General features: G+C 32.7%; 2 protein-coding genes across 4 annotated transcripts; both read left to right on the top strand.

Annotated features, from left to right (window-relative positions):
• Positions 1–52,725: 52,725 nt before the first annotated feature.
• On the top strand, positions 52,726–224,410 carry LOC143249719 (neurotrimin-like). Of its 2 annotated transcripts, XM_076500034.1 has the most exons (7): positions 52,727–53,281; positions 170,967–171,175; positions 185,604–185,814; positions 187,119–187,415; positions 196,990–197,172; positions 219,405–219,533; positions 222,695–224,410. In XM_076500034.1, the coding sequence occupies exons 1-5, from the start codon at positions 53,149–53,151 to the stop codon at positions 197,118–197,120; spliced, it is 981 nt and encodes a 326-aa protein (XP_076356149.1). In that variant the 5' UTR covers positions 52,727–53,148; the 3' UTR covers positions 197,121–197,172; positions 219,405–219,533; positions 222,695–224,410. The 2 variants fall into 2 exon arrangements, with proteins under 2 accessions (XP_076356150.1, XP_076356149.1); XM_076500035.1 differs by lacking the exons at positions 219,405–219,533; positions 222,695–224,410 and adding an exon at positions 198,214–198,719 and having other exon boundaries at positions 52,726–53,281.
• A 15,601-nt stretch (positions 224,411–240,011) lies between these two features.
• Positions 240,012–248,060, top strand: LOC143248387 (uncharacterized). 2 transcript variants are annotated; one of them, XM_076496745.1, is made up of 3 exons: positions 240,012–240,610; positions 245,762–245,861; positions 246,470–248,060. In XM_076496745.1, exons 1-3 carry the CDS (start codon positions 240,519–240,521, stop codon positions 246,626–246,628), a joined length of 351 nt encoding a protein of 116 aa, XP_076352860.1. In that variant the 5' UTR covers positions 240,012–240,518; the 3' UTR covers positions 246,629–248,060. The 2 variants fall into 2 exon arrangements, 1 of the variants encoding a protein (XP_076352860.1); XR_013026958.1 differs by lacking the exon at positions 240,012–240,610 and adding an exon at positions 244,779–245,320.
• The last annotated feature ends 40,298 nt before the right edge of the window (positions 248,061–288,358 follow it).

Raw genomic sequence — 288,358 nt, 5'->3', positions numbered from 1 at the left:
ACCGGTAAAAGTCAGATTTCGATACCTGTGGTTGGCACAGTTTTGTTCTAAACTACAAATAAATAGGCAAGGATTTGTCATAACCCATGAAATTTATGACAACGGTGGTTTTATAGCACCGGTTACTGACTTGCTTGTTTAAATTCGATTTAATATAAAACATTCAGTTCTCTGTGTTACTTTGTTTAAGTATCGTGAAATCAAGCTACTGCTCTTAAAGGTTTGGAAATCACATATGTTCCAAAGTAGTCTAAACTAATAAGTCATAAAAGCAAAAACAGGTTATATTAAAGTGTTAGAAATTGATATAAATGTTGAAAAAATTAAATTCGCCTCGAGCAGTCGTTAGTTGACTGAGTTTACTAGGAAGGCACGTGCCAGTACCTTTCTGTGCAGATGTAATGAAGACGATCGACAAGCAAAGATAACCACAAAATGTCACTTTCGTTTGTCGTCCGTTTCATATATTAAAAATTAATGGTTGTCAAACTTGAACAATACTTTCCATATGCTTACACATGGGGTTCTTTTAGGGTTCTTACTGAAACAGATTGGTAACTATATATGTATACATACTAGTATAATATGTCTACTGAGCAACTAGTTAGTGACTTACCACCATAATTTTGGGCTGGAATGCCAACTTCAGGAGATAAGTTTAGTAAGATAAACATCTTACTTACCTCCAAGTCCTAATATCTTATTATTACTTTTTCATTTTCGTTTCTTGTTATTTACTTTGGAGAGCAGTCACCTACTCACAATATCCAACATTTATATCATCCTTCATTGTCTACAGATACTAATGTAGTTTGAGACTGATAGACGGTGTGTCCCAACCGCAATGTGGGTCCTGCTTTAGCAGTCACCTTCAAAACTCAGGGTACATTTTATATTCTACATTACACACTATACCTTTTATTTTGTGCAGCAACTTTGATTTTTGATTAGACTTGTTTTTGTTTATTAGAAATATATATATATATATATACTACCTTTTGAAATAAATCTGAAAACACGAACACATTCTTAAAATATAAAAATATAAAATAGTATTGTTCTTGTAAATCGGAAAATAAACTCCAAAGTTAAAGCGCTTTCAGAAAGTAGACTTTCCTCTCCAGGAATAAATGCTTAACTTCATGAATTCAAGCATAAAAATCTAAATAGCTTAAAGTCACATATCTCCATTTTCTCTTTTTAAACATAGCGTATAAGACAGTAAAAAAATCTATGTACTATTCTTGCAAACAAAATTTGTCATGTTTTTTAATTACACTAATACGTGTATATAATTCTATCATAATCGAACTAATTTATTTATAAGATTTTTTCATTTCTCGTAATATCGAACGATTTAGTGTGGTCACTGTACTCCATTTTCAGTGAGTTGCAAATTTTCAAACCTGGTAATAACATATTTGGAACAGCTTATGGTGTCAGTTTTTTAGATTCTACAATTACTGAAACTGTTTGAAATTTTGAATTTGGTTTCCATAAAACACAATATAAAATCAATGATCAGTTTGTTAAAAATATATCTAAATACCAATTTCTAAACTGAGGTGTCTTAAAAAAAAGCTACTTGTTTGGGACCGTGATATAATTATAAACTGAAAAAAAGTAAATACATAATGTATCACAGCTCCTATTTTTTATTGGTTCAAGTAAAACAGAGAGAAAAGTAAAATTTAACTTATAAAACAATTAATAGCTCTGTTAGGTTGTAGTTTTCATGTGTATATCAACATGTATCGTAACACCGTATTCGGTGTATTTGAAACACGATTAAATCTCTAGCTATCGATAAATATGAATCAAAATTTATTAACGTTTGTGACAAAGTTCTATAGTATCTTAAGGATCTGAAAAGTATCAATGAAGTACCAAGTACCAACTAAAATGAACTGCTGTTATTCCTTACAACAGCTTCAAACACTGGAACCAATAATATCGACGAATCTATCTGCATCTCATTTCAAAGAGTGAGTAATTCGTAATCAATATTTATCTGTCTCTGCACTTTTCTTGAGCTTCAAAAATTGTAAAGACTTAGCTTTAAAATAGAAAACTTACAGATGTTAAACATTGTATATTAGAAAGAAATACTATTTTCACATATAAAATATGATATATAATGAGCGAGCCATTACTCATGCTTTATTGAGGGTGCAATTTCTATACACTGACAAAAAATTGCAAGCAGTAATTATCTACAGGAATGAGAAATACTCGAATGCTTTAAATATAATTTAGTATTCTATATGCTTTTTCTTTATAAAAAATTTAACCATTTTTATTAAGTGAGTACGTTCTCCGTTTATACGGTGTTATAACGTACGAATACTTTGTGTCACTTTCTGGTATGTTATGTTAATTATTTTAAGCAATGAAACACATATAACCATATAAAGTTTTGTATTTACAAAAATGCGAGTTGTTTATGATTTATAGTAATTCACTTTTTAACCGAATTTTCAAAAGAATGTCCTTTTTCGTTTAGTTTTGCATGTGTATTTCACAATTCATATTTTTGCTTAACATGCATTGTATTTTCCATTTTCCTTCCCTTGTTAATACAACCACTGAAACAACTGTACAGTAATAACCACACTTATCGATTTTTTTACGTATTATAATTTATCCCCGACAAGCCCCCCAATTTATTATGTTAGGTATTGCAATTTCAAATAGCCTGCAACTGAGTTAAATTATAATTGAGATTTAGAAGTTAAATAAATGTCAATATGTATCCAATTTACGATATTTGCCAACAAGATTGATACACACAATTTTCTTTCTTAATACAAATCTATTTTAATATGGAAACACCAAAACAGTTTAAAATAACGGTTATTACAAATAATGATTTATATACAAACGTTTTATAAACCTACAAACAATATTGAGTCTTCTATCTCATCTGGAACCGGATATATATTCGAGAGTTCACAATTAATTTTGAATTCACTTATTGAGGAGTAAATACGTCGAGTTTACACGTAAAAATATTAATGTTCGATGTGGATCCACTGAAGTTAAATGGTTTGCAATGTTCGAAATCTAAAACGTCTTTCTCAATATATCTGAAGTTACCGATTAATAAGTGTTTCATCACAGTTATAGCTTGTGAGGTTTATAGTATACAAACTGTATCAAACGATTAATGTATATATACTGTACCAACTCTTTGCGTGGGTTATATTTATAGGTGTCAGGAGAGTTCCTAGATACTTTTGCTTGCACAAAGATACTGAGTATACACTAGTGTTTACCTACACACGTATATATTGTTGATTCTTACACTTAAAAATCTTCAACATGCTTAGTGAATATGCAGTAATTTTGCAATACAAGCTCAACAGTCTAAATTATGAACATTTCTAAATTTAACTTAAACCAACATCGACATTGAGATATATATATATATATATTAAATAGTAAATCCATCACAGTTGATAAACTCAGTATTGATATTATAATAAAAATGACATCTTTATTCCAAGCACTTTCCTATTACTCACTTTCCTACGTGGTTTAAGCCTAATAGTATAGTTGACTGAGACGAAGAACGCTAGAATTATATATGATAAAATAATTTGTTGTTTTATTATACAGTTATAGTTACGTTCTAGTTATATGTACTATTACATGCCACAGCTTTCAAAAAATAAAAGAAAATCGAAGACAAGTGAAACAGAAATCAATGCAGAGAAACAGATAAAATGAAAAAAATATTTCATTCTAGTACACAGAGTGCTAAATTCTGAAGACTAAAATACGATTCTGGCAGCTTTGATGAGGAAGCTGCCAGAAAATCATCAGTCTCAAGCAGTTAAATCTTTGAGGGCCAACCGGTGAAAATGAGATAAAGACGAAGTACCACATGGCTGCTAATGTGTGACAAAGAAGTAGTATGGGCTGTATGCCAGGGCTATCTGTAACTATGTAGGTTAATGTACACGTTCGACATACCGCTATTTCGGCAATGAAACGGAATATAGAAACAAAACGTTTCGCGTACTATATCTATAAATTGATGTTATTTTAGGAGACTTTACATTTTAAAGTATCTTTGAAAAAGATCATTATATAAAGATATGTTACACGTGTTCTCTTTCTTTTTGAAAGTCTTCATCGCCTGTTAATTTCCGGTAAATTTTGTTTGTTTGCTTCTAATTAAACATAAAGCTACACAATAAGCTATCTGTGCACTGCCAAACACGGGCACAGAAACCCGGGTCCTAACGTTGTAAGCCCGCAAACATACGCCACTGGGGGCTTGGTAAATTTTGCTTTTAAAACATTAGAGATATAATTCCGTTATCGATACATATAAACTAACAGATCTAGTTACATAGTAAAAGCGAGAATGACACAAAAACCAAATTCCTAAGAAACCCAAAACAAAATGAATGCAGTTGAACAGGGAAATATGGTAGATATCATAGATGATACATAGAACTACAATATGTTATCATTTAATGAATACTTACAAAATGTTCTAAATAGCTTCGAAGTCGTTTTGATATAACCAGTGGTGTCGGCATTTTCTTCTTATAAATAGTTGCTACAAAGAACTTTATAAAAATATTAACGATACCAGCAGAGTTCACGAATTTTTCTTATAAAATTTATTCTACAGAACTTGGTAGTGAAGCTGTAATATGCACTTAATTTTCATGAATATTTTTAATGTTATCGTATTTTGAATTATGGTTTTATGAGAAGTATAATTCTTATACACTCTTTGTGTACTGTTGTATATTTATGTTATTGTCTACATGCATGGAATAGTTATTGGGTAAATGCCCGAGTAATAACAGAGAAGGAAGCATATGATTAGAGAAACAAACAATTTCTCTGTGCTTAGCGTAGAGAAAGACCTCGTCAAATACCAGAAGTTCGACTGTCCAAACAAGATATGAAGGAAATGGACTTTGCTCAAAACGCAGGTTATAGAACTACAAGTAACGTTGTTCCAAAGAAATGTACACTGGTAGACACCTCAAAAGTATTGCCTAACATGATCGTGTTTTGATCAGATCAACACGTCAAGGTCAAAGAAACCTTTCAACGCATTATGACAAGAATGGCATGAACACATTCATTCTAGGATATCAGAAAAACAGTGAATAAGACACTAATCAAACAAAGTTATTTTGTAAGAAGGCCTATCTGGAAACCGATATTAACCAGAACTAACTGCCGTCTCCGTATTACTTAAGCAAGACAGCATGCTAACTAATGGCTAGAACACTGGCGACATCTTATCTTTTTAGATAAGTCCTGTTTCCGGCTTGTTAAATGGCATGGTAAGTTACTTGCGTAATATAGCGTGCCAACTTATAGGTAGAACACTGGAGATGTGTTATTTGTTTTTTTAGATAAGTCCTATTTCTAACTTGTTAAAGCCGATGGTAGAAGTTGTGTGCATCGTTTGCCTAGAGAACAGATAAAAGAATACTATCTTTTTATACGGAATACACAGGAGACGGTGCAGTATGTGTATGGGCAATTATTTGTCATGGTAGAGAACTGTTCTTCATATCCTCCAGCGAAACGTCGTTGGCATCTCCTAAAGACATCACTTGGAGAAGATATTCCTGCTATTGTTAGGGCAAGGTTTTGGCAATAACTGTGTGTTTCAGAATGTCAATGCTACTGCCCAAAGTGCGAGTTTCTACAGTATTATCTCCACTAGGAGAACGCTACAAGTTTGTCATAACTAACGAAGTATCCAGAGTGTAATCCCATTAAGAACTGTTGGAGAGAACTGAGCCAACAAAGTGCTAGCTCCTGTAGCTATCTTGCAACGACTTGCAGTGACAAGTAAAGATAAAATCACGGTGGATTACATCAATAACCTCATCTACAACATGTCACATCGCCTTACAGATGTTATTAGAGTACGAGGATCATCAACCAAATACTGATATAAAATTACAGACGCTATTTATAATTCTTTAATGATATATTTTATCATTACATACGTTTATGTAAGGTTTTTGTGGTAGATGATATGCAGAATTATACATCTTATTTTGGAGATGTGTGTTAACATTATTTGCTGTTCTAATAAATCGTCCTTGATGTACCTAGAACCTGTTTCAAAATTCAAAGTACACACACACGCATATATAAAGGTATATATATATATATAAGTATTTCTCAGTTTTGTAGTATATTTGTATTCCATCATAATAATGTTGATCTAATTTGTTACAAAATAGGCAAACATTTTTGCCAAGACTGTACTTTTGTCTTCCGATAATTACTTATGAGCGTAGCAAGAAAGAAAAAAAAAAAACTGGTAACTTTGAAAACGATATCTTCATCAAGATCACTTATCACTTGAATTTAACAAAACATGAATAACTGGATATATAATTCGAACTGGTCGGCGAAGTTTGGCTAGTGAGTTAGGATGAAAAAACAAACAAACAACACCGTCCAATTAGTATTTTATACTCTAATGCTTGGTTACATATTAAATATATCTTGGGATATATTTCTAAGAACAAAAAGATGCGGATGTCACTCAGCAGCTCCTACATACACAATTAAATGTGGTTATAAATCCTACAACAAAAACCAACTTTGTTCCGTCTATGTATATTTTCTCGTATTATCTTATCTTTTTTTTATATAATGTTATTGTATAAATTTCTTTGTAGCTAGTGTAATATCTATAAATTCCAGATTTTGACTTCTTTGTAGAATCTGGCTAGTGTTATAAAACATAAACACTTTGATACGCTTTTAGTGAATATCTAACATTAATTCTAAAACTAACAGCAAAGTTAGATTTATAAAATTTAAAATAAATTGCTTAGCCGACGGCTTATCCTGTTGTTATGAGACAGGTATTTAATTACAGATATATTGAATCAGCTCACCGTTACGCCTGAAATAGTGTTTTTGTAGCACAGCGGTTAAGCTAAACAGAAAAGCTCAATATTTTTATACTTTGTAAATATATTTTAACTTCGTATTTGAGTGAATAATAAGAAACCTTTAAGCTTGCTTTGTAATTCTCAGATTTACCAATGTATTCGCCAAGGCTCAATCTATCGACTTTTGTTGTTGTTTTATAGTACAAATATGTAATGGTTAAATTTGCAAGGATTTTTACTGAAATAATTCTACAGTTTTTTAATTTTGTGAAGTTGGTTTACAGCTAATAAACAAATCCAATCTTTTATACCTAACGTTCTATGTTTATCACCATATAATGTGCTCCAATTTTCATCACTTTTTGTTTACTATTATTAAGCAGAAAAAAGGTGGATTCATTCCTAATTCACATAAAACTTTGAAATTCAATTTAAATATACAAATCACGAGGCTGTGCATAGAAAACACAAAGTGTAAATGTAATACCCTTGTCACGTATTACTTCTACTGATCAAATAGCTTATTTCAATTAATAGCATCCAGATTAAAGCAGTCTGTCCTTCTTTCACTTTGCTAACTTAAATGTGATAAAACGTTTACGAGTTATGATAAAAATATTTAATATGTATTGTAAAATACTGAGTGTATATTTATTATTTGATTACATAGAGTCTGTATCAAGAAGTGTGCACATTGCTTAAAGTTAGCACCACTCCTAACTGGTAAATTTATAGAAAATAACTGAATTTATAATGTACGAAGAAAGTTAATATTAGAAAATCATCGCCACACACAACACAAAAAAATTATAAATGTCTGCGTATTTTTTTTTTGTATCAGAGCCACGTCAGGCTATTTGCTGTGTCCACCGTGGGGAATTCAACCCCTGATCCTAGCGTTGTAAATTCGAAGACTTATCGCTGTCCTAATTTGGCACGACAGGTAGTCAACAACACTTACCGCTAACAAATCGATTATTCTTGTCAGATTCGTAACGCCAAGTGTGATTTGTATTGTTGGGTAACGTGACATGAACTGTAAAACCTTAAATACAGTGCATGACATGCTAACCACTGGAATGCACATGTCCTGAGGATATACATAATTATAAATTAGGCCCTCATGACAAGGTGGTTAAGGCACTCGACTCGTAATCCGAAGGTCGTGGGTTCGAATCCCCGTCACACCATACATGCTCGCCCTTTCAGCCGTGGGGGCGTTATTATGTTACGATCAATCCCACTACTTGTTGGTAAAAGAGTAGCTCAAGAGTTGGCGGTTGGTGGTGATAACTAGCTGCCTTCCCTCTGGTCTTACACTGCGAAATTAAGGACGGCGAGCACAGTTAGCCCCAGTGTGGCTTTGCGCGAAATTCAAAACAAACCATATATAAAGACGTTTTTACGAGGGCACATAATGCTGAAATCCGAAGCTCTATTCCCAAAGTAGGTAGTCTATAGTGAGGTTTTTATGCGACCAACAGAAATAGTTATTCAGATATTACAGCCTTGGCACATGGTCTTTAATACCCAGTCGGTTTGGTATTTGTATATAGTAAATACGTGTTTGTTAGAAAAAGCAAAATTTGTATTATGTAAAGAAACAACTTGTTTATAAAATTACTCAATTTATGATTAAGTGAAAGTAATATTCTCACTGTGATTTCTAATATAGCTAGTGTAATTACTATATTTTTCCAATTGAAATAATATTAAGTCAAAAAAAAGGTAAAATTAACTCTTGAAGGTTACCTTAAAAGATAGTTAAAATACGTCTTGTCTCTAAGTAATGAACAGAAATAGAAAGATAAAAAATGAGTATATTACATCAGTGGTTTCTAATAGGCAGCCTTTAGTTCGTATTAGGCCCATGAGACTTTAGCTCTTTGAATGGCCTATCATCAGATATTGCAAAAGAAGGTAAAACTGTACTGGGGAAATGATGTGTCCCTTAACAAGCTCAGGCCGGGCTCTTTGTTTTGTGTTTCTTCGTCTGAAATGGTTTAATGTCACAAAAAATACAAAATCGCTGGACTAAACTTGTATAAGTACAAGAAGCAGAATATTAAGATAGATGTGAAAGTGGACTTCATGTCTAGTATACCAATATATCTTTCGAAACTTTTGTCGTCTCAAAAACTCATATCTAATCGATTTGTATTAATGTCACCTTTATAAAAACTTACTGGATTAAACTGACTTTAAATAAAATTAATTCTCTCTTGTTATCTAGCTGGTCTTGTTGTGAACCAACATGACATTATGTTTGAAAATAAGCTCCAGTAAAACATACTAAAATATCTCAAAATAATTAACCATCAAAATGTTTTGATAACTCAACATTTTCATAGTTTTAACTTCCCTTTCAACATAACGTTTCTAATCTTATTGATAAGTTTACTTGCTTGGTAAAATTTTCATATATTTTAAATTTGAGTAATTTAAAAATATATTTTAATATATCTTCCACTCATACAGATTATGTTCAAGATACCTCAATAAAATTCTGGTTTTTAAGCACTGAAAATTATCTGTGGAATATGTCTGGAATATGTTGATTATATAAAGTGATTGTATTGGGTTTTATTTTAAACGAAACAGATAAAACTACAAACTATAAAATTTCCCAATGGTAAAGAGTAAGGTACACAAGCAGTTCGGTGGACATTCTGTCTTAAGTTTGTTCCGTTTATATTAAAACACAAAAGCCTACACCTTAGAAGAGACTTAAACCAACTAAATAACCAATTAGTGCTCTGCTTCCACTTTGGGCTTAACTGTAAACATGACTTTAGTGATTCATGACATAATTCTGTAGGAAAGTAGCCTGAAATTTATTTTATAAGATATTTTTCCTGTCTTGGCATTAATATGACAGTGTATGTATTTTTTAAGCTTGCTGTTATTGTCCAGACTTTTGGCACATTTTATATCGGTAACGATACCGTCAAGACTGAAAAAAATCAATATTTCACTTTGTTCTTTTACTGTCTTGTTTTTGCTCATAACAACAGATTATTTCAGTGTCAAGTAGAACTTAGTAAAAACATTAAATAGGTTAGTATTCTATGTGTGACACAATCTGTGTTAACACAAAAGGAAAAATAAGTATAAAGTGTCTTATGTAAATTACGTAAATCAAATCACTTATAAACGAACCAGCAACAACAAAAACGGGAAATAATTTGTATGCGTTGAATAGCACTAAGCCACTAAATAAGAAAACAGGAGAAACTCGTTTCCCGTAATTAAGAAAACAGCAGGTCCACTGTGATGAGAAAACTACCCCAAATCTGTGAGGGGATGTTTTTGATTATGTTTGTTTAGAAGTGTGTACAATACAGTTTCAATGAATTACATTTTACCAAAAATCCAGAAATGTTATATTAAAACAAACCACTTATAAGTACGCAGGCAAACAAACATTTGAACGTGTGTTATCAGTTGCAAAGAAAATTTGACAAGAAGTAAATAAGATATACATGGAGACATAATCAAGTGCTCTAGAAGCTAGCAGCGACAGTGGACGTCGTACAGCGTAAAGCCAATAGAAAAAAAAATGCAATAGAGTAAGTTTAACTCGGAGAAGGCACATGCAAGTTCAATACTTCTCATTGCAAATGACTGGAATATAGTGGCTGATATTAGAGATATGAGAGAATACCCAAAAATAGGTGCTATAACTGAGCAAAGACCTAACTTGAACCTCTTCTCTGACAGCAGCAGAACAACAGTAGCAATTGAGCTAACAGGATCATATGAGTCAAGGATACACGAAATACATGAAAAAAAACTGCAGGCCTAAGGCACACGAATGTTTTTTTCTATGGAAGTATGAATACGAAGGTTACCTAGCGTATCTGTTTACAGCTTACTGAAACATTTCGGACTTTTATGTTAGAGGAGAGATTCTCAAAGAAGTCACAGAGATACCACATCCTCAAGTTAGATATAGGCAAAGAAAAGTGATGAAAACTGGAAAGGACGGTTATATGGAATAAAAATCATCTAAATTACAGGATGATTTGAGGCCGAGAGGTTAATAACACAGGCAGGAATGGTTCCAAATATCTAGTAATTCATAGAACCAAAGTGCACATTGAATTAGGAGAAAAATAAGCAAAAGAACACTTGGCTAATCTCCAAATCTGGTCAGGGTCCCCTAGAGTACAAGGTTGTTATGGGTTGAAACACTTGATTGAAGGGGCTCTCTTCCTCTGAAGACTCACTGCTGAGATGCTTGTCATAAGTTTCTGTTTTCAGTGTTACATGCTTAGCTATTTGTATATACGTGACTGCTCATAGCATGATAGCTAGAAGCACGTGATATTTCAAGCAATATTTCCAAAGGTTTTATAAAAGGAAGTCTCTTAGTCTTTGTACACAAGTCGGGACATTAAATTTTTTTTTCTGTTAGGAGAAATTTCGTTACTAACTTTCTTATTTTCCCGTTTACCCGAAGCCTCAGAGGTAAGTCCGTTATAACTTTGACGGTCAATCCCTTTCTTTGGATGGTAGGTAATATAATGCTACTGACTGGCTGTCTTTCATCTGATTAGTAGTTCAATATTAGACAGAGACGATGGCAAGTAGACTTAATAGCTTTGCCATAAATACAAAATGTAAATACGAACAAATGCTAAAATATGTTAATGAATAAAATCAATTTCGTAGATGAATTAGCTTATAAACAGAAATAAATACTTTTACTAGGCCTTCTACACAAATAAAAATAAAGTTATAGTGTTACGTAATAATAGAGTAATTTACTGGTAGCTCCATTCACATTACAAAGAACTCGTTATTTGATTTTATGTTCAATATATATTTTTAAACAGGAAACGAAATAGGAATTTTCTTTCAGATTTAAATATGTGTCAATTTAAGAGTTATTTCTATTTAAACAGTAAATATTGGCAAATAAAATGGTTATGTGATACTGGCTGTACATGTTTCGTTTAATACGACAAAATGTATTGAAATAATGGTAAATGTAAATCGACGATTCTCCACATCTGTTGTTGGCATGACGCTTCTTAAACTGAGTACTAGCGGCTGATGGGTAACTATACGCAGAGAACACCTAGCAGTTCCAAAATATTAACCACAAGTGGGCTACTTATTTTCTCATACAATTAAAAGCAATGGATTACCACAATAATAACTACCACTCATTGTTAGTTTCCACAAATAAGTAAAAGCAACACGTTATAATAATATACAATATTATAACGACAGTACACTATATATATAGTTTATGAACAATACCTTGCCATAATATTGACCACAAAATAACTATTAACTTTCACACAATGTATAAGCAACAGGATGGAACATGAAAAGATGAAATACAGGTCATACTAGAAGAGTGAAGGAAACAGACTGGAGTTATAAAAATGAAAATAACGCACAGATATGAGTAAAGGACGATGTTACATAAGTGAAGTTAAATTGGGCAGAATCACTAGGGAAACCTTGAAGAGATTATTGGATAAGATTCTGTGACAAACTTCTCAGGTGTGTGATAGATGTAATAGTATAAAAATAATTCTGTTTACACTACGATATAGTGTTTTAAATTACAATAATTTAAAAATATTATATTTTTAATTAATAATAATAAAGTAAAAATAAATAAAAGCTCCTGATTTTTGGCGGTTAACTTTCTGCGGTTGGTAGCATGGAATTATTGACGGAACAATGCTATCTTGTTGCATACTGACAAACGTGCTAGGATGGGCTCCAAAGATTGTCTGTGCTTTAGTTGATATTATTAAACTCCTCTAGTGTGGGCTCAGAATGACAGGGTGGTTAAGCCACTCGACTCGTAATCCTAGGGTCGTGGGTTCGAAACCCCGTCACACCAAACATGCTCACCCTTTCAACCGTGAGGGCATTATAATATGACGATCAATCCCACTATTCGTTGGTAAAAGAGTAACCCAAGAATTGATGGTGGGTGGTGATGACTAGCTGCCTTCCCTCTAGTCTTGAACTGCTAGCGCAAATAGCCCTTGTGTAGCTTTGCGTCAAATTAGAAACAAACCAAACCTCTAGCGTGTAAATAATGATGCGTTACCACAGTACTGACTACAAAGGGGATATTTGTTTTCACACATAGGAAGTGTAAGCAACACTGGTGTTTCACAGTATGATCCACAGAGCATTCTTAACTTACCGTCTACCAAGGTGGTATTTCTATAGTGTTTAGATGAGGAATAAAACAGAGTTGAAAAACTAAACACAACACATTAAAAAAGAGAGAATAACTAGAGCTATGAAACGTTTTCATGTATCATATATACATAGCAAAAATGGTATATTCTGAACTGAGAACAGTTCCATTTTAGATATTAATATAACATGTAGCAAACAAGATATCATTTTCTATTACAAGCTTTCATTAGATCCCACTCTCTCATTTATAAACAGTATATAAGATCTCTAATAACAGAAAACATTGTAAACATCTAAGAAAGGTAATCCATGAAGTACTCGTTTATGATTTTCATAACTAAGCTACAAAAGGTTTTTCTGCACATACACGTCTCTAACTGTAAGCTGATAGACTGAAAGGAAAGTAGCGAGTGAAAATTACTCACTTCTATCACCACTCGGACTACTGTTGTTTAGCCAAATAGTGCAACTTTTACTTCAGTCAGTTATCATTAGTGCATAAAAATTTACACATGCTATTTCTGAGACTGACTTAACTAAGTTTAAGTAGAGTAAAACCTTCCATTTACTTTGTACTCACAACTTAGATAATCTTCAAGTTTCTGAGGAAAACGAAACTGCTGATTGAGTGTATCTTAATCATTATAGACTTTGATTTTGTGTGTACTGATTTATGGTGCAAAGGACTAGAATATACTTTATTTTAGATCTTATAGTTTTTATGAGCTTATTTATGATCAGAAGTTGTTGAAGAATTCATGATCATAATACTTAGAGCTTAAGAAATGAGAAAATTACGTCTTTCAAACACAACGATAGTGTTATTTCAGTTTCTTCGGATCTATAGATTTCGATCTCGAATATTATCGTTTGTATGTGACTGTGCGGTAAACAAGACCTAGTGTGTGCCACTAAACTGCCATAAATCCACTTCATAAACAGAAAGAAAGTAAACTCACTGAAGCTAATAAAAAATAAACCAGTTGAATTAACCAAAAGTAGCATTTGTAAAAAGCTTGCATAGGTTTTCTTCTTAATAAATTGTGCATTTTGCTGTACACTCGTAGAAAACTTGAGAAATGTATGACGTAACTTCCCCTGCTCTGTAGGTGCATAAGAAAAATAAAACAAACAGAAAACGGGAATTTACAGTAGATTCTTTCATAGATACAATTCCTAGAAGAAAAAAATATCTGGTCGCTCTAGTGGCCACAGATACAACGTAACTGGCCTATTTCATGTTTCCATGGCAACTTGGTTTTAATGCATATAATTCTTTGTTACGGTATTTTTAATCTAAATATCACGGATAAATTTCTAGGTTTATTACTTAGAAGTATATTTTTTATAATTTTTTAATATCTGGATCAACCTTTTCTTTTTTTATTTTAACGTCCAAGAATAGAGCCTTTGAAATATCCAAAATCCAATTGACAGAATAAGAAATCCTAGCTTAAAACCAATGACTTGTGTGTGTGTTTGTTTATATATGTATTAAACTAAATATTAGATTGAATCATACTGTATACACTGAGCCATAAAAGAACTAGTGAAAGTACATATTTGTTTGGATGTAGTTGAGTATAATTAATGTTTTCTAGCAGTTTGTCTTGAATTTCTTTGATGGTTTTTATCATTATTTACAAAATTGTTTGAGCATTTTCAAATATCATGAAACATTTAAAAACATACATTCATAAAAACGAATAAATATAAATATATACGTTTATGAAAAGAGGTTTATTGCATTGAAGGCAAAAAAAACCAAAACTATCGTGAGTCACCACCCTGGTTATGACCTGAACTTATCACGTGTATGAAACATTAGTGTGCTTGGCGCCAACAATACGTGTTGGGGGAATTAAAGATAGTAATATAATAACCCACTGCGGAAGACTATTTCTCTGAATCGTTTTTCCCGTGACATAATCTAAATATTGTATTCAGTTAATTATTTTAAAATAACAAAAACCACGAGGACCGTTTCTAAATACAAGGAGAATGTTAAATAATTAACTTTAAGATTTAATGTATATTTTCTAATACTGGAATCCTTGTTTATACGAAGATTTCAATTTAGAATTTTAAATGCTTTTTCGTGAAGCTTTCGATTAAGTCAAAATTTACTCAAGAATATAATCACATTTAGGTCTTTGCTCGTCCGTGTAGAGTTTTGGTATCTTTCATACTTTAACTGTACTTTAACTGGCACAGCTTTAAACTTTAACGTTATATGAAATTGTAAAATATTATTTTAAGTCGGTTTACAGAGATAAAATATTCTTTGTTTAAATGTTGTCTTAGAAGAAACGGGTTCAAGTCGACCTTTCTTCTTTAATATATCATTACCAATGACTCAGCTTTTGTTAATGTTTATTAAAACAAAATTGATGACTTATAATACGATGTAATTTTGATTTTTAAGAACATTTGTTGAATCGATTCATGAATCCACACCAACAATATCCCACCAAACGCTTAACAAGACTTTTCTGGGGTGGAGGTCCATTTGAGGCTGTGCTTTAGCCAGTTTACCTTCACTGAACCATTGTCTGTGGTGCTTAACATTTTTATAAAATATCCATTTTTCATCTCCAGTTACTAACTTGCCCTAAAAAGGTGAGTGACATTCACGAGAGTGCGTAGAAGTGCAAATATCCACTCTTGTTCTAAGGTTGGCTTCTGTCAAATCATGTGGGACCTATTTTCGAAGTTTGACACCTTTCAAAGCTGTTGCAGATGATGGTGTACTGTTGAATGGATTAAATTAAGCTTATGTGGTAGTTTTTCAACTGTTACAGTACGATTTTCATCAAGTGCAGGCAGCAGCAAGTCATAATTAAACTCAACGGGACAACCTGAACGTGGCGCATCACTTAAACTGTAGTCATCTGATCTGAACTTCTTACATTTTCTTTCATTGAGAGTCTCAGTAACATAAGCACTTTGAATGTTTCGTGTAGTTTCCGCTACACTATTGCCTTTTTTAAACTCATAAAGCATTATATGCTTAATATACCCCTCTGACACATACATCTTCATAAGGGTTTATTTGATTAACGATCTGAAATAGTTGGAGTTGGGTTAGTTTCTTTTATTTGTCTGAACATTTTTATACACGTTCTACTACACGTTTTCGTCCTTAAAACCTTCTACAATGACAGAAATGATTATTCATTTTCTGTATTAAATCTTCGGACATTGCTTATGGAATGACGTGATATAATCTCATTTTTAATAATCATACAAATTATTAATTAGCACTTAGTAATGTTGAATCACCCACTTTATACTTCACAATTATTTATTAGTGAAAAACTAAGTTACTAATAGTTTACTATAACAGAACAAGACCTGATATGATTCATTGATTATTCGGAACTAAGCAAAATGCTATACAAAACGATATCTGTGCTTTGCTCACCACGGGAATCGAAACCCGATTTTTTGCAGTGTGAGACCGCAGACACATTGCCGTACCATTGGGAGTGCCCTGTTATGTTGGTTCATTCATATTTATCACTTAGTCTATAACAATGTTTAATGTTTCATTTTTATTTACATTTAAGTTACATATATTCTGGTTTTAGGATTTTATTATTAGAATGTATGTCATGATTCATGATTACCAATTCCGTTTGTTTGTTTTGAATTTCGCACAAACCTACTCGAGGACTATCTGCGCTAGCCGTCCCTAAATTAGCAGTGTAAGACAAGAAGAAAGGCTGCTAGTCATCACCACCCACCGCCAACACCAACGAATAGTGGGATTGACTGTTACATTATAATGACCTCACAGCTGAAAGGACAAGCATGTTTGGTATGACAGGGACTCAAACCCGCGACCCTCAAATTACGGGTCAAGTGCCTTATCTACCAGGCGATTATCAATTCTATTCTGTAATAAATTCACATATTCCTTATTAAATATGAGTTGCCATTCGTAGTTATGGATTCATGGCGTTCCCGGGCAATAGAACCGCATGACAACTCAGAACTATGAGTTAATTACTTACCTTTGCTGTTATTTCGATTTCATAGAAAAATTTTCCCTGACTCAATGGAGAGAAATGAATCACCCTCCACGCCTGTGAAACTGCTTTAGTTTAAAACCATAACAACACGTCAAAATGTCTTATTTTGGTACGGTGATCCAAATTCTTTTATTTAACACTTGTTTCAAAAGCGGAATGATTATCAAATAACAAAGGCAAAATAAACTAAGCATACAGTAAGATTCACACGGCTTTTGCGCAAGCAATGGGAAATTGGACCAACATAAACAACTGTACTTTTTTATATTAGAATGATCCTATCCTGTACGTATTCATACATTAACATACTCATAGGGAAATCGATCAAATAAATTTATGATGACGTTGAAAAATTTACTCCTGCATTACAATGTAAACAAATAAAATGAAACAAAGATTACAGGCAGATACTTTAATAAAAGGTGATAGTGAGTGCACTATATTATTTGATAAATATTCGCTAACAGAAAAGTCATAGGAATCTAAGTATGAACAGTGATCTCGGTCACCCAATAAAGCTACTCTATGAGATCCAGGGAGAAAATTAATGAATTTGAATGATTTCCAAATTTTGGAAACGCTTATAATACTGTTGAAAGGGTCATTTTAAATATTAATTATAGGTCTTGGGTACTTTAACATGGTAAACCATATCTGAGTGGGTGCAGCAACAATATTTTCTGTTGTATAATAACGGGCTATACTTAATTTGAAACCAAATATTTACTAACTTCTCTTTTGTTACACTACTACGTAATTGCTCATTTTAGTTTTAGCATCAAATATGAATCATAAAAACTCTATCTGAAGATAAAGATCTTACGTCTATTTATATGTCAGTCTGTTTTAATTCCAGAGTATAATTCTATATGTATACGTCTTGACGTTGTCTAATTATATCATTGAGGTTATCAATCATCCTGAACTTTATCCATTGTCTGAAGGTAAATAATTGACTCTTGATTGTGATCGTGCACTGAAAAATTAGTGTCAGGGCATGTTGTAGAACCAGAGTGTAAGTAACCTATTTAGATACAGATACGTATAAAATATTAAATATTGTCAGGGAGAAATTATTAAATAAATGATTCAGTGTGACAAGACTTGTTCTTTCCCCTGCTAATATTAATAATTTAGATATCTATTGACAGATAATTAGGAAATTTGAATGGTAATGTCTAGCATTACCTAGATGGTTGGGGCAAAACCCCAGGCCAAAAAAGATGACGGGAACTAATTCATCTTTTATGACGTTATATCTGCCAAGATGGCTACCTGCATATGACACAGCCATATTAAATGACGTCATTAATAATTCATTCTTACTCTAGGCAATGACGATTTACCTTATTTATAATCATCTCCCAACCCCCAAGTGGCCGCGGGACCCTTACACTCAATACTGCACTGTTCTCCTGAGTTAACTACTGACATACAGCTAATGGCTTTCATAACAATGAAATTAAAATACGTCTATTATAAAATCTAACATGAATTATGGTTTCATATGCATTTATATGCATTTCTTGTAAATATAGTAGCACAGAACGTTTAATAGAGTCACTGAATGATGGACCCGGCATAACCAGGTGGTTAAGGTACTCGACTTGTAATCCGAGGTTTGCGGGTTCGAATCCCCGTCACACTAAACATGCTCTCTCTGTCAGCCGTAAGGCTGTAACAATGTGACGGTCAATCCCACTATTCGTTGGTAAAAGAGTAGCTCAAGAGTTGGCGGTAGGTGGTGACGACACTTTCCTAACACTGCTAAATCATGGACGGCTAGCGCAGATAGCCCTTGTGTAGCTTTGCGCGAAATTCAAAACAAACCAAACCTCTCAATGATGAAATAATTTCTCATTTAAAACATTTATCAACAATCAGTATTTCATTTATCTGTGTTCCAAACAGGATAAAAGCTAATTTTTGAACCTGTTTATTATACGTACGTTTTACAAAGGATGAACGATAAATATAGTACGAACGACCTTAGAGCAGGAAAACTGTACCCTCAATTCTCTAGCCTATTTCGTTTCTTTCATTCTCTTTTTTTTAAGGGAGTGTAGGAGAGTTAAAAATATCTTCCTTAGTTTTAGTAAATTAAATGCATTAAGCACGTAAAATGTACGTAAAACAATATGTTTGAAAATGATCACATTACTTATAAAACAATGTATTTTATCTTTAGATGTATTGGTAAAAGAAAAGCTCATATCGTGTTTATCCAACCAACTACACACATTCGTATGTATACATTGCTTAGAAATGACATACTATATGTCAAACAATTTACGAGCAATAATGCTATTGCAACTAATATTTAATGAACATTCATTATAATAAATTATATAATATTTGTTTTGTGTCAACACTTTCAGTAGTTTATCTACTATATTTTGTACCCTTACACCGTCTCAGAATACTATATGGTTAGCAAGAGATTAGCAAGTTCTAATACGTCTGTTCCTTGCGAGAACCAGTGTTGTACTGTTATTTTTGTTTTCGTCTCACGAAAAAGTGCTTTCTATTGAATTGTTAGTTGCTTTTTTGTTTTTAGTTTTGCGCAAAGCTATAGAAAGGTTATCATTGTTAGCTGTCCCTAATTTAGTACTATTAGACTAGAGGGAAGGCAGCTAGTCATCGCCATCCACCGCTAACTCTTGAGCTACTCTTTTACCAACAAACAGTGGAATTGAACGTCACTTACCCCAAGGTTGAAAAAGCCAACATGTTTGGTGTGATGGAAATTCGACTTCGCGACCCTGAGATTACAAATCGAGTGTCATAAATACCTGGACATGTCGAGCCTCTTGTTTTTTTTTTTAAGACTATAGACGAAATTATCAAGTGTTAATGATTATCGAGCCACTTTAATAGCTAAACTCTGATACTTCCAATCTCTAAATGAAAAACCAAATAAACTTTACAATTTCAGTCATCCAGCAACACAGCCAGTATTAAACAAGGGAGAATCCTCAATAACCGTGGCACTGTAACATATTTTAAGCAAGATTAGAGGAAATTAATCTATGAAACATCTTTTTACTTTTATATTAGCTATAGTTTTATATGCCAGCAATACCAAACGGGGGGTGACATGGCCAGGCGGCACTTGACTCATAATCCGAGAGTCGCGGGTTTGATCCCCGTCACACTGAACATGCTCGCCCTTTCAGCCGTGGGGGCGTTATAATTTACGATCAATCGCATTAGTCGTTCCTTAAAAGAGTTGGCGGTGGGTGGTGATGACTAGCTGCCTTTCTTCTAGTCTTTCACTGCTAAATCAGAGACGGCTATAGCAGATAAATCTCATGTAGCTTTGCGCGAAATTTAAACCAAACCAAACAAGGGGAGCGTGTATACCACATTCGATTTTATTACTCATTGGGATCTTTACCGCTTACCCTAGAATTGAAATTATTTTAGGCAGAATTAGAGTGAATTAACATACCAGAACGTGGCCGTGATCAAATACATCAGTCAAAATGATTTGATCTCCTGATTCCAAAACTGTTATTAGACCTCAATTCGATCAATAGATGACGGAGTTGGAAGCTAAAGATCTTTACTTGAAAATTCAATTCCCTTCTATGAGCCGTTATGCCGCGGCTGAAAGAAAATTCTGTATCTGATAAAATTGTGTGCCTCCTTCAGTTACCAATATGTTCCTAGAAAGAAATCATTCAAATAATTTTTATATCTGCCTTTTTTATACAAACACATATATATAAATACACGATTTGGTTTGTAATTCTCACTTTTCTTCTTTCAACAGCTTCGCTAACAAAATTACCTAAAGTAATCAAATCTAATATGCAGTTTTATATATTTTATTATGCTAATGAATATCATTAATAATTGTAAAATTATCACTTTAAAAATAATCAAATCTTTCCAGTGGGTGTGTACGAAAGAGGTAATCAATTACATTAAACGTTTATTATGTAGGAACAAACATCAATAACAGCCTTATATCACTGAATAAAACTTTACTGTAATGCTCAATTACGATATCAGCACTACAAAGAATGAAATTACAACCCTTCTCACCGCAAGCATTTCAACATAAGTCATAGCGTAAAGCTAGAATAATTAATATAGGACATAAACAAGTATGTATTACGGTTACTATAAAGTTTGAGAATGATCGCCTTTGAGAGTATGTTGACCTAAAATAGCAATGCTGATGAAAGCGAGTTTCTAGATTTAAAGTAAATTATTCAAGACATTCTTGGAATTACGTGTGACTATTCTCTATTGGAAATGGACCTCTTACTCAAGAAAAACAATTTTTTTCTTTATTAAGAAGCCAAGGTTTTGAAAACACCCACGCTTCTCCCACGAGCGTGTCTTCTGTAATTGTCATTTCACAGCAAACTCACTAAATTCCCTGAGGTCACATGTTGTTATTTTAATCAACGAAGACAATTTTTAAGTGTGTTTATAATAGTACCAGCATTATTTTGAACGTCAAATTGCAGCCTTTGAGAGACTTTTGAACCTTTGGCTTGTTGTTACTGTTTGTTTGGTTTTTTTAAATTTATTTCAAACAATCGTTGATTTTTCATCTTTAATTTCTGCATCCAAGTAAAATGCTACGTATGGCGTGTGATATTTTTCTTAAGTTGTGCGTATTCGTGGAACTCGAATGTTAAAGCCATAAATGTAAATAAGCTTTCATTATGGCACATATTTCAAGCAAATTATACCACTTGGCGGTTTTATTTTTCACTTTAGTCAAACGTCTTCTTTTTAAGAAAATGTTTAGAATTTTAAATATCAATGCACAAGTGGTTTACTGTGTTGTTCGTTATGCGAAGTAGAGAAGTAAGTGGTGACAGGTTCAAATGCTGCTAACAAACCAAGCATAACTTATAATTCACACGGCAAAATGGTTTATATTTGACAACACTCAACACTATGTAGACGTTTTCTTGGCATTTTTTCTTGTATAGATGTTCTGTATAGGAGCAGATAAAAAATGCGAGGGTAAGAAGTTGGCAAACACGCTTGCCTGATTCTACTGTAGGTCAAATGACTAAAATAACAGCGCAAAGAGTGCTTGCTAAGCAATATTTGTATCTGTGGTCAGTTGTTTTTAATGGCAACATAAAAAGAATCTATAAAAATTAATACTCATATACCAACTTGGTTGTGCTGCATGTATGAGATGGGTATTTTACTTTGGAAAACATATTTATCTAATCAATAGATTTTGTTGATTTGGAATTTCGCGTAAAACTACGCGAAGACTATCTGCGCTAACCGTCCCTGAGAAATGTAAAACTAGATGGTAACACCCACAACGAACTCTAGGACTACTCTTTTATCAACGAATAGTGGAATTGACCGAGACATTATAATGCCTCCATGGCTAAACGGGCGCGCATGTTTGGTGTTACAGAGATTCGAACCTGCAGCCCTAAGATTACGAGTCGATCGCCCTAACCACTTAGCCTTGCCGAGGCCTTATGAAAAGAGCACTTGAAGACCCTGTAGCCCATTGAAATGTGTTCAGTGAAACAAAACCATATTTTCAAGAAAAGCACATTTGAAATAGAGATAAATTTGTATGTACATTTTATTCTGTATGTGTGAAGTTTTTATTTCTATGTACGCAGTGAGTAAATGATGTTACTCTCATAGTTGAAAGTCTATTAACAGCTGCGATCTATCAGAAAACTTTAAAAATATCTTGTGAAATTAGGTATCATTTTCTTTTCTTTCTATGTTTAAAGAGTTTGGCTCTATTAACATCATTGAAGTGTTCATGTCACTAGCAGACTGTATAAAGCTATGTAAAACACCTTTATGATAAAATCAAATACAAAACTTAGACTTCAAAGTGATTGTACTTTTTTTTGAGAAAGTTAGAAAATGAATATTATTTATCCTTTTCAAAATTTTACAGGTAAATTAAATTCTTAATTTAGTGTTAATGTCTATAAATATATATTAAACACAAAGTAATAGATATGTGATATTACCTTAAAATTGTTGTTTTTTTAATTAAGCACTAAGCTACTCGAACCCCGGTTGTTAGCCCGCAGACATACCGCTGAGCCACTGGAGAGCTAAGTATGAAAATAAAACAATTATTTTAATGTATAACTAAATGGTCTACCAATGTAAGCGAGTAGACATTCCCTATTATGTCTCTATATTTCTGATAAACAGTGTACTAATATGCTCTAAAATTGTCTTATATGCTTAAAGACATTTAGGAGGTTTAAAAAAAAAAAGTCTAACCCTTTTATCTCATTAAGTCTTCGTCTCGTCTCTATACAAGCATAAACCAATACATGAATACCACCTTTAAAATGAGGAATAGTGTTATATTTCCTACGTCGTAGGTATAAAATCCAGCAGATGTGTAACACCTGGCTTGGTAAGTGTTGCAAAACACCATGATGAATAGAGCCTAACATCTAATTAACCAAGAGACACAGCTGCCACGGCTCAGTCATACATAACAATAAATGGAAAAAACATACATCAAACCATTTGCATAGTACGTCTACTTTTAAAGGTTCACAAGTTTTTCTAATGCTGATATCTAATATTCTAAAAAAGTTATATAATTCAAATATGAATTATAAATATATTGTACTCTACAAGTAAAAACAAAGTATGCTATCATTTTAATAGTCTACTGTATATAATATAGATCTCGTTACCACTCATTAAAAAAAATTAATCTTCAAACGCCTACCAAAAATTGTATTGCATAATAGTATTTTACTATTTAATAAGCACATATTTTACTGAATAATATAATACAAATCCATATTACCTTGTGTTGAAGCAGAAATGCACCTCATTATTAAAGGAAATTCCTGAGTTTTTTAAATAGGGAATATTATGCACAAATTTGCACTGAACATGTTTTGTTTATTTATTTTAGAGCAAAGCCACATTATACTATTTGCTGTGCCAACCATGATGACTCGAATCCAGGATTTCAGTGTTGTTAACCTGTAAATTTACCTCTGTGCTGCCGGAAGATGAACCTGCTCAGAAAAGTGAGCTATGTACTAACTACACTTAATAAATTTCTCTTTTATTAAATATATTGTAACATTGTAAAACATTTTGCCTTTTAATAATAACATTGTTTTTTTTAGTTTGATGAATACTCAGATAATTTCATTTATGAAATATTGATTTGTTAGCTTAAGCAGATGCGAGTTTGATATCTTTCGCACTAACCTTTTGGTATGGAAAGTCAGTGGAATGTTCTAGAACAAGACTAGCTTCCACAGAAGATGTACGGTTTTATAATGTGAACAAATTACGCTGTCTTTAAATCAGTAACGAAATGGAATGAAATTGTTATTATCTTTAAGGAACTCTAGAAATCTGACGAAAAGTAAAAGCAGTTTTATTACATTGTAAAGTTTAAAGTCACAAATTTGTTGAAATGCCGCGGACGTTTTATTAATATGGATAACTCAAAATGTTTTAACACCATAATCTTCAAACGTTATAATGAAAGCTCAGGAATTCTGTATAAACATGAAATGTCTTACTTCAAGTCAGTCCTTGTTTCTTAGTTTGCTTTTAGCACAAAGTTACAAAATGAATTATCCGTGTTATGTCTCGAGCGAGAAATCAAACTTCGGAATTTAACGTTGCAACTTCTATCACTCACTGAATGCATAGAAACAAGCCAAATAGAAGAAAGGGTAAAAGTTTGTATGTACATTAAATATAATAGACGAAAACTGGAAATAACAACAAATGGTTAAACTGTATTTTAGAATACTATATCGAAAAATAAAGAGCCGTGGTCAACTGAAAAGGTTAATGGAATATAAGCGATTAATTACCAAGTACATAGAAAATTGGAAACGAAGTTTTAATTAGAAATATTTTTTTTTCATTTTTATGTATCATAGAAAGGGAAACTCTATATGTAAATATGGCCAAGGTATTCGATAGTTATAATACAAATATATATGCTAAAAATCAACAATGCCAGTGTTTTACTTTAAAACACGAATGCCGCTTACTTTCATCTGCTTCTCTATCGAATAAGGCGAAAAACATGGCAAGAGACCGTCACTAAGATACCAAGCCAGAAAGTAACCAACAAACCAAATCCTGCATCTTTCTTCTTCTTTTAGTCGAGATAACTGTACAACTACTTTATCACTAACGATTAAAACAAATTATTTCTATGTGTTTTTGGGCAATTTACAATGTCATCGTTTAATCGTAGTAATTGGTAGTAATAAAAAAATTACAATTATTTTATAAACTATGTTATCAGTACCCATTGAAATTAGATTTCTTATAGTACGTGATGAAGCATGAATTACTAGTCAGTACTAGATGAATGTTTGATGACTCTAAAATGCAAAGTACTCAATGCTTTGTACACTATATAATCGATGTCTTCAGTGAGCTAACCTCATTATTTTTTATGAATTGAATGAGTACAAAAAAGAATACAGATAATATTAAAGTTTATTATACATATTCATATAATGCATTAACTTTTCTTCAGGAAGAAAAATCCGAAATTACAAAACAAGTAATAAAAACATTTTGTAAATGTAAAATGATGCAGGAATGTCTGTGCCAAAAACAATGCAAATAAATTCTTTCGGACGACAGAGTTATACATAAATCATTCCTTCGTGACTTTCAATATTAAAATTAAATGTTACACTGTAAAATTCATTCTTAACTTTAATACTATTGCAGTTGGAAGTTGTATACTTCTGACTATTGGTATGCAGTTTACTTATCATAAAATCACGGTCATACCAGGGTAGGCATCAATACAGGATTTACATAAAAAGAAAACGAAATTGAGTCAAAACATGCTTTGAATATTACAAACTCGCAGAATCTCGCTATGAAGTCGTTCAATTCGACCAACCACGTCACAGTTTTGTACTTGTGCATTTTACAATGTAACATTAAAGTATAATTGAAGTCATGAAGGGAGGATCTATATATAACTGTATCATTTGTAAGATTTTGTTTGTATTATTTCTGGCATTTCCATCCTTACATCATTTTGTATTTACAAATAATTTTAATTACTTATACGTACGTGTTCAAAATTGAAATTTTAAGTAAATAATACAAAAACAATTGAAAGAAAATTTATGGTGCCGTTAAAAAAACGATAAAAAGCAAAATATATGGAGATAAAATATGAAATATATATAATTTTTTTAGATTAATTTCCAAAAAGCTTGAAAAGAACTGTATTTACCTTAATGTTTTATTTTATGTAACTATAGAGAATGCTAGAAGTTTTAATGAAACTAATATTAATATAGGATTTTTTTGTGAATTCGATTTGTTATTTTCATATCTAAAAATCAAGAGGATTTCCTTATTACAGAAGAAATATCTTAATGGCTGTGGATTATTAACTCCTACATAAAAATTGTAAACGTAATAATAATAAATTCCACTAATTTTCTTTGCAACTTAAAGCAATTTTACTATGTTGAATTATTTTGATGACTTAACTTAGAAGTTGTTTTTTTCTTCTAATTTTACGAATAACAGAGGCTGATACATATTGAACTAAATCGTTAGTTGTGTCATCAGTAATTTGTTATACAAGAAACTGTTCTCTTGAAGAACAGACTTTTCGTTATTTCATATTAACCTCTGAAGATAATTTTTATCAATATTAACGCTTGTGTTGATACACATATTTTAATTATCTTAATGAAAAACATCTTCAGTTTTATATGTCGTTAGTTTCATTCGCAAAAGTAATTAAAATTAGCTTTTAACAAAGCTTTGCACTGTAAGTCTGCTTTAAATTAATTTTTTTTGGTAAATAAATACGTTTGCACAGTAAGTCGCCTTGCTGAAATAGCTAGTCATGAAAGTTGATGTTGTACCTCCTGAAAAGGTGCGGGAGTAATTGAATTTAGTTACAACACGTGGCATTTTCCGCACTTTGATCTGCTCGAACTGTAAAATGTGTTACACAGTGTTCGTATCGTGCTATTACAGACGTTTGATTAAAGTTCGAGGGTAAAAATAACATCAAGTGAATACTTATTTTCTTTCTGAGAGAACGAAAGAGAATTATATTTGTTCAAACAAATTTAATGACATAGACACATAAAAAGAAATCTGGCAGGTTTACAGCTAAAATTAATCGTTATTAGTAATAACAGAAACTATACTTCATCTGAGAAAGAAAAGATGTAATTCAACAGTGGACAAATGATTATAAACCTTAGCCCACGGGGATTTCACGCTCATTGTTTTTCCTTTAAAAAAACAACTAACGACAACTGAATTCAAATACAGATCCCAGCGACGTTGGATTTTGTGTGTACAGTCACTCTAAATTTGAACTAAAGTATTCTAAATAAAAATCTAAGTTATCCTTTAATTTTTCAAATACTTGTATAAAGTGTTTTATTTTCCAAATGTACAAAAACATCAAATAAAAATAACAGTATAGAAATATCTAACGTACTAAATTATGTGTGGAACTAAAAAAGGAGCTTCGCCGAAATTTATAATAAACAATTATTAGTGAATTTCATCTCCTAGTAACTAAATTTATTTCATACAATTCTAGGGAGCAATTTGTTTGTTTTTAATTTGCGCATAGCTACACGAGGGCTATCTGTGCTAGCCAACCCTAATTTAGCAGTGAAAGACTAGAAGGGCCCCCCGCTAGTACAGCGGTATGTCTACGGATTTACAACACTAAAACCAGGGGTTCGATTCCTCTCGGGGGGCTCAGCAGATAGCCTATGTGGCTTTGCTATAAGAAAAACACACAAGACTAGAAGGAACACAGGTACTCATCACTGCCAACTCTTGGGCTATTTTTTAACAACGAATGGTGGGATTTATCGCATATAAAAAAGGCTTCAACACTGAAAGGGCGAGTATGGTTAGCGTGACGGGGTTTCGCACCCGCTACCCTCCGATTAGGAGGCAAGCGCCCTAACTATTGGACCTAGAGAAAAGAATCCTACGTCTGTAATTCGATCATGAAAGTGTATTTATTAGATTGCTAAACACTGTATTTAGGCGTAACATCAAATTATTTTAATTTTTGATTATAAATCATTGAATCAATATGTTTAATTTACTTCTATTTAAAGTTTAAAACATACAACTTTGTGTTTATGTACACATTCATCTCTCTCAAGTATAACATAGATCAAATGCACTTCAACTGGTAAAACACTAACCTATTCAAAAGTACCCAACTGGTACAGCAGTAAGTCTACGGATTTACAACGCTCAAATCAGAGGTTTGATTCCTCTTCGTGGACTCTGCAGATAGCCGATAAAACACACCCTGTTCAAAAATTTTTATTTTGTTTTATATTTACAGGATATAATGAAGTGCTCATCTTCTTGGAAGAATTTTTTTTTTTCTAAGTGCTAACCTTCCAGCAATAATATACTTATTGGGACCTGGTGAATTAATTTATCGAGAAAAAGTTGCATCTTCGAGAAATCAATAAGGTGGTGAAAGGATTTTAGCATTTATATTAAACGGTGACAGTTCTGATTGTTTGAGCGATAGCTTTGTGGTATTTATCTGTTGCAGATGTAGAAAGTTTATTAGTTGGTTGTTTACCAAGAATTAAACGGTCAATTATTCTGTTTCCTTCTTTATAGATGGCTGTTTCTTTACCATAACATATCAACCAGGCGAATTAAGCGGTAAACTTATAGATGAGGCAAAATCAATGGAAAAAAACACACACACACACACACTATTTGTTTGTTGTTTTGCACAAACTACACAATAGGTTATCTGTCTTTGCTCACAGAAGGTATCGAAACACAATTTTAGTGTTATAAGCCTGAAGGAACAACACACTGACAGACGAGTAACAAAACGTAAATAAATGAAATGTCTGTTTCGTTCATAAAAGCAGACAATAACAATATATTCCCTCTTTCTAAGAAACGAATCACGACAAACTGAAATCGATTGCTGTTTATTTAGGTCTGTGAGATTTATTTATTAGCACACTGTGCTCTTCCTGAAAGGAAGATATTTCTTTCAACAACATCAGGACTATCTGATGTTTTTGGTGAAACATTGATTCATGTGTAGGAACGAAAATAAGTCTGTTTACATTTCTGACTTTCACCTATTTCAGTCTGAAGACGTGGCATCCGAATATATTGATAGTTGAGTGACATAGCTTCTAATAATTAACTTATATAACACGCTTGTTCGTTTGTAACATACGTGTCGTCTGCATGCTCTGTAAGTCGGTGTTGCCAGTATGAAAGAATGTGATGCTTCGATGAGTATAATTTAGCTTAGGAACACCGATACACTTTACTACTTTACAAGTTTATTGGATATTGTAATAACTTTTTTAAATATCTTTTTTATTGGATATTGTAATAACTTTTTTAAATATCTTTTTATTGGATATTGTAATAACTTTTTTAAATATCTTTGTTTCTCTTACAATGTTTGAGCAAAACTACATAAAAAGCAAGTTGTACACAGCAGAACCAAATTTTGAACTTATAGATTAGAGGCGAGACTGTTAGATAACAGAACTCACAATAATATTATCTAACCAAATAGTGCGTTTTTTCAATGGATATTAAGCAATGAACCCGTAGATTCACAATCTGAACACGCTAACCATTTGGCAAGTAAAAGTAGGTTAATAGCGTTTATATTTGTTTTTCTCAGTTGGTCAGTTTTAGTATAAACTAAGAACACACTTCCAAACAAAATTTGGTGAACTACTTCATTTATTTTTAACAGTAATTTACATTTTAACATTTGGTTTACTTTAACATATTTTTAAGAAAGACCAAATATACCTTAATTTAGAGAAAACAAATTATTTATAAACATAAATTAACCTCACAATACTAAATTATGTAAATTGCCATTACAAATACACACTCTCTATTTGGCAACAAAAATCAACTTGCAATTAACAAAAACCTTATTTACATGTCACCTTGCTGTAGAATCACTACATGCGTATTGTTGTTACTAAAAGTCAGTTCATACAAGTGAAATTTTTATTCTGATATATTATTCAACTACACCTCCAGATCCCCAGTGGCACAAGCGTATGTCTGCGTATTTATAACGCTAGAAATCGTGTTTCAATACCCGTGGTGAGCAGATCACAAATAGCTTATTGTGTAGCTTTTTGCTTTATTCAAAATAACAACACTTCCATCTCTTAAGCTATTCTTATTTGACTGAATAATTGCATTTGACCCTCATTCGTACAGAATATCAATGGTCTTAAAGTACGGAACGAGTCTCTATGGAAAATATTAGATTTATAGTCTGACTACATGTATAACCGTTGAAACTAAGATAATTTCTAATTTTTTCGGTTGTGCGTATAATGTTCTCGACGTTTATGAAACAGTAGTAGGGTTAAAGCTAATTAAATGTCTTATTGATCTAACGATAAATACGGTTTGTTTAGCTGTTCTCATTGTACCAAAGTCTCAAGAGAATTTCAATCTGTAATTGACAGATTAAAATGTCATATACTCAAAAGTATTGAACTAATTCCTAAAACAATCATTGTATAAAAAGTAAGTCTCCAGTGGTTTTTAGTTTCTCAACTGCACTCGTTAAATAAATCATTAACAATATTATAAATCACACATTTTGGAACTATACTAAACAGGTATAAGACCACAAGACTTCAAAATGTTTTACTTTATGTTAGTTTATGATATTTCAATTGTTAAAGAGAAGTAATGAATTTTATATATATTTGTTTGATCACATTCACTCGTCTTTTATGGATCATTATTTTTCTAACTATAGAATTTCATGAGCTATTTGAAAAAACTTTGGATTTTAGGCTATATTGAAAAACATAACAACACAAAATTGCTTAATCTAGTTTTAAATATATGGAACAAAAAATAATTGAAACTCTATAGGTACTGAATTTCAGTCAAAGAAAATTAACACAATAAAAATATTTTTAAGTTTACATCAGTGAGTTTTGTGTTAAGGATAAAGATTTGTATATTAATTTGATAACGATGACAATAGGACGTACTCTAGTGGCTATGCTTAACACAGCATCCTGTCTTATAATTTACTGAAGCAGAATCTTCTGGCGAGTTAGCAGTACTTTTGCTGAATCAGAATGCTAAAGTTCTGGGTTAGATTCCTGTCGGTAGAAAAAGCGAAGCTAACCACTGTGTAGATTCATGTTAAAAAAATCGAAGAGGACCTAGTAGGGTTAGAAATGATCCTATACATGGACCAAAAGGGGCCATTCTATAGAAGTCGCCCGCGTAGTAATGATTTTCCTTTTTTTTTTTTTTCCTGTCAGTTGTCACGAAAAGAGAAAACTTACATCAATAAGTTTCGGTTCTCTTTATACCTATATACGAAATGCTATATGTTTTAAATGTATTGATTAGTAAACTCAGTGAAGTAGATTAAATTGTGTGGAACTTAACATTTCTCACAAGTATAGAAGGCAATGCTATTTTCAAACTAATTTATTTCTTCAACTTTAGTGTAACTGTGACTTAAGATACACGTTATAGGAGTTTTGAGCACTGACTCTCTCTTTCCAATTACGGACACTTGTTGAAGCACACTCGTGAGTACCCAATCCATATAACTTATACATGCCTAGTTCATAACTACCAATCAAAGAGAAGAAACCACCTAAAGTGTAAAAACTTTTACTTTATTTAACTTACAATTATTATTAGTACATATGTTTTTACATCAAAGTAAATAATAGAGGATTGCGCTTTAATAGAAAGAATTTGAGCTCGAGACTGTTAATCACTGCTTAACACTGTAATAACGAGACAAATAAATGACAGATTTGATTTGTTTCGAATTTCGCTCAAAGCAACACGAGGATTATCTGTGCTAGTTGCCTCTAATTTAACAGAGTAAGACTAGCGGAAAAGCAGCTTGTCATTACCACCCACCGCCAACTCTTGGGCTACTCTTTTACCAACGAATAGTTTGTAACGCCCCCTACGGCTGAAAGGGCAAGCATGTTTAGTGTGACGGGGATTCGAGACAAATAAATAAAGCCTTATTTAATGTATAATCATCTAAACTAAGTAAATTCATCTATAGTTCTTAAACTAAAGAACACTAAGAGTGTTGTACCATTTTGCCGTTTACATTAACGTCTGAGCAATTGTCTTAAAATTTGATATATATATATATATGTTGTTTGTAGCTGTCTTTTACTCACCATAGTAAATCTATATTTATAAAGGATTTGATGCTACTAATTTTTTATTTCATAATACTTATCAGAAAACCTGTTTAAGATAGATACATATGAAGATAAGTCTTTCATTTGATTGAAAACTTATCACTGATGTATTCCAACAATTATCAGTAACTCTAGTCAAGTACAAAATCAAAGAGTCTCGTTGTATATTACTGCATCTTACACATATGGTGATTACTAGTTGTATGTTACTGACCATAGTGATGCTGTGTCTACATAAAATTTAATAATATTAGCATTGATACTACAAATTTCTTGTTCTAAATTATTCAGCAAACAGGATAATTTTTATTTCTTCCTGTTCAGAATTACGAATGAAACACAGAATTCTGCCTAACCAATAAACCTCAGAGACACCCGGTGAATTGAATAACAGATTGAAAATCATATCTATTTTTATAATATCATATTAATTTACTATTTAACTTTCAACACTGTAGAGTATGTTCATCTTTAAATATCTGCTTGACGTTAAAGAAACAAACTTTATGTATATATTTATGATTTTATAATAAAAAACATGTAAATACAAACGTTTATTTTCTTAGAAATATGAAATTTGATCTAATCTTCGTAAAATTTGTGAGAATTATTTACTCTCGATAATAATGATAAATAAATCTATAGAACGCTTACCATTGTCATATTTCATAAATAAAAAAGAAATAATGAATATTATCTTTTATTTTCTGTATCCTCTTTTATGGAACTTAGATTTTAAGAAAATCTTAATGTGTAATGATGGCTAATTTCTTGTGCGTTTTAGGCATAAACAACATTTAAACGAATATAAGCCTAAATTGTTTGAACTCAGATTGTACAAGATATCCACTTTGAATTTTAAGAATATATAAGCATATTAAACCCAGTCATCTATTGTATTATTAAAATGGCCTAAAATCATATTAATATTTATAAGTTCATAAAACCGAAAAGTTTGATAAACAAATCTTAATAAAAGAGACAGGATAATTCCTTATTTTGAGCCTTTAAAGTATTAAATTAATAGCAAAGATTTAAATAGAAAATTTCGTATACTTTTACGAACAATTTTTATGAAATGATGTATCGTTCAGTTATTATAGACAACTTGCAGTTAAAGCAAGAGCAATAGCTTGTGAATGATTTTCCAACATCTCCCTTTGACAAATAGTTTTGCATGTGCATTTCTTGAACATTAATAAATATAGTTTTACAGCTTTACGTACGATAAAATAATTGATTAATTTCCGTTGGTTTTTTTTGGTCCCGCTATGTTTTTCAAATTAAAGAATAAGAGAATAAATTATGGCTAATAGGTCTTCCAACTCAAATTTACTATGGAAGACGTTTTTGTAAAAAGAAAAATATCAAGCCACCTACTAATTATGTATTTTTTGTTTTATAATGTTCCAATGCAATGCTTGATGTAGTTAGTTTGTGTTACAAAATATAGTAAAAGTTAAAATTCATTTTGATACTTGAAAGTTTAAAATATTTACAGCTTTGTTTCATATGTATAAAGTTACTTGCTAACAAAAGATATTCTCACAAAAGGAATACTAAAATAAAGAAAAAAATTACAACGAAACACAGAATTATTCTTCGACATTAAACAGTTTATTATACAACCAGAACATTTTCCCCTGGTGTAACAATCACAGTTATTACAAAAACAGATATCAAACTAACCAAGCAGGAGTTTTAATTTTGTCGTCTTATGCTTCTTGTATTAGACAGTTTCAAAACTGTTGTTTATGTCCCTTGCATTAAATATATTCACATATGATGAACAAAAGTCAATTATTTCGCTAACGATTGCAAGGGACACAAAATAGGTTTCAACCTGGTTGCAGAGTAAGGTAGATTAATCGTTATTTAAACCTTGCTCATCAGGATCAGATAAAACGTGTGTGGACTCTACTAGCTAGTTGGGTTATGTCTTCTCTTTGCTTAGGTTGGTACATCTCAGTTGAGCTAAGTTTCATTCTAGCTGATCGCTACCACATGAGTCTTATATGTACTTTACTTGTTAATTCAGTGATGACTTCTATTTACTCTGGTTGTAACTTCGTTAAATATAGCTTCAATCTAGCTAATTGCCATCATATGGGTCTTATGTGTACTTTACTTGTTAGTTCAGTGATGACTTCTATTTTATTTGGTTAGTCCTTCATATTTAAATATAGTTTCAATCTAGCTAATCGCCAACATATGGGTCTTACGTTTACTTTACTTGTTAGTTCAGTGATGATTTCTCCTTGCTTTGGTTGGTCTTCATACTTAAATATAGTTTCAATCTAGCTAATCACCACCACATGGGTCTTATGTGTACGTTACTTGTTAATTCAGTGATGATTTCTCCTTGCTTTGGTTGGTCCTTCATATTTAAATAAAGCTTCAATCTAGCTAATTGCCATCATATGGGTCTTATGTGTACTTTACTTGTTAGTTCAATGATGACTTCTATTTTATCTAGTTGGTCCTTCATATTTAAATATAGTTTCAATCTAGCTAATCGCCACCACATGAATCTTACGTGTACTTTACTTGTTAATTCAGTGATGACTTCTTCTTGCTCTTCTTAGAACTCCATAATTAAATATAGGTTCAATATCGCTCCTCTAACTGGTTATGTATCCACTGTGTGTTACTGCTTGTCTTGTTAAATAATATCTACTCGGTCAAGAAAGTATTCCTTTGGTGAAAAAGTAAATTTGGTTTCAGTATACTTTATAAGAAGCAGTTTTACTCATTAAAGTTACTTGCTAACTTTTACTGTCTTGTGACTATATTTTCGTTGAGAAATATTAGGTTTTAGTAAAATGTAAGCGATTCAGTGTAAACATGTTTAGAATAAAAATAATACTTTAAACTGAAAATATTTTATCACCTCATAATTTTAGTATTTTAAATCCCTTACGATTACAATAGTATAGAACATAGAACCACTTATACTGAGTATTATACTGAGTGTTATACTGAGCCTATTTTTGTGACCAGTAGAACTTGAACTTTCTGAAGAAAACGTAAGGAGAAATTTTAAGAAAACAAAAATTCTCACTGAGAAAATATTTTTTTTGTCTTTTCCTACTAAGGATTAAGTTTTCATTCATTGTAGTTACTGGTGATTCTCTCTTACTGAATATTTTTTACTAGTTACCCAAAAACATTTAGTCACCACAGGAGTATTCTCTTAGGGAGAGATTAAATTTAGCTTCATTCTAAATCCTCACATCCGGTTGGGTCTTGAATTTATTTTACTTGCTAGTTGCCTGACGCCTACTTCTCCCTCAACTAAAATACACTGAAGATCAGCTATTTGTGAAAAAAAAATTTTGGCTTACGATAGCCTTTTTACTACCAGAGTATCTATGCTGAAAAAAAGTAAATTAGTGAAAAATCCAGTAAAAACATAACTGGCTGTTAAGTATAACAATGTATTTATTAGATAGTTATATGTTAAGAATAACATCTATAGAATGTGACCTAATACTTTTAAAAGAGTAAACTTAATAGTAAACTTTTGGCTCAATAAGCTGACCTTAAGTTTAGGGAAAACGCTTTAATAATAATGTATAATTTGTTTTCGGTTCCTTTTTTCAGACTATCTTGGTAGCAGATAAGATATTACTTGTGGCAAGAAATATATATATAATCTAGTGGTTAAACATTTACAGAAAAATTAAATACTTTCTTATGACAGTAATTGTTTTCCAAAGATAAGTGGACCGCTGTCAATTATTAATGATTCTGTCAAATGGTGCACTTTTGATCACGCTAACAGATCAAAGAAAATTACACCTCTGATGGGTTTGTCTTTTTTAACACTAAAAATCTCCTGGCCATTACTGGATGTTGAAACGTGAAACAAGACTGTGCTAAAAATCGAAATATTTTTTCTTAGAAAATTACTCAACTCTTTATTTGTTTATTTTTAATGCCTGTGTCAATTTACCTCCAAAAATGTTTTGTGTGCAGAACTTTTTAAATTAAACGATAAAGTTGTTTTTCATCAATATTTCAACACTAATAATAAAGTATAATTTATTACAAATTTTACAAAACCTGAATAATTGTGAGGTTATATTAATTATAACATAAGAGTATGGTATATTACTATTAAAAAAAACATAAGTCGTAAATTGAAGAAAAATGTTTTCTTTAATCAAAAATATTTAGACTGATGTCATTATCAATGACAATTATCTATAGTCTACTCGTTCTTAGTTATTTAATAACACTGCATTCTTTTCACTTTTAAATAAATTACATATCGCCAATTCTATTAGTAATCAAATAATTGCACAATTGAATAATGTGCCAGTTACTGTTTCTTGTTCAGATATCTACATTTATTTCTTGCAGAGTATATACGTCATGACGTCAAGCAGTTATCTTTCTGTAAAATTGCATGTAGAATAAAATATCAACTCATACGTAAAAGACAGGGCATCATAAAAATTATGATAAGCATATTCTGAGTCATAACACCCCAGAGTAGAATATACATACGCAATAATATTACAAAGTGAATTTAAAAGCAACAATTGTATGAAGAAAAACATATAAAATAATTCAGCTTTGTGTAGTGTGTCACGTATAGCTAGATTTTTGCTTTCCTGAGAAATCCTCTTTATTAAACAAAATATCTTTATAATCTGAGTAATAAATTCCGCTACTATAATCTGACTTAAGCGAAAATCCTAATGCTAAGTTGCTATACTTAAATAAATCACACTGAACTCTATTACATCTCATAAAGTCGTCACTTTCATATATATAATCGGCTTAAAATTGTGGAATGTATATATCAACAGCTTTCATCATTGTTATAAGGCCTTTACCGGAAAAATGAAACTCAGGAATGAAACAATATTTAAATAGCTTTTTTTTTTTTTTTGTCAAAACCTATAGACAAAAGCTACTTACGTTATATGTTTCCTTAAGGAGCATTTTCCAGCAAAGTAGCTTAAGAAATATTGTATCACTCGAGAACAACAACTGTTGAAATGTAAGACAAGTTCGTAATAAAGGAAATAGTTGTTGTGCTCTGTTTTGCTGATTAAAAAAACATCAGGTCATCCCATAAGTAATGTCCGAAAATCTAATACAGAAAGTAAATCATCATTTTTGTCTTTGTAGAAGGCTTTAATGACTAAAATATGTAATAGGACGTGTATAAAAATATTCAGACATATAAAAGAAACTAATCCAACTATTCAGATAATTAACCAATAACCAAATAAACCCTTATGAAGATGGATGTGTCTGAGGAGTACATTAGGCATATAATGCTTTATGATTTTAGAAAAGACAATAGTGCAGCAGAAACTACACGAAACATTCAAGGTGTTTATGGTGCAGACTCCCTCAATGAAAGAAAATATCGAAAGTGGTTTCAAAAGTTCAGATCAGGTGGCTATAGTTTAAGTGATGCGCACGTTCAGGTCGTCCTGTTGAGTTTAATGATAACTTGTTGCTGGCTGGTTGAGGAAGATTGTGCTGTAACAGCTGGAAAACTAGCAGAAAAACATATTTTAACCAATTCGACAGTTCACCGTCATCTGCAACAGCTTGGAATGGTGTCAAAACTTAGAAAATGTGTCCCTCATGATTTGAAAGAAAGAGTAGACGTAACTCTCCCTTTTTGGACAGGTTAGTGACTAGAGATGAAAAATGGATATTTTATAAAAATGTTAAGAGCCGCAGATAATGACTCAGTGCAAGTAAACTGGCTAAAGCACAGGCCAAAATGGACCTCCACCCGAGGAAATTCTTGTTAAGCGTTTGGTGGGTTCTTGTTGGTGTGATCCACTTTGTGTTGCTGCCACTCAATGTAACAATTACATCTTATTTTTATTGTAACAGTTAAAGCTCTTGAATGTTGTACTGACAGAAAAGAACCCTGCTTTGATCAATTGTAAAGGTGTTGTAAATAATGCACAGCCCCATACAGCAAGGATCGCATCTGCAAAGATTGAAGAGCTGATTGGAAAAACTTCCACATCCTCTTTACTCCTCAGACCTTGTCCCATCTGATTATCATCTATTCCGAAGTTTGCAGAACTATCTTGATGGAAAAGAGCTTGGAACACATGAAGAAGTCAAAACTACCCTCTGTATATTCTTTTCCTCCAAACCCCAAGAATTTTATATAAGTGGCATTCAGAAGCTTATGAATCATTGGCAGGAAGTAATTAATAATAATGTAACGTACATTATTGATTAAATAGCATGAAAATCGTTTGAAATCCTTTCTTTTTTTCTGAACCTAAAATCGGATATTACTTCAGGGATAACCTGATATGTATTGTTACTGTTGGTTAGTCTCCCGTCAAAAGTTTTATGTATAATTTACTTGCACTGACGTTATCACTACTCAAAATATTTCAATTCAAAAAATCTATGTTTATCTGAAGGTTTGAATGATAGATGGCAAAATTAACCGTATTTTGTTTACTGTAAATTAGCATTTTCAGTGATCTCTTGTAAGTCATGCAATTTAATGTTAGGTTATATGAAGCTTATAAATATTACCATACAAAATAATAAATATACTTTTATCTTGTAAGCGCAATAGGAAAGAAATATATATTTATATATGCGCAGTTAAACACGGAAGATGTGTGTCACTACACCTGTTTCTATACATATATTTCAGTTCTGATTATTTAATTTTTAGATAAATCTAGTGAAATTCAGGTATACTATGTTTATAATAATATGATAATGTTCTAATGGAAGTAAAATTATTTTAGTTTCCTCAATGTATCTGTGGGTATGTATACACATAAACACATTTTTTTTCTATCATTTCTATTTCTTATTCTGATATACCATAAAGTGTAATGAGTACTTACAGCCTCATTAAAGAAAGATAGTATTTACTTCAGGAATAAAATTAGAAACGAAACATCAGGTTTTCTGTGTTTTAAACAAATTACTTTCACACGTTTCGCTTTTATTTTCCACTAAAGATTCCATTTAATATTTTAGTATCCCACCACAAAAGTTTCTTCTTCAAGATTAACTTTATACTGTTTTACGTTTTCGTTTACTTGCTGTTATTATTTTCCACAGTAATTGTTCTCAACTATGCTCATGGTCATATACTTGAAATTAATTGATTTAATGCTATCCTTCTTGCACAAGATATAAAAACCTTTATATTTTGTCACTGTTATAAAGATCAAGGTTAGTTGGTGCCAAATTAGAACACTAAGTGTTTAATTTGATGATGATTATGTGGTGATTCACACTGTCACTTTTTATCTTCACGATCCATAATAATATAATGCGAGTATGTCTTTTCTTAGAAGTTAATATATTAAACAATTTAACTGTTGCAGAATGTTTGTTCACATGACCTTCGAACACCACGAAAAGGTCTCAAGCATCCCTCAGTTAATCGTCTTGTGGGAAATAGCTTTTCCAAAGACATCAACCAGCTGATGAATAAGTTATTCTTTTCCAACCGAGTTTATCATTGACTTGACCAAATGCTTAGTTTTTAGACAATTCTTGCTCTTTTAGTCTTTTAATCTCTATTTCTGTAAATTCTGGAAGTACGTGTCTTCCTATTAGTCTTACACTGGAGTTGGATCCATTTCTTTCTATCAACACGCAATAAACAACGCTATAACAAATACTAAACCGAGCATAAAGTAATTTATGAATCCAATCTTTAATATCTGATACTTAATTTTAGTCTTGATTTCTTTCAATTTTTCTTTCATAGAGATAGATTTTGTTTGGTTTGTTTTGAATTTCCCTCAAAGCTACTGTACTTGAGGGCTATCTGCACTATCCTTCTCTAATTTTGCAATGTAAGACTACAGAGAAGGCAGCTAGTCATCACAACTTACCACAAATTCTTGGGCTACTCTTTTACGAACGAATAGAGGGATTGACCGTCACATTATAACGCCTTATGGCAGAAAGGGTGAGCATGTTTGGTGTGACTGGAATTCAAACCCAAGATCCTCAGATTACATTGATAAGATAAGAAATATTAAATTAAATTAGAAAAAAATAACCTTAATCATTCATTATTTAGCTTATTTATATATAGTTCTGTAACACAAAATGGCTATTCATCAGTGCGATGGATCTATAACACTTCTAGTGACATAAAACTCATCTAATGAATGATTATGACAAAGTGTTCATTGAAGTTTTTGTTTTATTTATTTCTTAAATTAATACACGAAAATAATTCCAATTTACTAAAAAAGTCTCAAGGTGAATCGTGCGTTAATTGAACCGCTTACTACAGTAAAATCCGGAGTTCTATTTCCCATAGTAAGCAAAGTTGGTAAACCATTGTGTAGCTTAACGCTAACTAAAAAAATTTCTTAACTATTAAAAATGCATACCAGTTTTGATGAAAACTGAGAATCATTTAAAACGCAATCTTGATATTATGTTAAACAATCTTCAACACATGTTTTAAGCCTGCTAGTTTGAAGACAGAAAAACTATTTTCTGTTTTGTTTTTATAGATTTTTTTCATTCTTATGTATGGAAGCTATAAACGATTTTAAATAATAGATGTAGACAGAGATCAGCAGTGCATTTATTTAATAACGAATTAGTTTGAATGGAATTGAACCATGACGATAGCTCACCTTACTTGAAACTGCAGGTCTAATTTTCTCGTGGTATTGTTTTTGTTATGTAATATGTGCTTATATGTTGTTTTTACTACAACTTACAATAGCTAATGTGAAAAAAATCAGGCTGATAAATTTAATTGGGAACCTGATCAGCTAGCCCTAACTTCTCTTCAAAACGTAATAGAATAAATGTATAAATACAATTCAATTTTATACGCAATCATCGTTCACTCCTGAATCTACTCAAAGCCTCAAACGGTGACAAAATATATCACCATCCTAGCTTGGCTTGGTTTGTTATCAATTTCGCGCAAAGTTATACGAAGGCTATCTGCGCCAACCCTCACTAATTTAACACTGAAAGACTAAAGAGAAGGCAGCTAATCAACACCATCCACTGTCAACTCTCTGTATACCCTTTTACCAACGAATTGTGGGGTCTATAGTAACATTATATTGCTTCACGGGTGAAAAGACGTACATACATGGTGAGACAGGGATTCAAACCCATGACTCATAGATGATAAGTCGAACGTCATCTCGTTACGCCATCTTATCTAGATATCTCAGTTTTACATATAATCATCGTTCAGTTCTTTATTCAAATAAAGCTGTAACGGTCTAACATAAACACACGCTGCATGAGGGGTCAACAACAAAAAACACAATTTATTCATAATAAAAACATTTAAAAATAAATTCAACACAGCTAATAAACAGATATTTGTACAAGACCTCGTATTAATAAAAACAATTCATAAATATTAGTATATCAGTAATAATGGAATGAAGAAAAGGAATGGCATTAAGTACTTCGTATGAGATATCCTTATTTTCGCAACCTTACTTTTAACTCTCTCTTTATTATCCTGAATTCTTCACAGTACAGATATATGCCTTACAAGAAAAATACAATTCACGTTTTTGAATCTTCAACTAAATTTTCTAAAGCTTCACGCTCTGGTTGGGCTTACCGAAAGTTTACTACTTTAAAGACCTGATAAGTATGATAATTTATTCAAGGACATGATCACAGTGTCCTTTGAAAAGAAGATAATATCTAATTTATGTGTGAGATATGTTGAAGGATGATATGTGGACATATCATCAGAAACAATTTTTCTTGTGAGGAACGACAGTCAAGTCTTCCATAGCCGCCATTTTAATTTTGTTGCGACTACGATTACTATCCTCTTTACTGTCGAGAGAATTGTCCTTATATTCGAAATTTGAAATCGTCGTATAACTGCACTTGATCCAAGATTTTATTAATTTGTATTCTAATGGAGCAACATACTTCGTTATTTCGAAAGGTCCATTCCACCTCGGAGCAGATTTTGCAATAACATTATTTACTACAGAAGATAAAAGATGTATCCTTAATAATACTAATTCGCCTACTTAAAACGTATCTAGGCTTTTATTACGGTTGTACGCTTGTCGCTGTCACTTTTGAGCCTTTTCAACATTGGATCTTGCCTTCTGTATGACATTTGTAGTTCTGCCGTTCGTTTATCAATGGTTTGAGATAATGTTTGATATTTCGTCATCAGGCCCAAGAAAGGAAGATCTCACATTCCACGTGAATTTGACTGGCATGTGACAAGTAGACTCATGAATTGAAGTGTTAATGGCTTGAGAAAATTCAGATAAACGAATATCGTCAATATAAGCAGATATGTTTCAACTAGTATTTCCATTTACTCTTTCAGTAACGTTAAAGTGAAGATAGTATGGAGTTTTAAAGAAGTGCTTAATTCTTAGTTTTATAAGTTTCATCCATCAAATGAGACACAACTTGTGGGCAATTATCAGATACAAGAGTCTCAGGAATAATATATCTACACATCTGTTCCTTAATTAGTTGTTTGTTTGTTTTTAACCTATTTACTGAAACAATTTGTCACAACCAACAAATAACTATTAACTGTACTAGACGAAGAATAAGGTACCATGATGTCTAGTTCCATTATCTTACCAGGTTACACACATTTTGTGCTTTACATAAATCCAGCGGGTCGCTTTTGATCAAATTTAGTGGTTACACAAGCATGGTATGACAACATAATTGTTTTCAATGTCCTTTCTTATATCAGGCTTTACCCCTCAATGGCACATTAGTATGTCTGCGGGCTTGTTCTGCTAGAAAGTGAATTTCTATACACGTGGTTGACAGAGCACAAATAGCCTTTTGCTTAGCTTTGTGCTTAATAACAAAAAAAAAAAAAATCAACAATATCAGGCCTATCATCATGACTGTATATTTGTCTATTTTTTTGAGATACCTAGATGAGCAACGGTCGGATGGCCACGTAGTTCAATTAAAATAGCCAGTCTCAATGTTTTGGGAATAACTGCTCTGACTTCACTATTTCTCGCCACCATGTTTGTTTAATAAAGAATATTACTATTTAAGATAGTGTTTGTATTTACTTACAATCTTTGTAATCATAGTAGAATACAACTCAAATGTTTATGGCTAGACATTAACTCTATTGTACGTTTTTTCGTCAGAGTTCAATGTTTCTGACATTGAACACAGAACTCCTCCATGCTAACAGTTGAAGCATCAGTACGAGAAACGTGCTAATTTTGGTCACTGTTTGTAGCAAAGTTTGGAATGGATTGTTTGTATCAGGCAAACATACTACCCAAGAACGTGCTTGGAGTTTGGTTTGTTTCGAATTTTGCTCAAAGCTACACGAGGACTATCTGCGCTCGCAGTCCCTAATATAGCAGGTAAGACGAGAGGAAAGACAGCTAATCATCACTATCCACTGCCAACACTTGTGCTACTCTTTTACTAACAAATAGTGGGTTTAACCATCACATTATAACGCCCCCACGGCTGAATGGATGAGCATGTTTGGTGTGACGAGGATTCGAACCCGCAACCATCAGATTACGAGTCAAGTGCCTTAACCACCTGGCCATACCAGGCCTTGGACTTTGGTAATATATAAATTCTTTCACGTTAATAAAATGTGGTTTTACAAACTTTCACAGTAGAATTAGCTGTACGAAGCTTGTATAAAACCATTTTAAGGTATTTTAAGTGTTGTTCAAATGTGGGTAAAAAACAATATAACATGATCAATATAGCTCCTTTGGGATATTTACTTGCTTCTGTTAAAGTCTTTATCCACGAGTCTTTTGAATTGGTAGGCACGATTTTAAGACTAAAAGGCATCAGTTTAAGTTGATAAAATCCGTTATTCGTTATGATAGCAGTTTCATGTTGATCCTCCATCTTAACATCTTCCCAGTATCTATCCTTTGACAAAGCATTCAAAATATCACTTATATGAGACAATAGATAGTGATTAGACGATGTACACAGAATTCAAAACCAATAGTTTCTTCTTTACAATAAAAAGTGAAGGATTCAATCAACCCATCATGAAACGTTTCATGTTATTGATCATGTGCTACTTCTAATTACTGGGAAAACGATAAGGTTTACTAAACTCTGGTTTTCCTATCGTGGTTACAATAGTATGTTCAGACAAATCTGAGAGATCAGGTTTATTCTTAGAAATATGAACAAAATTTACTTAAGTATTCAGTCCTTACTCTTACAAGTGAACAAAGTACTTCTTCAATCAGCATTTTTTCTGTCTTAAAGTCATTCCTGAGAGATGGCATATTTAATTCAAGAGCATTTGTGAAGAAGTTGAGTTACTCCGTTCTGCTGAATTAAATTGGACAAAGCACAGCCAAATCTTTGAAAATAACTAAACATTGGTTCATAATGCTATTTGTTGCCAATAATTTTGCTTCCAAATATCCAAATGGTTGAGGGTTTGTTCATTCCATCTGCAAGACACATGTTATCCTTACTCTAAGTTTTGAGTTTAAATATTCGATCATTTCTTTTGACTTGTTGTCATATATTTTACTCTAATAGTAAATAATTCGCCTCTATCTTTAAGACCTACAACTTCCAAACCATTAACCTGTTGACTGCCAACATATATATATTTATATATATTCAAAATACAACTCTAATGCTTCTTCATTTTATAACTTTTTTGTGACGCCATTTTGGATCGAAAGTGAAACAATTTGTAAGTACGTCAAATGCATGTATAGTGCTGAAATCTAGTATTGAAGTTAGGTATTATTGAGAACGAATTAACTCGTCTATGGCACTATGTTACCGATCGACTTGGACGATTTATCTCGTCTACAGCACTGAGCTGGTTAACTTCTAGAGTTAAGTGTGTCAGGTACATTTTAGTTGTTAAATAGTTAATAGAGGGTTTTTATTTTAACTGAACTCAAATTTTGTTTGATTCATGCTCTTGTTTCCTGCCCGTTGCCTTTCTTTTCTTTATTTCCTATTTACATATTTTATTTTTGGCAGACAATCATTAGCTATGTGGCCTATTTGGTTGTAATAATAGCATTGCACAAGTCTATCACAGTGTTCAGTTTTAATCACTTCATATCAGCATTAGATATAAAAAAGTGGCATTCAAAGTATTCTCGTAAATGAACGTGCAATTGAAATATTAAACACCTTAGTTTTCTTTCTGTAGCTTTAATGTTCTATTATTTATAAATGTTTACAATTTTCCAAATAAATATCTCAAAAGACTCCCGCGTCATTAGCGTGGCTCTTCCTATAAAGAGTTCTTTAACCAATTCAATATTAGGTAGCACTGCTAGTTACAAACTAACCAACGGTTCTTTAAATTATTCACAGTGTTCCAAACCTGTATATGTGTTTTCTTATAGCAAAGCCACATCGGGCTATCTACGGAGCCCACCGAGGGTAATCGAACCCTTGATTTTAGCGGTATAAATCCGGAAACATACCGCTGTACCAGCGGGGGACGTTTCAAAGCTATTTCTGATCCTAAAGCCTTCCTTTTCTAGTACCCCCCTCAGGCAAGATGCCATAGTTTCCAGCACTTTATTTTCAGATACTTGATACGTATAAAACTATTTTTCTAAACTTTCAAGATATTTAAAGACATTAAAATCAGACATACTGCCGAACTCCTTAATAAGCAGGAGTGGTGGATTGACGGTGGTGATCCAAATTGATGAATTTTTCACAGGTCTGTAGGTAGAATGAATTTTCGACGTTCGTGGTTAAGAGGAGGAAAACTTAGGTTCTCTAGCTAGCAGATCAGTCGCGACGAATGTTAGAATTTCTACCTGTTCTGTCAATTCTGATACAGACTACTTTGTTTCTAGCTTTCCTCACCAGACTCACTAAATTCCATAGTAACAGTTATTTTCCAACACTAAGGAACTTATATTTAACGGAGCTTAAATTATCATTGAATTAACTAGTCCCTAGAAAAGGTCCCTATTCTGGAGTAACGTCTGAAATGAACACACTATTGCGAACTGTGTTCTATAACAAAAAAACGCCTTTAAACATAAATTTAATACAATTAATAAACAAATGCCTGACCGTGACTTCATATTAATAAACAATCTATCGTAAATATTAAGTAATCAGCAATAACAGAATAAGGACAAAAACCCATTTCCAAAAAAATAAAGCAAACACAATATTAAAAAAATAATTGAATGACAAAAAACAGCAGCTACTTTGTGACTTTTCTCCAGCTTCCAACAGCGTATTTATTCACAGAGTACATCACCATAATAAAACCTCATATTATCATACATTTACATACTGTTCTGCTGCATTAATAGTATTTTTACGTTACCACTAGAGAAACTTATGTCCGCTTCATCATACATACATGTATTTGCTTAAAGTACAAACGATTATGCAGAAGGTGAGTTGTTGTTTCAATGCAATTAAAAATTCGTAGATAGATTAAAGGATATGAGGAAAAAATAAATAAACGATAAATACAACCATAATCATACGAAAATACATTATTTGCTATCTCCCAATGCTCCAAATTTGACAACCTCTGTCACTATCCTAGTTTGGCACTTTAATTTTACCCCCAGTTGTAGTTCACTTCTCAAGACACTTGAAGAACCATAGGGTGTTAAGTGTTTTTGGCTTCTTCACCCCTTTATAATGTTAGATTATATATGATTTACTTCCGTGCCCGTGATTTCAACTCAGTAATACTTATTTTTGTTTACTGTGATTATGGCCAACCACCACTTAGCAACAGTTGACTGAGGCGCATGTATATATATATGGTTTAGAAATTCAAGATATGTTAGAGGTTGTTTTAAGTGTAAATTTTGCCTGCCAAATTATAGTTAGTCGTCACTTGATACCTTTGTTAAAAATTCGTGAGTATCATTACGAACGTAGACGAATTATATACGTTACAGGACGTAGACGCGTCTGAAATTTGTTATAAAATAATATTTGTTTAAAATGAGTGCAGTTATTTACAGGAAGAAAATATAGGAAGGGTGAGTAGTTGAAATTAGGAAAAATATCTACAAAGCAAGTTGTTGAATCAATGAAAAATACTGAGTTATTGAAGGCGAGTGAACAATTAAAAATATGTTGCAAACATTCAAAGGAGGTCAGAAACATAAATTCTTGATTGTGAGCAGTCTTGTAGATTATGATAGAATAAAGGAATGGCAAAGAGAGAGAGGAGAAAAGCAAAGAAAATTAGAATTATCGAGATTAGAAAAGGAAATATTAACAAATATTAAGTATTTGTAAATTTTTGATCATCCCAGAGTCATAGAATACCTGCTTTAAGGCTGTTTCAAATGGTTACAGTCATAATATGAACGCCATATCAATTTCTGAATAGTTATGAACAGACTTCGAAAAGCCGCTTTACATGTAAGATTGTCGAAAAAGTGCGCTGTGCTCACAGAAAAGTCTCTGGACCTACAACGCTAAAAACCGGGTTTCGATACCCGTGGTGGGCAGAGCACAGATAGGTCATTGTGTAGCTTTGTGCTTAATTCAAAACAACAACAACAACAACTCACAGAAAAAACATACACGCACAAAATAAAATAGTTTACTGAAGCTGATTTCTTTATTTTGCGAAATAATATTCTTAATTCTGTTACGCATTATAAGATAAATATCCTCAACCTTATTCTGTGCAATTAGATCCGAATTCATCCTTATGGTTTAAATTCCCGCTCCAATGCTACTCACCCTGCCTGAAAAAGGAATTGGCGACCGGATGGAATACCCTGCACGCTCACTGGACTTCAATCATATCAGGCATGTATGGAATGCTTTCCGGAGTTGCATCGCATTCTTTCAGGTGATTCCAGACACAAAATACTCTGAAACCAATCTTTCACTGCAATGGTCGATAATATCTCAGGGGCCTTACGAGTATTCCGATTTTAAACACGAGGCGTTCGTTTCAGAGTGTGCTTACAGCTCGTGCTGTCCAAATTCACACTGAAACTAAAAACGCGTTTACACAGTGCAACTCCTTTCTCGTAATGTTGTTTTTTCTTCATTTCTGTATCATCTAATTTAAAATATCCACTAAACATTTTCTCGCCCTGAATATTGTGCGTGTAGATGTGGAGATCCTCTTTCGACCAAATTTGTTTTCGAATTGTAACCGTTTTTCAAAACCCCGATTTGCTATAATTACAACAAAATGTTTTGGCCGTCTTATCCTTTGAGTTACATTTACCCGCCCGGCATGGTCAGCTAGTTAAGCACTCGACTCGTTATCTAAAGGTCGCCAGTTTGAATCCCCTTCACAACAAACATGCTCGCCCTTTCAGCCGTGGTAGCGTTACAATGTTTCGGTCAATCTCACTATTCGTTGGTAAAAGAATAGCTCAAGAGTTGGCGTTGTGTGGTGATGACTAACTGCCTTCCCTCTAGTACAACACTGCTAAATTAGGGACGGCTAGCGCAGATGCCCTCGAGTAACTTTGCGCGAAATTCAAAAACCAAAGCAAATATTTATATAGGTAAATTATTATAAATTTTGAACACTAAATCATAAATCATGGTTAAACTTTGATTTTTGGTATATAGACATTCAACACCACATGAATAACAAGGCAATTTCAACACATAAACGTAGGGTATGACCCACACACAGTAATTTTAGTTAAGTTTTTTAGTTTTAGTAGTTTTTTTTGCTACTGCTAGATTGATGTGTGCACAAATCTTCTAGCTTTATAAAAAAACAGTGTCAATAGTTTTACCACAAAATAAACGAATAACGTATCGTAATAAACTGCTTTATATTAAAAAAAAAAAAACAAAAGTGAAGGGTTTGTTTGTTTTGTTGTTTGGTACAACGCTACACCGTGAACTACCAATAATGTGTTCAGTATAACTATTGTAACCTAGTGTCGAAAGTTATGAGACCACAGACTTCACCGCTTAGCAAGCTGGTAATGTCCGAACGATATTCGTATCTTTTGTCCTGGTAAATAACCAGACAGTTGTTGGCATATTATTACGACAAAATAGCAATGATTCGAATCATAAAAGAATAATTCATTTCTAAAAACTTCATAGATCAATTTTCATCATTACAATTATGGTGATTCATGCAATCTAAGAATAATTATTTTTTATAGTTCTTTCATAATATATACACATAGTTTAAGTGTTTGAAATTACATTTTCTCTAATTTTAGCTATATGAATAATTAAATGATTGATCTCTCAGAGAATTATTAGTAAGTTTACAGATTTTTCAAGAGTAAAATTCGGGGTTTGATTCCACATGGTGACAGAGCGTAGTTAGTTTGTTGTGCAGCTTTGTTCTAAAGCGCCTAAACAAACAATTCAATACGTGAGTTTATCCGCATTATCCTGTTACGTCTCTTAATGTATTGTTCCACAGACTATCTTTGTGATAGTAGTACCTTCAAATCATTATGACATTAAAATATCCCCGTCACACCAAGCATTCTCGTCCTTTCAGCCGTGGGGAGTTGTAACATGACGGTCCATCTCACTATTCGTTGGTAAAAACGTAGCCCAAGAGTTGGCGGTGCGTGAGTAGTGATTACTAGCTGCCTTCCTTCTAGTCTTACACTGCAAAATTAGGAACGGCTAGCTAAGATAGTCCTTGTGTAGCTTTGCGCGATTTTCAAAAAAACAAACAAACAAACAAACAACTCTTCTAAAATTTATCTTAGTTATGATAGATTTACTTTGTTAATCTTAGGATTTTTTTCCAAATAAGATAACGTTCCTAAACTCATTTTGAAATGTAGTTCGTTTTTGTTTTTCATAGGAACGTAAAACCATTCGTTTCAATTATAAAATAGATTTTTATAGTCATGTGACACCTAGTGGCTATACATTAAAACTAAGCAATGATTATGTGTTCTTGTGATAAATAAATGCTGATTAAACAACTTGAAATACTGTTTTCCAAAAGTGCTTTGTAATCTAACCGAACATAAACAGATAAAACGTAAGTGGACACTCATAAATGGATAAACCTAAGTATTATCATTAGCGTTCGTAAAAACTGATTGATAAAGAGTATACGCTTTTCGAAATCTATTATGAACAAATTATGTTACTCGAACATTGAACAAATACATAAAACCGATTATAAAAAACAAAAGTTATAATTATATTTTATTTAACTTGAGATGAAATACAGCCAATAACTGCACAATAAAATCTAATTATGCTGTTCTGTATGAGTTTAATTGTTTGGTGTTTTCGTTAGTGAATATATTAGACAAATAAGAAAAGAAAATTCTCAGATGAATCCATGAGTTCTTCCATTCCTTGATATGTCTGAACAATTGACAGCCCCATCAAGTCTGGAAGCAAACCAATCTAGAAGCCACGAAAACCAGGATTAAAATCATGTGGTGTAGACATTTCAACAAAGACCACAGATAAACTAAGCTCTAACCGAGTGACTAGAGAGGCGGATAATTCTTAATACGATAAAACTTAGTTTATTCTACAAAGGCTCAACAGCACGAGCGCTTTTCCTTGTACTTCCAGTTTCCGTTTTATAATGTCGCACGTTTTATCTTTAAAATTACTTTGCCTTGTTTTGTGATTTAACAAAACATTTACTCATAACACTCTGATAATAAGTATATTAAAAGCATGAGCAGAAATCTGCATAAAACTTAACTTTTCAACTATATTTAATTACAAAACGTTGTTTTATCATAAATAAATAAATTCATTTCTTAATAATAATAACACCACTAAACAAGGCAGAAAAAACAAAGATTTAGAACAATAACCAAATAAGGAGAATTACTAATTAAGAGTAAAAGGGAATTAACAACATTATACATAAAAAATGATGGAAATCCATTTAATGGTTACAATTCTAGATATAATGAAAATTATTTTCAGATATTTGCAAAGTAAGGGGGTTATATGAGTGTAGAGACAAAAAATAGATAATCACAGTATATAAATTTTTGTAAGATAACCAACTTTAATTTAAAAAAAAATATTTATTGAAGTAAAAATTCTATATTTGAGAAGTTGGCGAAACCATTGTTCTCTATTCGCCTCTTCACTAATATTACACTTCTGGTTTCTTTGTGTTGGTTTTTGTTCTTTCGGATCAGAAAAACTGCAGACTAAAATATTTTATAATTTTACATAAAATAGATCAGAATTTTTATGTGAACTAAAAATCAAACTGAATATTACCCATTAGAATGACTTATAATAATGTAAAATATTATTTGTAATAACGATCAAACTGGCAAGTGCCTCTTGTATAAACTGGCAAAGTGTCTTTTATTGTTTGTTTGTGTTGAATTTCGCACAAAGCTACACGAGGGCTATCTGGGCTAGCCGTCCCTAATTTAGCAGTGTAAGTGCAGAAGGAAAGCAACTAGTCATCACCATCTACCGTTAACTCCTGATCTACTCTTTTACCAACATATAGTGAGAGTGATCGTCATATTAAAACGCCCTCACAGCTGAAAGGGTGGTCATGTTTGGTGTGATGTGGATTCGAATTCTACCCCCCTCAGATTACGAGTCGAGCGCCCTAACCACCTGGAAATGCCAGGCCGTATCCTTTATTAATGGAATCTCAAACTTATAAAGAAATTAATCTGACTAAGTTTCTTTACATAAAAAAGATATTCTAATATCATAACATCTATATCAGGTGGGAACGTTAGGAAAGCTTAGGATATTTATTCCAACTTTCGTGGTTTTTAACATTTAGCCTATATAAAAAACTTTCAGAATGACTTAGAAAAAAAAAAAAAAGTACGTAAAATTGTTAGGTACGATTACTGCGCTATTTCGTCTTAGACCTTGTTTTAAAATGCTTCAAGTAACTTGAGTTTATAAAACTTCTTCTATAGAGTAGCTGCTCATTCCTAATAAGTTTATTATAACTTCTTAAACCTGATCTCAGCATAACACCACGTGATTTTAGTATACGTGATTTTAGTTTGATATATATATACGTCGATTTGTATTTCAAATGATTGTGTTTAACGCAGTAATAAAAATCGCATGTTTAGAATACCCTTCTTAAAATAAAGATAATGCTTATATTGTTTGTTTTTCTCTAAATTCATTAGTTAACTGTTTGTGATACACATAAGTTTCAAAGACTGAAATTCGCTGTTAAAAATACGATGGGTTTGATTACGTTTAGGATAATCTCACTTCCCACTTTTACCTGTTTGTAAAATCCAGTCCTGTGCATGGTCATATGCACATCACTGACTAATGGTTGACAAAAAAGTGTTTTAAATTACGGTCCCCTATTTGCTTGACAGAAACGAGATAATTGCTCCTCTATAGAAATTAAATACATAGAGAAAACAAACAGTCTAGTCTATGCTACCCTACATTATTACTGCGACATTGTACAAAATTGTCTTAATAAATACCTTAGCTTTTGGCAGACCTGCCTCTAGAGGGACAAGTGGGAAGCTAGCCAGATGACAGTCGCCGCACCCATCGAGGCTCGCGTCTTGATCACGTGACAAATACACGTGATTTAACTTCCATCTGCCGGCACCTTCCTCAGCAGTTCGGTTTCGTCCCGCACGCGATACTAGGCTAACAGCAGATGCATTGCGTATTAGAACAATTGTAGTCCTTCAGCTGCAATCAACCAGTGTCACAATCCTCATAGATTCATCAGTGTTGGTTGAGTTCGGAAGTGTATGAAAGCTCCAATGGGGTTTCGATCGGTTTCCAAATTCAAGGATCGTTAAATCGAAAGATTTATGCAAATAAAGTTAAAACAAATAATAGACAGTTAAACGTATGAACTCTGTGACAACTTGTACTTTCTTAACTTAAAACAATATAATCAAAATGCTGATGTTGCACAACTCGTTTTCTAGAGCTGTCTTCTCACCATCAACACTTGAGGCACTCTGTCTAGTACCTTCTCTACGATCTGGTTGTCAAGTTTGGCTTCGAGGATTAATAGCATGGATACTGACGGGTAGGTGCTAATACTGACTTCGTAAAAGTCTCTTACAGTATTTAGAAATTAAAAGTAACTTAACGTATTTGACAGTTAACGCATTGTTATTTCAATACAATTCTGGAAATAACCCAAAAGGTCAAATTTCAGTTTGCTAACTAATTCGTGATGCTAGAAATTATAAATGTACGAGTTAGGCTATGTCACCATACTTGTTATTTATAGAAAGTTTTCTAATACTTTTTACCGTGAAAAGTGAAGTTATTTTATTGTTTTCATTTTTATCTAATTCTAGTAACAATGAACCAGAAAGCATGGATCTATCATGTTGAGAATTACTTAAGTTACAACATTGAAGCTCTAATTAAGAAATTTAACACCTTTTCTAACAGTAATAGAGGTTAATTATTGATTTGTGAATCAAACGTACATTAAGTATATCAATTAGTAATGCTTTTATGAAGTGTATTATTTAAAATAAAATATAATTGAGGTTACGTACAAACTTTACTCACTAACTAGTAACTAAGTAATAGTCAGACTACATTTATGTTATAGAACATTTCTCTTTCTGTTAACTTAAAGTAAACACAGCGATAGGAAAGTAAGACTTTTCCGCAAAACACTCTTATGTTCAATGCTATATCTGTTACGGGATCCTTCTCTAAGTTGAGACGGCTCATGCCAGAGATGGAAGGGTTCATCTTTCACTGCTATGTGACTACGTCTGCCTGTGTGCGAGAAACGTTATTATAAATATAAAACAGAAAAAGAAAAAAATAAAGGTTTTTAAGTGTTTTGAAACAAATAACAGACCGTACTTTGTTCAAATATTTATCAGACTATTTAATTTAAACTACAAAAATTATGCAAGAGACTCGTTAACGCATACCGATATCCATATATATACTTTTTTGGGGTAGAAGATACAGGGATGTCAGAAATAGGGGAGGAATACAACTACTGTTACAGTAGATTTGCATTTTTTTAATACTAGGACTTTACACTTTATTGAGGACTAGCGAGACATTGTAACTACTATAAAAATAGCGCTCTAATCATGTTTATATGTTTCATTAAACCTTACATTTTGCTATTATAATCGAATAAAAGCAGGGAAAAATATTCAGATTTATTTTACGACTAGCGTCAGCACAAATTGATAGCATCAGACCACGAGTTTATTATTTCGAAGAAGACGCCTAAATAAAATTCTAACTACTATTAGACTGGTTGTAACTTCACTTTCATTTTTCAAATGAAGAAAATTTAGAAACAAGGTTTCATTAAGAGTGTGAATCCTAACTTAGAGAACTAACCAACAGGCATGTCTAAACTCAAATTTTGTTTCAAATGCTCACATCAACACTTTAGGATAATTTTTTATCTACGTACGTCGTGCTTTATATGAAAGCAATTAACATTCTAACAGTTTTGAGGCCCTCATTTGAACTAATTCTAATTATAATAAACACATCCTAACAGGCATTTACTAACCACAATATTGTGTTTTACTTTTCTATATTCTGATTTTATTAAATCATTAGAAATGTTTTTCTCTTGGCTTAAGATTATTTGTTCTAATTATTAACAGTTTCTAAACAAGTGGTCAACAGTAAGCAAATATAGTATTAAATTACTTAAATCTGTCAAAAACAGGACAGAGTTGGCCTTGTGGTGGATTTCTAGATTTCGGATTAGTTTTCGAAACCGTGAGATACCACAAACTTTTCTCCTCACTTTCAGTCGAGGGTTAAGTAAAGGGTCAGTTAATACCTTAACGTGAACGTTGTGTTGTACTTACTGTTGCTGAATGGTTTACTTACCTATGGTTAGTAGTTCATAAATAGGAAGACCTATTTGAGAGAAAAATAAAATGTAATGATATTTTTAATTAGTTAAGCCTATTTTTGTTTTGCTACACATAACGATGAGGTCGCTAGTGAAAACAAAAAAAAATATGCATTTAATATTTTTCTATCAGTTTCAGAACCTAGTCGTAACCTATGTATATATAGAGATGGTTTATCAATTGATCAAACATTTTCATTATCAAATTTATAAACCTTGCTGCTGTGAAATATATTTTTCTTAGCTTGTTGTCATACATAATTTAATGCTTCGAACCATTTAGAAACATTTAAACAACATTTTCAGTTTATTTTATGGAATAATGTCTAAACGTTGTAAAAAAAAAAATTAAGTACGATTCAAATAATGCAGAATGATTAACTAGTCTGGTCAGCTGGTCAGTAGTTATGAGTTTCACATACATTTCAGTTAAAGCAGTAATCCCAATCGGCAAAAATTATCAACAGTTGTTAAAACTAGATCGTGATGGAGGTGAAACTCACTTTGAAAATCAACCAGAAAACCAGAAACTTTAATCACTTGAATCTTCAGTGGAAGAACTCCGTTTCGGATCACTCCGCTCTAGTTAAACACTTGGTTATTAACTTCTTGATATACATGCGTACCTAAAATACGCTACACGGCTGTAATAGCGAAGGCGAACCATATGCGTCAATTTATACTCACGGTGTTGAACATATTTTTAAGGGTTTTAAATTTTTAAGAATTCGAACAATGAAGAAGTAACTATTAACACACTGAGATTACAGATGTATTTTTTTTATTTACATTTAAAATCGTTATGACGTACGATAGTGTTTGCGAATCTTTAAACATTACTGCTGTTCTTGTTATTTGGAAATATCTGATGAAACTACGCACCTTAAAGAAAGTTAAATGTTTAATTTGCTTTGAAATGAAAAACGACGCATTTATGAAAACCTGATTTAAATCAAATTCATTGATGAGTTGATTGCATCGAAAGACCTTTCATCATTTAAATTCATTAAAAGATGAATGAACAACGGAGGTCATGTAACTGGATAAATACATAACTGTCTTCAAGACTTAATTTTGCTACTCAAAGTGAACGATTTATCACGTGATGACAAGTGACCTTGAAGAAACGTCACTTTCGCTCTTCCTGTCTCCTAACCAAGCTACTCTATTTGTTTATTATCAAACTATCATTACTGACGTAGAAGTTATCACGAAACACACAATCCATGCTAAACAGAGAACAAGTCAGTTAAGAACAATGTTTATATAAATGGATACTGTATTTCCTTTTATTAGTATGACGACCATACTGACGGCTATAAAGCAGCTATGTCTGTCATGATTATTTTGCAAGGGAAAATAATTTACACCTTAGAATTGGCATTGATAACTAGGGTTAATGTCATTTGTAGATTTCATTACAAAGTATACCTTCATATTTTATTTCGATTTTAACTTTATGGTCGTTTCTATATTATATCTCTTCTAAATCAAAGAAGGCTACTGGAGATAACTTTCCAGTGTCTCTGCACGAAATTTTAAATATCGTAATCTGAAGGTCGCGGGTTCGAATCCCCTTCGTACCAAACATACTTGCTTTTTTAACAGTGAAGGCGTTATTATGTGCGATAAATCTCACTATTCGTTGATAAAAGAGTAGTCCAAGAGTTGGCGATGTGTGATGATGACTATCTACCTTCTAGTCTTACAAACCTAAATTAGGGACTGCTAGCGCATCTAGCCCTCGTGTATCTTTGCGTGAAATTCATAAAAGAAACAAAATCAAACACAGTATTATACTTTATCTTAATCCGAACAAAGTGTAAACATTTCAAGTTGAAATTAATATCTATTTGAGATTGTGGATATATTAAGTCGAATGTTTATAACAGCTTTATTTTTATTTAGCACATGAATTATATTCATAAACCTCCGACGCTTCCCTAAAGAGATTTGTTGATTTTACGTGTGTCCAGTGGCAGGTATTATAGTGTTTCTTATTTTCATAGCAAAGTTTCAATACCAATCCAATACGAAAAACAACATTTATTAATATGCTATTTATTTTATTTCTAGTTTCCTTGTACAAGTTAGCTTCAAGACTTGAACTCATAAATATCTCCATATACTTTGGAATACACTTTATTTCTTATTACAGAGTGTTCATAATTCTTTTTGCAGTATTGATAAAAACGACAGACTGAAACCAAAATTTCTTACGAAAATAATTTCACGAGTTAAGTTGAGACTCGAGAAATCGCTTGTAATAAAATTATTGAGAAAAGCCAGCAATTTGAATATTCTTATTTTTAGTTTTTGAATTTCAAGAGTTTAATCAGCTTTTCTATTTTTTAATGTGGGGTGAGACATTCATATTCATTCTGTTATAAGCTATATCTTTAATTTTGTAATATATTTGTTTGCTAGACGAAGCTGTAGGTCGTAATACTGGTGCTACTTTCTGAAAAACCTGGAACAAATGGAAAATTCTAAAAGATTTGACGACACGTTCTCTAATAAATTCCATGATAATTATAAATACAATATAGTTTTGAAGACTGTGCACTTGTTTTAAACTTTTTAAAATTGTTTTTAGTCGATAGAGCAACTTAGTCAGTGTTATGTTTTTCTCTTTTTTGTCGTTTTAGCCGTAAAGTGACACAAGTAAATTTATTCTGTAGTTAGTGTTTGAAATTAACGTTATCTTTAAATGTGGCCTACAGCTGTGTACAGTAAAAAAAATAATCGAAAACAGATATAAAGTAATTTGTTACACTTTACGTAGAATAGACTTTTAGCTATATGCGCAAATAATTTAAAATAATCTACCAATGAAAGAAAAACATTACAACAACGCAATTTAAAGGACATAACATTTGACTGCAATAAAAGTATAGGAATTTTTACGAGAGATATTTAGAGCGTTATTTTTTATTTGACTAAAGCAACTGAACGGAAAAACAAACCAAAATACGAAAGTACTCAGTTACAGGATCTTATATTAAATAACTCTCATACAAAACAAATTAAACTGTACTCCAATATACAATATTGTGAACTTTAAATGGAACGTTTAACAAAATAAAAGAGCCTGCCTCTTGATAAGTTCTCCTAAATCCGGATAAATAATTTTATTTCGTTTGTAACATATTTCTAACAAAATACACAGAAATATATAACGAAACTAACAGGTGTTTTAGTTGTATAACATTAATACAGTATAGGTTGTTGTTTTTTGAATTAAGCATAAAGCTACACAATGGGCTATCTCTGCTCTGCCCACCACGGGTATTAAAACCCGGATTTTAGCGTCGTAATTCCGCAGACATACCTCTGAGCCACTGAGGGGCTACAGTATAGGACTATTGGAACTGCATCAAAATCATTAAACCTTGAGGTTCTGATTAGTTCATTTTATTATGCTGGAATGATCTTAATAACTGGAATGTTTTTAGTGACTAAATTTCGGGGAACAATTAACAAGTAATGTGATTTATATTTCCATTCGTTTTTTTTATTTTTTGATGCAGTGATATAAATACATATATTTATTTAACGGAGTTCTATAATTATTATTCAGGTATTTTTTAAATCTTAACTATAGAATATGAACATGATCTATATTGGCCTTGTAAATACACTCTTTTTTTTCTATTTATGCCTCAAAGTGCTTATAAGCAAGTTCACGGTTTTATTGGTTACACCGTCCCAAATAATATTAGAATCGCAAATATACTACATACAAATAACGTGACCATCATTTTAGCTCACCTCACTAATTCCGACATCCTCTATGTATTTTACGAGGAAACTTTATGATTTTACTCGTTTGTCTAAATATTGTATAATGTAGCAGATACAAACGTAAGATAAATCAATATATTGATTTCACTGGTAATGAATGGTATAAAATAGTGGCAGGAACTTTAAAGTTACATAATATTTCAAAATTACTTTTGTTAACTTAGTCATACAATATATATTCGAAAAGTTGCTTAACAAAATGACGTTTCAACATTTTCGTGATTTTATTATTCATTTGAGTTTTTATTTAGCTTTGAGTTTAAACACTAAACTCAATTCTGGATGTTTGGGTAGCATTGATTGCTAATTTTCAAATCTTAACTTACAAATAATTTTGTTTTTTACCATAGTAATGCTATAAACAATTTCAAAAATATCCATAAACCTGTTTATTGAAAACTATGCAAAATACATTTTATTTCCTCAAGTAAGACATTTTTATGTTATGAACCGAGCTTCCCGATTGTGGAGAAAAGCACTCTGCACTTTGAGGCTGTGGGTGTTTCATTTATAAGACTGACACTATAATGTTACTGTTCGATTAGAATAGCACAAGAGAATTATGTTGAATAGCTACGGCATTCAATCTAGTCTATTAATTAAAGTTAAGGACGGTTATGCGCAAATATTCTTGCGTAACTTTTTATGTAGGTGAAAATGAGCTTTGATTATATGGAAAGTTAAATAATTCAAAACCATCGTTAAAAACTATGTTCGGTTGCAAACAATAATACCATACTACTTAAAAACACGGCCTGGTGAGTTAAGGCGTTCGACTCGTAATGTGAGGGTCGCAGGATCGAATCCCCGTCGCACCAAACATGCTCGCCCTTTCAGCCGTGGTGGCATTATAATGTTACGGTCAAACCCAATATTTGTTGGTAAAAGAGTAGTCCAAGAGTTGGCAGTGTGTGGTGATGACTAGCTGCCTTCCCTCTAGTCTTACACTGCTAAATTAGGGACGGCTAGCGCAGATAACCCTCGTGTAGCTTTGCGCTAAATTCAAAAACAAACAACCTATACAAGCAATAATACCACACTACTTAAAAACCATTGTTACAAGCAATAATACCATACAACTTAAAATACATTGGTTGAACAGGTGATAAAACTTGTGGCCAATTAATGAAGTTTTCATTGAAAATAGCTTTTCTTTTTTAGTCGCCAAAGTTAAGTAGCACATTTCGCAAATATGTTAACCACGTGATTTAGAAATATTGCTGCCAGTTTCAGTTTTGTTTTAACTGATTTATATAAGTCTCTAGGGGCATTTAAAGTAACTGTAGTAAAACTGTGAGGTTATATTGACGAGCTTAGTAAACTCGGTAACTAAAGCTTATATTCCCATACATTTTAACGGGATTTCATTTAAATTATAAACAACTGGATAGGGAAAATCGACCACAACTCCCATTAATCAAGCGAATAAGTTAGGCGTGTGTCACTAGCGAGTGAGGAACTTCAAAAGCATGGTTAACACTTTGGATATACTGTAATAGTAAGGATCAAATACAACTTTAAGAGCAGAAATAAAGAACCCAAAAGCTCGCGGTGGATGGTGATGACTAGTTTAGTTGTCTTTATACTAGGCTGTCAGTTCAAAATTAAGGAAAGCTATTTGAAGAAAGCCATTGTGTAACTTTCTGCAATAATTCTAAAAACAATAAACATCAACTCAATAAATTTCAAAGAATTCTGTCTTAATATATTGAATAGATAGGACGATGTGCTTTGCAGGTCACAATGTAGTTTCTTAGATCGAAGAAATTACACGGATATTTATTCATTTGTCCCATAGCCACGTAGAGATCTGATAAACGCTTGCCGTTTCTGTTAGTAGTGCCTTTCAGTAGCTTATCAGTATGTCTGAGGGCCTATTACACAAAAAATGTGAACTTCAATAGCCTTAGAGACAACCCGTTTTATAACTTAGTGGCGCTTCGCAACAGGCAAACTACTCATAGTTTCTTCTGGCGGAAGGGAAAATTATTTATACTGTAAAAACTTTATGAATTTTAATGAGTAGTCACTGATATAGTAATATATTGGTGGTTACTTAATATACGTTCTTAACAACGAGCTCCTGTTCAGACGTGTATCCTACCCAAATACATTTATTTCTTCGCTAATCACTAAAGTTATTATCTTATATTTATTTTATGGCATGCTTAGGATATCTTTATAATATAAAATGCTAGTTATTGATGTTTAGCTAGCTTACAAAATTTACAGTAGCAGAATGTCTTCTATTATTAAGGCATAGGAAACTGACAATTCTATATCAAACAAAGTTATGAATGACTAGCCTATCTTCAAAATTTTGAATTATTCTATCTTCTGAAAATTTCCTAGTTTCTGTAGTTAATTGTCGTTAATGAAAATATTGTATTTGTACTAAGCTAATTTTCCTAAAACACAGCTTTTCTAAGTACTGCGTAAAAATAATTTTTCGAACCGTGATTTACGACTGATTTAAAAGTCTGTTACGCTGGTACACTCTAACGTTTCGTTTTCAAAAAACCTTGGTTGAAAAATGTATACTTGAAAAGAAAAGGAAAACGTGTTAGAGGTTTGGAAGCAATATTTCAAATCGTTTTTTTTGCATATTGCTGAAAAATTATTGTATCTCCGGAGAACTAACTGTAATTTTTTTAAGACATGAACTCTACTTTCTTTAATATATAAACGAAAAAAACAGTATTTACTGAATTCAAAGTTATTGTTTTTACAATTTTTCCCAGTTCTTCATTTTATATAGTATATATGCTTGCATTTATATTATTAACCACTCGATTCCCAAGCGGATATATTAAATTTTAGAATTATATAAACTTTTGTTCGATAAGAGAAAGAGGTGCTTCCTACCCTGCTTGAGCTACTTCTATTAATAACTTGTATAACCTACTTATGCAAATTTTAATTTTAGTTAAACTTCAGATTATTTAAATGTCCATAGTCGCGCGTTGCTTCTTTGATTAACTTCATGAAAATGAACGGAAATGAGCATCAAAAGGTATATAGTTAACTACTGTATAAGTGTGAATACCACGAGCCCCCCCCCCCCAGAACAGCGGTAAGTCTACGGATTTAAAACGATAAAACTAGGGGGTTCGATTCCCCTCGGTGGACTCAGCAGATAGCATGATTTGGCTTTGCTATAAGAAAACACACAAATACACAGAATACTACATAATGCTAACAGTCTGAAACCATTCGTTGTTTAGTCCTATGAAATGAAAGTTTCCACAATACCATGCAAAATAAAATTTAAAAAAATAAGAAGTCTATAACATACAATGGGTGTATAGATGATTCTCAATTCAAGTAGTTTCTGCATTAATATTTAGAGGTGCAAGTAAATATCATTTGTACGTTTATTACAACTACATAATATTGCTCAAACAGAAGGATGAATATCAGATTTAAATGTTGCATTCAGTACTAATTATTAGAAAACCAATTTATTTCTCGTCACGTATCTTGCATAGTCAAATAAACACCAGATGATTAAGAATTAACTTTAACTTATTCGTAGAGCTGTTAATATTAGTCGATTTCAAACCACTTTTCAACAGAAATATAGATAATAGCAGTAATCAACGCAGAAAGACTTATCTGTTTTGCTACACAGATCTATACGCACTCCCGTGTTACACAAATAAGTTCGAAATATAGTTTTCTGTATCAAACAATTGCAGCTTTTATCACAGTTAGGTGTACCAGATATAATAGTGTTACATCTAAAGGTAAAATATAATAGCTGCTTCATAAAGTATTAATTATCCATAAATTAAACAGTGTTATCGTTAGATATTATTACCTGATGCTTTCACATTGTTACCATTACTTTATATCTATACTTAAGAAATCCATCCGAATAACTAGTTAGTGACATTACGCGAAATTTTATTGTTTCACTTAGATGTCTAAAGTTTATTTACTTTTCTGGTTTGTGGTGGTAAAATATTAGGTATATTTCACAAAATTGCCCTATTATGCCTATTGAAATTGGATTATTAAACAACCATCTTGCCTTTTCCATGATTATCCCTTAATATTCATAGGATATGTTAAAGCTTTAAACTGACTGTGAAGAAAGTTCCAAAGAACTTGAGACTAGTATGGGCTTTTACATTTGAATTAAAACTCTGGGAGAGAAATGTATTGGATTACAGATCTGTTTGTGATTATAAGTTAACAACACACAATATTTGCCACCTATTTTGTAAGAATAAAATATATGTTTAAATGCTTTGATGTCGTTCCGTATAAAATTTCTGTAGAAAGGGATTTAAATCTCTCATTGACGTAACAAAAATAGTTTTTATGGACTGATATATTATGACTTTCAATGCACCGTCAGCAGTATTTCGAAATTGGCTACATGTGCTTTTGTGGTTAGTTTCTTGCGTGGCTCGCTGAGTTTGCGTGCGTTCTGTGAGAAGCGTAATCAAACACACGGCTTGAGGTATTCATTTCCGTTAGTGCCTGTACGTACACTACTCATACTATTGTGTAGCGATGTGATTTGTTTTCAAGTGGCTTAACTTGTATGGTGAGGTATCATTGCTAAGTAAAGGTAGGATGCTATAACAAAAACCAAGTGCGCAACACCTCGTTTACTTTCATTTTGTGACTGGTTGACAAGCAAAATATAAATGTAACTTTTACATAGGTTTACGTTTAATAATTCCATCCTTAACGAATAATATTTATTATCCTTGTTAAGTGCATACTGTTTGCCTCAAATATGCAACTTCTGAAACATATAGCTCTCATTTATTCTGTTTTAACAAGGCTTAACGGAAAGCATTTCCTAGAAATTTTACTATAAAAATACTTCTTTTTCTGGCCACCATTGCTGTGTGTGTTTCTTTTATTAAACGAATAATAAATATTGTTCGTTTCTTAAGTAGGCTTTTGTACAGAATTTTATATTGCTTAGAACGTTAATCACAAAAGAAATCCCAAGGATTTAAGGAAGCTTTTCTGAGACTGAATTGTAAAAATAAAACGACGTGGTTTCCTAGGTATTGAAATTCAAGGAAAGGTCGAATTTTTTACACAGTTTAAAGTGTTGTCTAGATTTCCTTATGACATCTCTTAATAAGATATCCTGACATTTTTATTTGAGTTATTTGTACCTTTTTTACTCATATTACTTGCTGTAGAATACAGAAACCCAAAATTTGTGTTCATGAAATAAGTTTGTTACCATTACATCTAAGTTTATTACATTATTGCAACTTCCCATAAGAAATGTAAAACTGATAGAAAAAATATTAAATGTTTTAGAGAGCGAACCAAAGAAGTGATTTCAATCACAAAGTTAAATACGTCATTACGGAGTAATAATAAATACCTGTGTTTTTGCTTTTAAAACATAACTTCTATTGAACTGTTAAACCTAATGCTACTACAACCATTGATCGAAACAATGAAAGTTCTTTGATATTAGAATGTTGTACTTATTTATTACAGTTTCCTAATTTATTTCATCAAATAAGATAAACATCTTTACACAGGTAGATTTATTCTAAATCTATTCTGATTTTTTTGTCCACCGCTGTGACAGCGGTATGTCTTCGGATTTACAATACTAAAATCAGGGGCTCGATTCCCCTCGGTGAACTCAGCAGATAGTCTGATGTGGCTTTGCTATAAAGAAAACACACACACACTAATTCTTTAATTTTCAACAAATACGAATAAACTAGCATTTTAAAATGTGTACTAAATATGGATTAACTCATTGCTATTCTAGTCTCGTTATTTTGTTGTTATAATAAATATAATATGCTCGTATAATATTTTAATACGTTTAAGAATGGTTCTTAAAGTAAAAAAAAAACTGTAACTGATTGTATGTTATAAAACTGATGGTTTAATTATTCTAGTTGTTCTCAACTCACAATATACTCAGAAGGAAAGAAATAAAAAACATTTCCATTTAAAATTAGATTCATTTTATAATGCGCAGTCTAAACTAACAATATTGTCCTATTCTTTCAAGCCCTTTATGTACAATAGCTAACTAGTTTGTTTTTTATATTTAAGTTACTACAAATACTTTACTATGCCTGGGTGATTTTCTTTTTATTTTGCTTAATTATATCATATTTCTAGTCATTTTTGTTGGCGTGAGTCTAAATTACCACTTGAAAGACAAAAGATAATCAAGTTTTTATTCCAACACTAAGTAGTTTAGAGTGAACGTGGCTCTACCCTATATCAGTGTGAGCGTCTCGTGTAGGCTGATCAGAGTATGTTCACAATGATTCACACTCTTTGCTATCTAAACGGTGTACACATTAGGTTTTATTCAGATAAGTATGTTTGAAAAATTTTAAAGTACCAGTATCATGCAGTGTGCACTCTATACTGATGTAGCAGACGTATGTATTTTACATTTCTGTGATTTAAAAGTTACGCATTGCGTATATTTTATACGAAACCTTGTACATGCATTGTTCCTAAAATTTTACTGTTCAGATCATACATCAAACGACCAATAAACAGTTTGCTATGTTAACTTTAGTTATATGAGGGCTTTCTCATTAGTGTAACCTGAAGCTGATACGACATTACATGTTGTTTTTTCAAAGTTTATTTGTAAAAGTAACAAGTAGTCTTCAGTATTTCTTTTCTAGCTGCTGTAGAATACAGAAAACATGTAATTTATTGCATATGCGATCATTCGATACACTAACTGTTCAAATCTCTGCTTTTCGCCGATACAAGAGACAGAGAGAGGAAAAGGAAAGGAGTAAGCAATCTTAATAACGACGCAACTCAGTAACAAAATTCACAGTTATTGCCAAGCAGAGCAGGTGATGTCATCTCGGTTGGTGGAAAATTAAATCTTTGGGTAACCGAAAGTGACACTCTCATAACTTTTATTCAGGCTACGTTTCCTTTGACATAACGGAAATACGTTGGAGCTTTGGGAGCTAGATACCCTTCTGTATCCTTCCTCTCAGTTGCTCCGTCATATATATTTGTAAGAAGAAGAGATTACTAACTGTTATTGAGAAGTCTATCCATAACCAGATGTTATTGTTCTTGCGGTGAAATGAGACTGAATCGAAGATATCACGAACGTGTTGAATCAGAATGTTGTATCATTTAAAAAACATTTGATGCAAAATCAAATAGTGCCATCCTTTGAATCACTAAAGGATAAACGTTCGATTCCCTAAATTGTTTGTTTTGATTTGTACATAATTATAGTTAATCGTGTGCTATTTTAAAAGCTAAATTTTGTCGTACGAATACGATGAAAAGTTAACAGATTTTCGATTAAATAAAATTTATAAACCGAATAAAAGTTTAGAGAGATTTTAAGACATAATTATTAAGATATAATTAGTGTCAAAAGGGCAAAATTCTTTTTATTGGCATTTCTTCTTTTAAAATTACATTGAAGGCCGTATATTGTAAATTGATGACTTATTAGCAATAACCAAAGATTGATATTTTATTTCTATTGTTATATTAAACACTTGACGCACGATTAGGTAACAGTTTCGAGATGTGGTTGGAGATGTGCATTTTTGAATGATAAAAGCAACTGCTTCAGTTTTCGAAATCGTCATAATTTGCTACACTTCTATAATCAAAGTTAAATTCGATATTTATTGAACTGTATAAACAACGTCAAATATTAATTAAAAGAGCTTTGGAAGATAAGTAATAAAACATGAAAGTTTGATGTTTTGTTTTTATTGTATATACTTATTTTGTTGTCAATGTTTTAAAGGGTCACACTTGTTGGAAAATTATTTCAATTTTACCTCCAGTGACAAGTATCCAGCCCCCCCTCCCCTTGTAGCACAACAGTATGTCTACGGATTCATACCGTTAAAATCCGGGTTTCGATACCTGTGGTGGGCAGAACAAAGAACGCCCATTGTGTAGCTTTCTGACAAGTATCAAAGTTTAAACATCTTATCTATACACGCAATAATTCTTGCAACTCCAGATCAATATTATAAGCTTAGTACATCAACTACGCCCTCTATAGGTAAGAAAAATATATTTAGTTGGAATATTAAAAACAAGTTGTATGAATCTAAATTAAAAGTGATTATATATCAATGAAACAACTTATATATAACAAACTAACAATAAATATTTAATGCCATAATTCAACGCATAAGGAAATGAAAATATATGGTGATTACAATGGTCATTACTTCTTGAATTAACAATATTTCTTCGGCAGTAATCCCAAAACCTCTAGTTAAATTCATTTAATGAAACTTTCTGTCTAAATCATTCCAATATTGAGATAGAAAAAATATTGCTAAGAAATTAATAAAAAATCATGATTTTTATATACTTAAATCACTGCACTTTCACAGTGGAATAAATCTGCCAAATTACTAGTTATACACAGTCATTAACTTCCGCAGCTCTCCTTATTCTTATAACACATTTAGAACCAGTGGCAGATACTACTGACACAATTTGGACATTTTTATTTTAGTGTACACCTTTTTCTCTAGCATGGTTACGTTGAACATACCTATGTTTCGTGATACGTTTCAAGCAGTTTAGATATACATATATACATACCTAGTGAAAAGGGCGTGTTAAATAGTTTTTATTAACCGGCTATTTCATGTAATTTGTATTATATGACTCATGCTGTAAAGCTTCAACACACTCGAATACTCCTGTAACACTTGAAATACTTTTAAAGATGTAATATGATGGTTGGATGAATATCCTTTATACTAATGATATATTATAAGTTATTACAATTAGCTGTTGTGTTTAAACATATATTTAGCTTTATGTGCTTACTAAGAGAGATTGGTTTTTCACATTATACTTTATTTAAAGCTTTAGTAAGTAGATAGCTTTAACATAGAAAAAAGATAATAATTTGGAATATAAATTTACTTCACAGAAGTTCACTAATTTAAAACAAGTTATCAGCTTGTTGTATGTTTGTTCGTTTTGGAATTTCCCACAAAGCTACTCAAAAGCTCTCTGCGCTAACCATCTCTAACTTAGCAGTGTAAGACTACAAGAAAGCTTGCTAATCATCACCACCCACCGCTAACTCTTGGGTTAGTATTTTACTAACGAATAGTGGGATTGACCACTATTATAACACACCCACAGCTCAAAGGGCGAGCAGTTTGGTGTGACGAAGATCGAACCCGCGAGCCTCAGAGTACAAATTGAGTGCCCTAACCACCTTTTCATGCAAGGCCCAAAGTAGTAGTATATCGACTGTATATAAATTTGTCCAATTATAACCATTGTTTCTGAAAGAATATATATTATAACTTTAAAAGACTTGGTGACAATATCGATTAAATACAAAGCTTCATCTTTTGTTTTATTTATATTTTTACTGTATTGTTTATATATATCGAGCCTTTCAGATGAAAGACTTAAAACTTTCTTTGAAGTGCTGATTCGATCATTGACATAGAAACTGTCAACGAAATCTAGAAGATAAGACTAATCACCGAATAACACGAAGCAATTATCGCCACTGCAGACACAGTGTTTGTTTGTGTGTGTTTTTTTCCAAAGAAAGTGTGCTTTTCGTTGAGGCGGAAAACGTTTACTTACAAACAAATAACTATTAGTATATTAAACATTAGGTGAAAATGCCAGCATAATAAATTTTCGCACAAAGCTCTCGCCTTGCTCAAATATAATGAAGTAATCAGCAAAAATAAAATAAAAGATGCTAGGACATTCTCAGTATCACTGACTGTTTATAATATTTGAGTTTTCTGCTTGACAAGAGAAGTATACGTTTCTGATTTATATTTTTAGATTTGTCCCAATACAACAATAGTTTATTCTGAAAAGCAAAATTTTATTGGTTTATGTAACATACAATTTGTTTTGAAATTTAGCACAAAGCTACACAATGAATTACTTGCACTCTGTCCACGACGGAATCTAAACTTGATTGCTAGCATTTATTCTGAAAAGCAAAATTTTATTGGTTTATGTAACATACAATTTGTTTTGAAGTTTAGCACAAAGCTACACAATGAACTACTTGCACTCTGTCCACGACGGAATCGAAACTTGATTACTAGCATTGTGAGACCGCAGACATATCGCTGTACCACTGGGATGCTGTAGCAAATACAAAGAAAATGAAAAGTAAATTTGGTCATTCTGGGTACTAAGCCAGTTTACTCGTACCCAGTGTATGTTTGATCGATAAAAATTGCTTTTGTTGATTACATAAAATAAAATCTATTTAATTTTCATAAAATAAAAACTGATTCTAGGACAATTCTGCTCTCAGAGAAATTAAAGTTAAGATTTAGAAAGTATGGTTAATTTATGTCTCTTTGACATAGCTCATTCTGAGGTAAATTGTGGAGTTTTATGATACTTTAAAAAATTATGAGCTGAACGAAGTCTAAAGTATACCAAAGATTAGTTGAATATTACTGTCATATTAGCTAGACTACACCCCCTATAGGTAAAAGAAATATTTTTTCTTATGATATTCAAATAGAACTTCTGATCAAAAATAAGCAAAAATTATAGATCAAAACTACTAAAAATACTTATATATTAATGAAACAAGTTCTATATAAGCGACTAACAAGAAGTATTTAATGTAATAATTATCACTCAGGAAAACAAATGTTTTCACTTGCATATTTAATCACGAGTTGAGTGCTCTCGATGTCCAAGATTCAAAACTCTTTAGTATCTTTTCTTGTGTAAACATTTTTATTTTTACTTCAGTAATTCGACACTCATATAAAGAACACTTGATATTCTCTTACTTAATTGGCATAGTACTTGAAAATAAATGAAAAATGAATAAGAGAGAAACCAGAAGAAGAAACAAGAGAAGAGAAAGGCTTGTATGCAATATATGTTTCTGTAGTATATCTATTGACAGCTCACTATCTAAACCCATGAATGTAACTTTGGACTAAAATGGGATAACAAACCAATGCCGCCGTAATAAGTGGAGCCTCAACAGTTTATTTTTATCTTAAAATCTAGAAACGAAAATGTGGTTCTTAAAAAGGGAGGATAGAAAACCCAGTGTTGTGTTTATATCACTTGTGAAATCATAACATTTCTTTGAAGTTGTTCAAAGAAGGTTGCACGTTGTGTTGTACCTATTGCAAGGACGAATCCAGAAGTTTAGTATTTTAGGCCTTAAGCTTACAAAAGAGTCATTAAGTCGTAAAATTAAGTGTGTATAGATCTGTATAACTATGAAAACTTTTGTATTAAATATGACTTTTATTATTATTCAACCATGAATAAATGTTATTTTCAAGTTCACTTTGATATTTTTGTTCTAAATTTATCACAAAGCTACATGAGGGTTGTTTGCATAACAGTCCCAAAATAAGCAGTCAAAGACTAAACAGAGGGCAGTTAATCATTACTACACACCGCCAATTCTTTGGCTACTTTTTTACCAACAAATAGCGTAATTTGTCATTTTTCATCACATTATAACGCCTTCGGGTCTGAAAGAAGGAATATTTTAGTTGAGATGGGAATTCGAGCCCGTAACCCTCAGATTGTGAGTTAAGCGACCTAACCACTTGGCCAATGTGGAAAGTTCATTTTGTATTATCCAAATAATATAATAAAATATTTTTTAAACAATTACTCTTTGATTCATTTGTTTAATGCCTTGAGGATTTTGTATTGAGATTTTACAAGTTTTTTTAACTTTTTTATTCAAAACATATATATATTAATTTTTATTTTTTATTAACATTATCAGAAAGAATAAAACTAAAACAGAAACTGTGAAGGTGAGCTGACTCAAATAAAAGTTACAGTAAACTACTCTTCTAGGGACATTTATATTAAACCAAAAGAGGCATTTAAATAGTTTGCTGCTATTTAAGCAGTTATCTCTGTAGCAATTAAACAACAAGAATGTTGTACAGTGATTTCTCTTTCAACATTTTAAACTGAAAGTGAGGAAACATATCTACGTCAGCACAAAACTCAAGTTCTTAACCTCTCGTGTTTGTTTTCATGTGAATTTATTATTATTTTTTTAGAAAGTCATGTTAATAACGTAGAATATTAACTGTTTGAGAATTTTAATATAGGTGGGTATTTATAAGACTTTTATTATTATTCAACCATTCAAATATTTCGTTGGTAATCTGTCGTCAGTGTATAATGTGGATAGGAATTTCTTTTGAGAAATGTTATTGAAATTGTTCTTGTGTGAAAATCAAATACATTCTCGCAATAGATTTGTTGACTCTCGTCTTCACATTTGACGTTTATTCTATAAGTGTTATATATATATATATCATTTCGTTGATATGAAATTTTAATAGTACATTTTGTGTTTCTCCAACTTTCAAATATAACTTTGCAGATTGAACGACTGGTCTTCTTTTGATCGACAACCCGTCCTCTTTATATACTCTTGGAATCAAAAGCGAACGCTACTGAATAAACATATAATTATAAAATGTTACTTCCTTGTATCGTGGAGGCAGAACACGTCAAGTATTTGTTGTTGTATTTTTTTTTTGGTAAGCGATAGAATACATATAATATAACAAAGTGCAAATGTTTACTACGATGAGTGATATACTTATGTAGTTTTTATACAAGTGGTTCATTTAAAGGAGTTATGTAAGAAAGAAATGTTTGTTCATAAAATGTTATTTATATTTTATTATCACAACACGAGCTACAGTCAACACTGACTCGAGATGTTTACATACTAACCATGGCCTAGCGCGTTAAGGCGTGCGCTTCGTAATCTGAGGGTCGCGGGTTCGCGCCCGAGTCGCGCCAAACATGCTCGCCCTCCCAGCCGTGGGGGCGTTGTAATGTGACGGTCAATCCCACTATTCGTTGGTAAAAGAGTAGCCCAAGAGTTGGCGGTGGGTGGTGATGACTAGCTGCCTTCCCTCTAGTCTTACACTGCTAAATTAGGGACGGCTAGCACAGATAGCCCTCGAGTAGCTTTGTGCGAAATTCCAAAACAAACAAACAAACATACTAACCACATAAGAGGCCCATTAGACTTGTTCACTCCATCTTGCACATGTTTATCGGATGTGTACATTGTGTTTCACTCAAAATACCCCAGTTATTTCTATTGAACTGTATCACCCGACGGTTGTAAACAATACTGATCAGTCCCTACGTGAATCTTAAATCTTACATAAAATATTGGTTCAAATGCATAATACATAACAAGAAACAATATCCTGTTCACTATGTTTCAACAAGATAATAAAATAAATCCACTCTAATAGCTTGGTTTTCCTGTTGGAGAGTAACAATCCACACTGCCGAACAACCAAAGAATCACTTGTTTTACGGTACAACATTTTTATTAGTTAATTAGCTTTAACAAAGGGAATATTAGACGTGAACGCCATTTTAAGGATATATTTTCGGAACTTGTCGAACGTTGTAAGAAATCTCTCAAATAATAAACAGTGCTCGTGTACACCGAACTAAATGCAAATATCTATTTAATTCACTTTTGTTTCAAAATTAAACAAAAACTGCAGCTTATCTATGAGATTCGGGTCAAAAGGATTGTAAATGTGATTACTTTCCTCAAGATGTTCTCTTTTTTACATTATATTGTTTAGTGTCATCTTTCACACATTGTTTTGAAATATATAACATTGTATGTGTTTTGTTTGAAATTGGACCTTTTATGTTGAACTATGTCTTTAAAAATATCAGCTAGTATCTTACGTATCGCATGCCTTCGTTCTTATATTAGTTACAAAGAATAAACAAAAACATTATTGATTTCACTCTGTGGGGCCCGGCATGGCCAGGTGGTTAAGGCACTCGACTCGTAATCAGAGAGTCGCATGTTTGAATCCCCGTCGCACCAAACATGCTCGTCCTTTGAGTTGTGGTGGCATTATAATGTGACGGTCAATCCCACTATTCATTGGTCAAAGAAAAGCCCAATATTGGCAGTGGGTGGTGATGACTAGCTGCCTTCCCTCTAGTCTTACACTGCTAAATTAGGGACGGCTAGTACAGATAGCCCTCGTGTAGCTTTGCGCGAAATTCAAAACAAACAAATTCACTCTGTGGTGTATAGATCCATCCTTGACTCGAATGAATAAAAACAAAAAAAAAAAACACTTTGAACGGACAAGCGTCATTTTTCACGTGTTATGATTATTGTGCTACATTCTATGAAGTGTTCGATATGTAATTCTATATCAAAGAACCGATATGTTCCTTTTTGTGTTTGTTTGTTTTTACTGATAAAATTTTATCACCATGGTCACTCTTTGACTAGGATATAAGAACAAAATCTAACTAACGCAGGTGAAAATATTATATATATATATATATTGTCTCGCAACACGAAATCGTCTGATTCTACTCTTTACCTTGTGTTATCGTTAAAATGTTGATGAAATAATTGTGAAACATTTGCTATTTTTGGATGGAAAATATCTATGCTTGGTGCAAAATTTGGTTGGATTTAGACATATTTTTACTTTAATAACAAATCAGCACATGGATTAAATTAGCTAAAATGTGAAATTACCAGACAACTTTGCAGATGGATCTAAGTTATTGTAACAATCGTTGTAAACTTAAATGCTAAGCCTAGTTACTTATCATTATTATTATGTATCCCACCTTATTTTCGAATAGTTTTGTTTCTCAAGTTCCGACTGACCTGCTGTCTTCTGGGGAGTTCACAGAAGAATGATGGTTTTTAAAATATACTGATTGTAGAGCATAAGTAAAACAAAACTGTTTAATTACGTTTCAAAAAAGAGAACTTTAGAAATAGTATATTTATAAAAGAACAGAACTTGATAAAATACTTTCAGATTGTGTGTTTTTGTTTTGAATTTCGCGCAAAGCTACTCGAGGGTTATCTGCGCTAGCCATCCCTAATTTTGCAGTGTAAGACTAGAGGAAAGGCAGCTAGTCATCACCACCCACCACCAACTCTTGGGTTACTCTTTTACCAACGAATAGTGAAATTGACCGTCACATTATAACGCCCCCACGGCTAAAAGGGCGAACATGTTTGGCGCGACGGAAATGCAAACCCGCGATCCTCAGATTACGAGTCGCACGCCTTAACCCACCTGGCCATGGCGGACCATTCAAATTTTTTTTTACATGGAACGTGTCAACATGGGTTTGTTGCATTTCGTGGAAAGCTACATGAAAGCTATCTGTCCCAGCGTTTTATAATTTTGAAGTAATAGACTTCAGATAAGCAACTATTTAACATTGGCGTTCATCAACTTTGAGCTACTATTGTGATAAATTATTGGGATCTAACAGTCACTCTTATTACAGAGCTCGGGACACAAAGTGAGGAATACGATTTGTTTTGCATTACCTGTCACTATTCACTCTTAGACCTACCTAAATGATGTAACTTTAACCAAATTTGTTTAAAAAACAAAAACAATATAGGCAAAGAAATCGTAGGTATTTGTTTTTAGATATTCTGAAATATTTAGAACTTATTTTTTTATATGACATAAATTGTGATATTCAGACATATTAAATATTTTCTACCTACTTTTATTAATATAGTAAGCTTTAATTTTTTTTCGTTTAATCTATTTTTATGTAGTTTTAGCAGAGACATATGATCCATAAATTTGTTGAAATTGTGTTTTTCTTGCTTCCTTTGTTGCCCTCTAGCATATAGTACATATTTTGGCTACTTAGATGTTGTGGCAACTTTACATTTTGTGTCTAAATAGGCTATTAACAGAAGTGTCTTTTTGTGGTTGAGTAGATGATGTCTAGAAGCTATTATAGCCTTTATTTGTTGTACGAGAATGCTCATTCACGTGATAATGTGTGCTGCTTCTTGTTAAAAACGGAAGTTATCTTTGAGCACTGTTAGCACTTTTAGTCAGAATAAAGCTCTATGTAATCCTACTTGACTGGCGAAATTAGTCAATCATTGGAAGGACAACTTTTATTCACTGTTCATATAGAAAAACAACTCTCCAACAAACAAGCATGCATACTATGCTTTATTTCGTTGTGGGTCCGGCATGGTCAGGTGGTTGAGGCCCTAGACTCGTAATATGAGGGTCGCAGGCTCTAATCTCAATCACATCAAACATGCTCGCCCTTTCAGCTGTGGGGACTTTATAATGTGACGTTCAATCCCACTATTTGTTATTAAAAGAGTAGCCTAAGTGTTGGCGGTGGGTGGTGATCATTAGCTGCCTTCTATCTAATCTTATACTGCTAAATTAGAAACTGCTAACGCAGATAGCCCTGCTGTAGTTTTGCGCAAAATTCAAAACACAAACCAACTGTTTTGTTGTTTGATATTTAATAGATATTCTTGAATATTGTGTTTTACTTTACATCATGTATCCATTTGGCTGATTTCGTAGATTGAAACTCGGTCATTTATCTAAATTCATAATTATTTCACAATCTTTCGAGAAAATATATTTTAGTAAAGCTAATCTACCTGATACTTGTGAGGTTTTCTGTTTTCACACAAGCTATTATTGGCCCTTGCTTGATATCTTGAGTATATAAATTGAAACTAAAGCTTTTACTAGAAGGATGGCTTATTCCCAAACCAAAAATACTTATAGCTAAGAAGAAGAGTTTACTGCCAGAGAAAATCGTACAAGAGAGGTGTTCAATCCAGGAAACGTCCTTCCCTGAACTTAAGACTTTCATAAATTCCTAAAGCCACAGACTCAGAAAAATTGGCTAATGTCTGACTTGCCATTAAACATGACATTATGCAGAACTTTATAATGAGTTTCAATGAGAAACTCAATGTTCTACCACCCTTGACCAGGAACCAATTATTTATCCTGCAAGGGAGAGACCTTTGTCAACACCAAAGATTACTTTCAGAGTGAACAAAAATATTTTATTCCAATGTTAAAAGATGTTAAACGATATTTGTACTGGCTTTTGAAGTGTTTCAGTCAGGTAGTTGCCTATAATGGTTGGACTGGGATCAGTCAATTCCATGATTTATTCTGAGCTTCAATAGTCCAGTCCAGTATGCTATAAAACATCTAGAGGAGAAACAGAGGAACTGTAACACGAGTTAATCCTGTACAGAACTGGTTGATCCAACAGGTTCACTTCAAGGCTTAGAAGAGGACTGGAACCAAGAGTTTGACTAATTATGCAGTTGCTTTGCCCCAAATGCATTTTAGCAGCAAAACCAAAGAGAATATTTATTTGTTGAGGGACTTCCTTACAAACTGTTGAAGAAACACCTGGATGTAAGGAATATACACACCTTGACAGTTTACGTTGTGATCCAGTTTGAAGTAGTAATTTCGGACTGTTCATTATAGAAGAAAAAGCTTACAGCAAGAGCTGTAGCGGCTACATGTCAAATAGGTGTCTTTACCATGTTCAGTTAGAGCCATAGTAAAAAATAACTATTTGTCTATATATGTTGACACTGTGATGGAACCACACTGATTCCAAATGAATGATAAAGGTTATCAAGGTTTATCCATTGAATTCACTTTGCAGTCATCTGGACGTTATCCAACACAAGTGTAATGAAACATTTACTTCACTTGCAGACTGATGGAGAACTGGCAGATAAAGCTGTCCATAATGACCAAACAGAAGAGCTATTAGTTCCACTAATTCTTGGTGCCAGATCGCCATGGCGACTTAAAACGTCATCGTGGTATTTAATATTTATCCCATTTTATTTCTGCAAAGCGCTGTGCTAAACAGAACTTGAAAGTAGAACAGTTATAAACTTTTGAAAGTCAGGAATGATTTTCGCGTCTTTTGTGTCATAAATCGAACTTTGTTTCCGGGATTATGAAGGAAGAATCAGCACTTTTTCATTTTTTTTTCAGGGATTACAGTTGCGCGATACGTTACTAGTATCGTGCCATTTTGTTTTTCTTCTTTCTCTCAAATCAACCAATTAGTGCGTGTGTTTAGATTCATATGGGACCAGAGGCAGTTACTTCAGGTAGCACTACCAAGTGGTTGTTGATATTATGTGATCGTCAGCATGCACTCGTTGCTGTGAGAATAAATAAATCTACACTGATGTATCGATTATCTGCTCTGGTCTGGAGAAGCAAAAAATCTCTGATAACAGAAACAGTTGATAATCTAGACACTAATATTTTTTACTAATGAGTCCGTTGCTTGAGCTAAATAACATTTTCAACATATTTATGGTCCTTGTTTTAAACTGTAATCTTTATATTGTCATATAATTGCATTATTATGAAAAATTATAAAAGTCACCAAAATCATAACAATCATGAAATCCAAGTGCCAATCAGCCAGTCAGTCGGTCATGTTCGATTTATCCAACATTTGTGAGTTAAACGAGTTCAATTCCATTTTTTTTTCTCCTACAATACTTCCTCTTTTGACTGGTCGTTTCCGTTTGAGTTTAATTTAGTTTATAACGTATATTAAATATCTCCTAAATTTCGACACTTTTACTGTCAGAGACACGGAAGAGCATTAGCACCCTATCAACACCAGTGAAAAATAAAACAAAAATTAGCTCATATCTAAGTTTGAAAATTATTGCAAAAGAGTCTTTTGTTAAAATAGACTGAAGATACTATGAGTAGTTGGACGACACCCCAACACAATCTGAACATGTATCTGTAATTAAAGGACACACGATGTACAGCATAGAATAGTGGATGACAACTGCAGTTGAGTGAAATTTAAAAAAAAAATATATTAATGTGTGTTTTTGTGCACCATGTTTTAAACCACAAACCAAATAAAGTTAACTAAGCTAGAAATATTTTACATTTCTTCCTCAACAGTTAGAAATGAAAGTCTTGAAACGGTCAACTTACGATTTGAAAGTACACCAGATCCTGTACGCGAAAATCCTGGACATCATGCAACACTTAAACTCTTGCAACCAAGATTAATTTCATTATTTTTAAACAGTGTAATGGTACAATAAACCTAAGAACATTGGGAAAAAGATAAAACTGTGAATAGTCGAAGATCGCGGAAAATCGAGGCACTTGTGTAGACCCCATTTCCCAGTTCAAACATTAGTGAAGTTAAGTGATGTACGTATGACTTCCTCCAGAGTTTTTGAGTTGGCTCCTAAATCTGGAAATATTTGTCAAGGACTGCAGTAGCTGCAAGCTAACCAACAGTACTCATATTTCACTGAGTTGTAAAGTAGTCCCAGTTATGACTCAGAAAGTCAAGAACAGCCAGCAGCACGTGGTGGATACTAACGAACAGTGACGGAGCCCAAATCAGCTCTGGTCACTTAGTAATGACTATTACTTCTAGGTAAAACCAAAGTTACCTTTTAGCATGGAGTGTCAGTTTTAGTCCCTGCCACACCAAACATGCTTACCCTTTCACCCGTGGGGCGTTATAACGTTACGGACCATTACACTATTCGTCGATAAAAGAGTAGCCCAATAATTTGTTGTGGGTGGTGATAATTAGCTGCCTTCCCTCTAGTCTTGTACTGCTAAATTAGAGACGGATAGCGAACATAGTTCTCGTGTAGCTTTGCGTGAAATTTAAAAACAAACAAACAGTTTTAGTTAGAACAAGTTTTCATCTATTCCTATTTGGTTCGAGACATAATAAGATCGATAGAAAAAGAACTGTCCAGCATTCCCGCAAGTAAACATATTGTGTTTTACTTATTTGTTTTACATCCAAAAAAGATTGTTTCGTTTTTACATGCAGTCTATTTATTTCTAATCTTAAAAATCGGATGTTTATTTAAATTAAGATTTGCTTCACAGCTTTCCTGATCCAACTCCTCGTTGCAAAATGGACCTATATGATACTTGCATTCAGTAATAGTCGGTGATGGTCACTTTAGATATGTGCTTTTCTTAATGAAGGTATAGTACCTTCAGAAATATCAGTTTAATGGTTACTTTATTAACGACATGTATAAACTGAGTATAACACATTGGATAGGTTCCTGTGCGTATAGCTGTTATATCTTAGCACGAGAAATTTTATTTTTTACGTTATGCGGAAATAAAAATCAATACTTTAGCTGTATCAAATAAAGAATTTTGTCAAATATTTGTTTTTGTGTTCACATTGTAACAATAAAACCTACAGTTGACACGACACCAAAAATGGTTTCTCTTGTCTCACCAATTACTCTAATGGATATTTCAATGTAAATTCTATAAGGCTACTGTTAAGTACGAGTCAGGACCTACTATAAAAATCTGATTTTAACAGATACTGTTTCATATACCATGTTAACGTTAGATAAGAGAGTTAAAAAATTTATTGTTTACTGTATGTTTAATGGATGACCTTGAAGAATTTATGTGACCAGTTTTTCTAATATACTGGATCTATTAAAATCACTTTTGTTTCATACATTAAGTATAAATCCCAGTTTTTATTCATTATGCATAGAAAATAGCGTTTAAAGCCACGATATTCATTTCAGTTTTCTCGCGTTGTGGACCTTAACCTGATCATACGTTATATAAACATCCTAGTTTTTATTTTTTACGTTATGTATAGAAAACAGTTCTTTAAACTTTGGGTATTTTCCTCAACTTATATATATATTAATTGAAAGTTTTTACACTTCATATAAAAAAAAGAAAAAACAATTAACAAATAAACATTGAAATAAAAGAAACGCATTTTTAGAAAGGAACTTTCTTAACGAGTTGTAGGAACTCAGTGAAAATTCGATTTGGACAACTGACAAATCATCGGTACCACATTTTTAGTGAAAATTAAATTTATATTACAGTTATGACAGAAAGTGTTCGTACCCCTGCGTCGTGAGTAGTTTTTCCTTATAACGTAAAAGGTATCACGATTAGGATAATGAAAGTAAAGTATATTACAAATATTAAAATAGCACACATCTACATAAATTTTCAGTCTAGTATATAAGTAGTTTATAAATGTTGGCTGCGTTTATGTTTATGCAAGCATGGTTTAAATTAATCACAAACACGCTTAGTGGAATTGAGATATATTGAAGTGCTGACCAAGGAAACGTTGATTAGAGCCCCTAACATGATCTTCTTAAAGAATAAAGAAAAAAAGGTACAGTAGCTTTCTACACCATTACATCACCCTCAGCACCTTGTTTTGCTGGAAGAGCAGAAGCAGGCTTAAGTGTCTTACAGTTACGACAGAAAGTGTTTGTACCATTGCGTCGTGAGTAGTTTTTCTTCATAACTTAAAAAGTATCACGATTAAAATAATGAAAGTAGAGTATATTATAAATATTATACTAACACACATCTACATAAACTTTTATGCAAATTGAACGACAAATAAACTATTTATAAACGAACGAACAAACATAGGAGAAGCAGAAAGTGTTCGTGCGCCTACTTTAATGTTCAGTTGTGTACCTTTGAGGTGCATTACTTGGCGCAATCTCTCCTCATAGCCCTCCATGATCGTTTGATAGTATTCGAATGGTGTTTTCTTCCATTCTTCTTTACAGAAGACTTCCAACTCTTGCAAGTTTTTCGTTTGACGCTGGTCTTCAACTCATGCCAAACGTTTTCAATTGGGTTGAGATCGGATGACTGCGATGGCCACTCCAGAACGCTTATATGGTTCCTCTGCAACCAGGATTGCACATATTTGGATTTTTGCTTAAGGTCATTGTCGTGCTGAAAGATCCAAAGACGCCCAAGCCGCAAGTTCCGAGCATCTTGATATAAGTGCCTAATATATCAAGGTACTCTTCTTTTTTCATGATTTCGTTGACGCGGTGAAGGCTGCCTGCATCAGAAGAGCTGAAGGAGCCCCATAGCATGATCGAGCCACTTCCGTGTTTAACTGTAGGGACGGTGTTCTTTGAAAGATTTCGTTCCCCCTTCTTATGGAAAATATAGCGAACATCATTGTGGCCGAAAAACACGATTTTAGTTTCGTCTGACCAAAGAATACTCTTCCAATAGGTAAAGAGTTTATCTACATGCTTTCTTGCATACCTTCTGCAATCGTGCTTCTAAATGAACAAGCTTTAAATATAGAGTTCTACGAGGACGGCATGCTTTGAACACAGAAGAGCGTAACATGTTCGTAACTGTAGAGGTGCTTACTTCAACCCCAGTTTCCCTCACCAGTTTCTGTATGTCATTACGTGTTAAACGAGAATTCCTACTAACTTCTCTGAGAACCTTTCTCTTGGTCTATCTGGAATTTTGGTGGAACGTCCGGAACGAGGGAGGTTAGGAGTTGATCCTGTAAGCGTAAATTTGGCAATTATGCTTTGAACAGTAGATTTCGGCACATTAAGTTGTGTATCAATACCGGAAAGAAACACACGAGACTTGTATTTTACAATAATTTGGTTTTTTAAATCATTGGACAATTGTTGTTTTTAATATTGCTTATACATGTCAGAAAAAGTCGTTTGATACAGCTTGGCAGGTTTTCTGAGAGGCTAGGAAAAAAATGGTGTAATAAAATAAATAGTAATCTAAAGGTCGCGGGTTTGAATCCCGGTCGCACCAAACATGCTCACCCTTTCAGCCGTGGGGGTGTTATAATGTGACGGTCAATCCCATTATTTGTTGGTAAAAGAGTAGCCCAAGTGTTGGCGGTGGGTGATGATGACTAGCTTCCTCCCCTCTAGTCTTACACTACTAAATTATAGACGGCTAGCGCAGATAGCCCTCGAGTAGCTTTGCGCGAAATTCAAAACAAACAAACAAACATATTAACACTAACGATGCGACAGAAATATTTCGCGTACAGTAAAGATAAGTGTTCCAGATCTGATATGGAAGAGACTGAAAGCTAGAGACTCAAGAGATACCTGAGATTATTACAACTACTCATAATATCATTACAAAATATTTTCATAAATAGATGAAGTGAAAACAATATGTAGTGAGAATATTTGTTTATTTGCTTTGAATTTCGCGCAAAGCTACTTGTAGGGTTGACCGTCACATTATAACGCACCCGCGGCTGAAAGAGCTAGCATATTTGGTGCAACGGGGATTCGAACCCGCGATCCTCGGATTACGAGTCACACGCTTTAACCCACCTGGCCATGCCGGGCCAGTGAGGATATAACTAATGAAAACAAGTGTGCTGGAACGACAGAAGATAGGACACGAAAAAAGTATTTTATGAAATTTTGAATAACCAAACCTAGTATACTTCCTGTAATGATAAAAGTAGTTCATATAGAGTTAACTCTCAAGACGAGAAATGTATTTATTTTGCTGGACGGTGGTGTAAAAGTTAAGCCGCTCAGCGTATGTTTTGTCTTTTTCTTTCTTTTCCTCTGACTTTCGTTGATAGAAAAGACTTACAAAAACTGGATGATAAGATGTAATACGAGCTGTCATAACAAGCATGATGCTTATGATGTAGTTTTGTTGATAGATGAAAATCAAACAAAACATTCAGCTTTAGCGCTAGAATGGAAATAGAAGAACAAAATAAGTTTCAGACGATAATAAACGTGTGAATAATATCGAGCTTATATATATTATTGTACAAGTTTCCTATGCTCAGCATGTAGTTTTGTTTTATTCGGTGAGAACGAGAATAAAATGTACTCTTCTTAATTATGGCGATAACGTTTTATTCGCTGTATTACAAGCTCTACAGACTCTCTTAACTGACGTTCAGTAAGTGACTCAAGTTCAGAGCAGATTCTAACACAGTTTCACTTAGTATTTTTACCTCATCAAACAGAAACTCAATAAACACGACACTGAACTAAGTAACCGACTAAGAGACTCAAACAAATAACATTTTATTATTTTAGACCCGATATCTCTACAGGTTCAATAAAAAATAATTAGCTACTCTAACCTTCCTCGAGATTTTTAAAACATTATTTGTTTGTTTGAAGTTTAGCACAAAGATACACAATGTGCTATCTGTGCTCTGCCCAACACGGTATCGAAACCTGGATTCTAGCATTGTAAGTCCGCAGATATACCGCTTTGCCAATGGAGTGCTAGATATTATTTAAATGTATGGTTTTTGAGTATTCTTTTCAGATTTGTACCAACAAAAGTTGGTTGCATATACATGACACATTTTTACGCTTTTCCATGTACATTGATATATTTATCAATATCTCAGAATTTGCTTTACACGTTAATAACTTTACTTTACATGAATTGCATGATGATTAATTATTTTTCAACTCATAGATATACATAAAAGGTCAAACAGTAAAGGTCAGTTGAAATATTTAAACTTCAAACAATTATAAGAAATAATACTTTTGTTAGAGGAACCAATAATTGATATTTTGAAATAGTTCGCATGTATAAAAATATTATTTGTTTGTTTGTTTTTTTGATTTTCGCTCAAAGCTGCACGAAAGCTATCTGCGCTAGTCGGCCCTAATACAGCAGTGTAAGACTAGAGGAAAGGCAGCTAGTGCTCACCGCCCACCGCCAACTCTTGGGCTACTCTTTTACCAACGAACAGTGGGATTGATCGTAACATTATATCATCCACAAAACTGATAGGGCAAGCATCATGATGTGACAGGAATTTGAACCCGCAACACCCTCATATATATATATATACATACAGAGTTTAGTGCGGTATATAAAAATGATTTTAAATAAACAAATTTGCGATACACGTGACAACCACAGCCAATATAAAGTCATGATAGAACGAAATGTATCAGGACGACATTTTGATTTTGATGTTTTAAAGATGATCTGACGCAATCGCTTTTACGAAGGATACCGAACAGCTCTTTCCGAGGTAAAATATGAATATACTCATATCATAAACATATGTTCAGAATAAAGATTTAGAATTTCGAAGACGGGGACATCTCTTATACTTAATAGTATCGGAAAACAGAGGCGTAAAAGCCATCTAGCAAGAGACCTGCTACAAGTCGTACCTCATCTGTTGTTAGTTAAGTGCAGAATTCTGTAACATTCGAGAATCTACGAATAAAAACATTAGTGACAGAAGCAGTCCAAATATCCTAGACAATAAGTAATAAGGATTTTTCTCTGAAAAGGAGCATAATTCACGTGTATACAAGTTTCGTCAACAACATATCCTCTCTGTCGTCATATACATCAAGCAGCTGCAGAAATAAACATGTTTTCATGCTATTTCATACGAAACCACAGTGGTCAATTTGGTTTTATGTGAGATCACACTGTTGAAATGGAACCTGAGAAACGGCCATCAATGTACATAAGATGGAGTATGAAATGCACTCAGGGAGGAATTGTGTGCTTTGAGCGTGATAACCTTACAAATGAGTTTGTTTTTTTAAATGGAATCTATGATGCATTGTTATTTCCAAGATTCACGAGCAGAACATGCCTGCATATGGCGACAAGAACCATAACGGAGTGGTGAGGTTCCAAAATAGTTATAGTATAACATGCATAAACCTTAGTAGCGCAAAGTTTGTGCGTGCAGAAAAATTTAGAATATACGATGTAGGTACTACAAACACTTTCAGATTTTTTTATACACAATGGTTAGATATTATACATCTTTAGTGTTTTAATCTGAAGTCTTCACCTAATTTTACTTACTTTCTAGTACCTGAAGACAGTAGAACTGTAAACGTATTTGGATAATAAGTATTTTGTTTATACCAAAAAAATCTTTACAGTTTCCCCAAAGACATACTAGAAGACCTCTGTAAATAAATTAAATTACCATGATAATACAGGCTTTCATAATCTGTGGCTACTGGGAACAAAAATATACTCTAAAAAAGAGATACCTTCAAGTAATAAAGACTGCAGGAAGAAGTAATTTCAAATATCTATAGCTTGTGAGAATATGCAGCTTTAGGCTTCTTTGTTATTTAATTTCACATAAGTAAATTATTTACACAGAAAAGTAACTGAAGTACCATCATCATCTAAAGAGTTACAAAAAATTTATAGGATGTATTATTGTGAAATAATATACCTAAAAATCACGTATAATTACATAGATTGATGAAAAGTCATGTAATGTGTATCAGGTTATTGCTATAATCGTAAATAACTAAAGTTCGTATCATGATATCTGAAAGGAACTATCAATTCATATATGTTATCTGAATGATTATTTTAAGGAAAACTGTTTCTTCATGTAGTTAAATATAAAGCTACATAATTGGCTAAACATTTGCTGTTCTTGCTAGAAGTATCGAAACTAGGTTTTGAGCATTACGGGCATTCCAACTCAGCGCTATACCACTAGGGAGCCTAAATAAAACAGTCGCTGCCATTGTTAGTTTTCTGAAAATATCGAGTTTTTAGAGACGGAAGAATTTCATCACTAGTCATTCTTGGAAAACAAAATATTCGTGAACACAAACAGCAGTCATCTGTTGTGAATGTCACTCTGAATTGTAACTTTCTTCTGGCTTCTACAAAAGACACATGAAGGATGCTTCTCAGGTTCCTTCACACCCTTTGTTCTCCGAATAAACCGGATAAAAAACACTATAATAAGAATGTCATCATAACAGTTATTTAAAAAAAAACTTCAACAATACAATAGTCACTATAAGACAGAGTACCTTGTATAGAATTATTTGTGGATGATGGAAAAGAAATAAAACATAGGTTACAACATTATATACAGATGACTTTTATTAATGTATTTTATACCATTGTTAGGTTAGAGAAAAGTGTGAGAACATTTCTATTTTTAATGTCAGTGACAAAATATGTTTCATGTGTGTTTTTCATAGATGAATAAAATCTACATGCTCTTTTATTGTTTGTGACAGGATGAATTTCGCGTTTTTCGAGTCTATTTAACCTCTATAACAGGATGTATTTTCTGTGTATCTTTAGTAGTGAAAACCTTGACAAGGTTGGTTTCCTTTGTTTTTTACATTGATAGATTTTATCTAAACGTAACTTTGTGTTGGTATGTATAGATATAAAAAGGGTAGATACATTATAATAAGGGTTTAAAGTTTAATTCTGCAATAAAATATGTACAACGAAGTGAAATGTGTGTTTGACGTTAAGCACTAGACTACAGAATGGGTTAACTCTGTCAGTCACTGGTATTGAAACCTGGATTCTAGCTTTGTAAATCCACAGACATGCCGCCGTGCCACTAATTTACCTATTTTTACGTAATCCGTGAAATGACATACTTTTGGTTTTATAACGATAATTACAATATATTATATATATATATATGCTGTAGTATTCAAAAAAGAGGTTTCACGTGTGTATTATTAACAAAAGTTAGGACAATTATTTTTACGGTTCTTTGCTAAGTATAAAATGTTTAACATCAATCTGATCACTATATGTCAATTTCTAACAAAATCAACTCAAAATACTAAAAGGCACAAGTGTGACTGGTATTACTGATATACTAATTATCCAGTGAAGAAGCCAATCGTAAGAGATATTTTTAACGTGAAACAAAAACAGCGTCATAACAAAAGTGTAACAAAAATTAGCTTAACGAGCTTACAGTGTTGGGTTTATACGGATTCATCTAACGGTAACAAACTGGAATGTCCAATTAGACCAATTGTTTCTCGTGTGAACACTTATATTCAACCAGCAGCAAGGTTATTTACTACTCTATTTTAGAGAAAAGTTCGTAGGAAATAAACAGTCTGTTAAAGATACTTTTGAATTTACCAATAGCTTAAAGCAGACCCAATTTAATAAGAATGTTCAGTGTGCTAGCTATGATATCAAGTGAGTTTTTACAAATACCTCTAGGAGAAACGTTTGATCTTTCACTAGTCTTTGTGTTTGTTGAGAACGAAATCAAACAGGACATGGTTAAAGATGTTTTATAATACCTTTACATTTTCACGACGAAACATTCGTATTTAATGGTTAACTGTAAGATCTTTGAACAGATTGATAGAGAAGCTACGAACCAGCTTGCTTTTGAACTTAACCATTTTCTGTGTTTGCACGCAAAACGATCTGTTTAAAATGCTGTCGTGAACATTTTAAGACTGTATATAACAAAAGTTGTGTTGATACTTTTGTAGTGTTTAACAAGGTTGAGTCAGTTTCTCCTGTTTCTTAACTGGTAAATATTTCAATATAAAGTTTACCATTGCAAATGAACAGAATAACAAACTCATAAATCTTTAAGCCTTCAATGAGCAGGATATATGTACTACCAAACTATAACATAAACTCACTTTCACTGGAATTTATCCACACTTTGAAAAATTCACTTCCTTATTCTTTAGAGAAAGTCTGATTGAAAACATGTTGCACAGCGTTTAAGATATCAGGAAAACAAAACGTTTCTGAAGCAGAAGCTGAAAACATTAAACAATGCTTATAATAATCATTTTTGTGGTCGTTTAATATAAAATACACCACATCAAAACTTAAAAACTAAATACTGCTTCTGTTGTCATGGTTGATGTTTGTACACACTTTACTTATTAATCATGATTAAAAATAAAAGAAAGAGAACTACTAAACAGCCACATCCACGAGCTCAACCATAACGTGTCATTAAACAAAATATAGGTTGAAAGGCGTCTTCAATTTTAGAGACAACATTCATCAGATACTACGTTACTGGTATATGAGCTCACGTGCTAGAGATGCAACGTGGAATATATTGAACCAACTATCAAAAGGCTCGGAAGTCAATGAAAGGAACAGCCTAATATTAAAACCTATAATACCAGTAGTATTATCAACTAAGGCTGCAACTAATGTGACATGCTTTCCTTCACTTCATTCCGAGGAAGAATTTCAGTTAAAGTGATAAAACCTCTTTTAATCAGAAGGTGAGAATACAGGCACGACATTTTGAATTGTTAAAACTTAAAGAACTAAACAGAATGTGAAGTTCCATCGTTGAACATGGGGTTAAAACACTTCAGAGTTAAACATTAAACTTTTCTGGAGAGTACCTCAACCTGATAAAATAGACTTGGTATCTCACTTCTTATATTATAAAGTTATACAGTGTTTCTCCAAGTTAACCATTTCCAACAACCAAATTTATGTGCTCCGTATGCTCAAGTGCTCAGCATAGAGAAATGTGATTTGATATTAGATGAAAGAATGAACTAAGGAAATAGTCAAAAGGTAGACGCTAGCTGGACACAAAGAGCCCCAGATGATAGAGTTATTCCTGACTAACTGTTCCATGAAAGATAAACAATTGATTAGTTGTATATGAATCTTAGTTATGTATTTTTGAGGGTACAGTAAAGTCATAAATACACACTTGTATAAGATATATACATATAAATTTGATATATGAATGATATTCGAATATTACATAGATTATGAGAAAAATGTAGCATATGTAATTAATACTAAAAACATGTCTGGTTTCAAAATCTTTATAGTGTACTCTTGTATCAATTCAAAGTGCAAAAACATGTATTTGAAAAATTCTGTCAGAACAAGACAAATAGGAAAGCAAGCAAAAAATTCTATTCCATATCTAGTTCCTTAAGGATTTTAAATAATTAAGAGTTTATAATAATATAATTCCAAACATACACTGCTTGCCATATCCATTACTGATTATGTTTTTCGTTCCATCCAGAGCTCATCAAACCACCTGTGATAAAACGAACATAGCAGTGCTCGAAACACTGTTCATATGAACAATCTGTTAAATAAAACAACAATTGTTGTAGTGCGAACGCCTTTTCCAAGATGACAAAACATGACTAAATTGATTATGTTTGTCATAAGGCCGTGCTACTTGGGCTGCACGGCACGCTAGCTTATATTTAGGACTCAGAATACATGTCTTCCTTTCAGCTGAGTTGGGTTTTTGGGTTTGATTCGTGTTAATCATTTACCTGGAGAACAGATTAGGAAATATAGTATTTTCCACAGGGAATACACATAATGGCGGAAAGAACTAGTCTTCGAATTCTCCAGGAAAACGTCAATGGCGCTTCCTATTGGTAGCATACCGAGATAATTTGGAAATAACTTTATGTTGTAGGATGATAAGAACACTGCTCACATTGTGCGTATTATACAAAATCATCTCGACCAAGAAGGCGTTAAAATGCCCAAGGCCAACAGTCTTCAGATTGTAATCCTTTTGAAAACTATTGGACAGAATTGAGCCAGAGAACTGCTAACCACGTCCCTAAACCAGTTAATGTAGCTGAGTTGCAGCGTCTTCTAGTGACAAGTTGGGATAAAATCACAGTAGATTACATCAACAACCTCAACTACATCATGTTACATCGCCTTGCGAGGTGATTACATTACGAGGAGGACCAACTAAGTATTAAATTTTTAATATAAACTAATATAAGGCTACAAACGCGATTTATAATAATTTAATGTTATATTTTGTCATTACAAATGTTATGGTAAGGTTTTGTTGCGATAGGTTAAATGCTGAATTACAGATTTTCTCGGGGTGTTTGATAAACTTGTTTGCTTTTCTAATAAAACGTTCACGATGTCCTTAGAATCTCTCTCATTATAAAAATTAATATAACATGGATTTCTCAGCTTGAAAACGCTAAATGTATTTTGTATTCCATCTTAGTCACAGTGATTTTATTTGTTACAAAATATGCAAACACTGCAGTCAAGAATATATAATTAGACCTAATACTAATGTCTTATAATGTACAATTACTTGAAGTCTTAATTGATTGCCGTCTTAATTTTTGTTTATCCAAATCAACTTCTTAAATTAACTTGTGGTTACTCAAACCCGGTTGTGATAATAGCATGTAGTTATATAAACCAAGTTGTAATATTAATTTGTGACGATCCAAATGAAATTGCGATCTTAATTTGCGGTTATCCAAACATAGTTGTAGCCATAACTTGTGAATATCCAAATTATATTGCTGTCTTCAGTTGTATAGTCTTAGCTTGTTGCTATCTAAAACCAGTTGCTGTATTAGCCTATGATAGTTCATACTCAAATTAAGTCCCAAACTTTGGTTGTTCAGATCGAGTTGTAATCTCAATTTATGGCAATCCAAACGTAGTTGCAATCTTAACTCCTAAATAACCAGAAGCATTGTCAATAATAACTTATAGTTATTCGAACCTACATTCTAGCTCAGTTTAAATTATATATGTTGTTATCCAAGTCTACTTAAGTTTTTATCTGTAGTTTTTCAAACTCTGCTATAGCTTCAAACTTTGATCATCCAGTTGTTGTCTTATCATTTAGTTATTCAAATCACAGCACTCTCTTAATCTGTAATAATCCAAACTTGGTTGCTCTAAATTAATGGCCCCAAGCCTCGTTTCAGTCCTAACTAATGTGTTGAAGGTTGTAGAATTAATGCCAGCAGTTACAATATTAATCTTTTTCTTGTGATCTTTTGTCGTTTTTCAATTATTGTTAGAAAGATTACGTTTAAAAACCACCACAAATATAAATCACACACACACACACATATATATATATATAGCTTTGCAATTTGATGGTCATGGTCATAATTATCTTTTTCTGAGCATCCGGTATATGCACTGGATGCATTATTAATGATATTAAAGTGATATATGCGCGTGTGTATACAAAGAAGGGCCATTTTAAGTTCAATAATTCCAAATTAGCCCACGTGTTTTTAAGAAATTTTGAACTGAACATGCGGTACAGAAAGCTGGTAGTTATTTCTTTCGCTAGTTTTTACCTTCAGGGAAATTATTAATCTAAGTAGCAACACATATACGAACCCTCTATAAGTTCTTCAACTGACAACTTTTACTCACAGCCGACCATAAATTTCATGTATCATATATAAAGCAGCTAATTCCATAGTTTTACTATCCTACAATAATATCCTATCCGTATGTTTCATGTATCATACATAAAACAACTAATTTCATAGTTTTACTGTCCAACAATAATATTCCATCTATATGTTTCATGTATCATTCATAAAACAACTAATTCCATAGTTTTACTGTCCTACAATAATATTCCATCTATATGTTTCATGTATCATTCATGAAACAACTAATTCCATAGTTTTACTGTCCTACAATAATATCCTATCCATATGTTTCATGTATCATACATAAAGCAGCTAATTCCATTGATTTACTATCCTACAAAGTATTATTCTTCATGGATGAGAATTAGTTTAAGAATTTATGTCATTCTATTCTTTTTCGAAAACACAGGAAAAAGTAACATTTTCGTGCTCAGAAAGAATTAGAAGGACTGTCTAGTCTAAAAAATGAATAATCGATTTATATATAACTTTGGCATTTTTCTTTAATAAAAAACACAATGTTTTATGATTTAAACTATAATTTAAAAATGCCAAAAATATAAATAAATCGATTTTTGAAAAGCTTAAGATCAAATTGAATTTACTTTATGGAGCTCAGATAGTGTGTGTTTTCTCATAGCAATGCCACAACGGATTATCTGCTGAGCCCATAAGGGGAATCGAATCCCTAATTTTAGCGTCGTAAACATGTAAACTTACCGCTGTACTAGCGGGAGGCGTGAAATTTACCTACTCAATGTGTGTCTGTGCGTGTGCGTTTTAGTTTATTGTTACTTATCACGAATGACATAGTGAGTTATCTGTATTGTGCCCACTAGAGGCATCAAAACCAGGTTTTCAGTGCTTTAAGTTTCAGACCACTGGAAAGCATGTATGCCAGATAGCTAAGCCGTTCATCAGTAGGAAGTTATTATGACATTTAAATTTGCAGTTAAAAGTTTGCGTAATTTTTAATTAACGGTGAAATTTCTTTCGAACAAATTATTCTTCTGTAGTTTTGTTAACCCGTTGCACAAAAGTATGATAAAACATTCGTTTCTTTTCTTTCTATTCCTAACAGTGGCGCAAATGTACTGCATCTTATCTATAGGTGAACGATAAGTTCACGACATCTGGTGTTTGTATCTCAAAACGGCTTGTATAGGTATTAAAACTTTTACTATTAAAGCAGAAATCAACGTTTCGACCTTCTTAGGTCATTTTCAGGTTAACAGAGAGAGTTTGCAAATGCCGAACACATGCCTCAGAGACTAGAGTATAAACAGGTACTTGATTGTAGGGGGCGTTGCAGTTGGATGTTAGGTTATTAATTAGTATGAAGGTGTTCCTTCATATTGATTTAATTTTTTTTTTAATTATTGTATAAGTAGGGCTTCTTTGATTAGCGTTTGTTTGTACTTGTTTTCCTACTTAGTACCTGGGTGTTTTCTATGGCTATATTGTGTTTATTTGATTTACAATATTCAAAAACTCGTGAAGGTCATCAAGAATTACTTCAAGTGTTTGTTTCGTGATGACCAGAAACTCACTTGAAGTAAAAAGGTACCTTAAGACAGCTGATACGGGTATCTTTTACCTAAATAACTCAGAGATGAAATATGAAGGGCGAAACGTTGTTCTATTTTGATAAAAATGTTAATACCCATACCAGCAGTTCTGATTCAGGTGTTTGTTTGCACATTTGTGCTTCATCACTGTAGCTTAAAGCAGCTCATCTTGTATTCCTCTAGCCACACACAAATACTATCGTAGTGTTTCTTCAAAGTAATTAATGAAAAGTTTGCTTAAATCATGGATTTGATGATACCACGTTGTTTTAGGTAATCATTACGCATTAAAGTGTTAAGATTAGTTTGCTTTGGAATTTCGCGCAATGTTACTCGAGGGCTATCTGCGCTAGCCGTCCCTAATTCCGCAGTGTAAGACTAGAGGGAAGGCAGCTAGTCATCACCACCCACCGCCAACTCTTGGGCTATTCTTTTACCAACGAATAGTGGGATTAACTATCATATTATAACGCCCCCACGGCTGAAAGGGCGAGCATGTTTGGTACGACGGATATGCGAACCCGCGATCCTCAGATTACGAGTCGCACGCCTTAACTTGGAATAAATATTTATGTCTTTTACGATGCGCCATCTTTTCATCTGTGGCCAGTTAAGTGTATAAGAAACTATTATAAAGAAATAGAAATTATCAAGGAAATAGAGTTGTGTTATTTGGGTAATTTAAAATGTCTGAGGCTAGGTTACCGAAGAACTAATGTTTCTATGAAAAAACTTCAAACAGTTTATTAAACTGAACTGCGCCAAAAATAAACTGTTTCCAAGGATTGGTAGATTTTCACTTCTTTGCGGTTCTGTTTTGCGTGTTGGAAATACATAAATAAATGAACTGTGGTGGTTTATTTCAGTGCGCCTTACATACATTTCAGGGATTCCCCAGTGGTACAGGAAATACATCAAATGGCTGAGGAATGAAAGAGTTCTTTATATTATAATACTATCTCAGTTGAGTTATTAGAAAAAAAATATTTAGTTTTTGGTCCTTACATTCTCACATATCCAAATGTTCGACATACACGTTTAAATCCTTTGATCAAAAACGCTAATTAGTGTATACTTACTTTTTACCATTACTTTCAGGAATATTTCGGTAGAATTTAACAGTGCTTTTCTCAGTAAATACATGCAGAGTTGCTTCACTCTCTTATCTGTTCGTCAATCGGTGGGATAGGGCCTTTCCTTTAGTCGGTTACTTCAAAATTAAAAACAACTGATACTTCAGTAGATGTTTTGGTGGTGCGTATAGATAGATTTTATGCGTTTGTGTGTTGAAGCAATTTGGGAACGACTACAAAAGCTTTGTGATCCACTAAAACCTTTATAACTGCAATTGTTTCGTTGTAATTCAAAGATAGAGACAGACGCACACAAAATTAACATTTTAGTCATGCACTGCATGTTACTTTAAATATTTTTATGATATATATAGATGTATATGTTTTCAAGACATAATCATCTTTCAATAATTCTCAGGATTTTATGGAAAATAACAATCGTAAAGTATACAGAATTAGAATGTTGTTATTAATAACAATTATGTGTATTAGAATGTTGTTATTAATAACAATAATGTGTATTTCTTTTTTCTTCTTGGTTTACTTGTATTATTTCTAGATATTTGAACAAATGTAATTTATTTTAGAATCTAAAAATTAGAACATTAAATCAAAAATAGTAGACAAAATATTCAACTCCTAACACAAGGCGTTATTCTTTCCTGGTTTTCAACCACTGTTATGACCTTGTGTTCCGTGTTTGTGAGATAAAGAACTTGATCAGTAGGGGGTCTTTTGGTTCTACTTTCACATCTGACAGTAGCAATATTTTATTTTGCATCTACAGAAAATTCAAAAGTGCTACCAGTGTGTATAATTCTTATTCATTTTTGAAAATGATTAAAATGCAAATTACAGTGCAGTGAGAAATTTTTATGTTATGTTAACTGTAATGTCAGAGACGAGAAATAAACGAACTTCTGTAGTTGTATTAAAATTGTTTCAATTTACTTTCTTAGAAACAAACAAAAAAATGCTTGTTGTTCGAATTGTCACTCGTAGCGTTACATCACTGTCGTTAATCTGCACTAGAAAATAAAATATGCAGCAATTAAAAAGGCCAAACAAAAGAAACCAAAACAAGTACTTTCTGTGGCACTTCTGATTTTAGGGTTCTGGTTGTTTGTACATGCAAACATTCTTCCAATTTAAGGATTGTTTTTTCTTCTTTTTTTCTAATTATTGTTGCAAGAGGAAATTGGTCGCAAGACAGGAATATGGAGCAACGTAGTTCTGTTGTGTACTCTATATATTGTAACTATGTATGTAAGTATTCAATAGGAAGTATAAATAGGAGTTCAGTGAACTCTCTTTGTTGTAATTCTTTAACAATATAAGCAACTTTAACAATATTTAATCATTAGCTAATATTGGCCTTTCTTGTACTATGTTTTCAGTTTTCTGTGAGATGTATCTTTGTATTAGTAGTTTTCCCAGAGAGAAACTAAACCTGGCAAACTTTCATCACGTGACAAAAGATTAAAGTAATTTTATATCCTACATGCTATTATGATACAAGCTAGTTGTGTATGGACATCCAACAGGTTTGTGTCAAGGTAAAAATTCATCTAGCGAGATCCTTATGAGAATAAAGAGAGGTTATTGTTATCAAAAGATATATAAACTCATGTTGGATAAAATCGGAAAAGGAAATACGTATACACTGGATAATAGCCTAGACATGAAAATGTTTTCAAATGTACCGAGAAAGTCGAATTTACAGTTTTAAGGCGGTATTACTTATATTTGTAAATTCTAAATGTTCATAAAATTCATAATATATTATATGTTATGTATCGATCATAAAAAATGACAATACACACAATAATTAAACTTCCCTGTTGATTCGGCAATCTAAGAAAATTTTACGTAGAAATGATTGTTAGTCATTACACTAAACACAGTTCGTATATTAAAACGTTATTATGTTGTTCATATTAATTACTTTCGACCATTGTTTTTCATGATAAGCCTTTAGTTTGTTTGTTTGTTTTTGAATTTCGCGCAAAGCTACTCGAGGGCTATCTGCGCTAGCCGTCCCTAATTTAGCATTATGAGACTAAAGGGAAGGCAGCTAGTCATCACCACCCACCGCCAACTCTTGGGCTACTCTTTTATCAACGAATAGTGGGATTAGCCGTCACATTATAACGCGCCCACGGCTGAAAGGGCGAGCATGTTTGGTGCGACCCTCGGATTACGAGTCGAACGCCTTAACCCACCTGGCCATGCCGGGTCAGCCTTTAGTTCTTCTCATATTTAGGCTTTTGTATCCGTGTTAGAAAGAGATCCGAAAAACATAGGGATTTTTATATACATAAAATAAAAAATGTTATTTTCCTATGGTTAGTTCTACACGCAATGTAGGAAACACTCTTTTATAACAGTAGCATTTTTATGCATTTAGATACATTCATAAAAGTTTCAGGTTTCTTTGTTCTCTTTTTTTTAGTTAATAAGAACGCTATGAATATATATTGTGAAAGAAGACACTCCAATTCTTCGAGTGGCGATTTCCGTTTCGTTCTTAGTACAAACCAAGATTAAATATGACATTTGCTTTAAAAATAACACTGAGTGTACCTTTACGTAAAACGTCACCAGCAAAGCCGTGCTATTATTCTGAAAAACGTTAGCATAAATCTTACAATTTCTGCTTATGTATGTGGTTACATTGATGCATGGTTTAGTATGATTATTTTCAAGAAAGGAAGTGTATGAAATATTAACGGTTTTTTTTTTCTTTGATGGTTTGTTACCACTTATGTGCTCATAGACAGATAGCTTAGACAACTGAAAGAAAGTTCGAAAATGAAAATAAAAAAAGAATGAAAATTTCTTGGAAAATAAAAAAAATACTTTTATTCAAATTTAATAGCCATGCAAAGCTTTCAGGAATTATCCATATAGATTTAAAATATTTGAGGCGAAGTATGTTTTATGTAGAATTATAAATGGGCTTTATAATTGCGTTAAAATCTGGCTATTTTGCCAGATTCTTCATCGGGCAACGTAACACTGAGAAAAAAATTCGTTAAACTGTGGAACACTGCTTTGAAATATGTAACTAGGCAGTAATCATAACAATAATTGACATCTTGTATCAGCGTTATTAAACATATAGAATTATAATGAATAATAATAATAATTTATTGCTTCGATATCATAAACATAAGGAAAACATTATTATGGATAAATATATGGATAAATAAACATAAATGGAGAAAATAAAGCAATTTTTAAAGTTTAACTAACACGTATTTTCGGTCAATGCATTGTTGTTCGATTAAGTTTACGGTTAAATGGCCGATATCTCGTAATAAAAATATTTAAACGCATACAAATGTCCATTTATAATTCTACAGTTTAATTTACATGTGTTAGTGTTTCAGACAACGAATATTTTTCTTTTTTGTGTACGTTAACGTCTTTTGAAATTACCATATATTATGAAACTATGATGGTTTGGTTTATTTTGAATTTCGCGCAAAGCTACACGAGGGCTATCTGTGCTAGCCGTCCCTAATTTAGCAGTGTAAGACCAGATGGAAGGCAGCTAGTTATCACCACCCTCCGCCAACTCTTAGACTACGTTTTTACCAACGAATAGTGGAATTTACCGTCACATTATAAAGCCCCTATGACTGAAAGGGCGAGCATGCTTGGTGTGACGGAGATTCGAACTCGAGACCCTCGGATTACGAGTCGCGTGCCTTAACCACCTGGTTATGCCAGTCCAAACTGTGATGGAACTTTGGAAACTCGTGACATACGTGTTTAACATCACAATCGTTGCATTCAGGAAAGAAAATTCTTTCCACCTTTTCATTCATGATACTGAACGGTTGAGAGATACGAACATCACACATGTACTAGGTTCTAATGCTTAGCAGTTAGTTTATCGGACTGTCTTCTAAAAGTGAAAAAGTTGCTACTGATTAAAGTCAAACTCCACATATGCATTAGTGTTAGCATGCTAACCTTCACAGGTTTTCTCTCGGTGAAGTGTTTTGTAACTAAATATTGACTATGCTTTCGTAACGCCAGCCAGGAGGACACAGAAAACCAACTCAGGCAGTCAGTTTATGAACTATTGACGAGTAGAATACTATAATGTTTTCATAAATAACTCTTTGTTACTTTATCAGAAGTAGGCTCGAAGGATGAAAACATTTACTTAGAAAGCACGTGACCTAGTTCATAATACATGGCCATGTGGGTTAAGGCGTTCGACTCGTAATGCTGAGGGTCGCGGGTTCGAATCCCGGTTGCACAAAACATGCTCTATCTTTTAGCAAGAGTTGGTACTGGGTGGTGATGACTTGCTGCCTTTCCTCTCGTCTTACATTGCTAAATTATGTACGGCTAACGCAGATAGCCCTCGTGAAGCTTTGCGCGAAATTCAAAACAAAACAAACCATCACAGTTTCATAGTATATGGCAATATAAAAAAACGTTAACGTGCACAAAAAAGAAAAATATTCGTTGTCTAAAACATTAACACAGGGAAATTAAACTGTAGAATTTATAAATGGACATTTCTACGCGTTTTAATATTTTATTACGAGATATCGGCCCTTTAACCGTAGGCTTAATCGGGCAACAATGCACTGAGGAAAAACTTTCGTTAAACTCTGGAACACTGCTTTGAAATATGTAACAAGGCAGTATTCATAACAATAACTGACATCTGGTATCAAAGTTATTAAACATATAGAATTATAATGAATAATAATAATAATTTGTTGCTTCGATATCATAAACATAAGGAAAACATTATTATGGCTAATATATAATTGAATATAATAAATTCTAAAACAAACATAATACAGACAGGTATTCACATTTTATAACAATAACTTCATATGTTTATTGATGTGTTTTGTTTTCGTATTTCACGCAAACCTACAGGAGGTCTATCTGTAGTAGTTGTCCCTAATTTAGATTACCAGAAAAGCGCCCTAACCACCTGACTATGCCGGGTCCTTTCATATGCTAATGCAGTGCAATGTGCGGCAGAGATGCAACCTGTAGAGATATACATTACCGACATATGTTTGATTTACTGCCAATTTCGACCGTTGTACAATGCAGTACCACCACAGATAAAATTGTGTCTGATCGATTTTGTGAGAAAACCTTTTCATGTGAGAACATTCATAATGAAAAATAGCAAATATGTAAAGCCCGAGACGCTATAACCTTCAAAGATTGCTGTCTGTGCATTATAAATAGCATCAACAAACAAATATTTCATGCCTTTATGAGATTGTAAAACCTCATAAACAGCATAGCATCATACTCAGGATCACAGTTCGTGAACTGAAGGGCCCACCTGTCACACGCACACGTTAAAAAATGTCATTGCTAAAAGGTTGTCTTTATCAAAGTTAACTGTGTATAGGATATTTCTGAAAGATTTGCGCCTTAGACATAAAGGTGAGAAAAGGACTAACTGGAAAAAAAATGTAAGAAATACATTCTGCACATAAAAAATGGAAGTTTAATACGTTAAAAATGTACTAATTACTATGAATAACGAGACAATGTAAACTGTCGAAATTGACAGAGAAACTGTGAAGAGGGGCTTTCGTCTGAAAGTCTGAAGGTCATCGAAATGCTATTATAAGGTTTAAAACATAGAAGATGCATTCTGCACTGCATGTCCAAGTAACACGGTTAACACCAAATCATGTGTCGTCAAGTATGGAGAATGAAATCTGTGATTCTACTTTCCTTTGTTTGACATATTTGTAATTTTATGCACTTAATTCGCTTAAATTTTGTGCACGTTCACCAGAAATTTTATGGAAACTTTGTCAACGTTTGTGACCTAAGATTGACCTCGCTTTTCGTCGGAGAATTACCTTATAATAGAAGTAGATTTCGGACAAAATGCGTTACCCTGGCCACCAGAATGAATACAATAAACTATGAGAAAAGTCGATCCAAAGATAGGTCGGGATGTGGAATATTGCTTTTATAAAGTGCATTTAAGTGTTTTGATGAAACTTTACTCAGTAAATGTTCGAGAAATGTTTACATCATAAGAAATGACCTTACACAAAGCAGTCTTGCCTAAAGCAGCTTTGTTCTTGCGACAAAACAAACGGACAACAGGTTTTATCAAATATCTTGTAGCATCCAAGTGGAAAGGAGATTTTACTATGCAAATTTATATATTAAACAAGGTGTTTGATGTCTTGATCTCACAAATTCGTGTGAGGAACTGAACGATCCTATTTTTTGAAATTGAAATTTGGAAGATAAAATCAAGAAACTCTAGAATTTCATCTTGTTGTTACAGGCCATGTCGTCATGTCCTCTCATATTCTATCTAACGATTGCGCATCTCTACAATAGCCTTTTAGAATAGTTTTCACTATAAATGTCTCTGCCATAAAACTATCATGTCCAAAACATACCTATCCATCTCTATCTAAGTTGCAAACACGGCGGTTTTCAAGCACCCGTTTCAAGTGTTCGTTTTTTTTTTAAATCTATGGACTAATCTATGGGTTTGGTACCGTATCAAATATGGTATTTCTATATAATGGAATAAAATTCCATTTCGTTCTTCAATGTTTTGAGGCATCTGATGACTGGTAGGAAGACATGACTGAAAATGTCATTCTGTTCTACGTATACCCTGTGAGCCTCGTTTCCAGTCGAAGAACCTTCTTGATTATGTTGTGTACTGTTTGTACTTAAGTCACTTGTACAGTTTCTTTTTTTTACCACAGGTTTTTGAGTTTCTGTATTCTCGCCTGTTACTTGACACCACACTTTACTTACCATGGCTTGGTTACATATTAACGTAGGCCTGTTTCTGAATGGTCCTAGTACCCTGAATGAATCTATAACTAATTGTTTATCAATTATATAAAATACAAAGGATATACCCAATTTGGAAAATATAAATCCCAACCTGGAAACATAAATATGATTTGAATCTATGAACATTTTACTCTGAAAAGACTGTTACATATTTTTCAAAAAGCTATCATATTTTTGTTTGTATGATATTAGGCTGCTTATTTAAAGTTATACAATGTTAAAAATATAGCTGTTATACATTCCATTCCACCTTGCTGTTACATAGGTTTAGAGTATCGTGTAATTTGCTGATTTGGATACTTCTAAATGTTTTAAAATAGCATATTAATCAGTGTTAATACTGGTATGATGTATGTATCACAAAATGCTTTGTTTTGGTATTCGTTCTTGTGTTCAGAAATATTAAGAGTAATAAGCGTGGAGTTGCAAAACATCAGAAACAGTGTTGGTTAGGTTAAGACGCTCTAAAAACTTTGGAAAAGGGTTATTGACTGATAGTAATTTAATTTAAGTATAAATCAATATATTTAAAACCTATTTTCTGGAAGTATGAAATTTCTCCATAATTTATTATTTCTGAAAACCTCAGTTATAAGTTTTAACTTTAAATTTTTGTTGCTTTAACAATATGCAGTTATATTTATAATCTACAATAGTGTAAACTACACCCAAGATTAACTCTCTAAAATGTTGCATTTCGTAACAACTCACAACATCTGGAATATCTTAGATATAACACATGTTCCCTGAGACTGGAACGAAATAGATGTATATTGATGACTTTATCCTTGATATTGCCAAACAAGAAGAAGTATTTGAACGACGTGTTGGGGTGAATAGAGAAGACAGACTTGTCATCATCCACGGATTAACGAACACTATTGAAAACAAAGCTTTTCTATCTGGCGACCTGCTGTCATAAATCTTTGCTTCCATGCACTTTCGTTGGCATAATTCTTCCCTTTAGAACATCTCAAATACTAATACCTTGAACGTTAAGCAAGAATGGCAGTTTTTCAAGCTCTCAACCAAGAAACACTTGTCTGTAGGCCTATGTGAGATAGCTGTATAAGGAACATAAACCTACTACGTAGGGGGTAACTAGTAGAGGGAGAAGGAACAAGAAACGCGCAACGTCTCATCACTGATAGATTACTGAGTAGAGAAGACGAGTAAAGTGAAAAAAAGAAATGTGTTATTAAGTTTTTTTGGGGGAATGATAGTAGTTGAAAGACTTTGAGTAAACAAAAATGAAATGAATTGTAAGTTAACATAATAACACACAAAACCGGTGTTACGTTTGTATAATATATATTTTTCTAACTTCTTATTTTATTAGCATCGTTTTACTCGCTACTTATTAAACAACTTTTTAAAGTTTTACGTAAATAGTCACAGAAACTACACGAAAGCTATGTATTTCGAATTTTTTATTGTGTGCATGGAAAGCAGTTTGAGAGGAACAAACGTGAAAAATATCAATTATAACATTTTATTCTGTATGCAAACGTCTTTATTTAGTAAAGTCTAATAATTACGTTCTTCCATAGACGCTCAATTATATCAGCCTTTCCTATGTTTTGCACCATTAAATTGAAAGATCAGTGAGTACTATTATCGGAGATTTCAAGAAATATGTGAACAGTGCACAGGAATCTTAGCAATATATACAAATATAAAAGCGCCCCTTATCTTATTTAGGTAAAATATATAGTTCTAAGATTATTCCATTCTAGAATTACGTAACAATGTTCAAAACCTAGTCGACAAGGTAAAAATATGTTGCTTAAGTATTGATATAGTTGATAAACAAGGTTTTTTTAGTAACTTTAATGTTAAAAATGCTAGTATTAGCTGAAAGTGTTGGGATACTGTGATGATACCAGTATGATGTTTGAAGCCGGTACGATTGTTTCGATACAACGTCCGAAACGATGTATGTATCTTCACAAAATTTTGGAAGCTTTCAGTAAACATTATAAATCTTTTGTACAGAAAAAAATCAGAACTTTTAGTGAAGTATTTTTGCTAAAATTTAATTATTCATTAAAGGCAAATAAATACTATATATTGTTTTCATTTCTTTTATTGAAAACACTACATGTAAAGTAACAATATAAATAAACAATAACAAATTAGAGATGTTAACTTTTTTATTTTACTTTTCTTATTTTCTGTCCTTTAGTTGATCAAACCTGAGAATTTGAAAAATTACTGTAAAGTGTGAAGTATATAATTAAGACAATGTTATTTACATAGTTAGTAAATTAGAAACAAAACTGTCAAACGTTGTGATAAATCTTTAGTTATACATCTGTTTCTAGATACGTGTTATATCGACTACTATGATGAGAGAGAAACCCTAATGTTAGCATATTTTCTGTGTCTATATACGTATTGTATCGACTACTATGAAGAGATAGGAACATCTAATGTTAGCTTACTTTCTGTGTCTAGATACATATTGTATCGACTACTATGATGACATAGGAACCCCAAGTGTTAGCTTATTTTCTTTGTCTAGATACGTATTGTATCGACTACTATCATGACATAGAAACCCCTAGTGTTAGCTTATTTTATCTAAAACTTACGAATAAAAATAGTTAACATTTTATAATTGTTGTAGCTTAACGTATTTTAGTAACACTTTTGGGTTTATAGCCTTCAGAGGAATTATATGATTAATAATCATGTAATATTCTTTTTTCCAGTTGTATATTATTTGTTGTTTAAATAATTATCTATATTCAAATAAGTCTACTTAGATAATTAATTATATTACCTTACTGATATAATCTTAATTCATATTATCAGAAGTTCTACCTATATCCAATACAATGTTATTTTCCATATATAATTATATAATGAATATGATTAAATTTTTATGTAATTGTCTTTGTATAACAACCAATGATTAAAGTGGGCTGTTTATTTTTAAGGTCTACTAAAGATATATTATTTATTTTTATGTCTTCATGAAATAAATCTTTACAAACTTACAAAATTTCACATTTCTTTGTCACTTCTGTGACAACTAATTTCTCGATGGGAGATTTTTTAAAACAACTATGTAATTTTAATCTGATATTAACATTATGATCACTTTTCATTACAAAATGTTTTGATAATCATAACATAAATGCAACTTATTTGCTGACAACATCCTTATCGTACATAAATCATTAGTTTGTAATTTAGTTTCAAAACACACGACTTAAGTATCGACATTTCAGTAATTAAAATTTTATCAGAGAGAGATGGAAAATGTTATTCTAAAATGTAATACTGTATTAGTTAAATAAAACATTTTATATTTTTTCACTTATACAAATATATCCTTTAAATTAAAACATTTCAGTTTAGTTTTAATAATTTACAAGAAAGCATTACATAAAGCTATTTAAAAGTCAATTATCTGCTTATTTTAGAAAAAGCAGATTAAAGCTTTTTAACCGCTATTTCCATGTAAATGTTTTCAATAAATATTGTGTAATTGAGATTTTTAACCAAAACAGTGCCTTTCGAGATGCATTGGTTAAATGTCAAGTTCAGAAAACTCTTAGATTTTAGATGTAGCCAGTCATCGCTTATTTTCAACTACTGACATGAATTTAACCAGTTTGTCAGTACCTCCTGACCCCAAAATACTTTCCTATGACTCTTTGGTCCGAATAACGGATTGGATGTCATTCTGAAAAAAATATTGCCACAGCTAAAGAGGTAAAATATGTTCGGGTACATATTACAGCTCGAACCTTAGACCTTTCATCCAAAGCCTAAGATGCTATTCAATAGACAAATATTTGTCCAAATATCCAGTACAATGGCAAATGTAAGTCTCTGATATCCTTGAAATAAAATATTATAGTAACGTGAAGATGACCTAGGAAGGTCGAAACGTTGTTCTCTCCTAATCAGTAAAAGTGTTAATACCCATACAAGCCATTCTGAGATAAATCTTAATTTACATTGTTTATTGTATTATGTCTAATTTTTATAACAGTATATACATCAGATGTAATTTAAATTTCGAAAAACAGTAGGTCTGAATTAATCTTATAGGAAAGTGCTTCAAGTATGAATATTTTATTTGTTTTCCTTCATTAAACAATATTGATTTTCAGAAACAATTTGAAATATTTATAAAGAAACTGATAAACAAATTAACAATATATTTTCGTATTTCTATGAATTGTTCGTAAAATTTATTAGGTGTGGTTTAATAGTGTACCATTTCAGCTTTGTAGATTGGCCTTAATATTTTAACTTGATATACGTTTTTCTAACTCATACATTTGTCTGATAATTTTAAAATCACCTAAGTAACGATAAAACTTTAATTTTAATGTCTCTAAAGCTAATATTATTTATAGCAAGCGATAAAAGAATATCCTCCCATTTTGAAACGAAAATTTACTGACACATAATTATCTATTAGATTACATCTAGTTCCGCCCAGATGTGAGCTGGTATAGTTGCCCTTTTCATCTATATAAATATCTTTATCATGCTCCCATCGGTAATTCGGGAAACGCTTCCCCGATAACATAATAGTAAAGAAGCAATTACGTTTTGATATGTTTTACTAAATTAGAGAAACACGCTGGTTGTCAGTTATTTTGGTTATAACAACAATATCTAAGTAATCACGTATTCGGGTCCGTATTTTCTCACTTCTAATGCTTAAGTGCGGTGGTAATTTTTGGTTTTTAATTTGTTGCACTACGGAACGAGCATGTATAATTCTATATTTCAATATACTGTAATATCTATAGTTTCTTTGCACATTTAAATGAAAATTGCTTCATCTCTTACTGCTTGAAATAAAAAATATTAATGATATACAGTCTTTTGTATAATGATTATATGAATAGTGATTTATATATGTAACAGAAGACTTCCGACCATTTAGATGTTTACGGTATTGAAATAAATTAAATAAACGCACAAGTAATACACATAAAGGAACCACAGAAAAGGAGTAATTATGCCTATGTGGTTAACATAGCTCTATTACAATATATCATTACAGAAAATATAAAACGAAAAGCGAATAATCGTAGAGTGCACCTGTATTTTCTACAGCAGTGAATTTTTTATGCTATTATAAGTTTATCAAGGTATGTTTATGAAACGTTGTTCGAAGTATTAAGTATTACTCTTCACAATATAGTCAAGTTGTTTGATTGCCATACAATCTTATCTGCTTCTGTACAAGCCCATACAACCTATATAATGTTCATCTAGCTTCCACTAAAGCATGATCTATCACATGCCAAACCTTTTATTTTTATATATTTATCATGCATACGGTCTGTACTCTTGCCATGAGTGCACTTGCCGCACTATTGCTGGGTATAGTATCATTGTTTATACTTTTTTCACTGTTGCGGAAATTATTTTCAATACTTCATTTCAGTAAGTAAAACTTTTTATTAGGTTTGCCCCGATTTTTCTTTCTTTTTTATATCGATAATTTAATTAAAAGCTTAAGAGTTTGTGACACGATAAAACTTAGGATATGGTCCGTATAGTGGTAGAACAGCGCAAATAGCTAATTTTGTAGTTTTGCACTAAAAACAAACAAAGCTTTTTAATATGAGTTTAAGAAAATGTTTAAAATATCATGTTTTTCCACGCTATTTTTTGGTCTAATAATGTCAGGAAATAACCTTAAAGATCTAATTCATCAGGATATTGAGTTGGTTAGAATAACATGAATATTAAACAGAATATAAAACATTATTCAGTAAGAACAGTTATTCTATGTATAGAGTAAGCAAAACAACGAATTATTTTAACAAAAGATACGATAGAGATATACGAATAACGAAGTGAGTTAGAGGGAACCTTGAGATCTGTGTTACCTTGAACATTGCTGTGTTTGGTGTCGTTCAGTGAGAAATAATTCTATTAAAGAGAATAAAATTGGTCCGTCATGGTCAGATAATTAAGGCTCTCGACTCGTAATTTTACGGGCACGGGTTCTAATCCCCGTCGCACCACACATGCTCACCCTTTCAGCCCTGGGGGCGTTATAACGTTACGGTCAGTCCCACTACTCTTTGGTAAAATAGTGACCCAAGAGTTGGCGGTGGGTGGTGATAACTAGCTTTCTTCACTCTAGTCTTCCACTGCTAAATTAGAGGTGGCTAGCGCAAATAGCCCTTGAGTAACTTTGCGCAAAATTAAAAAACAAACAAACATTATAAAATTATAAATTAATTTCTTGGTCAGTTAAGTAATAAGTAACTTTCTAGTAATATACTCTTTCAAAGTTTTTAGTTTCTAACTTTCAGTTTTAGTCATTTAATTTAAAAAAAAAACGTTTTGTAAAATGTACTTAATACTTGATATTTATGTGTATGTCTATAAACGGAGTGAGAATATGTTTTGTATCTTTGAAATTCGAGTTTCACAAGCATACTGTATTACGAATACACAATGTCATTTTTAGCGTAGTAGTGTTTTTCACATATACAACTATTCTAGGTTACGTGTAGTTCAAGTTATCTGTATGTTCACTACTGCAATCTTGCAGTTTTCGATACTTGTAGATAAAATTCAAATCATCCAGGAATCTCTCAAAATTATAAGCATAAAATGCCAAACCTTTAAAATAACGACAGCTGTAATAATCCTCGAATCAAGCGCCCTAAAGCAACTGTTGTATCACACTGAGAAAATATTTATACAGAGCAAAGTTTAGAAAAGGTCATCTTATAATAAATGCAAAATTCTGTCTGTTCGTTTCACAAAATATATCCTTGTCAGATCGCAATCTGTGTCTGTTTGTCTTTTTTTTACCTAACACATATAAACTTTGGTATGTTACTCTGAAAACCTACATTACATATTTAGGCTAAATATAAATGTTGCGATATTTGAACACCTATTTCTTTAAGAAAAAAATAGTGATGTCTTATTCAAGAACTAAACTATTTAAGATAACTATTTCATCTCTTGCAGTTACTAGGTCATCTGATTATTCTGGTTAGAAAAATCTATGGGACGATAAAACTTTACACCAATTCCTGATTATTGTGAAAGAAATACGTTCAGTTTTGAAAAATACCCATTTATTCAACTCGCCATTGTTTTTGTATTGTAATCAGTTTCTCTGTAGATTTATTAATCTACTACACCATACATTAATTATTTAGTCAATTTCACGAGCAATCGACCAGTTTTCTCGCCAATGTTTGCCATCCATCAATTAGTCAGTCAGTTAACCAAACAAACAATCCTCTCTATCAACTCTTCACATATTATATATTCGTCACTCATCAGTTATTCAGTCAGTTTACCAAACAACCAATCCTTACGTGAACCTTTTACATATCATGTGTTTGTCAACAATCAGCTAATTAATCAAAATATCACGAACTCAATCCATAATTTTTAAAACATTATATCACAGTAAAACTAATAATTATTTTAATACATCTCTAGACTATACTGACTAGAATAGTATAGTATTTTCGACGTTGTATTTTGCGCAAATTGATTTTTGTTTTCTTAAATACTGATATAAAACTTTCTCCTTTGGAAACCCCTATAAATTCAGCAAATGAGTACAGCATATTATGGTTCGATAACCTAGATGGTATACACTATAATATTTTAAACTACGAGAAGTCTATTTCCCTCTTTCTATTTAAATAACTGTTTACCGTCTATGCAGGTCAGACAATTAATTCATTATCGATCTGTTGATTAGAATCTCAGTCCAGTAATGTTTTCATCATCTTTCTCCTGTTCACTTGTTCATGTTTCTCTAATTAACCAGTTAAATACAAGGTAAACACTGCAATCTAACTATCTTCTCTTTCTTCAATTCAATGGTGTTTAGTTGTAATTCAAGTTTTCTAAAATCTTTTTTTACATTGAATGTTTATATGTTTGTATTTTAGCAGTCATAAGCAGCATTTTTACAGATTTTGACAGACAAATCTTTATTGACTTACATCATCGATGTTTGAGTAAATTGTTGTTTAGTTTTACGTTTTAAGCAACAAAGGTTTGCGTTAACAAAGAGTTAATTTCAACCGTGAGTATAAATATAAAAACTCATTATTACAAGCAGTAATACGAATTCCAGCGCAGATAGCCCTCGTATAGTTTTGCGCGAAATTCAAACCAAACCAACTACGTATTTTTGAGTTAGGTCCACTAGGAATCTGACCCTCCCAGGTCGCAAATGACCTAAATCCCAATCCTGTGTTAAAAGCTACATTCATTACCAAAAGTAACTCAGTCTAATTGTTTTATCTTGAAGCTCTCCAGTGGCACAGAGATATATCTGCGAACTCACTTTGAAATTGTTTTTTTATACTTTTCTATTATCTGTTATTTATTTTCCTGTTAAAAACATTAGTTATAAGGTATTATTTGGATATACGTAGAGGCTAAAGTTAGATATAAAATGATTTTTTTTTCTCTAACTAACTTTCTTCATTAAAATCGCACAAAAAATATTAACTCTATTCTACAATATTATCGATCTTGCAAGTTTAATTCCTAACATTAACAGATAGAAGAATATTCTATATTTGGACCGATAAACTCTTAATCTCACGTCACAAGAGTACTTTCCCTATGGTGATGCAAGTAATGCAGTGCTTCAGCGCCACAAACGAAAGCTAAGCACTCATATGTTTTGTTTATGGCGAACGCCCCAACAATCGACAATGAACAAACTTGTATCTAAAGTTGTGTGACAACACTTACTGAGGAATGATATTCGAATAATCAAATGGTTAAACGAAGTAGAACCAAAAAAACATACCATTTAGAATAAAAGAACCTTGAAGGTTTTTTTTTTAATGAAAACACCTGTCATTTAGAACAGTAACAGGCCTCAAACCACACCCAAAACCAATCCGGAACGAAGTGAAGGTTACTCAAATGTGTATTGAAGAGAACTCTACTGCACAAAAAGCTAATGTAGTGAAACTAGACTTATCTCTTACTGCTGTTAACAAAATAACAATATATATATGTATATGAAGCTGACTCAAACTAACAAGATTCACAAGATTCTAGCTACATTCAGAAATCAAAGTGTTTTTTTTTTATTAAGAAAGATATCTGAAAGAACTCAAATCACAACAATTCCATTCTATGAAGTGCCTGTCAAGTCGCAAAAAAAAATTCCAACGACTTTTGTGGTTCTTGTATGCTTAAAATGTGGTCTTGGAAGTCAGGATCCACGCACATCGGGGGTCTGTTGAAGAGTTATCAAGATTAACGACTTAAGATAGACTCGCTTTCTTTCGTGAAACCTTATTATAATAAAAACTACGGTTCCAGACAGTAGTTTATAACCAGAAACAGAGCAACAAGAGAATTAGAAAATGGTTGCTATAAAGTGTAATTAATATTCAGTGTTATATTGATCTTTTTTTTTCTGAATTCTAGATTTAAAAGCAGTTGTGAAACTGCTGCAAAGTTAAAAAATTATTTTAAACATGTCTCATTGAAGATATCGTTTACATTTTAGCCCCAGTAAAGTTGATAAAAACAACCTTTAGACCTTAGATAAACTCAAAGAATGTTTTTATTTAAACCAACGTTTCGTATTTGCGGCTTCTTTAGGATTAATATACATAAAGTTTGATAATAAAATATTAGTTTTGTGTATTGACCCTAAAGAAGACGCAAAGGCGGAACGTGGATTTAAATAAAAACACATTATTTTATAGCTATCTGTAGTGTAAAGGTCGTTTGTCTTTTAATTTTTTATGAATGTATGTGTTTGTGTGTTTTTTTATAGCAAAGCCACATCGGGCTATCTGCTGAGCCCACCGAGGGGAATCGAACCCTTGATTTTAGCGTTGTAAATCCGAAGACATACCGCAGTGCTAGCGGTATTATGAAAACGTGTCACTTCCTCCAGTATGCGGTAAAATGTTGAAATACAACAAAAAAGTCATTCAATTATAAGGTTTCACCTTTCTTTCAGCAGGTTATACATAAATATAATGAAAGTATTTTAAACTTAAGTTTTATAATAAGAGCGCTCACATTATTTTTAAAGATTTGTAGACTAATTTAAGACTGGGAGATGAAATGTTATGCTAGTTTATTTTGCATTTGCCAAACCAATGATAAGAATAAATTGGAGTTTGATGCAGTTTTTCTTATATGGCAAGGACAGATAGGAGAGATGTCATGCATATCCATGGCCTTTACTTTGAATAACATCCTTTATACGTATCAAAATCCAACTGATTTACCAGAACTACTATATGAAACACGGCATTTAAGGCCTTATTCAGGCTAAGACTCGTTTTTAAATACTATTTTTATTGAATCTCACAGTTTTTATCAACCTGACCAAGTCCATAATAATATACATCCGATATATTTAAAGACGTTAGAATTCCATAACAATAGCATTTTATGCACAAAATGCGTTACAGTTCCATAGAAATGACTGACACGTTATAAAGTCAAAATATAAGAATTACATAACAATGATGTTGTATGCATTCAAGGCGTTAGAAATTTGATCTGTTATCTCGATCCATCGTATTTTATTTATACTGTGAAGACAAGTGAACTTATCCATGTACATTTTTTTATTACACTTGATACATTTCTATGGATTAACATTAATCATTATTGCTACGATATGTAATTAACAAATAACAAAATTATTTTAATTAACTCGCCACTCATACGTCAACATATGCAAAGAAAAATTATAATTACCAAATATATGCGATTCTTCTACGCATCTTTATACTTGCGATAAGAAAATTTTCATCATTAATTAATTAATTCTAAAGCTACAACGAACTATGCCAAATTTTATTTTATTCAGCGGGTCATTTATTATTACTCTGACTACAACTGCAGACATGCGTCTTGCAATGTCTTTCGTTTTAGTGCTATATAATCCAGAAAACAACTACAGCTGCTTATAAATCATACTAGATGGGCAGACAAAGTAGACAGATTAAATGGGTTATTCACATAAGAACTGTTTTGTCACAAGAAATATAAAGTTAAGGTAATGTTATTCGCGTCTTTCATGTATCACAACCAGCTCTGAACCGAGTAATGGAAGTTGAACATTATCATACGTTTGTGTAGTTCTACTACGTTAATGACTTTTTCCTTGATTCCATTATCATAGGAAAGAGAAATGCCTTAGTGTGGTTAAAGATCGTTGTTCACAAAAATATTAGCAGTTTATATACAAGTTTTATTTCGCTTCCTCTTGACAGAGTGATATAAATATTAATATATATATATATATATATATATAATATAATATTTGTTCAGAAGTAACACAAATTCTAATAGATAGGATATGGATACCTAATATGATTATTACCATCCGACTTACAGGTTAGTATCGATTATAACCAATGACCTTATGCTAGTTTGTTTTGAATTACAAGGGCCATTTGGGTTAGCCGTCCCTAATTTAGCAGCGTAAGGCTACAAAAACGACTGCTAATCTTCACCAACCACCGCCAACTCTTGGGCTACTCATTTACCAAAGAATAGTGAGGCTGATCGTCAGAATATTACATTCACAAGCTGTAAGAGTGAGCGTGTTTGATGTGACGGGGACTGAAACCCGCCACCCTCATATTACGAGTCGATCGCCATAACCACCAGGCCACGCCGGGATTACTTTATTCTAGAACACCGCTTATTGAAATTTATGCTTCCTGTAGGAGTTTTTTGTTTGTTTTGGAATTTCGCACAAAGCTACTCGAGGGCTATCTGTGCTAGCCGTCCCTAATTTAGTAGTGTAAAACTAGAGGGAAAGCAGCTAGTCATCACCAACCACCGCCAACTCTTGGGCTACTCTTTTACCAACGAATAGTTGGATTGACCGTTACATTATAACGCCCCCACGGCTGGGAGGGGGAGCATGTTTGGCGCGACTCGAGCGCGAACCCGCGACCCTCAGATTACGAAGCGCACGCCTTAACGCTCTAGGCCATGCCAGGCCAGTAGGAGTTTCACTCAATGAATTTGAACAAAACATAATTGTATACATATAACCAGTCACTTTATGATTTTATCTTGAACTGTGCCATTATAAATTTTACCTTGTACATATAAAAGGCTGTAATATAATACTCTTGTTTATTTACATTATCCTCGCTACTCGAAGTTTAAGAAACCATTAATCTAATAATAACTTGACAACAACGATTTTTAAGCTTAACGAAATATTTATTTTTGGGAGTAAATACTATGAGTTTCAAAATAATATTGGCTTGTCTTCTCCACAGACCAATGTTCAGTCTAAACATGTACTACGTCTCCTCCAAGATAAAACACTTTATTATGCTTATAAAGTGGTGTTTCCCAACTTATTACTGTATTAGCATAATGTGCTTCCTCACTCAGGTAAATAATTAAGTAAGTTAATGATTGTCTAAAGCATTAAATGTTGTTATTTTGCTGTTGCTTGTTATTAAGTCCAAATCTACTACAAGTTATTTGTTATCTGCCCTCCGCCGGTACTGAAACCTGGTTTCTAGCAGTACGAGTCCGCAGATATACCATGTGCTACTGGGAGGCAAGTCATTTAAATGTTATAAAAAGTTGATATCTGAAACATTTTAAATTTAGTAATTGCTTGTATGTTTCGAGCCTAATGATTCACAAGGATTTTACTGCACTGTGATCAGCACAGGGATATAACCTTCAATTTTAACTTTTTTAGTATTTTTTCAAAGAAACAAAGGGTTATTTGTGAATTGCCTTTCCTGATTTTGAGTAAATAGACAAGAGGGAATACGGCTTGTCAACAGTAATCACAGCCAATTTTAGGTTACTACTGTCTCAACGAGTAGTTGGATTTTACACTCAGTCTAATAACACACCTACTATCAAAAATTATGGAGTGTGTCTTAGCGACAACGTACTGCGGATTCGGAACTGTTGAATTCACAAACTCAACTTATTGCTTAGCAATCGAGAGACATTGCTACATATGTTTATGGTATATTAAACTAGTGTTTTATAGCAAAATTTTTATTAAATTACATCAACGAGCATTCGTATGAAATCATATTTTGATCAAGCTATTATACCTTATCTACGCATGACTGTAAAGAACGGATATTGTAAGTTGTATATGCATTCATTTATAATAAAAAATGTTTTACAATATACAATACATCTTATCCAATTTTATATTCTTTATTCCGGTTCTGTTTAAACATTATTTCTGTATGTGGGCATGTTTAAGTGCTCATCATAGTAACATTTTAAGCATCAGTGATTCAAACCTCAATCCATTTGTTACGAAGTAATATACTTTAGTCAAGACTTGTTTATGAACACAAAGAATAAGTAATATAGTTAAGAAAAATGATAATGAACGAGTGAGGCGAAAAGTAAAATTTGAATATACTGAAGCGTATGTAAGGAATATATCACTCTACACAAAGTTTATATTTACTATAAGAATTAGATTATTGTTTTGGAAACCTACAACAATAAGCATAATGTATAAGAATAAAATTTTATTTTGTTTATTGCAAAACACTTTTGAAGCTGAGAATCTTCAACCAGGTACTCAAATACTTAACAAAAGTAATGTCTCAGCTGGCCCGTGCAAATAGACGTCCAGTAATAGATCTAGTAGATAAAGTGTATCTGTAAAATTAATGAACAATGATGATAAAGTGTTAATCAATCTGGAATTAATCCATATTGTACATAGTTGACATGCAGCTCTCAAGACAGCACATGCACTCTATAGTTAGCACAGTCATTCGTGGCAAGCGGATATGTCCCTGCTTGATGAGCTTTGAAACACACATAATTTACTACGATCTACCAAGATTACAGTAGCTTTCATTTGCGTTTAGGCTTTCCTATTGATTCCATAGTCATGTTTTCAGTTTTAAGCAGATATTGCCAGTTATTTCACCAAGAAATTTAAGCTTACTGAGAAAAAAGGCAAATTTAAATCTTCAGAAATGTTGATGTCTCTTGAGCATCAGTATTGTCCTAATTATTCACCAAGGTCTCGGTTAGAGTTTTAAAGTATATCATATACTAATATTTGAGAGCATTATAACCGCTATATGTATTTAGAAATAGCAGAATTAATTGTAATATATTTCCTTATTTTTTAATATAAAAAAATTAAGCACAATGCTACACAATGGACTATCTGTGTTGTGAGCACAAAGGGTTTCAAATCTTGATTTTTAGTATTGTAATATTCCAGACTTAGCGCTAAGCTTCTAGGGGTTCAACAATAGGCATTTTATTTTTCATAATTGGTGAAAATTGTTGCTGTGATAATAACTAAGATATTTGTGGGAAGAAAAGGTTACACGCATTGTCACATTTTGAATATGGGCTGGAATTCTTTTACGATAAGTGTCTGTGACTTGTTTGCGATAATGTCAACAATGAACGGATGGCACACAAATACTTGTTTTAAAATAATATAGTTAAAACTAGTTACATATGTACAAAAATTCGTTTCACTATTGATTATCAAAGTTGTATCTAAAATTGTAAATAATTTCCTTTTTTATCAAAATTCCACGCAGACTAGTTCAGATACTTTAGTACTTAACTGACATGACAAATTATTTTTCTGTACTCTATTTCTTACTCCACAAATATTAAATCACTAAATAAACTAAATGATAACTCCTAAACTCACCATTCTTGAATAATACATTCAACACACCTTGTGAAATTTCCTTTTGCTTATGTTCTATAATATCTCACAGTATTAAATAGCGTGGGTTTATTAAAGCCTATGACACTGGAAAATCAGAAACGTTTTACATGCTAAAAAAAAAGGTTGTTTGCACAAATTAATCACAATGGAGCTAAAATGTGATTGTGAAAAGAAAGAAGAACTTCAGAGAGTCTTAAATATTTAACAAGTTTGTTAGCCAAGACTTATAATTGAAGTTCAACTGTATTTGACCAGTCAAGACAAATTATCACTATTTTAAATAGAGTGTTACGTCTTTTAATTTAACTAGGACCAACCTCTAATTTTTGTTACATATTATAATTTATCTCAGACAATCATTTAATTTATTGTGTTACGTATCACATTTTAAATAACCTGCAAGTGAGTTAAATTGAAATTTAGAAGTTATTTAAATGTAGAGACGTATCTGATTTATAATATTTGCCAACGAGATTTATACATCTAGTTTTCTTTCTCAATATAAATATGTTTTAATATACAAATAACAATGCAATTTATTATAACGGTTATTACAAATAATGATTTCTGTACACAAGTTTTACAAACTTGCATACATACCGTCGTTAGAATATTCAGTTCATAAAGAGCGAATTAATTTTGAATTGATATCTGTACAGTTCACTTAACAGGAAGCTAGCTAGCTTTTTGATCACAGACAAGTTATTCACCGCTGGAGTTATTTAATGTTTTTGCAGAAATACTACCGTCTGATGATCTGTAATATTCGAAATATAGAAATATTCCCGGAAATATCTGTAGTTCCCCGATTAATAAGCGTTTATCACAGTTATAACTTTTGAAGTTTACAGCATGCTAACAACAATATACTGTCTCTCGGCACTTCGGTTTACAAACGTTAAGATGAAGTTCTAGAAATTTAAATTGGCAACATTACGCTAGCGTTTTTGTAACATATATGTTGTTGATTCTTACACTCGAAAATATTCTAGAAATTTAGTGAATAGGAGAGAATTTCACAGTACATGTTTAACAATATAAGTTACATGCATTTCTAAATATATATTTAATTCACACAAACGTCGATTTCAAAATAAATATATAATACTAAATCCGTTACAAGAGCTAGTGCCACATTATTAGAAAAAATATATATTAATGTAGTGGTGTTTCGCTTCAAAGGGAAGTCTTGGTGCTGTGTAGAATATATTCAGCACACACATACACGTATATGTTTGTTTTTTATTTTGAATCTCGTCAAAGTCATGCAAAGGATTATATGTGCTAACCGTCCCTAATTTAGTAGTGTAACTCTAGAGGGAAGACAGCTAGTCATCAATACCCACTGCCATTACTCTTTTACCAAAGAATAGTGGGATGGACCGTTACACAGTAACGCCCCATGGCTGAAAGGACGAGAATGTTTGGTATGACGGGGATTCAAACCTGTTAACCTCATTTAAGGACGAGAATGTTTGGTATGAAGGGGATTCAAACCTGTTAACCTCATTTTACCAGTCAAATGCCCTATCCACTTGTCCATGCAGAGCTACACATATACATGCATTTGGTTTACAACAAATTCCCGACAGTTCCATAAGGAAACAATGCAACGACTGGAAGAAAACTTACATGTGTAATTTCGAAAGAGAATTATTGACCTGTTGATATTGTTAAGCGATGTGAAGACAACGTCCACTGCAAACACGTTCGATCAGAAGACTGTTTAGGACAGCAACGGGTTCAGAATCGACACCTAACAACGTGTGGAACGACGTTGACATCCGTAAAGTGAAAATTATGTTACGCAAGAAAACTCACTGTACTAAAATACCCCTGTGTTGAAGCTGGCCATATGTCTTAATATTGTTTGAAAGACAATATAAAAAAAAAACTTTCTCGTTAACAAAATTTCTAAACTTCCATAAAGATTCAGAAATCAATATCTATTTTCTTAAGTACGATGGACGAGAAAATCGTATCATATTTCGAAAGGTTTGCTGTAATTAAGCACAAAGCTACACATTGGCTACCTGTGCTCTGCCCACCACGGGTATCGAAACCCGGTATCTAGCGGTGAGAATCCGTAGACTCTCTGTGTCACTAGGGGGAAAACCGTATCACAACAATCTCATTTCACAATATGCTTGTCACATCCTTTAATGTCATTTCAATGGGTTTGTGTTCCTTTAGAAAAATCAGATCTAGATAACTGACTTGTGGATGTTTTTGTTTGAACACATTTCAATATGTTTTGTCTAAAATTCACTTCACTTCCTTTCACAAAAAAATTGTTTCTGTGCCCAGACAAAATAAATTAGTTCGTGTAGAAATTTCCCTTCTCTGTTTTAGTGTTATCTTTTTATCTTATATATTTTGATCATGAGGACATAACATTCTGAAACTTTATTCGTCTACAACGAATAAAATATTATAATTGAAGTATCATTCAACACTAATGTTTGAGGTAATTTAAGTAAAACGTTTTATTGTCAAAAGTGTGTTCTAAGAAACATTTGTATACCCTTAGGATATAAATGTGTCGTACATTCTGATTCTGAGATAATTGCATTTCTTTAGCTCCTTTGTTTAGCCGCCTCATAAATTCACCCATAAGAATTGAAGAATTTCCTGTTTCGTTCTCCGTTTGTATTTTCTTGGAAAACCGCCACACATTTTGCTTTGAAATCTATTTTTTAAAGATAATCCATCTTTTACAAACACAGAAAAGTGGACGAAGTTTTACATAGTTTCTTTTAACTTACATGCGTTTGAATATTTAAGACCATCATATACGTGTCCTTTAAATGTTAATATTATTTTCTGTCTTTTTCAATTTCTATCATATTGATGGATATTTCCTAATTTACTCTGAAGCTCTCAGTAATGCTTTGTTGTTACATGTAAATAACATACGTCTGTATATATAGAGACTGCTTCCTTTGTCTTAACTGTTTTGAATGCTACCATGTAAGAGAAACTTGTCTGAACCTTTTAAAGTCACCTTTAAAATGTAAAAATAAATACTTAGTATTGCAATCAAAGTAAGAATATTTGACTTGAAGAAATAAAAGGTACAACAAACAGATCGGAGAAAGTTGAACTGAACACAGAAGGAGAGTCCAGTGTGATAGACATAAACGTCACCTATCACTTTTTAAACCAATGAAATAAGACATGACTCTGAAAGTCAGTAGCGATTCCTATCACCCAACATTCTAAAAGAATACTGAGAAAAAGAAAACATTTCTATTAGGACTACGAGAACATTGTTTATCTCACCAATAATGATTTTTGTTTGTGTTTTTTCTTCGCGTTACACAACTGTCTACTTGTGTTAATGTTTCTTCATGTGTAATGTTGTAATCTAGGAAAATATGTCATAAAAATTTGCATTCGTTCAAGATACATTTCGTATACAGATTCATTTTTGTTAGAAACTGTTTTTGTTTACGGGAAATAATCTCGAACTCAGCTTACTTTCTACACTTAGTAAAACACATATAAAAATAATTTATAATTTTCTTATACTTTGATTTCACTTAAACTCTTATGTAAAACTGCATTTATAGTAAACCATTGTTCAGCTAAGACAATGTGTGTGTGTGCATACGCATGTGTGTAACATAATATGCATAAGCTTCAGGTTGATTATTTAGATAGAAAAAAAGCAAATTTTTTAAACACTAATCAGGTTTTGGTTGACATTGAAAACTAAACCCATTTGTAATCAACAGAACGTCACAAAGTTTCATTTATGTAGCTTTTAATCTATTTATGATTAATCCGAGAAATCCGCTTGAAATAAAAATGTATTTTAAAGACTGTTGGTATTGGTATTAAAACTTTAATTAACATAAAGTACAGAAAAGCGTTTCAACCTTCTTAGTTTCAAACTCTCTTTGTTAATCGGATCATAACTTAAGAAGATCGAAATGTTGTTCTGTTTATTTTTTGTTAAAATGTTAATACACATACCAGCCTTATTTAGATGCTTACTAAACATGTAAACGAGGCCTGAATCTTTATAACAATTTCCTCTGGAGGAAACCAGGTGACTAGTGCGCTAAATCCCAATATGTGGGTCGCGAATTCAAATCCCTTCACAGAAAATCCTCGCTATTTCAGTGAAAGAGTTTATAATGTGATGAACAATCCTACTTTTTATTGGGAAAAGGAAGCCTAAGACTTTCTTCCCTCCCACTAGTCTATCACCTATAAATTAGGAACGGCTAACGCAGATAGCCCCAGGAATAGCTTTATGCGAAATTAAAAAACAAACAAACAAGTGAACAAATCTACACACTAGCAATTACAGAAAATATCATAAATATAAAGACATAGAAAAAGAATTTATAACATACACAATAACTCAAACTATACGGAAACACACAAATCAAACATAATAACACCACCACTTCTGACACCAATGACACAGATCACCAACTTATTCCAAGTTATTCAAAAAGAAATATCCCAGAAACAAAACGTAAAGGCAATTAAAAATACATTTGTTGATTTCTACAGACATTATTGAAACTCCAAAAATCGCAAAGATAATTTAATCCTCTTCACATAAATTGCTAAGCAGCATTTTACACTTGTAATTCCATATATAATCAATGATTCATGAACTCCCTCGTGTCAAATCCAACTGAATAAAATCATAGGTCAGATAACAAGTAACTCAACCATACCCAAAGATTACAAAATTACTTATATCAAAGCATAGCAAGTGTACTGAAAGAGTATTTATGTATAAATACGCCTCTGGTATTGCGACGTAGCAATAGGTGACGTTAATGTAGAAAAAAAAGCCACAATAAAAAAATGCGTTTACAATTTTTAAATACACAGAAGTTAAATGAGAGAATATATCCACTCACTCGTATGAATATTAACTTAAATGAGCCTGATAAGTGCACTTGACTATGTACCATATATGAGGATTATCACAATGCGCGTCCCCTACTGGTACAGCGGTAAATCTAAGGATTTACAACGCTAAAATCAGGGGGTCGATTCACGTAGGTGGACTCAGCAGATAACTTGATACAGCTTTAAGAAACACACACACACACACACACACACATACCTCACTGGTACAGCGGTAAATCTAAGGATTTACAACGCTAAAATCAGGGGGTCGATTCACGTAGGTGGACTCAGCAGATAACTTGATACGGCTTTAAGAAACACACACACACACACATACCTCAATGCGCCTGATAAGTGCACTTGACTATGTATTATATATATAAATACACTTTTCAAGTGAACAAACTCTTAGTAGAGTGTTGTTTGATCAAAAAGGATAACACTACGAACCTTCATAAGAAGTGGTTACATTAAATGGTGTGTTAGTATATTCAATATATAATGTAAGAGGAGAAGTCCAGGATCGTAATTTAGACTGATCGTATGTGAGGTCAGGTTAGGAATCACGTTCTTCAGATCAGCTGCAAGGCTGTGTTCTTCAGTTAGTGTAAACCAGACAAGTAGCCTTGTTCCTCTTTTACTTATATGTATATATATATTCTCATACAACAGTTATATACGCTGTGTTATTAACGTTTGAATGTCATGCACTTTTCGTATGATGTTACATATCATGCAATAAATAATCAGCTTGAAAATGTATTTTTGTCGTATTACTTTACACTGTATTTGGGTATTAAAAAAATGATTTTTTTCATGTGACTTTATATTCAGCTACCACTGACGTTTACTAACAAAACGTTTTGTGAACTATAAATGCGGTCAAATTGTGAAAACTGGTAAATAGAACGAAATACTATAAGATAAAATTCACATATATAACACTAGAAGGATAACAGGAGTTCCACATTTGTACGCAAATTCTCGTGCTCTATTTTATAGCATATCAAATAACAATAGTCAAGGAGAGTATGTTTGTTTAAAATTAAGCACAAAGTTTACACAATGGGCTATCTGTGCTCTTCCAACCACGGGTATTGAAAACAGGTTTCTAGCCGTGTGAGTCCGCAAACATACCGTTGTGTCAAGAATGGCGCTGGCCTGGCATGGCCAGGTAGGTTAAGGAGTTCGATTCATAATCTAAGGGCCATGGGTTCCAATCCCGATTGCATCAAACATGCTTGCTCTTTGAGCTCTGGGGGCGTTATAATGTTACGATCAACCTTACTATTCGTTGGTAAAAGAGTAGCCCAAGAGTTGGTGGTGGGTGGTGATGACTAGTTGCCTTCCCTTTAGTCTTACACTGCTAAACTAGGGGTGGCTAACGCAGATAGTCTTCGAGTAGCTTTACGCGAAATGCAAAACAAACCTAAATGTTTTCAGTTCGCGGCACAGTTTTAATGTCCCAGACTTTTTGTGGTATACGTAAATAAGTCCATATAGCAGATATAATGGCGTTCACATGACTAAGCCAAGCAGATATTACAGTTACGCTGTGTATCAAGAGGAAAACAAATCAAATTTGAAATTTAAAAAAAATATTAATTTGATAATAAATTTACATCAATAAATAAAACTTACGCGGCACACAGTCTGGGAAGGAATGATTTAGGTTTCAAGTAGTCGTTCTTTATTTTAAACAGCGAGCCCGGCAAAACCAGGTGGTTAGGGCGCTCCACTCGTGATCTGAGAGTCTATGGTTGGAATCACCATTACACCAAACTTGCTCGCCCTTTCAACCGTGGGAGCGTTATAATGTTTCAGTCAATCCCACTATTCGAAGCTAAAAGAGTACCCCAAAAGCTGGCGGTGGGTGGGGATGACTGGCTGCTTTCCCACTAGTTTTACACTGATAAATTATGAACGGCTAACGCAGATAGTTCTCCTGTAACTTAGCGCGAAATTCATAAAAACAAACAAAAGATAAACAGCTGACAATAAGAAAGAAAAGCAGCTAGTCAGTAGCATTCGCTGAAGGTGACGTATAGTTTGTTGCTAATCGGGTCATGGTGGCTTGTCGAAACATGATCATGAACAGGACAAATCTCATGCTTACACATACATATAAGTATGAGAGAAAGAATTCCGATACAAGGGTGGGAATCTTTTTCTTGAAATTTGAACTAAGCCTGTAAAAATAACAGCAATATCACTTTGAATCCATATAAAGCCAGTCAGGTGAGACTTTAACAACTCAATATATATATATATATGTGTGTGTATTCATATTTTACAATTTTTTGTAAAAGCGATAAAACTCCATAATAAATGTGAAGCTCTATAATAAAATCTAAACACATTTAAAAACTTTGATTAATCACTATGTTTTCTCGTTGTTTTATGTGTAGAGCATTAGAATTGAAAAAGAAAGAAAGCCTAAACTGCTTCTGGTAGTTTTATCAGATAAAATCTAACCATTGTTTCACTTAGAGAAGAAAGGGTATTTAAACTATGTGTCATTGTTAGTTGAAAACGTTTAGTAAACACGTGCTATTGACTAAAGCCAAAGACACAAACAGAATAATCGTACAACATTAATGAAGGATTACCTGCACATTATTATCGCCCCTAATTTTCAACTGACATATTATCGGGAAAACAGAAGGTCAGTTCTTGGTTTTTTTTTAACCTAATTTAAGTTTTTTGAATCACAAAGGACTTCAAAGTTTCTGTGTGCCTTGGATTTACAGTTAACTACTTTAACCATCAAGACACACTCGAAATCCTACTCAAATAATTGAATAGATTTTGATGACGTTTTATGTTTTAATAAGCATAATACTGATGAAATATTTTTAGAAAAAGGGGTGGGTATAATGATATAGTCGTAAATATATATGTTTGTTGTTAAAGGTTATACAATGGGATATCTGTACTGTGTCCACCAAAATTTTAAAATCCGGTTTTTTGCGTTATTAGCTACTGGAGGTAAGTAAAACACACGATGGAGTCTTAATAGATCTGTAATATATAAAATCAAAAGAAAATACAAAACAAATCATTTTATATGTATCGATGGCTATTAACCTTTGACATATGTATACAGTGCTAAATATATATAAATATGAGGGTCGCGGGTTCGAATTCCAGTCGCACCAAATATGCTCGCCCTTTCAGCCATTAGAGCGTTATAATGTGACGGATAATCCCACTATTCGTTGGTAAAAGAGTAGCCCAAGAGTTGGCGGTGAGTAGTAATGACTAGTTGCCTTTCCTCTAGTTTTACACTGTAAAAGTAGAGACGGCTAGCCCAGATAGCTCTTGCGTAGCTTTGCTCGAAATTCAAAACAAACCAATGATATGTTTTAAACAGTAAAAATATATATATGTTACGAATTTATCGAGTTCAAAAGTGGTTAATATAGGATTAGCTGGGTTTCGGAAATAATACAAATACTCTGTTGATGTGTTCAGCAATAAATGTTTGCAGCTGCGAAAAGAAACATCAAAATCAATAAAATAGAAAAATCCAATATAACCAAGATCCCTAAATCCTAGACAAATTGAAAGGAAGGACCTGTCGATAAAGAAAAAGAAAATAATGATGAACTTTAGTAAATAAAAAGTATAACAACACAGTTTCAAATTTATAAACTTTTATATTAGATAAAAAAACTAATTACAAATAAGTACAAGGCCCGACATGGCCATGCGGTTAAGGCACTCGACTCGTAATTCGAGAGTCACGGCCTCGAATCCTCGTTACATTAAACATGTTCACCCTTTCAGCCGTGGGGGCATTATTATGTGAGGATTAATCCAACATTTGTTGATAAAAGGGGCCCGGCATGGCCAAGCGTGTTAAGGCGTGCGACTCGTAATCTGAGGGTCGCGGGTTCGCATCCCTGTCGCGCCAAACATGCTCGCCCTTTCAGACGTGGAGGCGTTATAATGTGACGGTCAATCCCACTATTCGTTGGTAAAAGAGTAGCCCAAGAGTTGGCGGTGGGTGGTGATGACTAGCTGCCTTCTCTCTTGTCTTATACTGCTAAATTAGGGCGGCTAGCACATATAGCCTTCGAGAGCTTTGTGCGAAATTCAAAAACAAACAAACAAACTTGTTGATAAAAGAGTAGTCCAATAGTTGGGTGTGGGTAGTTTCCTCTAGTCTTACACTTCTAAATTAGGAATGGCTTGCGCAGATAGGCCTCGTGTAAGTTTGAGCGATATTCAAATCAATTATTAAAAAAATAATGCAGAAGACTGTTTTTCAGTCTTTCAATCAGTGGACATATTTTCGCAACTGTTAATCACCCACAAATTAAATTTTCCTCGTGATTAAGAGTTGCGAAAATATTTCGAATAATCAACAGACTGAAAGACAGGTTTGTTTGCTTGATGTTAAGCACAAAGTTGTATAATGGGAGCAATTTGTGCTCTGCCAACTGAGGTTATTGGTACCCGTTTTTCAGCCCCCCTCCCACAGTAGCAGAGTGGTATGACTCCAGACTTACAAAAGGTGCTCGCTCTTACAGCCATAAGGGCGTTATAATTTTCAGTCAGTTCCTCTGTTCACTATAAAATAATAGCTCAAGAGTTGACGGTAGGTGGTGATCACTATCTGCTTTTCCTTATGGTCGTCTTTGTGCAAGAAGATTCGATCCCAGATCCTCAGATTGCGAGTTGAGCGCCATAATCACTTGGCTTATCTTTAAAGAACAGTGAAGTATACAGTGGACAGTCTAAAACAACTTAACTGTAAAAAACAACAAAGAATATAATGAGTTTGAAGAAAAGCACGTGAAAAATTGAAATAAGTTTAATATATATTGTTCAGTTGTTGTTTTAAATAAAGTTATTATAGAAAATGATGTAATTATAGCAGAGTTTAATCAACATAAGAAATAATTTTGTTACGAGTTTCTTCATTCACGTTGGTGAATTTTTCTCAAAATTATATCAAGAGATATTGTGGAGAAAGCTATACATTGTACGAATAAAAACAACAAACAAAGCTGTGAAATTCACCAGAAATGTCCAAGCAACTTAGTATGCATGTGTGTTTTTGGACAAGAATTATCTGACGAATCGTATTCAGGTGGTTGATTGTTATATACGTATATATAACATTTTTTTTTAAATAGGTATTCGTTAATATAATTTTACACTGTGAAGAACAAGTAACGTTAATGTTCTGTCCTATTTTTGAAAGTAACTTAAGGGAATAACATTTGTTATCAACAACGCGGCTTCTTTGTATGATTGCAGCTATCAGGCAAAGATCTCCTTACTATTTTGTAAAAACTGATGGAGGAAGGAAAAGAGAGACCAAAAACGAAGATAGAATATGTGGTTTTAATAAAGAGAATGTGTCTCAACTTTTTTTTTTATTTGTCCCACAATTCATGAAATATTGTTCACTTTTGTAGAAGCGCAAGATTACAACTTGTAATATCTGCGTTTGTGCCTACTTCAGGAGTCAAACTCCATATTTTTCGGTTTAATTCCTAAAGCTTACAGCTGAGCCACATGGGGTTCCGACAAAGCAGAATAATAAACGTATCTAGGCTTATTAAACGATGAAATAATTTTAAATGACTGGGGTTTCTTAAAACATTTAAGAAAACAGTATAAAAATTATAATTTTCTGAAAATCCTTAGCATATAAAAAAGATTTTATTTTTTATGCATACAATGAACAATTACTGAATAAGACTGTATAGCAAGTGGAATGATCACATATGTCTTTGAAGATTATTACAAACTGATCAACTGATTTCATCTTACATTAACACCAATTGTTTAGATGGTTGTATCCTATTGATCAGCGTTTTCTTGCTGAGGATTGCAGATACAAGACTGAAACTGCAATATGCTACTGAATTAAATTGTCTGGCTCTTAGTTGTTAAGACATTATAACTGTAACGAATGTTCTGCGTACTAGGTGAGAATGTCAGGGGTTGCGCTGAAATATTTAACCTGCCATCAGATACTAAGTATTTCATAGGAAGTAGATGTCACTGATATCACCAGTGACCTTCTGGCGGTACATTGTCTTATTGATTCCCCATATTTTACTTTTCCTAGCTACACAATACGGTACTTTGTTTCTCTCTAGTCTCTTTATGCTTGAATGTCGATATGGACCTTCCACGGTTGCTGTTTTCACATTACTGGTGCAGATAAAGCTAATATCCTCTCAATGGTGTTATGCAGAATTTGGTAAAAACATTTCTCTTGCGACTTGCTAGTTTTTTTTTTTTTTACCTCCTGCATGATCTAATACATATACATCCAGATAAACATACGGTCTGACAATGCAGTTTATTTGCTTTCTACCGTCCATCTCAGTACCAGATTCTCTGAATTTCATGCACTACTGTCTTGGGTTATGGTATCTGTGACAATTAACATTAATGTTTGTTCAAAATTATTCGCTAAGACAGCGAATGCTGCTAGTTGGTTATCCTTCCTGTGCTCAATGATTTTGACATTTTAATAAATTCTCCTGTGCCGGAACTTGTGTCGTACCTATTGTCGTTCTAGTTGAAAACAGCAATACTTAGACTTTTGACCAAAACATAGATGTCGCCTATAGAACATTCACGTAGTTTATGCTTATCAAACATATTTTTGTTAATGTGAGGTTTTAAATGAATTAAAAGAAAATCTTAACTTTACCGAATTTACTGTGGTAAACGTAGAACTATCGAAAACCAACTTATAGATAAAGGTAAATAAATTACACAAATTAGATAAAATAATTTAAATGACGGCAAAATGATTCAAACATTGGAATACTCAGTTCAGAATAGTTTTATTATGATAATGTATTAAGCCTTGACTGCTCATCGAGTCTGCGCTAAATGTGATTAGTAAACACTAAATGGTTTGTTTGTTTTTTTTAATTTCGCGCAAAGCTATATGAGGGCGACCTGCACTAGCGTCCCTAATTTAGCAGTGTGAAGCTAAATGGAAGGCAGCTAGTTATTATCACCCACCGCCACCTCTTTTATCAACGAATAGTGGGATTGATCGTCATAAAATAACGCCCCGACAACTGAAAGGGCGAGCATGTTTGGTACGACGGGAATTCGAACTTACGACCCTCAGATTACGGATAGAGTGTCTTAACCATCTGGTCATACCACAGCTCACAAACTAGTAATGCATGCAACTTTAAACAAGATGAAATGCCAGATACATCAAGTCTTATCTGTAATAACATTAGATAGGAAACAAAATTAGTCATATAATGACAAAGTAAACATAAAAAAATACAAGACCGATTAGCTGTAATTGTAAAACGACACCTTGTGGTATCTTGTAGAATTTAAACTATTATCGTGTGAAATTGTATTAAACCCTATAATGATTGAGTCTTGACAAAATATTCAAACAATGTAGGTGCCAGAAGCGTTTATAAAGCCACCTATATTACATTAATAGAAATTAATAGCTAAAAGTGATTGTGTTGCAGCATATTTCAAATCAAATATTTATTACTTGTTTTTAATTATAACTACAATAAGAATATTTAGTCCATTAAAAACTGACATGGACACGGACATTTTCTATAACAAACAAATTTTTCTTCTAGGAACTTCTATGTTATGTCAATATTACATAAGAAAAATTCACACTTGGGGAAATAATTTATTGGGCAAGTCAAAGTATGTGCATGTGATCTTGAAATTGTCAGTTATATAATTTAGTTTTGGAATATACGGACGGAAACTACCTTTTAAAGAAAACAAAATGTTCTTCCATGGTGAACAAAACGAGTGAGAAGAAAGACTAATAATTCCAAGATTCAAAACAAAATAAAGTTCAATATGCAAATCACAATCCTTTACCGAATATATGATAAACTCTCGAAATTAAATTATACCTTCCAAAGCTGACAACATTCTGATGTTCTAAAAGAGATACAACAACAGAATAGAAAGTTAAACAGCGTACTAAGTTTATTGTCGATACTAATATGTGCATCAATAAACATGACAAGAGTCATACAAGGCATGTGAACATCTTATATATTAATCACTCAAGTTGTGCTGGAAATGTCTTGGCATTGTGTTTAAATTAATCACTCAAGTTGTGCTAGAAACGTCTTTACATTGTGTTTAAATTAATCACTCAAGTTGTGCTAGAAACGTCTTTACATTGTGTTTCAATTAATCACTCAAGTTGTGCTGAAATGTCTTTACATTGTGTTTCAATTAATCACTCAAGTTGTGCTAGAAACGTCTTTACATTGTGTTTCAATTAATCATTCAAGTTGTGCTAGAAATGTCTTTACATTGTGTTTCAATTAATCACTCAAGTTGTGCTATAAATGTCTTGGCATTGTGTTTCAAATTTCTAATGAATACTACAAGCGATATTCTTCTAGAAATATCCACGTGACACATATCGTCGTTGATTGTTCTTACATGAACATCTAACATCTACAGAAACTTCCATCTATGAAAAGTTCCACGTCGGTAAATAATAGGTAAAACGGAACCATCTTCTGCCTTGTATACCTATGACTCCTTATTTAGCACAGTCTTTAAATCACTGAAAAATTGACTTGATGATGAACTCAAACAATGGACTGAATGCATTGAATGGAAACAAAATTTAGCAGTATCACCATTAAGTTTCGCAGTTCATCTACATCTTTGGATTTGGCACCGTACATAAACTTCTCACCGATATCCTGTAGCAAGTCGTTTGATTAAGATGTGCCTCCCAAACTGAATATTTCTTAATGCTAATGTTGTAATCACTGAAGTATTTTGAGATGCTTAACTTTAGCAATTCCATACAAAGATGAAGTGGTGTCGTATCCAGACAACACATGAGAAGAAGGTAAACACATAGTTCTCTCTAATAAATTCTTTAGTTATTTTACGCTGCTTTGTATGTAGGAAAATATCTGCTGAATAATGCGCGATACAATAGCAATATCAAAATATCTGTATTGTCTTCTGTGACAATCACTTGTTCATGGTTTTCTGTGAGTTCAAGTAGCTTTCGGACTGGTATTACTTTAGTTTCCTTTTTCCTGTCCTGACTAAAGGCGAGTTGCCAGTGCGGCAATGAAAGTTTGTTTCTTACTCTTGTTTGGTGAAAATGATGACTTTTTCTGTAAATTTTTGGATATTGTTAATGGTCACCATGATAGCACACGTTATATGTAAAAGTCACCGGTTTTTTCTGCTCCGATTTTTTTATCTTTTCTAATTCATAGTTATCATCCACACAGCACTATTCACTTGCTTTATTATTGTTCGAGTGGATACGAAAGAGTCAAACACTGTATCCATTATTCCAATTTTGGGCTACGGAACATGATAAATCAAAGAAATGTCTTGTTTGTTTGTTTTTGAATTTCGCACAAAGCTACTCTAGGGCTATCTGTGCTAGCCGTCCCTAATTTAGCAGTGGAAGACTAGAGGGAAGGCAGCTAGTCATCACCACCCACCGCCAACTCTTGGGCTACTCTTTTACCAACGAATAGTGGGATTGACCGTCACATTATACACCCCCACGGCTGGGAGGGCGAGGATGTTTAGCGCGACGCGGGCGCGAACCCGCGACCCTCGGATTACGAGTCGCACGCCTTACGCGCTAGGCCATGCCGGGCCCAAAGAAATGTCTCATCGCACTCTACTTTATTTGGTGAAATAAGGTAGTTGATTTGCTATGTCAACACTCGTATGAAGCAAATGCTTTCTAGTTATGACTCTTAATTTTCATTGTATTCCATTATCTTGAAATAGGGCAGAAAATCCAGAAGCAAGTTCATATATGAATACGCTCTTTTTATAAAGGTCACTAGTGTAGGTAGTAGAAAGTAGACAATGAAACAGCTTATTTGGTAACATACAAATCTCTTCACGTGACATACTGTGATGTCTTTCTACATGACAAAGAAATTTGTAGCTTGTTTTGTTATCTTCATCTTCACGTCCTGGAACCTCTGGTCATCTAGCTTCTCTTGAATATTTCAGCCAATGCAAATGATCTTACCAACATACATCTTTTGATCCACAGTCACTCTAGTGGCGATATTTCTCAGTTCATGAATATTTTGTCTTTAGAAATGTTACAACTTTGATCGAATCATTTTTGTCGCGCTTTATGTATCCAAGATGAACACCTCTGTGTAACTCTAACCATGTTCCTGTATGTGGACTAGTCAGCCACAGCAGCACATCTGTATACTGTGGTATAATATGTGCAGATAAAATTCATTTCATTTTAGCTGAATCTTTGTGTATGATATTAATCAACCCTCCTTGTGTTTTGTCCGATTTCATCAGTCTCTGTTTGGTAGTTATGTCTGATCAGGTCTTTCTCTCCAGAACTGTTGCCTATTTCTTCTTACAGCAAAATCTTCATGTTGTATGGGTTCTTATAGGCAATGACAGAGTTCTTGACCGCCTTGGAGGTATAATACGATACACTTAGCAGACTTATTGCAGCCTGCAGCAGAGGGTAAGAGTAACATAATTTGGGTGGACTTGGGATGAAGCAGCCATTTACCACTTTGATCAGAATTGGATAACAATCGCACAATTGACACAAAATTTATAAATATCACTTAGAGTTTTCCGGTTCTTGATTCGGCTTAAGTAACTTTCAAGTCCAGAATTCGCGTTAGTAAATCTTGCAAAATTTCATTATCAATGATTATATCCATCAGTACATCCTGTGATTGTTATTTTACGTAATCATAAAGCTGGGACCTCATCCTATCTGTTGGTATTATCTCCACTATATTTATTTGTATGAAGGTTGATTGACGAATCTGAAGTGTTGACAAAAAATTCACCCATATTAGTGACTTTCTCATGTAATGCAGTTACAGGTTGTCATCATTTCTTCAGCATCGTTGTTACTATTTTCTCCATTCGAAAAAAATCAGGGTCAAATGCAAAGTAGCATCTGTTAAAAGACGGGTCCTCAATATCTTTGCATAATCTTTTCATTTCATCATCCTTGGTGTATTTTTCTGATATACACAGTAGCTAAAATCTCTTATAAGCTGCACCCTTCTATCAGTTATACAGCTAGTTCCTAGGAAGTATATATGCTAGAAGAAACCTATAAGACGTAAATATATATTATGGAGTGTAGCCAGGCTGTCCTGTTTTAGTTTGAATATTTGAAATATAATGACTAATCAAAAACATTGTTCCACTACAGAGTTCCACGTTGATAGACTGTAAATAGACATAAAACATATTTCTATATATTGCTCATTATTTTGAGGGTTCAAGATGATTATTGGATTGTATAAAACTGCCTTGCAATGACGACTGTTATTTGTGATTTCAGAGATGAAATATTTCCAGTCTGGTTTGGCTTTAGGGAGCCAACTTTAAGTATTTCTATCATTTCAGCAGAGACCGACCTTATAGTCATTTTGTTCTTATTATACTATATGAACTATAATTATGTGTAACTTCATAAAATTTTGCAGCTTATCAATAAACATTACAGGACTTTCGTAAAAAATATCGGATTTTTTAAAATTAAATTTGATATTTTTCTAAGTAATTATTTGCTAGTCTATTTTCTCAAGTGTTGCTATCCAACTTGCAGAATAATTTTAAGATTAAAAATAGTTCGATGCAAAAGATAATTGTCTAATTTTGAATGAAATTTTTTTATAACTGCCAGATAATTAACAAACTATTTACAAGATAAACAACTCTAGTTTATGAATTGCTAGCTTTAAAGACAAATTGATACTGAACATCCGGTTTACGTGACTTCCCCATTCGTGTCTATTTATTTCATTTCACTCATCAAACATAACCCTTTATTCTCCTGAAGAACAATAGTGAACTAATCGAAAGTGCTCGAGTTTTAGATTTCGTTTAAAAATTATAGCAACTTTTATATGTGACCCTGTAGTCTAACATCTTAAAGAGAATTAATATTTTATCTATTTTTTCTAGCGTATCTCTCTATGGGTTTGGTCGATTTGACCGACTTTGTGACCAATAATAAATTAAGAAATAGATATAAATCACGCCTTTTTTTCCTATAATGGCTACAAATTACAACAAAAAACCGCAAACCGCTTTAGTCTAAATAGCTTAAATCTTAAAACATTATACCTCCAAGTTCTTAAATGTCAGGCATTTTTCTTGAAACACAAAACAATAAATAAAAAATATTAAAAATACGAATGTTTTAATACTTAAAATTTTGTACATGTTTCCCAGCTTCCCATAATTTATCAAACCTTGTCAAATTTTGATGTGTAGGATGAGAGACAAAATAATTTTTTTCAGGTTTTGTATCAGGATTTTGAAATAATTATTATAAATTACTCTATTAATGTCGCAGAATTCCCCTGTTATTCGTCAGCCTTACTAACTAAACTGTATATAAGTAAAAACATATTATTTTTCGAAAAGTTTTTTTTTTAAATTTAGCCCTCAAGTAGCTTTGCGCGATCTGCGCTAGTCGTCCCTAATTTTGCAGTATAAGACTAGAGGGAAGGTAACTAGTCATCACCACCCACCGCAAACTCTTGGGCTACTCTTTAATTAACGAATAGTGGGGTTGACTGTCACATTATAACGCCCCCAAGGCTAAAAGAGCGAGCATGTTTGGCGCGACGAGGATGCGAACCCGCGACCCTCAGATTACAAGTCGCACGCCTTAACCCACCTGGTCATGCTGGGCCTTTTCGAAAAGTATTTTCACTTACCACTTTCTTTTGCGATTCAAAACAAAGAAATAATCTTGAAAACTTCCTATTTTCTCGAGGCTGGGAAAATCAGCAGCTGACATTCTGAGCTTTCTTACAAAATCATACAAACAATTATATAACATGGTTTTATTGAATTATTATTTTGAAAAAAAATAATTGCAAAAATCGTTGCTTTTCACGCAAAAAGTGTATCTTATGTGCCTAAATTTGTTTGTTTGTTTTGTTTTGGAATTTCGCACAAAGCTACTCGAGGGCTATCTGTGCTAGCCGTCCCTAATTTAACAGTGTAAGACTAGAGGGAAGGCAGCTAGTCATCACCACCCATTGCCAACTCTTGGGCTACTCTTTTACCAACGAATAGTAGGATTGACCGTCACATTATAACGCCCCCACGGCTGGAAGGGCGAGCATGTTTGGCACGACCGGAATGCGAACCCGCGACCCTCAGATTACGAGTTGCACGCCTTAACACGTTTGGCCATGCCGGGCCCGCCTAAATTTGACCTGCAGAAATAAATAAAGAACCCTATGATCAGGGGTTCAGTTCACCTCGGTGGACTCAGCAAATAGCCCGATGAGGCTTTGCTGCAAGAAAACATACACACGCAAAAGTAAATAAATTAAGTAATTAATTTCATATGCCAAAAGTTGCCTGATTTTTTTCTGTAACTTTCAAAGACCTATATGCATGTTTTAAGACCAAAGCTTGTTATGGAAAATAACAGCATCGGTTATCTTTTGTGGACTAATTGAATGTTTTTTTTATTATTACAAGAACTTTATTGTTAATTTAAACTTAGACGAATCTGATAGTTGCACTTTTTATCGTGCAAAAAGTAGTTTTTTACAATCCAACTCATAAATATATAATAACTATATATTTGCAAGTTGTCGAAATGGAAAAAATTTAGCACTTTTAAAGGCTCTAAATTACTAATTTTACATAAAATAAAACACTTTGTAATTTCAAAATACTTTAATGTATACTCTTTGTTTTGCGTATTAAAATGATATATTATTTCTTCCCTGTCACTTTGCAATGGAAGTATTACTTTGGCGAGTGCTTAAATCTTAAACCGTGTTTTATCACTTTCTCTAAAATTAGATTTTTTTTAACTGAATAAAAACCAGTTTCAGGAATTATTTATCATCGCTCGTTCTGACAAACTAGGAAATAGTTTTGATATTATTTGTATAGTGTTTTGTTTTCAAAATCTTATTAGTAAATCTAATACTAACAACACATTTTACAAACATAAATAATAATGGATAATATTGTAACCAACTTATTACATGTCTGTAGACAACTAAAAATTTCAGTTTTTAAATCATTTTATTAAACTTCCTTTTCTTTAAATCATTCTAAATTACTTAAAATACCAACTAAATCCACATATATTAGTTTTATATGAGATATAAAATTAAATAATTTGTTATGAGTTTTATTTTTTCAATTTCTTATATAATTCCAAAACCTTTTATTTACCTTTCGTTAAACTGATTGTTTGATATCTATTAATGAAGTTGTTAGCTGTGTTTGTTTGTTTCTTTTAATTTGGGTTTTATTATTTTGGGTAGAGGAAGTTTTAACCTCGTGAAAAGTGGCAAGTATATGGAATTGCTGTGGAAGTGTTGTTTATTTGTGAAGTCATGCTTATTTTAGTCATGTGGAACTTGCACTTGCTGTAGAGTTTGCAGTAGAAGAAATGAAACGTTTTATTTACCTCTAAGTGGCCTGAACGTTTTAGTCTTCTTTTTAATGAATAATCCAAAATAACCAGTCCAACAATAAGAACTATTACAACTTTTAGTTAAAGATTGGGATTATTTTAATAAAAATAAAATATAACTGAAGAGACGTCAAAGTGGCAAAGCAAAAGTGGATTTTATTTTTATGGAAATGATGAAACAATAGATAATGAACAAAAGAAAAAAAGAGAAAATTAAATAAAATGAGAAAGAAAGATAAAGAAAATCAAATACGAAGAAAGACAGAAAACTGGAAGATAGAGTCAGAATGATAAAATAAGATAAAGATGAAATGAACGAAAAATTATTTGCATTGAAACTTGACGATGTTCGAACTTCATTGGTTTGTTATATTAGTTACTCCAGGATACAAAACTTGATCAGATGATATATATAACGCTTAAACTTTTTAACTACAAAAATAATGAAAACGACTTATTGTATGTTTCATTAAAACAAAACATGGGATCTAGATTTATAAATTGTACTGTTTATAATGCTCCTAAAACTAGTCTTAAAGTGGAAATAAATTATTTTATGTCAGCTAAAGTAAGATATAAATAATTCGTCACGTGATATATAAATTCAATGCCCAAAATGTCTCTACAAAAACTATGATAACGAGTTATTGTATTTTTCATAAAGAAACAACCAATAGGTATATATTTGGAAATTCTGATGTATTTATAACGCTGCTAAAACCAATGTTAATATGGAAAGAAATTCAGACAAGACTCATTGCTATTTATACATGACCTGTATTTCAATATGTTGGTAAAGACAACAATTACTTTTCATAAAAGGTTGACCTGTTGATAGTCTAGATCTGAACCATAAATCTTACGTGGTATCATGTGACGATATTCTTAAAAAGTACATTTCAGTACAGGCTAACATTTTCAAATCTAATTAAAACTTTTGCGTACATAGGATAACCAAAAGTCAAATTTAAAGCATTGTTATGATCTAAAGTATTTTTATAATGTTTATAACTTTGCATCTAGATATTTTATTAGATTCTATGATCCAACTATTTTGTTTTGTAATAAAATGAACAAAATGCAACTTTTGAGTTATAGTATTACATAATTAACGTTTTTGAAAGAAAATGGCTTTTGAAGCTTATAGCCTGACAATTCAATAATCACAACTGTATAAACATTTGCATTAAGGTATAATAATGCAATGACTTAGTCTGAGATTTAAACTTTAAAAAGAAAAGGGTTTGTTTTCTTTTTGTATTAGCAACTGAAACAAAAAACAACAACACGAAAACAACTGGATGCGTTTTGTTCCGACTTTGTTATCTAAAGCCCTGTTGCTTTCCCAGTAAACATAATTTTTAATCTAAATTTAGACGTCAGATGAAAACCATTTAGGTTAATTACATGTTCTAAGAATTTATTATGAAATAATCTATATAATGTGTCTTATAATTACATGATACTTAGTTCCAAATAGGAACGCTGGTCACACTAGAATTAATTCTAGTATAAACAAATGTCCCGAAAGAGAAATTCTCACACTAGAATTAAGCCTAATGTATGCATATGTTTTGAAAGTAGCACTGAGGAGTCCTGAATTAAACAGAAAAAAATTAAATGTATTTGATTTTTATTAACACTGACAGAAAATATTGAATTTATACATTATTTTATCCATGATTTTATCTATATAATTGACTGATAACCATTTTAACAAATAAATTATCACCAAAAGCAAAATTACTATTTTAATAAAGAAAATGTTGAAACAAATATAATATATTCACACAATGTCGTTTAAATTCATAAGCCTTTGAATTATTCACGATAAGCTCATCTAAATCACTGAATCTTTCTAAATATTTTATTTATGAATATCGTTGTACCTTTTGTTGTTCCATGTCATATTTTTAAATCAACACTGTGTTACATTGTTCTCGAATATTTTAATAGGCTTCCAAGAGGTTAAAAAAAATAAGAAAAAAACCGCCGTGAAAGCTTTAGCGTTTAATAACATTTGTGAAAGTAATCGTTACGCTGCACTTAGACCAAAAGCTTTCAAGAATCGCTAAGTGAGTAAGATAACACCAGTTAGTGTTCGTGCGCTAATGTCGGAAAAAACACTTGTTATCTAGAAGAGAAGCAAAAAATAAAAAAAACGTGGTTTTGTTTAACAAGTTCATGAGATAACCTGTCTCTGTGCAAAAAAATCTAAAACTTTCTGTTGAGCATCAGAGCTTGAGAAATTTTATAATCTGATTTTGTAATATTTGTCTTTGACAACAAACATTAAGATAAGAAGTCTGACATATGCACAGATTAGCATATTTGTTTTTAAATTTTGTTAATGTTCCGACTTCTTGACAAGACTTATTCATGCATGTAGGAACACGTTCATGGCATATTTTTTAGTTGTTTAGTCTCCCCTAATCATTTTAAAACTATATCAATTTAACATTACATGAAAGGTAATATGCTATCAAGCGTAACCCTTACTTTTAAACTGGTTGTATTAAATCCATATCGATTGACTTTTTTAATGACGTTAATACAAATGCTATCTACTGAATGCTTTCGAAAGTTTTGTTTATATAAGTGTTACGTTCAGAGCGAATATTTAGGAAACTAGAATATGTACCGGACTTTATGCAAATTAACCAATATGTTTGGATAATGTGCGTTATTTCCTGATGAATAATGCAACTTCACTAATTAGTAGATTAATGTGAACATTATCCAACATTGGTTATGAATGTTAACCGGACATTATGAAAAAATGTTTCACAGATTCTAGGATTACTTCAAGTAACTAGTGATACACAAAGAATATGCAAATTTTTCTAACAATAAACGAAACTGTTTCATATACTCTTAAGTTAAACTGCACTTCGTGGACGTTGGTAAGTCTAAAGACTTATAACGCTAAAAACCAGATGTCGGAATTCATGGTGAGCACGACAGAAATAGACTATAGTGTTGCTTTGTACAGCTTTAAATTGTTCAAGAGATAAAATAAAAATTACACAGCTTAACAGTTGCTTGTAAGTATACATAAACAAACTCAATAAGATACGAATACTCTTTGTGTTTATTTTCTTTAACGAAAAAAATTCTCACAAGAAACATTTTTTATTTCAGAAAATGTATTTTATTAAAGAAGGGTTGTTATAATTATTACTTTTACGACTAGTATTGTGTGTAAATACTGTACAAAAGTGTAAACAACTTATGTTTATAACGTATAAGGAATGTTGTAATTACACAAGTCAACAATATATCTCAGAACGGTTTCTACATATTACGTCAAAAGTTTTGTTGTTCACCTCTGCTCAACGGACTTTCACACATAACGAGTTCATTGGCAAAAATTCGTTTTTGGGGAACATGATTCGTCTGACTGCTTTTGTGGTTTCAGTGGTTATATGGATGTATAGAATGCACTTCAATGTAATGAATATGACAACCAGTTAATAATTTGCACATCATATGTTATCACGCAATAATGTCTGTATGTCCTTAGGTCTTTTAATTACGCGGAAAATGCGTACTTCATAATTTTTGTTTAGTTTTCAGCAGCCCTAGCTATATTTTAACCACAAACGATATATTTTTTTACTGGTAGTAAATTTAGATTACTGATAAATATCTGGCAGAGCGGTGTGTTTACAAGTCTAGACAATGTGGAACTTTTGTTATTTAACATACTACATTAATTTCATAATATCCTTAAATAGTAAGCCTTTTAAAAAAAGCATGATTAGTTTCGCAATACTTCCTTAACAGAAAGGTACGTACATTATGTTAATACGATTTTGAGTATGAGAACCAATTAGTCATGTAATAATCGTGGCTGGTATAAAGTCGCAATAAAACGTCATGTATTACAACTATATTTTCATGTTGTTTGGCGTTATTTAGATAGCGTAATGGGGCGAAGATTGATCGCTTCAGGAGGGGTATGTGTGACAACCCTTTTAGACACAAACTATTTATACACTCAAGTCATAAAGTTGTTACAGAGAGAAAGAAAATTCAAAACTTTCGAAATGGGTACACCCCGTGAACTTAGTGAGATTTGAAAACAAAGGAATATGAATCAACTAATGGCACCAGGACTATCTAGGATTAGACCTGTGACGACAACTCATACACCAATCATGGTAGGCAAAGTGCAGCGTTTTGTGATAGTTGAGAACCTAAGAACAAAAAAGTCAGTATCAAAGGTCTTTCACGTGGCCAAAGGAATATTATTTATAAATAACAGAGAAGAATCTCTGACAGAAACAACAATCGCCATAAATCATGTGTACACATGTTGGTTCCATGCTATATGTGTTAAACCGTCACCTACCTGAAGAAACTCTAAAATGAAATGTGTATACGTGCAATGCTGCAAGAAGTCCTACGACAGTTTGTTTTGTTTGTTTGTTTTGGAATTTTGCACAAAGCTACTCGAGGGCTATCTGTGCTAGTCGTCCCTAATTTAGCAGTGTAAGACTAAAGGGAAGGCAGCTAGTCATCACCACCCACCACCAACTCTTGGGCTACTCTTTTACCAACGAATAGTGGGATTGATCGTCACATTATAACGCCCCCACGGCTGAAAGGGCGAGCATGTTTGACACGACCGGAATGCGAACCCGCGACCCTCAGATTACGAGTTGCACGCCTTAACACGCTTGGCCATGCCGGGCCACCTACGACAGAAGCACTTGGAGTTTTATGCGATCCGACTATTGAAACGGGTGTTGGGAACCCATTGCACTTGTACATTTCATGGCTTATGGAAAAAGTAAGAAATTAATGGCAGCCTTACGAAATAGTATTATTCAGTGGAATTCATGTTTCAGGAACATTTTGATATGAATGTATTCTATCAGATAGAACATTAAAGGATGTGATGGCATGGGCTGTAACATCTAGGTGAGGCTCCAAATTGTTGTTAATATAGCGTGTTTAATTAAACCTTCAACTGCTGTTGACAATATAATATGAATGGCCCGCCGCAAAAATTCGCGAATCTTTACCTATAGGGTAGTAGACAGACTTACACAGTCTGCAAACAAAGGGTTAATCTCTGTGTAATAGCAATAAGACAAAAACTGTTTTGTGTAGTAGATGAAATTACTCCAATTCATAACATGAATAAAAAACACTACCTACAGACCTATATATTTCTGGTTTATTGAATGGATTGTTGACGTAAGTAAAAGGCATGGAAAACTTTCAACTAAAATGTTTAAACCAAAGTATTTAACATGAAACAATATTGCGTACCATAACATTTGTGCACAAAAATAGGTTCAATACGATGCTATCATTCTATATCTTAATTTTCATTAACCAAAATAAAAATTCTGGCGCAACGTAAGAATGTACACAATAAACACAGAATGATGATATGACAGATTTATTACCTAAATATAGAACTATACGAACGACTTCTTTCAAACAATGATATATTTGACGGATTTATAGCATACAGACAGGGCCAACTTGTTTCGTTATTTTTTATATTGATGTTATTGTCTGCACTGATGGAGCAATTAATGAATAACATACCTGAGTAGTAACAGAGATGGCAGCGTATGGTCAAATAAAACATATTATTCTGGTCTGTATTAGTTGATTTCAGCATTGGTTAATCAAAACGCACATCCATACTTATTTTGTCTAAACGAATTTGCTTCTGGTATAATCTCATTCGAAACAGATCGAAGTTTGGTCAGACCGTTTCTCTGTACTTGGTCATGTCTCGTCTTTTGCGAGATATTATTTGGCAAAGAATGTTTTGAGTGCCCACAAATCACAAGAATTAAACGGACATTGCCAAGAGAACAGTAAGGCAGTATTATATTATATTATATATTATATTACAGTCAAAATCCTGAAACTTATTAGATTACAGCAAGCTTTGTTCCAGGAAAGGCTAGTTGTAGACTCCGAGAAAACTACTGCTCGAGATGACCGTCTTTTCATTAGTATTAGAATTCCTTACGACAGAAATGACATGAATACATTCCTCTTGGGTATTTGAAGGAAGAGTTAATAGTAGACTGGTCAAATCAAGTTATTTTGAAAGAAGAGCTATATTCAAACCGATATTAATCAAAATTCACCGCCGACACCATATTACTCGGGCAAGACACCATGCTAACTTACAGTTACGACACTAACGACTTGTCAATTTTACAGATGTAATCTAGTTTCGGCTTGTTAAAGCTGGTGACTGGAATCGTAATTCTTTGATTGTCTGGAGAACATATGAGTGAAAAACTATTTTTTTCCAGAAGAAACAAATTGCTGCAGTACATGCTATGACAGCTATTCATTATGCTGGAAAAATCTGCTATTCACATCCTCCAAAGAAACGTCAGTAGCGCCGCCTACCGGCAAATCATGGATATGTATCTCTATCGTATTTTACAGCAAGGTTTGCAATAACTTTTTTCTCTAAGATGACTATGGCAATGCCGTCAGTGCGCATATTGTAAAGTATTATCCCGATCAGGAAGAAAGTTTCAAGAATGCCTGGCCAACATTATAATACCACTGAAAACTGTTGGACTAAACTTAGCAGGAGAATTGCTGACCACGACACTAAAACAGCTTCTGTAGCTGAGTTGCATCGCCTTCTGATGCCAAGTTGGAATGAAAATTCGATGAATTACATCAACAACCTCATCAACAGCATGCCACGTCTCTTTGCGAGGTAAATAGAGTACGAGGAAGACCAAACCAGTATTGAATGTTTAATATGTACTGATATAATGTTACACACGCTAATAATAATAATTTGATGCTATATTTTGTTATTATGTTTGTTTTGGTAAACATTTTGTTGTGATAGGTTAAATGCTGAATTGCAAATCTTTCTACAGGCGTCTAATAAAAATGTTTGCTGTTATGATAAATCGTTCATGATGTACATAGAAACTGTCTTATTTTACAAATAAATACTTTAATCATTACAAAATACGGAAACATTTTGACTGAGACTATATTTAAAGTCAACTGACCAATAACTTTCGTAAATATAATAGAATAACGTGGTTTATTATGCGTAAAATTACAGGTTTGATTTTTTTTTCATGCATTTGGAATTATACTATTTACTTCAAACTTTGTAGAATGGACGGCAACTGCCTGTTGTGGAGACACAAGTGTAAAGGACGACGTTTCAAAAGGCTTCTGCCTTTAAACATTTTAAAAATGACTGTCTCCACAACAGTCAGTTGCCATCCATTCTACAAAGTTTCATCATGAATACTTTGCCTAAACAATCTATCAAAGAATATTACTTATTTGTTTCATGCGTAGAACTACATCACCAATTTATTTCGTGCGCAGACTTTCATAACCAATTTGTATCACAATTAAAATGAAATGACGGAGTTATTCCATAAATAAATTAAGGTGACCAATTTAATTGATACATGAAGGTAACTTACTGATTTATTTCATACTTTGCATTTATATTTTAACTCTACACTCAATATTAAGTATTTTAACATCTATATAAAATGACACAAACATTTTAAAAACAAAAATGAAATTCAAATACGGTACTTTCACATAAAGCAATGTACTTATTATGTCACAGTCTTGATTGATGCGAATGCCTTTCCGTTGACACTGAAATAGAAATCAAAATGCAACTCTTAATTACCACAGTCACGTGCCGGCAAAATCCGTTCACATTATGTGTTGACTTTCCCAATAAAATAAAGAAAATTCTCTGATTGAAAAAGCTTATTTTTAGTTCCACTAAAGCAGTCAGAGTGGTGCTGTAGATTCAACTCGATGAACTGTAACAACACAAAACTATAATACTTACTGTTGTTAAAGGTTAAAATATAACAGCTACCTGAAAAGGCTTAATTCTAAGCAAGCTTAGCTTATTTACTTGTTCAATGATTTAGTTATTCAGTCTGTTATTTTTAGTGAACTCAAGGCTTTGTGCTACAAGTTTCTAGCGCAATGTTTCCTTCTAGAAGCTCGTTGATAAATAATTAAATTTTTCAAAAAATAATTCGTACTAGTGTTACTGTATCTGGTAAGACTTTTTCCGCCAAGAACCTTTTTTCTTTCATTTATATTTCTTTAAACGTACGTTAAAATAGATTCTCTTTGGAACTTCGAGGGAAAGCTATATGAAGACCATCTGCGCTAGCTGTCCCTAATTTAGCAGTGTAAGACTAGAAGAAAGACAGCTAGTCATCACCATTCATCGCTAACTCTTGCACAACTTTTTTTTTACCAATGATTGACCTTTACATTATAACACCCCCCATGGCTGAAAAACATTATAAAACTTATCATCTCAGTGTAATGCAATTTTTTTTTTTTGTATGCGTTGATTGATGTTTCAGATGTTATGTATTTTGGGCTTTCCTTTTTGTGCACTTTTCACAAAGTAATAGAAGCTCTTAGAGGTAATAACGTAGAAAGAAAGACTGGTCCTAATAATCTTTCTGGAGATTTATTTGTCGTTAGTAATTTTTTTATATGCCAATCTCAGTTCGTCATTGTAATCATTTTTACAAAATAACACAAGATCGCTGCTTACAGAAACTTTCATTCTCATCATATAATGACTATCTTTTGTGTGTATGTGTGTGTTTTAGAATCATCAAACGTTGTTTGGTCATTATAATACATCGTTTCGACAAGACAAAGTATAATTTTTCCAGTTAAGGCATAAAAACGCTCATTATACATTGGAAACATATTTTAGTCAAAGATCTTAAAAGGTACACCAAGTAATGTAGAATTTGTTTTGTTTCTTTTTGTTTTCAGGATTTCTACTTGTATTTTACGCCTGATTTTTTTTATATATGTTAAGAGTTAAAATAATAAGGGAAAAACAAAAGAAACATTTTTTGAAAACATCTTACGAGAAATTCACGTACCACCAAGTGGAAAGAAACCACATATCACTGTGGTTAATTTTCCAACATTGTTATAATATAAAATTTCTTTCCTAGGTGTAATTGATCGATAAATGAATGTTTTAACTGGTGAAAACTGACTTATTTTTTACCTTGTAAATCTATATACAAATTTATCGTGTTAATAACACTAAAATCTCATGCTATACCTCTCTGTAAATTTCCTTTATTGTCCAACTGATAAAATTCTCAGAAATTTTATTACCACATTAAATAACCACAACGGGTTATTTGCTGTGTTTACCGAGGGAAATCTACCCCTGATTTTAGCGTTGTAAATCCATAAACTTACCGCTGTTTCAACAAGGGACTAAGTTGGAAGGAGAATTTCAAGTTTGGAGGATATTCCAACTTTTAGAACAGAAACTCTAATTTTAGAATTACTTACTTAAGATTTCTAATAACTAATTCGTACTATTATTCTTAGCTCATTCCAGTTTATTATTTTATATAAAAGAAATAAGATTGTAAAGCAGTATTTAGAAATTGCAAAAAAAAAAAAAAAAAAAGATATAATCTTTAAATATTTTAAAAAATGAAAAAATAGAAAATTATTTATGCTTTAGACTATTCATTAGACAGTTATTGTTAATATTGAACAAAAAGGTTAGAGTTACCTATCAGCATGTGGTCCATGAAATAACAATGGTAAGTTTACATACTTACAAATTGAAAATCCTAATGTGGCTTTTCTATAAAACAACCAAAACAGGCCCGGCATGGCCAGGTGGTTAAGGCACTCGACTCGTAATCCGAGGTTATCATCCTCGTCACACCAAACAAACTCGCCATTTCAGCCGTGTGGGGGTTATAATGTACGGTCAATCCCACTATTCATTGGTAAAAGAGTAGCCCAAGAGTTGGGAGTGGGTGATGATGACTAGATGCCTTCCTTCTAGACTTACGCTGCTAAATGTGGTACGGCTAGCCCAGGTAGCTCTGTGTAGGTTTAAGCGAAATTCAAAACAAATGATTTTAGGTCTTACTTAACATTTTCTTACTTTACTTATGCATTTAATGTATGGGTACAAAGGTACTCCTTGATTTCTGAAACAACTGGTAAAGATTTCTTCTTCTTTAAGGACTTGAACCCTTCTATTATTTTGAGAATTATGAAGATTAGTTAGATAATACATATGAATTATAATAGTAAAGTAATTAATATATAGACAAGTTGGAAAAATAATGATAACGAAAAAAATAATTTTAGAAATAATTTTATATTCTCAGTTGCAAGTTCATATTCATCCTATACTTAACACATAAAATTCTGACTGAAGGTAAAGGCTTTTATGTTATTCCAGTTCAAAGCATGTTGTTTGAGATCTTTTAATAAAGCAGTTCCTTCGTTTAATCTTTTGAATACAAATTGTTTTCATCCCACACGAGTTTGTACAAGTGGCGAAAATAAGACAGGCTTGGGAACTTAAATTTGATAAAATCTGTTTTGGTTTCAATAACGAATTTTCAGTAATTCAATTAAACAGATTTCGAAAATAGTATTTATAATTTCAATCACGAATTTCAGCTTTAAATGTTATTTTTTTTAAATAATAACATATCGATATAATCTTAGCGCATTTATGTGATAATTTATAGATTTTTGAATTGCAAATAGAACAAATGTATTTGCAAAACTGTTTCCTATATATTTTTTTCGTTTTCTGAGGCAATACGTTAAAAGCATCAAATCTAATATCATTTTATGAAATCTTACCGTCTCTGATATACTGTTATGAATATAAATACATTATCCAAAAATTATAGTATTCGCTAAATCAAAGTTTAAATGAAAAAAAAATGAAATTCTTGTTCAAAACGTAGTTTCTTATCTATTCGAAACAGCGTATTGCACTCAGTGTATCTTTTGTATATCAAAACGGATTATATTTTCTACTTCAAGTGATTATCAAATGCAAAAGCTTTTTTCGAAAATCCAGGGAAATTATTTATGCTTGGCAAAGAGAAATATTAAGATCTTCATCTTTCCATAAGAACGATTTATTAAATGCATAATTCAGAAAAGAAAACAGAGAAATAATATTATCTTCTATATTTTTTTTTGAAAATTATTTTCCTTCTGGGAAGGATCTTCAATAGTAGCCGATAACGATGGATAATAAGTTAATTCCAGGAAGTATATTTCTTCCAGCTGCTACCAGTCGATTGTGTAGGGAAGAACATAAACTGTTATCTATTCACCTGGCTTTCGAAAGGGCTGGATAGCTGCAGGTGTAACTGATTTAATGGTCGCGAAGAATTCTGAGTTTTATTTTATTACAAAGGCAACTTTGTTATATTAGTAGCATATAATTATATTTATTAACCTAACAAAATTATTTATGACAGAAATACAACTTTATTCTAGATATTAAAGTGAAATTAAAAAGAAAAACTGTTTGTTTTCATAAACTTTTGGATATGTTTATGATTAGCATTCTTTCAAATATCAAAGCTCATACCGACTAGTGATAGTGACTAATTTTCTGGAAAACAAAAATCAGACTTCGGTGTGAAAGAAATACTGTAAAACAACAGTCAAATTTATTTATTATTTAAAATAAGCAGAAAGTGTTAGGTTAATTTCTGAGCTACTCATTTTTGAAAATGATTACCTTATTTGCTACATAATTACATGTAAAGTTTCACACGTATGTGTACCAAGAAAAGCTGTTATTTTGAAATACTGAATTTAAAAATTATACATTTTATCATTCAGACATATAGGTTATATGGCATAACTTTCGTAATACAATAGTAGTTTATTTTTTACTGTAAGTGTGATATAGAAACTTTAATTTAATATAGAACTTACAATGATCAAAATGTTGAGGCAATCACTTTATCATAAAAATGCTTTCCCTTGTTAAGAAGTTAGATGTGTGTCAAGTTAACATCGTTTGCTGTTGAAAAAATGTGAGAAAGCGGGTTGTCTTTGGTCAATTTCTAAATCATTAGAAAAATACTGGAGTGAGAATGTATTTCAGCCGCCTTTCTAAGTTCAGCCGGTATAATTGTTTGTTTTGAATTTCGTGCAAAGCTAGCCGTCTCTAATTTTGCAGTGTAAGACTAGAGGGAAGGCAGCTAGCACCACCCACCACCAACTCTTGGGCTACTTTTTTACCAACGGATAGTGGGATTGACCGTCACTTTATAATGCCCCAAAGCTTGAAAGGGCAAGCATCTTTGGTGCGACCGGGATTCGAACCCGCGACCTCGAATTACGAGTCGAACGCCTTAACACATTTGACCATGCGGGCCATTCAGTTGATATGAAGACCACGAGATCATCCTGTAGTTATGAAACGTTATCATCCAATATACGGGAAACAGCTGCAAGGGAAGAAAGGAAAGGACAGATTTGGCATGGATTTGAGAAATAAATACAAAAGACAAGAGATCTATGAAAGAAAAATATGGATAAATGTGAAAGAGAACAAATAAACCTAGAGAGGAAAAGGTAGAAAGTAATTTGCTGCCAGAAAAATCTATTTCAAAACCTCTATGTAATTTATTACCAGCAATAAAGAGTAATTTGTTTATTCTTTTACATTGGTGTAAGTCAGTCATTGATAGGAATAAGCACAACGTAAATGGACGTAAGAAATGGAAGCGAAGTACGAATATTAAGTAAGCAAAACTAAGTATCAATAATAATAAGGAAAAAATAAGTGCAAATATAGCACCCTAACATATAGAATTGTATTCTAGATATCTCAGAGAAACTTAAGCTGCTAATGGTTTAAAATATTCCTTTAAGTTAATGCTGCCTTTCTGCTACAAAACAGAAACCTTAAAAACTAATAATACATTTCATTTCTTAGCTCTGTTAAACCGAATTTTATTCTGTATTTATCTCTTTGTGTACAGTACATAATTATTTCGTTACTTTCACTCGTGTGCTGAAAGAGCATTTGTTAGTTCACTTGAGAGACATTTTATTTATATGATAGGCTAAACAGCAAGGTTGGAGACGTTTATCATGCAGGCAAAACCGTCCCTCACTTTGAACTGCAGAGCAGAAGGGAATATACCCAATCAGTAACATCTTGACACCTAAATCATTTGCTCTTAACCAAATAGCGTTATTGCCTGTCATTCTTATAACGCACCCACAGCCGAAAGTGCTAAGTGTTTGTGAGAATTATGTCTTCAAACCAAGACTCTCTTATTTCCATTCTGATACTCTTACCAATATGCCATTCTGGGCCTCTGGGCTTGACATAACAGATAGCATTATTTCTCAATTAACTTCTTAAAATACTTTATACTAAACGTGATACGCCTGGGTTCAAGATAGATTGACTGAGTGGCTCAAAATGTCCGAAATAAATTGAAAATGAATATGAAGTTTTATTTGCTTGTCAATTTCAAAATTAAAAGAAAACAAAACAAAGATTTTTTCTTCAGTAGTCCACCAGCAGTAAGTTTATAGACTTATAACGCTAAAACCTGAGGTACAATTCTCCGCAGTGAACAGAGTGAATACATTCTATTGTGTAACTTTGTATAATAAAAACATCAAAACGTTTCCTGATAATTAACAAGTATTTACATGACCTTTCTCTAAACCGGTCTAACATTACAAAGAGATAAGAGTAGAAACTGCTTTGAGTCATCTTGAGTGCTATTGGCCAAGATTCACCTAGAGAATGCGAATCTGAGAATTTATGATTCGCGAACGTCATTCGGACTGTTGTGTGTTCTCCTAATGTGCTGGTGAAATACTAAAATCAAACAAGAGTAGATTAAAAGTTAAAGGTGGGTATTATTGATTTCAATGTTTTTTGTCTCCTAGTTCAAAGTATGAATGGTTGTGCGTCGATTGGCCATTTCTTTAGATTCGCTCAAAAAGTCAAACCGAATGCTACTGTTGCTTAAAGTAATGCACACGCAATTTCACACGATTTGACATTTTTTTTTTACATCTTACAGCTCTCCGTTAGTTTAATATGTAGCATTTTAAGCCTAAACACATCTTATGCAACACCGGGCATGGATAGTCATTCCTAATTTCGAGCTGCTATACAGAGAAAACACATCCAACCTCCAACATTCCCTGTCTACTATGCAGATACTCTTAACCTAATAGTAAGAGTAACTTTCATAGTTATAAGTGTAACGTCTCACAGCAGATAGTACAGAATGCGTTAATCTATATATCTCTGCTGGAACCTCGGATGCTGCATTTCAACACGCTAATCACTGGGCTACTCTGGCTTTAAATTTAATCGGTGATTGCTCATCTGTGAGTGTATAAATTATTTGAATTCTAAATTAATGGTAGTGACTGTGTAACATAAAAAGAAATACATATAATTTACATCAATGAACATTTCTTTAATATACTTTTAAATACCATGTTTTAATTAATAAAAGAACCCTGTTTTCCACAGTTTACCTATACGTTCTTCGTTACAGCTACTATGTTACATGTTTAAAATGTTGATTTTTTTATAGTGCAAGAACATGTTTTTTATTGATAAAACCCTCTCTGAGGATACGAAGTTCATTTTTGATAACCCATCCTCTGACCGTGTTTTCAATTAATTACTTGTTAATAAAATCCCTCTAGAATAAATTAAATTATTTTATTTCAATTAATTACCGATAAAAATCCCCCCTTGAAAGATACAAAATTATATACGCAATTAATTAATTATTCATAAAACTCACTCTTAGAAATGCAAAACCATATTTCAGTTTATTATTTTCACAGAACCAGTCACTAGGTTGATGTTTCGTTTTCGTCAAGAAATATAACATTTATATGCAAGTAATTAAATAAATATAAAATATAATAAATTGATACACTATGTACGTTTTCTGTGATTACACAGAGTTATTTCTAGTAACTCATATTTTATGTCATGAAAATTGCAATAGATGTCAAAATGAAATGTGTTTTGAGTATTTCATTGCTACGTTTAGATCTCTTTGCGGTACTCACATGATTTATCTGTTTCAATGTTTGTGAAACTTCACTATATCAGTATTCTGTTCAACATTCTTCTATCACATCTGATAAGACAAGAGACAGTTATTTTGTCTCACTTTGTTGAGTGAATCTCCGATGTTACCGAATATAAAATTTCTTCGCCGTCTTAAAGAAAAAGAAACAGTTTCCGGTAACCAGCTGATATAGGAGATATTATTTCACAGTAAGCTTTGAGTTCCTAAAAATCGATAAAAACTTCCCGCTCAAGAAAAGTGTGAGGGAAGCCTTATCATAGTGTAATCTGACTAAACGCATTCCTAACAATGCTGTATTAGGTTTAGATTTCAGAAAACATTTCAACTCATTTCACCGTAACACCTTTCCGTAAAGAGTGAAATGACCAGGACACATCTGGATCAAGTGTGGTCGTTTCATGTGCCACCAACTGTTCCTTCGCCTTGACATGCTTGGTGATTAGAGCGCTTTACACACAATTTGTGGTTTTAGGATCCAAATCTGCCCCGAACATTCTCAACCTTTCAGCATTGGGTCATTATAAGGTACGATAAGTCCTACTATTCGTGGGTAAAGAGCACCCCAAGAGTTGGTGGTGGGTGGTGATGACTAGCTGCCTTTCCTCTAGCCTGTCACTATAAAATGACGAACGGCTAGTGCAGATAACCCTCGTGTAGCTTTGTGCGAAATTACATAAACAAACAAGCATTCCTTAGTTCGTCAAAATTCGAAATAAAAATTAAACAAAAAAACGTACTCCAGACAAAATGCTTAAAAATCGAATATAATTTGCAAGTATTTTCGTCCGTTGAGTGAGGTTGAAATAACTTGTACTTATACTTTTAAAAATCCATAAAAAGAAATAAAAACGTCAAAAATAGTTTATCTTTATTTTTATGGTAACATCACTTCGTACTAGTATTCATAACAGCGAAAATGAAGGATATATTAAATGTTATATTTTGATTAAACTTACAGCCTCAGTTCAAATTTCGAAAAGAAATTAATGTATTTGATTTCATGAAGTTATTCGTTAGTTTTATGTAATGATAAATCATATAACTGAAATATTTCTATTAAATCGAGCAATGATTATTACACTTACCACCATTTTATTCGCGCAAATAAATAAATGGATTACAAATAAAGCATATTCAAAGGATACCTGCAAGTTACTGCTATATAAGTAACGTAATTAAGGTCTGAAAAATCTGATATCGATGTAAAATAACTCATTTCTTACATGTAATTTTGTGTATTAATGCTAATTAAAATCTTATACACATTTTTGGCTATAAACCCGAAAATATATCGCAATGTCTGTTCAACTACATACAGTTTAGGATTTTTAAGCTAAATATAAATCTATAGAGTAGGCTGTCAAAACAAAATAATATTTTTCTCTTGGCCGTTAGACACACTATTGTGTCTTGGTTGAAGAAACAGAGTATATCTTACCTGTTTATAATTAAGTATCATTCGTTTAAATAAATATTAAGTGTTACGACTTTCTAATGTGTGTATTTCTTTCATTGCAAAGCAAAATCGGGTTATCTCTTGTATTCACTGAGGGGAATTGAACCCTTGATTTTAGCGTTGTAAATCTGAAGACTTACCGCCGTCCTAGCAGTGGAAGCGACATTATAGAAACATATAAGAAAATTTTTGTTATAACTTTAACATGAACTATGAATTAAAAAATAAATAATCACTCTGGCTTAATGAATATGTTTTAATATCAAAGTTTGGTGTTTTAATTGTTAGAAATTAATAAATCGAAAGTTGTTTTTTAACAAAATTTGTAAGAGTGAAACAAAATAATGGTTTTACTGATGGAACTTTTACATATCTAATCTAACAGCGTTTTCTTCAAATTATGTGCACACTAAATGCAACAATTATTATTGCACTATAAATTGATGTGCACTGTATTTCTAAGACTATAAACGTTAAAAACTTGTTGTGTATTTCTTGCTTCGATATAACAGTTATTTCAAGTTAAATACAAATACCATATGTAACCATCTATAACAAAAACATAATAACAAAATAAGCTTGATTGGTGTTTCTTATCAAGCTACACAGGTATTGGAACCCGGTTTCTAGCAATACAAGTCCGCAAACATATTGCTGGGCCACTAAGGGCAAATAAGCTTGCAGTAAGTGAACTTGGAATGAATCCCGGTGGGTTTGTGGTAAGATGATATAATATTTTATATCATGCTATAGTTGAAGCATAAGTTAAAATCATATATTCAAAATGTACAAACATTATACGTTACATTTTAACATTCTTTGCAGTTCATTCACCCTATGCAAATAATGTGAAGAAACCGACACTCTGTGAAGTAAAACACTATACGAGGAAACACTGCAATTAACACTAAAGAAACACATAGCTGGAAAGAATGCGCGAAACAACAGAGTGATTGAATACTGTACATAATATATATATACTTGGAGCGCTATGGTTATTTTTATATAACACTAATAACTCCTTTCTTGAAAATTTCCTAATCCTTCTTTTACAAATATTATAGGCCTGGCATGGCCAAGCGCGTAAGGCGTGCGACTCGTAATCCGAGGGTCGCGGGTTCGCGCCCGCGTTGCGCTAAACATGCTCGCCCTCCCAGCCGTGGGTGTGTATAATGTGACGGTCAATCCCACTATTCGTTGATAAAAGAGTTGGCGGTGGGTGGTGATGACTAGCTGCCTTCCCTCTAGTCTTACACTGCTAAATTAGGGACGGCTAGCACAGATAGCCCTCGAGTAGCTTTGTGCGAAATTCCCAAACAAACAAATACAAATATTATTGACAATATTTTCACTTGTTGTTCCTTTGATATATGAAACCAATTTCTGATTCATCCAGGTCACATCTAAACAGAACACAAGTTTGTTTCTTGAATGTCTATTTGTTTGTCCAGCCATTTTTTTTCGAATTTCCAGGTTTTCATTACCATAGGGATTTTGAGCATGTCATAAAAGACTATAAAACGTCTTACTTTATTAAATTTTCTGTATTTATCTGAGTTTACCTGTGAAGGTCACATACGCACGCCGTCCCGTCATCTCTGTCAAACCTACTGCAAAATAAATGATACACTTGACATAAGTACCTTAACTACTTGAAGTTCCAACATGGAAGCAAACGATGATAAATAACGTCGGTGGACAAACTTCAAACTTAAACCAAAAACATTCACTGAAAAATCATTCTATTCGTGGTTTCCGTGATGACGAGAAATCCATTTAAAGTAAAAATGTATTCTTAGTACGGCTAGTATGGGTATTAAAACTTTAATTATAATAAACTATAGAACAACATTTCGACGTTCTTAGGTCATTTTTAGGTTAACAAATAGAGTTTGCAACCTACCATTACCAGCCACATGTTTCATGGACGAGAGTGTAAACGGGTTCGGGAATGTATGGGGCGTTGCAATTAGATGTTAGGATATTAATTAGTACAGGTATAAAGGTATTCCTTTATATTGGTTTAATTTTGGCTTGAGTTATTGTATAAGTAAGGCTTCTTTAATTTTGTGTTTGTTTATATTTGTTTCCCTACTTAATATGGGGGTGTTTTCTATAGTTATGTTGCGTTTATTTGAGTTGCAGTGTTCAAAAGCATGTGAAGGTGTTTTTGTGTTCTAGTTTCCTTTTTCTGCTTGTTTCTCTAATGTAGAAGTCGTGACAGTTTCTACATTTATTCTATAAATAATGTTGGTGTTATGTTTGTCAGTGTAGTTTTTACATTGTATGGACTTTACTTTTGTACCTAGTGCTTGAATAAATCTGGTATTTACTGGAATTTTATGTTTTGTTATAATTTTTTTCCAAATGTTGGTTATTTTTTCGCTGATATCGGAAATATATGATATACAGCAGTGTAAGGTTTGTAGTTTGTTTTTTCTTAGAATTTATTATTGTTTTTTTGTTGTTGACTGTTCTTGATCTAGATGTGTGTGTGTGTAATTATTTCAACGGGTTTTTTTGAGAAAATTTGTTGATATTGATGAAGTGTTGTTTTATTTTGTTGATTTCATCATTAATTTTATCGGTTGAACATAGTTTTGTGGCTTGTTTATTTGGTTTCTTAATTTGTTGAGTTTTAGTTTTGATTCATGTGTCAAGTCCCAGGGAATGTATAATCCAGTGTAGGTGATTTTTTCATAAATCGGTTCATGTGATCTTAAGTTTGAGAAATTCTATTTGATTAGTTCTACCTGTTTACAAGTGAACTTGATGTTGGGGTGTATGGAGTTAATGTGGTTGAAAAAATAAGATCATGTCTGCAGACATGAGTCCAGCAATTGTAACATCAACATAATTTCACAGAAAAGAATAGTAAAAACCAGCCTCACATGTAACAATATTAATTCGATAAACAACTTAGAACAAGACAAGAACATCAAAGTTCTAAGAGTAGATAAAGGCAATGCTATAGTTATAATGAGCACAAATGAGTACATTTAAAAAATGTCAATTCTTATCAGATACAAACAAATTTAAACTAATAAACACAAATCAACCAATAAAAACACAAGAAAACCGGTTAAACAAAATACTACTACAAACAATGAACAACACAATCTCAGGAATCCTTTATTCTTACCTACGAAGGACCGACTCACACACACAACAGCGCACAGCAACCCCAAACCTCACAAACCTATGAATCATTTAACAACAATCTCGATAAATACATAGCGTGAGCATTTTCTAAATATGTAACACATTTTTCAAAGTATCTTTTAACTTTAAATCTGTTTTTAATAAAATAAACCATAAAGCCTTAATAACCAGTTTTGATATAATCTTCCTCTTCACAGAAATTCCAACTAAAGCCTTCAAGATAGCTTTAGAACTTTATATCCAAGACCAAAACCCATTATAATACATCCACAGCAATAAATTAGCAACCCTTATAGAATTTACTACAATCAAAACTAACTTTACGTTCAATTGCCAAAACTACCTACAAATAAATGGCTTAAGTATGGGCAATCCCGTGTCACCAGTTCTAGCCAATACTTTCATTACACGTTGAATCTCAAACGATTAATTCAGCCTTACACCCACCACTATACTGATATAGATATGTTGACGATACAGTTGCTGGATTCACATCTACAGAACACACACTTTGTTTGTTTCAACCACCTTAACTTCATATAACTTAATATCAAGTTCACCAGTGAATAAGGAAAAGAAACAACAACTAATCAAATAGAATCTCTCAACCTCAATATTAAAAGAACCGATTCACAAAAAAAAATCACCCATACTGGACTATACATTCCCTGGAACTCAGCACATGAAACAAAACAAAAACTCAACATATTAAGAATCCAAAAACACAGCCACAAAACTATGTTCACACGATAAAATTAATGATGAAATCAACAAAATAAAACAACACTTCATCAACATCAACAAATTTCCTACAAAAAGCGTTGAAAAACTTATACACACACACACCTCAATCAACAACAAACAAACGATAATATATCCCAAGATAAAACAAACTAGAAAACTTTATACTGCTACATACCATATAATCTGACATCAGCGAAGAAATAACCAATATTTGGAAACAAAATGTATAACAAAATACAACATTCTAGTAAACACAAAATTTATTCAAACACCAGGTACAAAAGTAAAGTCCATATTATGCAAAAGCTTCTCTGACAAACACAACACCAACATTATTTATAAAATACAATGCAATAACTGTCACGACTCCTACATTGGAGAAACAAGTAGAAAAATGGAAAACAGATTCAAAGAACAAAGAAAAACAAAACAAACCTTTACATGTTTTTGAAGTCTTTAAACCAAATAAACAACATAACCATAGAAAACATCCACATACTAAGTCGAAAAACGTATAACGCCAAATCAAACAAGCCCTACATATAAAACAACTCAAACCAAATTTAAAGCAATATAAAAGAGCACCTTTATACCTATACCAATTAATAAAGGTTCTTCATGGCTAGGTAGTTAAGGCGCTCGACTCATACTTTGAGGATCGCGGGTTTGAATCCCCGTCCTACCAAACATGCTTACCTTTTCTGCCGTGAGGGAGTTATAATGTGACCTGTCAATCCCACTATTCGTTGGTAAAAGAGTAGCTCAAGAGTTGGCGGTGGTAATGATGACTAGCTGTTTTCTCTCTAGTCTTACACTGCTAATTTAGAAACGGCTAGCGTAGATGGCCCTTGACTAGCTTTGTGCGAAATTCAAAACAAACTAAACCATAATGTTTTTATCGAAAAAGGTTATCTTTCAATGAATTTCACATAAGAATTGTCGAAATAGATGTTTTCCTAGTCTTTGGTTTTGTTTGAAAGATAGACGTTCATCGTTCAACTCAAAATCTTAAGATTGTACCATATTTTAGTCACTGTCAACTTTGAATTCTCTGTGAATGTTTTGGTTTGGCAATCCTATGAATAAGAGGTGATATAATTTTAGGGTCCGATATTTACAACGAAATACAGATATTTTATTCACTTTTAACTGGTCTCCTATTGGTGCAACTTGAAAGGGTGACTGTGCCAATGTGCTATACGTAAATCTTTGCTCAAAGTGTGACAGAGCCAACTGGGGGATCCACTTCTCCTAATATTGTAATAACCGCTTCTTTAGAGTGCATTCCTTGCAAACCATTGCAGTAGCTAACAATTTAATGACCAAAATTTAATGGTAACTTAGCTGTTTTGTGTTTGTTGTAGTGTACTCTTGTATCGCTATTATTATTTTAATGTTCCTTTCTATATCCATTCCCTGCTACATTCCTAAGCATCGCGTTATTTTATAAAATAATCAGATGGTATTGCAGTGGGTTCGGTAAGTTTTTTTGCCAGGAATTTCTTCAAGCATTTCCTAAAAAGAAGGATTGTTCCAGCATAAGGAATGTCTTGCTCTAGAGTTAAACTAACCTATGTTCCTGCTAGATCAAAGATGAAAACATTGCGTTATACTCAATGGAATTCCATAATTGACCATACTAAAAAAAAACAGAAACTCTAAGCACTGGATTGGACATACACGCCTACCCCATCTCATGGATCTAACTATAAGCCATCACTGATTTCATGTCTCAAACAGTCACAAATCTACTAGTACAACATTTGATCACGTGTTTTAGAGCACGTGAATAACTACGCATTAACACTGATCAAGAAGTAAATTCAAGAACGGTTGTTTACCAAACTGCGTGAGGAACTTGGTTAAAGTGCTAAAGAATAATACTTCATCTTACCATCAGCAGTCAAATAACAGTTCATAAGCTGAGATTAATATCTCCAATAATTTGCAGTCAACATAGAATTGGTAGATTGAAATGACTATTTCCAATGTCAGATGATAAAAGAACCCAGTGCTAGAAATGGCGTCCACTGATTGTTCTTAGAAATTGGTGATACTCAACCAAGATATAACATTCCCTATGGAAATCACGTGTATTCAACCAACATTTTTGCCACCATCCGCAATAATATGTGCAATGGTTACAGCTTACCATTGCTAACACACACTAGTTGGTGTATTTCCAGATCATGAATGCCTTATTGAGAAGAATCGAGGGGCATCAAGAGATAGTTAGGATAGAAGGTTCAACTAAAAAAATTATTATCGAAGTATTATGAACCTGCCACGTGACAATCACTATGGTTTAGGATGAGTCGCTTTAGCTGTCTAGCAACCAAATCCTTTCAATTACCAGCTTCAGTGATTTTGTGGTGTATATGAATCAAAGAACTGCTAACGTCGTGCCTATATTAGCAGAAATAAGAGTGATAAATAAAGCTGGGGTAATATCACAATGTCTCTACATACTCAAGCTTCAACATAGACAACAAGAACTGGACCTGCAGTAAATTCACTCCTTTAATGAACCAGATGAAGATGCAGATGCAACATTGCTATGTTGTGAACTAACTTCAGTAGAATCAACAAGTTTTACATGTCATAAACGCAATTAAAACCCAATACAAGATTCTAGATAAGATGGATAAATCATTGTAAAGCCGAAAGAGAGTTAAAGGTATGCTTCTTGAGCCAAAGCGCATATAAAAAAGTCTGTGTATCAGTTATTTTTTGCTAAACAGCCTCCTATATCAATTATATATGATTATTCCTTTAGTTCTTGCTGTTTAACGATAAAAGTAGCATAGAGAAATATTTCTTGTGATAGAAATAAAAAATTACCCAACGAAATAGATTTATATAAGAAACTAGTTATTGATAGGTAAAATTCAAGTTTTAAGCTTACATGAAATAATATGCCACTAAATTCCGAAAGGAACATAGGGCCGCAGTTACTGCGGTTTCTGTAACAGGCTGGTTTTTAAGTGAGTACGTTGTTAGTCCACTGCACAACCCCCAACTAGGAGGACCTTTTTTTCTTACCCCACCGCAGGGAATCGAACCCCTGATTTTAGCGGTGTAAATCCGGAGACATACCGCTGTACTAGCGGGAGGACAAACTTATATGAAAATAGGCATAAATATACGGCAGTATTAAAACAATGGGATAGTTTCTTCTTTAATTGTGTATCCGAATGATTTAGATGTAGTGATGAAGAGGTAGCTAGTACAGAATTAGTGGTTTTAAAATTAAGATTCTTTTTATCTTAATATTATAAATTATGAAATTCCTTTAACACAGGATGTAAGTTATTCTAATCCAATAACATTTCTTGTTTTGTACATTTTCTAGTTTAAGGTCCTCTGTGAAATCGTTTTGTCCCTTTATTAGTTCACTTTATGGGGTTTGAAAAATATCCTTTTATTTTATTATTTACTAACTAGAACCTGACGCTATAGTGTAGTATTGCTTCTTTTGAGTACAGCTGCATTACCAGAGATACTTTGTCACCTGCCAACATGTATTATGAGCAGCTGGAAGACATACGTAATCGTAAGTCAATAAGCTATGCTAGAATGGGAAGTGAAATGCACATCTAATCCCGTTGAATACTGAACCAAAATTATGTTTATTGCTTTGCTAAAGTGATTAAGAAGTTAGCCTGAATCTCAGGACCAGGAGAAAACTTAGAATAGTTGATTATGAAATCACTAATCTGTCAGATAAGTGATATAAGAATACTCTTTGTTGCCATTTCTTCCAAAATCCCATATAATAATGTTCTGCCTGCAAGCAGAACTTCCAGTGGAAGTACTCAACCAAATTGCTTGAAATTTAGTATAAATCGATTAGATAATATATAGTTTTAATTTAAAAATTCACATAATTTGATTTCATATTTCTATTAATTTTTAGGTTGAGAAACTTTTTTATGAGATTCTGTTTTGAAGAAAGAAATTAAACGTACATAAAATACTTCCTTTCAACTATTTTCTAGTTTGTTCATTACAAAGATTACACTTGATATATCCAGCCGTGATGAACTTGCAATTTTAGTGATATTCAGTTCTGAATATAAATTGCTAAGAGCAGCAAAATCTAACGAAGATATAAATGTACGTATATTATTGTGTTATGTCCCTCATCGCTGTTGTTATTCTTGTAAAATCATGTTCTAGGTTTTATAGTTCATTTTTTTCAACAATTACAGTTCTAGTTACAAGTTCTTCTATGTGACCAGGTTCTCCATTTTAGTTTCCTTATAGTATGTCAGTAATTTTTTGTATGATTTAAACATGTACAACCACATACACACACATATATATATTTTTATATTATTAATTTAGTATTTAACATACGTATTTTATTCATTATTACCTGCAATATTCTTTATCAACTTTAAAAGAAGATAAATAATTAATAGAATGCATTTGTAACTTATGATATACAGAAGATATGTAAATCGCAACACGCAAAGAGACAGTTTAAAAATATTTTATTTCTACCTCTCAGTATTGTACCTCACAAGTCTTTGGTAGGCAATATTTTAATTTGTATTTAATATCTTGAGATTGTTTTTCACTAATTGAGTTTTGTCACAACAGTTTGTATTTACTCAGAGAGAATAAATGACAGTTCATAAAATGTGAAGGAAATTTGTTTTTTTTTAGAATTTCGCGCAAGGCCACATGAGGACTATCTGGGCCTTAAAAAAGTAAACAGTATAAGAAAATCTAAGAAGCTATAAACAGATTTAACATGATTTATGTGATCCAAGATCTATTCCGTTGCTGTTTTTATCTATTGATTTTGTCCAACGAAGTAAGCTTTTCTCATATCTAAGAAAGTTACTTTCGTGAAACTGAAGAAGTGTGATTTAAGCTCCTATGACGTCACTTTTTGACATAAATAACTTATTTCATTTCAAGAGATATTTACATGACTTCTGTTGCGTATTATAATTGAACTCTGGCGAGTCTCCCTTTTTTATATTACGTACGTTACGCATTATTATTTGAAATAGCCTAAAATTTTAATTTTAATTTACCAGTTAATATGTACCCTATGTCAATATGTATCAAAATTATGATATTTGTCAACACGATTGATACACACAATCTTCTTTCTTAACACAAACATATATTAATATACAAAGAACAATACAATTCATAATAACGGTTATTTCAAATAATATAACTTATATACAAAAGTTTGTAAATTTTACTTACAAACAATACTGAGTCTTCTATATGATCTGGAACTGAATCTTTTATCGACAGTTCACGGAGAGTGAATCAATTCTAGGTTAATATACATGTACACTTATCTTGATGAAAAAAACTAGCTAGCTGTATTCTTGGCTGGCCTCACGGAGTTAATAAGCACACTTTTCACCGAGGATGATACCTAACGTCCTCGTAGAAAAAATCTGACTAACGGTTAAGATAATTCTCTGAAGTTGAATGGTTCATAATGTAAAGATTCTTGGTCAGAAATCTGTAATTTTCATATTAATAAGTGTTTATCATAATTAGAGCATTCGAGGTTTATATTATACTGACTGTAGTAATCTCCTATATTTTTAAACTGTCTCTTTGCGTGTTGCGATTTATAAACTTTAAGGTGAAGTTCTAGAAAACTCAGTTGGCCCAACAATACTGGTATTTACGTAGATACACACATTGTTGATCCTTACGCTTAAAAATCTTCAATAAATTTATAGAACAGGCGGTACTTCCGCAATACACGTGCGTATTTCTAAATATACAATAAACTGAAATAAACACTGATAGTGAAATATTAAACTCGTTACACTTTGTAATTCAGTCCTATTAAATAAAATTGTGCTGTATACAAACAAAGAAAAATAAAAGTTGATACACATGTTTTCACTCAAAATTTCCCAGTTCTGTAGAAAAAAAATCACTTGCAGTCTGTTCACTCAAAAACAACGTAAAAACGTATTCAGTTGCATTGTATTAAATTACTATTTATGGGTTAAAACGATATTCATATAAATCAAAATTTAATCCAGATATAATAATTGAATATCCTTTTAAACTGTAACTCTCAAAATATTTATACATTTTTAGTCTTACACAAACACACACTTATAAATATATGTATACATAAATTAGGAAAGGGCATAAACAATAATGGTTAAAGAAATATTTTTAATATTTTCTTCAAACTAAAAGATTCAGATCATTAGATGATGGGAACTAACCATTATATTTATCGTTATTTGTAGTTAAATAAACAGTTTGGTGTGTTTTTTTCTAACTTTTGCGCCAAGCTAGTTCATGACTGTCTGTGCTACTTGCTTCTATTTTGAAGGTGTCAGATAATAGAAAATATAACCAGACAACATCACCCACCGCCAACTTTCAGGCTACTCCTTACCAACTAATAGTGTGATTGAATGTCACAATATAACACCCCAAGTGTGAAAAGGGAAACATGCATGGTATCGGGTTTCAATCCCTCGACAAAGCCGTGTCAGATTCTCGTAACCAAACAATAAAGTAAGGAATAGATATAAAAAAAAAACTGTTTGTATGCAGGCGTATTTTATAATAATATTTGAGCTGAGTAAACAAATCTTTCATTTCTCTAGTTGATTTTATTGAATGAATGTTATCTCTGATAAAACAGATGAATGAGTTATTTTAGACACGTACAATGAAGTAGAAGGGCATAGATGAATAAACGAGAACACGCGTTTTTATAATCATTTGTTTATCTGATTTTGAAAATAGAACAATTTATGCGGTTAAATTGCATATTCTAAACGTAATTAGAAGCCAGATAAATTAACACTTGATTCTGGCCATACACATTTTTACACATCAGAAGGGTCAAATTATAATCAACAGACTATTTTTTACACATCAGAAGGGTCAAATTATAATTAACAGACGATTTTTACACATCAGAAGGGTGAAATTATAATTAACAGACTATTATAACAGCGCATAAACTAATTAATATTATTTTATGCAGTGAAATTAAATATAGAAGATAATTTTGTCTTGTTAATTTTATCATTCGACTGACGTTTCTTGAATAATGATTTTCTTTTTTTTTTGTATTTTTCGTATTATTTTGGGTAACACCTAGGAGCTCCCAAGCTGCACGGATGTTGTCTTACAGATAACAGCTGTAAATATCAGTAATATCTAAGGTATCTGTTTGATAATTAAGTACAAACCATTCACTGTATTTTTTACTTCTCACACATATCCACATTACAAAAGTTATTGTGAGTGTTAAACTGTAACGCTGAGAATGTTCAAAGTTATGACGTTAAATAGTTTAAAATATTTGTTCATACATTTGTGAAGACGCTACTACTGGATTCTGTTCATTCTTGTATATTTTACTTTAAAACATTTTGCTACATTACGGTTATTCAGCTTCGCTATGTTAATTATGATTTCGGTCTATTTTTATATTTTTATCTTTTCAACTCAACAAAGTTATGCTCTATCTGAAAATCAAAGGCCAATAGAGTTGTTGATTCCTATTTGTAAAAAAAATCAGCATGTATAATATTACATTAGCACGAATAATTAAGAGAAAACAAACAGTTTGATAGAATTCTTAACTATATTCTTATAATTCCTTTGCTGTCTTACCCCACCCCAAGGTGACATAGCGGAATGTCTGCGAACTCCCACGTCTAGAAACCCGGTTTTGATACCCATGTTCGTCAGAGCACGATAGCTCATTGTGTTGTTCTGTCCTTAATTCCAAACAATCAAACTGTCATCTTGATTATGACTGATTTTTTATTTATTTAGAAAAAAAAAAGGTCTCTTTCAAGTCAGCATGTGGTACAGCACAAGTTATTGTTGATATCTAACGTGTTATCTGGTTTATGCTGACGTCCTCAGATGTTGAATTGGTGAATGTTACAAGTAGACGAAGAGCAAAGCATCAGAAGAAATTTATTTTTTAGTTTTTTCTTACGTATTTAAAAAAGAGCCACATGTTGTCTCTTGAAGCAAACAAATGCCACAACACTTTTTACTGTTTATAGCTCATGTGTAGTCTCTTCGTCGTATGGGTACAACGACCTCTGGTAGCTATTTTGACGTCTCCAAAAGCTGAATTAGCGAACGTTACATATATGCAGAAGGAAAATTTAAAAACAAAACGTAATTACACCATACAATGTGGTGTGATAAGGGTCATGGTTTTTAATCTAATTTAGTTCCAGTTTAACTTTAATTAAACAGATTTTTAATATAAATATGTTTGAATTCCCTTTAGAAGTCTTTCTTTTGTACTGCAGAATAAGTGTTTGCTATTTCTATGGCAAAATGTAATAACGTAAAGTGACAAAATAATAGCTTGAGTAGAATGTATATACATACGTGAATACGTCTGCATAAAAAATTACACATTTATATAAGTACTGACATAAAATGAGAATAAAACGAAGCTGCTTATGGAAAACTGTATGCGAGATTTCCAAGTAAATTCGGATACAAAATGTGAAGGAATTTCAAAACAAATACGTTGACTGATATTTTAAGTTGACTAGACTTTGTACTAAACATTAGTTAATGTTTTGTTTTTTAGTTAGATTCTAGTAAATGTTCTACAATTTGTACTTATGCAAGTTCTCAGTTACTTTCCAAAATCTGTCGTTAAACAAATGCATAAATAACAGTCTTGGAAACATAATTCGGACTATTATCCGTTAATAGTGACTTTTGTTTTCATAAAAAAATATACTCCGTCTGGTGCCGCTAATGGTGAAATAGCTGGCGCCACTAACGACGTCTGTCGTTAGGCTTAGTGTAGGGTGAGCAAAATGTCACTTGTAATGAGACGATAATTTCCAAAAAGAATGTACAAACAATATGTAAAAGTGTATCTTCTGCGGGGAATGGGGTTAAAGGTTTGGTTTGTTTGTTTTTTTTAATTTTGAGTATAGCTACACGAGCGCTATCTGCGCTAGCCGTTTCTAATTTAGCATTGTAAGACTAGGGAGAAGGCAGCTAGTCTTCACCACCCACCGCCAACTCTTGGGCTACTCTTTTATCAAAGAATAGTTCGATTGATAGTCACATTATCACCTCCCCACGGCTGTTTGGTGTGACGGGGTTAAAGGTCAAGTAAGCTACATTTAAATACTAAACCATCATACATAAATACTCAAGAAGTATTCAATAATCCAATTGATTGTTTCTCGACGTCTTGACAAAGAAAAACCTATTAAATTTAACAGAATATGATAGATTGTAATATTAAATCCAAGAAATTTATTCAGTCTACTATCTTCTGTTCAGCTGAAAAGGTTTTTCATAAAGTAGTCTTAAAGCTTGAACATGTAAGGTGTGTGTTACCTTAAATTGATCAATTAATTTTAATCAGAATATCATAAACATGAAATAATTAGCTGTTGTGCAAACTGATTGAATGTAAATGTATATGCACGCGAAGTTCACTTGTAATATTTAAACCAGATGTTAAGGATCTAAGAACACATTTCCTGTAATGTTAAGGCTGTTTGCTATATACTGGTAGATTTTCTGCTTTTTACTCAATATAAATCTGTGACGTATTACTGAATTCTATCAGAGTTAGAATAAGTACATCTTTTTGTACTGTAAACTGTGAATTAGAAATATAATTTAAAATGAGAGTATATAACATTTTAGTCTCCCAGTGGGACAACAATGAAACTTCGTATTTACAACTCTAAAATCAAGGGTTAGACTTCCTTTAGTAAACACGACAGATAGCCCAGTGTGATTTGCTTTACAAAACACGTTCACTGTATGCTTCAAGTCATTTTCAAGACCTATTTGTCAATAGAGAAATACACCTAATAACAACTTGGACTACGATGATCTTCCTGGACAAAGAGACAATTTAAGAGTTTAATTAAATTATACGACTCTTAATTTTGTTTGTACTCGTTTCTATTCTCACTCTTTGTTAAGATATTAATATTAAATGAAATAAAGTAACTTTAGGACTTTCATTAATAAGTTATTAAAAGCGATGTTTCGAATATGATTTCCAGTCCTTTCTCGGGTAGATGCACTTAAGTAAACGTTTCAGAAAATGTTATAAACTTAAAGAAGGAAATTAAAAAGCAAAGACGTCAGCATGTTATTTACACATCCTTGACATTAGGTCCGTACTTGAGAGGATTACATTGCTCAAACTCTTAAATCAAGTGATTTTGTTAGCACTGCTCTATAGTATTATTATTATTATTGTTAACTACATAAAAGGTGTAAATCATGTCAAACCTTATACCCTAGCTTTGAATAAAAAAAATGTAAACCTGTATTATTTTAATATTTTACCATAGGATTTACTTTTTACTGAGTATTACTATTTTACAGCATAATGTGTTGTTTCCAGCACATTCTTCGATTATTACGTTTCCAAAAGCTAGTAACTTGTTTTAACTGGTCACTAAAAGGAGTGTTCATATATTGATTTTTTTATAAAAAGCAAACTTTTTAAGTTCTGATCAATATTGCTAAGCAACTGCATTGAGGCAACTTATTAAGACACAATTTTAAATTCTGAATACAAAATGTGTTTCTAGTTGAGAATTGTTGATTATATTTGTCAAGATTGTCATGTTGCAGCTTCTTTGGAAACATATTTTTTATGAACGTGATATATTAAGCATAACTACTAATTAGCCAAAAATATCACAAACCTTATATACATTAATATAATTGTTACAATTAGATTTATTGTTAATAATTTGGAGTGATGTTTAATTGTACACTCAGCTACTTTGATGTAACTGTTATTCAACATTACTGATGTTTTTCTTTAATGGTAATGAATACATAGTAATTAAATACTTTAATATAATTTATGTAGTAAAGATTAATACTTATTTTAATGCATTTTAATCATCATAGAACGAACTTCTTCTCTACTAACTACATTTCTTTAGCTAACTGTGGCATATAAGGTGTTGTCTTATAAATATAAATCATAGGAATCGCAAGAGATGCCACAAAACCCTAATATAATTCTAGCAAAAAATCACTTTAAACGGTAAACATTCAGTTCAAACGACACATTAAAACCATTATTACTGACTGCTAAAGCTGTATACATATAAAAATGCACAACAACGCACGCATTTTGAACTTACAAGAAAAAGAAAATCAGATCAAATCAATCCGTTTGTAATTCTTATGATTATTATTATTATTTTCTTACCAGCTTAGAACAAAAACGGTTTGGTATATTGCACTCAAACTTTTTTGTATAATACTAGATAAGGTGCTGAGAAGGTCGTAAAGGTATAAAGAGCCCTATTAATTTCTTTTGTATTCTATTTCATCTGAAAATCATCATAATTTTATCATTACCCTTTGAAATTAACTTTCTTACAGACATCTGGTGTTGCTTTAAAATGCTAAGTACAGGGTGAAATAAAAATCACCAGCCAATGATAGATGAACATTAGATGCTGAAACACGTAGATACTTAATAGTTTGTACATTATACAACCGTTGTCTTTAGGGAGCCGATCCCTGTATAATATATGGAGTGAAGGACTAAAAATAAATAGTTACACATAATATTAAATTTTATCACAAACATTTGTAGAACAATTACTTTAAAAGACGGAGAGATTTATTTAAAACGATTATTTAGACATATTTGTTTCACCTGGAAAGGCTGTTTTTCTACTGGAAAAAATTTATACGCGCTTAGTTTAAGCATATATTTGCACATTGCTATGCATTATATACATAGAGGACGTTGTTACACAGAAACTATAAATGCTCACGATATTCTTAAAAGAAATCTCCATGAAAATCCCCAGCTGCAGCTTAACATTTTACATTCGGACTAATATGACAAAGTAGCTAATAGGTATAGTAAATCATCATGAACCACATCAGCTCGCTTCAAGCTATGTTTATTATCATTACAATCTATAAGCTAGCTATCAAATTAAGTAATAATTTGTTCATAATAAAGTATACAAAAGCCAGCAACAAAGTATAAAAGGTGAGAATTTAGAAACCTGTGAATAAGGATAGTAAAAGTGGTAAGGAAACAAAGCTGCGGATACCGTAACCATTTTTCATCCAATATACAAATTGCTATTTTTACTCCATCAAATGTAATTCTAGGTAACAGCATGAAGCCAAAATAAAGGTTTCTTGCTTCAGTAAATAATGTATACCCTATTTCCAGCCCTATTTCCTTTCTTCTTTTTTATTTTCCATATTTGCAGGTTTATAAATTCACATTATTTTATCTATCTTGTATTTTTCCAAATTGTAAGAATTACAAATTATTTGCATGCACTTATACTTCAGGCAAATAAAATAATTACTATATAGTGTCATTTTTACTTAGTTTCCGTCAGATCATGAAAATAAACATTCGAACTGACAAAACTCTATGGTCGTTTGAGAAAAGTGCTTTTCATTTATCTCCCCATTATGAAGCATTGTTATTTCAGTAATGATTCCTTTCTGCAGAAGAACTAAGCTAATTACCATCGTTTCACGTAAAGTAGCTAGTCAGGCACTTGGACGCCCAAATGATACCGTTTTAGGATGATTGGCTGCCTTAAGCGATAAGGAAAGTTAAGCTTAATACTAGAAGATTATAAGACGTCTTAGTTCCACGTTGTGTAGTGAACACAAATGGGTAGGTCACAGTATAGAATGATGAACTCACCTAGGGTGGGCTTGCTGATGAATCTCGAGTGAAACATCAGAAGTTTTGTAAAATGATAAATATCAACGTGTCTCAACTTTCTACTTTCAATTTAATAACTAAAGTCTTAAATACAATATTTCAGCTAAATTGCATAATGTATTTTCTACAATTATATTAGTTTATCTTAGATGTTTTGAAGAGAACCTTTTGATATCACTTTGTAACTAAATTATTCATACTCTGGATACATAACGCATGTTTCATTAATTCTAATGCAGTACACTTTGACTTCGAACTTTACATATATGTTATTATATTATCAATCCATATATGTAATAACATGACCCATGATTTGATACTTATGACTAATTTTACTCTTTATTTGATGAACTGAATATAATATGTTCCTTTCACTCCATCTAAATATAATTACACTTATACGTTTCTAACAATGTAAAACTTCCTGTTGAACAGAGTTCTTTTCACTTAAGTGAACTTTAAGATATCTTAATACATATATAATATTAATATTCAGTCTTAAAATACTGAGAGGATTCAAATCAATAGGATTGATGAGCGATATGGTAATCGTATCTTCTTGACACACCGCACAATTGAATAATACTAACGTTTACACATACAAGTTTAAAACACATTTTACCTTTAAACGTACACTAAGATAATCGATTATTTCAGCAAGTGGCACAGTAGAACTCAGTTCCAAAAGTCAGCATTATTAGATCCTTACAAATAGAGAGTGTAAATGAATAAATTCATTGATATATTTTGGAAAGGGAAATAATGATTATAACTGAGTAAATATTGAGTTTTCTAGAGTCTGAGACATTACAATACAAAGTATATGATAGCTTATAAGTTTTATTTTATCGTTGTCGGTGTTCATACACACACTCTCTATATAATTAGCATCCATATAGATATATTTACAATCTATTTAATCCTGAAACTAAAACTTTTTCATTATAATATAAAAATTTTAAACTCTACAAAACTGTAATATTACATTAACTGTAATGTAGCACACTGTGGTTTATAAACACACACCCTAGATTATCATACAAATAGTTGTTGGTCTTTTTTACCCTAAATCATTAAAACTCCTGATCTAAACCATAAAAAACTAAATGGATGGCTTACTGTATAAGAAAATCTTATCACTTAAGCAAACTTTACTATTATACAAACTAGCAACACTTGCCATTTTAGTCACTTTGCTTACTAATACAACATTTACTTTGAAATACAAAACATTAAATCAATGAATCAATTGGTAAGTACATTTTTGATACACATTTAAAATGCACTGTATTTGATATAAAACTATAAATAAACATACAAAATGCATAAGACAAGCTATGTAGATACAATAAACCAATTAGATTTCGCATGCGTATTGTGATGTGTTTGTTTTTGAAATTCGCGCAAAGCTACACGATATCTAACTGCACTAGCCATACCTAATTTAGCAGTGTAGTACTAGAGGGAAGGCAGCTAATCATCACCACCCATCGCTTAATCTTGGCCTACTTTTTTACCAAAGAATAGTGGGATTGACCACACATTATAACGCCTCCTTGGCTGAAAGAGTGAGCATGTTTGATGTGACGGAGATTCGAATCCGCGACCCTAGGACTACGAGTTAAGCGCCTTGGCCATTCCAGGCCTCGTATTGTGATCTCAATACAACTTAAAGGTCGATTTCTAACTACACATCACAGAGTCATTACAGTAAATAATGGCATCACACGGCGAATAACATTGTTTTTTATTTAATTTCTGTATAACAATAAATGAAAAGGGTAGTAAATTACGGTTTCTTTAATATTGAAAGTAGAAAACATTTATGAATTTTTTTAAATATATTTCAGTCATATAACTTAATTCGTGTGTACACATTTGACTACAGTTGTAATGATAACTGATAATTATGTTTGTTCTTCTTTTTAACATTAATACATCAATTAATTGTTTGTGAGGTTCAAATAGAGTATATATTTTACTTGACATCTATACTAGATTAAATAATGTAGCTCTTTGGTACAATGCTACGTAAAAACAATATTGAATTCACCAAGGGTCTGTTACATAATTTACAGTTCTCATGTTGCTATGTTTATATATTTTAATTATTAATATTACGTAACTGCTTGTGTATAACCTCAAAAGGCCCCCTCGTGGGACATGGGGTACATTTTCGGATTCACAATGCTAAAATCAGCGGTTCGATTTCCCTCGGTAGACACAACAGATATCCTGATGCACTTTTACTATAAGGAAACACAAACGTCAGAAGTTTTGAAATTTAACTTTAATGTTCTCATTTGATGGTTCGTTTATTTTTAATCACAGATTTAGCACATAGCTACTGTATACCATATTTGAAGCAAGGTGTTTGTGATTACAAAATATGTTTTATAACCAAAATATTTATGTTTAATAGACACTAAGAACTAAGTTTAGTCTAACTAGCTGACTAAATTATTTATATGTCAATGAACATTAAAATTAACATTTAGATAATATAAATATATTGACTTATAAATATGATATAAATATAAATATATTTACTTTCATACACCATTGCACAAAATGAACTGCAGCATATACTTTAAACAGCAAATCTACCAGATCTGTTTGAATCTTACAAAAACGTTTAACTTTCAAGCAGATATTATAATCATAAATCAGGCATACATAAATACTCTTGCTGTGATTATAACAAACGTTATTCAGTTTATTGGAGTTTCTTTCCTATCCTTAATAAGTCAATGAGTTTATTCGTTACAGGTAACGTTTCTTTTTATATATCTAATCATGTTAAACTTTCATATTAATTTTTGAACTGAGCTCTACTGTGCCATGTGTCAGTGTCACTTGTTGAAATAACCGATTATCTTAGTATATTTTTAGTTCAACAAAAACTAAACTTAAATAGAAACTTTGGACTTCTCTATGTAAATGTAAACAGTTTTGCTATTTCAATTGTAATGTATATAAAAAAGTTATAATTATCATATCACATCAGTTTTAGTTATTTGAAATATCTTAACTGATTAATAAGTGTAGACATCCTATTGTCTTTTTCAGAAAACTTGAAAAGTTTACATCAGTGAACGTAATTTTGTTCTGCAATAAATCTAATGTTTTATAAAACTACAAGTGATGTTTGTTTAGATGGAATAAAATAGACATATAGAGTTTATTAGCTGTAAAACTAACACAAGAATGAGAACAAGGCTATATCATTGTACATGCAGATTGATAATATACGAAAAACTATAAATTCAAAGTGTTATAATTAGTGAAAATTAGTTATAAAAGAACCCATAATAGTCATTTTCTAGACTATGTAAGATAAACTAGTATAATTGCAAAAAAGTATAATAAGCAAGTTAGATGGAATATTTTTACGACTTTATCGAAGTGAAAACTTTCAAGTTGAAGACGTAATATTATGTTGAGTCATGTTGATATCGATTGATGTACAAAACCCTCTGAGGCCCGGCATGGCCATGTGGTTAAGGCACTCGACTAGTAATCCGAGGGTCGCGGGTTCGAATCCCTGTCTTATCAAACATGCTCGCTCTTTCAGCCATGATGGCGTTATAATGTGACGTTCAATCTTACTATTCGTTGTTAAAAGAGTAGCCCAAGAGTTGGTGGTGGGTGGTGATGACTAGTTCCCTTCCCTCTAGCCTTACACTTTTAAGCTAAGGACACTTATGGCGCTGATAGTCCTCGAGTAGCTTTGCGCGAAATTGAAAATAAAAAAACAAACAAAACCCTCTGACGGTTGGCTCGTGAACCATCTCCACGTTTATTAGTTGCTGTTGTTCTTTCGCATCTGTTCGATTTCTGGACATTTTTAAATAATGTATGTTGGGAATTTGCTAACCTATTGACTTGTTTCTGTGTTTTCTTACGATTTATAGTTGTCATCACACACGGACACCAGTTAAAGAGCGAAGAAGCACCGCGGACATGGAAAATGACGGAACCTTTACGAAGTATATATCACACTATGAAAATCCAGACCAATTCTCAGGTGGATTTATCATCAGTGAATGCGAAAAACATCACCACACAAATTGATCAGAGTGTTTATCTTCACTGTCCCTTTGACCCACAGGGAGGCGAAAGAGTAAGTCAATATGGTAGCTTTGATCGAGTGGTATCAATAATGTACTGTAAAAGTAAAATTTTTATTTGAACGGTAAATAACAAAATAATAATAAAACTGACATTCCAATCGTTTCTTGAAGTACACTAATACGCGTTATTTTTATGAAAGTTTGTTTTCAACACAAAGCTACAAAATCAACCCTCTGATTTATTGGAGAGTTTCAACAAGCAGCTGTTAATGTGGGGTTTACACAAAGTTAACAAGTGGTTAGTTGTACTCTGTCCGTCTCATGGAATTGAACCCCGGATTTTTACTTTATAAGCCCTTAAACTTACTACTGGCCAAAGAACAATAATATCAATAAGCTTTTCTAAGCACAATTAAACTATCTTTAATGGGTACTTATAACTAGGATGTATCATAATAAAATTTAGGTCGGAAAGCATTTGTTAGGTACTATCAGATTCTTCGTTCTGTTTCAAACAAAAGTGGAGTAGCATATCCATAATTAAAAAGAAGTATTATTTTATTTTTACTTAAGAGCAAAACACAAAATTCGTTTAGAAAACTATTTTTTCTAGAATAAATTAGTTAAATTTTACTTCCACCAGTTAAATAAGAGTAAGTGTACGTTCATGCTTGAGTAGTAAAATCCATTGTTAAATGAATGTTTCTGTTTCAGAATTCCATTGCACTATTCTCTTTTAAAATGATTATTATGACAGTAGTTTCAAAAATAACAACAAATAAAAGAACTTATTAACACTAATACATATAGTAAATGTAAGGAATGCATGTTTAGCGATTATTTAACATTAACTGTAGGGGCCAGCATGGCCAGGTGGTTAAGGTACTCGATTCGTACTCTGAGAATCGCTGGTTTGAATCCCCATCACACCAAACCTACACGCCCTTTCAGCCGCGGGGGCGTTATAATGTTCATTCCCACTCTTCGTTGATAAAAGAATAGCGCGAGAGTTGGCGGTGGGTGATGATGATTAGCTGCCTTCTCTGTAGTCTTACACTGGTAAATTAGGGACGGCTAGCGCTGGAAGCCCATGTGTAGCGTTGCGCAAAATTAAAAAAACAAACGAATATTAAATAGATTTATATTTTTAAAAATAAAACATCTATATGTATATATTTATATTGTTATTCGACAGTGTTATAAATGTGTTCCTGAGTTATAACAACGAGTGTGGCCTGATATTATCTTACCGATTTCAGGGAAGTAAAATCTAATTTTCTTATACTGCGAAGGTGATGAACACGAGCTGCTATTTCATTCCTTTCATGCGATCGTGCTAAGCGATAAACATTAGATGTTACTAAGCGGTAGTCTTCTCTCGGTCAATAGTCTTAAATTATGGAGAGCTATACCTGAACCTTAATGTTTCTAGCCTGGCCATTTAACCAGTTTATCGCATAGGGTGCCATTCACGGAAATACGAAGTATCTAAAACGCGTATAAAATTCATAATTACCAAACTTCTTAAATTATTTCTACCTGTTTTTATTGAAACATCTTGTGGTACTCACTTTATACTGTGCTAAGAGTTTGCTACTGTGCTTTTATATATATATATATATATATATATTTGTAATTACGCAGCTTATAGTCTCTTTTATCCACTTCTTTCCCTCTGTTAAGAATCAATATCTTTATTTTAAGGTGTTACTTGTTATTTTTATATTGCGGTACATCCAGGCTTTTGTTTCGCCATCTATAAGTTTCAGTTCATCTGCTCAATATTCTACATTATATTGTAAGTTATTAGAGTAGCCCAGTATGGCCAGGTGGTAACGACGCTCGATTCGTATTCTGAGGGTTGCGGGTTAGAATCCCCGTTACAAAAACATGTTTTCCCTTTCAGCCGTGGGGGCGTATTAATAGAACAGTTAATCCCCAATATTTGTTGGTAAACGAGTAGCCTAAGTGGTGGCGGTGGGTGGTGACAACTAGCTGACTTTCCTCTAGTCTTGCGCTCCTGAATTAGAAACTGCTAGGACAAATAGTTCTCGTGTAGCTTTGCGCGAAATTCAAAACAAACAGGTTATTAGAACAAAATGCGAAGTGGAACGTATTTCGAAGAAGATTTTAACAATTCCTTCTTTGTTGAAATAAATACAAACATTTGTAACACTGTTGTTTTTAAGTTCTCACAAGTGAATTTGGTTTTAAGTAGCAGTCAAAACTAATTACACAAACATATTTCTAATTTAATTAGGTTATTTATTTTTATCGTTTTAACGAACATTTAGTTTTGTACGTTGCAAGTACCACCATCCGGGCCGACCACACACATGTGTCATGCATTACTTGACCGTTAAGAGTAAATACCATTTTTATCACATCGGAGAAAAAACCGGGCCTTTTCTCATCATTCTTCCCCCACCCGTCATAAAATGTCACTTCTTCACTCTAGCTTCTCTGGGTCACATGCAGAAACTTACAGACGCGTGATAAAGAGAAACAACCGGAAGTGCTTCATTTACCGAAAATATCAACAAAGATTACACAACCATAACACTTCAACAAACTGACACACAATGGCTTAGTTTCTTCTTAAGTAATCCTGTTTTTGTCTTTTATCAACACTATCACTACGCTATAGACACGATCTATTTAGGCATTCCAGTTTAATATTAATGTTTTGTGAAATCTTAAGTAAAAACAAGAGATGAAAAGTGAACGAGTAGAGATAAAGTAAAAATGTTTGTTAACATTTTATCACCATGACCAAGTTATCATTACATATAAAACGAGAAAAAAAATAATTTATCTAACTTATTAATTAAAATCATAACAAGAATGAATAAACTTATTATTATTATATATTATTATCCACATTGTTAATTATTAAGATTGATAGTAACAAATTAGGGTTAACGGATGATGTATCTGTTTGATAGGTAGATCAATATAAAATGCCTCTACAAATCAATTTTAGTAACTGAGTAGTCACTAAAAGGTATACGTCTGGTTAGCAGTATGAATAGTCGAAAGACTTTTTGTTTATTGAAAAACATCAAATTAGGAAATATAAACAGCTTTATTTTAAATATTATTGTACCTGTACAAGTTCCATTTTATACATCAAGTTAGGTCTCATTTGTTTCAATATTTTTTTATCTTTAACTGTCAAAGTAGTTATGTTGCCCGAAATTTAACTTGAAAATCTACGAACAGCAAAAGCGTTGACTCGAACAAACGGAACTTGCATTTGTCTTTCTACTTGATAAATTTTAAGTCTTTTGGTGATTTTTACAATTGAGAATGGTCAGGTGAAAGTTTGACTTATTCTACCCTCTTCAAAGATTGTTTTCTTTACATTTGATGTTTTTCCCAGGAAAATACTAGTATAATTATCAACGATTGAACCAGGTTTTCCGGGTACGTACCTTAACCCTTAACAAGGCCATTCCCGTCTAGGTAGTTAAAGTAGTATTTAATATAATGAATATGTTTTCTCTTCCTTCGGTTTATGCGGAAGTTTTGCACATTACAAACAATTCCGGTGGTATTCATACACATTTTTCTTCAGTTTTGAATTACTTCAAAAGCTTTATACTAAAAGATCCTTACTATGCTATCTCAGTTCTTAAAAACTAATTACAAGGTTTATGTCTAGAAATAAGTGGCTTTAATTTATTATTACGAGTCGGAGAGACGTGCTTAGAACTACTTTCACCACGTACCCGGTAAAGAAAAATCTAACCCACGCTGTAGTTCATTTTTATTAGAATGTTTCGCGAAATAACTTTACGAGCTTGTTTATTTGTTTGTTTGTTTTTTGAATTTCGCACAAAGCTACTCGAGGACTATCTGTGCTAGCCGTCCCTAATTTAGCAAGTGTAAGACTAGAGGGAAGGCAGCTAGTCATCACCACCCACCGCCAACTCTTGGGCTACTATTTTACCAACGAATAGTGGGATTGACCGTCACATTATAACGCTCCCACGGCTGAAAGGGCGAGTAAGTTTGGCGCGACAGGGATGCGAACCCGCAACCCTCCGATTACGAGTCGTACGCCTTAACACGCTTGGCCATGCCAGGCCGACTTTACGAGCTACGTTGGATTCTGTCAAGTGATAGTCGCAGATCTGTATATTTGTGCAAGAAGTTTAATGAAGTAAATTTTATTTTTAAGGTTTTTGTGGGTAGGGAGTTTTGTACTGTTTAAAATTTAGTACTTTCGTGTGTTGATGCTATGATACCGTGTTTGCATATTCCAAAGCAGGACGTATGTATGTTGTGTATATTTTGATAGTGTTTGTAGCAAACGTTACTCTTTTCGTATGTGTCAGATTCCTGACATAGTTCGTACGTTGCCAAACGTTGGTATTAGTATCATTTATACGGTAGACCCGTATAACGACTGAGTCGTGGGACAATCATAAAAATATTTTGCTGGTGTTGAGCGCAAGTATATTTCGGTGGTTGTATTTTCGTCTTTTAAGTTTTTTTAAGTTTGTAAATAGTACTTTCTGAGTCGTTGGAAAAGTTATTCGAATACGAAATATTTGACAAGATTCTTTTTACAATTATATTTAGTTGTCTTTTTGTGGCTGCTATTGAGTGGGTGAGGATACTTTTACAAACTGTCATCGAATTTGTGACGTGTGTCCATATTGTTCACATACATCATGAATAGAATACGGCTAATTACTCCTCCCTGGGAAGTACTTCCCACGGGAGTGAACTACGCTTCATATTAATTATATATTTCCTGTTTCCTCAAAAATTTGACAGCAAGCAAATAATACAGCGCGGGGATTCCATTTTTGACATAAGAAATCTTAGACCCTTGTACCATACAGCTTCGAAAGCTGCATTTTTTGTTATTGATGTTAAAGCTATCTATGATTATTCCAGTTAAACTAAATAAATGATCTGTGATTTGCTTGAATTTTCGAAAACCATTTTATACCTTCAGTAATTTAAGCATAACCTTCGCGCATATATTCTAGGTTACATTTACTTTGTTTTTGTTTTTTTTAATTTCGCGCAAATCTGTTCGAAGCTCCATAATTTAATAGTGATACACTAGAGAAAAGACAGCAAATTAAGACAACCCAACACCAACTCTATGGCTGATCTTTAACCAACGAACAGCAGAATTCATGGTAACATTATAACGCCCCCACAGCCTTTTAAAAATGCAAGCATGTTCGGTGACAGGGTTTCTCCCAAGTAGGGCCTGTAGTATATTGTGCATGCAATGTACTAAATGCAACAATTTGGATCAGTGTAAGGGTAAAATGCCTTCATAAGATTCTTAAGTTATTTGTTCTGATTTAAGATAACATGCAAGCTTTCGGCTTAACCTTATGATAAGGTAATTTAATTACTTTATAACTTAGATTTCAAAGTTGTATATTAAATTATTTTCAGTATCAGAAATGTCATATTAACTCTAGGACAATAGGTTATTATAAAACGAAGAATTTGATCTTCTTTTATAATAACTTTATCATCATTAACAATTTTCTTTGTATGCAATCTTAGCTAATTTAAAAACTCTCTCTCTCTTACATTTTCTAGATAATGGTACATTTTAGGGTAAGATTTTAACTTTATCAAACTTTCTTTGTTGAACGTACGGGTTAAAAAGATTGGAAAATATTATCTGAGCTCCGCAAAACGGAATATTTAAATTAATAAGTAGAAGATGATTTTTACAAAAAATCTGAATACTAGTGTGAATTAGTAGATTTGTGATAAAAATCCATTACAATTTTACCATCTCTTTATAAGCAGCTATAATTATTGTCTTTTTTATTCAAGCTCTTTAATTAGATTTCTAGGTAAGAATGAATAGCAAAAGTTAATTTTTAAAATTTGTTTGTCCAGTTCACCTGAAGAATAGACACTTTTTACGTTAAAGCATCCTTAGATATTGGACGATACAAGTGTTAAAAATAAAATAATCTTTGTTTTTTGTAACTGTGTTGTTACTTTCTTATTTTAAAAACTGATATTAGGTGAGTGAACTACAACATGTATCAGAAAAACAACCTTAAAACATTCAGTATTATTGAATTACGTAAAGTTTATTTGTATATACAGAGTCATAGTCTTGCGCTGTTAATATCTCTAAAGTCAACGACGAAAAGCCATTTGGATTAAATATATATATATATTAAAAAGAATACTATGGTGAAAGTATGTATTAGCTCAACTTCAAAACGAAAAGAACATACTTATATAACAACATAGTTTAACATCACAGGCAAGCAAAGTGTCTCCTTGAGAAGAAATCACTAGGTTGACAACAGTTTCTGTTTACAAAATACTTCAAAGAAGCATTCTGTTTCTTGTGCGGCGTTAGCGAAAGACTCAGAAACTTGCTCTAGGAGAAAATAATGAAGCGAAGCGTACATATGTTCACTAAAAAAAGGTTTTACTCAGCTGTAATGGAAAACAGACCTGTTTATTAAAGTTCGTCATGAACAGATTCGTTGTACAAGACAAAATCAGTAAAATGAATTTTCCTAACATTTGAATGTGGCGATGTTTCTTCCTTGTTATTTCTTTTAGTATTTTTTTCCATTAAGAGCAATTTATGACATCCACATCAGTATATCCTAGATGAGTTAGTAGTTCTGTTTTTTTTAAAAAAACTTCATTAATTTACAGTTTCTCTACAGGTTTATTTTAAAACATTTGTATTTTAACTTTGGAAATGTATCTAAATAAAATTCCCAGTAAAATAACCTTTTCATATTGTGCGTTTGTGTTTGTTTACGTTTATGTTTGTCTACAGCCTAAAAGGCAATCAAAATTTAGATTCAAAATGATAGCTTATGACTTCATTCTTATTGGCTAAAAGCAGTCAACTTCGTTAAAATTATCCAACGTTTTAAAACAGTGCACTATTATTCAACATCATATCACACCAGACTATAAATCGATACAGAATTTCTGTAAATTTTATGATTACTTCTCACACGAGAACAAACTGTTCTGGATTTGTATTAGAATGGAAGCTGCAACAATAGTATCAGGTGATCCCTTAAGTAATATTTGATTTTAGGTTCAGAAAAAGAGAAAGGATTTCAAACGCTTTTAATGTTATTTAATCAACAATGTGTGTTACATTATTATTAATTACTTCCTGCCAACGATTCACAAGCTTCTGAATGCCATTTCTATAAAATTGTTGGAGTTTGGAGGAAAATAATGTAGAGAGGGCAGTTTTGAAGTCTTCATGTGTTCCAAAGTCTTTTCCATCAAGATAATTCTGCAAACTTCGGAATTGATGACTATCAGATGGGTCAAGGTCTGGAGAATAAGGAGGATGTGGAAGTTCTTTCCACTCTAACTCTTCAATTTTTGCAGATGCGATCCTTGCTGTACGGAGCCGTGGATTATCCTGGTGTAACACAACACCTTTATGATTGATAAAAGCAGGTCTCTTTTCTTTCAATGCAACATTTAACGCTCTAACTGTTGACAATAGAAGTCTGATGTAATCGTTACATTGAGTGGTAGCAATTCAAAGTATATCACACCAACAAGATCCCACCAAACGCTTAACAAGATTTTCCTATGGTGGAGGTCCATTTTGGACTTTGCTTCAACCAGTTTGCCTGCACTGATCCATTGTCTGCGGCGCTTAATATATTTATAAAATATCCATTTTTTTCATCTCCAGTCACTAACCTGTCCAAGAAAGTGAGTTACGTTTGCGAGAGTGCAGAAATGTGCAAATGTTTACTCTTGCTCTAAGGTTGGCTTTTATCAAATTAAAAAGACTAATTTTCCAAGTTTTGACACCTTTTCAAGCTGTTGCAGATGGCAGTGAAATGTTGAAATGGTTGAATTAAGCTTCTGTGCTAATTCTTCAACTGTTACAGCACAATCTTCATCAAGTGCAGCCAGCAGCAAGTCATTATTAAACTCAACGGAACAACCAGGAAGTGGCGCATCACTTAAGCTGTAGTCACCTGGTATGAACTTATGAAACCACCTTCGACATTTTATTTCGTTAAGAGACTTCGCACCATAAACACCTTGAATGTTTCGTGTAGTTCCTGCTGCACCATTGCCTTTTTTGAACTCATAAAGTATTATATACCGAATGTACTCCTCAGACACTTTCATCTTCACAAGGGTTTATTTGATTAATGATTTGAAAAAGTGAAGTTGGGTTAGTTTCTTTTATTTGTCTGAACGTTTTCATACATGTTTTACTACATACTTTAGTCATTAAGTCTTCTACAAAGAGAGAATTGATGATGCACTTTCTGTATTAAATTTTCGGACATTACTTATGGGATGACCTGATATATTCATGAGCTGTACAATTAGTTAGTTATTAACCTTCGCATTAACACGCTGGTACTTATTCTAAGCTAAAAAAAAAAGAGTTTTTGTTTTTTTAATTTCGCGCAAGGCTACAGGAGGGTTATCTGCGCTAGCCATTTCTAATTTAGCAGTGTAAGACTAGAGAGAAGGAAGCTAGTCATCACCACCCAACGCCAACTTTTGACTACTCTTTTTATCAACGAATAGTGGGATTGACCATCACGTTATAACGCCTCCACGGCTGAAAAGGCGAGCATGTTTGGTGCGACGGGAATTCGAACCCGCGACCCTTAGATAACGAGTGGAGAGCCATAACCACCTAGCCATGCCGGGCTGCGCAAAAACAGGGAGATGTACTCTAGAGATGTGAATATGAGCTCGTACTTTCGTGTTGTATAGACAAAAACAAATCAGTATAAAACGGAATGAGTGTAATGTAACCATTTTGAAGAAGTACTGTTATATATATAAGTTACAATATAATTTTACTATTCAGTTTGACAGTAAAAAGTTGCTCTTGGTACCTACAGATGTGTCTGTGGTTTGAACGCTAAGATATTGAACTTATGTTTACAAATATCTAATGGTAACTGAAAATGTAACCACACATTTAATGAAATATGTTAAATACTGGATGGACAAAAAATGTTTGGTAACATAAATAGCATGATGGAAAAATAAATAATTGAGAAGAAACCTGGGTCAAAGTTTAAACTTCCACTGTGATATGTTTCTCACATGGCTGTGAAAGGTAATGCAAAGTCACTTTAATTTTTAAGAATCCTTCGATCTATTTAAAAGTTACCTGTACGTATGCGATTCTATTTCGAGAATTAAATATCCACAGTTTATTAACAAAACTGTCTCTCTACCAGTGTTCAACGGTGACCTTGGGGTCTTACATGCTAAAAATGGGTTTTGATAGTCTTTGTCAACATATAACACATTATATAGTCTCGCACTTAGAGACAAACAAACAAGGCTCACAAAACAGACACCCACTCCACCCCAAGTGGTACAGAGGAATGCTCGCAGACTATAGCTTTACCAACCGGATTTCGACAATGGGGTGGGCAGAGCACATTATGTATCTTTGTGTTTAACTTTAAACAAACAAGCTCACAAAATAAACATTCTCAAGTGCATTTAAAACTATAGTTTTATTATATTTAATTGGAATATCTGAAAAAACTTTCCGATTAAATTACTTTGTTTTTTTATTTTGCTTCAAACAACAACTTTATTTTATACCCAGCTTATTCGGAACCCAGAATATTGAAATTTAATTCCAGCTAAATGTATTTGAATCTAGAAATTATATGTCTCATAAAATTATAATACTTTTCTGTTGATATAGTTTGATTTTCTTCGGATATTAGATAATAGCTACACAAGGACTATCTGATCTTTTGTTTGTTCCTTTAAAGTTAGCTACAGAGCTACACAATAGGTTATCTGTGTTCTGCCCTCCACGGATATCAAAACCAGGTTTCTATCGTTGTAATTCCGCAGACATTCCGCTGTGCTACTGAGGGGAGGGCTTATCTGACCTAGCCGTTTTTTAATTTTAATTTATCAACTGTGGAGGTAAGGTATAAAGATAATAGCATAACTCCCCAACTCTTGAGCTACTGTATTGGATAAGGAAACTTGGTTGTCATCCATCATAACTTATCCCTAATCCGAGGGTTGCGGGATCGAATCCCCGTCACACCAAACATGCTCGCCTTTTCAGTCGTTGGGGCGTTGTAATGTGTCTGTAAATCCCACTATTCGTTGGTAAAAAAGTAGCCCAAGAGTTGACAGAAGGTGGTGATGATTAGCTGACTTCCCTCTAGTTTTACACTGCTAAATTAGGGATGGCTACTGCAGATAGTCCTCGTGTAGCTTTGCGCGAAATTCAAAACAAACCAAACCATAATTTACTCTCGTTTCGCAAATAGAGTCTGTTTCTCAATGGCAGTAGCATCATCAACGGGACTTGAACCAAAGTCCAGTAAGCTAATACGCTAACGTATTGGTTAAGCCTAAGTTTTGTTTATAAGGAAGTCTTAACTGATAGAAAAGTTCCATTTTGAAAGTTTATTTTTAACACATGGTTGTTGTTTGCGTATTTTTGTCATTTGTTAAACAGTTTAAACCAAATAGTTCGCTCAGTTAACATCCTATCAACAACATACAAATATCTATAGTAAATTTCATCTAGCTGAATGTATGCATAGAACACGTATCTTACATTGAACTACATTCGTAGCACTTTACAATATTAAGGCCATTACAGTACATTGCAAATAAATTACGATTTACTTCAGTGAATCACAAAGAAAATTGAAATGTTCAGCATTGCAAACGTAAGATTAGAATTATATGTATTTCACAAAATTAACAAAACAACACACAGCTGGGACATGTGAAAAATTGTCTTCACGACTATCTGGTTTCGTGAGGACTGGTTGTTTAGACAGAATGAATGCTCTACAGAATTCCACATCAAGTCGCTGACAATATAGGTGTCCCCGTTAACATCTCGACAAATAGATCTGACAAAACGAAGGCTGTTGTGCCTTAGTATCAATAGTTATCAAATGAAACTACTAAGTGAAAAAACATAAACTTTGTTCCGATATCAAGACACAAATTCTTCTTGGCACATAATACTGTGTTAACAGCAACTTCTGTTATCCAAAGACTTCCAGTAAATCTTCTTCCTTCTTGGAAAACGTCAGCAGAAACTTGATAAATCGGTTCGATGACAAGTTGTAGTAAAAGAACCACAGAACGGTGGTAGTAGGCTGCAGTCCACAACATTTCTGACTAATATCTCTTACCTTCAAGGAGCAAACAAAATCTGTATCAAAAGTAGAAAAAAAAAGAGTGGATTGAAATCTAGCTGAAGAAAGGTTGCATCTGGGAGTGTTATACTTTGAACCTTTATCGAATATTGTGGATATTCTCTTTTCATATTTCTTATAATGTTGTTACCACTGAAAGTTTTTATTATAAATTGGCAATTATTACTAACTGAACACAATATAGCTCAATATATCATAATATATCTCCAATATAATTAGAATATATTTTCGGTTTATTCCATTACTAATTTTGCGAGCTACAAGTTATTTCACAATTCAGCTTACGGATGAAATTTGTGAAGTATTTGTTTTTGCTCTAATTCTGTTTTATGTGTATAAGTTTTGAATTTTAAACACTGTTCCTTATAAAATGAACGAAACGTAGTTAGAATTTCAGTAACGCTTATATTATTAATGCACGAAAAGTATAATAACACATTTATTTATTATTTATTTATATTTATTAATATCAACTTGAAGGAAGAAAGAATAGGTTATTCTCTTGAATATTCTTAGTATGTGTATAATCATTTTCCTCTCACCTAAAACCAATATTTCCATATTTTTCTTCATATCTTAATAAGTGAAAACAAAAACTAATGACATAACCCCACCTTTAAATTATAAAATTATATTTCATCGTTTAGAAGGTACTGATGTAATCACTCATCCCGCTTTCAAGTTATGCCCACAGTCCGTCTCTTAAAGCAAAGCTAGTTAGGCAAGGTTAGGCGATAAAGGTGTTCGATTCGTAATCTGAGGGTCGAGAGTTCGAATCTCCACCACACCAAACATGCTTGCCTTTTCAACAGTGGGGGTGCTATAATGTGATGGTCAATCCCATTATTCGTTGGCAAAAGAGTAGCCCAAGAGTTGGCGGTTGGCGGTGATGACTAGCTGCCTTCTCTCTAGTCTTATACAGTTAAATTATGGACGGCTAGTGCAGATAGCCCTCGTGTAGCAAAATTCCAAACAAACGAACAGCGTAATTAGTGTAAATGATAATATTTATAAATAAATACTTTTATAAAGATTCCTAAGAAATATTTCCATGGTGTTCACAAACCACTAGTGGAACGTTTAGGTTTATTTAATGTCTCTTAACTTTAATCTAGTTTAACATAAATTTCAGCAAATTTGCGATTGTGATTTAGGATTTAATAAAAAAAATTCAAAATTTATATTTACATTTTTATCCACGCGAGAAGTCACAATTTATAAACCAGAAAGACCAAAAGCATTCAGTAAAAAAAAAGACCTGGACGAGTAAAATCTATAATCATACGCCCTCCAGCGGCTCAGCGGTATGTCTGCGGACTTACAACGCTGAAATCCGAGTTTCGATACCCATGGTGGGTAGAGAACAGATCGCCCATTGTGAAGCTTTGTGCTTAATTGAAAACAAACAAACCATATTCATACTTATATTAAATGGTGGTTGGTTTCAATCAATTTCCTCTCCAAAGAATCGTTTCAGTGACAATAACTAACTGTATTAGCATGCCTCATAGCCTACAACATATATTTTTTTTTTTTTTTACGGTTTCACATGAATCTAGTTGTTGTGCACTTGTCTGTTTGGTTTTTATGATTTTTTTATTAAATTATTTTTTGCGATTAAGCTTGATTCTGAGTATGTCATTTAACACATACCATTTTTTCAATAATTATTAATACAATTTTGTTCTTTTGAAACAAGCATATGAAAGTAATAAAACAACTGATATATAAACATTTTATGTGTGATTGAACAATATATTAAAACATTTAATAAGATTCGGAGTTCGACGAAATAACGTTCTATTGATAACAAAGTTAATTATTTCAGGTAAATTAGCCCGCCAATGGCTCAGTTCTGAGGGCTTTTCCCGTTAAAATTCTGATTTTGGTGCTGACGATGAAAGGAGCACAACTAACCCGTTGGGCAGCTTTACGCTTAATACTAATCAGATAAAGTACACGTATTAGGAATGAAATTTATTCTCAGTAATTTAACTATTCATGAGCTTTTCTGTAAATAGTTTTTAAATGAGTAGATGTGAAACACCTAACAATACTGCCAGCTTTATTTCTCACTGTAAATATGTATTTAATACCTTAGATTCCGATATATTTTCAAACTTCCTATTGGTCAGTGTAAATGTCAAACTGTTTTAATTGTAATTTTCATTGGTAGATACATTTGAAATGCAATGTTGCATATGATTCGTTTAACCAGAAACGTAAGCTTCTTTCTACGATAAAAGTAATAGCTTATAATGCTGTGATAGAAAGATACTTTTTGTCATTTCTTACCTTAAATTCGTGATGATTATTAGTATTTAGGTTAATGAGCAGAAAACTAAATGTATATTATTAGAAGTATAAATAAGTAATACTCTGATATAAAATAAAATAATGTTAGCTCCTAAAGAAATAGGATGCAACACAAAGCTCCCTAATAGCACAGCTGTATCTCTGGTGACTTACAATGTTCGAAACCAAGTTTAGATATTCTTGATTGGCAAAGCATAGATAGCCCATAGTGTAGCTTTGTGTTTAACTACAAACAATCAAACACAATGTTTCCATACATATTGAAACTATATATTTATTTATTTATAAAGTGTGGCCCCCAAAAAAGTGTAACCACATTTTGAATGCTCGTATAGCTATGGTAAATGATCCTACAAGCATTCAAAACACCAATATTCAAACAGTCATGACATCTACAACGGATAGCCTGACATAATTGTACACAGTTTTCAAATCTATTTCAAAGAGAAGCATTTGTGATCTGCTGCCTTAATTCATTAATGGTTTTGGGGCTTATTTCTAGACGTCCTTATCGATACAAACATAAACAGTTTGGAATTGATGTACCTAAAATAAAGTTGCATGATTTCAAGGATGGGCATACATTTCTTGGGTCACTCTGTATTTGTTTATATATAGTTACGAATAGTTAATGTTAATATTTAGCTCGACCTGTAAGTGCTCAGATATAACATAGCAAACTAAGAAATCTAACGTGGGACTGCATTTCTACAATTAAAGCATTCAGACATTGAATTTCTTGAAAGTTTTGATTTGATGATTTTGTTTGAGCTACAAAGAATTCTTACGTGCACAATGTGTGTACGTGTCTTTGTTTCTAGTGAGAGTATTTGATATGTCAGGTTAAATTCTTAGAGCAAAACGTTATTTAAAAGTAACGAGGAGTCTTAATAGAAACTATTGTTTAAAATTGTATTTGAGGAATAGCAGAATAAAATCTTTTTTGTGGCATTACGTCTTTCTGTAGGTGTCTTGGATCCGGCTGCGCGATTTCCATGTGCTTACCGTAGGTAGGTACACATACACTTCAGACGAACGGTTTCAAGTTTATCATACCGATTTCTCGAACGACTGGGCTCTTAAAATAGAGAACGTGCAACAAAAAGACGAGGGCTTATATGAGTGTCAACTGACGTCGGACACTCCTGTGAGTCAATATGTCTACCTTCGTGTTGTAGGTGAGTCTTGGACTACAAGATATATAAAATACATGGGATTTAAAACTAAATTGAAAGCTCAATCTCTTCGAGACGTATCATTCACCCACGGTTCTAAGTTAAAAATAATTTTCGCATTCAACCCCCAAATCCACACTAAAAATTTTCATTTTCTGCTATATGTATTTAACAACTTCAAGGTATAATGCTCTTCTTTATAAAATTTAACTAACGTAAAAAAACGTGATGTGCTTAATAACGTGGGATTATTAAAGTTACAGTAACTGACTAATCTTAGAGTATTGTATCAACGTTTAATAAATACGTACTTCCATATTTTTTCTGGGCTACCTTTTGTAACATTTAAGTTTAAACTTACATTGTTAAAGAAAAGAAACATTGTTCTTTTCCGTATTCTTTGAAGAAAATATATATCATAACAAACGTTGAGCGAATAAGTTTTAGTTATTACCAAATATATTTTATTTGAATTAATTGATAAAAATACTTAATATTAATAATTTATCTTCTTATAATGTATTTAAAAATATTTAAACAAAAATTAACATAAATCTTATATATATATATCTTATTTTTTATTTCATTTGACTGTTTGGAATCTAATTATACCAGAGCTTCAATCAATGCAATAATATATGTAATAGAATCATTGTTTTCAAGTAATAGTTAGACTTATTTCAAAATAGTTGTAGAGCAAAAGTATATTTTGAAAAAATATCATTTATATATTTTCTGCATAAATTATTTTTGGTGCAAACATTCAAGAATAGTTTCAGCCTTATTGTTGATGACTTTTATACCATTTATATTTTATATGAATATTGCACTAACTCCACTAATGATTGCCAGAATCTTCTATGTATTACATAGAAAAATAATGATTTCATCTAGTTTGTTTAGATATTTCTTTACAGTAAATGTTATAACATGTAAACCAGAAATTTACTCTATATGTATTATTGTGTAAGATGTGGATTCTACTGTTACTGAACTATATAAAAAAAAGTTAGTAATTTAGAAGCTTATCAAGATTTTATAATGTCATATATCGTAATAATAATAATATTTGTTATTTTGTTAAATAATACGCTTTTATAGACTTAGCAATTGGAGATAACAGCTTATTTCAAAAATGCATGCAATGTGTTGCAACTGATGACTGAGGTGTTTCAATTTATCAATAAATTGTACGTAGAAGTAGTAGCAACACATAGATTTTTTTTAAATACATAAGATTATGACAAGCGTTCTAGTAATTGAGCTGAAGTGTATTAATGAACTATTAATGAATGTATAACATGCAGTTCCGGTTGCCAAAATATTGGAAGGTAGGAAACGCTACTTCAAACCAGGGAGCCCTCTAAACCTAACGTGTTTCATCAGTAACAGTCCAGAGCCTCCAATCTATGTATTCTGGTATCACAATCAACGTATGATTAATTATGATAAAATGAAAGGACAAATCACCGTCAAGAAAGCTCCCAGAAACACCGCCTTCAGCAGTCTGTATATTGACAATGCCCAGTCATCTGACTCAGGAAATTACACGTGTGCACCTTCAAACGCAGATCCAGTCAGTATTATTGTGCAGGCTATTGAAGGTCAGTGTTTGGACAATTTTATTTTGATTCTTACCAAAATTAAAATATATTTAAAGCTTCAAATTAATCAAAATTACGTCTCTTTAGAATAATCCATATTTATCTTGTTTTTATTAATAACTCTAGCATCGCCAGACTATTCTATAAAATTGACATATTTTAGTGTGAGCTTTCAAGAAGAAAATATTCATCAGACGTTTCTTTCAAGAACGCAATCAAACTTGCAAATTAAACTCTTCCCAAGGCAAACTAATTTTCCTTGGGGCTATTCCATTTTCGCCTTGTTTTGTACGCTAACAATGCTTTTCAACATGTTTATGACAGCTAAGACAACGGCTTTGGCAACGTTTTTCAAATATTTCATATTAATTTCAATTTTTGAAAAATCAGTGAAAAACCTTACGAACTGAGACAAGGAAGATGGTTAAAATGGTAAAATAAAGGTATCTTAGTCTTACTTTCTATTATGTTATACAGCATTTTTACTTCTTTTGATTTGATTTTAATGATTTTGGATGACCTTTCTTCCTGGCCGCTTTAATTACAAAAGGAACCTATCGAAACTGCATCCATTACGTTTATATTTCATTCAGACATCTCCCCTTCAAAACCTAGACTAGCAACTGAGACAACACGACTTTGCGTCATTTTCCCAGTACAGTATGTATTGTTGTTGAATTTTTAGTGCAAAACTGCGCAACGGATTAACTGCTCTCTTTTCACTACGGAGATCGAACGCCAGATTTTAACATTCTCTCAGAGTATATTGGTTAATTTAATGTTAAAACATGTATGATATAAGTAAATTAATTTGCAAAAGGCAATGTTCTTTCATATCAGAATCATACGAATCAGTAAGATTTCTCAATGTTATACATTTAATAGATACATTCTATGTAAAAGGAAATAAACTGAACGACACATTTGTGACAACTGTTAATTTGATCAGTTTTGTATTGGCCTAAGCGTGACCCAGTGGTTAGTGTGCTTGGTATGGAGTTGAAGTTCAATGCTTTACAATTCAGTTTGACAAGAATAATTCAAGAATTTACGGTAGGTGGTGTTGATTAGTTACGTTTTTTTCTATCACTATAAATTTAAATAGTCATCGCGCGAAATAAAAACAAAAAGAGTATTAGAACAAAACCCACTGTGACTGAAGTTCAAAGCCCAGTAAGCTTGTTGCAAAACAGTATAGTTCTTAAACCTCTCTTTACACGTATGCACAATTCTGTTGATCTAAATTTGAATGCAAACAAGCAAACAACGTTCTCTATATATTTTAATTGACATTTTAGGTTATTAGACCTTCTTCACAGCTTTCAACCTGTAAATGAGAGACATATCAATATAAGGTCATCAAAATTTAAAATCAAGGTACATTTTTAATAAATTTTTAAATCTTAATAATATAATTACTAGGATCAAGAACAGCCTGATTTGTACAATATACATGCACAGGTTTGAACCGTTTAAAGCAAACGTAACTTAAGATATTTTAGTTTATACTATTTGAATAAAAAAAGATAAAATATAACATATTAAAGTTTACAACACTAACAAGGAATCATAAGATAAGGAGATCTGATATATTTGTTCTGTACTCTTAGAATGTAGAAGCAGATGAGACATTTTTAACATTTGACAAAAAACACTGGCTGAGTTCCAGTTCAGACATTCTAATTTTTCGAACAGGGTGACTAGTTTATGGGATGCGTTGAGCAGCAGCGGTGAAGCACAGCATATTAGTAGAATATAAGATGATCTGATGAACAAGATAAAGTATGGATTTAAATGTTTACCTTTTCTCAGAATTAAATATGCATGAACAGCTTTATAAATTATCTCGGGTGAGTCTCCAGTTCATTATATTACGTATTTTGATTTAACATAGCCAAATTTTTAATTTTAATTTAGAAGTTAATTGAACGTCATTATGTATCTAATTTATAATATTTGCCAACAAACTTGATACTATTTTCTTTTTCAACAAATTTAGAGAATAGGTGGGACTTTTCCAATACACGTTTAACAACATAAGTAATATAAATTTCTAAATATCCATTTAACCAAAACAAACATCAGTATTAAAATAAATATACATCTGTAAATCCGTTACACGGAAGACCCGGCATGGCCAGGTGGGTTAAGGCGTTCGACGTGTAATCTAAGGGGCGCGGGTTCGAATCCCCGTCGCACCAAACATGCTGGTCCTTTCAGCTGTGAGAGCGTTACAAGTGACAGCTAATCCCACCATTTGTTAGTAAAAGAGTAGCGTAAGAGTTGGCAGTCGGTAGTGATGACTAGCTGCCTTCCCTCTGGTCTTACACTGCTAAATTAGGAATGGCTACCCAGAAAGCCCTCGTGTAACTTTGCGCGAAATTTCAAAACAATCAATCCGTTACATAGATAAAATAGTAATTTTATTTTATGTTACAAGATGAGTACGCGATTAATTTGTTTTTCTTACTTTATGGTTAACGTGGTCAAATAATCAGCTAATTGCATGAAAATAATTATTCCAGTGTATGAATAATAAAACATTAAAATTGATTAATAATACGTACGTTCAGGTTGTTAATTAAAAAATATGACCAAATATATACTTTTGACAAACGACACTGTATTAATTCACTAGTGATTATTTGTTCTTAGAAGTTTTACGTAAAGCTCGAATTAATTTTGAAGTTACAGACTAGAGGGCAGGCAGCTACTTGACAACACTGACCGTTACTTTTGAGTTTCTCTTCATGTGACCGAATTAATCATCACTTTCAGATCACGTTTATTCGCAAAATAAGAACCTTTAGATTCAGAGTTCGAGACGCGAACTCAAAACTTCACATGCGGTTCTATTCATGAGCGATTGAAGTGGAAAACTTAAGAAATCGTTGCTTAAAGAGTAAAAATACAATCAATGTTAATTATCCGACTATATTCTTTACACGGTTCGTGTTCCATTGCTGCAAAAACAAGATTATTGCTTTGGGACCGAGTTATGCTATAATATTGACTGCCAAATCCCACTATTCTAGCAGATAAAAGTTGTCCAAGAGTCGAGGACTGGCACTGTTGACTAGACACCTTTCTTAATCTCTCAATTCAAAGCTAGAGGCTTGAATGATTTTGACTGAAAATAATTCTAAACAAAGAAACTAGGTTTAACAGTTCATTATGTATGAAATATATTAGAGAAAAGAAAGACTTGTTATCGAAAGAAATTAAAAATTGAGCATTTCAGTATTTTTATTAGTATCAAAAGTCATAGCAAGAATTCTTTATTTGTTTTAGAAACTGCAGTATTTCGATACCAGTGACATATGCGACATCCATTCAAACAAATGACACGACATAAGGTTTTTTTTTGGGGTTTTACTGCAAGCCAACCAAATTACCCGGAGTTAAGAAGCGAAGAAACAAGCTCTTATTGACCAGATGGCGAAAAGCCCTCGAGATTACCTTCTTCACAGTTATATGATATTGAGAATTCACAGGTTACTATGAAAAGAAAATCATTTTAGTGCATAGATTATGATAGGAATGAGTTTGTAAATAACTTGTAAGAAGCATGGACGTCATGTTTGCGAAAATCTATTTCGGTATTAAATAAATCAATAATATAAATGAAACAACTTGTTAAAAATGTCTTTATTCAAAAACACAGGAGATTGAGTCAGACGACTTCTTTCTCATAATGTTTTGAAACCAGTAAAGAAATGTTTTCATGAAAAACAATAGAAGGACATGTTTAAACTTTATTTTCAAGGAAAGAACGATACATTTTAAAGTATTCTTAGAGGGAAGAACACTTGGATAAGCTAGAAGGCTCAACTTTTGCGTAAAGATGCCTCCAGTCAACAATGTATATTAATCACTTTATAAAGTTTTACAGTCACACAGCAAGCATCTTGTCCGCTAGGCGATGAAGTGGCCATCTCCAACTCATTAAAACTGTATTTAATAATATCTAATAACTCTAGAACATATGCTCACAGAATAGTTTACTCATGAGGATTAATGTAACGCACGACTTCAGGTAATTATTCTATGTCTTATTTGGATACGCATAAGTTTAATTCCATGATATCTACATATACCAACACTGATAGTTGGCATAAAAATGGCTATTTTATACTGTAAATTATTTGGTGTTCTACAAACTGTGTGATGAGTTATGCTATTTTATTATCGTCACTAGAAAAAAAATGTGTTTTTCGAAACTGCAAACAAAAATATTTTTAATATTTTGATAAAAATCACTTAGATAGCGGGAGATGTTTTTTCTTCACATCCTCCTTGATTTATCTATTCCGGATTCCGAACTAAAGATCTGTAAAAATATAGAAAGCACTCCTATCAATTGTTTCCTGGAAGCCTCTTCCCGGGAGGCCTTTAAATCAATATCAGAGTTCGTCAGCTGAGTCAGACAACAAGACACAAAAGTTTACATGAAACACATTCTTATATGCAGTATAAGAAGTTCAAACTTACACTTGCCGATAGTTAGTGAATCATTAAAGCCTAGCAGTCCTAATATGTATGATACACTTACTTGGACTAATTCAATGATTTGCGAACTTTCTTAACTAAATCGTAACTTTGGTGAGTATGTACATGTTTTGACGCATAAAGAGCACGCACTGTTAAAGGATTTGTTTTTGAATTTCGCGCAAAGCTATGCGAGGGCTATCTGTGCTAGCCGTCCCTAATTTAGCAGTGTAAAACTAGATGGAAGGCAGCTAGTCAACACCACCCACCGTCAACTCTTGAGCTATTCTATTACCAACGAAAAGTAGGATTAACTGTAACATTACAACGCCCCCACAGATGAAAGGGCGGGCAGTTTGGTGTGACGGGGATTCGAACCTGCAACCCTCAGATTACGAGTCGAGTGCCTTAACCACCTGACCATGCCGGGTCGAGCAACATGTTAAAAGCCACTAATGTTGCACACAATGAATTAAAGCTCAAAATTATTAATTATTATAATGTAAAAAGTGATTTTTTACGGTGGCAGAAGATAAAATTTGTTAAATCCGTATAGTTTAGCAGGTTTTGGAGAAACTATATTAAATGAAAAATTAAATTAAAACAAATATGTTTGAAAATGTCAAAAGTTGATTAAAAAATTCAAAATCAATAGTTACCAGTAAAAGTACGTATTATTTGTTTTAGCGCATGTCTACTTAATGAGATAATAGAGTTGTGTGTCGTTAGGACTGAACTTCGAAAGTTAGCTTTATAAGCTTTGAAGTTTGGCGCTGAAATGTGAAAACTGGGATACATGTAAAAAAGTAAACACTTTTTAAAATATTATGTAAACAAAGTGTCAGACATGAATGAAATAACAATAGTTTGCACAATATTCTTGAATGCCAGTGATAAAAATGTTAGTTTATTAAGTACTCATAATAATACTGTGATTTTTTTTCTTTATCTCATTGTTTTCGTGGATATAAAAGTACCTTTTCTCATAGTTGTTTTTCATGAAGGAAATTATTAAAATTTGAGCTTATGTAGAAATAAATGACGCGATTATATTGTAAGTTTCGATACCAGTTGTGGGGAGAGCGCATGTAACCCTTTGTGTAGATTTGTGGATAATAACAAGCAAACCTAAAATCTATTTGTGATAGCTACCTCAAAACTACAGAACATTAATACATATGGGAAACACTTTAACATTAAGTCAGTTCGAAACATTATCTATTATTGTCTCTTATTAAAGTGCTATATGTCATTACTAATAGAACAAACGGGAAGATATATATAACTTTGAATGCTTCTCACACACTATCTGTAGTTTGAAAACACAAATTTTTGCCTTTATAAATGCTCTTCACATTTGTTTTGAATGTTTCGTAGCATCCAGAATAAAGAAACACGAGGATATTGCTTAAGACATTTATCAGTTTTCTATGCCTAGCATTTAATTTTGTACCACGCTGGTACAGCGGTAAGTCTTCAGATTTACAATGCTAAAATCAGGTATTCAGTTTCTCTCAGTGGACTCAGCAGATAGCCCAATGTGGCTTTGCTATAAGAAAACACACAGACACATTTAATTTTTATCATATATTTATTCTATATTTTCATCAAAAGCTTGTTTTTGTTTAATATTGAAATATTATATATTTTGTCTAAAAGCAAGAATAATTTTATTTTGTTTGTTTGGAATTAAGCATAAAGCTACATAATGGGCTATCTGTGCTCTGCCCACATTTGGTATCAAAACCCGGGATCTAGCAATGTAAGTCTGCAGACATACCGTTGTGCTACTAGGTGTCGGAGAATAATTTTATTATTATTTCTTCTGCAAGAGGTGTGTAAGGAATATCATAAAATTTCCTAGTCTAGTTATTTTCGAACAGAGAACAGATTTTTGTAATAATTTGTGCATATTAAGGTTAATTAACTCTATATAATTTTGATTGATTTTATAAATTGTATTTGTACATTAAGTATTTCATTTCTTTTGTAAACATTAAAATACTGAAAGCCATATTGCAGAATTTTGTTCATGTAAAGAACTAACAGATTTTTAAACTGCATATTAATGTAATATATTTTTAGTGGTGCTCTCTTAAGCTGCTGATAACACTCAGTTTAATGCTAATTTTTTCGGTTTTTTACTTCCTTGTTTAGGTCGTTAAACTTTGTGATATGATTAAGCTAAACCAAATCTTTTTTGTTGCTGTTTTCATTTTTGCTTATTTGGCATATGTTATTTCTGTCTTTCAGAAAATCACAGATTATTCCAGTTTGTTTTTTTAATTCTAGGTAAAACTAATTCACTTCTGTTTAACTAAAATCTGGTTAATAAACTTTACAGCATTTACTACTCAAGAATAGTCCTAAAACAAATGTAATTTGAAACTTGCGAAGAAAGACAATTTGGTCCAGATATGGTTCACTAGATAGCGTACCCAAACTGCTAGTCATAGAATTCATGGTTTTATGAACCAAAAAACACGTCCTGCGCTTTGGATCTTTGGGTGCGTTATAAGAATAACATGACAAATCTCACTATTTAAACAGACAATAATTATCAAAGATTCTTGTTGTCAGCGAGTGCTGTTGAATAGCTGCACTATCTCCATAGTCTATAAGTTCAAAGAGTTAAAATTAGCAACGGCATTATGAAGCTGTGTGCAAAATTGTAAAACAAACAGGCAGCAGGTGTAATTAGAGAGTTCCTTTCCGAGAAGATATAGATTACTGGATAACACACAGCACGTGTATTTGAAACTTGGTCGAGAAACAGAAAACAAACAAACATGATTTTTGCTTTTTGACGTCTCTGCATGTGGCCGCCATAAGGCGTCTCGATTTTTCATTATATTTGCTAGTAATAAAAGCCTCAGCTTGTTACATAACTGGGTAAATGTCTCTTTGATAACAGAGGTCACATTCAATAAAAACAATTTATTCTATAAAGTTTCAAACATTAAAGTAAATATAATGTATCTTAAAATGTTCTTGTTTTGGAATTGAAAGTTATCGTAACGCATGGAGAAAAGGATAATTCGAAATTACCGTCATAGTAGCCTAAATAATCACTTAAGCAGAATAATTAATTAAATGGTATTTTATATCCATCGGAGAAACAACAACAAAGGCCGATAAAAGCTAGAAGTTAGATGCATTATAAACGCGGATCATTCTTCGAAAGCCTAATATATCAGAGACGAAGACCATACAACAGATTAGAATAGTACTGAAGTAAATGGACGAATCACACAAGAGAAAAATAAAGACAAGATAAGCATACTAAATTTTCCTCGTTTATAACACACTTAATGTAAAGTAGTCAAGTGTCAGGTGTTTCTTATCTAACCCCCGTGATATTTAGATTAAGAAGGTAACTCCCATGTGACTTTAAAGTGCAGATTATGGGAAATTAGAAACAAATGTTGCCATTTTCTTCCTTCAAGATTGAAGGTAACTGTCCTTCAAAAATGAATAAACACACTCATGAAGTAGTAATTTTACTTGTAGATATCAAAGAAATATATAACGATGCAGTTTTAAGCAATAACCTGGCAACAAAAACATATATAGATTGCAATAAAGGACAATATATCAATATTGTTAGTAGTAGGATAGATGTTAATTAGTCTCCATAAACCTTGTTTTAGTTTTCTTACAACAGAACTTCGTCTTGGTTCACGCATAATATGATAACTCTTGTTATTTCTTAACCCGAAGAAAAACTATATATAGTTTGTGTTTCTTGTTCTGACAGAAGACACTTGAAAAATGTCAGTTTTGTACATGTTTACTTCCTTTGGAGCATGGTTATTCCAGTGTCTGTGTAACTACACTAATAAATACAGTTGATGATTTACTGAAAATATAGAATAATGATCGTTAATGTTAACAAAACTGTAATTTTCTATACGTACTTGATATACGGAATATAATGTGACCTTAAATTAGAGATTCCCTATCACTCAATTGAGCATTTCTCATAAATAGTATATTGATACATTATATAATGTGGACCTTTCTTTTTCAGAGGCAAACAGTTTGTCTCCGAAGAAGAAAGATCCACTTTTCGAAAGCGCTTGGGTTATAGGGTTTTCATTTCATCTCTAACATTCTTGGACCTACGTGTTTTTAACATCATGAAAATATATTATATAACGTGGTACTCTTCTTGAAGGCCAAACTTGATATACAAATCAAAATTATTGTTTTTTCGAGCAGAAAGATATACTTGTAAAAATATAGAGATGTAGTTCCGCTTTATCTTATATCAAAAATGCGTCTTTAAAACACATTAAGGATTACATTTTGCTAAGTGTGCAAAATTAAGTACGCAATGTACGTTAACTCATGAAGACATATATTATAAACGCCAACTTGTCTGCAAGAGTTATGGAGATCAACAAGGTATTTTATAATGTGACTGTGTGCACTGTAACCCAAAGTATTATGAGTATAGTGACATTGACTGTGATTCAGTATTTTGCCTTGACCAACATTTATAGCAGATTTGTTTACAAATATATTAACTGTATAAAAACCACAAAACAATTAGGCAACTGTTTAACGTTATGTATATAAGGGTCGTGACGCTCAACTACAAAATGTGACCTTGAATATGAGGGGGAGATGGAAACATATAATGTGAACTGTAAAAATATGTACGTTGCTAGCTTTTCTCACGTTATTTTCACAGAATTACAACTGACCCTGAACTGACGTTCAAGCAAATTAAGGCAAATAATACATCTTTGAAACTGTAGCTATCAATTAAAAACATCAAGGACTTGAAAGTTTCATTAGAATGAGTAACTAAAACTAGCTAAATAGCTTTAACCACTTGCTTAGTGAGCTAAATAAAAATCTGTCTTGGTCATAATTTCAGGTTTGGGTCACAATGTTTCACAGCGTTCACTAGTGCGATACGTAACTGCTTACATCGATATATATTCGTAAACTATGCCCAAACAACTGTTAAAAAATGATTGTTTCACCTCAGAATGAGTAAATATGTGTTAAACTTAATTAATTTTGCATCCGCCAGACAATGTTTAAATAAACAGGTGTTCTTATCAATCCTTCCCAGGTGAGAACACGGCTGCTGTCCAAAATGATGGAGGTCCTTCAATGCCTTCAGGGGTGTCACGTCCTCTGACGATGCCGTTTTCAATGCTTTTTTCATTGACTTATGTGGTTAATGATGTTATTTGGAGATGACAAAACCAGTGGTTGAGATGATGGAAAGAAATCTGTTTGAATGTTCTTCTAAGTGAGTTTTTCATTTATATTTTACTAACTTGTAAATTATCGCAAAAATTGTTTTGTGTTTGCATTCATTATAACTATTGATTAAACAACATCACACACGTGAAGTGAAACGATTTACACGTTTCTAGCTCTATTCGTATTAACTCGTTTTCCTTGTTGTTTTCTTTCTCCAAACGAGAAGCTCCACTTCAAAAGTATCACGTTACTGCTTTTAGTTTTTCTCTTTTTTTTGCTACTCTTAATTTTTTGTGCATGAAGCCTGTTGCTTCACGAGTTTTCTGATAAATGTAGAAACCCGTTTCTTCTGGTCATATTTTATAGTTTGGAAGAACGTTTATTAAACAATATTTGTTTATAACATATTGAAATATAAAACATTTTCCAGCAAACATTTTTCTGTTTTGTTTTGTTTTTCTACAGTAGAGAATTAATTATACCACTCGAGTAACCGTTTTAAAAACAACTTTTGTGTCTGTTCTTGGTTTTGTATCATCTTTCACTATATAGATATACATCTTTCTTCTAGAAATTCATTATAAAATACCACAGTGGGTACTCCAGCATATTATGTGGGGGATTTTAATGCGTGCTACATCAAAACAATGAAATGATTGTTTAGATTCATTAAAGCATTTCGTAAGCCATTCAAAAGTTTTTCTTTGTTCTGAGTTTCTTGGTCGTCTCTGTCTAAAGCAAAGGTTACATCGGTTTCACCATTGATGTCTATGATAAAGAATGAGAAAGCATGCGACTTTCTAATGTCATGGCATTACACGACTCTTTTGCTCATGCGTAAAGTCATTATGATTATCCTATTAAAACGAATATTTTTACCTTATCTTTGGTCTCCTACTTATTTAGGAAAGTTTTTAATGAAGTCGTCGCATTCAGTATTAATATTCACAACTCCTACTGTAATATTTTACTAATATTACAAGATTCTTGTCTTCTGGTTTATTTGATCCATAAAAATGAAACAAATGAACTTGCAGACGTAATCATTACAGAATGATTTTGACCAACCGATTTTCCTTTTTTTCAGATTGGTGAAGTTTAGGTCTTTTCGGCTAAACTTAAAAGTTGCTGTTTACCAACAGTGCCGACTCATTCGACCAAATTATTTGTAGTAAAAAAATAAAAAAACACGGAAACTGTGAACATTTCTGTTCAGACTCCAGGAAGCAAAAATTTATAGTTGGCACATATCACCCAACTGCGTTTCTGTTCACAGTTGTTCGAATTGTTTCGACTTGTAAATTCAGTTTAATAAACATGTTTAAGATTAACTACAATTTTAGTAAAAAATTGCGCCTACTATAAAAATTACTCTTTAGAGTCTAAAATTGTGAACTTTTTTTAATATAAGTTCTACTTTCTCACAAATTTGTGACTTAAATTTATTTGTAAAATCGTGGCTTCGAAAATAAAGAGAAAATGACATCAAGCTTAGAAAGGGTATTTTTAAATATTACATGAATTTCTTACTATTTTCATTGTAATCAAGTTACATGTAGGAGTACCTTTGTAATATTAAACGATATATATATATGTGTTAATTTTTGAGTTTTTCTAAAAACAACTACATACCTAAATAAAACTTAATTATATAGAACATATTTGTCACGATCCACTTGCACTGTCCAAAACAAGCTAGTTGACAACAAAATTTCTAGATCGCTTAATCCGGTTCACAACATTTTTTACCACTCATAATTTTGACTGTTAAAACTTTTAGTTATCCCTGAAATTAGCTTTAATCATACTATTCGTAATCAAGGTTTGTTATTTTTAACTAAAAATAGAACACATACATGTAACGTACGCCAGTCGCAAGTAGCATTGCATTCCCATATCTAAGTAATGGACTTGACTGTGGATCTAATAGTCTATGGCCCGCTTCCGTTAAAACAAAGTTGCACTCCTCACTTCGGGGCTTTTGGGCTCGTTATAAAAGTGACGATCAAATCCCTTTATTCGATTAGAATATCCTAAGAGTTAGAGCAAGTGATATTGATTAACCACATTCCCTCTAGCCTATCAGTATACAAATAGGAACTGCTATCACATGTATTCCTCTGCAGATTTGTACGAATTTTCGAGAAAAATAACATTAAATTATTGTCTTAGAAATCAATTTATTATATATATATATATAAAGGCAATAGGAAATAAAACAATAATATTGATTTTAGTTTCGTTGGTAGTAGTGTGTAGCAGTTTGTGGTAAATGTTCAGTTATACGCCTTGATATATGCTAGTCATAATTGTTTTGCCACTTTTGTTCTTTATGATTCAGGATAATAATTAATAAATCGACTAAATAATATAATTTTTAGCTACGTATGTAGATTAATAAAAACAATGAGATTGCTCTGTTATTTATTCTTACTTTATTTCTTATTGCAAAACAGTCCTCTAGTTTTTCTCTTATTTTTTACTCTTAATGCTGAAAAACAGGAAGTTGTGATAAGTATCCATAGGGAATGGTCTACCAACCGAGTAAGATCTTAGTTTATTTACTTTCACACTATCACTGGATATTCTGTTTTTCAGAAAGCAAAGATTTCTGGTCATGGAAGTAATTTCCGACTCAGGAAAAAACCAATAGCTCATCAACTTTAAGACGAACTAACTTCAGTTTCCTCTTTCTCACTACATCACCCATGTGATCCTGAAAGCCAAGAGAAAGAACCTTTTCAAAGCTCTTTCTTATTCTTTTTTGTGGGAAATTCTTACAACTGTCTCCCGTCTCAATCCTCATATTATCAGATTCTTTTCTGGGTAGTGTGCTCTGTTCTTTTGTTTCCAGTAACTTTACCGCGGGCGTATTATTGCTTGCTTATCTAGCGTCTCTTCAGTTGAAACTGACCGAGTTACTCATATGACCAGCACTAAATTTCGACAAGATTCTTGGACTGCAAGTAGTTCTTTGAGAAACTGAGTCACACCAATAGACACCAACCATCACACACGTCGTAGGTTTTACGTTGTGCTTCAGGCGAAAACGTGCAAAGAGATGAGTTGCGCGATTTATAGGCATGATCAGTGCCAAACCTGGTTGTTAACAGTATCTTTGTATAAGTACTTTCAATGTAGACCTGTCTTTTTTTTCCAAGCAAAACAATCAGCTCTCCACTTACTTTTTGTATGTAAGCTATAATTTCGGCAGATTGACAGTTCGATTAAATTCTCTTTTTATGTTTCTGTCTGCACCGGAATACGTTCATGTTTTAGGTTCTCTCTCTCTCGGTGTTTGGGTAAGATATGTTCATACCCTGGAGGGTCAGGTTCTCTTTTACCTCTTACACCTCCCCGTACTTATGGTCTTGCAGTATTGAAATTTGTAATTATTGAACTGAATATTATTCTGGTCCTTTTCAGGACAATGTACATGTATTGTGGTACATATATAGTTATTATTTTGCTCTATCAGCAGAATGTCAAGTTTGTTGGTGGCACTTTTTTCCTTTCTTTTTTTTAAACTAATTTTTATATTTTTTGTTTATTTATTTATTTGTATCTCTTTCTTCCTTTTATGTTTAAAATATAAATTGACTGGAGAGAGATGTTTCGGACTAACTTCATGATGTATGAGGTACCTATCTAGTTCGCATAGTAGTTCGTTTTTCATCCAATTTTCATCGGAGTACGTTATTGTACTATGTCGGAGTCTATCTGGTATTTTTAGGTTCTGTAACATCGCAGGTGTGATTTAAACGACTTGAAGACTTTCTCTCAACTTTACTGCAACGTCTTGCTGTTCAAAGAGTGAACCTAATGATTTACATTCAAAATATTATCAGTACGTTCGGTTGCGTTTGAAAAAACCGTAACTTAGATTTTAAAATCTACTTTTCTGTAAAAATTTTCACATCGGCTTATATTTTTCTAAGCAACGTCACACATATAATAACATGCACAACATCAAGGAATATGGTCTTAACTTGCCCAAGATCATATTCTTTGTCTTCTAATGTTTAATTATGAGCTACTTCTTGACACCTAATTATACACCACCCTTAGTGTTTCGTATAAATTGGATTTTAATTCTCGTATTTAACGGTTTTCTTTCCCAAGCGTCTCATGATCAGGCCCTGTAAGATTGTTCTCATTATTTATGTAAAGATATAGAAAGTTTACATGATGTACATATACTACTTATTTTAATATTTCAGTCTATTTTTATTAATGTTTAAATTTACTTCCTTTCGAATTAGCTGTGTTGTCAGTTTTTAAGCCTCTTCATGAAGGGTCACTTGATTGCATTTTAACTCTTGAAGGGTCTCTATAGAGAAATTATGAGACGAACAACACGAAATCACCATAAATGTCTTTAAGCTGAGATACTTCGAAATCATCCCAACTATAAAGAGATTAATGCGTTAGGTAATTACTAAGGGTAATATGCTTTACAAGTTCATGTTTGGTAACATATGAGTGGCGATGAAGTTTGTCTTCTTATTAAACTTACTGCTTGACAGGCAACGCTATAAATTCGAATAACTGGGTCACTATAACCACATAACGAGTTATCTGTGCTGTGCTCACCAAGGGTATCAAAATCCATTTTTTTAATGTTATAAGTCTTCAGACTTACCGCTCAGTCTTTGTGGAGCAAACTGGGCTAACCGTGAGCTAATGTAATGTTATAATGCTGAGCTGCGGATGGTAGTGTCGTTCAGCAATTGGCGTGTTATAGAAGTAACTGCCAATTATAAATTTAAAATTAAGGTTAAGTGTATCCCACCTAAAACGAGTAGTCCATGTGTTGCCTCAAGTACCGATCAAGTTTAAAACAAATAAGATAAAGTTTAAATAAGGAAACGTGAAATTGACATTAACTAAACCAAATTTACATAAAATGTTTGCTTTGTTTTAAATTTCGCGCAAGACTTTACGAGGGCTATTTGCGCTAGCCGTCCCTAATTTAGCATGTTTGATGTGACGGGGATACGAACCCGCGGCCCTCAGATTAGGAGTCGAGTGCCAGGCCGGCGTAAAGTTTCACATAATTATCTTATTGCGTTATATACAATTATTTCATCTCAATCGAAGATTAATTAACAAAACAATTTAATAAAATATGAAATTCATCAAATCATATTGGGATGTTTCAGAATGTAACTTCAAAGTTAGGGTTTAATACGTATGCATATACTGGGAAATAATGCATTGATGGCTAATTAAAATTCGTTCAGCGTATGGTTTGTTTGTATGTATAGTTTAGTTGCTTAAACTTCGTACTTAACACCAATCAACACTAACTCTCGGATTACTCTTTTACTAAGGAAGAATGGGATTGGTTGTTACTTTATAAAGCCTCCGCGAATGTAAGGACAAGAATGTTTGGTGATCTTTTCGAATCCACGACCTATGTATTTCGAGTCAAGCGCCCAACTACCAGGAGATGACAAGCCTCGAATCTAAGGGATAAATATTAATAGTTTCTGCTAATAATTTTGACAGCCTAATATGTTGCGAATCTTAGCAGCACTTGGCATTACAATTTAAGTTGTCATATGTTATGAAAAATTAGAAGACATATAACTCATGAGGATCCAAGTTTCGAATATTAAAATTTAGCTTTTATTTAATATGAAAAGCAATATAGAAAAAAATATTAAAATAATATAACAAAAGGGTGTCAAGTATCTCACCTTCTGCTTGAACAATTGGTCTCAAAACAAAACCTTGCGATAGCAAAATTAATAGAATTGTTTCGATTATTGCTGACTAAAACTTGTCCAAATCTAAAAATCAAACGATTTTATTGAAAAAGGGTACAAATAATAACCTAAGGGAAGTTTCAACAACATTCTTGTGTCTGTAAACACGAACAAATGGCTTTGTAATATATGTGGTAATTGTAGGAAAAATATTCATGCTGCTGAGAATATGCACGCGGTTTTGTTCTGTTTTTAAATTCACATCATTTTCTAGATTCGAAGCTGTTTTTATATAATAAAGTACCGTAATTATGTATACACACGTTTATGTGAATGTAAAGCAATATAAATGTAATTCTTCTGATTTTTCCTGTGTAGTAATTCACATAATGTATTCCAAATTTGTATGTGTTGAATCACTGTAACTACTCTTATACCGAAATAGATTGCAGCCTTGACAATTTGCCACAGCATAGACTCATGTTGGTGTTGGTGCTGTTAAATTAACAGTTCGGAAATGGTGTATATGCAGGAGTCTGCTCCGCTAGTAAACTATTGTGTCACTCGTGAAATATGCAGTAAGACTTATATTCTCTTAATATTCTTAATAACATAGCATTAAAGAGCTACATCTAGTGATTTTGATTAGGTTAGACTATGTTTCATCTTTCAGTTACTTTATTAGTATTGAAGCTTGGTTTGATTTACAGGTGTATCATCGATAATTTTACAGACTTTCAACGCAAAATTCCAAGATTCGATTTCTCGCGATGGACAGAAAACAACGTAGTTGTTTAGGCGGATGTATTCCTTTTTTATATCTAAATAAACTATAATTCAAAGCAAAATAACCTACTCAATAATTCAACCTTGCGATAACCGAATTAATGCTTGTTAAATTAAACGGAACTTGGGACCTGGCACGACTTACGTCTTTTTCATTTATTTGTTTGTTATCAAACATAAAGCTATACAACTGATCAGCTGCACTGTGTCTATAGAAGAAATCAAAACCTGTATTTTAGCATTCTGAGTTTGTAAACCCAACACTTCCCCACCTGAGAACTGTGTTTGTTTTAGATTTTATGCCCTTCCATTCTGGATAAAGGTTGATCTAATTTTGCCTCTATATGTAACTCTAAAGTTTTCGTAACAAGTATCTCGAAACTGCAATTTCCATCCGTGATGTGGTTTCGTTCTACACGATATGAACTATGAGCCCCCTAGTGGCTCAGCGGTATGGTTGCGGATTTACAACGCTAAAATCCGGGTTTCGATACCCGTGGTGGGCAAAGCACAGATAGCCCATTGTATAGCTTTATGCTTAATTCAAAACAACAACAACAACATGAACTATGATGTTAGTGGTGCTTTGTTTCTATGTGTTTTTCTTATAACAAAACCATAGGAGGAAATCTGCTGAGTCCACCGAGGGGACCTAAACTCCTGATTGTGACGTTGTAAATCAGTAGATTTACTGTACTAGCGGGTTACGCTTTGTTTCTTAGAAGTAATGTATGACGAATCGATTGTTGTAAAGGGCTTGCTCATTAATGGCCAAATTCAACATAAATTAGAGTTTCAGAAAAAAAAATTAATAAAATAACACTAACTTAGTTTCAGACTTATGTTTGCTGAAATTCGCGCAAAGCTGCTCGGGAGTTATTTGCGCTAGCCATGTCAAATTTTAAAGGTATATTGAAAAGGGAGCTAATAAAACCCAACCTTCACCAATTCTTGAAATACTCTTTCCTAACGAATAAATAGATCGATCGTAATATTATAAAGCTCTCACAACTTAAAGGACACGAATAATCAACAGCCTTAACCATCAGTTTATGCCAGGCAGACTTAAAGCAATACCACATTTATGGCTTGGCATGGTTAGGTGGTTAAGGCACTCGACTGGTAATTTGAGGGTCGCGGGTTCGAATCCCCATCACACAAAACATGCTCGTCCTTTCAGCCGTGGGGGCATTATAATGTAACGGTCAATCCTAGTATTAGTTGGTAAAAGAATAGCCCCAGGGTTGATGACTAGCTGCCCTCCCTCTAGTCTTACACTGCAAAATTAGGGACGGCTAGCGTAGGTAGCCCTCGTGTAGCTTTACGCAAAATCTAAAACAAACCACATTCACTACTGTAATAGATTTGCGATAGATCATCTTTCATAAAGCCTCTGCATATGGTAATCTTTCAATATCAGTATCTCCATCCTTATCTTAGAAACATCCCAAATAGCTGGATCAGAAATGAGAGTTATTCTGTATTAATTACGTAACAGAATCAGTAAATTAATTTAAACATTACAAAACATTTGGTTGACGTACAAAATACATTTCATACAATTCAGTGTATTTTGTTTGAAGTTTATAGTATTTTGTTGAGCTAACCATACTCACTAGATTGTCTCAAAATATATAACCTGTTTTCAAAAATAGGTAACCTACTAACTCATTTTTTCAGTTTTAAGCTGCTTAAGTTTACGAAAACCTTCAGTTAGCAACAAAAATTACTGAGCTGCTTGCATCTTAAAAATGAAAATCAAATTTAAATTTTGTCAGTCAGAATATTATCAAAATCGTCTTATTTCATGAAGCTACTCTTTTATACTTTCCACACAAATGACGTATATACGCAATAGCTACTATCAATCTTTTATCATTCTATTTTCAAGCAACAACAAAATTCTGTTCTTAACCCTAAAACAGTATTTAATACCAAAGCTAATAACGAGTCAAAGGAAACCATCGAATCAAAGCATCTTGTTTCTCTGTTTCTGAATTTCTCGCAAAGCTACACGAGGGCTATCTGCGCTAGCCATCCGTAATGTAGTAGTAGATCTCGCAAAGCTACACGAGGGCTATCTGCGCTAGCCATCCGTAATTTAGTAGTAGATCTCGCAAAGCTACACGAGGGCTATCTGCGCTAGCCATCCGTAATTTAGCAGTAGAAGGCAGCTAGTCATCACCACCCACTGCCAACTCTTGGGCTATTCTTTTACCAACGAGTAGGGGATTCATCGTCACATTATAACGAGTGTGTTTGGTGCGACCGGAATTCGAACCAGCGACCCTCGGATGACGAATCAAACGCCTTAACTCATCTGGCCATGCAGGACCCGAAGTAACTTGACACGATAAGTTTATATTGCTTTCCGATTGTTTGCTTATAAAGGCATATTTTGTCGTTTTATGTTGATTACTCTTTGACATATTACAATTCTCCAGACTTAAATGAGGATACTTGAAAAAGTTTACTCATTTTATGTTCATACAACGGCTGGTATGGGTATTCAAACTTTGATTAAATTAAGTACCGAAAAGTGTTTCGACCTTCTTAGGTCGTCTTCAGGTTAACACCCATGCAACCGTCCTATAAGTAGTCTTCAGGTTAACACCCATGCCACCGTCCTATAAGTAGTCTTCAGGTTAACACTCATGCCACCGTCCTATAAGTAGTCTTCAGGTTAACACCCATGCCACCGTCCTATAACTACGTTTTTACATCAAGTGAGTTTCTCGTTATCATTTTATACTGATGCAGACAACCTTGTCACTTTTATTTTGTTCTCCATTGAATTTAATTTTCATTCATTAACAGTTTTTATTGAAGTTTTAGTAGCGACGAAAGTCCTTAAAACTGCTCCTAAATGTTGCTCTGGTCCTGACATAATTACATAATTAAACCTTCGATAACTAAATGTTCACCTTCGATATAAGTTCTGCAGATACTAATTCCCATACTTTATTACCGTTTCATACGTAATTAAGCATTTTAACAAGAAATCTAAATTACGTGATGCATTGCTATTCTACAGTTATGATAGTTAGAAATTAATCACTTGTCACTTTAAATGGTAATTTTAATTACACACTTTATGATTCCATTTAGTATACAGAATCAACGCTTCGTAAACCATTGAAACACTCACGTTACTAACGATGTTTCACATTTCAATACACAGAGAGAGCCACATCATTTCCCTGATTTTTAAATACAAAGGGTTAATCGTACTTTATAAAAATTACTTAGATGTGCTCTCATTTTCTCAGAAACACATCTTATATAATAGGAGATTTCTAACTATTTAACAGTGTCATGCTGCCATGGATAGACTTATGGCAGGGCACGATGTCCTACATGAAAATCACACATCAACTTAATACAGTGCTTATATACAAATACAGTTCTTATTTACAAATTGAATGCTATTTACGAAAAAAAATCCTACAATTCAAAACAATATTTACTTTCATTGTTTACAAAATAATGAATACCCATTTAAAGTTGATATTGATAGAGGTTCACAAATTACCACTATCATCTCGAACTTTATGGATTTGTTTATAAACGATATTAGAGAAAAAACTGTAATTACAGCAATCCCATATAACCATACTCCAGTGAGGTATCTCAGTGTAGCTCTAAATGGCATTTGTACCTGAGGTTTGCTTGCATGTGGTCTTGAAGGATTGACCAAAGGATTTATGGAATATTTGTCAAAATATGTAGTTTACGTTTGACCTCCCGTCCTTTGTTAAGGTTTCATATGATTAGAGTTATGGTATTCGGCAGGAAAGCTAACTAATTCAGACACGTGTAAAACATTTATGTGTATACACCATGAACGTCCCAAATTATCTTACACAATCGCAGTATCGATTTATCTTTTTATTTAAGCTTTGTCTTAATGAAGCATTTTTGTCTTTGCTTTACTTTATAGATGTATATTAGTATAGCTATACCATGCTAATTTTATTTAGGTTTATTAACTGCTACTTCTTATGATTAGTCTCTATTTAGATAATTTCCAGGAGCAGTTTTATATAAAACTATCAAAACAAAAGAGGTAATGACGTGACAACATCTTCTTCTGTTATTTGCACTTCGACTTGCATTTTTGGTAACAATGAGGCAGTCTTAGGTTCAGGCCGAATGATTTGTGTCCCATTAATGCCATGAAAGTAAAAACTTGCGCTCAACACTTTAGGGCCATGAATACGTTATAAGAATTATGGTCATATCCCATTATTTCATTTGACTAGAATAAACACATGGTTGGCGGTGGATGATGTTCATTATTTGCCTTACATGTAGTATGTCACCTCAAAATTAGGAATGGTTAGTTTCCTATGTTTTCATACTAACTAAAGCATATACGTTTTTTCTTTTTTTTATATTGTTTTTCTTTTGTAGTTTGTGATGGTGGCTGGCATCATAGAAACAAAAGGAGACAGTTATTACTTTTGCTGTTTTTCATTGATCTAATTATATACTTTCAAGTTTAACTTTTGGGTTAACCATTTTTTTCAACACTTAATTTGTATATTACATTTGGTCTATATAAGTGCAGATCAACCTTATTTAGACATATGGCTTATTTTATTTTTTTCTTGGTTTATTCCTCCAATTTTGGATCTAATTTTATACTTTGCCCACTTTCCGGACTTTTTTCTTGCTCGTTCAATAGGCAAACGCGAATTGACGCTAAAGGAGGTCGAATAGTAACATCACAAAGTAAAATATTTTGCTCATTGCTTTCATTTCATATACCAAATCAATATTTCTCTTACAACACTATGAGTATTATGGTCCAAACATTCCATTTGTACCCCGAATTAACAGTGAAAACGATCTAATGCATTCAAGAATTTTTTATTAGCACCAAAATAAAAACAATTTCAACTTTGATATCAATTTTGATGATAGTGAATTATCATCAAACTTGCATCTTTTTACTTTCAGTTACAATTTTACATTTTGACCTTTCCATCTGACTATTAATGCTCTCAAAGTTATTTTGTTTTTTTTATTTTATATGATATTTTATGTTTGGCATAAACATAATTTTGGAATACAATTTACTTGCAAAATCCGTATATAATGTATATATATGTATGATAATTTTCAAACGTACTGGTTACGTTTAATTTTATAGTCTTCTTTATTTCATAAAATAACTTCACTTGTTCTTGATTCCTTCCAACAAGAACTTAGTTTTGTTTCTGATTTCTAATACTGATACGTTATTCTAACCAACAAAGAAAGTGGTCTTTTATATGAGTGTGTGTATATATATATTAGAGAAAATTAATACTTATCAAGTTAAATAAACAAAATCAAAAAGAAGGACTGAGTTAAAAACAGGAAGCCCAATTCTTTGACTAATTATATTAGTTTGTTATAACCTAAAAACAAGTCGATACAAAAATAAACTAAAAAATAATAAAGAAAATCGCTGTACTAATCTAAAAAAATCCCACAACACAAGCTATAATGTGGAATATAAAATGTACCCTTGGTTTTGGAGGTGACTACGGAAGTACGACCAATACTGTGATGGAGATGCACCGTCTATCAGTCTTAATCTCCATTCGCCAGTCTCACATGAAGAAATAAAATAATGCAATAGCAGTCACCCTTCCGTAACTGTCTGCAGGCAGTGAAAGGTTATAAAGATGTAGGACGTTGAGAGCTTCAGCACCCACATCTCACTCCCCTAATTCTTATTTCTATATCTATTGCTACACCGCAATGTGGGTCCTACTTTGTAAGTCACCTCTTAAACGTAGGGTACATTTTATATCTCACATTATAGCTTATACTCTAGGAACTTTTAAATTAGTGCAGGGTTTGTATGTATTATTTTTAATTTATTTTTGTTTTGGCTTCTTTTTAGGTTATAACAAACTAAAATATATATTTATTATATCGTAAGGAAGAATAACGTGAGTTTTACATTAGAAACACAAACCTTAAATGTGAAACAAATAACTGTAATACGCAGCTATAAACAGAAATATATCACGTGGCACATACCATGAATTAAGTAGTTATGCAGGGTGCCCTAGTGTTGGAAGTACTGGCGGAAATGAATCCCAGATTGCATTGATGGTAAACGGTCTATTGAGTTTAACCTCAGTTTCGTAGCTTTCACATTTTTGAAAAACAAAGCAGATGTGAGTACTCTTGCTCAAGCGTACTACATCTTTATCACTTATCGCTGTCTGTAACCAGATGTGGGACAGTGGCTGCTTAAAAATATTTACAGTAAGAACAAAGGAATAATTGTAATACAATACATCAGTGGATGAGACAGTGAAACTGTCGGTAAAGTTAACAAATAATAAGAAATACGAAAATAAACACTTGCATAAACACAAAATCCTTTGACACAGAAATGAAATATTCAAAAAGGAACCTTATTAGAAACACCTGTCCTCCGTCCGGAAAGCACATTCTAATAGACTTTACATAAAATGACATTTTAATAATCATTTTTTAGTGAAGTATATTTCAAAACTTTTGACTTTTTAAGCGAATAAGAAGTCAAAGTAACTTTAACGTGATAACTTATTTCGTTTAGCCTGAAACACAATGTACACTAAAAAGGAGAAAATAAGGTAAGACCATCAATAAGGACAATATACCCCTTGGGAAGGAGATAGCCTGATATATTAGGGATAAGTGCATAAAAATTAAAAATAACAGATTAACGTCCAATTAATAGCTGTCACATGATCATAAAACTAGGCCAAAGGATAAGTTTTTTGTTTGTGTGTGAGAGAAAGGAAAAATGTTGTAGTTTGATTTATTAAAAATTGATGTAAATATACACGGGCTGTCTTTTCACCTTAAATACTTTTACATTATATGCTAACTTAATAATGCCTTTATCGAGCAGCAGTATATTGACTAGCCCGTAATCGTAGTAAACTGAGTGTCGCAGGTTTGAATCCAGGTCGAACCAAACATGCTCGCCATTTCAGCATTAGGGGCGTTATAATGTGACGTTTAATCCCACCATTTGTTAGTAAAGGAGTAGCCCAAGAGTTGGTGGTGGCCTGTGATGACTAACTGCCTTCCCTCTAGTCTTACACTGCTAAATTATGGACGGCTAGCGCAGATAGCCTTCGTGTAGCTTTGCACGAAATTAAAAAAACAAACAAAACAAATAGTGTGTTTGTTACATCTCGATTTGCCTATATTATGGGTTTTAAAAACAAACACATTTGTCAACAAAACAAGTAACATTGTTATAAATAACTAATCAAAATAATATTGTATACTACAAAGTATTGTTGTAGTGTTGTTACTGAACAACATTATTATTTAATTGTTGTTGATTTCATCAAATTGCTGTTCGTCATTAGACTATACAAGTTTGAGTAAAGTTAGCTTTTCTTCAGTACCTTTGGTAAAGTATAAATTGAGTGAATAACTCTAAATTTAATATACTTGTGGAATATATATAATACATATGGTATTTTGAGATGTTTCTCACATAGCAGTTCTATATCGAAGTTTGTTGATTTGGAAATAATTATTTTATTTCTAACAGTTCATCTTTTTATCACCTCTTTCCAACTATAATTATTTTGTTTCGTTTACTACCATATGTAATTTCAGTAAATAATGGAATTCATATCTAAAGGCCCTATGGTGATTTTATGATAAAGAAAGTCCCGATTTTGACGTATCTTTACTTTAAAAAATTCAATGTGAGGCCTATTATTGCCTAGTGGTTAGAGCTCTCTTCTTACATTTTTTCTGCTCAAGGTTCTAGTATCCTCACCAAACATGTTCGCTCTTTCAACCATAAGAGGGTTATAATATCATGGTGAATTCCACTTTTCCATTAGAATCGCCAGAAGTTGTTGGTGGGCGGTGTTGACTAATTGTCTTCTTTCCAGTTTATTATTTCTAAATGAAGGACAGCTAGCTCATTTACAAGTTGTATAGTTTTGTGAGAAATTCAACAAAACGAACAAATAAACGCCGAAATTAAAACCGTCTTTAAACTATAGTTAAACAAGGAAATCCGTATGGTCTAATGTATTTTATTGAACTAGAGGAATTTTATATTGAATATATACCGAATTTTACTAGAGTGTGTGTGTGTGTGTGTGTTTTTCTTATAGCAAAGCCACATGGAGCTATCTGCTCAGCCCACCAAGGGGAATCGAACCCCTGATTATAGCGTTGATTTTACTAGAATAAAAACATAAAAGATTAAATGTTTTTGGTTTGATTTGGTTTTACCTCTGCGAAGGTACACGGTTTATCAGAACGAAAACGTAACCTGATGGGAGTATTTCAGTGTTCTAAATATTTATCACTTTCTAACTGCTCTTCGAATCCCGGTCGCGCAAAACATGCTTGCCCTTTTAGCCGTGGGGGCGTTATAATGTGACGATCAATCCCACTATTCGTTGGTAAAGAGTAGCCCAAGAGTTGGCGGTGGGTGGTGATGACTAGCTGCCTTCTCTCTAGTCTTACACTGCTAAATTAGGAATGGTTAGCGCAGATAGCCCTCGAGTAACTTTGCGCAAAATTCAAAAAACAAACAAACAGACTGCTCTTCAAGACCGCTAGAAAATATTTTTAAACCAATCTAGTAACTCCCCTTAGAAACTCTTTACAAAATCATAACACTATTTTCAATGTTCCTTAATTTCTTAGTATGTAATCTCCTATCGTAGTGCATCTGTCGCGACCCACTCTTGTATCAAGTGTTCTCTGTGAGAACTTATTTTACCCCTGTACCCCACAACCATAACAGATGTTTTTATAACAACTTACTTTACCCGTGATCCCCACAACCGTAGTAGATGTTTCTTCTAACAACTTACTTTATCAGTGGTTTCCAAACTTGTAACAGGTGTTCTCGAGAATAATTTACTCTATCTATGCTTGCCACACCCGTAACATATGTTCTCTACGATGACTTGCTCTATCCGTGTTTGACAAACACTTGTAACAAATAGCCTCCATAACAACATTTATAATATTAACAATCCTTTGACCAGCGCAGTATTTTCAATGCCATATGACTAAATAAGTCGCTTTATTATCTTATAATATCTTTAATTACGTCGACAATGATTTCGGTTTTTAATAACTTGTCTTTTGTGCAAAATACATGATTTTTAAAATGTTTCATTTACATAGAATTGTTGTTGTTGTTAGTTTTAATTAAGCACAAAGCTACACAATGGGCTATCTGTGCTCTGCTCACCACGGGTATCGAAACCCAGTTTTTAGCGTTGTAAGTCCGCGTACACACTGCTGAGCCACTAGGGGGCCATTTACACAGAAAGTAAGTAATGAGAATATGATGTATAAAATTCGTACTCCATGGATTTCATCATTAACGTAGTTTGTTTGTTTTGAATTTCGCACAAAGCTACACCAGGGCTATCTGTACTAGTCGTTCCTAATTTAGCAGTGTAAGACTAGAGGGAAGGCAGCCAGGAAGGATCACCACCCACCGCCAACTCTTGGGCTACTTTTTTACTAATGAATAGTGGGATTGACCGTCACATATTAACGCCTACACGAATGAAAGGGAAAACATGTTTGCTGCGACGGGGATTCGAACCCGCGACCCTCGAATTACGAGTCGCACGCCTTAACACGCTTGGCTATGCCGGGCCCCATGCCAAATACATTTTTTTCTTAGAATATGTTTATCAAACATCCCTAATACAAATACCAATGTCCCCCAGCTGGGACAGCGGTACGTCTTCGGATTTACAATGCTAAAATCAGCGTTTCGATTCCCCTCGGTGAACTTCGCATACAGCCTGATGTGGCTTTATTATAAGAAAAACAACAAATACAAAGAATTCAGTCATAAAATTTCGTGTAGAATTTATGTTAAATTTCTAATTTTTAATCAATATTCGAAGTAAAAAAATCATCTAAGATATGGTATTTTGATGGTGTTTATTTATGAGTTATAAATTACCCTCTTTCCTAAGACTACAGACTGTTAATTTGATCACATCCGTCGTGATGCTTTTTTCAATTGCGAAAAAAATGAAAGTCAATGTCATGATGTATTTCTTCTCCTTCTTTAGTTGAACTCACAAGATTTCACTATAGGTAGTTTTGAAAATATTTTGCTTGTGTGTTTCGAATAAAATGATGTCATTGTCCAAACTGTGGTTTTCAGTGTTATATTTGTTTTCTTGATTTAACCTATAATGATTTTAAAATAATAAAACAACATTAAAACAGGCAAAACTCACCTTTTGTTACAACGTTTTATATTTTCAGTTATATAATTATGTATTCGTTCTCGCTTGTTATCAGTTTATATGTCCAACTGTTCTTGGTCTTTTGGTCTATATGGCGCTAGCTTATTACTTTGTTATCGTTTATGTGTACGGTTTAATGCTTTGATCGATAGATAAAATTCCGTGTATTGATTAATATAGTTGATTACTGCAGTATTAGATTATTTACTGAATTGGTACTTACTTGTAGAACATGCAGGACTGTAATCTATGGTGTTAACCAACACTCCTATATTAAGTACTAGAACACAACGGAATGCAGGTCACGTTTCAGTATGCAGACATGAATTAAAATGTTAACTCTAAACACCTACTCACTAAAATACCAGAGAAAGCTAACAATTTTTGAGATTGTTATGAAACCTGAAAGTGTTTTTGTTATGGAGATGACATAAAAAACCATCGGTTATGGTGGTATAAATATCTGAAGTAGTTATAATGAATATTATAAAGATTATTAGATAAATTAATCACTATAAGTTTATGAAATAATTCTTAAAAAAAAAAACTAAGACAATGAATCCTTTTCCTGTGAATAATTTATATTTCTCTAATAGCTTCATTTTTAGATCCAGTAAATTTTACGCGCGTTTAATCTGATTCCGAACAAAGTAAACTGAATAAAATCCTTAGTTAAACCCATTTAAACAGCTACTTGGAATTAATTAAAAATACTCATTTGGTTTTACAATATAAAGCGTTTTGAAAGTGAAGTTTTGTGCATTAAAAATACATTTTTCTTTGCTGTTCATAATTAGTAGTACAGAAGTTAACAGAACTTCATAAGGTATTTGCATCCATAAGGACTAACAACCAGTGTCTGAAAATTATTCCTTTAAAAATACATATGACAATGTTAACCGTAAAAAATCCGTCATTTTGCTTTCTAACTATAGTTAACAGTACAATACATTACAATGAATCTTTATTCAAGAATTTAATGAAAGTCGAAATACTCTAATTGTTGCGTAAGTATCTCACAGTTTTCACAATCTAAGCCATCCCAGCAACTTCGCAGCAGGTTTTTAGACTAAAATTTCTAAACATCGGGTTTCGATGCCTGCAGTAGGCACAGCACAGATAGCTTACTGTATAGTTTTTTTTGGTAATAACCAGAAACAAACATTTTGTACTCTGAAACTGTAAAAAATATCTAATACTTTGTCTCTAACATTCATAGCGATGTTTGAATGTGCGTTTACAGCAAAACATACGTACCCTTTCAGCCGTGGGGTGTTATAAGTTATAGTCAACCCCACTGTTCTTTGATAAAGAGAAGTCCAAGAGCTAGCAGCAACTGATGTTGATCAGATGCTTTAATTCTAGTCAATATTCTCAAAATCAGGCTAATGGATATCGAGTAGCTTTGCGAGAAATTAAAAAAACAACAAACAAGTAATTTATACTTGCTGTTAGACATAATAATAAAACGTAGAAGGATATTCAATAATAAAGTATTGAGTGTTCTAGAAACTGTGATGATATATAACTTCAGTTCTTGGTTCCATGAAGATTGCAGGAAATTGGAACTGTTGTTTTCTTTGTTCTGAATTTCGCGCAAAGCTACATGAGGACTATCTGCGCTAGCCGTCCCTAATTTAGCAGGGATGACAATTAGTCATCACTATTCACCGCCAACACTTGGACTACTCTTTTACTAACTAATAGTGGAATTGACCGTAAAATTATAATGCCCCCACGATTGAAAGGTCGAGCATGTTTGGTGTGACGGGGATTTAAACCCGCGCCCCTCAGATTAGGAGTCGAGTGCCTTAACCACTTGGGCATGTCGGGCCTCTGTTGTTTTGTTTTCTATCTTAAACTAAATAAACATTATTTTCCATGTTTTATTGTCAAAACAAATTCAGATACACTTGAGTTATTTATTATGGAATTATCATTTATTCATTTTTTACTGAATCCTTTATTTATTTGAAATACTTTATTTTGTTCTATGGATAACATTACAAACATTGCTAATCAATCTTTCAATATGACACAATGTGCGCGAGATCAAAATACGTAACTTTAAACTCAGTTATCTGTAGAGATACGTTTTAAACGCACTTTAACTTTACGGCATTGGTTCTTCAATGAAAATTTTATTTTAGCGAATTTATTTATTGGAGATAAAAATAATTGACTTTTTGAATTAAGATAAAATTAATATTGAAACTCTATATTAACAGTTGACCTTAACTTATATTTCAATGTTTATTAGACCACTGCTGATACAGTGGTAGGTCCATGGATTTACAACGCTAAAACCATGAATAGATTCCCCTCGGTGGACTCAGCATATCGCTCGAAGTGGCTTTGCTGTAAGAAAATACAAACAATGCTTATTTTGTGAAAAATTAGAACATTTTTTCTCTTTCGAATTTGTTTTTTTTTATTTTGAAATACAAAGATTTGATTAAGTACTAAAGATAATCATTTATTATTTTTAGAGAGAGTGGCTTGTTTTCATTTTGAACATTTATCTTAACAAATATCTTGTATAACGCCGGAAAGATTTAACTAAATGTGAAGAGGTTAATTTCAACTCATTCAACTTAACAGATATACATAGAAATTAACTTAGTGTAAAAAAAAGAAAGAAAATGTATTACTCTGTAGGAGCACCTCTTCTGACCTCCATTCAGTTCAATTATTTGAAGGATTTGTTGTTTTAAGAAGTAGATATTATGAAGTCACCCCCAGTAGCACAGCGGAATATATGCGGACTTAACAGTGCGAAAAGCGGGATTTCGTACCCGTGGTGGGCAGAGTACAAATAGCCCATTGTAAAGAGTTGTGTTTACTTACCAACAAACAAACAAATCAAGTAAGATATATTATCCTGTACTTTTGGTCTACCACTTTTGTGAAGTACCTTGTTTTGGGGTACTTTGTTTGGTGGTATGTTGTTTACTGGTACGTTTGCTCTACTACACTAGTTTCACAAAGATTCATGGGACTCGCAAGTTGAAACTTTTAACAATTTAAAACTTATTTACATTGAAAGCAATATTTATAATTAGTATTAAGGCTTCCTTTTAGCACTTGTTTGTTTGTATTTAAGCACAAAGCTACGCAATAAGGCTGTTTGTGTTCTGCCTACTACAAGTATCGAAATCCGATTTCTAGCGTTACAAGACATATCGCTGTATACTAGGGGGCGACTTTATCATCGCAATTACTCTAGTCCATATTATTGTCAAATACTCTCGGGTGTGTGTATATTTTCTTATAGAAAAGCCACATCGTGCTATCTGCTGAGTCCACCGAGGAGAATCGAATCCCTGATTTTAACGTTATAAATGCGTAGACTTACCGCTGTACCAGCGGGGGACAAGTGCTCTCGAATATAATTTTTTTTTATTAAACATTTCTGTTGAATAATTGAAGAAATACCATTAAGTAGCTCAACAACCAATCACTAGCTTCAGAATTTTAACTCGTGTGTGTGTGTGTCATTCCTAACGTGTAAAAAGAGTAAGATAAAAAACAAGTTCAAAAGTTAACTAAAACTGTATTTTATTAAGACTAATAATCAGTTTATTTATATTAGTTTCAGGTACATACATGCATATAAAAAGGTTAAAGTCACAAATATATATTTACGGGCAATTTGTTACAGAATCTTAACTAAAACTACTAAAACAAAATTTAATATCAAAAAACAGTAAGAAATATATCTGTGATCATGCGTCATCTTACTTGAAACAAGACCAAACTTGCAACAGGTGTTTCACAGAAATCTCTACACATGATCATTCTATCTATTCCTTCTATATATATTCCGTAAAAGTTTAGGAGAGTTGTACAGGTTGGGAAAAGTACTTACCATTAGAGGAATGAAGTTTGTAAGTAATTAAAAAATATATATATAAACTATAACAAGAACAAAAAATATGTACCTTAGATGTGGGCTGTAACTAAAATATGAGGGCAAATACACACCTATCAATCAAAACTTCTTGTCGCCCTCACGCAGGGATTCCTTCACGTGAGTTCAGGTTTAATTCTTTAGCCTTTTAATTGAACCGTCAGATACGAATATACATAACGTTTAACGACTTATGTTATCAACCCTTTACTGGGTTTTCAGAAAAAAAAAAGAGTAATATCTTAGATGAATTTTGAATATCAGTTCCTAACCTGTAAATACACATACAAATTCCTTTAAATTAACAAGATATATTATATTTAATACCTTTATTCACAAATAAAATTTCAAAATGAGTTTAATGTTTCTACAGTTTTCGATGGATTATTCTTCATACTTAGACAAGTAGTTTATAAACAGCATTATATCTATGGTTGTTCTCTACACCACAAGGGTGCCCCGCTGGGACAGCTGGTAAGTCTTTCTTTGGATTTACAACCTAACAACATAACATAACCAGGTGGTTAGGGCGCTCGACTCGTAATCTAAATGTCACGGGTTCGAATCCTGTCACACCAATCATGCTCGCGCTTTCAACCGTGGGGACGTTATAACGTAACAGTCAATCCCGCTATTCGTTGTTAAAGAGAAATATAAAAAAAGTAACAATTTTTAAAGAATTTCTTCAATGTTACAGCGGTGTATCTGTGGAGTTACAACGTTAGATACCAGGTTTCGATACCTGTGGTGAGCGAAACAGAGACAGCTTTTTCTGTAGCTCTATGCTGAGCTACAAACAAAAATAGGCCTGGCATGGCCTAGCGCGTTAAGGCGTGCGCTTCGTAATCTGAGGGTCGCGGGTTCGCGCTCGAGTCGCGCTAAACATGCTCGCCCTCCCAGCCGTGGGGGCGTTATAATGTGACGGTCAATCCCACTGTTCGTTGGTAAAAGAGTAGCCCAAGAGTTGGTGGCGGGTGGTGATGAGTAGCTGCCTTCCCTGTAGTCTTACACTACTAAATTAGGGACGGCTAGCACAGATAGCCCTCGAGTAGCTTTGTGCGAAATTCCAAAACAAACAAACAAACAAACAAAATTATTAGGACAAAACGGCATAAACAATACTCTTAAAATGACTTTAAAATAACTTCGATCCTACAATATTACACTGGCTATAGAAATCATGACCCGTCATGGCTGGGTGTTTATGTAGCTCAACTCGTAATATTAGAGTCTTAGGTTCGAATCCCTGTCACACCAAACATTCTCGCCCTTTCAAACGCAAGGGTGTGATAATGTGACGGTCACTTCCACTATTCGTTGGTAAAAGAGTAGCCTAAAAGTTGGCGGTGAGTGGTGATGCATAGCTACCTTCCCTCTAGTCTTACACTGCTAAATTAGGAACGGCTAGTGTAGACAGCCTTCGTGTAACTTTGTGCAAAATTCAAACAACTCTCCTCACTTACAACTGAGCTTTTATTTTTTTGTCACAAACTTAAACCATTTAAGCATGTTAATAGTGAGTGTTATACAAATTTGCTATTTCAATTGAATACAATAAGCCACTTAGATTATTGTTTACAAACGATATTTTTTGTTTGATATTATTCCGTAGATGGTGCTTGGAATTCCGATTTTGTCGTCAACGCGCACATCCAGTTTGTCAACGTCGTCTGTTAGCATTCCAAGGCCACTCATTTTCTGTCATCTCAACCATAGTGTTTTATGTTGTTCTCAGTAGCAGGTAAGGGGGACGTTTCACTCCTGTTATTATTATTATCCTTTATTAAAATAGTATTTAAACAGAGTAATCACTTGAAAAATGCATTGACTGACCATGTAATTGCTTCATTATTTAAAACTATCCTTCCTCACTCGGCGTTGCCCGCGTATTACTTAAACAAAGGACCAGTGTTTCACTATTTTTAAACATATCGGATCAAATTTGCTTTCCCTCTAACGACAAAGAACAAATACTCATAGTTCTGTTAGGTAAATGGCTTTAGAGCGCAAAAATTAAAGAAAATAAATGAAATCGTAGGTTTATAGTGTATTTCACCCATCTTCACTAACAGTCATCGTAATGTCTCTGGATAAACGACATTTTTGGTTTATTATGGAGTCCCATTGTCAGTTCACACATATTTCTGCTTGTGATTGGCAATTATAACTGTTTTCTCTTCTTTTTCTTTCTCGACAGCTTACTCTTACATTTTACATTACAAATGTAAAAAATGTTTATTGTACTAACTGTCCTCCTAAAATAAAGTGAATGAAAACCATTTTTTGCAGAATTGTGCGGGTTCAATTTGAATGTTCCATAAAAACTTAGCCTTGTTTATCGGTAGGCACGAGATCATTTGATAGATTTTTATTTTGGCACCGCAACGGTAACACACCTCTCTGTAAAATACACATTTTTCTGGCATTATTTCCACTTAGATCAGACCAAAATTTCGGTCTATTTTCTTGGAAAAATTATATTTCAAAGTTTTCATTGACACTAAAGATTTAACGTCACAGATATTAAACCTGAGAACTCTTATTCAATATCTTTATAGGCTTTCTATTATAGGGACTGAAAGATGGGAGCAAACAGAAAGCTTTTCATCATTCGTATCTCATTCATTTTTTTTTTTTAAATGAGTTTAAAATTATTTTTCGCTGCACAGATAATAATGTTTTTTTTAAAGATTATTTTCAATTTAAAAATCAGATATTATATTTGTTGAAACTCACAATCACTGAAAGAACCCTCGAATGATAAAAATGCAAAAATGTAATTTTTACTATAACATTTCTGATCGATATGTCTTTTTTTTCTGTGTAAGGTTTTATTTGAAATAATAACTTTATAATAAAACCCTTTAACCTCATACGAATATCTTGAAACTAGTTGGGTTTTTTTAATACAAACGAAAATACATTTAAATATATCCATTTTCACCAATAATATGAATTCTGACACTTTTATGCGTTTTTCTAAACTTGTTGTTGCAACAGTTTTGTAACAAACAACAGGTTTGTGTAAAACTTTGTACGGAATAAAACCTAAATTGTTATTTAACTCTCAATTTGACAACTATTCTCTCAGTTAATCAAAGTATTTAACTTACTCTGTCATATAAAATCAAAGAGAATATAGAATATTTAGAAACTTACTTAAACACAGTATCTATATGGTTTCAATGTAAAATTAAATATTAAAATTTATAAAGTATTATTTGAAGAATGATAGATTCCTTTATCTTTATTTACACAATACGTATAATGGAATTTGCTTATGTTTATAAGGTATTCGACTTGTATTCTATATTCAACATAATTCTATATATCTTGTTTGTTTATTTGTTTTTGAATTTCGCACAAAGCTGCTCGAGGGCTATCTGTGCTAGCCATCCCTAATTTAGCAGTGTAAGACTAGAGGGAAGGCAGCTAGTCATCACCATCCACTGCCAACTCTTGGATTACTCTTTTACCAACGAATAGTGGGATTGACCGTCACTTATAACGCCAACGGCTGATAGGGCAAGCATGTTTGGCGCAACGTGGTTGCGAACCCTCGAACCACAAGATTACGTGTAGCACGCCTTAACATGCTTGGCCGCTCTATATATCTAATAACTTTAATACAAGATGTCAGTTATTTTTGCGACTGTTGCTTAGATACCTGTTTTAAACAGTTTTATCGCCCGGTACTTTGTAGCCCGATGAAGATTCCAGTCAGAGAGAATAAAACTTATAAATAAAAGGGTATTTTAAAGTAGAAAAATGTCAGTTTATAATAAAAACAATGCTCAAATGCACATCTTCAGAATTCCTTTAGAGTATGTGCAAAGTTTTCATTCTCTGTGTATTTTTCCTCTTGAAGCTGTGATACTGACTGACACACAACCACATTGGTTGTTTTAGATACATAGATAAAACTACTAAGAATTAACAACTTAAGCAGCCATATTCGTTCATATTGGATTGGACTGTGCATGGCCTTGTGGGTAAACTCTCGAACTGTGGATCGAAAGGTTTGGGCTTCAAAAGGTGTTGTCCTTGAACACGCTTCACACTTTCATTGACGTCACGTTATAAAAATGATACCTTTACTCTGTTAAAAGATGAAGGAAAACCCATCATGAGGCAGCGCTTCTGTCTGTTTTGTCTTCCTTCTTTATGGGTGGCTGTATCTGAAAATTAAAAGTTCCTGGTCAGGACGTTTTATCCATGTGCGCATGATATGATGATAATTTCACTTTCAAAATTCATTTTAAAGTCGGTCTCGCAAGTAAAGTGTGTTAGATGTTTGCTTATTTTTAGAAAGCAGTTGTTTAACTCTATTCTTACCCTTGAAAGAGATAAACACCATTCTTCAAAATATTGAGTAGACTCTACCATATTTCATAAACAATATTTCTTACGTGTGAATGTTTTCTACTTTATTATTTCTAGTGTTATAAACAACTTTCAGACTGAATAATTCCCAGAAATAAACGTGAAGCCTAAAGCATTATTCGATTTACCATTTGCCACAGAGTTATATTGGTTTTGAAGAATTTCCCCATGCATTATAATGTATGTATCCAACTATGTGAAGCTTATTTAAATTATTTCGATTTGCCCTAGTCTTGGGATACTTACGAGTATTAAAAGCGTTCGAAATCGGTATATCTCAATGACAAAGTGGTAAATAAAATAACAAAAAGAGGGTTAATGTTAATTTTTTGTTCATATTTAGTTTTAACAATTATTTTCGATATTTTATACCTTCGAATATCAATAGTTTTAAACAAACACTGATGTACGTATATTAATTTGTGATATTAAATATACATACTGTGTAACAAAATTATTATGTTAATATTAACTGATGTTCTAACTATCTGAAAATTATTGTTGACTTTTTTTTTCTAGATGGTGGTTTTAATTTTCGGAGTGAATCACTCGGTATCAGAAGATTAATACAATTGATTGCGGTTTTATGATATTCCCAGTAAATCCGACTTCCTATCAGTCCCTACTGCAGCTGACGTAATATTTTAAGTTTGTTACCACTTTGTGTTTGCTGTAGGAAGAAGCTGAACGGATATTTAAGGAACGACGTAAATAAAGATCATATTATTTCATATTTTTAAGATTGTATATTTAAGTGTGATGTAGGTCGAATTAATAAGGATTTAAACAGAGTGTAAAATAACTGTCATAGAATGTTTGGAAAATATTGAATGTACATATGGCTTTAATTCTAAACGGGTGTAAATAAGATTTTAAAATACATCAGAATCAAAATAAGTTTATGAGATATTATATACCCTTAATAAAACAAAATATTGGTGGGTTTAAATGGAAAGACAAGACTCCTCATTTAATTGTCCAAAATTATCAGCAAGTGGCGTATAAGATTACGATGTATGTAATGAAGTAAAGGTATTAGAACCAGTAATTTTAGAGAAGGCAGACTTCAAGAACGTGTTCCATCAGCCTGAATGTGTTCATTGAAATGATATAAGTTGGTTTTTTTTTTCTTGTTGTTCAGCTAATGGATAACTATTAAATTTGCACAGGATGCTCATACCATATAAGTTATTTTATTGAATTGCATGAATAATTTAGAGGTGTTTCCACAAAGGTGTTGTAAAATGGAACTGACAGAAAGATGAAGTCCTGAAAACAAATATATTTGATTTGTATATATATATACTTCTTTGTCGCTGTGTGCCATGAGTGTATTTAATGGATTACATCATTCCTGGACTATCTTTTTTACTTACATTATAAATGATTAATCTGTAAACCAGTAATTAGGATAACTGTTTTGTTTTTATCTCGAACCAGATATATGTGTGTGTTTGTGCAAAATACTATTGTCGTATATTTTGTTTGAAAACTGCATTATCTGGTTGTGGTAGGATAAATAAGACAAACAAACATATAAATTCTAATAATTATGTCTCTATTGTTAAGTATTGGGTGCTTTGCTCGATTTGATTTTGTTAGAAAAGATCGAAGATTTTCATGATTGGTATACAGTAACTGTTCAGTTTTTTGTATACTATCATGATCATATTAATTTGTTATGTTAGACTATAAAGCCAAGCATGATTGTTTAAATTCAAACATTTATTTTATAACTGATTAGAATTTGTATATGTTTATGTATATATATAAGTAACAGTGCTCTCTCATAGCTCTAACTTGAACCGACTAATGTTTAGTAGTTCGTGCCAGTTAATCGTCATGAACGTTTAATACTTTCTAATATCTGATTTAATCACGTAAGTCAAAGTAAGGTCTCACTTGACAAACTTTATTTAATAGAAGAAATGACGTCAACACACCACTACAAACAGATACGTATTAGTCTTTCAAAATCATCTCTGATGAATTAAGTAAACATGTAAATGAAAAACAAATGAAAAGATTCGTTTACAATGTTCACACACGGAAGTTTGACAAGACTTAATTATGAATATTATTACCAAGACATGAGAATAAGGCAATTTAAACCATAAATATTTTTCAGTGTCTGAATTATATAAATATGACAGGCAACTGATCTACGAAATATCAACAAAGATTGTGACAAAAAGCGATAGAAAAATGTTTATTTATACATCTGAAAATTAAAAAGATATGTTGAAAAAAAGCAACAGAAAAATGTTTATTTATACATCTGAAAATGAATAAGATATGTTGACAAAAAGCGTAAAAAGTTTTCTAGTACCGTGAAATTTAATATTAGCGCATTATATTCGTAAAACACGTGAAAGCATTATTCCTCCTAATTACAGTCTTGCATAACTGGAGTGAGGGGTATTCAGGAGAGGCTTATGAGCCGATTTAGAAATTTCACTCAGTTATAGTGAGAGCAAATAGAAGCTTTTGCGAATCAATGTTTTAGTACATCATAATAAATAACATCTTAAATATTAGATTTTTCTCTTTGAGAATGAAGGTCTGAAACTTTTTAGTTTGCTTTCATATTGTTCATTTGATATACTTAGGCTACTCGTCAACACTAACAAGAGAAAAAAAAGGTTCTCACCCACACAAATGAATAAGTAAAATAATGTTATTATAAACAAACACCATCATATATATATATATAGAGAGAGGGGACAAAAATACCTTCCGTGTAATAAATATGAAGTAAAAAACTAGTTTAATTTACAATAACACATCATTAATATTGTGTGTGTGTATATATATATATATATATATATACGTATGAACACTGCTATTACAGCGGCAAGTCTACAGATTTACAACGCTAAAATTATGGGTTCGATTCCCCTCGGTGGGCTCAGCATAAAGCCCGACGTAGCTTTGCTATAGGTAAAACACACATGTATATGTATAGGTATGTATAATGCATAAATACATTGGCACTTTCACATTATAAATGAATGAATACCTAATGTGAACCCTTCTCAAAATATGTTCAAGTTTATCATCAACAAAAATTGAAAACAATTTTCAACAAATCATTAAACGATAAACCCTCTTTAACACTGTCGCTTTTCATCTGTAATCTATTTTTGTCTGACAGTCTATAAGCCCGTGGTCTAATAATACAATATGACGACACCTGAGAGATGAGAAAATATTATCATTACAAAACTTCCATAGTTTCGAGATAATTAGACTATAACTGAAATAAATACGCGTTTATAAGCTCTACGAGGCACTAAATATACTCGACTCTCTTTCAGCTGTGGGGGTATTGTGATGTTATAGTCAATCCCACTTTTTTTCTTTCTCAGAAGTTCTAAAGGTAAACAACAAATTTAGAGCGTAATCAACACTTTACGTAAACTTCTAGAGAAAGTAGCAGTATTTGTTTTTCTCGAGAGTTGTTTCGTGATGAACTAACGTTTAGTTTAATCCATCTAATTGCAGTTATGTAAATATATGACCAGCGAATATCTGGGAAGAAGTTATTTTACAAAAATTCCGTAGTGCGGCTTTAAGTCAACGTAAGTGATATTGACCAGAGATTAATCTTTCTGTTTAACACTTTAGTATAGCAGTTCAGTTTATAATCTTAGGCAATATTAAAACAAATGTTTATAAACTTAATGTTTTTGTTGTTTTGAATTGAGCACAAAGCTACACAATGGGCTATCTGTGCTCTGCTCACCACCGGTATTAAAACCTGGATTTTAACGTTGTAAGTCCGCAGACATACCGCTGAGCCACTGGGGGGACATTTAAATTTAATCTATGTGACAACTATAAATTAAATAGCAGCTAGAAATGTGTTGTTAAATAGCTTATGAATGATATTTTTAATAACTTCCTTGCTGTTAGAAATACGTTTTTGTGTCTTGAGGATATGATTACTGTATCTTAATATTTTAAGAGATTCTTGTATATTACAAATTGTTTCAAGCACCTGAACCAAAAAAAAAGAAACACTCAGATAATTTTGTACTTTTAGAATAATTACTATACTGAAAAACAATTGAAAATAAGATACGTAACGTTTTAAAGAACTTAATTCATACACGAATAAGCTCCAGTATTCACTATTAATTGTAAAAGTAGGTATGCTCCCTCTTAAACGTTACTAACAATTCACCGTCTTTTTTAAATAGCTATATAAAGCAGTTAACTACTCGAGTCAAAATGCATGACAAGAAATCTGTTAATAATATTTACATGTTCCATTTAAATCGATGTTGGACGCTTGATTTAAAAATACCTGAAGAATAACTAACATATTTACTATAACATGATAATAAATTACCCACTTGTTTTAATTTACACCAAAATATATGCTCTTCAAAAATTTTGGTTTATTTAATTATAAATGTGAAAATACTATAAATACAAGATAAATGTAGAAGTTTTCCCTTAATCTTCTTTTTTCTTCAGAATATAAATCGTAGGTATGTAAGAAATAATATTTCAGATTTATCTGTAGTCTCCTACAATTTACCGCCACTGTACATGTATATATATATTAAGAGAAACGTGGAAAAAATTCTGTAGTTAACTTGTATTTTAGCAAATTTTGTATGTTGGTTTCGTATCTTTTCACCTGTATTCAGCGCTTAAATCGTAACTGTTAAACGTTTATGTAACATATATTTTATTTCTTTGAAAATGTTGATTGCCATGAAGTTTTTTTTTTTTTCCATTCCTTTCTCTTTCTAAATACTGTAACATAATTCAATATCTCTAGAGGTAGTTATTTGAAAATCATGTATATTTTATTTACACATTTTGTTTACAGTTAGGTATATACTCCAGTGTTTCTATAGTAAGTCTGTAGTCTTAGACGTTAAAATTCGGACTTTGATATCATTGGCGACCAAACCATAGATAACTTTGTACTTAACAACAACCAACTAATCAAATTTACACTTCATTTTTCGTCATAAGCTCGATGCAACAATACCAGTTAAACTGTCTAACTACAAATGGAAGGAATTTTTAAATATGTTAAAGAGTATCTTATTTGTGACCTAAATTAAAAGTAAAAATTTAATAAGTAATTGCAGCTAATGACAATTAAAAGTTACAACCTCGTAAATGCTAATATAATGAGATGAGTTTGATAGAACTAATTATGAAAATAATTAATCACAAGTTTCAGTGAGATACTTTATAATTATTTAAAATCCGTGTCGTGATAATAGTAATTTCATATGTAATAATTATATGTAGTAAATTAAATAGCGATCTCTATATTTATTATTATTTACTGGCGCACTTGTTTTGAGAAACGTTTTCGAAAAAGGGACTTTTCTGATATTATATAAACTCAGGGGACTGTTTACCTATTTTCAGTTTTTATTAAAGACGAATAAAATTATTGCTTTAAGCATATACAAAAAATCGTGTAATCCGAAAAGTGTGACGTATAAAATATTTATAATTTTTCATCCTCAAAAACATTTAATGCCACTATGTAATAAACTAAGATACAGTACGTTTATGTGCCGTTTGTGTGTCCATAACTTATATATATCCTTCCAGTTGTGGAATTTGCAGCTGTGCTGTCTCAGAATGTGTTTGTTCTCAACACAAACGTGCGCTTCTAATAGCCTTACATTTTCGATAATGCTGTCACTTCATCTCTGTTTGTAGATTTGTAGCAATCCAAATGTTTTAAATTGGATTATTTTTCTTGGGTAATCTGATAAATAGAATAAATTATCCTATATACATGGAAAAAATTACTTTTATTTTACTTTCTAGCATAGGTAGGTGGCGCGTAGGTCTTTTGTTTGAAAAGTCTATTCTGTCGTACGTGTGTGTTGCGTATGCATGGGAGGTGCAGTATGGGAAGAGCGTTCTCGAGCTTCTACATATCTTAGTATTGGTATAGGATTGATTGATTTGTATTCGTATAGATTGCTATGTCTTTTGCGATATGTTACTTAAGGTAGCTAGGCTACTCACGACCTTCTGCGATATGTTATCTAAGGTTGCTAAGCTACCCACCACTTTCTTCCCGATCCTGCCGTTAATCCTCGACTGCTTACCCATCAGCTTCTCCCACATAACCTCATTCGTACGTGAATACAAACCTGGGGCGTCCCTCGACTTAAGGAAGACCAGGATCCAGCCGCCTCTCTTCGGTTTTCTTTAAAAGCTTTCACTCGTCTGTTTTTACTGAAGACATACGCATTTCCATAGACTCAACTTACAAAACACAACTCCACGCCGGTCATCGCATCAACACCAAAACTATAAAACTACTACACACTTCATGAAAATAGTCACCACCTTCAGAACAAAAGCCATATCTATCTTGAAATACGGGGTCAGCCGAACTACCGCGCGGTAAACAGCAACTCTCTCTCTCCAACTAGCCAATCCCTTTCCACAGCTGTAATATTTAGTCATAATCTTTAATCAGCTTCTCCACGTTTTCCAATCCAAAGTTAGCCTCTCTTCCCAACCAGTCTACCCAAACCGAAACTCCATCCACTTCAGCATCATCAACATTAACCGAAGCCTATTAACAAGTTACTCAGACAACCAAATGGTCTTCAATAGATAGTAGCAGTGAAATCAGTTTCGATATTAAACCTGCTATTTTCAAACAAATAATTTAAAGTTATTAATTCTTATTCTTCACCGTTCAGAGAAGTTGGTTGTAATTATTTCACATGACTGACAAATTAGTTGTGCGACACCATAGCGAAGGTATAGTAATTAACTACTTGCTTCCATGCCATGCTTTACACGGTAACCATAAATGCAGTTTGAACTATATCTTTTCGCAGTTCATTCCAGTGCCAAGAACGTCCTCTAATGGACCGTCTTTATATTTAACTTGGTGATTTATGTTTCTTCCCAGTATTTTAGAATTGACATTTTTAATATGGTCGAGCACAGCTCAGTGTCGTAAAACTGTGAAGCTACCCGCTATTACCAAAAAAAAAATCACTCTGCGCACTTTGACATGAACAGCCCAAGGGTTAGCGATGGGTGATGATGAATAACTAACTACCTTTCCTCTAGTCTAGAACTTCAAAATTAGGAACGGTTAGCACAGGTATGTGCGAAATATTACAAACAAACTTTTAACATATTAAAGAGCACTTTTATTCTTAAAATATGTAATATTTCCGTGAGACATAGATGTTTTTATTTATTAGGACACGGCTTTATTTTCTTTGGAAGAAAAACTTTAAATTTAAACTAACACTGAAGATTACATTTAACTCCGGAAATAATCATTTTTTTAATCTTAAACGTATTGCGAAACCAAATTGTTTTATTAGCATTAAGCTTTTTCAAACTATTATAGCGAATTACGGTTAATAAACACTACTGAAATTTATCAAAGTAAATTAATCTCAATTTGCATAATCAGTGACGAAGACAATAACATTTTGTTTAATGTATGTACGGGGAGTGTGGAGGTTTGATGGAATGTTTTTAATTTTTTTTAACATTAGATTCTAATAGTAGTAGTCACTTACTATGTCGATTTTTGAGAGACTTTCAGCCGCAGAAAACACAATAAATTCAAAGCAGATTTCAAAAGTCAAGTACACTTGACGTTTAATGATGTTTTGGTTTTTCCCGTTTACTCAAATTCAAAAATACAATATTAAATTTTGAGTCCTACGATGATAGAATTGTTACAGGCGTTAGATTTAAAGATACAGAACATGTGAATCATGGAGGTATATTCCGTAAACTGAAATGTAATATTCTTGAATTTTGTCAGATTATGAAAGTGCTATCATGAATACTGTTAACACAAAAATCAGAATATATGTTTAATAGAAATGAACCAGTTGCGTTTCTGCTAGAAGTATACAGTGAACAAACCTTTCGGAATGCGCTGCAATGGCACACAGTTTACTTCGGGATAATTTGCAAAGTAGATTTTATTTCAAAATACAACATACGGTGTGTATTGTGCGTCAACGATAAAAGCTTAATATCTTATATATCCTGTGTTCACTTTCACTACGACACACTTCTGTTTATTTAGACAAATGATCGTGTCATCAGTTGTCGGTACTTTACACTTGTGTTTATTTCGAACAGTACCGTCTGTGTTTGGTTGTCAGTAAGTTGAGTTTGTGTTTATTTTAACTATGTGTTTCAAGAGTGCGTATAGTTTTCATAGTTACTGACATTCTTTCAATGCGAAAGAAATAAACGAAGGGAATATGAAATAGTTTTAAGTTTCAAATGCTATTTTGATGTCACAGATTTCACTCCTGAGTGCTATCACTGTAGAAAAAGTGCTATCTTATTCAGGGACATTAATGGTTTGTTCTTCTATTCAAATGGACCAAAACCTTTCACTGTATGTGGTATATTTACTTTATGAGTACACTACACTTTGTCGTTAAATAAGTAAAATTTGACTAAACTAATTATAACCAATTCAGTAATACTGATCGATCAATATACAATGTTATAATATATTTCATAGAGTTTTATATTGTCCTTCCTTATACACTGGTATAATGATATTATGAAATTAGAAAGTTGTTTTTCCTTCTATGTCATTAATTCAGTTATAACTTATTTAGATAGAGAAAAAAGGTCGTTTTATATTTATTTATTACAATAACTCAAAACGCTGATATTACTTACGCAAATCAAATACATTAAAACAAATGCAGAACTTACTGATATTAAAAACGTGTTGATTTAGATTAGATCAAGCGAACAGATAACTTTAGTGTGAAATATTTTCTTTTCTATTCATTTTTGTTTTGTATTCTTATTAAATATTTATTGTTTTAGGGTGGTGGCTAATTATTCTTGAAAGTTAACTACAAGGCGACCCATAAAAAACACACAAACCTAAATGACATATTTAATTTTCATCCATCTTCCTACTTAATTAAACGGTAACGCTGATTAATATTTAAATCACCTTTAAAATCTTCAACCTTTCCAGTTTTCAGTTCATTTCAGTTCAGTTGGTTTTTGTTAATTAATGGAGAACTGCGTGAAACAAAAAATATACCACATTGAATTTCGGTGTGATATAATATTCTCTTGCACGCATAGTGGGTTAATTAGTTTTGTTCCAATGAAAGTTATGTGATACGGGTAAAACTACATTATGAACATTCACAGATTTCAATAGTGCCGATATGTTGCTTTTGAAGTTTTGACACTTCATCATTCATCTTTAATAGAAAACTACGTTTTAGTATATTTTGTGTATGTGTTTACATAACATCATATTAATGTTGTCGTTTTATACAATTTGTCAGTAAATATGTAGAGCTTCTTTATACATGATTTTGAATATAAGCGTACGATTCATTCAAAATATTAGTTATTTATTTCTTCTACTATTCATGTAACGTTTCTAGTCATCTACATGCCTCAAAAATAAGTTCAATTATGTGGAGTATTAATCTCATCGCTATACCTGCTTTAATTATATGTTGGTGTACAATACTTATTTCTGTTTGACGCTTTAAATTTCCCATTATATAATTAAAATATTGAAACTACAATACTTTCCTTTTCGATATCCACGCTTGTATAACAATAAAACAATTTTAACTGTCACATATCGATTCTTCTCAAGAATTGTCAAAACATTAATATCAACATATAATTAAACCACAGGTTTAAAAGCCACATCAGTTAAAGCATGTTCTCTCAAGGATATTGATTAAACTTTGTTTTCAAAGTTTTGTGCTGATTATATACGACAATAAAAATCTTGGATGAATCACCAGACCTTTAGAGCTATGAAAAGACTTGGGTTTCCTTATGGTGTTGGACAACAGTACAAATAGTTCAGTATGTATTTAGTAAACACATTCAAGTTTATTTCCATGTGGCATCATTATAAAGTTTAGTTGAGTTTCATAAGTTAACATTTGGTTATACCCATTTGTTTCTTTGCAGAAATTTTGAAATTATCTTTAAGTTCTTGCAGTTTCTGGTAGCCTGAAATGTACTTTTGTTTATATAGTTTGTCTTTTTTCTTGTTACAACTAGCTTATAGTAAACTTGTATTATATTTTACTGAAACTAGCTTATGTTAAATTTGTATTATATTTTCTCCATTAAGGTTTGCTTTTGTATTAAATAGTTGATAGTATATACATTTTAATCTATGCTTCGCTTCTTTTTGAGAATACTTACTATTTTGGATAAGTATGAATATATTTTCAATACATCTTACATGAAAAATAAATCTACAACATACATATTTTATGTAGACAAAGACACTTTTTGTAACCCATTTACTTCCGAGATAAATTTTATTCATTCAACTCTACACTGATTTATAATGGAAATATTTTTGGTATTTATTGACATTATTCAAACTCAAAAAATAATTTATGCTATAGAAATAGTGTATTCTAATTGCGAGATTATGTAAATTCAAGAAAATCATCAAAATCAATCAGTTTAAAATTCTTTATTGTATAAAATTTCACAACACTTTACAAATCAGTTTTTAAATGTTTCTCAGATTTCGAATATAGCGAAACCCTGATAATTGATGTATAAATGTTTTAAAGAATGTTTCAGTGGAAGAGAAACAACGAACCTTAAGTTATAATAATTAAACTGCTTTTATCGAAACAACAATAAATGTACTTCAAACTCGTATATAGGTGTTGTAACAACAAGTGTTTGTTGATAATAGTCATTGCTACTTTGAGCTTAATGTTTAGAAGATCATAATTCGGCTAAGACGTGTATATAAAAATTAATGAGTCGATGTATATCTGGTGTACACTTTGTTGTTTAAGTATCATTTCATGTATGCTTTTGTGTAATATGACTACCAATAAAAAGTTTACAGTACATATATATATGTATATATAGTTTAGTTTTGTTGATTATTGAATTGAACATGAATAAACGTTATTAAGAAATTTTGATTTGATTTTAATCTTTTTAGTGAAATACGTATTACTTTAATTTACAGTTATTGCAATAAAGTCAAAGCATTTAGAACAAAACTGTTAGGGCAAGAGAATATTTTGTTGCTCTTTCCATTTTATGGGACTAATTCTTTTACGCTATTACAGATTGTAAATTTCAACACTATGGTAATACTTCACTGATCCCTGTTGACAACTGAATGAGCCTAGGTGAATACTTATCATTCTTTAGAATTCCCATGTACTTCTTTGTACCAAGGGCTTTCCATTAGGTTTCTGCTTGAATAAATGTGCTGATATAATTTAGGAACTGAAATAAATACCATGGTCCCCATGCAGTGTCTTAACTATATAAAGAATCTGGCAAGGAGCTAACATATGGTAGCGGTATACGCTAAGAGAAAATCAGTTTAACAGCACACCACAAATAAACATTGATAGAAACAATTTTTACACTATATATTAAGTTTATATATAAAGCAAAAAACGTAGATAATTATCAGTAGAACAGAGAATTCGGATAAAAGCTTCTACGTGATGCTCGTTGGACTCTCCAACAAATTGCTGCAGACTTGAAATGTCCCTCCAAACACTGTCGTGAAACCGAGACAAGTAAATTTGAAAATAAGAAAGGAAGAGCCATAACACCTAAACTCAATGATGTTAAGTATCTCCGTTTATGCAGCCTTCGGGACAGAAGGAAGACAGACATTGTTCTCAAGCATGAGATAAACAACCGTGTACTAAATGACTTAAAAATGTCCAGATCTACAGTGTCAAAGAGACTCAATCAGAGTTGGTTATTTTGTCATGTAAAAGTTGTAAACATTTACTTCACTCTCCAAATAGTATTAAGAGAGGGAAATTTGATGAATAGTACAAAACTGGTCTGTTGTTGATTGGAAAAAGAGTGTTATAGATGGATGAGTCGAAGTTTGAAATATTTGATTCAAAGCTAGAGTTGTACTTCCGACGAAAGAAAGGTAAAATATACTTACCTTATTGCATAGCACCTATCATATGGAAGCAGTGTGATGGTTTTGAAGATTTTTCTGCAAAGGCAACAGAATATATTTGCAAAATAAATGAAATAATGGACCAGAACAGGTAGGATTCTACTACTAAAAATAAAATGATCCCAAACACTCATCCAACTTATGTGGTAATTACGTAATGAGGAAAGCAACTGGTGGAGTGAGTTAAATGAGGCAATGCCCTTCATAGAGCCAGTTGCGGAGATATTAGATGTGATAGATCATAAGCTTGACAAATCAAGAAACTTTCAAATAAAATTTATGAAAGTGCATTAGAGACATTTATAATACAATCTCAACGAAAACTTCGATTAAATATGTTGCAATAATTCCTGAAAAACTATTTGCAAAAATATTAACTGTTTACTAACCTCAATCACTTACACTGAGTTTCTGTTGCACTAAATATTAATATAATTCTGGTGTTTCACCTTCAGTTATTATTTGATAGCAGCCTGAAATTTAATTTTTGACTTTACTTTGTCCTAACACTTTTTGCACAGTACTGTATGTATTTATATATATATATATTTATACATTGCCAGGTATACAAACACCTTTTATTCTCTGTATTATAAATATTCTGCAACGTGATTCTAAGTTCTCATACTAAACAATTAATGAGTCATCATAAAATACTTTTGAAAATGATTTCCCTAATGTTCAGTTACTCTGAATTAAATACAGTCTACACTTTAGTTTTATATCAGTTTGCTTTGCAATGTTGAGACGTAAGGATTATTGGTTGACTGCACAAAATATCTTTATTAATTGAACGTTTGAAGTACATATTTCTTTTACTTTTAAGAAAAAGTGCCATTCAAAAGAGCCCGTCTACAAAAAGATACACAATAGACTTATTATACTGAAACTTTCATGAATTTAACTTTATAACATGTTAACTTTTTTATGGTCAAAAGTTTTAGTTTGTTTTATAGCATAAGACACATGTCATTATCTATTATTTTCAATAAAAAATTAAGCAAAATCATTCTCATTTCCATCCCAGACTAGCTCAGTTAATTATTTGACAAAATACAGAATTCAGTCATTCGAACTAAATTTTAGTAATTATTTGTAATAATTATTATTTATTATAAGGTCTAAAGAAAACGTTAAAAATAATTGTTTTTCTATTGCAAGAGTACGTTGTAAATAACGTTATACAAGTGTGTAGCCACAGAAAGAAAGGGATTTCTAATTCTATACACGACAACTTGTCCTCTATTTGAAAAACTGATAGCTTTTAACAGGTCATAAACATCAACTAGATGTTATCCTATTTCATTTTGTATGCTGCAGAAGTTGATAATGACAAGAAAGCTATGGTTTACATTTTCTAATTAGTCCTTCCATGTAATTCAGATATATTTAACATAATATTTTGGATCTGGACAAATCGTTCAATAGTAGTTATACTTTGACTTTGGAATCAGGCATTGACCTCTCGTGTCAAAATAACACATTCAACCTGCTGCCGAAAATCTCCACCAATTTTCTTGTAACAGTATTTTGATATCTGTAAGTATCAAGACAATTCGAATAATTCTTTCTGCTTTATGAACAGAGTTCAACTATACATAAAATCCCATCAAAAGTCCAGAGTAATTTTCAGGGGATAGAAAATATTCCCTGTGAATTAGTCCGTATATCTTCTTCCAGACCAATATTTAGCTCTCACTTCAAAACTGTGTCACTGTTGCAATACTGGGTGGGCTCTTTTGGATTATTTGGCAAAAACTAATATAAACGCAGTCCACCTTATGATAATTAATTAATTTAGTTCTCCTATAACGTCTATTGTATGTAGGTTACGTTCACTTTAGCATAAGTTGTCAACAAAAATTCACAAATAATATTTCAAGAGAAACTCCGAAGCTAATCGTGTCTTTAACTCACGAGTCACAGGATTTCCTTACTAATCGGTCGAGTAACTGAATATACGCAATAACCGTAATTGCTAAAATCACTCACTGATTACTTATTGAAAACTTCACAGTGACTCATTAATCATCAACTGTTTACTCGTATTTCTGTCGTACTCGTCTTCTACTTACTACCTAAATTTTCTGAATAAATTTTCACGTACCCTCTAGAAGGTGTCTAAATTAAGACAGTGAAAATAAAACTTACAACTATAAATTACATAACTTCAGAAAATTCATGACAACATATGTAAACCTGTAGGCTGGGTGAACCATGTTAGTACTTCATGGGATTTCATGATGCTTTTAACAAGATAATGTAAACTTGAGAACGTTTGAATATCTTATGCTTCGGATGATAAGAAACATTGATATAAAAAGCTTGGAGCTACAATAATAGATATAAATACTAGGAAGTGGTTGTTGAAAGTAACTCGTTTAGCAAAAGGTTAAAAAACGAAATTAAGAAGTTTTAAAATGAAACTATTTATAATGATAAACAATCAGGAAGGAGAGATCAGACAAACATTTTTTTCAAATATATTCAATAACTTGTAAATATGTAAATTTACAACTGCTCTGACGATGGAAGTATATTTAAGAACTTATACCTATGAAACATTTACGAAAATATGTTTCTTTATCTTCCTGTTCGGGGACTAGAGTTACTTTAACCATATGTTTATTTGAAAGGTAGATAAGGGCAGAGATGAATAACATGCTATTTGTTCCATAAAATGTTACTTTTTATATTATAATTTAAACAGTATCACACAATTAGCTTCTAATACCTACAGGTATACGATTTTAGTGGCGTAGATATTATTGAGATTTTTAAGAGGTTTCGTTGGTTTTGATTTAAAAAGTAATTTGTCAAATAAGTATTTTTTTAAGTTGATTCTCGAGCAAAAGTTCAAAAAACACAACTACCACCTACATCGTTTCGATTCATTCAATATATAATCTCTACTTACTTTTTTCAAGTAACGATTATATCAACCATGATATAATTAGTTACCTAATTTTCTCTTTTTCGTAAAATATTTTAGAATTAAATAATAACAAAGAATTATGAAAGCATGTGTATATATAGTTGAAATGTTCGTGAAATATCGGTTTCTTTGAAAGGTTGTCACTTTCATTATTATCGTGTTAAATTTCATAAACTTATCAAGTTTCACTGAAAAAAAAAGTATTTACGTATCTTTTTATTCAATACTGCTGAACAATATTTTTGTTGCAAATAATTGAAAAGGCTCCTAAAGTGCAACACAGTTTTGATTATATCAAATATATCAAACTAAAATGCTTGAGTCAAAATGAAAAATAAATTTTGTTTTCAAATAAAAGTATTTCACTGTACGGTAAAATATATTTTTCATATGTTAATTTCTATGACAAAAGTTAACAACAGAAAGTTTTCTGAGTAAATGTGTGTGAAACAAAATTATCTCATGAGAACAAAAACATCACAATACAGTAACTAAGCAAAATATTTTTCATAAACCCTTTATTATCTTATTGAAAATCTCATTTTTCCAATACATAATATTCTAAAACAGTTCAAATTTATCACTATTTCTCTTTGACCTGGAAGCTGTAATTACACCATTACTCTGTTTAATTGGCGCTCAAAAGGAACTAATAAGAGATTTCAATACCTTTCTATACTGAACTTTGTAGCTGCACTCCTAATTAATTATGTATGCGTTTTCGTTTTAAACCCTGTTGTTTCGCTGAAAAGTATGTATAAATATTTATATGCGTGAAATTCACTAATTATCAAAGAACAGATATCTGCTACTTGGATAAAGACAGTTGTTTCAAACTCTAAAGTTTTGTGATTCATTGTCTTCTCCTGAAATTTTCTTTAACCAATTCAATGTCACTATCTAGATGAGCTGCTAGTATAATTTTTTCTCACCTGTTTCAGTCTCTTAATGAAAAATATTTTTGGGAATGAGCTAAGAATAATTGACTTTTTCACTACATAAATTGCAAAAAAATGTAACTGTACTAGAGTACTGACTGAAAATATCAGATGGTAGATATATCTGTAACTGACATACGAAGTTTTAGCAAAACTTTTTTATTTCCGAGTGGTTATTGGGATGATTTAGTTTAAAAGGGTAATAACATACGTAACATTAACCGTTTCATTTAATTTCCATTCTGGCTGTAATTTAGCATTAAGATATAATTGCTTGGGATATCTTTTTACTTCAAAATATCATTTCTAAATAATCTTAGTAAGTTATAGAATATTATAATATACTTTAAATAAAACTTTTTTCCTCACACTGCCCTATACTTTGGGTTTACGCTCAAAATGCTAAAACAATGAAATGTTACCCACAAATTCTGTACTCGAGTTAAAGACTAGTGATAAATTAATCCATAACTTGTGAGCTCTCAGGTGGAAGGTCACAGTGGGTTAAGAGTAAGTCTGAAGGCTTATAACCCCATTTTGTAGTTTTGTGCTTAACAACAAAAACTACTTCTGTAGAGATATTAAAGAGGATGTAAAGATACTAAAATGTCTAAATTAGACACTTAGGTTGTCCTATTAACGATGTTAGTATATAAATTAGAACTTTCAAAGAACGTCCTTTACTGTTTAATCAATTTGCTCTGTATAGATTAAGGGTTAGGAGTTTTCAGTTATACTTTCAAAATAATTAGCAAAATAACATCTGAAAATATGAATCAAACTTTCGCCGATATATTTTTATCGTAATAAACGATTAAGATGTTTTATTAATGCTTTTAGCTACTCTTTCTTTCATCGGTCAGTTAGATCCATAGATAAAGTTAAGAGACTTTATCAGTTGTGTCGTCTAGTATTTTTCTTAGATAAGTGTCAGATATATGGTTTATACAGAGGCAAAACAGATTTTGCAACTTAATGCTTTTAAAAAATACCGTATGTGTTAATTCAGTGTATCAACAAAGTACTGATTCTCCAATTGTTAAATTATCAAACAATACACTCTAAATAAAAGTTGTTCATTTCGACTATCAGGGCATAGTCACGTCTATTTTCTGCTTTAGAGATATCGTGGTCGCTGTCAAATTGACTATCTAAAATGTATAAATAAGGAAGATGACTATCATTTTGTAGTCGTGGATATGAAATTGACTATTAGGTAGTAACGATGATCTATTACTAGTCAGTTTGACTGACTCTTAGTCAATTTAAGCAATTAGTCAGTTTGACGACTTCCCAATCAGAATGACCATGTCCCAGTCTGTTTGACCACTTCCCAGTCACCTTGACTACTTCGTAGCAGCACTGCTATGCTAGTCCTAAGGATTACTTTGTGGTCAGGAAGACCAACACCATAGTCAGCATGAACTCATGAATTGACACTTTTGATGTTTCTTATATCATTAAGGTGCAGTTCAAACAAATGACTTTATACATGCATTTTGTTCCATAAATACAACAATTGAAACGTGACCAGAGCTAAACTTTACAAGAATTTATTTATTTATTTACTTTTATTTGGGGGGGGAATAAATTTCTTTTGTTTGTTTGTTTGATTTTGGAATTTCGCACAAAGCTACTCGAGGGCTATCTGTGCTAGCCGTCCCTAATTTAGCAGTGTAAGACTAGAGGGAACGCAGTTAATCATCACCACCCACCGCCAACTCTTGAGCTACTCTTTTACCAACGAATAGTGGGATTGACCGTCACATTATAACGCCCCCACAGCTGAAAGGACGAGCATGTTTGGCGCGACCGGGATGCGAACCCGCGACCCTCAGATTACGAGTCGCACGCCTTAACACGCTTAGCCATGCTGGGCCCCAGAAATTTCTTTAACGCAAAATAAATCCTACCTAAATAAATCTTATTTATCGACCACTACTATTTCTTTACAGTTTTGTTTGACAATTGTGTTCTTATATTGTTGTGTGCGTATGTTGGAATATTCAAATATGAAATCCAATAATCAATACATTTATTATTACAATCCACAACGATCTTAGTTATGACTGAAATAAGCTTTCCCCACGTGATTAACACTCGCGCTGACACTACATGTCCGGGAAATGCATCCGATTCGACTCGTGATCCGCAGCGCAAATTGAGTACAAATGGAAAGCAGCTACATTAGGCGCGAGCGAGACTATCTCGTTTCCAGAGGGGTGTACCAGGTCGAGTTTATCTGAAGGTGGGAGTTCCTTGTGCAAGGAGGGCTGTAGGTGTTATTTGTGGAGAGAGATTGATCATTCCTCAAGGTGGTCGAGGGGGGATTTAGGGACTCACATACAACAATACATACACAGGGGGGGATTGAAGACGGCACGGTCCACTCCTTAGCGGCAGCCGAAGATAGGGATGACACTATAAACCCAAAGCGGGCGTGGGGGGGATGGAGAAATCACACACAGAAATATTTTGTCGTACTTTGGAGAATTACATATGACGTTTATAGAATTTATAATGACCGAAACGTGTACTGACATTGCACAATTGCAATGCAACCGCGCAGATGACGGAAAGAAGAAATCCAGGTAAATATTAATCGTTTGTCTTATTTTCCTATACCTTGTTTCAATAAAACAATATAAGAATACGAATGTTTAACTTTCTAGATTAGCTGAAGTGAATCCATCCATTTTTTTGTACAACTCGTTATGTGTAAACAAGGATGGTTGCCCGTTACATTGTGTAGGTCTGTACTACTGTAGTCTAGTAGCAGTAGAGTAGGAATATTTATATTTAGGTAATGCTTTGAAGCAAGTATGAAATCGGAATCATTTCCCAGTCTTGACATCACAAATGCACATATTTGGTATCTTGAATGCATATCCTGTGGTAGAACCAAAAGCCCGCAATGATCCATGTTGCTGTAGTGTTAAATTTAGCACCAACTACACCTCTGCTAAAAAGATTTGTTTCGGCCACCGCCACACAGATGAAAGTTGTATACTCATTAAAAGGGACCTCGTCTGTTATTACTTTATAGACCTTTGATAATGAAAGATGACATACAATAATACGTAAATAATAAATAATTATTTTTAATAAATCAGCAGAGTTACAAATGCTAAAGCGTACACACTTTATGCGACGTGTGTATTATGGCGTGATCCACTAACACAGCCAACAATGGAGTTACAAATGGGGGTGGCAAGACAAATCATTTAAAAACAGCGAAAAAGTGAAACATATATTGTGTTTAATGTGTGTTTCTTCAATTTAATATGACAAACTATCTAAAAATCTCTTTAGGTACAAAATGTATTTAAATTTTTAAACTCTATACTTTAAAATCGAATGGTGCGAGATAGGAGCCAGCGCCAGGCCGTACACTATGAATAGGAGGCCTGTGATCCTGCAAAATATTCCCCCAACCCCTCTCCCTTCTTTGCTCCCAGGGAACTTTCTCAGACTTTGGGTCCCTCCCATAATCCATACCACATCCATACCGGTGAGAGAAATGTAGGATTTGGGATTTGAAATATTGCATCGAAGTATGAGCAACCGAGTTGTGTAGTTAAAATAACAAAAATTGTATACCCTTACGAAAATCGGAGGATACTATGGATCACGCATCAGCATGCGTATGCGTCTGCAGAGATTTTATTGTGTGCACCCTACAGTCCACAATACCTTTTGGATTTCTGTCCAATTTGATGAATATGTTAGTTTGGTTGAGGCCTGGCCAATGAATGTTTTTGGACACCCTGGGGGGATTGTGGCAAGAATTTGCATTTTGAAGTATGTTTTTATTCGCTAGATTGAGGGCAAGTCCGAGGATACACCGTCGGTTCGCGGGCGACCGACATTTGCTAGTTGTTATTGTTGAAATTTATCATTAAATTTAGTTAAATAAATGATACATTTTACGTTCCAGAATGAAAACTCGTGACATTTGGATGTCTTGCATGATATTTATTAATAGACACTGTGAAGTTTGGTAAACTTTGGAGTTAAACATGGCAGAACAGTCAGTAGTTTTCAATATTTTCCCTTGCATTAAATGTAATTATAAGGTTAGGCATTTTAGCAAGCTTTTTTCACATTTTTCTTTGGTTCATGAGCATGAGCCTGAAGTTGTTGTCCCATGTGGGGTTAATGGATGTGAAAGACCATTCAAAAGCATCAGACGTTTGAAAAGACATAAAAATAAAAAGCATGAATGGTTTGCTAGTACCATTATGCATGATAATGAAGATGGTGGCGAATGTGCCGAGTACTTTATGAAACAGAGGTATAAAAACTCTGACAGTGATGAGGCAGTTGATGGTAATAAGCAGATGGTTGTTACAGACAAGCGAAGAACCTTAGGTAAAACAATTCTGCAGCTGCGTGAAAATTAAAAAAATTACTTCCAAAACTACAACTATTTTTTAAAATTTGTCTTGTTCTATTATGCCTGCCAGAGATGAACATTTATTCCAAACCATAAAAAGAACATTGACCAGTGAGAGGGTTCCTAGAAATAGTATAGTTGCAGTGATGGAAGCTTGCAAGAAAGAAAGTCTTGACTTTCATTCCATGATTGAAAATTTCATTGACCACAATAATTTCCAGTCTTACATTGAGGATAATTTGTCATTTGTAAAACCTGTTGAGTATGACCTGGGAATTGCTGGTGATGGGAAACGTGACACAATACTGTATGGTTCTTAATGAGATACTCTGAAGTGTTTGCTTAAACATGATATTTTTAGCCAGGTTGTTTATCCTTGCCAGTCAGCTAATGATTGTCTTAGAGATGTCGTTGATGGTTAACATTTCAAAAACCATTCATTCTGGCAGGAAACTTCCCTTGCCCTTCAAATCATTCACTATTTTGATGAGTTTACAGCTGTGAACCAGGCTGGAATACGAGCTTCTGCTTACAAATATGCTGCTTTCTACTATCAGTTAGGCAATATTGAACCTGCTTTGAAATCTCAGCTTCATTGTATATTCTTAGCAATCTTGGTGAAGAGCCAAAATGTAAAAAAAAAACATGGGCTAAATACAATGATGAGACCTTTGATTGAAGAACTATCTGTTCTTGAAAACATTGGTATTGACATTGTCAAACCAGAGGCAACATTCAAATTCAGAGATGCATCTGTTGTTGTTGTTACAAATAATTTGGGAAGCCATGCTATCGGAGGGTTTCTTGAATCATTTTCTGCTCTCAGATCATATAGATTCTGCATGGTAACTCGGGATAATTTAAGAAACTTGACTGATATTTCAAAATGTCCAGAGAAATCAATTGCATCCTATAATTACCAAGTTGCAATGGTCAAAACTGAGCCTACTTTGTCAAATATATATGGGGTTACAAAATATCGCCCCTGAACGTTCTGCCTGCAATTTCATGTGGCAAATGCTCTACCACCTGATATATTACATGACCTTTTTTAATCTGGCTTAGTGTCAGAAATTTTAGTTTTACTCATGAATCAGTATGTCTTGTCTAGATACTTCAGCCTTCAGTACCTTGCAGGCAGAGTGAAGGAGTTCCACTACAAAGGAACTGATAAAATCAATGGGCCTGAGCTTGTTATTTTGATAGGGTCTGTACACAATAAGCAAAAAGCTGTGCAAGTTTGGTGTCTCTTAAGGTTATTTCCATTACTGGTGGGTGATGCAGTGCCAGAAAGTAACAACAAATGAGAAGTTCTGTTGGCTCTGTTGGATATGGTAGAATTGATAATGTCATCAATGTCATATGCAAGCATTGAATTCTTAAATGATGTGATACAACAGTTCCATTCTCTTTATGAAAAAAAATTCAAATAGAACTTTCAAGCCAAAGGGACATTTTACTTTGCATTACCCGGAGATGACCCGCAGGTTTGGTTTACTGAGGAATGTGTGGACCATGAGATTTGAGGTTAAACATAGTTTCTTGTTGATGTTGCAAGACGTACCAAAACAATGGCAATGAGATACCAGTATAAACTCTGTTCACATTTGGAAAGCAATATATTTCTTCGAATAGATGCCTTTGACCTGACTAATCCTGTCAGATTGCCTGTGAATTCACTCAGAGAAGAGCAAAACCTTGTCAGTGCATTTGTTGGGGAAGGCGATTTTGTCACTAAAGCATCATGTTGTGCAGTCAACTGCCTCACATACAACACAGGGACAATGGTTGTCAGTAGTTATGAATTCGACAGTCTACAATTTTCTTTAGTGATCTGTTGCTTTGTTCTTTGGGGGAAAAACATTTCTTTGTATTTTCAAAGATATCAAACTGTTGATTATCACAGGCATCTTCATGCTTACATTGTAGAGTCAATGAGAAAGTATGAGATTCTGAGTATTCCAGATCTTTATGATCATTACCCATTACCTTGTTATGTGAACAAAGGTGAAAATATGATCATCCTACATCACTACATTCATGGCGACTGAATGATGACAAATTTTAAACAGAAATCAGTAATCAGTGGTAAATTTTAACCTATTTTATGTAACTTGGTGTGTACCTTCCAGTGACAAATTTCATCAAAATATTTGACATATTTTATGTAAATTTGTTTCTGTCTTTTTGTGACAAATTTCATCAATGATGAAATACATTAATATGTATCATGCATATTTGCACCAAAATCACCACTATCATCACCATCTATTGAGGTCAGACTACTTATATTCGCTTTCATCTTTTAAAGGCTACTATTTGTTATGGTAAAAACCAACTTATTCATTTAGCTGATTTATACCTAGCTTTATCCTACCACATTACCTACAATGAGAAAAAAATTGTAGTGTCAGTGGATGATCTGGGATTGTTGCCCAGTAAGATTTCTGACAGCTTAAATCTGGATGTAGATGCTACCAACTTGTTAACTCAAGTGTACATGGAAGACTGGCAGGACTGGGTGTATGTTCAATGGTCTGACATTCCAAAACTACGAGCAAAGTTGCACGTTTCTCTGGTTTCTTATGCTGGGGTCTCTGACGGAGAGATAACTGTTGTGGTAAGTCGTTTGTAAGAATGCGCAACCTATTTAAATTTGAAAATTTGAGTGATTCTAATCATTTATGTAGTCACTGGTAATCACGGAAACTTTATTCCGAAGAAAACAAGTAAAATTGTTCAATTATTCAACATAGCACAATTACTGTTATTTTTTATTACAAATTTGGACCCGTTAAATATTTATTTTTGACCAGAATCCACCGAACTCTGAAGTACCTTCAAGCAAGCAGAGTGCATCTTCTCCCGGTCCCAGTGCTGAACAAATTCAGTCCATATCATCATGGTAGGATATGTCCTAATGAATGTCAAACAGATCTTTCAATCTGTTGGAGAAATAGTTTCATCTTTCATTTGAGACAATTAGGCCTTAGTTAGTAAGTACTTCATTGCAATCAGTTAACCCCAATTTGTAAGTGTTTTGAACTATTTGCTATTTTCTTTTGTCAACATCTTAGCATTAAAGCCTTGGCCAGTACCCTTTAAGCTGAAAAATTTGTCAAGTCTGCCTAGATCTACTGCTTTGCTGTTGTCGCAAGGGAAGCCTGTTGAGAAAGAAGATCGCTTCCATTTACTGGATGCAGTCTACACTGAGGTTTCCAACTATACCTTTTTAAGTGCTGTGCAGTGAATACCATGTGTACCATTTCTGATTACAAGCGTGTAATTATATCTCTTCAGATGTCTTCATCTGCACTTAATAGCCTGCTCAACCTCTATTTTTCAGATATCCCACTCCAAGGCAGTATGACCAAGTAGTGGATAAAATATTTAAGCGCTACCCTCAGCTGTCAGATGCCCCAAATCTAACACCCCAAGGTATTCGTGTAAGTACTATCCACATGTGCATTATGTTATGTTTGTTGTGAAATATATTTTCATCACAAATATTTTCTTTTATCTATACATTTGACTTCATGAGCCCAAAAGCCAATGAGCCCAATAAAATTCGTTCTAAAGTGCATAACAGGAATGATCATATCACCATTTGTAAGGGTGTAAATGTATTCTGCAAGAAATATGTTCATTTGTTACAAAATAACTTAAATGTCATTTTTGTGTTGCATAATATTAGTGAAGAAACAAGTGAAAGTTTGTGGGAAGTTATATTTTTTAAAATACACACAAGTACTTATATCTACCAAGGAGGGGCTGGGGAAATTCTATTTTGATACTTTGAAATATTTGTTTTGTTTGTATACGATGTAACATGACTCAACTAATGAAACTCAACTAATTTGACGCTAAAGAGAATACATTGTCAAGATGAACTCGTACAACTGATTTGTTAAACAGTATGTGTGTGACTTTCAGATTAAACCTGAAAAAATGCCAAAAGTGGTTTAAAAAAATACTGTTTAAAATAATTATTGTTACAACAGAACAGTTTTGTCATTCATTCTCGATAGAACTAATTCTGTCAATTTAATTGCAGGAGCTGTGGAGGTTAAGGGTTCGTCAGAAATTCCAGAATAATAGAAAGCAGAAAGATTCATCATTGCCTATAGCCCAAGAAAGAAAAAAAAGACGAAAACTGCAACAGATAAAACCTCATTTCCAAACCACATCTCAGAACAGAGGCTATATGGATTAAAGCAATACTTGTGTGAAAAACCAGTTAGGGAGGTAGAAACTTCCACCGAAAAACACAAGGAATGGATGAAAACTCGTCTGAATTGCAGAAAAAAGGGTGATCTTTGTAAAGTGGACTTGCTTATGGACAAAACTCTGCATGATCATAGGAAACTGGTCATTGGCAACGCTCCTGTCAATGAACTTATAAAGCATTATCCTTTCCTTATGGCATCACCAGCACAGCTATTGAATGAATTTAAGCAGCTAGGAAATAATGCAGAAAAAGGAGTGTCCAACTTTCTCTCTCAAAATAAGGACTCAGTAAATTCTCACCTGCAGGACAGAAATATATCACCAGAAAATAATCTATTGCTAGCATTTCTTATGAAACAGTCCTCACATATGCCTGATGTTACATCTAGTATTGCCATTCATGGTATCCCTTTCCTTCTAAAAGAAAGTGAAAGTATCATGGTGGGTACTGAAGTTAGGAACCTGCTGAGAGTGGTATATACATTCAATGTGGTTCAATTTCTCAGTTTTGTGATCAGGTATTCAAACTATATATTGATGGCTTTGATATTTGTGCCAATGAAAATTTTGTTGAAGCATTCACTATGTATGTAGGAAGTTTTTATATCTTCAACTTTGCATTTCCAACAAAACTCAAGAAAACTTTCAACTTTGTTGAAAGAGTTATTCTGAAGCCCTATGATGAGTCCAGAAAAATTACCAAATCTGAAAAAGATGCAGACAGATGTGTTCTTCATGTGCTTGATCTCTTGAATGTCAAAAAACATAGCAGCAGGAAATCTGTCAAAACGTCCAAAGGTAAAGGAAGAGGAAAGTGTTCAAAGCTCTAAGGTTATATTAGATCTGGTAATAGTAACTTGTCATGTGTATATGATCCAGGGTGAATTTTTAAGCACCAAGTGTAAAGTTCAGTTGTTTACTTTCAAATTGTTGTTGCATTTTGAATTTTATTTTGGTACATGTATATTGATGTACACTTGTGTTCAGTTTGGAATAAAAATGGTGCTGCTAAAATGGATTTTATATTTTTCAGGATGGTGGCAGGTTACTGGGACTTAAATTGAATTATCAAATGACTTCGGGGTTGACTGCTCAGTGATGGTTCTGCTGACCACAACGGACTGAAGATGGTCTCTTTGCCTAACAGTGACATTGCAGAGGTGGTCATGACCGTGTCAACATGACTTATCTTCCATGGTCGTTGGATAGTCATAATGACAACTGATCCTTGGACCAATAGGGTCACACTGACTATGGCATGACTACTCTGTTGTGGTTTGCTGGTAGGCAATGAGATTATTGTCAGGTAGTCAGCATTGGTCAGAATGACTACCTAACGAAAGTCATAACGACTATCATAGAGCAGTCAAATGTATTACCTGCCAGGTATCCCTGCCACCATCACCTGACTATTTTCCGACCACAAAATTGTAAAAATGACTAATATTTAATAGTTATATTATGTAGTCATCGATTTTAGCGACTACATGGAGAGCCTTTTTTGGCACCACTTGACTACCTGATTTATTATTCAAATGTCGTCTCTTTGACTAGTTCTTATTTTGAGTGATAGCTGTATATAAATACAAAATAACGGACCTTATGTATTCAAAATAATACGTCATATTAATACTTGAATATTTAAACTGCTTTCAATAACACACAGTTATTAAATTTACTTTTCTTTCAATATTTTACCACAAAGACTACCTCGAATGTCCGTTACTAATAAAAATTTATGTTTCTCATTTGCTGGTGACGTATATGGAAAAAAGATATACTTAAAAGTTGTTGCAACGAATAAAAGACCATGTTCCAATTCACCACTTCTCTGAACCAGTAACGAAGGCTCGTTCTTAAACCAGCATCTTGTACAATGAACGACTAAAAGACGTGTGTTCTGTAGTGCTGTAAAAACACAGAGAAAAGACATAGTCCCCTCGCTCCAGCTCGCACAGTTGAAGACACATGAAGAGATTTGATTATGTAGGCACATTAAGAGTTGTGTTTTTTATCTATATAAAAAATCAAATAATATCAAGAGTGTAAATAAGTGTTGTTGTCACCCATGTATCTCCAGCCCACAGTTTTCTGTATCCACTCTGATAAACAAAGGCCTCTCAAGAGAATAATGCAACAGTACATCTCATTCGTATTTTATACAAATTGGTTCAAAGATCATAGTAGATTGCTTTAATCGACTTGTTTAAAATGCATTTAAGTATTAATCCACCACTGTTATCTTATACCTGCATCTGATGAATAATTAGAGACACAATCCATATACGACAAATAATGAACACTCGAATAACACATCTCAATACATCTTGTGAATACTATGCCACTTTTAGTTTAAGTCATTAACGCGGGAAAACCAAGTCCACCCAAAAATAAGAAGAGTAAACCATCCAGTTGTTTTAGCGATTTTTAGATACCGTTTTTAATTACACAGTACTAACTTACATCAGTATTTTTGTAATTAACAACATAGCATGTCTTCAGGTCTGAACTAGTCTGCTCTCTCTTCCAGTGAACATTACATGAAGTTTTAAGCAAAGTTTATGTTCGGAGAATTATTCGTCATGCTTCATTATCAAGTATTTAATGCTGTTATAGATGACCGATTAAATTAATTAACTCAGAGTCACACAAAAACATCTTGTAATTGCTTCCTAAGTACCTGAAATTGGATAATGCATTGATTGCTGTATTAATTAGTAACTGATGAGAAATGCACGTAACCTTTAAGACTTTAATTTGTATCGCTATCCTTTGGAGACAAGTACAGTAAGTGAGAATTATCGTTAATTTACTTCACTAATCTTAAACGTCCTGATGGACAAGTATCATTAAATTTTAATTTTAAGAAGAACTAATGTATAGGCTTACATTAACAGTAACATTAAAAACAATGATATAATGGCCATAAGCTGTCCAACCATCTTCACGAATGTCACTGTCAAAGTTTATGTCAAAAGAAAAACTTTGTTAACTGTCCGACAAGCACAGAAAAATACCAATGGCATTCAACATCGACGTCAAATTAATGTATATACAGGTGAGAAAATCAGTTAATAATCGGGATGTATTCAGTTATATACTTGTTTGCCATAGTGATAAAGCTAAGTTTCGTAAAAAGGTGGCTTTCACGCCAATTCTTGGACTATTCATTTACCAACAAATAATAGATTTGATAGTGGCATTATAATGCTCCCACGGTTGAAAGGACGAGCATGTTTGGTATCATAGAGATTCAAACCCGCAACCCTCAGATATTACGAGGCGAGTACCCTAACCACCTGACCAGGTCAGCAAAGATGTTTATTTTTAAAAACAACTCCAAATAATTTACTTATACTAAGCGTAAATAAATTTCAGAAATTGTACCATTTTCTGCTAAAAGTAAGTTTTGGCCTGGTATGGCTTGGTGGTTAAAGCGCTAGACTCGTAATCTGAGGTTCGCGGGTTCGAATTCCCGTTGTACTAAACATGCTTGCCGTTTCAGCTGTAAAGACATTATAAAGTTACGGTCAATCCCACTATTGGTGGTGATGACTAGCTGCATTTCCTCTAGTCTTGCACTGCTATACTAGGGAAGGCAAGAGTAGATAGCCCTCGTGTAGCTTTGCGCGAAATTCAAAAACAAACAAACAAGTTTTTTTTATGTCCATTGTTTCATCCAGTTAAATGGAACGACATTTAAGATGATTTATCAGTTTTAAAGTTAGCTGCTTGACCTATAAAAACTCGAAGACTAAAATATATGCCGTCAGCTAAGACTGTTGTAAGTAATCTATTTAAAAATGGTTGAGCGTTTCATCGCTTAGACCATCGTCATTGTACGTCTAGAAATGCTTGAAACTCTAAACGTCATTTAAATATATTGTTGTTCTGAAACATTAACGTATTTAATTAGTAAGTTTCTTTCTAAGCCGACATGTATTAATCATTAATTGTGACAGGAACAAAAAACTAGACATTGTTATTATAAGTTGCCCAGTATTCCAGCAATCTATTGTTGTTTTTTAAAGTACGACACTATAATATTCAGTTTCAGCTTAAATACATGTCTTAATGAAAACCTAATAGAAAGAAGTCTATCTACTTTATCCAAATATTATATTTCTGCAAAAATTTTATGTTTCATAGCGTCATTCTTGACACATTTGTTCCATTATACGCCAACTAGATACATCTGCTCTGAATCACAGAGAATGACTTGTCACTTTTGTATTTCATTTGACATAATTCTCAACATTATGCATACCTGGCACGTCCATGGATTGATTTACTGTTCGACTTTTGAAAAATAAAATAAGAAAGTATGTACTGGAAACGCATGAAAAGGAGAATCAGTTGAAAAAAACACGCTTTAATTTTCTCTATTCCTTGTCTAAAATGCAATACTAAAAGGATATTTCTAAACAAACTAATCACTGCTTAAATTATCATTAAACGTCATTAAAACATATAAAAAGGTCGAGTATGTTATATTAAAACAAATATAGAGTCTCACCACATCTTAATAGTCCATTTTGTCACGAATGGGCATGCTATATATGACAACCTTGCATTTAATAATAACTACACAGCGTAGTTTCTGTTGCAAAAGAAACGTTTCTGTTATATTCTATCATAACGCTGTCATGTTCAAAGTACACCACTGTTCCCTGTATGCTTTATATAAGTCTTTTAAGGTATGTGGATAACGATTTCCCAGAACTCGATTCAACAGACCAATAGCACTAAAACTTAATAGGTGCCAAGTATATCGTATTGACAAGACTTTGTGTATAACTATATTAATGTCCTCTTTAATTTCTAGCTCCTTGAGATACGCAACGATTAAACGGATACGTCGTGAAACAGCCTTCTTGATTATCTTGCGTAAGGTTGATTGGATCACCTGGACAACGTTTGCTACTGACTTTTGTGTTCGTGGATTCTCATCACTTATAAGCGCTGTAACGTATCTATCACTTCTGGGATACGACCTCTTGAAGATCCCGTTCTGGATAATTGTGACCGAACTTGACCAATATTACTCTGGTTTTTAATCTCATTAAGTATGACTGTAAGTCACTAAACTAAACACATCTTTATAATCTGAATATATGATTGCTTTTGTTGTAAAGAGTTGTTACATACAATTCCCAAAATAATCAGTTTTAGTTAGCATCACACTACCTACTAATGTCAAACAATGTCAAAACGTATTTCTGATACCTAGTTTTCCATTGCGATTTTATATCAGATGTGTTTGTCGCATATCTTGTTGAACTGTATATTCAAAATCGTGGTAATATAATATACTCAACCTTTCGTACAACTCCATTTCATAATGGTAGGTTGGTCGTGCCCTATTGGGTATCCTACTTTACGTTGAATCAAAGTGACAGCCATATCCCTTTAGTAGAATAGGGTTACCCATCAGTTAGTGGTAAGTGCTCATGACTTGCTACCTTTTCTATAACCTACCAGTTCGAAATTAGTGACGGACATGCACCAGTAGTCTTACGTGTAACTTAACTCCATGGGAAAGTTGGGAAACAAACAAACTACACATTGACAGAAGAAAGTACGCTTAAAAATTGTCAGCGAAATAGATAGAACATAAGCAGAGCAACTAGCGATGTCTATGTCGGAACAAAATATTTGTACGTAATTTCCTTGAAAACGTAATACATCAATGTATTTTCTTGAACTCAGCTAACACGTTTTCTAATTAGTCGTTCAATTCAGTGGGCCCGGCATGGCCAGGCTTTAAGGCACTTGACTCGTAATCCGAGTTGTAATGATCCAGTTGTAAATCAAGCTACAGTTGTTGCTATCTGTGACTTTTTATTGTTAATTTGTTTGTTTGTTTAGAATTGAGCACAAAGCTACAAATTAGCCAATCTTTACTCTGCCCACAACGACTACCGAAACCTGGTTTCTCGAGTCTGTAAACATACGGCTGTACCACTGGGGGAGCTTTCTTATTAAGAAAAAATAAATGGAAGATTATACCTTATGCGCACATTATGCAGTAAAACGCAAAAATTCTTAATGAAGTTAGAAAATTAAAAGTTCCTCATGAAGTAAAAATTCCAAAGTAAGATACAATAACGTTTTTAGAAACCAAAAACAAGCATTAACTGCTTAATTATGTTAAACACAGAATTTATGCTCTATATTAAAACAAATAAATAGTAAGTAAATCATAATGTGTATCATTAATAAATCCCCCCCAGTGGCTCAGCGGTATGTCTGCAGACTTACAGGGTTAAAAACCGGCTTTCGATACCCGTGGTGGGCAGAGTACAGATAGCCCATTGTTTGACTTTGTGCTTAATTCAAAAGAATAAAAAGAACATTAATAAATCTTACTTCATGTGATGGGTTTGTTTTTTTTTTTTTTATTTCGCACAAAGCTACTCGAGGGCTATCTGTGCTAGCCGTCCCTAATTTAGCAGTGTAAGACTAGAGGAAAGGCAGCTAGTCATCACCACCAACCGCCAACTCTTGGGCTACTCTTTTACCAACGAATAGTGGGATGACCGTCACATTATAACGCCCCCACGGCTGAAAGGGCGAGCATGTTTGGCGCGACGGGGATGCGAACCCGCAACCATCAGCTTATTAGCCGAGTGCCTTAACCAATTAGCCATGCCGGATGAGTTCTCATAAAAATTTCAATATTTTTTTCCTGAATATATTAAAATATTGAAAACCGAAAATATGCTACACCTGTTTGTTTTTGGTTACTGTTTGAAAATTAAGTTATACACAAAAACGTGTAATTGAACATTTTAGCAAAGTAGACATAAACAAATAATACATTTGTCATTGTATAATGACATAAACAACGATTTAAATATAAAAATATTAATTACGCTTTTCAAACAAGGTTTAGCAAAGTTAATATACTCATATTCCTTTAAAATTAAATCTGTCCAAACGAACAAATATTTTTGATTTGCGATAATAATTTTTCGTGTAGAAGAAGATGAAACTGGAATTTATCACAGAGTTTTATCTAGGTGTTATATAGGTTGCATTTACTTATATTTATCTAGCTGTTATATAGGTTGCATTTACTTATATTTAACTAGCTGTTATATAGGCTGCATTTACTTCCAAGGAAAGTAAGGGCAAACTTTTTTTATCTTCAAGTGTGTCTTGTTGGTATAGAATTTACTGCTAAAGAAGATAGGGGAAAGTTCTTCTATCTCGTTGTTGGACACTATTTCCTGTCAGTTTGTTTTCTGAATTTCGCGCAACGCTACTCGAGGGCTATCTGCGCTAGCCGTCCCTAATTTAGAAATGTAAAATTAGAGGGAAAGCAGCTAGTCATCACCACCCAACACCAACTCTTGAACTACTGTTTTACCAATGAATATTGATATTGTCCGCCACTTTATAGTGCAGTATTTACTGTCAAAATTGCAACAATCCAATATATCTAGTTTATGTGTAAGGTTTACATGTATCATAGATGTTGTATTTACTGAGAAAGAAGGAAAGGACTTTTATTTCCTGGTATATATAGTTAATTTGTTACATTTACTGATAATTGTAAGAAAACTTCTGTTATTACCACCATATATAGTTTTAATTATAACCTATATGATGAATATTTACAAGTCTTATGCAAAATTTCCAAGACTATAGTAAAGACAAATATATTTCGTACATCACTCCGTATAACGTACATTTACTGAGCATCGTCAAAATATATGTTGCCTTAATGTCTAAGAACAGAATGGAGACGTGCGCAGCATAATTCAGATGTGAGTCCCTCACATAAAACAAAAGTGACAATAATCGCACATATATTATGTAACACACCAACGTCTGATTATTACATCACGTAAGTATACCACGAGAAACTATTTATAGTAATTTACTAGTGAGGAATTCAAGCATGGAACGTTTCATTTAGTTAATATATAACCACATAAAAATACAAATTAAATATGATCTCGAGAATGTGAAATTTGACGAACGATAAGCTTTTGTGTATGTTGACTTAAAATGCAACAATTATGATGAATTAAGCGATAGAACAGAATACGTCACATGACTCATTCTTTCACTCTCTTCATTGGGATTAGCAGTAATTACATACCTTCCAGTGGCTCAACGCCAAAGAAATACTCCATACTTATAAAAATATTTAGAAAGAAAAAAATTTTGCAGTCCAAATAAATTCGGTCAACTAATTCATGTTTAATTCATGTGCTCTGCAACGGCCAGTTGCAAACTCTCTTTATTAATCTGAAGATGATCTTAAATATAAAACAAATATTGTTGATTCTTATTCTCAAGAATCTTCTACGAATTTCGAGAACAGGTGGGTCTTGCGCAATACGCATTCACAAATATACGTCACATGGAAAGGTCGAAACATTGTTGTCTGCTTATTAATAAAAGTGTTAACACTATACCAGCCGTTCTGAGATATAGTTTTTATTTCTAGTGGCATTTTTCTCGTCAAGAAAGTAATAAACTGTCCCTTTTATTCGATTTACGCCTCGTATCATAATCTAATGGAAGTTGTCCCTCACCATGTGGGTATAGTGAGAATATCTATTATCCACCACTAAGGACCAGTTGGAAATGATCGAATATTTCGCCAGTTTGGGCTTTTCTGTACACCAAAACTGGCTTTCAAAGCAGGAAAATATAGACAGAGGTTTTTGATAAAACAGTGGGTTGATAAAAAGCCTGATTATTAACTACTAGGACGACCATACCCAAATATACTGGCTTAAACAATAAAAACATTGAATTAATTTTATTTTGAGTTTACTTAGTGATAAAGTATATTTTATTATAACTTGCAGCCTTTACAGTAAGTAAGATTAGCTTTTAGAACAGGTAATAAGTTAAGTAAGATTAGCTTTTAGAACAGGTACTAAGTTTCGAGTACACAAGTTTCTACTTCTACGCTTGATAATGATCGCACGAGCGATCTAAACGTCGTTCTTGTACCAAAAACTAATCTTACTTAACGTAAAAGCTGTACATTTTAATAAACATTGAATTAACTCAAGCAACTGCCTGCTCTAAGTTCAGGCAGCAACGTCTTGAAATGTACATTTAGAGTAATGGGGTACTTGACTGCCTTCTTACTTTGTGCTATAGATCTACATTCAGAGGCTTCAAACCTAGAACACCTGGATGATCCGTTTTACATTTATGGTAGCTTTTTTTTTTTCTAATAGACTGACTTTACATTTCACGTCACAGTTCAACAAACGTAGGGGCGCCTAGCTTCAAAGTTTTATAACCTCTTTGGCGGCATTCCAACTTTAAATAGCGTACTTACCATAAGCCAGCTAATGACGATTTTAAGGTAGATAGAAAACGATAGTTGAGAGATAACACTAGAGAGAAGATATGAGGCTTCAGACTCTCTTCAACTTCTTGGCATCTGTCGTTCAGTATCCTTGTATCCAATAGAATACCATTTCGTTAGTTCTCAGTCAAAACTGCGTTTACCTCCAAATTTAATCACGAAAAATATTTGATTACTCTTTACTCAAGAAGAACACTTTATCTTAGTTTTAACAGCGGTACTCGTTTGTTGTGCTTCTTATTAAGGTTATCTCTTAACCTTAACAGTATACACTAACGGCTAATGTTATTTTATAACAATTCTCTAATTATTCTGTAGATGACTGTATATATTATTTCTCTAAACAGTTATTTGGTTTCATATGCGACACTGTAACGACTTTAAAGATCCTTTGCTAAAGTGCTCTCGAAGACATCATGATGTATCGTAAAATGTACAATGTCCGTACTAGCATCTTAGCAATAATCGTTATGTTCAATCTTATAATTAATGTGCGTGTAATGAGAGACAATAACATTTGACTTTCGTAAGTAAAACTTACAATTTTAAGCAATTTTGTATTTTACTTCACGCTATTTTGAGAAACGTTCATTATCTCATCTGCTTAGTTTTATTCAAATCTTGAAATAGACGAGTAAAATCATACGTATGGACGCTCGCGGGAGTCAATCTAAGGAAACAAAAGTGTATCTTTCTTCTTTAACACTCGTGCACAAGAACGCTTTTGAAAGCATGTGACGCTCAGATTTACGCTTGATGTGAAGTACAGAAGAGAGAAAATATAAGGTCATTGATTTACTCATATGTAAACAATGTTTCACACACATATAGGTGCCTACATTTTATCTCGTTTAATGTTACGTGATACATGACAATTTATCATTACATGTATTATTGGTACGTGATTTTAAGAAAAGTACGTGAAAACATCTCGAAGCGTACTTGATTTTTTTTTTCTGTAATGCATCTACGTGAATAAAGATACGATTGTGCTCACTGCACATAGCTTCTGTTGTCACGTGACATTCATCATGTCTGCGTGTTCGCGGTATAGGTGTTTTGTAAGAGTTTTCCATGCAGTTAGTTGAACTAGGAAAGGAATAACTTGTTCTATTTTTCAAGAGTATTAGTTTTGGCGAAATGACAAGCTTCCATTCTGCCATATGTTGGAGATCAACAACCACCGTTACAGAACGGAAGAAGAACTAGTCGCTACTGGTTTAGTCCTCCCCTTTAAGAACAATATTCCAACCTCACATATCAGTAAAGCCTCATCCATGTACATCTTGTAAATACTTCTATTTTAGTAAACACTAGTATTATTTGCTCAAGCACAGAAACACCTAGACTATAAGATAATATAGTGCCTTAGCATTTAAGGTTTTTTTAAATTGGCAAAACTTGGAATTTTTTTGTATCGAAGCATTTCTAACAAGAACAAAAACAGGAGCGCGTTTATTACTCCAGATTTATTTAGGTCACCACTATTTAGCTGCTTACATAATATAAAAATAATGTTAAATAATTACGAATGGGCTTTGCAAATAAAGCTAGTACGTACTTACGAATTCATGAACAAATTGAAAATAAGTATGCGTCTTAATTTTCTTTCAAAAATATATACTAAATAATTAATAATTTTTGTATTTTCTGAACAGCTAACGCTATAATATTTATTAATGTTCATTTGTTAAATGATTTTAAAGTAAGTTCATTAAATCTAATGTTAATTATCAGTATAAGTTTAAATGTAGGGGACTTAAAAGTTATTACACAAACAGTATCTTTTTTCTTTATTTTTACATATAAGCAATAATGAGTTAATACGTAACGTAGTTTTATATATTTATAGATTGATTTAATAGAGAATACAAATAACTTAATTCTATAGGTTTAAATGTTTCAAAATAATGGTATATTATAGCAGCATGTGCACAACCTTTCACATTCTTAATGTAACTTATTACAATATTAAAGGGTAACAAGGGATATTTTGGCCCATTTAGACCATATCATTCATTAAATTAAACTTATCATGCTTTCATTTAAACTCCTTTACATTAACTAACATCAACCACATTTAAAAGCAAACCGTTCCAAAAGCCAATCACCCTATTTAAAAAATAAAGCAGTCTTAGTTGAAGATGACTACTGACCTACCAAAATTCATATTTGTGTTCCCTTGTCTAACATCTTTATTACTAAATAAGAAAACATAGGATAGGTTATCGCTATAAATCCCTTTAACAATGTTAAACACCTTAATATGACCTCTTAACCCTTAAAAACAACTTCAATGACCTTAACTCTTAAAAATTTCTTTCGTAAGTATCCTTCTAATAACCTTCTTCTGAGCTGTTTTCAACAATTGAGTATCCCCTCTAATGTTAGAAGACCAAGAATGAACACATCATTTCGAATGTGGCCTAATCAATGACTTATACCAGGATGACCAAACCGCGGCTCTTTGACATACAATGTGCAGCTCGCGGAAATATGTTAGCTGAGCTCCTTTTTACATCACAATTAATATAAAACGTAAATAAAAAAATTCAAGCTTCATAATTGCTTACCGGGTATAAACTGAGAGTCCACTGGATTAAAACGTAAGTTTAATGTTCATGGTGAGTAAATATAATTAAGAATTTAAATCCTAATTTTACTGCTAGATTTGAATCAGGGATTAAAGAAATTTCTGATCAGCAAGGATTACAGAGGAAATGTACTGGAGAATCAGTAATCGTACAAGCAAGAATTACAGAGGAAATGTACTGGAGAATCAGTAATCGTACAAGCAAGAATTACAGAGGAAATGTACTGGAGAATCAGTAATCGTACAAGCAAGAATTACAGAGGAATTGTACTGGAGAATCAGTAATCGTACAAGCAAGAATTACAGAGAAATTGTACTGGAGAATCAGTAATCGTACAAGCAAGAATTACAGAGGAATTGTACTGGAGAATCAGTAATCGTACAAGCAAGAATTACAGAGGAATTGTACTGGAGAATCAGTAATCGTACAAGCAAGAATTACAGAGGAATTGTACTGGAGAATCAGTAATCATACAAACCGGGGCTAATAATGTTAGTTTTAGTGGGCGTGGCTTGCGATTGCGTGATTGTGGCACGTGTGGCTGTGTTGCGGTCAGTGAAATTAGCGGAGTGCTAGTGTGATACTGGGTGCTGTAGGATTAGTTGCGTTGTGCATGTTGGTGCTTATTGTTTCTTTTCACTTTAATTTTTTAGAAATATCTGTGAAAATTTTGTGAAGGAAGATGGCGTCATCAAATTGCAAGAAGCGAAAGTATAAAGATGAAAACAGAAATTTTAAGCCAGAGTGGCAGGAAGACATTGCATTCACCGTTAAAGAAAATAATCTTTGTGTCTTATCTGTTACTCAATCATTACATAGCCAGTAACTTGAAACGCTACTATGAAAAAAAATCGCAAACAGTTTTGGGAAAAACGAGTTAACTGTGTTAAAATCATCACTAAGTAGCCAGTAGGCACTGTTGACAACGTTCAGTAAGGAAGTTGATACAACGACTGAAGCTAGTTTTGTTATATCACGGACTATTGCTCATACTAAACGCCCATATTATGACGGTGAATTTGTTAATAAGAATATAGCTGTTGTCGTAGAGTTAGATCAAAATAACCTAAACCTTCGGCGACTAATAGCACAAACACCAACTTTACGTCACACTACAGAGAAACGTATCTCCCAGATCAGTGTTGGTGTTGCAGGCAAAATGCAAAATGATTTAAAGAATTTCCTTGCATTCAGCTTAACCCTTGACGAATCTACAGTCATACAAAACAACCCACAACTGGCGATATTTGTTTATTATGTTTTCTCTAATTTAACTGTGAAAGAAGATATGTTAGTAACGCTGAAAGAAACAACTCGTGGTGTTGACATTAAAAATGTGCTTGACAGAGCCTAACAAATTTTGATATTCCACTGGACTCGTTAGTGTTGCAACAGGTAGAGCACCTGCAATGGTAGAGGAAAAATGCAGGATTAATTGCACTTGTGAAAAGTGATTCCAGCTTTTCAGAGTTTCTCCCTGTTCATTGCTTTAATCATTGTGAACACCTGATAGACAGATACTTCAAGTATGAAGATGTTATGAAATCTGTTCTTGAAATTGTCAATTTTATACGCTTAAATGGGAAGACTCACCAATAGTTCAAAAATTTTATTGAAGAACTTGAGCTTGAAGATAAATCCAATGATGTCTCTTTCTACTGCGTTATGAGGTGGCTGTCAACCAGCAATGTCTTAAATAGGTTTGTAGATCTGTTGGAGCCTATGATTACTTCTTTTGAAGAAAAGAACATATTATATCCTCAACGGGGAAAGGATGAATGGCTGCAAAGTCTAATGTTCCTTACTGATATAATGAATCATCTACAAACTGTCAACTTGGCACTCCAGAGGAAGGATAAGATTGTTTCTGATTTTACTCAGACAATTTTCAGCTTTCAAACAAAGAGACATGTTGTTAAGAAACTTCAGTTACTTTCCCAATCTCAAAAGGAGAGTAAATACATTATCTGATATTGAAATAAAAGACCACAAACTAGCAGAATACAAAGATAAATTGCAAGGACTACTTGATAATTTCCTAAACAAGTTTGAAAACTTGCAGAAGCTGAAGCTCTGCTTCACCTTTCTTGTGAATCTATTTATGGTTGATGTGGTCAGTGATGGTTGTCCAATTCTCGAACCTCTGCTGTGAAAATGGAACTACTAGAACTACAGAAGGACCTGAGTCTAAAGATGATTCATAAATCCTATTCTACAATTTAATTCTAGAAACAAGTTCCATAAATAAAATATCCTGAAATGAAGAAAACCAGTGTGCGACTCATTTCCATTTTCAGCACAACATACTGATGTGAATCATTGTACCCTGAAAGAGAAGTTTATGAATTCGAAGCATCGTGCAATCCTTACAAATCAACATTGACAGAGGTTATTTGTACAGCCTTGACAACGTATCAGCCGGAATTTCAACGACTCACAACCAAGATACTCGCAATACCTCTACTAGCAGTAAATATCCTGATAATTGTATCAATGTCTGTATGTGTAAGAAAAATATTATGATAAGACAAAAATTTTGTAAGGTGGTATCTGATTAAAATATCTCTAATTTTATTGTTTTACATATTTTCCTCCATGTTTTAACCAGATATTTACTAAGACAAGTAAATATTATTAAAAATATCTGTTTTTACCCCTTTTATTTTTATTTTTGGCAGTCTCGTTAATGTTAATGAAATGCAAATCTGCATAATTTTCTTAGATGTTTCCGTAGTTCATTATCGTGTTAAATACGCTCAATAGTTAAAATAGTAATTAGCCAGGATTTTGAAAACATTTGGTGTATGTATATATATATATATATATGTACTTTGTGGTTATTTAAACTACTCCAAATTAACCGTTTAAAAACTATATACATGAATAAATATTATTACTTACATGTATTTATTAATATTTATACAAATTTTTATGTATCAAAACATGCATCTAACAATAAAAACGTGTGTGTGTAATATATGTTCATGTCTTGCGGCTCTCAAACATCTGAAGTTTATTGTATGTGGCTCTTACCTTGAGCAAGTTTGGCCACCCCTGACCTATACAATAACATTATAAGCTCCTGAAATTTTTATTCCTTACTTTTTAAATACATAACATCATTTGCTGTCACCAGCAATAGCACATTGTTTAGATAGTTTAAGAGACCGATAAAGTAGAAAATTTTTATCTTTCACTTCTCTAAATTGTTAAGGTTATGTCCACCAAAATTATACTTAAAATGCAAATTGTATTATCCCACATATATCATCTTGCATTTCTTATGATTAAAAGTCATCTGTCTAATTCACTAAGCAATCCAACTCCTTTTGTAAAGTCATAGTATTCTCCTCACAATCAACAACACCCAAAAGTTTAGTGTTACCAGCAAATTTAAATAGTCTATTGAACATTACATCGCTTATGTCTAAAAGAGCAAAACCGCTAACAAAACACTTTTAGGTACACTATTCGTGATTATTTCAGTTTCATTGAACTCCATTTATAATATCCTCCTGTTTCTTTCGTCTGGCTAGTTTTCTATGCAGTGAATCAACCTTTTCCCCATATCTACAGAGATAACTTTTTAACAAGCCTTGTACCTGAAATGCTTCTGAAAAGAAAATCGGGAGAAACCATATCCATTCCCATACCCTTATCTAAATAAGCAATAACCTTTTTTTTTCTAAAAATGTCAAATGGTTAATACGGCAAGATTTAACCCCTAGTGAAACCATGATGACTATCTAACAAAATTTTAAATTCTATAAAGCGACTTTTGAACTCAGCTTTCGCCAGTCTTCCTAAACCTTTTCCCACTACTAATGTAAGCCTATAAGGCCTATAGTTAGTGGGACAATTCTTATTACCTCCCTAAAAGAGAGAAGTAACATCCTCCAAATTCCAATATTTATGCACCTGCTCACAAGTAGAAAACCTAGAAAACATTTTAGCAGGTTGTTGCTCACATATCCAATCTATAACTCTTTCAAAATCCTTGGGTGAGCACGTAGTACCTAAGCCCAAGAGTTTAATCATTCTTTAAACATACAGAATTTTTCTTAACAACCTTAGAATTAATATTATATATTTTTTTTAAACCTTGGTTTTATCTGGCATCTGTTGACAGTGAGAAATATTGAATAATCTTCAATTACTAAAAACTGAAGAAAAAGTAGAATTTATTAACCAAGTCATCCCAAAATCATCCTATATTAACCTCCCTGTATAATCTCTCTAAGTCTCTACTCACAATCTAACATTTTGTTTGACCTTAATGTGTTTCAAAAATTCTTGCTAATAATTTGTACATTTTCAACCAACTTTTTCATATACTTTTTACTTCCCAATTTTTCAATCTGACCAAGATTCTTGAGCTTTTATAATATCCTATATCTTGTGGCAATGTAAAGTTCTTATATTAATAACACTTCTCAATAATTTTATCTTTTTTACTCTATGTGAACCAATCTGTTTTTGTTGATTTTTACTTGCAGTCACCTTTACTCTCTAAAGAACACGCCTAACTTGAATTTTTAAGGATTTATTTACTTTTCTTCCTATATTTGGCCAATATCGCCATCTAATTTAGTCTCCCAGTTCAAAGCACACAATTACTAGCTCATTTTATGATATTTGGAAATAAATCTTATTAATCCTTATTTCCTCATGAAGCAAAGCGTAACACCTAATACAGCAATGATCAGTTGCACCCATCTCTTCCCTATATCTATCATATCAACCATTGCTTTATCAGAAGTTAACAATAAACGTAAAATAGCACTGTTTCCAGTAGATTTCGTAACCAATTGTTATTGATAACCGTTAGGAACAGCTCCGAGAAACTTATATTCCTTATGATATATTTGACCTGAACATTTCCCAGTTTATACGCCTAAAGTTATACTGTTCATAATTATTACTTCATTAATAGTTGAATTTTTTAAACTCTTTGTAAATTTTTTCATTAATTTCACCAATCTTATCTGTTGGTCTGCAGCACAATCCAACAAAAGACTTCACCTCTTATAAATACCTATAGAAACCCATATAAATCATCACTATTAGCTTTGATACAACCAGAACAGGTTGTAGCTCATATGTTTCATACAAATTAATGTTTACCTTTTCATAGCAGTTTGTTTCTAGTAACAAACTTATAATAAAGTGCTCTTATAAAAATACTGGTATTTAACAGTAACATCATAAAATGAAGTTATTCACGATCGAAATAGTGTCCATTATGTAATCTAATGTTCCTATTGTCGTGTATTAAATATATAATAAGAGCATATCACATTAGCAGCACAGTATAATGATCTTGACATACAAGATAGTATGTGCTACTTTTCACATACTCATTTATTGAATACACAAAAATTTATATCGCATTAACATTACAAAATGATACGTATCGTCTTCGAAACAGTTTGTACTATTTTACACTTTGTTCATGTGCTAATATACTTGGTAACGGCATATTATATTTACAACACAAAATGACGTTTTTCATCTTCGAGATAGCCCGTACTACTTTCACACTCTTTATGTAATCCGAAAGAAAAAAATATATCTGAAGCCGAAGAACTGCTTGCATTTCTTCACAGGTGTACCGCACAATATTTCAGTGCTTCAAGGTGAGTCTTCTAACACGTTAAAAAAAACAACAGTAGAGACTTCATAAAGCTGGTACATCCATCTGTAAAACTTGTGTGTTAAAATGTGTTTATGTGTTTGTAAATGTGTGACTTCTGTACATGTATTTCAAGTTAGTCAAACAACAGTTATAAGTAAAAAAGATCGAAGGCTTTTGTATGACTAAACACGTCAATAAATGAGCATTTTCAGCATTAGCCACCACCAATTTCTTAACTCTAACATAGTTATCCATACATGAATATTGACTTATTTCTCTGCTCGTATCATCAACTAAATTATGAATAATCAAGAGCTAGTAAAAACTAGCGAAACGAGTTAACTTATCGAACAAACATACACAAACACTCACACGTACGTACATTTACAGAACGTATCTTTATGTATGTTTCTATTGACAGCTTTGTATTAATTCTAACATTCTCAAAAGTCTCTATTTATACAGTTGGTAAAACAGTATATATGAATACCAGTTTTCTATTCTTTTCTGGTTTTTATAACGTATTTTTTGTGATAATGTTATAGAATAAAATGAAAGAACTATATAAAGTTCCTTTTCAACGCATCACTGCAAAATAGTTTTATAACGAAGATATATATTTATATATTCCTTTCTCGTAAAAAAAAGCAATTAATTTTAATGTAAACCTTTAAACTTTCCGACGAGAAAATCACGTTACCTTAGTATGGGAATACATGTTTTCACTTTTAGGTTGTTATAATTAATCAGATTGCTTCAAGCCAATGTTTTAGTTTAGAAAAACACAGACATACAACACCATCAGACAATTGTTGTTAAACGACCTTTGAATGTCTCACTCTTGTGGTAATGTAGGCGTGGTTTTACAGTGGTCTTTCTTTAATAAAGGTATATAAAATAATACCATAATATTCAGGCTTCTTTTCCACTCTGGTTTATAATTGTTTCTAAATAATAGAACAGAAATATATTGTAGAAGATTAACAAAATTAATTTGGATAATGTATATGTAAAGATAAAAATCCTTCACTGACTAGGTAGGACACGTTTCACCTAACTCTGTTTCCAGAGCTAATAACACGACTCACAAGTCGTTTTTGCTTTACCTGGTCAAACTGAAGATTTTCATTTCTTCAAAGGTCCGGCATGACCAGGTGGTTAAGACACTGAACTCGTAATCTGAGGGTCGGGGCTTCGAGTCCCCGTTACACCAAACATGCTCGCCCTTTCACTTGTAAGGGCGTTGTAATGTTCTGTCAAACTCTTTATTCATTGGTAAAAGAGTTGCTCAAGAGTTGGCGTTGAGCGGTGATGACTAGCTGCCTTCCCTCTAGTCTTTCACTGCTAAAGTGTAGACGGCTAGCACAGATAACCCTCGTGCAGGTTTGCGCATAATTTAAAAAAACAAAGAAATAAATAGTTCACAAGATGAAACCAATTTATTGAGGATCGTCCTCATGTACCTTCACGGGAAATTCAAAACAACAACAACAACAAAACACAAAGAAGTTAGTTCACAGTATTCTAACTATAAATATAACAATAGCTATTGAACATGTACTTTTAGAAAGAGCATATTTAAACGATAATAATATAACACAAGGTACGACAAATGTGCGGTATGCAATAATAACATTAAGAGAAAACAAAACATCATTTTGAGCTTACTGATTAACTGTATTACATTAATATAAAAGAACGTCGAAAATGATGTGAAATCCTTATTGAATGACTAATGAAAATTATAGAAGTAAACTGAAACAAATTTATGTACCTCCATAACACATTTAGTCTTCACTTATTTCATAACACTCGAACTAGTTATTAAATCATTATACTTTTAGTGAAAAAACTACACAGAAAAACGAAATGTTATCACTACGAAAAGTAATGTGCACTATAAACGAAGCTTAAACAACACTTTGAGACTTTTCACTGTATTCTAATGTGTGTGTTTTCTTACAGCAAAGCCACATGGGGCTAGCTGCTGAGCCCAACAAGGGGAATCGAACCCGTGAGTTTAGAGTTGTAAATTTGTAGACATAGCGCTGTACCAGCGGGGAGCCAGTGTATCCTAGCTCAGGAAATAGAAAACATAGTGCAGATATTCCAACACAAATATTTAAGTCTTTCAGCTGTACAAACTGATAAAATATATTTTGTTGTAATAAATTTTAATTTTCTTTAATTAATTTCTTTAATTTTCTTAATGTTTTAAAACCAAGTGGGTAACAAAGTGTTAAAATAACAAAAAGAATTATGAATTAACATTTAGCCACCACTTAAAACAATTTAACCACTGATTATAATGTTAGTAATAGTAGGCCTACTTGTAACCTGATTTAATACAAAAATATAACGTAAGGCTTAGTTAAAACACTATTAAATTTTATTTACTTTTGGATACCATGCAATGTCACAATAAATTTCTGAATTAAACTATTTTGCTATTATATCACTGAAATTGTAAAAAAAAATGAAGGATAAAAAACAACTCTTCATAACAAACCAATATGAATGTTGAGCTGGAAATTGTATGTTGTCTTTCAAAATATGTAGTGCATACTAGAAGGATTTATACATTTTTATAAAAATTGAGAAAAACGACCCTAACACTCCAGATAAATATAAAGTAATATATTTTTAGTTAAATCAGAGTTCTGCCTTTGTGGCTTCTTCAGAATTAATATATATATATGATATGTATATTAACCCAGAAGCAGCCGCAAAAACGAAACTTTGCCTTAAATGAAAATACATATGTATTGTTATTATATGCAGTGTAAAGGGTTTTTTTTTTTCTTAACTTTTATGGAAACAAATATTGAACATTCAACATTAACACCTAGTTGGCCTAAAAATAATCATGTGATATTTTCGTTGCTAAGTAACGATGTGTATTATTGACTATTATCTAAACAGGAACCCGATATCGTTCTTGACACAATGAAAAAGCGAATCAAACTTTTATAGCTAGTAATTACCAATTACAGCTTTTACAGTAAGAGTTGTTTTTAGTGTGTGTTTTCCGTATAGCAAAGCCACTAAGGGCTATCTGCTCAGCCCACCGAGGGGAATCGAAACCCTGATTTTAGCGTTGTACATCCGGAGACATACCGATGTACTAGCGGGGGGTGAGTAGTTTTCAGACCAAGTACCGATGTTTATGACAAAGCAGAAACCAAAGAAATGTGAATAGTGTTTTATATATGTTCTCTTTGGTTTCTTTTCTGTTTAGCTATAAATAAATAATCTATCAATGTAGAATTAATATACACTAGTTAAACTAAGCCCTGACAATTCTGTAAGTTACGTGCAGTTGTTAAACATTGCTTTAAATACTAAAACGTTCTTTACCATTAAAACTTGCATATTTGAGGGTCCGGCATGACTAAATGTGTTAAGGCGTTCGACTCGTAATTTGAGGTTCGGGGGCTCGTATACCCGTTACACCATACGTGCTCGCCCTTTCACCTGTAAGGGCGTTGTAATGTTCTATCAATCTCTTTATTCATTGGTGAAAGAGTAGCCCAAGAGTTGACGGTGGGTGGTGATGACTAGCTGCCTTCCCTCTAGTCTTACACTGCTAAATTAGGAACGGCTAGCACAGATAACCCTCGAGTAGCTTTGTGCGAAATTCAAAACAAACAATCAAACAAAGCATATTTGAGAATTATCGCACCAGTTATAAAAATAAATCTTATTCACTGTAAGAGCTGTAACTTCTAATATAATGTTATAAGAAAAGGCTCAAATATAAATATATACATCGAATCTGCAAAATGATAGTAATGAAATAAAAACGTTGACAATCTGGAATTGATTAACTTAATGACAAAATGTAAGACTTTATTTTATTATTCGCTGTTGGATGACCATTCAAAATGGAGAACCTTTCATTAATATCCGATTTTTTTAATAACATATAAAAGACTCTTCTGCTAATTGTTCCTCTAGAAGAATTAAAACAAATTACCCTCAGACAAACCAAGATACTACAGCTATTCTTGAACTAAGTCGAGAGTTTAGTGGATCGTTTGTTTGTTTTGGAATTTCGCACAAAGCTACTCGAGGGCTATCTGTGCTAGCCGTCCCTAATTTAGCAGTGTAAGACTAGAGGGAAGGCAGCTAGTCATCACCACCCACCGCCAACTCTTGGGCTACTCTTTTACCAACGAAAAGTGGGATTGACCGTCACATTATAACGCCCCCACGGCTGGGAGGGCGAGCATGTTTAGCGCGACGCGGGCGTGAACCCGCGACCCTTGGATTACGAGTCGCGCGCCTTACGCGCTTGGGCATGCCGGGCCTTCGTGGATCGACTATCATTATCTCACCAATCAAATTAAAAATGTGAATCTTGAAACTACTTCATACTTGAACACACCCAGAAGGTCAAGCTTAGAAAACTAATTGCAGCAAAACATTCTACTTACATAACTTCTAATAATGTTATTTTTACTTGTATTGCCTTTAATAAACAATGTAAAAATATGAAAAAAAATTTTTATCTAATTGTCCCATCAGTTTCTGAAATTACGTTCTTATTTGAATGAATCTATAGAGCTCTTAAATGATTAAACACTTTCCTAGTTTTAACAGAGGTAACACATCAAATATAGAATACATTTTGTTGAAACTGAGTTAATTGAAAAGTTAAATTCAGAAGTTAAATAAATGTTGATATGAGTCCAATTTATGATAGCTGCCAAAAAGATTGAAACACACAGATTCATTTTAATACAAATATATTTTAATGTACAAAAAATATTACAATAACAGTTATCACAAATAATGATCCATGCGCTAAATGTTTATAAACTTACAAGCGACATTAAGTCTTCCCTTTGAGCAGCAACATATTTAATATCATATCAAGGATTCATGATGAGGGAGTTAATTTTGCACTGATGTTGGTATAATTCATTTAACAGGATGCAAGCTAACTCCTCCCTGATCACACGTCGAGCTTTTTACCGCTGAAAATGTATAAAGCCTTCGTAAAAATACTAATGTCCAATGTGAATCCGCTGAAGTTACATTATTTGTAATGTTCGAAATTTATAAACGTTCTGGTCAAATATCAGAAGTTCTTGATTTATAAACGTTGACTACAATTATAGCCCCCCGCTAGTACAGCGGTAAGTCTACGGGTTTACAACGCCCCTCGGTGGGCTTAGCAGATAGTCCGATGTGGCTTTGCTATAAGAAACACACATACACAATTATAGCTTCCAAGGTTTATAGTATACCAACTGTAGTAAATCAGTAATATATTCTGTCTTTTGCGCGTATCAAGATTGGTACACATAGTTTCCTGTCTTTTTTAATACAAATATATTTTAATATAGAAACAATAATACAATTTATAATAACAGTCACTACAAATAATGATTTATATACACAAGTTTTACAAACTTACATCAATATTGAGTCTTCTATCTGATATGAACTTGGATATCTTTTCGAGGGTTCACGATAAGTGGGTTAAATTTAGAGTTGATACAGGTATAATTCACTTAACGGGGAGCTAACAAGCTCTACGTCGAATTTTCCACGAATGAAGTTATATAACGTTTTCGTAAAAATACTAATGTCCGATGTGGATCCGCTGAAGATAAAGGGCTTCTAATGCTTGAAGTCTATAAATGTTCATGGTCAATATACCTCATGTTCCCGATTAATAAGTGTTAATCACAGTTATAGCTTCCGAGGTTTACAGTGTACCAACTGTAGTAAATCAATAATATATATTGTTTCTTGATGTGCCGCGTTGATTATATTAATTGATGGGAGGACAGTTTCTTGAAAATTCAGTTTAAACAGCGATACAGAATATATACTAATGTTTACCTACACATATAATGTTGATTCTTATTCTCGAGAATCTTCTACAATTTTAATGAACAGACTGGAATTTCACAATACATACTTAACAGTATAAGTTACATGCATTTCTAAATATATATATTTAACTGGAATTGCATCGATATTGAAATAAATAATATAACAGGAAATCCGTCATAAATAGAAGACATTTTATGACAGAATAAAATTTAAGTCCCTCATTTTGAGGGGTTTAAGTTTACTTAAATCGTAAGAAAAAGTTTTTAACGGAGTTTAAGACACTTCAGAAATTGTAAACTCATCTCTGACACCATTTTTATACAACTTCATTCTACAAGCCCCGCTTCGATTTTTATATGATTTACCGAAAGTATAAAAGAAAGGTTTATCCCTCACAACTATTTTATCTATTCTCGATTCCCTCACCTACAAATTTGTTCAATATCATTAATCTCACTAACTGAGAACAAAATTACTGTTAAAAAAACTCCTTCCATTTCCTTTTGCTTAAGAAATATATAAAAATTCCTAACGCATACCAATTTGTCGTGGCCGGCTTTGATATTCAATCCTTCTTCATTAATATCTCACTGAAGGAAACAATATTCTTATTAAAATGATTAGTAAGTAGTTGTTCTCAATCAAAAATGCTCTTAAATCTACTTTTAACCAACAAAAATTTGAACAGCTTCTTAAATTGTCCCTCAAGGACAATCACATCGTTTTTAATGATCATCTTAATGACCAGATAAACGAAGAGGCAATAGGATCTAGGTCCGACTTTTGTAAATATTTTTCAAAGTTATAACGAACATAATTAAACGCCCTCTTTATTAGAAACCAGTATTATATAGAAGAAACAGTGATGATGCCTTTCTAGTCTTTCACACATCCATGTATAAAGTTTCCATGTGAGATGGAAGAAAACAATACTTTTTAAGACGTTCAAGTAAACTAAACAAATAAGTTCTTTGCTACAACATTTTACAGTAAGAAAGCACTTATTGGTTTATATACTCGTCTCGAGAGTTCCCCTCAGACTCCTTCAAACTTAACTTTTTTCTAAATCTTCTAAACATAGCACATAATATCTGTTCTGACTGCTTTTGTCGTCACTTAGAAATTTCAAAAATTCATTAAGTTTATTTGTTTGTTTTGAAGTTAAGCACAAAGCTACACAATGGACTATCTGTGTTCTGACCACCACGGATATCGAAAGCCAGTTTCTTGCGTTGTAAGTTCGCAGACATACCTCTGCGCCTTTTTTTTTTTTTTTGGGGTTATACCTTAAATTTCTTAAACTTTTATCACGCGAATGTTTTGAAGAAACAAAGTAGGACTCACAAAGAAGCCACACATTTTCTCCAAATATCTACTATCATTTATCATTCCTTTCATGGACAAACAAAATTTAAAATTCCAATCTCAAATTTAAAAATAATCCAAACATATTACCCACAAATTAAACTACACTTAGTATTTAAGTAAACATTTAGAATTTAAAATATTTTCAAAATCAAAGACAATCTGTCGATTCCTATCCGCTCGTGAGCCATTATAAGTACATTTATTGTAGCTGTAAACCTACATATCGCCTATAAATATGTGCGCCCCCCAGTGGCACAGCGGTATGTCTATGAACTTACAACGTTTGAAACCGGGTTTCCTTAGCCGTGGTAGGCAGAGCAAAATAGCCCATTGTGTTGCTTTGTGGTTAATTATAAACAAAAGAAATAAATATGTGCACACGAGCACATGGGATTTTCAGGTGGAAGCGGATATAAGCTAACATATCAACCTGAGTCTTGTATCTCATTACATAGTGAAAATTACAACCATCCTATACATCTAGAAAACTTTAAAATTTGCACCTCTGGAGTCACAGATTACAAACCCTTTACTAAAGAAAGCCTTTCCAATTTCAATGATCATCCAATACTAAATAATAACATCAACTACCCTCTGTTGTCATAAATTTAATAAAAATCCAGATTCACAGGGTTTTTATTCTTATCACTTTAGAGATGCAATGTTTATATTTATATCTGAGACATCCATTATAATGGTTTTTCTCAACAATGTTCTTGTTATACGTCTCACTTTTTATCGTACATTTCATTATATTGTTGCCGTTTAAATTTGTTCTTTCTAAACCTACGATAAAGTATTCAAAGCTATTAATACTATAAACAAACAAGCTTATAAAGTCAAAATGTTGTTCTTATTTGATAAGATACTCAACGTTTCGCTTTAAGGCTTCTTCAGGGGCATTCACTAAAGCACAAACCGAAGCTAACAGTATTAAGTCGTTTATTTCTAGTATTAATAAATCTTCTGTTTCCCAATGTGAAAGTACTCTATCTATAGTTATTGTTATTTTTTGTAGTTAGAATATTGTGAACTGACCTTTTGAGGTTTTAACATTGATGATACAATTTGAAAACATTTCGAAACGTCCGTAATTAAAGATATTTTTTGTGTTAATGTGTTCTTAATATTTCTTAGGTAAAGTGTTGTTAGGCTCTGGTTTTAAGTTTTCATCTGCAATTTCATATTAATAAAATGTAAGAAACTATAGATATAGACAAATTATTTCATTGTAGTAGTATGTTCTGTTAGCCCTGTTTTTTACTGTAATTATGTGTTAATGTTTCATTTATTGCACACCTACATAATACGAACTCCTTAATGATTTGTATGAGAATGCAAGTTTTTAAAACTTTGTTAAATATTACGAAATATTAAACACAAAGACTTAAAGCAATATGAAATTATATCCTAACTTGTAAGTGACACTAAAAACTATACATTTCAAAATAATGAATAAAAGAAAATATAACCTTATATTGAGACATTAATTTATGGTTTGTCATTGCACATGAAATATATCACTGTTAGAAATAAGTAAACAATTTGATGATCAAATCAACTGAGTGATAAGGCACACACCGTTTTGTTTAACATAGAAATAAATCCTGAAACGTTAACTTTCATCTTCTGATATTAATAAAAAAACGTTTATAGATAAGATTTCGAAAACTTTCTTAGAAATAAACAAACCTGAAAGTCTTTGAAACCAACCATCACGGGTTTTATAAGTATCTCATTCATTACAGTTAAGATAAATATTTTTTACAAATTATAGATGTAACAAACCGCACTGAAGTTATGGCTAAAATTTCGAGGAATGGTCGTTGTAGGTGTATAAAGTTAAAATCACTTTAATATTTATTTGGCAGTTTTCAAGTCCTTGTTATTACTGTTTCTTTACGTGTGATTAGATTTTATTTTATACGCTTTAAGATAGAAAGTTGTGTTCAAAAAGATAAATAACATGAAACATATGGCGTCTTCTTTCCGAGTAGTGTGATTACTTTTATAAAAACTATCGTAATAGTAATATCCCATATTTAACAGGATAAGTCCCATTACATTTTGCTTTTAGCTTCATGGACTTCCACCAATCAAGTCGTTTCTTGTAGATGATTATAGAGTGTATATTTCGTTCAACTAATGACACTGCTTTCCTCCACTTATTTATTATCCTATATAGTAAACATTACTTTGATCAATAATTGTCTTTTTTTTTTCTGAGAATTCATCTGAAGGTTCTTATTTTCCTAGAGTATTCTCTAGCTCAGAAACAAATAGTGTTTAACACAGTTTCACAAAGTTAAGGTTTAAATGTATTCTCAAGACGGCTGGTATGGATATTAGCACTTTAATTAAAATAAAGTATAGAACAATGTTTCTACCTTCTTAGGTCATCTCCAGGTTAACAAAGAATTTGAAAGTCGAAACATTGTTCTATACTTTATTTTAATTAAAGTGATAATATCCATACCAGCCGCCTTGAGAATACAATTTTGCTTCAAGTAGGTTTCTCGTCATCACGAAAGCTGAGGTTTAAATTTGTTCTTTTTTTCTCCACGTTTACTTAGCTATGTCATAGTATAACAGTTGTAAATAGTACCAAAAAAGGCTTAATAAAATAATTAAAACAATATAGAATATAGTATGCCATTTTTTCCTACTTACAAGTCAATTAAACAGAGTAACGCAATCTGAAGTTATATCTATATTACACAAGGTAATTAAACAGAGTAAAAATTACGTGAAATATCTTTGATATTTTAATTTCATGGTTACGATTAAGCAAGGTAAAATTGATTTCGGTGTCAGATTCATTTACTTCCTCTAGCTTTATAGGATTGTTCTACATACATTAGTAGTTCTATCTACACAATTTTTAATTAATATCAAATACATACTTGACATTGTAACAAAAATGTTTTGTACTCGTCATGTTTACGAGATAACAATTTTAATATTATTATTTTTGCATGAATTGTCAGTGTAAATTAAAATCATTTGTTGAAACCGATCAACTAGTATTGTATGTAACATAATGAGAAAAACATAAATACTGATATTACGAGAATTAACATACATATTAATTTTTCTTTTTACTAAAGCTTTTTGATGCTTATTTTATATAAAAGTTTATTGTATTATAGTGCTGATTCTAATCGTCTATTAACAATTAATGTAATTAATAGTATTGAAGCTGTTTATTTCATTTTATATGTGTGTGTGTGTTTATCTATTTTCTATTGTCATGCGTTAATTGACAACCATGATCTATACAAAAACTATACAGCGTAGCTTTTATTGCTAAAAGCTCCAGTCTCCAGTCAAAACGACTACGTCATAAGACATGTCACGTCCAAAGCACACAATCCCTCCCTAACGCTTTCTATACTTCATCTAATGCACTAGGATGGCGATTTTTAGCGCCAGTCTCAGCATTTCAAATGCTCAGAAATGCTTAGACTCTACATTAAAACTTCACCAGTATGTCTTAGTATGAGATAGCATGAATACCACATTTCGTACTTCAGTTGCTTGAGGTATGCCGCAACTCAAGAGCTGTGTTGTGAAAGCAACTTACGTATACGTGACTTGTGGTGCTTTTCCAGACAGAGATGTTTTTCATTATTTTGAATAATTTGCCTGACAAACAGATTAATTTTGGAACTGATCGTTTTTTTTTCTCTTTATTCATCCCACCTCAAAGTGGGGGTATAAACAAAAGTACATCAAATGAAACACCTGTTAAATAATTAGCATATGGAAAGAAAACATTGCAAGATATCTCCTTGCTAAAAATTACAACAAAAGATATAAAGTGTGTTAGAAAATATAAAAGAAGTAATAGTTAGCAGTAAGTATCAAACTCAAAATAGACCAAAAAAACATTAATAAAACAAAGAAAACAATGGAACCCCTGTGATAAAAAAAGAAAACTCAATTGTAGAAAAGAACACATTTTATCGTAACAAAGCACATTGCAGGTATCTAATGGAAAGTCTAATTAACGAAAAACTCCGTCGTTCATCAATGTCACGTGGTGCATAAACAGATGACAATTTGAAGGAGAAATTCGCAAATGTGAATCTTAACGTTTATCTTAATCCCCCGACCAACCCCGTCCAAGAAATCAAGCGTAACTTTGTCACTCAAATATCGCTGTACAAAATAGCCGCCCCTTCAATAAAATCATTTGTTAAAAACAATTTCACATCAAAATTAGTAAAAAAGTAATCCACAAAAATAAGAAAATTTACCTAAGTGATTGGATCATGCCAAGATAAAAAACATGGTATGAATAAACAAATTAATCTATTACAAAATATGGACAAAGACATCAACATGTAGTAGAAAATGCACTATGTAAAAGTACATTATGCACGTGCACAATGTCATAATGACCAAAAATAAGAAGACAATTAGCAAATAGGTAACTACTGTTGAGACACGGTCTTACGCTTCGCCTTAGTGAGACGCAATACCGTCAGGTCCGATAAACGTTTCCGTCCACCATTTTTCTTCGTGGTCTCATCACTGTCCATCGCCACCACACTAGCATATTTCCATCGGCGAGAAACAGGTTCCACAACAGCATTGGTGGCAGACTCACCTCCAATCTGTAAGGGCGGGAAGTGGCCGTCCAAATGTCGGTGTGTTTTCGTAGATTTTTACCTATTATAAGATGCCACACTTTGCTTTCCACGGATATCAAATAACTTCTTTTTGGATGGTTGTGGTGTCTCAAGCTGGTTCATATTCCTTTGTCTTCCAATGCTATTCAAATAATTCTACCATCTGGGATATTCCAAAAACTCATCTGAACACATCTTTATAATCGTAGTGTACGAATATTTTGTGCTGAAAAGAGCTATAACTGCTTTTCCTATAAATGATAAATTTTCTTCGGCTGTGTTTGATATGTGATATGCTGATTTGTATATTCAAAATAGCTTACGTATATTGTTATTATTACGTGAGTATAATATATGTTATTTCTAGCTCATAAAATATATATTGTACAAACAAAGTACATTCAAAATTTTGATTAGATAAATTAGATATGAGTGCATTCAAAATGAGAGCTTATACATTTATCGCAATACATTTTTAAAAAGCTCTTTATCAATTTACAGTATAATTTTCTAGTAAAAGCTTAAATAAGCATTAGAGAGTACATTAGCACTCTCTATATAGAGATGGTCGTATGTCCGTATACAAAAGGTTTTTGAATATTCTTCTCTACAGATCGTCAGAAGCTACGTATGGAAAACTTCCTGGCATAGTCGCTCTACCAGTGGTGTATGTGCCACTTTCCAGCTATCCAGAGTGTCTTGAACTTAAAAACTAGCGAACTGTCAAAACTGACATTCCTTATTTTCGTTAACAATCATTTTTTTCTTCCACAGGCGTAACCTTTACCTAATTGTAATAATAGCCATAATTGTATCATCATTTCATAGAGAAAAACAGTCTTCATTATTTTTGACTACCTATTTTATTATTACTCTATGCAAACTATAGTTTAAACAACTATCTAATGTAAACGATATTATTATTCCTTAAAGTTAGCTTTCCAACAGAAATTTGGCGTTCCTTTGAAAAAAATATAAGTACAGTGTGATACAAGAATTACCAGTCAGTAACAGATGAACATTAGATGACCGTAAACATGTAGAATACTCAATGCGTTGTACCACTGTACAATCGGTGCCTTTAGAGTGCCAACCTATACAGTATATATGAAGCGAATGAGTGCAAAAAAAATCAATTCACATAGAGGTCATTAAGAACTACAAAGCATAGTCGCTCTATATTCGGTGTGTATGCTACTTTTAAATTATTCAGTGCATCTCAAAGTCGAAAATTGTAACTACGGTGTTGTCATAATTTGATAGAGCAAAACAGTTTTAACAGTCTTTGGCCATCTATTAAATTATTATTCCATGTACAATTTATAAAACCTTAAAATACACTCCGTGATGAAGTAACGCATGGACACCATTTTATAAAGTAAGTAAAAAACTTACTTTAATTGTTTTTTAATTTCGCGCAAAGCTACTCGAGGGCTATCTGCGCTAGCTATCCCTAATTTAGCAGTGTAAGACTATAGGGAACGCAGCTAGTCATAACCACCCACCGCCAACTCCTGAGCTACTCTTTTACCAACGAATAGTGGGATTGCCCGTAACTTTATAACGCCCCCACGGCTGAAAGGGCGAGCATGTTTGGTGCAACCGGGATTCGAACCCGCGACCCTCGGACTACGAGTCGAACGCCTTAACATGCTTGGCCATGCTGGGCCAAATAAAAAAGTATTAGAAAATCTCATCCCTAAATGAAAAATTATAGGTTTAACTACTGAACTTGGAAAAACGAATCAAACGAAATAGATAGAAATGAACATATCACTTGATTTGGGTAATGATCAGAAAGCAGATTTAGCCGTCTGTACAATAGATGAAGAATAAAATCCCTACATTACCGGCTTTCTCATTGGCAAAACAAACAGAACCAAACAGAATTTTTAATCGTAAAGTGTTATTATATTATAAAATAGTCATAATTGAAGTAACGTTATAATGGTGAAAGCTGAAATTCTGTTTAAACACCTAGCTTTCGATGGACAAAATGGAAAACCCAGTAATGTAAGAATTTTATTCTCCATGAGAATTCATCAGAGTATAATAGTAGTCAGAGCACGTTTACATTACATTAATAAGACGTTATTGTTATCAGTGTATAGTTCCTGTCAGTGCCCCCTAAGTCTATCGAGAAATAGTACTTGTTTTGTGCAGATAAGCTTTGTATAACTTTTGCGCAAAATTTCGAAAGTAAAAAATAAAATAAAATTTCTGTTGGTAATTGTTACATAAATCCTTGTGCTAGCGAATTTAAATCTTGTATGTTATAAACCTTTTTATTATTTTTTGTTTTTGTTATGTCGTAGATTTGTTAGAGGCATAATATTTTGGTTTTTCTTTTGTTCACTTAACCTATTTTACATCTTAATTTGACAAGAATTAATATGGTATTATGAGGATATTAGGCTGGTATTAAAAAGATATTAGTTTCAACAAAATTCTTTTTCTAATAATTACATTGTTTGCAAGGTTACATTAAGAGCACGTGATAACGTCAAAGTATTGTCGTAAAGGTTGTTTTTTAGTGTTTAGGATACCAAAGAAAAGCTAAAAAAATTGATGAATAACTTAATATAACCAGGCTAAGCTCTGAAATTGCATTTTCTTTTGTTATTTTTTTGTTTCTTAAATTGGTTCACTAGTAACTTATTGAACAACACTTGGCGTTAATAACTTTAAGAATCTATCAATTCTTTTTGAGATACAAATTTCTACTAATGTAGGTATTTGTTGAATATATTTGCAAATTCCCTTATTATTGCATATGATAAACAAAGGTGCGTTTCTAGCACATAAGAGTTTCGTAAATCCAATGTACTTTTACTTATGAACAAAACCATTCTCCATCTTTAATATAAATATATAAATATTATAGTGTGATAGTAATACGACATTTTAAATTAACATATCGAACTGGAAGATACAATTATAGAGAATTCTGAACTGTTTGTTTGTTTGTTTTGTTTTTTGAATTTCGCATAAAGCTACTCGATGGCTATCTGAGCTAGCCGTCCCTAATTTAGTAGTGTAAGACTAGAGGGAAGGCAGCTAATCATCACCACCCACCGCCAACTTTTGGGCTACTCTTTTATCAACGAATAGTGGGATTGACCTAACTTTATAACGCCCCCACGGCTAAAAGGGCGAGCATATTTGGCGCGATGGGGATGCAAATCCGCGATCCTCAGATTACGAGTCGCACGCCTTAACACGCTTGGCCATGCCGAGCCAAATTCTGAACTATTCAAAAGCAAAAATAATTTACCTAAAACAAAACCCATAGTTATTGGTACACAAAGCCGCGAGAATTAACGTAAATGAAATAAACATATTTTATTGTTTATAGAAGCAATTCAAAATTTTAAGCCTATGCAAATAGGTCAGTGTTTTCTGAAATGTATCTTGTTATTTATAGAATTTATTGATTCAAGTAGTTATCGAGATGCTATCCTTCTAAATCTGTCACATTTTCTGCTTCTGATACGATAAAATGGCGCAGAAGATGTAATACCACTAATTTTGCAGGCGAATGCATAACACAAAGAGTATATAGAAGTTTACTTTAAAACATGAACGTACTTAACTTATTTCTTGTACTGAAACAACTTTCAAATATTTTGAATTCAAGTACAGTTTTTGTTCTATTACAATTAATAGTGATTTTTACTGAAAATAAAGAAAGAACTGGAAGTAGGGAAATGCATTGTTGTTGTCAATTTTGCAAAGTGAGTGAGGTTGCCTGAGTTAAACTGTTTTCTGTTTATAGTGTTTATCTCTGATAATGCACTGGGCATTTTCAAGGTTTAACTGTTTTAGTGACAAAAAATGCCCAAAATAGCCATATTCAATGCACAAAATAGATAAAAGAATTTTTATACACAAATTTCTTTTCATATGTACGAGGTCTGTTAAAAAAAATACGTGGACTGTTTGAATTGCGTGGCTCCAGTTGGTTCCAGGGGAATCCGCTTGGCGTCACTAGGTTCGCACAGATCAGCTGATTACGACGCCATTTCCAGATTGCAGATATCTTCATTTGTGTATTAGCTACGCGGTTTTAAGTAAAGTGCGATTTTTTCGTTTGGCGGATTTCAGAATGAATGATCTGAAGGAGCAACGACTTGCTGTGAAATTTTGTGTTAAACTTGGAAAATCTGCGACTGAAACTTTTGCTATGCTTAACACGGCTTATGGTGATGTTGCTGTGAAGCGTACGGCATGTTTCAAGTGGCATGAATGTTTTAAGGATGGTCGACAGTCCATTGAAGATGATGAGCGTCCTGGACGTCCTTCCATGTCAACTGACGACCCACACATCGACAAAATCAACATCCTGGTGCGGGCAAATCGACGTCTGACTGTCAGGGGAGCTTGCTGAAGAGTGTGGGATATCAGTTGGATCTTGTTACGAGATTTTGACCGAAAAATTGAAGATGCACCGAGTGGCTGCAAAATTTGTGCCTCAGAACTCGTGAGTTTTTGGCCAAACACTCGATCACTGTTCTTCCCCATCCCCCTACTCACCTGACCTTGCTCCTTGCGAGTTTTTCTTGTTCCCCAAACTCAAAAGACCCTCAAAAGGAAGAAGATTTGAGACGATTCCCGAGATTAAGGCAAATGCGACGAAAGAGCTGGAGGACATTACAAAAGAAGCGTACCAGGACTGTTTCAACAAGTGGAAACACCATTGGGATAAGTGTGTGCGTTGGGGAGGAGAGTACTTTGAAGGGGTCCCAGACCTGTACCTTCTAAATAAAGTACATTTTGTTTTATGACGTCAGTCCGTGTATTTTTTGAACAGCCCTCGTATACGTGAAAAGAAAGTGATAAATTTGTTAGCAGACGACGGTAAAATATTATAATCTAGCGAAACATGAAAATAAACAAAAAAGAATCTCATTGTTTTCCAAGAAAATTTATTTAAAAAAATCCAAATAATTGTAGCAGGACTTCTAGTTAGCATAATTTATTGAGCAGACCACATAAATGTAATCTCGGTTTTCTTGCTAATTGCATACAACTACTTCGAACTAATGGATTTGGACTAAGTGAGTGGATAATATCACTTATTATATATACTGCAGCACGGTATATGTAGAACATTGCATCTAACTTTTCTAATTGTAACATTGAACAACTCATTAATGGGAGACAGATTTGGTTACAAAACTCCATGCACAATTATACATATTTGTAAAGAAACTTTCGTTAAGTAAGATGAATTATTGTGTATCTGATTAAGAATTAAATTAGGCACTAAAAAATATAAACGCATCTCTTGTAAACGTTAATTTATTATATTAATAGCTCGAGTCGCTTATTATTCAAATTTAGTAGTATATGTGTTATCATACATATTTATGTTTGAAAACATACACACAGTTTACTGGAAATGTTACGTATTACATATCAGCTAAAAATGAAGGCATAAGGTTTCAATTAATAGTGTCAAAGGTTAACTTACAGTACATTTAACACATTACTATCTTATTCAAGATGTTAAGAACACTGATATCGGTTGTATATAACAGGATTACGAATATTAGAAGCGATGACACCATATTTAAGGCATTCATCACAGTGATAAAATATATTATCATACTGATGAGAAGAAGCCGTCATGCAGAGGCTAACTCTAGAAAAGAAACACAGAAGAGAAGTTTGTTTGTTTGTTTGTTTTTGCGCAAAGCTACCCGAAAGCTATCTGCGCTAGCCGTCCGTAATTTAATATTATAAGACTAGTGGGAAGACAGCTAGTCATTACCAACCATCGCCAACTCTTGGGCTACTCTTTTATCAAAGAATAGTGGGATTGACCGTTACATTATAACATCCCTACGACTGAAAGGGCGAGCATATTTGGTATGATGGGGATTCGAACCCGCCACCCTCGGATTGCCTTAACCACCTGGCCATGCCGGGCTAAGGGGAAAGAAGTCATTCCTAAGAAGTGAGTTAGAAAAGATCTCTTTCTTAAAAATGTTTCGCGAATGGTTTGATATTTTAATAATCTTCTTAAGTTCTTTTCTAAGTTTACGATAGGTAAATATGTACACAGTCTGAAATGTTGTAGAATAATTACATTTATTTTATCATAATTTCACCTCTATATTAAAATTGTTTTAAGGTAAATATTTTTGTATCTGAATGAAAGAGGGGAAGTGACCTTTGTTATACAAAAGTGTTTGACAGCTTCAAAAAATATATTGTGACTTATAAATAACTCAATGACCTAATAGTATGTTTGAAGATTTAAAAGCTAAAAACAATATTTCGACACCTATGGCGGGCAAAACCCATTGTAAAGTTATGCGCTACAACATTAACAACGATTTATAACTTTATTACAATAATATAAAAAAATATATAGAATATTATATTATTACGTTTTTCTCATTGGACTAAAAGTAATTTATTAAAATATATAAAAGTTACGTTACATTTATGAGATTAATAGAACATTATATTTTGTGTGAGTTTTATTTTAAATGATTAACCATCTGAACCGATTTAAGAAATCGGTAAATTCTTGGTACTTTATGTTTTTAAAGATACTTTTTACATCATTTTTCGTCGTACCCAGCTGGGACAGCGGTAAGTCTACGGATTTAGCACGCTAAAATCACGATTCGATTCCCCATGGTGGACACAGCAAATAGCCGGATGTGGCTTTGCTATAACAAAAACAGAAAAAAATACACATTCTTGTCAAGACCCTTCATTCCTCATTCTGTATATATAGTCATGAAAACATTTCAAGATCTCCGTTACTTGGAGCTTCAAAAATATCTTCCACGTATATACATAAAGAAAGATGTATAGAAGCGACAGAAACGAATATGCTTCAATTTCATAAAATATAGATAAATATCGTTACATTTATACGATTTATAGTTACGTTTTTTTACATTTTAGAGCGAAGCGACTCAAAGTACATGAAAAATACATGATGCGTCATGATCTTCTGTTTCTATATTATCCTTGTCATATGCAATAACAATAAGAAAACGCAGAACATTCTACTCTAATAAACAGCTTTTCACTTTAACATCATATCCACTAAGGAAGATCTTCGATACCTTTATCCACGTAAACTTTCAATCAATATATGTTCATTTGACTATTCATTGCAGAGTTTAAAACTGCAATCTAACCTTGGCAAGCAAACCTTATTCAGTCTGAAATAATACTGAGAAGGCCTTCAGGACGTTGAGACTCAGAATGGTACTACTGAATGTTCACCACTACCTCCAGCCCAACTGATTTACATTGAGTATAGCCCCAGTTCTTGACTCTCAACGAGTTCATCTAGATATAATTCATATTTTTTTCCATTCTATGTAACATAGAATATTTTAGCAGCCGTCACGAATGTTTTAAGGCATGGGTCAATACTCTAAAGGCCCGGCCTAGCCAGGTGGTTAAGACACACGACTCGTAATCTGAGGTTGCGATTTCGAATCACAGTCACACCAAATATCCTTGCCCTTTCAGCCGTAGGAGCGTTATAATGTGAAGGTCAATCCCACTATTCGTTGAAAAAAATTAGCCCAAGAGTTAGCAGTGGGTGGTAATGACTAGCTGCCTTCCCTCTAGTCTTACACTGCTAAATTAGAGATGGGTAGCGCAGATAGCTCTAGTGTAGCTTTGTGTGAAATTCAAAAACAAGCAAACAATACTGTAAAATATCCTTTTTTGAAAACTTGGTTATCCATTTTCACAAAAGCTACCCGAAGAAGTTGTATACCAACAAAGTAAATTTTAAGCAAAGGAAATTGTAATTGAAACATGTTTTTTTGGAGTTTTATCATTCGATCTTTTTTTCGGAATATGTTACAGATTTTTAATTTTCATTTCAGAAGGAGAGCACTTGAGAACAAACTTATAACTTCAATTTTTACAAACTGTGCTTCAGGATCATCTCGGAAATTTTTTGCTTTATATACATAACTCTATATATAGACCTATTACACGTGTGTTTACATGAAACTGCACTTGTCTTCATCCCTTCTCATCGGGTGTTTCTCCTATGGATATTAGTAAAAGACATTCCATATACACTTAGCATATATATATATATATATATATGTATCTGCATATTATTCAAGGAATGTAATAAACAATCTACAATAAATTAATAAGCGGATACTTTTTGTAAAACACACTAATTTCAAAATAGATTTGCAGGTTATGTTTATTGGACATACGAGGGCTGTTCAAAAAATACGCGGACTGTTTGAATTGCACGGCTCCAGTTGGTTCCAGGGGAATCCGCTTGGTGTCGCTAGGTTTGCACAGATCAGCTGATTACGACGCAATTTCCCGATTGCAGATATCTTCATTTGTGTATTAGCTACGCGGTTTTAAGTGAAGTGCGATTTTTTCGTTTGGCGGATTTCAGAATGTATGACCTGAAGGAGCAACGACTTGCTGTGAAATTTTGTGTTAAACTTGGAAAATCTGCGACTGAAACTTTTGCTATGCTTAACACGGCTTACGGTGATGTTGCTATGAAGCGTACGGCATGTTTCAAGTGGCATGAACGTTTTAAGGATGGTCGACAGTCCATTGAAGATTATGAGCGTCCTGGACGTCCTTCCACGTCAACTGACGACCCACACGTCGACAAAATCAACACCCTGGTGCGGGAAAATCGACGTCTGACTGTCAGGGAGCTTGCTGAAGAGTGTGGGATATCAGTTGGATCTTGTTACGAGATTTTGACCGAAAAATTGAAGATGCACCGCGTTGCTGCGAAATTCAGCCCTCAGAACTCGTGAGTTTTTGGCCAAACACTCGATCACTGTTCTTGCCCACCCCCCCTACTCACCTGACCTTGCTCCTTGCGACTTTTCTTGTTCCCCAAACTCAAAAGACTCTTGAAAGGAAGAAGATTTGAGACGATTCCCGAGATTAAGCCAAATGCGACGAAGGAGCTGGAGGACATTACAAAAGAAGAGTACCAGGACTGTTTCAACAAGTGGAAACACCGTTGGGATAAGTGTGTGCGTTGGGGAGGAGAGTACTTTGAAGGGGTCCCAGACCTGTAACTTCTAAATAAAGTACATTTTGTTTTATGACGTCAGTTTGCGTATTTTTTGAACAGACCTCATATATGTTAATCTGGTTTAACGTAAAACTGTATTCGAGTTGATGAAGAATTTCAACCTTAACTGTTCCCATGTATGTGGAACTTTCATTCTTTTGGGGATCTCCCTTAAACATTGAACGATGTATTTGAATAGCCCTTGACAGTAACGGTATGTTTATTAAAATTAAAGCATGTTCACTGATTATATTGGAATATTTAAATTTTACACTTATTGTAAAATGGAAACATTTAATTCCATATCTTTAGACTTTTGAATGTTTAAGAATACGATACAACGAGGTGTTAAGTTTATTTTATGTGATAAGTAGAATAAATCTTTTACAAGTTAAGCAGCATATTATATATGGAACTGATCTTAGATTCGTTATATTTTCGAAGTAATAAGAACCAAAAGACAACAAGAATCGTGTAGAGTAAAAAGAAATGTCATTTGAACACATTAACGAACTTAAAAAGATAGCAAGATTTATTAATAGAAAAACTTGATGCTTTAAAGTTTAGTCTTTAAAATTTTGCTTTCAGCGAAATCAAACATAAATTTTGAATTTCTAAGTTTCATATTTATTATACGTAATTATTTAAAGTTTGGAGGTGATATTCTGCATTATTAATAGTTTTCAGCAATTTTCTAAATAAGCTATTTTGTCAAAATCAAAAGTATTTTAGCGATATTAGGACTTAAGTAAGTGGAAAAGCTTTAACTTCTTTAAATGACTAATTTCAGAATATCAGTGATTAAGCTGATGTACTAAAATGTTAGCATTAAATCATTTCAGAAAAAATAGCATTATTAAAAACAAATCTTATAAAGGGAATAACAATTTTTTGACAACGTAAGCTATCTGAATAAAATATAGTTTTGAATGATCCACCAAGATCATAATAACAGAGAAATTAAACTGAAAATATTTTATCAATATCAAATGGTTAATATGCTAACGTAAGCACAATGTTCGTAAATGAGATCACACCAGAAAGGTATTAGAGAATATGTGACAATTTTTGAAAATACATAAAATAATATGTTAAGTTATTAAAACCTACTGATTCATATATTAGAACCTATGATCATCGTTTAACAAGTTCCTTAGTTTTGTTTTGAAGTTTAGCCTCTATACACTAATATCCTTCTGAGACAACTAAGAGCTAATTCTTAACAATAATAACCAAAATGTGTTCAAACTCTATATTTCGAATTTTACGACTTTATTTTTTGCCAAACAATTTATTTTTTGATTATCTTTATAACAAGAGCGATAATATAGCTGTAAACTGCAGGTTGGCTTCTTCTTTTTCGTCAATTTCTTGGTTTCATAAAAAGGAAGGTTTAAAGAAACACATTATTTTTTTCAACCATTTGGTTTGTTTGTTTGTTTTTTGAATTTTGCGCAAAGCTACTCAAGAGCTATCTGTGCTAGCCGTTCCTAATTTAGCAGTGTAAGACTAGAGAGAAGGCAGCTAGTCATCACCACCCACCACTAACTCTTGGGCTACTCTTTTACCAACGAATAGTGGGATTGACCGACACATTATAACGCCCCTACGGCTAAAAGGGCGAGCATGTTTGGTGTGACTGGGATTCGAACCCGCGACTCTCAGATTACGAATCGAACGCCTTAACCCACCTGGCCATGCCGGACCTTTAACCATTGGGAAACATGTTTATGACAATATTTTTTCTCCTTTAAATATCTTTCTCATATTCATGAATTCGTGAATTTTCTGAATAATAAGACAACAGTATTCCATTTACCGTTCAAATATCATGAACTTGTTTCCTTAGGTACATTCGTTAATAATTACGATGATGACTTCGAATGGAAATGTCACGATACAATGATATTCATTGGTTTGTAATTAAACATTGTAAGATCTATGTTCATACTGTTCGAGGAAAACTTAATGAAGACTATAATTACTGAACATACAATATCTAAAGTACTTATAAAATTTTATTTAAATACTTTAATAATGCCAAAAGTTCTTATGTAAAATTATTTTTCCTAAGAATTTGATAAATAGAGTAATTCGCGATTATTTATTCATACAGAATTTTGTATGAATCTTAATGTGAGAAGTTTCCAAGCCTTTAATATTCATTAAAAATACCTGTATTTTTTTCACACATACAAGCAGTGTATTTTAAACCAGGATGACGTTTGCAGTTTTTGTTTTTTTTAGATGTAGAATCTCTCACCTAAAGACATAGATGTGATTTACAAATTTACTTAACTCTGTTACAAACAAGCTTATATGAATGCAGACCCTTGTGAAAGACCATACAAGCTTAAGAACACAGAATATATCGAGCGTACTGTAGTGCACTTTAGGTGAGTGTAACGCAGTCGTCCATTCAATTTATTTTAAGGCAAATAAATGACAAATAAAACTTCCATATAAAACGTTCTCGTTCATAACCAAAATTTGCAAGATAATCAAGTCAGTTCAGCTGCTAAGGCATAAAAGTTGGAAACTACATTTGTGTAATTATATTTCCGTAGCACAAGTCTGATGGTTTTATTAGTCCATTATTTATAGTCTAAAACAAGTTTATTTCAAGGTGCTTAACTTTCAGTCCGTTGTTGTTACTGATATTATAAACCCTTAAAAGTGTAGAAACAATTTAAAGCTGTCGTCAACTTTCTAGATCCTTCCACAGTATTCAATACAGAGATAGAATGCTAAAATGAACTATAGCAAAAGTTCAAGTCGGTATTGGTCCTCCATAAACATTCGTATAGAACCAATCAGTTATCATTTCCTTTTCCAATTTTTTTGGCAAAATTTTCCTTAATCTTCATTCTTATCTCCATTTGTCATTTGTATAATGGCGAATAAAGACTGACAGTTATTTTTCAACAATTTTATCAAAACAAATTTAGGAAAACTGAAATATTAATGAAACAGTATAACGTGCATCAAATCTGATAATTATCTCAAAGACGAATCAGTTCATGTTTAGAAATAGTTAGAGTTATTTAATATACTTTCTCACATTACTAAATGGTGGTTTTCTTAGAATAATGGTCCGGCATGGCCAGGCGGTTAGGGCACTTGACCCGTATTCTGAGGGTCGCGGGTTCGAATCCACGGTATACCAAACATGCTTGCCCTTTTAGCCGTGGGGGGCGTTATAATGTCACATTAAATTTCACTATTAGTTGGTAAAAGAGT

Source organism: Tachypleus tridentatus, chromosome 4 (assembly GCF_004210375.1).
Source record: "Tachypleus tridentatus isolate NWPU-2018 chromosome 4, ASM421037v1, whole genome shotgun sequence".
Taxonomy (NCBI): Eukaryota; Metazoa; Arthropoda; class Merostomata; order Xiphosura; family Limulidae; genus Tachypleus; species Tachypleus tridentatus.
The sequence above is the reverse complement of the archived record's forward strand: the minus strand, read 5'-3'. Positions and strand labels throughout refer to the sequence as shown.

Excerpts from the sequence above, each read along its gene's own strand:
- LOC143249719 (XM_076500034.1), top strand. The coding sequence starts at position 53,149 with ATGCTGATGTTGCACAACTCGTTTTCTAGAGCTGTCTTCTCACCATCA. Across the intron at positions 53,282-170,966 it reads AATAGCATGGATACTGACGG|TTGTCATCACACACGGACAC; the intron begins GTAGGTGCTAAT and ends TACGATTTATAG. Across the intron at positions 187,416-196,989 it reads TATTGTGCAGGCTATTGAAG|GTGAGAACACGGCTGCTGTC; the intron begins GTCAGTGTTTGG and ends AATCCTTCCCAG.
- LOC143248387 (XM_076496745.1), top strand. The coding sequence starts at position 240,519 with ATGACGTTTATAGAATTTATAATGACCGAAACGTGTACTGACATTGCA. Across the intron at positions 240,611-245,761 it reads GACGGAAAGAAGAAATCCAG|ATATCCCACTCCAAGGCAGT; the intron begins GTAAATATTAAT and ends TCTATTTTTCAG. Across the intron at positions 245,862-246,469 it reads TAACACCCCAAGGTATTCGT|GAGCTGTGGAGGTTAAGGGT; the intron begins GTAAGTACTATC and ends ATTTAATTGCAG.